This window comes from Neolamprologus brichardi, chromosome 5 (genome assembly GCF_056152115.1).
Source record: "Neolamprologus brichardi isolate AB-2024 chromosome 5, ASM5615211v1, whole genome shotgun sequence".
Lineage (NCBI taxonomy): Eukaryota > Metazoa > Chordata > Actinopteri > Cichliformes > Cichlidae > Neolamprologus > Neolamprologus brichardi.
The window spans coordinates 1,106,015-1,394,372 of NC_142108.1; the positions used below are offsets into that span (position 1 = coordinate 1,106,015).

At 41.0% G+C, this 288,358-nt stretch overlaps 8 protein-coding genes across 15 annotated transcripts in view; 6 read left to right on the forward strand and 2 right to left on the reverse strand.

Annotated features, from left to right (window-relative positions):
* Window positions 1–2,561, reverse strand: part of znf831 (zinc finger protein 831) — a 19,818-nt gene extending 17,257 nt beyond the window's left edge. The window contains exons 1-3 of one of the 3 annotated variants that reach the window (XM_006800209.3): window positions 2,378–2,561; window positions 1,915–2,074; window positions 1–400 (exon numbers count right to left, since the gene is read on the reverse strand). The exon at window positions 1–400 is cut by the window's left edge and continues 3,855 nt beyond it. In XM_006800209.3, coding sequence (XP_006800272.2) covers window positions 1–352 — 352 coding nt within the window. In that variant the 5' untranslated portion in view covers window positions 353–400; window positions 1,915–2,074; window positions 2,378–2,561. Of the gene's footprint in view, window positions 425–1,914 lie in introns of those variants that run through there. The other 2 variants (XM_087840468.1, XM_087840467.1) reach the window with 2 other exon arrangements.
* Window positions 2,562–7,896: 5,335 nt separating this feature from the next.
* On the forward strand, window positions 7,897–18,086 carry cstf1 (cleavage stimulation factor, 3' pre-RNA, subunit 1). Of its 3 annotated transcripts, none has more exons than XM_006800207.3 (6): window positions 7,897–7,960; window positions 8,285–8,497; window positions 9,307–9,584; window positions 9,667–9,864; window positions 9,954–10,344; window positions 17,548–18,086. In XM_006800207.3, the coding sequence occupies exons 2-6, from the start codon at window positions 8,329–8,331 to the stop codon at window positions 17,805–17,807; spliced, it is 1,296 nt and encodes a 431-aa protein (XP_006800270.1). In that variant the 5' UTR covers window positions 7,897–7,960; window positions 8,285–8,328; the 3' UTR covers window positions 17,808–18,086. The 3 variants fall into 3 exon arrangements, with proteins under 3 accessions (XP_006800270.1, XP_035767652.1, XP_087697367.1); XM_035911759.2 differs by having other exon boundaries at window positions 7,907–7,960; window positions 8,313–8,497; XM_087841241.1 differs by having other exon boundaries at window positions 7,947–7,964; window positions 8,313–8,497.
* Window positions 18,087–18,865: 779 nt separating this feature from the next.
* Window positions 18,866–42,249, forward strand: cass4 (Cas scaffold protein family member 4). Its single transcript, XM_087840469.1, has 7 exons — window positions 18,866–18,987; window positions 36,020–36,427; window positions 37,083–37,166; window positions 37,263–37,361; window positions 38,637–39,917; window positions 40,939–41,019; window positions 41,157–42,249. Exons 1-7 carry the CDS (start codon window positions 18,985–18,987, stop codon window positions 41,565–41,567), a joined length of 2,367 nt encoding a protein of 788 aa, XP_087696595.1. The 5' UTR covers window positions 18,866–18,984; the 3' UTR covers window positions 41,568–42,249.
* A 6,284-nt stretch (window positions 42,250–48,533) lies between these two features.
* On the forward strand, window positions 48,534–82,085 carry fam120a (family with sequence similarity 120 member A). Of its 2 annotated transcripts, none has more exons than XM_087840470.1 (17): window positions 48,534–49,316; window positions 50,422–50,668; window positions 50,753–50,835; window positions 53,679–53,807; window positions 56,065–56,155; window positions 56,857–56,945; window positions 57,023–57,273; window positions 62,361–62,448; window positions 62,541–62,762; window positions 62,869–63,040; window positions 68,349–68,598; window positions 68,728–68,842; window positions 69,442–69,651; window positions 74,560–74,758; window positions 74,871–75,009; window positions 75,409–75,505; window positions 80,580–82,085. In XM_087840470.1, exons 1-17 carry the CDS (start codon window positions 48,843–48,845, stop codon window positions 80,898–80,900), a joined length of 3,177 nt encoding a protein of 1,058 aa, XP_087696596.1. In that variant the 5' UTR covers window positions 48,534–48,842; the 3' UTR covers window positions 80,901–82,085. The 2 variants fall into 2 exon arrangements, with proteins under 2 accessions (XP_087696596.1, XP_087696597.1); XM_087840471.1 differs by having other exon boundaries at window positions 80,583–82,085.
* Window positions 82,086–86,309: 4,224 nt separating this feature from the next.
* On the forward strand, window positions 86,310–130,437 carry phf2 (PHD finger protein 2). Of its 2 annotated transcripts, none has more exons than XM_006800204.3 (22): window positions 86,310–86,899; window positions 102,198–102,283; window positions 102,415–102,529; window positions 104,480–104,640; window positions 106,794–106,935; window positions 107,049–107,235; window positions 107,369–107,531; window positions 108,959–109,046; window positions 109,330–109,436; window positions 110,618–110,709; window positions 110,810–110,899; window positions 113,004–113,357; window positions 113,812–113,928; window positions 115,299–115,414; window positions 115,631–115,809; window positions 117,914–117,981; window positions 120,503–120,669; window positions 121,479–121,765; window positions 125,130–125,225; window positions 125,315–125,424; window positions 125,501–125,813; window positions 128,145–130,437. In XM_006800204.3, exons 1-22 carry the CDS (start codon window positions 86,802–86,804, stop codon window positions 128,231–128,233), a joined length of 3,225 nt encoding a protein of 1,074 aa, XP_006800267.2. In that variant the 5' UTR covers window positions 86,310–86,801; the 3' UTR covers window positions 128,234–130,437. The 2 variants fall into 2 exon arrangements, with proteins under 2 accessions (XP_006800267.2, XP_006800266.2); XM_006800203.3 differs by having other exon boundaries at window positions 86,311–86,899; window positions 121,458–121,765.
* Window positions 130,438–211,300: 80,863 nt separating this feature from the next.
* barx1 (BARX homeobox 1) lies at window positions 211,301–214,494 on the reverse strand. The gene is made up of 4 exons (XM_006800202.3): window positions 213,894–214,494; window positions 212,531–212,810; window positions 211,978–212,062; window positions 211,301–211,730 (listed from the first exon to the last, which is right to left on the reverse strand). The coding sequence occupies exons 1-4, from the start codon at window positions 214,093–214,095 to the stop codon at window positions 211,566–211,568; spliced, it is 732 nt and encodes a 243-aa protein (XP_006800265.1). The 5' UTR covers window positions 214,096–214,494; the 3' UTR covers window positions 211,301–211,565.
* Window positions 214,495–218,289: 3,795 nt separating this feature from the next.
* ptpdc1a (protein tyrosine phosphatase domain containing 1a) lies at window positions 218,290–249,608 on the forward strand. Of its 2 annotated transcripts, XM_087840472.1 has the most exons (10): window positions 218,290–218,597; window positions 225,822–225,917; window positions 228,512–228,683; window positions 229,074–229,154; window positions 229,275–229,393; window positions 242,288–242,425; window positions 242,517–243,616; window positions 245,475–245,660; window positions 248,664–248,774; window positions 248,856–249,608. In XM_087840472.1, exons 2-10 carry the CDS (start codon window positions 225,830–225,832, stop codon window positions 248,967–248,969), a joined length of 2,109 nt encoding a protein of 702 aa, XP_087696598.1. In that variant the 5' UTR covers window positions 218,290–218,597; window positions 225,822–225,829; the 3' UTR covers window positions 248,970–249,608. The 2 variants fall into 2 exon arrangements, with proteins under 2 accessions (XP_087696598.1, XP_006800264.3); XM_006800201.3 differs by lacking the exon at window positions 218,290–218,597 and having other exon boundaries at window positions 225,822–225,913.
* A 9,612-nt stretch (window positions 249,609–259,220) lies between these two features.
* Window positions 259,221–276,493, forward strand: wnt7aa (wingless-type MMTV integration site family, member 7Aa). The gene is made up of 4 exons (XM_087840473.1): window positions 259,221–259,768; window positions 260,021–260,247; window positions 263,710–263,981; window positions 273,592–276,493. The coding sequence occupies exons 1-4, from the start codon at window positions 259,698–259,700 to the stop codon at window positions 274,069–274,071; spliced, it is 1,050 nt and encodes a 349-aa protein (XP_087696599.1). The 5' UTR covers window positions 259,221–259,697; the 3' UTR covers window positions 274,072–276,493.
* Window positions 276,494–288,358: the final 11,865 nt, after the last annotated feature.

The window sequence follows — 288,358 nt, forward strand, 5'->3', positions numbered from 1 at the left end:
TGCAGTCCCGTCCGCAGTGAGGACACACGTGCTTTCCTGCAGACTTGGGTTTGGCTGCGGGAGCAGCAGCTGCCAGGCTCAATCCCGGCTGAGACTGCAACCCGCCAGCAATATGGAGCGTGAGGATGGGAAATGTCTCCTTGGTGTAGAGCGGCGGCATGCCCAGATGGAGTGTGGCTGCTTCTGGAGCAGCAGCAGGCGGCTGAGGGTAAGGCTGCGCGGGCAGCGCAGGCACTGTGTGGATGTAAACAGCCGTCAGGGGAGCCTGGACATCCATCCTTTTCTCTGCCTGCGCTGTGACGGAGCTGATGTGCACTGGAGCACTCGCCAATCCTGGCTTGCCAGTCTCCATGGTAACACTGCTGCTGTCGTGATGTACCAGTGGCAGGTCTCTAATTACCTGTAAGATAAGAACAGTTTGCATTAGACCTCCGTTTGCGTTAGATTAAAAGGGGGCAGGAATTTTGCTACATCTCACTTAAAGAGGAAAATGTGATTACTCTTGGAGTATGTTTTGTTCTTTAACTGGTGACCAGCCCCAAGAAACGAGCACAGTACTGATGACAGATATGCAATATTCTCCAGGACAGATGGCTAATGCAGCAATTAATCCAGTCTGGATTTTGCCAGATAAAAATCCAGGGAGATGTGTTTTGCAATGTAAAAAAAATGAAAGCACACTTGGTTCTGAGTAATATCATTGTGATAATGAGCAATAATATCCACAGTGGGAGCAAAGGCATTTCAAGCTCTCCTTTTTCATTTCAGTGGCAGGTTAAGATGTGTGTGTGGAAATGTTAGTCGAAACCATGGAGAGAAATGTGCACATACGCACATGTAGTATCACAGTGGTGTGTGTGTCTGTGTGTTGGGGCGGGCTTTTATCTCTCCAAATCAAGTACGTCTGCTGGCATTAGCTGTTACCTCTGTCACCAGTCTGCATCAATTATAAGGCAAACCTTTGATGTTCAGAGTATCATGTGGCGGCGTTCGGTCCTGACTGACTGTCATATTGGTGCAATAATCAGATCAAATCAAATCAAAGGGGAGCTGTGCATTAGAGTGAGAAAATTTCATTTCCTGTTGCTGTGATGGTGATTTTGCATAATTCACCCACAGAAGTACAGTTGGCACTCGACGCGTTCTTTTGTTGGTTGTACAGCATGAGCACGCCCACGTCAGAGAGTTTTTCTGGTGCTGTGAACTGAGGAAAGTTGGTCTCTGTTCACATTCGGCTGAGTGAGCGTGTCTTACTTTTACAACGTTATTCATGGAGCTCGACCCTCCTGCTGTAATGTGCTTTCACTTCCTTACCGTTATGTAAATATGTCATACGGTGCACATGCTGCAACTTCATGTAGGAAGAGAAATGAAGGCAGCTTTCATTGTATAAGCACGCTTAGTCTAAGTGAGAGATAAAGGTTAGGGTTTAGTGAGCATCCACCTTTCTCATATCTGGAACACCAAGTGGAAAAGCTCGCAACAGCCGACTTAAAACTTGAAGAGTAACAACTTGTAATTTTTGGATATTTCCGTATTTATTATGATGTGTCAAAATAACCCTGGATGGGTTGTTACTGACCAAATGGTTGTTAAGAGGTTAAAGATGTGTGAGTTAGTTTTAAGACGCTTGCACTAAGAACAAAACATCACAAAAATCTCTCGACATGGGGACATAAAGAGGACGCATTAAATGTTTCTGTGGAAAGTGAAAATGTCATTTCCAGTTATGGATGTGACTTTATAGAATGAAAGTTTGAAAAGAGGAAATATCTGACAGTGCTGCCAGCCATCACAGTGTTTAGGTAAGAACAGCAGAAACCAGAACTTAGCGTGTTTAACGAGGCCAAAACTCAGGCGCAACAATTGAGAGAAGAAAAAACAGCAGAAGACAATAAAGCAGAAGTCACTTACCGTCTCGCTTTGCACTCCAATCACTGATCATTATCCGGTCTAAACAGCCGTTCACAGTGAACCGGCCCATCCTCTGTGTACCTGCTCCTTTCGCGTTGCTCTGCCATCTAGCACCTCTCCAATCGGATCTTCTCTCACGGCTCTTTGACATGAACTGTTTCTTGTCACGAGGAAGCGGAAGAAATGCAAATGAGAGAGAAGATGCACTCTGAAAGTGGTGAGGCAGAGAGGAGGGGAGTGAGGGAAGGAGAAGGGCTGGCTGGGTGTGTGTGTGACTGTCAAACAAAGACTTCCGGAGAACAAGTTGAAAACATAGATTATACAGAAAGAGATCAGCGGGAGTGAATGAGCGGTGAGGCCCTAAGCACAGATGGAAGATACGAGGCTAACACAGTTGGACAGAAAAAAAAAGTGAAAGCAACGGGCTAGGACAGAGGAAGTGCAGTGACAAAGGCAAGCTTACCTTCAGCGGCTGACTTTACCGTCAACAGTTTGAGGCAGTACCTGACTCCTGGTTCACTTATATGCTCGCTGCCCCCCACCTACTTCCTCCCACACGTCGTATTTCATACACCCACATACACAAGGGTGCAGCAAAGCTAATGTTGATGTGGCTGCTTGGCTGCACGTGTGCTGCTCTCACTCTCTCAAGCACAGAACAAATGGATGAGTTGTGAGAGGTTGGAGTGAATTTCCCTCCTCCAACAACAGCCCCCGTCAGACAGCATGTATTATTGTGCAGAAGTACATGAGTTCACATGCACGTGCTTGTAAAGCAATGTTCGTTTATCCCATTTGGACTCACATAGGTTTGCTCCATATATTGTTACTGGTTTGGTGAGACTGACTGCATATTAAGAGACAGATTGTTGACTGTATTGATCTGTTTCAGACAGAAAATAGTGAGGACAAGGAGTTATTTTTGGCAGTAGCTTGAACCAGAGTACACTGGCAAAGATAGAATGTGGTGAGTTTGTTCTCAAACAATGCAGTGGAAAACAAGTAGAAATATCTAATGGTGAAATTTTCTACCATCGTTAAAGCAACACATTAGATCATAGCTCTTTTCCTGTGGCTACACACCTACCCTTCAAATCCCCACATGAGTATGGAAGACTAACAATGCCAAAAGTATGACTCAACGCATGCATCCTTAATTTCTATTAATTTTCATTTGAGATGCATCACTTTTATACATTTATTTATTTATATTTATTTCTGCATTTCGAATAATTAATTTCAGGGTTGGTGACAAAATGCATTGCAGGTGGCTTCACACTACTGTACCTATGCTAACAGCAAGAAAATGTCATTACCATAGCTACGGCACCAGATGATGGAGATGGACGCGTGCTACATTTTAAAGGAGCAGTCCAACACAGCCTTCAGTATTCCCACACTCCCTAACAAAGCTGTGGCAGACTACGGACCAGTCATCATTTGGACCCAATCAAACATTTGACCTAACAATAAATGATTTATACTTTTTAACATTAGTATTTATTTACATATATATATTGCCTTAAAATGTTAATGGAAAGCTTATGTGTTCACACTGTACATGCAAGTATTTACTAGTTCTGCCAGTGCTCTGCAACTGGGCTAACCACAAAAAAAGAGATGCTGGGAAATTTGCAATTGTGGGTAAAAACAAACTAAATGTGGACAGGTAAGAACAAAAACAGAGTGATGTGTAGTATTTTTAACATCCAGATATCAACAGCCTTTTTTGTATTGTGAATGCTGACAGCACAAACATCTGAATTCACTTCCCACTGAATAATAAGATGCAGCTGATCAGACTAATACATGTGATTTGAATTCATGGTTTTATATTGTTTAAACACTATTGGATGCTGTGATCGGATAAGTCAAACCTTAAATACTGTCCTTTATTAAAGATGGTTCACTTGTCCTCTTTTGTTTCATTCTGTCTTCACTTTACAGTTCTGTATCTTTGGTTAGGTTTAGTTAAACCAATTCAGTATAAAAATGCAAACTAATGTTGTTTTCTATGTTTAAGTTGTTCTCAGGCGTTAGATTTTTATGAGTCTACTGGCCGGTTTCACAAAAAGTGACAATGCAGTCCATGTATTTGATTACAGGCCGTGTTGAGCCTTACATGAATTTGTAACTATGACGATGAATACACACAAGCAAATCGATCCACTGTTAACACAAAACTATTGACTACACATATATATTCAGTTTCTCTATTTGTATCTTAATATATATTTAAGCAACCAAAAACATCTCTAATGTTGCCAGTTTAGGCCCCGCCCACCAGCTACTCAAACATTCTGTTTGCAAGAAGCAGCCAAACAGAACAAAGTTGGCCTTAACAAAGTGGGAAGGGAAACTAAAAGGGCATGTTTCATAATATATAACATAATATAAACTACATTAAAGCCTGCTATAAGACAGACACAATTTTTTTTAAATGGGAGTCTTATAGACTCCAAGAATATGTCCCCTTTAATGAAAATCTTTCTTTAAATGCTTTAATTTTGCTGTCAAATCCTTACTGCTGTTATTCTGAACATGATGTCATCACGTGGGATCAGCCGTGTAATTATCAGATGACATCTGCCGTTAAAAAACAAAGTGTTTTTCTATCATTCCACCGCCACAGACTCTAGCCGGTCTCCAAGGCAACTAGAGGCCGGTCTGCTAAGAGCATGGTTTGTGTCGACATGGCAACAAGACACCTCCTACCACGCATGTTTCCTACAGTCTGCACACTGCCCTGTAGGGCGGAAGCACAGTTTTAGTGCATGGTTTTAAAGCCCCAGTCAGATGAAACAAAATCACAGTGTGTGGATGTGTGCAGGAGTCTGCTGAAAGAAAGTCAGCAGAGGTCTGATGATGTTGTGTTATTTGGCTGTGTTGCTCAGGTTACTAGGATACAAGGTTGAGTTGAGTTTTACAGCTGATGGTCAGCAGCGACAAGAGACAAACAACGTGTTCCTTCTGCTCCTGCTGGCCTCTCAGCTGCCGACGCACAACATAGTTTAAGAGAGATGGTTGTTTGGTGCAATGTAGACTTATCCATGTGTGTCCAGCTGCTCTTGGGAGTGTCTGACACATGCTGAGTCACACTGTGGATGTTGGCATAACCACAGTAGTACCAAATACTTCTAGAAACAACATCAGTAACAAAAATGTTCTTATGCAACAAAACGTTAAATAGACATTTTCAGCCCCATGTCTTAGTGGTTGTAAACAGCAGATCTGAGCAGCAGGTAGGTGGGGCTTTTGTGCTCACAGCGTGACCTTTGTGCCTAACTTGACAATATCAGGGATACCTCCTCTCACAGCATACAGAGAGTAAAAAAACGTCAGAAAGTGTTTCGATCAGTGTGAAGCTCAGACTTCACTCTGAGCTTTATTATACATGCACCGATTTCATTATTTCAAGCTCTCGCCATGTTAAATATGAGCATCCACCACTGAGCGGTATAAGAAATGACAGAAAACAATCAGCTTCCTTCAAAATGTACCCGCACTGCAAGGACTGCAAGGTATTCAGCCTATTTCATCGGTGTTTGATGGGGATCATTCAAAAAAGTCTACCTTTTCCATAGCAGGTTTCCACCATCATCCCTGTAATCTGAATGTATCACAGTGCATTTTTGTCTCTTTGTTTTTGGCCAGCACTAGCAGTGATGAACCACATTACAGGAAGTGGTAACTGAGCATTAATGTGTATGCATGTGTACGTGGGTGGGATTTGCTGCAGGCCTATAACCACTTACATGTTCATCTTCCCAGTAGCTTAAGCACAGCAGCCTCATGTCCCACTCTTGTCCACAACCAGCTGCCATCACTGACACTCCCGTCAGTGTAAAAACTGCAAACCAGCATTAATCAAAGAATCAGAAAGTGATCCGAAATTTGACTCTTTTCTTTCCCTTTGTGTCTGAGATGGTGCTCTTTTGCGCCCTCTGCTGGATCATGGCTGACAAAAAGTCTTGAACCCATAAATAAAACGTATTTGCATTAAAAGTGTTAGAATTGTGTTAATAATATTATTGTTGTTGTTGTTATTATTATAGTGATGCAGAGGGCGGTCAGGATTAGCCATGATGGATGACCTCTTCTCCACCACAGTTTCAAAGTGTCCAGCCAATCACAGAGCCAGCTTTTCTAATCAGTTTATCCAGTTTCCTCGTGTCGCCAGCTTTGATGTTGCTCTCCAGCATACCAGCACAAATTAGAGACAGAAAATCTCATTTCACTGCAAATTTGGAAGAATCTCACCTTCCTTTTGAAGTACAGCCTGCTCACCCGTTTTGTTGTATAAAACGTGTTGGTGTTCAGTTCAGCCTGGTGCCTGAGTGGATCATCAGGTACTTGCATCACATCAACATCCTGTCCCAGAATAGAAACAGACATGTTATGAACGTGCTCACCATCTCTCTCTGGTCTTCACTGGCACATTCAGAAGCAATAAAAGTACTAACTATAACTTTTGATTGGCTTTTAAAACCTTACCTTACTTTACTTACCAATGTTACTATTGGTAGTAGTGATATTTTCTCCTCTGGTTGCTCCCTTTCTCACACCAAGTCTCTGAATGTCTTCCTTCACTACATCCATTAAACTCCTCTCAGGTCTTCCTCTATTCATCCCATATCCATTATCCCTACTCTGCATATGTCCAAACTGTCTCAGTCTTGCTTCTCTAACTTTGCCCCCAGACTGCTCAACCTGAACCTGAGCTGATATACCCAACTCTGCCACCTCCAGCTACACCTCCTGCCCTGCTGTTAGTGTAACTGTCTCCAAACCACACATAACAGCAGCTAATCTTGTGCATATCTCCTTTCAGTCTTGCTGTTATTCCTCTGTCACAAATCACCTCTGACACTTGTCTCTACTGACTCGTCTCTGCCTACACTCTCTTCTTCACCTCTCTTGTGTACTGTCTGTTGCTTTGGATGGTTGAAACCAGGTACTTAAACTCATCTAATTTCACTACCTCTACCCTTTATATGCTCATCTTTCTATCTGTCTCCCCCTCATTCATACACATGTATTCTGTCTTGTTTCTACTGACTTTCAATCCTCTTCTGTCCAGAGCAGCTCCTCAGGCTCTCTTCCACTTGCTCTCACTACAGATCATGATGTCATCTGCAAACATCATAATCCACTGAGACTCCTGCCTGACCTCATCTGTCAACCTGTCCATCAGCACTGCAAACAGTTAGGGGGTGGATCAATCCCTGATATAATCCGACCACACCTTGAAACCATCTGTCACTATTACCCCGTCTTACTGTCCTAAAATATTTGTGTAATAATTATGTTTCAAATGTATCAATTCTGCAGATGAATTTGTGAAATTCTGCTGTACAAACTGACTTTAAAATGCAAGATTACTGTCAGATTTAAAATGGCCCAATGTTTGGTATAAACTCTTTTTTTTCATTGGCTTCTATCCACAAATGTCTTCTTTGAGAATCCTCACACAAGTCCATCTAAAGCCTATACCATGACTTTCTGATGCAACCCCAACGGGATCTTTGTCTATTAGAAACGGAGTTTGGGGTATATATAACTGTTAATGTATAAGGCATTAGTGAAATGAGAAATATTTTACAATGTGCTCATTTTAATAATTCATAATTAATTTCAATAATTTGCAGGGCACAATGTCAGATATAGTGAACTGACAAACTTAATTTTCAACATCTTTTCAATACATTACTGTTAATTCTAATCAGCATTACCTTCATTTGGTTTCAGGGGTCAATAAACCATTAGCTTAAAGGGGTTTCTAACTATGATGTATCAAATTAAACGGCTTTCACTAGCTGAACATTATTCTATTATTATTTTCATTTGAACAACAAAAAGCAGCATAAAGCGTGGTATTTTGTATCGAAATAGGCCAAAACCTTAGCCAGAGCCCCTGAGCAAGATGGCGGCTTCAAAAACGCGTCGCGCGGATATGACGTTTTTCTGTGCGGCGACGTAGTGCGCAAAATACGTAGTACGTAACGGACGTTCGGATCAAGAAGCGCACTTGGAACTTTTTTAGAGGGTTGGTATGTTTTATGTGTTTCAGTGTTAAAAACAGATAATTTTTTACAGTGATGTTGTTAAGTAGCATGCACCGCTTCTTTTGGACAATGCACACGCTCATGGTTCACAATGGACACATTGTTCTTTTTTAGTTCTGTCATCGCTGTAGCAACAAAGCTAACGTTGTTAGCTGCAAGGCTAACACATCCATTCATTCCTTATAACTGCCACACTGTTAGCATACCTACAGCTAACGGTGTTCGCTAATATTGTGATTTGACATTAACCTAATCCGCTAATATAGACCTGGGGCAGGTTGTTAACATTTTGTTTTCGACTTTAGTTCACACAGTTGTCACGACCCGGTTTAGGTGACAGTGGCCCAACATGTTTCGTCCCAAACCGACTCTGAAGGACCGACAGCACCTGTACAAGCTTATCATCAGCCAGCTGCTCTACGATGGATACACTAGCATCGCCAACAGTCTCATCAATGAGGTGAAGCCACAGAGCGTCGTGTCTCCCTCTGAGCAGCTCATGCAGCTGGCAAAGATAGGTAAGAGTTGAGACCTTGTTCTGATCTTGAAAACAGCATCTTGGGATGGAGGGTGGGGGATACCTAAAAGTATTTTGTGCAATTAAAAGAAACAGCCGACACCGACTTAATAGCTTTTGCTTAATTATAAGACGAGCTGTTTTTGAAGTGAAACAAATAATGCTAATTCTGACTTGCTTGAAGAATGCACTCTTCCACTTCACCTCAGTAAGACTTTCGGGATCATCTATCAGTCACACTCTTCTCTGCTCTGCACGTGTTGCTTGTTTGCACTGGTCTTATTTTGATTGATTTGATTGAAAGTGAGAGTCATTAGTGTGTGCCATACTGCAGCACCATTTACAGTTGCAGGACTTTTCCCTTTTGCATCCTCCCAAACACTCATGTGGCATAACCACAGTTTCCAATTAAGTTAAAACTTTTGCAAACATATGAAAAGAGGCTGACATAGTAGACGTAGCAGTGTGAAATGCCTCCAAACTGCTGACCCTTTGCTTTTAGCTTCCTCCTAATTTTTCTGCTAGGTTAGCTCCAGTCTGCCACCTCTGACTGACATATACACGAAACATGTGCTAAAAAGTCAGCTGTGTCGTAATGGATGCAGCTCACCCTGGACACTGTCTTTTTCAAGTCTTCTACTGGTGCTACTTTTACTGGCTTTATTTATTCTGTCTATCTAGTTATCTAATCTCCTCTATCTGGGGTTATAATCTCAGATTCTCAGGCCTTTGTCACAGTTGTTTCATCCACATATTGGTTTTTGTCCTGTATGTCTTCAGATCCTAACTACAACCTATAATCCATTACAGGGATGGAAAATGACGATAGTGCTGTTCAGTATGCGATCGGTCGCTCAGATACTGTAGCCCCGGGTGTTGGCATCGATCTGGAGTTTGACGCAGACGTCCAGACCATGTCTCCAGAGGCGTCAGAGTATGAGACCTGCTACGTCACATCTCACAAGGGCCCTTGTCGCGTTGCTACATACAGTCGAGATGGTCAGCTGATCGCTACAGGCTCCGCTGACGCCTCCATCAAGATCCTGGATACTGAGCGCATGCTGGCGAAGAGTGCCATGCCCATTGAGGTGAGGCAGCTCAGACAGCACAGGCGTGCTGGATGTTTTTAAGCCAGTGCACTGACATTTTTTTCATTTCTACATACATCAGGTGATGATGAATGAGACGGCGCAGCAAAACATGGAGAATCACCCTGTGATTCGGACGCTGTACGACCACGTCGATGAAGTCACCTGCCTTGCCTTCCATCCCACCGAACAGATTCTGGCATCTGGCTCCAGAGATTACACCCTCAAACTGTTTGACTACTCCAAGCCCTCTGCAAAAAGAGCCTTTAAATATATACAGGTCGGACATATTCAAATCCAAAGTGCCAAAGCTGATGTATAAATGCAAATCTTTGTAATCCAGTTGTCGCCTTATCGATTTACCCACAGGAAGCAGAAATGCTGCGTTCAATCTCCTTCCACCCCTCTGGTGACTTCCTGCTAGTGGGGACGCAGCACCCCACCCTGCGCCTCTATGACGTCAACACTTTCCAGTGCTTCGTGTCTTGCAACCCACTGGACCAGCACACAGACACCATCAGCGGGGTCAGCTACAACCCCACAGCTAATAGCTATGTCACCTGCAGCAAGGACGGCAGCATCAAGCTGTGGGACGGTGTCTCTAACCGCTGCGTGACGACCTTTGAGAAGGCACATGACGGAGCGGAGGTGTGCTCGGCCATCTTCTCCAAGAACTCCAAGTACATCCTGTCCAGTGGGAAAGACTCGGTGGTCAAACTTTGGGAGATCTCAACAGGCAGGACTCTGGTCAAGTACACAGGTAGGGAGGATTTGCTGTTGAAGCATTCACAGTCACAGGTTTGCTGATGCATAACTTACCTATAGTGAGTTACTTGCAACATTTAAAACCTATAAAAATGATGACATGACTCAAGACTTACATTTATCTAGTGTGCATGTTAGCTGTTCATGCTGAGACATATGACCAGAAATGTAGTTTATATAAATGTATTGTGTATAGAATAGAATAAGAGAAAAAAAATAAAGTAAAACAACACAAACTAACCAACTAAAAAAAATCAGCTCTCTGGCTGTTTTAACAAAGGTTTATTTGGCACGAGGAGTCAGACCTCTACAACCTTCAGCATGGATGTCATTTCTGTTTTTAGTCCAGCACAGAAATAAAACTTTAAAAAAAGAACTGAAAGCATCCACACAGCTTCTGACTGAAGCCCAGCTGTTAACACTTTGCTATGTTACTCAGCATCTATATTTCACACACAATTGTGTATCATATTGGCACTATTGAACAGAATTTCACGTGGATCATGTGTTTGCCGTCCCTGTGTTGTTTTTTTGTAATGATTTTTAATTCTTAGTTTCATAACCGTGCTGTGGATGGAAGCTTACTGTTCTCCAGCTACTGAACAGGTGGTTTGATTAAAAATTCTTATTAGGATTTAAATGACAGAGGTTGGATAGTACTTACAGTAAGGAGCTTAGCTGCCGTCAACGTAATTAAAATGCGCTTACTCCCACATTGTGTGTGTGTGTGTGTGTGTGTGTGTGTGTGTGTGTGTGTGTGTGTGTGTGTGTGTGTGAGAGAGAAAATCCAGAGTGTTATGTTTTGCATTTGTCCCTTAAAATTCCTAAATGGATATATGCAGTGTTTCATCTTGATAAGTCACCTGTTAGCGTGCCATGCTTGAGTAAAAAGGTTTTTCACTCCTATTTATCAGCTTTTAGGCACTGTTCTGTAACGTCCCCATCAAGCATGATCATAATGCAGTGGTAATAAGGATCCTATTTGTCAGTCAGCACTAGAGGTCGCCTTAGTTTAAAAAAAATCACTTATGATGCCATTTTATCTGCCTTTTAATTTTTTTATAATAATGAAACATTTAATAGTTTTTAATTAAACAAATCAGAAGGAAATAATACAGAAAAAAAGAGACGTGGCGCTCAACACTGTAAAAACCAGAGGAATGAGCTGCAGTTACAGGACAGACACTAAGATGATACAAACATGAGCTGAATGGACTTAAGCTGGGTGTCACTTTGTCACATGGATCCACAATGCTTTGTAAATTTCACGTGTTATTCTACAGTTTCCACAGTATTGTAGCATGGGAACTATATAATGTTACAGTAGATCCACAGTCAGTGGAAGTGAGCAAGTGTGCGTGGACTTTCAAATCAATAAAAATGGCAGTTTTTTAGAAGTGGCGTCTGAAACTCTTAAGCATAAACTCTGTTTACGCTTCCATATGTGCAACAGTTCATGCTGCAACACTGCTATCTGCACACACGACCCTTTATATTTCTGCATCTCCTCACTGTACTGTCATTTCTCTCAACGCACTCTGCAGATACCATCTACACGATGTTATAAATATCTAATCTATAGAGGTTTTGCAGGCATGTGACCCCTTATCACTTCCCAACCATTTTAGTAACATGTCAAGTGAGTAAAAAACCCACTAAATATCATGGAGATGAGATAAATTATGACAGTTATAAGTAAACAAACAAACGCCACACACTTTATATCATTATGTTATCAACAGTTATACTGGACGAGATCCAAACTTTTGTAGGCCAAAGTGGGTGATAGAGTCACTGGACTCTGCCTCTGCAGTCACTGCCTGAACAACTGAACCACGGTCACTGGTCACTGCAAATTTACCTGATGTTTCTTATATTAGCATATTACCATCTAACATCTGTGACAGTGATACTGAGGCAAGTTGATTGAGGATATCTTCAATTTTCCATCAGTAAGAACTGCTGATTTTACCTTTGTTCACTGCTATTTGTGGCTGTTACTGAAACTATATATTTATTCTCAAAATTTTGTAGAAAAAATTTTAAACATTTTTAAGAGATTAAAAAAAAAGTGCCTTCTTGTAAGTGCTACCAGTGTCGGCATTTCAACAGGAAGTGTGTCAGCATCCTCGTGGCTTAGTGCTGCTCTCTCTGCTGTGTTATCCTGTTGCTGTGACAGTATAACATCGTCTGTGGTGGGCTGTAACAGAGTCACAGGCTGCATGCAGCTTTATTTGGACACTTTAAAATCATGCAATGTTACAAGCATTCTGCTCCTGAGTATTTTCATCAGTCAGGAAAGAGAAATTTATGATAAGTTTGTGTGGTTAAGTGCGTTTAGTTGAAAGTGCTACAAGCACAGTAAAAAGTGCATGAAGTGCTCCTGGATGTGATTTATGTTGGTCATGAAAACCATTTCTGTAGAGTAGAAATGATCAGTACTGTCATCAAGGAGTTTTTATCACGAGATAAGTTATGCTTTATTTACATTTTTAAAATCACCAGTATCTGTTTCAAGTAATATTTGGCCATTTAACATTGATCATTTAGAGCATAGGTGTCAAACTCTGGCCCGCGGGCCAAATTTGGCCTGCAGCCTAATTACTAGCCAATACTAAATTATTATTAGAGCTGGCCTACTGGTATTATACAGCTAATATATATATTGTTTAGTATTAAGCTTTGCTTGTTCCATATTCAGTTTTTCAGCAAAACTTGTTTGAGTCCATAAGAAGAGATTCATTCTTAAATCTGGAGGAAGATTTTTTTTTCAGTAAATATTAATGTTAGCTCGTGACCTTGTTCCAGTTTTGAATTATGGCCCACTGTGTATTTGAGTTTGACACCCCTGATTTAGAGAATAAATATATAGTTTCAGTAAAGCAGTGAAAAGGAGCTCACAGAGGCAAAACCAGCAGAGCTGTTATCAAAAGATAACGAGAGAAATGACAAGTACAGTGAGGAGATGTAGAAATAAAAGTGTCATCTATGGATGGTGGTGTAGCAGCACAAGCTGTTCAAGATTCAAGATTGTTTATTTGACACGTGCATAGTTATACAAGTACAACACACAGTACAATGTGAAGTGTGTGTGTTATTTTTTTCTCTCCTAATCTGCCGTTGTTAATGATTTGAAAGTCCATGCCACACTTGCTCCCTTACAGCCTGTTTAGGTTTGATGCTCTTTGGCTTGTGAAGACTACACTGCCCCCTAGCAGAGCAATGCAGCGAAGCAGTGAAGAACTTGTCGTCAGCTGATTGGATTACATTTTACTTTATTGCAATAACCAGGTCATCGTGTCTTCACTGGTTTATTTTCTGTGATGCTACATATTACCTGCTGTTGGGACATCAGTGTGATTGAGGTCCACGCTGTGTTTTAAATATACAGTAGCTTTCAGCTGGCAGTGCCGGATCTCAGTAAAAATAAAAAGATTTCATTCCCTTTCACTACAAAGTACAATCTTCATCACACTGAATCAGATTATGAGTAATCGTGACTGTTCCGTCTTCGACTGCTGTTCTGATAAATGTTGCAAAAACTGCCAAATCAAGAGCCTGATGACGCTGTGTTGGAGGGTCTGCAGACGTGTGTTGCATTGCCACTTCCTTCCTCCTTTGTAAGAATGATCATAGTTTCAGATTTTTCTGTGAACGTTTATCTGATAAGAAAACACTTGTGGCGTGCTTTGAGAATTCGGGGGTGGTGGGTGCAGACACGGTGATGTTGTGCTCAAAGACTGGGGGGATTTTTTCAAAATTGTTAATGTGGTTTTGATTCTTTTCTTAAGGAACCTGTTGGCTTCAATGCCCTGCTTATTTAACAGTAATTAATAACTATAGATAAATGTGTGGCCTATACACAGGCTACACATTTTAAAAAAGGGTTACCCAGGAAACCAGAGCTTAATTGTATAATTGAGTCTACTAAGTATCAGCTAATTGGAAGGTTTCTGTTCGATCCTTGGACAAGATAATAACTCCAAGTAGTTTTCCGATGCATCCAGTGCTAGATTTAGGTGCAGAAAAACATGCCTGTGTGAATAGTTGTGAATGAGGTGAGTTCAGTTAGACTAGACAAGTGCTGTATAAGAAGAAGCAGTCCTAACTACACAGCTGCCCGTTCACATGCTGGTAGTTATAGTTTTGCTGTCATATAACAAGTATATTATCTGCAATGCTGCCTGCTAACATTCAGCACTTATGCATTTGATATTAGCAGGGAATCAGCAACAAATGATTAATAATTACACCAGCAACACTGCCGTGATTGCTCTCTGTGAATGTCCTAAGTCTACAAAAAGGAGAAAATTGGGTAACCTGTATCTCAGTATGAGATAAAAGTACTGTTATTCTTTGTGAGATTACTCTGCAGGCGAAGTTTGGACAAGTCATCACTGCTGGAGATCTTAGTGTTATAGAGATCACATTGATTTCTACTGGTAACGCTCTAGGTCGGAGATGTGTCTGCATCTGTAATGAGATCTGCAACACACATCATCCCTGCAACTTCTAATCTGACCCATAAACACGCTGTCGTTTAGCCTGTGGAGAAGATTTCTTTGTGATGTTCTTACGGGTACAGGGACAAACCAATAGCATTCATGCATGCACAAGATTGCAATGTGGTTCATTTTTAGAGTTGTGCAATCACCATTCTTATGGTGGCAAATTAACATACATCAGGCAGCTGTAGGCACACAATCAAATGCTGTACAAGTCACCAAGTCATCTCCACGTCCACTTCCATCAGTCACTGGAGACAAGAAGAAAAAAAGTTCCCGGCTGCTCAAAGACAAATAGCAGCTAAGTGAAAGTAAACGTTATTGCCATGTACACAGTGTACACTCAGTGCAAATAACAAAACATGCTCAGATGCCAAAATTGACAAATATGAATGCAAAATAAATATATGTAATCCATAAAGCAACTGGAAAATATAAAATATGCAAAACATTTATGCAACATATAAATTACATTAGAAAAAGTGCAACAAAGAAGATGCAGCTGATTAAGCTGACTGTAACGCCTTGACTTTAGAGCTATGACCACGACAGGTGTCAGGTGCATTCTTCAAGGTCAGTATAAGACTGCCAGTCTGTCCTTTGGATAAAGTATCTGTGCATTAGTGAGTGTTTCTATCAGTCGGTTATTGGAGGGGTGTGGCAGTAAGGAGGATTCTGGTAGGCAGCGTGGTGTTGGGATAAAAGCTGTTGCATAGCCGCTTGTTAACTTTAGCCTCCTCAGGAAGTGTAGTTTCTGCAGCAATTGTTTTTGTTGAGGAGATGGTGTTGTTTGTGTGAGACGTCTTCAGTTATATGGACACAGACGAACTTGATCCTCCAACAATCTCAGTTTATGATGAGTGGGTCAGGTCTTCCTGAAATCCAACATTAGCTCTTTAGTTGTGTTGACGTTGAGAGATTGTTGTCTGTGCACCAGTTTGACAGCTACTGGCTCATCGGTATCTGCGGACTCATCGTTGTTGCTTATCAGTGCTAACGCAGTCGTGTTAGCAACAAACATGATAATGTGGTTGGTGTTATGTGCAGTTGTGAGTCAGCTGAGGAATGAGTACACAGCTCAGTGTGATGATGTTAGAGGTGTTGCAACTCGTCTGTACTGCCTTTTTTGTGAATGGCAGTCAATGTGACAGAATCATGGCGTTCTGTGTGTCGATCACATAAATAACTTGTGTACTTTACAAGCCAAAGCTGATATTTTGGTGTGTCCGTGCAAGCTTAATTCTGTCAGAGCCACCGTAGTCAGAGGTGATTATTAGAGAGCTGTAAAACCCACTATTCTATGTCCACAGTGGGAAAGCAAAACGGTGAAGTAGTGAGCACAGAACAGAGCAGGCATCATGAAAGGAGGAGCCACGTTTGAGGTGGGTTGCAAAGTGGCTTACGGTTATAGTCTGCGCTTTTGGTTATTATTATGCAAACTGTGTTGTCATCATAGTTTACACAACTTGAGGCAAGCTTGACTTGCTGCTCTCTTCTCCTGTAAAAGATTTAAAAAGCTTGCTGAAAAGTTCTCTCTAACTATTGCAGTTCTCTTGCTCCACTTCTGCAGTGAGTCATCATAGAAACACCTGTAGGATCCAACCTGTTCAGTCTCAACAGCTTAGCAGTTCGCAACCAACCAAAATGATAACAAAACACACCGTCCGCCAGCACTCACAGTATCACTTTTGACACTCTCTACATGCATGAGGGCAATAGCAGTGAGCACAGACTGGCTGGAATCCAGCTCAACTGGCATAAACTATACAATTTATTAATTACACGTGTTTTATGGTCGCATGTCTCTGAGAGCTGCCTACTCTCAGGAAGGGATGTGCAGTGCATCTAAGAAGATACACACTACAGTGTGTTACACAGATACCACACATGCACAGAGATGCTCATTATTAAGGGCAGGGATAGCTCAGTAGGTAGAGTGGTGGCCCCATGATCGGAAGGTCGGGGGTTTGATTCCCCTGAACAGCTACCCTGGGGTACCCCTGAGCAAGGTACCGTCCCTACACACTGCTCCCCGGGCGCCCAATGGCTGCCCACTGCTTCACTGAGTGAATGGGTTAAATGCAGAGAGGAATTTCCCCACGGGGATCAATAAAGTACTCTTTCTTACTTACTTAGGGTTAGGGGTTAGGGTTACTTTCTTATTAAAGGCCCAAAGGAAAACCTCTTTGCAATCAGTGTCTGTGATTTTAGGCAGTAATAATATTGTGTCTATCCTCAGTTCACTTTGTTTCACCATGACATCATTTCACCAATGAGACAGTTTTTTGTTATGTGAAAGTCCTGAATTGAAACAGCTTCACATCCATCTCTCTGTTCTAACAGACAGAAGCTGAGCCTAAATATCTTGTTTCTCTGTGAGCGCTTCCTCATCGGTGGTCAGGCTGTGGCTGGCACCTCGCCAACGCTTGACTTATTTTCTGTGTTTGAGTTGGCCTGACTATACTTGGATGTTTATAGAGTTACTCGGTAACACACAATCTGGCCTTCACTGTTATAATTTGAGCACTTTAGTTTATGGGTTTTGGTTGTTAGTACACATGATAGCTGATAAGCATGGGACATAAGGACAGTATTTATCAGCTGATATTTACTTGAAAGTTCAGTGAAAATGATTACAGCATTTTTTTAATGCTCAGTTACTTAGACTGACCTGTCGGGCTCATCTGTTGCAGGCGCAGGGCTGAGCGGGCGTCAGATGCACCGTACGCAGGGCGTGTTCAACCACACGGAGGACTACGTGCTGCTGCCCGACGAGCGCACCATCAGCCTCTGCTGCTGGGACTCCCGCACAGCCGAGAGGAAAAACCTGCTGTCTCTGGGTCACAATAACATTGTCCGCTGCATCGTCCACTCACCAACCAACCCGGGCTTCATGACCTGCAGCGATGACTTCAGGGCCCGTTTCTGGTACCGCCGCACAACCACAGACTGAGCCACAAGAGGATGTCTGACTCTTGTGAAGCCTTCCCTGACCTCAGCAAACACTCGCAGTCTTCTTCAATCATTTTCAGTTCAATGGAAAGAGGACAGTGGAATCAGAGAGACTTAGGAGGAAAAATAAGTCATGTGGTTTTCTTTTTTATGACCTATTAAAGAGTGTAGAAACACTCTTCTCACATTTCTTAGATATCATTCTGCAGATTTGATTAGTTTTCCACTTTTATATTTTGTGTATGTCCTTATGTTGTAATTCTGATTTTTAATAAACAATCCAAAGGAAAAATGTCTGTTCTATGAATTTGATGGTGTAAAGTGCCCCTCAGAGCTTATAACACAGTCTCAGTGATATCCTGTCGATATTTTAAGAACACAGTTGTGAGCAGCAACCTGTCAGGAGCACCAAATGGACACAACACGCAAACAGCCAGAGCCATTTCGCACTTTCTGTCACAGTTAAGCTTAAGAGATCCCTCTAAACGTTCTTGGTCTTATCTTCAAAAACAGGAAAGAGGGAAAAAAGAAGCAAACTTCTCAAAGCTCCTGGTTTCCCTTCTCTAGTGTGGCCTTTGCCCTCTGCCTGGAAGGTCAGGCTGCCCCATCGCCCCTCTGCATTCCACAGCTCTCCCCGACCTCGCCGTATGTCATTCAGACAACAATAAGGAAAGTCCGAAGAATTTGTGCTTTCAACAGTCACTACCCCCGTTTTCTTGCCAAACCAATAAGTCACAAATATAGAGAAATGTTCCATATTTAAACATAAAGAGGAAACGCAATAAAAGGCAATAAGGAAAATTCCCTCAGTTAGTTGGAAGAGCAGACTAGTGGTGAGCGGGGTACTTCTGCTTTACAAGAAAAATTGAGGGTAAAGGAAGTGCAGAGTGCCATGAAGATGGGTTAAAACATAAAGAAAAGCAGTGGGTGGGGCACAAGTTTGTGTGAGTGTGTGCAGGAGTGTCTCTCTGACCAATGGGGCTGCGGGAAAGCAGCTGAGTTTCTCCGCCCTGTGTAAAACAGCCGGGCTCGCCGTGACAGCTCAGACAATATGCTTGTGAGGCACGGAGGAAGAGGACAGCACGCAGACTTTCCACACACACGCGCTTCACTGAAACTGCGACCCTCGGCAGACGGATTTATTTCTCTGTGTGGATGCAGCTCCTTCCTTAACGATCATGGTGAGTGCTGCAGCTGCTTCTGCGCTTCAACAGTTACTCAGCTTTTACTTTGTAATGCAGCATCCACCCTGTTGTGTCCTGCCGTCAGAGGAATGTGCCTGTAGACCACCTGCTCGGCTTTCGCTTTAAGCCGCGGTGTCGGCTACCGCCTATTTCTACACACACCCCTGTGACCTGCTCTACTGTAGGCTGTAACCTGAGTCCATCCTGACACAGAGCTGTGAGGGAAACTCTAAGAGCCTCATTAACACTAAAGCCTTTAGAAGTTGCTCAGCCGCAGATAACTGAGGACGTGAAGCTGGATGTTTTCAGAATGATAAAACCAACAGACACAAGCTCTTAATATTCAAACTATCATCTGATCACTGAAACTTTACGCACTGTGGAAAATCAACTACTACTACAATCGTGGCTTGATTGCATTGCAACCTCATCAACTACATGCTACAAAAATAGTTACTGCAGCAACTAATGCAGTGGTTTCTAGATATGTTTGTGGTTTTCAAGCCCAAACACTATGGTTGTTTCGAATAGGGCTGCCGCAGCTTCAGAACTTAACGATTATCCTCATTTTAAAGAAAATCCCTATAATATTATCCTAATATCGATAGTAAATTACAGAAAATAAGTGTTAGTCAAGTTTTTGATTTGTTTGTTATCTTTTTTGGAAACTGATTAAACTCCAAATACAAGTGAATGATGAGTCAGTAACCAGAGCTGTCATACGCACAAAAAGAACAATTACACAATCATTTATTATTGTAACAGCTCAGGTTGAGCAATTTGGAGGCAAAGTTAGAGGAAAGGCTGAGATGGGTGAAGATGGAGCTGTCAGGCAGGAGGAAGACCACAGAGGTTCACAATGTAGTGAAGGAGGGGATGCTGGGATAGGGTGAGAGGGACGCGGACGATCTCCTGAGAGGATCACATGTGCATTATGACACAGTGTCCATTATCATTTTATTGGAGCCTTTATTTTGTGTGCCTTTATTGTGAAAGGCAGTCACTGTGACATTTGGGAATATGCTGAAAAAGTTCAAGTCTACAGAAATTGGTGGAGGGCTTATGCACACTTTAATACTGTAATACCTTTTCTGACACACACCCGTTTTCACACCTTGGCTCATGTGATTGGGTAGAGGATGAATAGGGGGTCAATGACCCTCTGCAGCTCTCCACCAATCGCTCTTAGAACTGAAGAAGCTTCTTGAATGAGAGGTGAAACGTCTTCAAGGAAACTTAAAGAAGTCCAGACGCTTTTCAAGCTCCTTAGACTACGATGAGCTTCACAGTCATTAATTTAGGCCACACCAGTTGGGTAATGAATCCTACCATTTCCCACCGTATCACGGTTGCCATCGTGTATTTTCACCATTCTGCCTCCAGAAACAAGTGTTTGTTGAAGCGCTCTGAGAGTCGCGGATCAGGGGAGCACTGCGGCCAACGGCAGATGTGGAAAGCATTAAAGTGAGCTGAGAATTCTGCTCCAGTCGCTGCGTTGGACAGTTCTCAGGCCAGTCAGTGTAGGCTGGTAGAAAAAGTTTAAAAACCTCTATATGATGAATGAAAGAGCAGAGCACAATCTTCCCAAACCCTATCTGGAGTTACCAGTGGTGGGAAAGGATATGCATCATTCTGACAATCCCCAAGCGAAGCAACCAGTTTGACTGAGCTCATCTTATTCATTTTCCCTTTACAAATACTGTCTGGCTTGGCTGATGACTAACTCTGTTTAAGCAATCGAACTTCCCATACATGAAGGTTGTTTTATACCCGATCCATGCCTTTATCGGGCTGCAGAAAGCTATTTTGAGCCGCCTAGTGTGTTGCTTAGTGTCTGTTTTTATCATCTGAGAGCAGTAGTCAGTGCACAGTCACAGAGGTTTACACAGCAGGAGGCTGGTGTGGAGAAGTGGCAACAACATCACCCACAAAAGGAAGCTGATCTAAGTTTCTTGAGCTAATTTAACCCCTGTGATCTTCAGTCATGCGTTTAACTCCTGAGGACTTTTGAGGAAATCATTAATAAAGTAGGTAACTGGATCCTCCTCAAACAAGCTACAGTACTTACTAATTACTACAGTAATGATAAATGAGTGGATCCAGCTCAGTTAGTGGGAGGTTTATCTGAAAACCATAGCTAACAGATCAAGTTGTTCAAGTTTGTAATAGCAAAAAGGTAATTGGGAAACAAAAAACCAAAAAACGAACCCATCAGCTACAAACACGAGGAGAATGCTCATGCTCGCTCATTCCTTACATGGCTTTTTTTTCACATGTGAGGGAATTTTATTATGTCTTCCAGCTTATTGCTTTGGTTTCTACTCCCATCAGTGAGGAGCAATAAATAAAAGCTTCACTGAGCCCACAGTGTGTTACTGTATGAGCTAAAGAGTTAGATGTGTTTATGAAGTCGTTTGAGGCCAAATTAAGTTTCTCTCACAGCTTGCTGAGCTCCCCCAAGTGACCAAAAACAGCTTATGCCACTACTAAAGAGATATTATAGAGGCCAATGCAACAGCCCTACCTAGATGCACGTACTGTAAATTGCAATGTTAAAAAATAATTTAAAAATTTCCGAAATCAAGTGAAAAACAAAAGAATGTGAAGAAAAAGACGCTACAGCAGACGCTCGGATATCAGATGTGTTAGTGTTGGGCTGTACTTTCATGTAATGGAAATTTATACCACAAGAGCGTAACTGAAGCATCCTAAGTCGGACAACAAATAGTTGTTTATATAGAGCCTGACTTCAAGGCCAATACCAATATTTGGTGATTTCAATATTCAGACATACTGGCCTACGTTTCGTTTATCTTTAAGACACAGAGAGTATAAATGTCTGCTGTCATAAATGTCAGCAGATCAGCCAACATCTAATATCAGCCTGCCGATAAAACAGCAGATTTTATTTTTTAAATCAGACCTTTGAGTTTCTCTTCAAAAGTTTGTTTTGGCTTTTTGAAACATTATCATCTAATACAGGCGTCTCCAACCCCCGGACCAAGGACCAGTACCGGTCCGTTAGTGGTTTGGTACCGGCAGTGTTGGGAAGGTTACTTTTAAAATGTATTCCATTACAGATTACAGAATACATGCCCCAAAATGTATTCTGTAACGTATTCCGTTACGTTACTCAATGAGAGTAACGTATTCTGAATACTTTGGATTACTTAATATATTATCATGCTGTTTACAACTACATGAATGTACTATTGCTGTGATTTATTACTGTTACTGAAGGTCCGCGGCTCCGAACCGTAGTAAAGGGACCTCTGGCTAATACGGTGGGTTCTGTGTCGGGCTCGTAGCCGAAAACTAGCTTTACTTTGTTGTCTGGGTCAACTCTGCCAGCGAGAGACAGAGAGAGGCGTTGAAAGGCTGCTCCAACGGAACTTATTGTTTTTGGAGGAAAACACGAACACGGTGTACAGTCGAGTCTTAATAGCTTACTTACAACTGGGCTCGTCAGGCTCTCTTCTTGGCTGCAGTGGTTATTATTATATTTACATGCTTCCAGCTCCCGTTTTTGCTCGATGACAGCTCGTACTTTTCCTTTTTCTCCCTCCCTCGTTCACAGACACATAACGGGTATGGCAGTCCATTCTCCCTGCAGCACGGACTACACTGCCCATGATGCTACATTCTTTAGAGCTATACCTGTAGCATTCTGCCTATTAGCTTAGCACAACAACAACAAAAAGACCTCTCTCACCCAGGAAACACAGTCGCAGAGAGCGTCATCCTGTAACCATGGCAACCGTAATGCTGCCGCCTGGAACAACAGAACGTAGCTGTCAAACAAAACCCAAACAGTCCTGACCCGCCACAATATGAAACAGGGAAGTACCGCCGTGTAATCCATTTATTTCAACAAAGTAACTGTATTCTAAATACCACCTTTTTAAACGGTAACTGTAACGGAATACAGTTACTCATATTTTGTATTTTAAATACGTAACGGCGGTACATGTACTCCATTACTCCCCAACACTGGGTACCGGGCAGCGGTTTTCAGGGTTTTTATCGGTTTTTATCGGTTTTATGGTTAACTCGGTTTCCCTGGGTCTTTTCCCGTGTGTTATGAATAAATCTTCTTTTTTTGTACCGGTACTGGTTTTATGTTGTTGTATTTATCTGCGACACCTTAAAGGCCGGTCTTTGAAAATATTGTCAGACATGAACCGGTCCGTGGCACAAAAAAGGTTGGGGACCGCTGTTCTAATGAACTGAATATAATGTTAATTTCATAGAACACACAGGTCTCATGAACTCACGATTGTATAACCTTTGAGGTAAGTATGTCAGTAGTATAGTGAGCGCCCCCCACATGCCCCCCACACCCTGTGGCTTCTGTGGTATAAAGCTCATGTTAAAGATATATTCTGTCATTTAAGTCCCCCGGTGGGGATTTTTGTAAATACACTGAGCTATGTTTACCTCCCAGTGGCCATACTTGAGCTCATGAGATCATTCTTGATTTAGGAAACGATATTTTAGTTCCTCAGTTATCAGTGAAGTCACATATGAAGTTTACTACATTTCTACAAATTTCACCACCAAAGAACATTTAAGTAATCCCTCTGTTTGCATGCACGTCTCTCCCTTTTCGTACTCGAGCGCAAAAATTAAAAAAAACACGTCGATAACATGAAATGTGAATGTCTGACACCCAAGGGCTACTGCAAAAATGAGCTGATACGGTCACCTTGCTCTTCACTACTGCAACTGTACTAACGCATCAAAATGATCCCAAAGCAAAAAATATGTTGAGCAATCCCGTAGTGAATATCTTTAGTGAGAGAAAATGCAGAAGATGAGCATGAGGAAGTGTGACTATAAATAAAACCAGAGTGCAAGCAATGAGATAAGTTCCTGTCAGGGAAACAGTGGGCCTGCAGCCCGAGTGTTATCTGTAGAAATACTCCTCACTTTGACCAGCCTGTCAACCACTGTTCATGCTACACCTCTGCAGATGAAAGATGCATCTCACTGTAGTGCATTTGTAAAGCGCTATACAAATACAGGCCATTTACCATTTGTAGTCTGTCTCACAGGCGCGCCCTCGCTGATTTTGAGCACAGCCCCGCTTTTAGCGTTTTGGTCATTTTAACACTTTGGTTTTTCAGATCCACAAGTGGTTTAGACATGAACTGCTAAGTTATCAGGTCTTTAACTTTAAGCTTTCTAATTAGAACGTTTGGTTTGTAAGGTACATCTAAAAACTGTCTTTAGACACAGATCGGGAAAAGCTGTTTGGTCACAAGTAAGGAAGGCGCTGCTGGAGAAGCATGATATTCTTGATAACTTTGAATCGCGTTTTAGGAAGTTGCGCTCCACAGAAACGGCTCTCCTTAAAGTCACAGATGACCTTTCGATGGCCGCAGATAGCGGTGACTGCTCAGTCCTTGTTCTATTGTCCATATGAGGCTTACTGTTTGTACAGCATGTGTAGACCGTAGCTCAGCCTTTGATACGTCGTGAAATGGTTCATTTGAATTCTGGCGAACACTTTTGGTGTCAGTGGAAACCTTTTGGTCAGATGTAGCTGTATTTTCATGCAGTGTTCTGCAAGGATCTGTTTTAAGCCCCTTGTTATTCTCATTACATATCCTGCCATTAGGCCTTATTATTATTAGTTTTAAAATCATTTCCTATCATTTGCATGCAGATGATATCCCATTGCAGCTCTCTTTTAAACCTTGTAAACTGGATAAACTATCTGTTCTAATGGACTGACAAACAGTTTTCTGCAGCTTAACACAGACAAGACTGAGTGTTGCTGCAGAGAGCATCAAGCCCCAAATTAGACAACGTCTGGGTTCTTACTCGTCTACAGTAAAAGCTACTGCTCGCAATCTTGGGTCAACTTTTGATCAGTCTTTGACTTTTGATGTTCATATCAAGTGTGTGACCCGCTCTTGCTTTTTCTATTTAGTTTTTTTTTTTGCTAAACCCACGACTGACGTCTCCAAAGGTGAACTGGAGATGCTTGTTTGTGCCTTTTTCTATTCCCGATTTATTATTGTTATTGTTCTGTAAATCACCTTCAAGCTGTCCAAAATGCTACAGCGAGGTTTTTAACTCACACTCATAAATTTACACTCACTCTTACACAGTGTTGGTCAAGTTACTTGAAAAAAGTAATCAGTAACTAATTACTGATTACTTCCCCAAAAAAGTAATCCCGTTATTTTACTGATTACTTATTATAAAAAGTAATTAATTACTTAGTTACTTAGTTACTTTTTAAAAACACGATTTACAACCTGAATAGGTGATAAAGTGATAGATCTTTCAGCCCAGTTCTGCTTTTTCTGCATAATCATCATACAAAATGTAATCAAATGGAAAAGTCTCTTTTTAAAACTTGTTTTATTAGTTTTAATCTTTTAACTTTATGCATCAAGCAAAAATTAAATTATATGCAACATTCTCTGACTGGAAGAAATTTGTTTAACATTTAAACCTATTTTCTGCACATTCCAGCACATAAAATAAAATATTTTTGGTGTTTACACTCAGTCTTTCAAATAGATGCAAGTAAAACACAGCAGAAAATAAATAAAGTCACAGACTAGCGGTCCTGTTGCTCTATTTTCACCTGTAAAGCAGGAGTGGGGTAGGCGGAGGTTTACCCTGGTGCAGGTGTGCCGCAGCGGTCAGTGGAAGAATCCACGAGTTTCTCTGTGAGTTTCCCATTACGTTATTGCGCACTCTGAGCTTGTTTAGGGTTTTTTTCTCTGTAAAAAGAAGTTTTCTTCCCACGCACAACGGACACTAATGTTTTTGTCACTTTTTATGGAATCAAACTCAAAGTAAGGTCAGTACTTCCACGCTTTAAACGCTGCACGCTCATACTCTCTCTGCACTCGATATATGATCCATTGTTGATCTGCACACAGCTGTTGTCACGAACGACGCACTCGCTTACGTCACTGTCATGAGACATTCTCGCAAAAAAATCACGATTTTAGTAACGCAGTAACGCAACGTTCCCACGGGAAAGTAACGGTAATCTAATTACCGTTTTTGCGATAGTAATCCCTTACTTTACTCGTTACTTTTTTAAAAAGTAATCAGATTACAGTACGGCGTTACAAGTAACGCGTTACTGCCCATCTCTGCTCTTACATTTACAGCCTTACGAAGAGAGGCCCCGACTCTACTTCACCCTCATCCTCCAAACCAGATCCTTAGATCCAATATTAGTGGTCTTCTGGAAACAAAGTGGGATCATGCTTTCTAAACCTTATCGCCAAAACTGTGGAACAGTTTCCCTCCCCCCTCTACGCACCATTGACTCTGCGGCTTCTTTTAAAAAACAGCTGAAAACACAACACTTTGTAAAAGATTCTTGTCTTAAAAAGTGCTATCTGAATACATTTCACTTACATCTTTTAATAAGTAGTGAATTAAGTTCAACCATGTATCTTAATGTAACAAAGCCGAGGCCTATTAGCTTCTCATCAGTGATCAGCTGGTAGTTTTTGACAACACTCACTGACCAATACTCAGATCAATGGAAAAATCCAAGGAAGACAGTGAAGATCTCAGAGGGAAAACTGCAGATTGACACAAGTCTGAAAGGGCTCTTGAGCCATTTCTAAACTGCATATTTTAAGATCAAACAACAAATAAATAAACAGATACAAGTTGTTCGGTTGCGTCACCACTTTATTGAAGACTCACACCTGACCACGCTTGAAGGGAGTCCAAAATAAATTCACACTTGAGCACCCAATCCTTGTTTAGAGTCATTTAAAGGTTTATGCTGTACAAACAGCCTCATACAGACAATAGAGAAACTGCAGTTTTTGGCTTCAATTTTCAGCCAATTTTCAGTCACAGACGCTGCGCTTGTCAAGTGAAGTGTAGCAGAAAAACCACATCAGCAGCATCGAATTTCCAAATGGTGTAATTTGTTTCTTATGTATCCGCTTTTAATTTGTAAAAGGAAATATTTTGTTTCTTACTAGTTTTAATCCTGAGACAGGTTTAACAAAAGAATCCAATAGTTATTCCATCAGTAGATTTTTCTGTTGAGTATTGAAACTTTAAATGTCTCTTTTCTTTAGTTCAGTCACAGATCAGTCCACCAAAAGCTGCTTGGAAGTTTTCATTAGTTGAGTTTTCGACATAGTTCTCACCAGTTCCCGTACAGGAAATACCAGGGCAGCTGCAGCGAGTCGGTGTCACTGCCACAGAGTCTGTGTTGACCTCCTCTTGGATTTGTTTGGGTTGGGGGAAGGTTGACAAAAGTGATTTTCCACGAAGCACATCTGAAGATCATCTAAGATTTGAAAAAGTGATTGACCAGAGACCAGAGACAGATTCCACACGTGTCAAATGATAATTTATGGGGATATTACACTTAGCTTTTTCCTCCTTCTGTCTCCATCTGCGCACACACACACACACACACAAACACACACACAAACACACACCGCCCCCACCAACACAACTCTTTGTTTCTGTGGGAAATTCTAATATGTCATATTTACAAGCTGACTTCCGTTACACATTAAAGACAGGAGTTGATGTCAGCTATGTCTCATCTCCGGCACTGCACTCCCACCACTCTGCCTGGGAAAAGAATTTTTGTTTCTTAAATCGTAGTGCATCTCTGCTCCTGTGTGACAGATTTGCATTGAAGGTATAATGGACGAGGCTTTGACCTGACCCCGAGTTCGTGTCTTGGTCAACCAAACGGGGGATGTTCCCAAACTAGGAACTGATCCTAAGCTTGTTCGTGTTGCACTGGCTCTAAAGGTACACACTACCACATAAAGACTTGCACGATGCTGTTTGGCTATACAGGAAGAAAAGTTCCAGTTATCTTCCCAGTAGTAGTTTGTAGTACAGTTACAAAATACCCGCTGAATGTGCGTCACTGGTTACAAAATACTTTGACAGTAGAATTATGAATAAACACAAGAAGCAACAAGTTTCTATGTGAACTCTCCCACAGCCTGTGACCGACTGCATTTTGACCACCGTGACCTCACTAACAGTTTCTAATAGTAATGAAGATTTGTATCTTCAATGAAGATTTGTATCTTCATTTGTAGGAAACTTTTACAAAAAGTAAATGGATCAAATGAAAACATTGGCCTTGTTAGAGAGGTGAGTTTCGAGAAGTCCAGTAATGGGGCATTGGAGAGCTCTGAGACAGGCCGGTCTTTCTGAAATCCCCTCAGATGACTGGCCTTCTTTCACTTAGTTTTGCAAAAGACCTCTTCCTGTTAAAAAAAGAGTTTGTCCTTCCCACAGTCACCATGTGCTTGGCAGTCAAAGACTCAAAGGCCCAATCAACATGACTACAAAAATAAGCCCCTCCCTCCACATGGCACAGCTTTAAGTTCAAGTTGGACACATCATAAGAGCTTCATTATTTGTGTAACTCATGGTTCTACTTTGTGAACCTAAGCCTAACTTTATTGTGCAGTACAAATGTTCACTATGAACCAAATTGTTTTATACTCCGCTGATTACAGGTTTGGGTTCAGATATATGACCTGTACTTTTTGACCTAGCTGTCTGTCATTTGTGATGAATCATGCTAAACCTGGTAGCATCAGCTATGCAACGAGTTGTTTTTCCACATGTGTCTTACAGAGTACTTCAATGGTGCAATGGCAGTACAAATTATGGTTAGCAAGCCAAACAGAAAAATAAGGGAGCTAAAAAGAGGAAGGAAAGAACAGAGCAGTGTTGTCACCGACTTTGCAGAGTGCATCTGAATGATGACGTTATGATGACCGAGCAGTCTGTGCTTTCGTTGTTAGAAACGACTGAATTGTTACCACCTATGCAGTAAATATGTGCTCATATTTTAATACGTGTGTGTAAACATGTAGAAGCTGGTCGATTATACATAATTGACTGTGAAATTCTATAACTGAATGATCTGTTTGTGAGGACTTGTGGTTTATGAGTTTCTCTCTTTTGTTCCATACTAGCAGTCTTTGTTACATTAGCAAGGCTACATCTGTTTTGGGCTTTTGAACGGCATCGTTGAAGAAGAGTTTATAGCGTAAGATCAACGTCCCCTCCCTGACCGCTGACACTGGTTGTTGTCCGAGCTCTGTGTCCATCCTAAGGCCCATCACAGAGATGTGAGCATGTAACATTTGTGTCATATACAGAGATGGGCATGTAATCCGATTACTTTTTTCAAGTAACGAGTAAAGTAAGGGATTACTATTGCAAAAACAGTAATTAGATTACCGTTACTTTCCCGTAGGAACGCTGCGTTACTGCGTTACTAAAACCGTGATTTTTTTGCGAGAATGTCTCATGACAGTGACGTAAGCGAGTGTGACGTTCGTGACAACAGCTGTGTGCAGATCAACAATGGATAACATATCGAGTGCGGGAGAGAGTATGAGCGTGCAGTGTTTAAAGCGTGGAAGTACTGACCTTACTTTGAGTTTGATTCCATAAAAAGTGACAAAAACATTAGTGTCCGTTGTGCGTCGGAAGAAAACTTCTTTTTACAGCGAAAAAACCCTAAACTTCCAAGCAAGCACCGAGTAGCTACGACGTAATGGGAAACTCTCAGAGAAACTGCCGTATCCTTCCACTGACCGCGGCACACCTGCACCAGGGTAAACCTCCGCCTACCCCACTCCTGCTTTACAGGTGAAAATAGAGCAACAGGACCGCTAGTCTTTGACTTTATTTATTTTCTGCTGTGTTTTACTTGCATCTATTTGAAAGACTGAGTGTTGACACAAATATATATATATATATATATATATATATATATATATATATATATATATATATATATATACATATATATGTATATATATATATATATATATATATATATATACATAATGTGCTGGAATGTGCAGAAAATAGGTTTAAATGTTAAACAAATTTCTTCCAGTCAGAGAATGGTGCATATAATTAAATTTTTGCTTGATGCATAAAGTTAAAAGATTAAAACTAATAAAACAAGTTTTAAAAAGAGACTTTTCCATTTGATTACATTTTGTATGATGATTATGCAGAAAAAGTAGAATTGGGCTGAAAGATCTATCGCTTTATCACCTATTCAGGTTGTAAATCGTGTTTTTAAAAAGCAACTAAGTAACTAAGCAATTAATTACTTTTGAAAATAAGGAATCAGTAAAGTAACGGGATTACTTTTGGGGGGAAGTAATCAGTAATTAGTTAATGATTACTTTTTTCAAGTAACTTGACCAACACTGGTCATATATCTGTGGAATAACATCAAGAAGTTTCCTTTCCTTGAACTACTTCAACCCTGGACACCAGGCTGTTTGCTTAAATAAATCTAACATGTTACCATTTTGAGACAGTGGCACTGTTTCACATTTAGTCACGATGCTTCCTGGCATGACAATGACTAAAATAAATGCGGCATTTTTGTGCATTGGTATTGCTGTTGTTGACCTTTTAAAAGAGGTACAATGACATCAGTGTTACCAATTCACTTTCACCTTTTTAACAACACATTGATCTTTGCAATTAATACAACAGAAATAAACGCATCATTTGAAACGTGTCGGATTTGTTTTTAATCCAGGACGCTCCGTGGGGTGAGGTTTGGAACAAGACATTTTATCTTTAGAGCGCACGATGTACAACCGCTACAACTCGTTGGCTTCTACACCTGACTTTTAGTAGCCACTCCTTGCGTTGGTGAGCCGGTGAGCTGATGTTAATTTGTGAACAGGACAGAGAAGAGATGGGAGAGGCAGAGGCAGCTGTCCAGCTGAAGTGCTGAAGCCCAGCTGTCCACGGGCATGATCTGCACAAGCAGGCGCGTGCAGGAATCCAAAAGAGTCACAGCTGAATCTGACTTTGTCACTATATTCGGGGATCAACACACAGACACAGAAGCACGGCCACAAGGCAAGGACGGACGAGTGCATGTGCCCCCCGAGGACGAGTGACCTATAAATGTCAGACGGCGTGTCATTCAAATAAGGGCTATATATGAAATTTGGCCACCAGCAATTAGGTCAGTCTTTTTACGTGCATTCATGGGTTATGGGTGTTAAATATACAGAGTTTGGATAGTTTATAATGAAGCTCTGCAGTTGTCCTCTCAGGATAATGTGCACGATTATTATAAGGAGAAAGTAGATCGCAGTGCCACAGTGCTGACTGTCATCGGACCCTGTGTATTTCACTTGCATGTCTGCAGCATGACCCCGAGGATTAGGGAGTTTGCTGAGGCTTGCTGCATGTGTCTGTGTGTGTGTGTTGACAGGAGGCCGTGGTCTGCTGTGGTCAGTGTGCAACACAGGCCTGCATCCCAACAGGTGCTGAGCGTGTTGGTCTCTGATGTTGAATGGGCTCTTTGTTTCAGAAGATTCACCCTCAGAGAGAGGGCAGTGCCAGCAGAGTACCCCTGCCCCAACCTCTCCCCGCACACAGAGTTATCAGCGGGAGGTCATGTCGGTATTTGTTTATCCCAACGTCTGTGCAACTGTGTTTGAGTAACCCAGCTATCCTTCATTATACGTGTTAGCTTTAAAGATCAGGAGTAGGTGTGAGCAAACAATTTAATAGCATAATCTGTAATCTTCGAAGCTTTTCAGAAGATTTTCAGACACAAGCTAGTGGGAAACATCTGATGCTGAGAAACGACACCACCAAGACCCAAAAACTGCGCTTCCTCTAGCGGTCATCTGACTCTCAAAAAGCGAGTCGATTCCCACAGACTCTAATGTTTAAACAGCATTAAAAAGGAGGTTACAGCAGCGGCAGTGGTATTTTGTGATTTTTACAGAAGGTATGCAAAATGTTCCTAATCAGTGTTAAAAGGATGAATATGCAAAAGATAGGCCTTGTGGCGAAGGGCAAATACAGAGAATTTTATCGTATCTGGGGCCCCTTCGTAAACTATTGCAAGTCATTAAACGCTCTACCAGCTGATTAATATCATATCCCCCTTTTTTTTGTGTGTGTGTGCTTTAGGGTTTGTTGTTTGTGTTTGTTTTGGGTTTCTTCTTAGATTTTGTTTTGTTTGTTTGTTTTTTCAATTTTATTTAAGCGTGTGTGTGAGTGTGTATTATCGTATCTGTTCATGTAAGAAAAACTAAAAAATATGTGAGGGGAACAGATTGTATTGTCATTGTAAACTAATGTACACTTGTCTCTCAATAAAAATATGAAAAAAAAAAATAAAAGGATGAATATTACTGCTGCGTATGTTTCAGACCATAAGCTCATTTTAAATACTTTATATTCTGTTTAGTGTCCAGCATTATATTCAATAAATCATCTGTTTGTAATGGCTGACCTGTGGGCATCATGTATCTCTGAAAATAAACAGAAACACAGGCCTGATTTACTGTTTAAAAACAGTAAATTAAAATATACAAATAAAAAAAATAAAATCAGCTGAATTAAAAGGCTCGAGCAGTTTGTGACATGCTTAACTGTCAATGTCTACAGTGAATATTATTGGAAAATGAAGGTAAAGTGTGGGCTGGTGAAACGTGTTTCACTCAGTCAGCTAATCTGAAGGTGCCTGTTTATTACACTAGACCAACAGCTTTCCTTGTTGAAATGCTAAAGAAGTTAACAACTGATCTTCTCTGCATCACATATGCTGACCGAGCTGTTAAGTGAGAGAAAAGTCATCTCTTACCCATCACTGAAGCTTATCTACTTGCTAATGCTAGCTGTGAAGCTCAGATCACAGCTGATCTCAAAGTAAAGGCTGATCCAGCAGCATCCTGTCTCACATGCTGGTCTCCCACCAGTTTACCATGGAAACCCAGAGGTTTATGCACAACCTGCATGACCACCAGAACTTGTTGTTCTCTATTTTTGTTTAGAACTCAAGTCAGTGTTAACTAGAGCCTGATATGATGGTTAAAATATTTTAAGCACTGCTGTATATACGGCCAGTCCACTTAACTGCATAAACGCTCCTGGGTTTATGGGCTAAATCACAAATTCTGCATGATAACATTTTAAAAAGGTTTATCTATGGTTTGATAATTAGTTAATGACTTGTGAGAGACATGTCACACGCAGTGTTGGGGAGTAACGGAATACATGTACCGCCGTTACGTATTTAAAATACAAAATATGAGTAACTGTATTTCGTTACAGTTACCGTTTAAAAAGGTGGTATTTAGAATACAGTTACTTTGTTGAAATAAATGGATTACACAGCGGTACTTCCCAGTTTCATATTGTGGCGGGTCAGGACTGTTTGGGTTTTGTTTGACAGCTACGTTCTGTAGTTCCAAGTGGCAGCGTTACGGTTGCCATGGTTACAGGGCGACACTCTCTCTCTGCGTGTTTCCTGGGTGAGAGAGGTCTTTTTGTTGGTGTTGTGCTAAGCTAACAGGCAGAATGCAGAATGTATCATCATGGGCAGTGTAGTCCGTGCTGCAAGGAGAATGCACTGCCATACTCATTATGTGTCTGTGAGCGCCAGGTGGGAGAAAAAGGGGAGTCGAAAGTACGAGCTGTCATCGAGCAGAAACGGGAGCTGGAAGCATGTAAATATAATAATAACCACTGCAGCCAAGAAGAGTGCCTGACGAGCCCAGTTGTAAGTAAGCTATTAAGACTCGACTGTACACCGTGCTCGTGTTTTCCTCCAAAAACAATAAGCTCGTTGGAGCAGCCTTTCAACGCCTCTCTCTGTCTCTCGCTAGCAAAGTTGACCCAGACAACAAAGTAAAGCTAGTTTTCGGCTATGAGCCCGACACGAACCCACCGTATCAGCCAGAGGTCCCTTTACTACGGTTCGGAGCCGCGGACCTTCAGTAACAGTAATAAATCACAGCAATAGTACATTCATGTAGTTGTAAACAGCATGATAATATATTAAGTAATCCAAAGTATTCAGAATACGTTACTCTCATTGAGTAACGTAACGGAATATGTTACAGAATACATTTTAGGGCATGTATTCTGTATTCTGTAATGGACAGTGTTGGGGAGTAACGGAATACATATACCGCCGTTACGTATTTAAAATACAAAATATGAGTAACTGTATTCCGTTATAGTTACCGTTTAAAAAGGTGGTATTCAGAATACAGTTACTTTGTTGAAATAAATGGATTACACGGCGGTACTTCCCTGTTTCATATTGTGGCGGGTCAGGACTGTTTTGGTTTTGTTTGACAGCTACGTTCTGTTGTTCCAGGTGGCAGCATTACGGTTGCCATGGTTACAGGGTAACGCTCTCTCTCTTGTGTTTCCTGGGTGAGAGAGGCCTTTTTGTTGTTGTTGTTGTGCTAAGCTAACAGGCAGAATGCTACAGGTATAGCTCTAAAGAATGTAGCCTCATGGGCGGTGTAGTCCATGCTGCAGGGAGAATGGACTGCCATACGTGTCTGTGAGCGCGAGGAGGGAGAAAAAGGAAAAGCACGAGTTATTGTCAAGCAAAAACGGGAGCTGGAAGCATGTAAATATAATAATAACCACTGCAGCCAAGAAGAGAGCCTGACGAGCCCAGGTGTAAGTAAGCTATTAAGACTCGACTGTGTTGTGTTTTCCTCCGAAACAATAAGTTCCGTTGGAGCAGCCTTTCAACGTCTCTCGCAAGCAAAGTTGACCCACACAACAAAGTAAAGCTATTTTTCGGCTACGAGCCCGACATGGAACCCGACGTATTAGCCAGAGGTCCCTTTACTACGGTTCGGAGCCGCGGACCTTCAGTAACAGTAATAAATCACAGCAATAGTACATTCACGTAGTTGTAAACAGCATGATAATATATTAAGTAATCCAAAGTATTCAGAATACGTTACTCTCATTGAGTAACGTAACGGAATACGTTACAGAATACATTTTGGGGCATGTATTCTGTATTCTGTAATGGAATACATTTTAAAAGTAACCTTCCCAACACTGTTCACACGTCTTTTTAAAAAAATCTTTCAGCTTAAAATCTTCGAGTCTTAAAAACGTGATTTAAGACACAACCCAATAATGTCAGTAGCAATGTCCCCGTCTTTGCTTATAAATAAGTGGTTTGGCTCTCCATGCTCCTTTCAAAATTGTCGAAGTGAATTAAATTTAGAGATAAAAAAAACCTTTGATATGCACGATATTCACAAGAATTGAAAACAGAGTTATGAGCTAAGTTAGTGCCTGCACTCTCTGTCCTCTTTTGTGTTGGTGGCTGCACCATACCACTATTTGCTATGCATTCAACACTGCCCACTGGTTTTGGTTTAGGTGTGTGTGTGTGTGTGTGTGTGTGTGTGTGTGTGTCACATCTGTGTTCTCATACTGAATGTCTCCCCACAACACGGCTACCACAGAAAACAAGGCTTCAGCTGCAAGAAACTCTCACACACCACATGTTATATATGCACATGTCACACATAGAAGAGCTGGGTGCTTTTATGGAATCGAGAACTAACGATGGCTAACAATGCTTACCAATGCTTACCAATGCTTACCAATGCTTGGCAGTGTTTTAACTACAAAACGTTCACAACACCCAGCAGCCCTTCTTCTTTTAGAAAGTGCAACTGGGATTCAAAACAAGTCTAGCAAAATCTATCGCCCACAAGAGGAAGCTTTTCTATTTTTCTCTCGATAGGAAGTGCAATCTGGAAGTGAAAGCAAAGAAATATGTCACTGAAAGAAGTTAACAAGTTAATTTATCTCTGAGGTCTAAGTTATTACAGGTAATAATCCTGACCTTCACCATTTCCATCATAACAAGTCATCTTAGTTTCTTTTCCAACTCTTGGTAATCAGGAAACAAAACGCACGTATAAGTGATGCATATCAGAAGCTGTTAACAGTATTTTTTACTTATTCCTAAAACACAGGACTATGGCTAGCGTAGGGTTTGCAGCTGAGCTTGGCATTGTTGCCACTGAAGAATTAGACCTTCAATCGGGTTATGATTTTTTTCCCTGTGAGTCTGACGACTGAGTTCGACTCACATTTTGCAAGAGGAAATACCATTATACGTGACCACAGCCTACTTCCTGTGTGGTAGTACCACATGCAACCTTCTAACCCTTATTTCATTTGTCTCTCTTTTTTTGTTGTTCTTAAGAACCAATTAGCAAAGGCTCTGTATGACAACACAGCAGAGTGTCCAGATGAACTGGCCTTTAGAAAGGGCGACATCCTCACCGTGATAAATCCAAACGTGGCTGGGACCAGCGGGTGGTGGATGTGCTCTCTGTATGGACGGCATGGCCTGGCACCTGCAAACAGACTAAAGCTCTTACCGCAGATGGTGGCACCAGCAGTGCATGAAGTGCTCAGGTCGACTCATGGTAAAACTGATGACAGTGTGCAAAATATCTACCAGACACCCAGCATCCCCAGAACCACCAGCAGTCCTGCTTATGAACGCATGGACATGATCTACAAGGTCCCCTCTGCTCACTTATTGGCTTCAAAAGGTCCAGAAGCACCAGGATTTACGCCCAGCACAGCAGGACCCGAAGCACACAAGGTACAAGTCGTTTTTTTCTATATTTAGAAAATGATTATTTTGCAGTTTTTGGAAAGGAGCTCGTTGTAGCTGATAGCCAGCCTGTTTGTCCAAGGTCAAAGTCATTCATGCTTCTTAGGAAGTGTTAATGCTCATGATTAGAGAGGTAGAAATGTTGTAGAAATGAAACCCCTGCTGACAAAAGAGCTTGCAGATGGAGACCAGGGGCCTCTCCATGGGGACAGGCATGCAGCACTGGGGTCTTTATGGGCCTGTAAAAGCCAAACAGACACAGACTTCAGACACTTTTAACTGCAAACAGCAGCACATGCTGACAGGGACCCCAGAAAAACAGAAGTGTCTGTACGGCTGCCTCTGCAGCAGAAGGAGGGGGGATATATTCCCGCATGTTCACCATTTCCTCTCCTGCTCCAGGGAAGTCCTGTTTCTCTCTACAGTAGCTACCTAATTGTCGCTGAACAGCATGGTTTTCATTACAGAGCTGCATTAATTGGCAAGGTGTATGAATAATAGCACTTTCAACAGGCTTCAGAGCAAACACTGTCCCCATAAACGTGTTAACGCATGTGTCAGTGGGGGGAAAGTGGCTTTGATCAAAGCAGAGCAAATGCTGCCAGTCCACTCCAATATTACAGCCTGACTGTTTTGTCTGCAGCCTTCATCCTTCAGTACAGCATCCAGTCCAAATGGGAAGGTGTACGATGTGCCGAACCAACCAAAAAGAGCTTCCCTTTACACTGTAAGAATGTCTCAAAGTCAAGATAACTTTAGATGATACTATTTGATTGGGCTTTGGTCCGACAGCTTCATTTTCTTTCTAATGTGCTATTCGCAGAAGACAACGCCTCCTACACCGATGCCACGAAAGCAAGTTCTGGAGAAGGGCCTTAACTCTCCGGAGACTTTAATGTGTAGCAGTCCAGAAGACTCTTATGTAAGTTTCAGATGTTTTAGAGGATTAATTTCCACAGAAGAGGATAGAATAGAATAGAATAGAATAGAATAGAATAGAATAGAATAATCCTTTAATTGTCCCACAAGGGGAAATTTGGTTGTAACAGCAGCCAGAAAGACACATATACAAACAAACAGGACACAGGACACAGAACAGAATCATACACAATTTATTTCATACATATTTACATCAGGGACAATGGTTACTATAAACAGAGTACTGTACAGTTATTAAATTAAATAAAAATAACTACAGATAAGAGGCAAACCCAGGTTGTAGTGGGAATTGGTTGATTAAATTATTGCAGTTACAGCGCAGATGTAAACATCTATGAATGCTGGGAGCAGTTTTGATTGTTAGGGCCACTGTGAAAAAACGTGAGCACATCTTTTTTTTTTCTTTTCTAGAATTCTGAAAAAAAAAAAGGGTCAGGATTCCGAGATTAAAGTCAGAATTCCGAGATTAAAGTCAGAATTCCGAGATTAAAGTCAGGATTCTGAGATTAAAGTCAGGATTCCAAGATTAAAGTCAGAATTCCGAGACTGAAGTCAGAACTCTGACTTTTTTCTCAGAATTCTAGAAAAGGGGAAAAAAAGACGCTCCCACTTTTTTCCAGTGGCCCTAATCCTCTTCCATAAATTTCTCTACCAAGTCATTCATTTCGTAATATCTTTCAAAGGTTAATATGGTTTAGATTTGGTTAATGTCCGTCCTTTCTATAAAATTTTCACCTGTTTGGAACATGAAGCCTTTTACCAAAAAACAAAAACAAAAACAGAGATGTGAAAATGTATGAAGATTTCTTTTGAATTCTAATGTTTTGTAACATTTTTTTTTCCTTTGGCATTTGGCAAAAACAAAACTAGCATGGTAGATGTTAAGAGGTTAATGAAGCAAGGATTGGTGCCTTTTATAAATGTGGTCTGTTATTATTTTTAAATACAGAAAATCAGTCAAAACATTAAAATTAACCTGCCTGTTACTCCTTTGTCTAACAAAGTACTGCTGATTATCAGGGTAAGGACATAGATCTGACTTATGGCACTGGGATGTTAGCAGCAAATTTTTGGGGTTGATGAAGAGCTAATTTGGGCCTTTATGAGTCAAGTTTGTTCCTGAACATCCAAAAGATGCTTCATTGGATCGGGTTTGGGAAACAAAAGTCCCAGGGCACTAACTCAACTGTCAGGTTTCCCGCAAAACAGATGTAGGACTTGTACTTTAAGTGCTGAACAACTTTGTTCTTGTTCACAGGTGTATCCGGTCCCACCACCCCCTTCCCAGGACCCAAATTATGACATCCCCATTCCATCAGCCACAGAATCCCAAAATAAAATGATAGATGGATACAACACCCTTCCCAGTTCTCGCAAACCTGAGTTGATCTATGATGTGCCAGTGGGACCTGAGAAACAAAGTCCATCCTGTCACATCTCTGATACCTTGTCCAGCAAATCAATTTCCAGGCAGATGTATGACACTCTTCCAGCACATCGAAAAGAAAGTCCACCTATATTGCTTTATGATATACCCAAACCAAAATCTCCCGATATCCAAATTACAACAAAAGATTACAACAAACTTCCAACCCTGAAGCCAACAGAAGAGTCTGTATATGTGGTTCCAGCCAAGGAGGAACACGTCATCCAAGGTGTCACCGATCAGCCCAATGATCAAAACCCCATAGAGTGCAGGGGTAACTCAAGCAATGATTTTGAGCTCCAAAGAGTGCGTCTGCAGCGGATGAGGAACTTTCTGGCCTATACAACCTTTCACGGCATTCAAGAAAGCGGGCAAACTGCATTGCGTGAAGATGAGCAAGGTCGAAACAAGCATCAGTCTGCAGCAGATCATCAAAGAATCAGCACGGCCTCCAGCTCTTCCAACAGCTCCTGTGACTCTCTGGCCCTGAGCTCCTCTTCCCCCGAGCTTCTGCGAGAAGTAACACTCGGTCAGGATGAGGCGTGCCGCAAACTGCTGGACTTGCAGGAGTCCGTTTGTGAAGCGGTGCCCAAACTCATGCATTTTGTCAGCAGTCATTGGAGGTGTAAGGAACATCTGGAGAAACATCTCAAGGAGATCAAAGAAGCAGCAGAGTTGATTGTTTGTTCTCTGACAGGCTTCCTAAACTTTGCCCTAGATGTTAAAGGAAATGCCCGTCGTTTGACTGACGCCAACCTGCAGACCAGGCTCTTTAAACAGCTTTCCATCATAGAGGATTCAGGTGTGATTTTACAACAAACAGTGATGAATCTGAATGAGGCCAAATGGCCTCTAAATAAGCTCAGTCAGGAACCGGGGAAGGTCCAGACACCTGACCAATTGGAGCGCTTTGTTATGGTGGCAAGAACTATTCCAGACGATGTAAAGCGCCTAGTATCGATCATCAACGCCAATGGCAAGCTTCTGTTCCGAACTCCTCAGAGAGATCAAGAGTCTGCAAACACCACGGATGCTCCAGAAAAAAAATGTCCTGACAAACCCAAACAAGAAGGGGACTTAGCTGAGGACGACAATGATTATGTGGAGCTGCAGGTATCAACTTCTGCTCCTCTGTCATAATATAAAAATGACTTTTTAGTTGGGCTGCTCAATTATGGCAAAAATGATAATCACGATTATTTTCGCTGAAATTGAGATCTCGATTATTTGACGATATTTATTTAACAATAACAATGTGTTGAATAATGACTTTAAAGATTGTCAAAAAATAATATAAAATAGTGCAAATACTGATAACAGTGCAAATGTTTGCAATATAAGAAATAAATGTAAACATCTATGTTTAGTGAACTTTGCAGTGTTGCTCTGTGGTGCAGCTACGACACTGTAGCAAAGTTTACACACTGTCTACTTGATCCACGTCTGACTCCACGAACCCATAATGTTTCCACACCACTGAAGCTTTTTTTTACCTCTTTTCAACCAACAGCAGTCACTCTCCTCTCCAAATAACTTCTGCTTAGCTTTCCGAGCTTCCCTCGGGTCCTCTTAATCAGCGGTCCCCAACCCCCGGGCCTCGGACCGGTACCGGTCCGTGAGTCGTTTGGTACCGGGCCGCGAGAGTTGAGGCTCAGGTGTGAAATGTATCGTTTTCAGGGTTTTTATCGGTTTTCAGCGTTATTTTGTTATTGTTTTTATCGTTTACTCGGTTTTCCTGGGTCTTTTCACGTGTGTTATGAATAAATCTTCTTTTTTTGGGTACCGGTACTAGTTTTATTTTGTTGTATTTATCCGCGACACCTTAAAGGCCGGTCCGTGAAAATATTGTTGGGCATAAACCGGTCCGTGGCGCAAAAAAGGTTGGAGACCGCTGCTCTTAATTGTTGTGACACGTGTTCGAAATGCAGAGAGGTGCGCTCGATTTGCCACACGGAGCAGCGCGAGAGTAAAGCACGAGGGAGGGGCTAATAATCGGCTCAGTCATTTTTAATGATCGTTGAAAGCCCAGATCGTAATCGAGATTAAAATTCGATTAATGGAGCAGCCCTACTTTTTAGCCACAAGAAACCCATGCTGCATACTTATTAATATATTGCCTTTGAATTTTCCTCAGACTAAGAAAGAGGAAAACAAACAGCGGGAAGTGCAGAAGGAACCTAAAGAGAATGTCACACCAAGAACAGAGATGATGAAGGTACGTCTCCTCATTAACTGACACAGTCCTCTACAACAGACCTTTTTAATTTATAATAGGATTTTTAGTCTGAAGCAGACAAACCAGTCTAGAAGGCACGGCCATGTTTACCTTTATTCTGTTTCTCCCCTGCCCAGGCCAAGCAACACTCCTCCGACTCTGGCAGTGGCACCGAAGAAAAGCAATTATCTTCCATGTCAGAGCACTGCAGACTTTACTTTGGCGCTCTCCAAAAGGCCATTGGTGGATTTGTGGGAAGCCTTCAGGATGGCCAGCCACCAGAGAAATTCATCTCACAAAGTAAGCTGGTGATTATGGTGGGCCAGAGACTGGTAGACACTTTGTACAGGGAAGCCCATCGTAAAGGGTTGAACCAAAGTCTCCTGTGTAAGAGCAACCACCTGTGCGCTCTCCTGAAGCAGCTAGCTGTGGCCACCAAGAAGGCGGCACTGCACTTTCCTGATAAGCAAGCTCTTCACGAAGCTCAAGAGTTCGCAACGCAGCTGGCCCAGAGAGCACAGCACTTTCGGCTATCGCTTGATCTCTGAGGGTGAGCGCACGGTATCAAGTGTACAGATCTATGTGAAGAGGAAGGTTTTATTCATCAGTCATGTAGCTATTTCTTTTTTTAATCATGTTTATAGTGTACAACATCTGAGCCTAACTGTTGCTTTTGCTGATGAATGCAGGTTGCTCTTTAAATATTAACAACTGTAGAAAAAAGCCGCCGGCACAGTTTATTTCAAAAAGGTATTGCATTTGTACTAAAAGGCATTATCAATATAAATTGCACATTCGAGATGCTGTAATTAAGCCAATGTTAAAATGCATTTTAAGTACAGAGTATAAAGTATTTTTTTCTAGACTTACGGGAAATGTATATTCTTTGAGTTTTGTTGGTTATCTGTGTTTTTCTTCATTGTTTTTTTTACTATATTGTGTATGGAATATATTCTTCAGAGTAGCGTGTCGTTACAGTCTACTTTTTGTTAATATCTATGTAAATATTTCAAAAAAACATTTGTTATGCATTCCCAAAATTTACTTGACAAAAGACTGAGTACAACATATGTTGAAGTTCTGTTGATATTGGAATAAAAACACAGACACACACAACTGAAAACTTTATTTTTCTGCTTTGTTAATATGTTATAGAAAATAGATTTTTAAAAAAGGGCCTGGAAATGAGAACATTGCAGCCCTACAAACTGTTCTGCAGGCTATCGTAGTTCTTGGTATTGAAATGATGCTTTTGCATGAGAACAAAAGGGAAGATTTGTATTGTTTCTACCTGTTTGCCTGGATGTTCTTTTCAGTACTTCTGTTTTATTTATTTTTTTCACTCGCTTTCTGTGAGCCAGTTCGCCTCTGTTTTCTCTGTTTTCAATTTCTGTGGTATTCTGTCATTCAGTCAGCAGAAATTCCTGCAGGGCCAAGCATGCAACAAAACACTGTGAGGGGGATTTACCGGCCATGCATTAGCCCTTTAAAGCATGAATAAATGTCAAAAAGTTTAATGGTATACAGTTAGTGAAATTAAATACATGAATATCATTTATATGTGATAAATATCATTAGCTTAAATTCAGATTCAAATATAACTCTAACCATGAGCACCAGCCCACCACAGTTCTTTACTGAAAACGTACGCAGCACACCAAGCTAACCTGTTACTCCTTCACGAAACCGCCGAGCGTTTTCATGCGACTGCTGAGTAAGGCCTCGGTTTGTTTTCTGCAGGACTGTTCACAATATGAAAACAACTTCACATCATGCACAGATCTGTTATCTGATTTAAAACATCAGGACATTACACGAAAGCTTTAAATTTCCACTTCATCAAATGTCACTGAGCAGTCCTTACTTTACCATATCTAACCTCTCTTCTTCCGTCCTGTCTTCCCCCTCTCTGGACGCCGTCTCTGAGTGAAGTTAGCTCTTTCTTCTCTTTCCCTGTGAAACACAGCAGCAACACATTGTGTGACAAACTGCACACAAACAGTTTGTGTGTTTGCTGTTAGCAGATAGAAAGTTTACATTTGAAATGACCTGGCTCCATTTATGCTCTCTCCTATCTGTAGCGCTGGCTAGATGCTGACATAAGGAAACCACAAATTCTAGAAATCTGCACCAAAAACGAGGTTCCAGATCCACTTTAATCCTCAGGATGGTGTCATAAATCAGTTTGATGTTTGCAGGCTTCCAGTGATGGCAAATAAAAGCTTCCCTCTAATGTGTTAAACCTAAAGTAACAAGCTTGTTGTGAAAATGTGGGGAGTGGAAAGTAAAGATATTTGTTTAAAAATGTAGTGAGTGAAGTAAAAAGTTTAGAAATGAATAAAAACTCAACCAAAGATAATTCAGAAAATTCTACCTAAGTACAGTAACAAAGTATTTGTACTCCATTACTTGCCCTCTCTGTGAATGTGTTACACAATCTTCCTAAAAATCATCCCAGCTAATTCAGCTCAAAATCAGACGCTGCAATGCTCAGAGGAACTGCAACAAACTCAAAATCAGCTGCACTGCCATTAAAACGTATTTTTTCCCACTTCCTGATTTCTTAGTTACTTTGTTTGTTTGTTTTTTTGCATATTTGTCCCATTTAAGTGTTTCAAATTTTAATATTAGACAAAGATAACCAGAGCAAATAAAAATTCAGTTTTTAAATGATTTCATTTATTAAAGGAAAAAACCATCCAGACCTGCCTGGCCTCATGTTAAAGGTTAAAGTTAGATAAAGACACATATGAGTTGTTTAGAACGGTTGCCTGGAGAAAGCCTTACCGAGGTCATTATTAGGGATGTGTGCAACACGACAACTGGACTAGTCGCACATAAATGACCAAAAGCCAGTATATTATTATTTTCTATATGTTATACAGGCATTTTCCGTTAACACTAATAAAATTAAATTATGGGTGATGGAAATGAGCTTTTTCTGAATCATGGACGGGCTCTCCCTTAGCGTGAGGAGGTCAGTCATTTGGGAGCGACAGAGTAGAGCTGCTTCTCCTCCACATCGAAAGGAGCCGTCTGAGGCTGTCACCTCCTGGGTAAGAGATCGCATCTGTCGGATGGCCGGGGAACCACTTGATGTTTTTCCGGATAAGCTGGAGGAGGTGGGGAGAGGGAGCTCTGTACTTCCCTGCTTTGCCTGCTGCCCCCGTGACCTGACTTCAGATAAGATAAGGAAAATGACTGGATGACCTTGAGGTGACTTTTGTTGTGATTTGGCGCTATATAAATAAAATTGAATTGAATTGAATGACGTATGTTTTGTTATTTTAAATTCAAACTTTTATTGAAGTGGTTATTATGACTTTTAGAACAACGTGGATCATCTATAATTGACGGTAAGTAGTAAGTAGTTTTTTTATGTGGTGCTTTTCACAGACATCACAGTCACGAACAATTCAAACACAATATCAAAAGAATAAAGGCCCGATTAAACAGAAAAGTTTAGTTGTTTTAAAAAGAAAAAAGACTAAGAGGCTACAAGAAAATATAAAATTAAACTTGTTAATTAGACATGAGTGTTTACCAGACAAGCAAAGTCACAAAAAATCCTACTGGCTGCGTTTTAGGATAGTTGAAGCTGGTGTTTAACCCACACTGGAGATTAAACATCAGGATATTTCAGTCTCTGCTGCTTCAATACTGGACCTTATTTGAAAAAATCTATTTTGAGTTTCTTTTCGTTCCGTTTGCGTTACAGTGAAATACTACTGTTAATGGCGTAATCGTTATATTTCTGTCACTGAAGCGTAAAAACATTTTTACACCCTGAAGTGATTGTTAGACATCCGAGTCATTACAGAACAGGAACTGGCTTTAGGGTGGTATGCTGTCTTTCCTAACTGTGGCCTGTGTCAAATAGTTAACCTTTTACCACCCACTCTTCAGCATTTTGAACTTTCCCTTTAAAGCTGCTGGTAGTATATGTGGTGAAAAACACAGCACTGCAATGAAATGAATGAACAAAAAGACCTTTAGAGAGGCCACTGTTCAAAAGATGGGGAAGATTATTTTCAATCAATACATGTTTTACATCTCTGTAAGCTTTTGTTTTGTCTATGAAGTTGGGCGAGCAACAGTTCTGCCAGATTTTCTCACAAATTATGAGATGTTCATTCAAATTTGATGCATAGCTACAATAATTTTTGATTCTTTTGATACCTGCTGGCTTTTCCTCTGAGGCACTTTTACCTTCTCTATTCTCTTCTTCCAGTTTGCATTGCACTTTTTCTTTTGATCACTTGGCTGGGAGTTAGCAAGTGGTTCCAGACAAGCATGAAAAGCTACAGGCAACCATAGAAATCTGCTAGCAAACAAAGCAATCACTGATCAGCTGATCTCACCCACCGAGTGCCAACAACCTCCAGAAACAGCTGCCAAGCCGTCGGGGAATACACATTTCCCTAGAAACCAGTGGTTGTACCACGTCTAGTATATGGTGGACAAATCTAGAGCTATGTGTGCATCGTATTACACCAGAAACCTTATAGGTTATGAAATGATTTAACCACATGGAACGCAAGACACTGTGTCATTGTGTAACAAAAACTAAAATGGAAAACTGAATGTAGAGCTACCTTTAGCAACAATAACTTGAAGTGTTTTGTGTCAAATGTTTTTGTGAAGGAATTTTGTCCCTCTCGTATTTACATCGTTGCTTCAGTTCGTTGGAGTGTGCATGGATGAGGAGGACCTCATGGTCAGCTCAAAGGTCCTGCCTTACTAACTGTGTGCATGCACGTGAATGCAAATCAGTGATTTATCAATATTTATGTACCTAAATTTGTTTAGATTTGTACTTTATGAACAAAATTAGAAGTTCCTCTGACCATCTAGATCAACCAATGATGGCCTGGTGGAGTGAAAGGTGTAAGCTTGAACCTTTTCAGTCTAGATATTCCAGTATTGCTTATCTCATTTGATCTTATCTTAAATTCACATTGTTTATATCATTGCTTGATGTTGGTTTCTTCTTTTTCTTGTAGTTTAGACAGGTTCACACATCACTGTGAGTGCTTCAGGGGAAACAGTATTCACAACCTTCGTTATTTTAACCAGAACCTCGAAACACTCAAAAGTTGTTCCTTTTCTGGCTTCCTCTTCGGACAATTATTTCAGCTTTTTTCAGTCAGGACTTTCTATGACTTTCCATTTAGAGGTGCGTGCTTCTGTCTTACAACATCGTCACTGCTTTATTTGCTTCATCTGAAGGTAAATGAATTTGCTCATAGAGAGCAGATTGTGGTTGTGCAGATTGTATGCAATTGGTAAACAGGTACAGGGCTATTGGTTCAGACTGACTCTGATTTATTAACATGTTAATGGTGGTAAGAACAATATAGGACAGATCAAAGAGTCATTTTGCTTTCACACTTTGGTTTTTTGTGCAGTTTAGCAACATTGTTGAGCACATATTAGTAAATGCGCTCCATAGTTCCAGAAGTCCAGTTGTTTTCTCCCAGCAGCCTTCCCAAACAAGCCTCTTGGAGCCATTAGAGGAACTGCAGTTTTTGGTACTCTGACACTGGCTTCAGCTTCAGCCCGAAGGTTTGCTAATGGGGAGTACATCAGTCTCAACACAAGTTTCAGTTTTAATATATTGTTGTATGGTTTGAATTTTACTACTAATTCATATTCTTAACAACTCACACTGAAGACTTAGTTTGGCAAAAACATTGCCGTCCAGGATAGTGTAAGTCCAGCGATTGTAGTTTACATTGTGAGATTTTAAAGGACCACGTGACAAGCTACAAAGGGTTGCAAACATAATAACTTCGTAGTTTTTAGACTTGTGATACGCAGAAAAGACAAACGTCTCAGCCAAACACAGAAATGACTGGGCCTGGAATCAGTGGGTCAATATCAAAAAGTGCTGAGCAAAAAGGAAGAGTATTTATATTCACTCTATTATAAAACTTACAACATATAATATAAAAGAAGACCAGGATTACAAACCTCTTAACATCCACCAGGTTGCTGGAAACCCAGGGTTGAGTTTAGTTAACCACCTCTTTCTACAGTATTTGAACCTTTCTGAAATGTAATGTGTAGATTCTAATAAAATGCCTGTTTAACCTAACCCTTTACCAGTTAACTTTGTAACCACTAAGGATTATGGCCACTAAGACCCTAACCCTAACCTGTCACCTAGTTACCTGGTTAAGAGGCTAAGGGGGAGAGGGCTCACAAACATTTCCAGCTCATCGATAGATAAATGAGTATTTACTTGGAAATGCAAGTGAAATTCTCATGCGTGTTAATGACAAATAAGAGTGTATTAGACTGCTCACACGTGCAGTTACTGATTGGATGCCGCCCTCTGTTGACACTGAACGGAAATGACTTTTTCCCCATATTTTGGCTGCTTTTTCACTCTTAACCAAGCGGATATGTTGTGAACATCTGTATTTATACGTTTCCGAATCATTGAAAGATCATTTAAAAGCATGTAATGCTGTAAGTTCACTGCTTCTTTTAAACCTTCGCTCTAACACCTGTGCATTCAAGAAAGATAAGGAGAAATTCGGGATTAACTGTTAAGTTAAACCAAGTAGTTCACAAGGCTTCGTAAAACAATGTCATTAAACCCTGTTGTATCATTCATTAACACATTTATTAATGCATTGTTATAACAAGCTGGTGAGAGGGTGGTGGACTTGTCGATAATAACCTCTGAATATGGAAATAGCTGTCATTTCTAGATCGGTTGTTACTTCTAACACGTTTTCATGTAGCAGATGGAAAACTGCTATCAAGAACACTATTCTTGCACATTGTACAGAGACTCAACTTTGCACCTTCGCTCACCCCCTCCCTCCACAAATCAGGAAGGAACGCTTTTACACCCAAAGAGTGAAACTTGCCAAGATAGTTCACATCCAACCTTGAGACAGTTCTCAAGGCTAGCTTCTGTCCCATTAGCTTTTGCAGCTCAACACCAACCATTGTGTTGAGTCTTTAACTCAACACATTTCAGCAGTAGGTTTTAAAAATGTGACATTTTGATTCCCAATCTCACTGCTTCTAGCTTTTATACTAAAGAAATAGCCACACTCATCTAAAAACTGGAGCGGTAACCTTAACATAACATCTATCTCTACCCTAAACTCACAAGATAATGAAACAGACAAACTGCAGTCTGGAGCAACAGTCACAGAGTCATGAAATAAAATAGCCATCAATATATTTGGATTGATATCGCATCTTTTAAAAAAAATTTTTAAACAGAACTACCTTCCACATCCATATTTTTCACTTCTTGACCAAATCTGATCACAAATCTACAGAGCTAACGGTCATGTTTCATATACAGTCTCTGTATAAAAGGTCTTTAATTTTCTGATTTTATTATTATTATTTTTAATTCAGGCAAACAATAACAACAACAACAATAACAAACAAACAGCGAAGCACCGACAGTGTACTCTCTTGCTTCTCACGTGTGCCTCTCGAGCCTACGTGCCTGTGCGTCATATCGTCACGTGCTTTCCCTCTTGCTCTCCTCCGGTACAGACTAAGGATCGCAGTCATGGCTCCGTGAAGCGACACATGGCATCTTGAAGCCATGAACCAAATGAATAAACACAACAAACAACAACAACAACTCACCGGAAAGCGGACACATTTAAATAGCAGGCGTGTTTGATTTCATTTGTAATCACAGCAACTCCGGTAATACCTGCAGCTAGCAGTCAGTCACACTGGGGGAGAGGCGCACTGCAACCTCCCCCGGTTTATTTTCCTATGATAGTCAGCTTTCTTTACCGTCACTTTTAAGTTTCCGTCTTTTCTAAGAGAAGCTCGACATGGGTGTGCAAGGTTTCCTGGAGTATATTGAGAAGCACTGTCCCAACGCTGTGGTGCCGGTGGACCTCCAGAGGTTGGCCCGGGGGAGTTTGGTTGGAGGTGGCCGGCAGAAACCCCCTCAGAGTCCGCTTAGGTTGCTGGTGGACGCCGAGAACTGCCTCCATCGACTCTACGGGGGCTTCTACACCGACTGGGTCTGCGGGGGCCAGTGGAACCACATGCTGGGCTACTTGGCCGCCCTCTCCCAGGCCTGCTTCAACGGGAACATTGAGCTCCTGGTGTGCTTCAATGGCGCCCTGGAGAAAGGCCGTCTTCACGAGTGGGTCAAGCGGCAGGTGAACGAGAGGCAGACCGCTCAGCAGATCATCAGCCACGTCCAGAATAAAGGCACCCCACCGCCCAAAGTCTGGTTCCTGCCTCCCGTGTGTATGGCCCACTGCATCCGACTTGCTCTCCTCAAGTTCCGCGTCGGGGTGAGTGGAAACTCGGCCCGGCAGTGTCTGCCTGTTGAGCTGTGGACACAGCCCGAGTTAGCCTGCTAGCTGCCCACCATGTCACCACAGCATCCTGACCCACGATACGATGCTGTTCCCACACTTAGACAAGTTCTAACCTGCTGTGCGAGGGTGGGTGACTGGTATCCAACAGGTTGCTGGCCTGAGTCCCAGTTCAGATGCTGCCCCCCTCTGTCAGCGATCACTGTTTGTCCCCTGACAGAAGTAAACAGAGTGAACACAAAGATGTCCAGACAGGTTTGGCATAAACGAACAAGTCCCTGTTTCACTGGAAGAACGTAACTTCATGGCTGAGGTTTAAATAATCTTAAAACAAACAAACGACTAACTGTAAAGATACATTCGGCTCAGTTAATAAAACGATGAGCTGATGAGATGAAGTAGAAAGTTGTGACAGTGTCTCTGCCTCCACCTCAGCTGTGATTCCCGTCACACGGCTGCTCGATTTGTTGGAATCTGGTAAATTAATGCAGTACGCCACAACTTCACACTTACATTTAAGACTTGTAGTGTGTGTTCTTTTTAACACACACACCAAAAATAAAGCCCTAATTTTACCTGAGGCACAGACCTGTAGGTCGTTGAGGTCAGAAACATGTTTTCTGGCTCTTCAGAGCAATGATAGCTTATTTAATCATTGCACTAAGTGATGTGTTGACAATATGGATCTTTCTTTTAGTAGCCTGTTCAAGCGTGACCACAAAGCAGGCAGCAAAGTGAACGTGAAAGTGTTGTGGTTACAGTGATTCTGCTGTAACAGTGAATACAGACACGGTACACGTTTATTATAAGGCTGTAACATGACAAAAAGTAATCAAGTTGTGTTTCTATTGTAATTTTCGGTCTGCCTACAGGATGATAACAGTGAAATAATAAAAACTAACTAGGAATGAGGAACTCCAGTGTGAAAACTTATGAGCAGACTCACCAAGCAGCTCACGAATGTGCTCCTCGATTGTAGTTTTCTTCCTGTGCATATTCTTTGAGTGCTTTAGCACACTGGCGTCTGTAAGGAGGTTTGTTTTGAGGCATTAGCTCAATTCTTGTCTGCGGCTCTCCTCAGGTTGTCCAGAGTGTGGAGGACCACCACCTGGAAGTGATAGCCTTATGCAGGAAGAGTGGCTTCCATGGTCTGGTGGCTTACGACTCGGATTACGCCCTGAGCAATATCCCATACTACTTCAACGCCCACATCCTCAAACTGAGCCGCAACGGCAAGAACCTCACCACCAGCCAGTACCTGATGCACGAAGTGGCACGGCAGCTCGATCTCAGCCCCAATCGTTTTGTCATTTTTGCATCGCTTTTAGGTTAGTGTTGTAGTTTGAGCAAGTAATGTTGGTGGGAGCGTTTGCCCCGGTGAGGCTGACTGATACACGTTTTCTTTTTAACAGGGAATCACTTACTGCCTGATGAAGACTTGGCTGCCTTTCACTGGAGCTTACTTGGTCCAGAGCATCCCTTAGCATCTTTGAAGGTAAGAGCTGCGAGAGTTGTCGGCCTTGTGCTTAAATATTATGGTTACTGGTCATTTGTTTGCTTGTGCAGCGCACATCCTTGACTGATGGGAAGGAAAAGTGCACGTTTTGCATTCAAAGATATGGTAGCAAGCGCCAGCGACGCCTAGACTGAAGTAGCTACCAGCAACAGCGCAGGATCTCATTGATTGATTGACCTGGTAGAAAACAGAGGCGTTACCTAGGCAACTGGACCCAAATTTTAATCACCAGTTATTAGTTAGTCGTTATTGGTACTCGCGTCTATGTGACATCACCCATTTGAGCACACCCCCCTTCAGACCAGTAGATGTGTTTGCATGGACTCGTGTACTGGTTATAATAAAGTTTTTGAAGTATGTAGTTGTTTCGTTAGCGCATGTAAACATGATCAGATTATTTAAAAACTTTAATCGTTCTTTTTTGGTTTTGTTAAACCTGGATTTGGTAACGGGACTCCAGGTCCAGTCTCCATGTAAGTCGGCTTTAATTTGAGCGTTTGGCTCTCAGATTATTGCACATACACTGACCTTTATGTTTAATGTAAATTAACTAAAACTTCTACTACAAGTCTCATTAACCCAGTCACACACACATTCATACAGTGTTTTTATCTAGCACTTACACTCACACCAGAGGCAATTCTGGGTTCACTGTCTTGCCCAAGGACTGTTCAACTCATGGACTGGAGGAGCCAGTGATCAACCCGCTCTGAGCCACAGCCACTCGCCGTGTTTAACATCACTGCTGTCATAAGGAAAAGCACACTTAGGCTCCCTTTTATGATGCTATCCTGGTATTAGTACCAGCAAGTATCAGCAGCTGCACTCAGGTAATAGTTATAGGTACATCTACCTATTTGTTTGTGTTTCTCGACATATCACACCTGCCTAAACTAACATCACACAGTTACCAGGATACTAGTATTTATTATGTACACATGCAGAACCCAGACATCTGTTTTCCGTGTAAACAGCGTTTCGCGTATATGAGCTCGGATAAACCTCATAATCTGCATACCCGGGTCCATGAAAGTCACAGGAACCACAGTGCTGTGTAGAAATATCCAGAGCATTCACATTCAAACAGGCATGTGCTTCATGAGTTTTATATCTGTTCTGTCACAAAGCTTGTTGTATTGATTCTGATGGCGTCTGTGTGACCGTCCCACAGAGTGTTTCAGAGCCATGTTTTGCAGGATTGGAAATCTTCAGTCTATGCAGTTTGACACGGACAAAACCTCTTTGCTCAAAATAACAGTCTTCTCTTTCATATAGTAATGAAGCTGTCAAAATGCTCTCAAGTTGACAGCACACGATTCAGATTCTGTTTGTGGTGCTGCGGATGGGCGAGTTCACTTGGACGTGTATGGATGTGCATGTGATAAAAGATGACATGCAAAGTTCTCCTCTTTGTTTGACACATAAATGTCAGCAGCCTCACTTTCATCAATTCCAACTTAAGTGAGTTCATTGTCGTGGCACCAGAGAGTCTAATGAATAAAGTTCACTTGACACTGTTACGGTGGAATGATTCACAACATAAAGCACAATCTAAGCTTTTTGTACACGAGTGTTACAGTAGTCAACATTTCAGTTTGATGTGGACATACTGCAGACACATCTAGGGCTGCCACAAAGATTATTTTGATAGTCAACTAGTCACCGATTATTTTTGTGATTAGTCGACTAATCAGATCATCATCCATTGGACGTAAAACATACAGCTTATTGCACCAGCAGCATCTGCTCTTATATAACTATCATTAGCTTACAGCTTTAAGTGTTTAAGGTCTGTGCTGACTAAAAATAAAGACAAGATGATAGTTTATTAAATTTTAATGAAATTTGCAGATTGTTTTGGTGAAGTTTAACAAACTCCTTGCTATCTAAAATATAACAGGACACCAGAGTAAATTCTCGAGCATCTCACACTTCTGATAATCAGTTGTCTGCTTGACGTTTATTCAGCTGTGTAAAAACTATAACTTTAATCTCAGCCAAACCGATTTACTCAGGAACAAATAAAATACTAAAAAAGCCAAACAATAACATTTTGAAGTTATCTAAGTGACTTATATATATTTAACCTGAGTAGCGAAAGACGGCGGTGGGTTTGAAAACGATTTGCAGGGAGTCCGGTGTTCTCAGCGGCTCTAGTGAGCCTAGCCCCCGGCTAACTATCGAGCTAGTGGCTAACAGACGTCTCCGAAAACGTCGGAGCGCTTTTGAAAATATGTGGTGTCTTGATAAACTGAGCAGATATTTGAGGTTTACACAGCTACATTCTCGCCTGAAAATATGTTAAACGTTTATTTTGTGACCCAGAAAGAATAATAAGAGTAATATTAAAACTAACTAGCTGCCGCCATTGTTGTAAACTGAGCTGGGCTGCGCTATGAATTCTGGGACACAGCTTCTTCTTCTTCTGGGTTTAACGGCAGCTGGCATCCTTGTACATGCAGTGCTGCCATCTTCTGTTTCAGTCCGTTATTACACTCTTAAATCCTACTACTTATTCCTGCGTCTTTTGGGATCTTACAAAGCTTCAAACGACGCGTCGACTATTAAATCAGTCGTCGACGATTTTAATAGTCGACGTAATCGTGACTAGTCGACTAATCGTGGCAGCCCTACTGCAGACACATCTGAACATGTTCACAAACCAGCAGACACTGCTGAGCCTGAATCCTTCTCAGATGTACTTTACTTACAGAGGAAGAAGACACTTTTACTTTTGACATAAATCATTTGTACTTATTGATTCGTGACCGTGAAGGGTTATATAAGCTTTGGCTGCGTTCAGGACAATCTGTCTGCCACAGGTGCGTGCCCATCAGCTCGTGCTTCCTCCCTGTGATGTCGTAATCAAGGCCGTGGCCGACTATGTCCGCAGCATCCCCGACATCACTGACCTGGAGACCATTGGCAAGGACATCTTCAAGAATTCACAGGTATGAACTTTCCAAAAGCCCTTTGAACAAAGTTTGAATGTTTTGCTCCACCCTGTCATCCCCTCTACCTTTGGTAATGCAAACAGTGAGATATTTACAGATTCATATGATAAATGATTTAGCTTTACGGTAAGTGGTTGGACCAGCTAAAACAGTATACTGCATTTGACTTATTTTCACCTCAGAGCTATAGTTCTGTTACTCACCTTTTCTGAAAATCTTGTGAATGCAATAACGTAGGACATTCATACTGCAGGTGTATCTGCTTGGAAGCTGAAGGGTAGCAGTGGCAGTTTCATATGTTTAAAATTCGTCCTCATGTAGTTCGCCCTTCCTCATACACAGCCAGAGCTCGGGGGAAAAGAAATGATATAGATGAGATAAATGAGCGGTTCTCCCAGTGCAGTCACATTAACCTCAAACCAGGCAGAAATATCTTTCTTCTGTTTTCTACCAATCAATGATGGATCAGTGAAACTGCTCCACAAACACTAATTTGAAAGCATGTGGGACTGAACCTGTGTTTATCAAGTTTTGCTTATGTGGTTATGAAACGCGACACTCTAGTGAAACAGATTCGATTTATTGTGAAGCTCCAAATGACGACATTTAATCCCGTCAGTGAGCTAAAAATCCCTTTGATTTCCAGGCAGTCACAGTTGATCCTGATCAGCCTTTAATAAATCCAGTTCACATCATGTTAAAGTGATTCTTTGGGACTTTGAATTGACTGAGCAAGAAAAAACAGCCGTGAACGGGTCATGGAGCGAGAGCCAGCTAAAATGATCATGTGACAGTTTTCAGATGTAGTCCTGTTGATTAAAGATGCAGAACCTCCGTGCTCTAAATAAAATCAGTTGATCTGCCAGATAAACGCACATGCAGTTAGACTGCATGTGCGTGCCTCCTTTAGCATACACTACACCACAAACAATAGAAAGCTTTGGGAAAATTGATTATGAAACAGGTTCTGACAGGTGGTCTCTCTTGGTTTGGTATTAAATCTAGTTGTATGGCCAGTTTCTGTCCTTTACTCCTTTATTTTGGTGACACCGACACATAAGTGATCAGAGTGAGATCTGAGCTGTGGCGATAAATATGTAGTCGCAGAGGATCCAGCGGGATGCTCAGAAAATGGGAAGATGATGAAGTGGTCTAAACACATTATTGAGTGTGCAGTGATTGATTCCATTTGAGTTAACCCTCTAAAACCGGTCAGAGCGGGCACGCTCCATTTTGCGTAACTATTTTTAAATCCCGGTAGCTCTGCAACCACGTAAGCTAGCGCAATATTTTTTTTTGCATATGAAACCGGAGGAGTTGTACTTACATCTTATGCCATCAGCTTGTCCTCGGTCACAGTTTCCTTCCACATATAGCTTTACAAAAACTGCATAAGAAGCACTTGCAGCAACAAAAACATAATATTCCAGAAACAGGCTTTGCCGATCCGATCAGCTGTTTGTAACACTTCCTACGTCCATCAGCGCGAACTATCGCATGTCCGCCATGACCTGGCCGAAACAGGAAGTGACGTCATTTTGCGGAAATGTAGTTTTTTACCATCAGGGCCTCATGAGCCTATACTGGTGTTTTTAAAAGTTATGTTTGACTTTCTGACTTTCTGACTTTCTGGGATGCTTAGGACTCATATTGCACTAGAAATAGTTTATTTTGATGCATATGCTGCTTTTTTGCAAATTTGCATTATAATATTTATTTTTGTTTTTCCTGCAGTGTATAAAAATTGGTGTATTTCAAAAATAAAACTATGAAGACACTCAAAATAAATTTCCTGTGGTGGGAAACTATTTTGTGCAACTTTTTTGTATTTACAGTTTTGAGGGATAAGCCTCTAAAATTTCTCTAACTGGAAATATATGTTAAAAAAACAAAAACGATTTTCAATTTTTTTGTAGTTTATTGCATTTTTTTGCAATTTATGTAATTACTATGCACTTAATGCAGACATATTATTAAAATTTGGGCTGTAATGGTTGTATTGATGTATAGCAACTTGAAATGCTCCCAAAAATGGCTCCACAGCATGTAAAAATATAATATAAGCTCTTGCGGACTTGGTTCTATGGTAGGTCTTAAAGGGTTAAGCTATGTATATTATTTTTACTGCATGTTTTAGTAGAAAGTGGTCAAAATCAGGATAAGAGGAATAAAGAATTTGCCTGTTTGAAAGTGAATTTGGAGATTTTTTTATTTTAGACAAAGAAATACTCTGTTCTCTCATTTTTTCTTTTAGTCTTGCACTGATGACAAAATCTTCCGCTTCAAGAAGGCAGTGGAGTACTACTCAGTGGCCAACCAGCCCCAACATTTACCTCTACAGTTGGGTGGGTTTTCGCCTCATCTCACCATAAACTGAAAACTCTGGAGTTCGTGTCGGCAGCACTGATCCGTCGAGTCGCGGCGCTGAGATTCAACACTTTAATATATCATTTATGACATTAACGTGCAGAGTTTCTGCTTTAACTTGAGTTTACATCAAACTTGTGTCGGAGAGAATACTTTTTTTAAAGTTTCCATTAAACTACTTTTGGGGGCTTAAAAGTTCAGTCTGTTCGGAGACTCGCTGCTGTGAGGGGGATGTACAGTAACTGTAAATGTTATTTATGGGGAGTTTAACACAAAGTGTTTAAAGTTTAGAGGTAAAAAAACATCAAACTAAACTGAGTTGATTGGACATTTCACTGCTGACCGAAGCAGCAGGTCAAACGCACTGAACAAATGTAAAGGAGTGTTTTCCATCTTTTTATACAGTCTGTTACTCATATTCAGATAGATGTAAAAAACTCACTGGACTAAATTTGATCATTTTAACAGTGAAAGAGCTTCTCCTGCAGTCCACCTGCTCAGGTGCATTTTCTTTGGCTCTGTGTTCGGTTTTATTTGAAGCTCTTCAAATGAAGCACTGCTCCTACAAATTTCAGTGTGAATGTGATGAAGCACAGAGCCTCGCTGAATAAAATATCTACGTTTGTAAGTGTAGAAGTTACTTTTCATCTGAACTAGAGGTTTTGTGTTTGTTTCACAGTTAGACCAAAACACACGGGGGTGCCTGCCGCAGTGCCATCTCCAAAACTACTCGCCATTCCACAGGCGCCACAGCCTGACAAACACGGGGTAAGAAATCCAGCTGGTACCACAGCAACGTGCTCCAGCTGCCTCAGCTGATGCTTCTGTCTCTCCCCTGCCTTCAGGTCCAGCACTCGCACACAGACGCTGTGGTGGAGAGCAGCCAGTCTGTGGACTCGGTTGAGAAAGCTCTCCCAGAGCAAAAGAGCTTCAGCAGCATTTCTCCTGAAGGGAGGCACACTCCCCTCTATGAGAGATCCTCTCCCATTAACCCCAGGCGAGCCGGCAGCCCCAACCACACAGAGGCTCCTTTCTTCAATGCCTCCTCCACGTCGTCTTCCTCAGAGAACGACGAGAGCTCGGGCACAACTGCCAAGTGAGTAGAGCGCAGCATGTCCTCGCTGAGGGTGTGCCGACTCATCAGCGGCTACACTGACTGTCTGAGATCAGCAGCAGTGGGAGAGGTCAAAGGTGAAGGTAGCTGTATGCTGTTCATGATCAGCTAAAGTTAGTTTGTGCTTTATTCAGTCAGGACTAGAGATGGTTATTTGTAACGCGTTACTGTAATCCGATTACTTTTTCAAGTAACGAGTAAAGTAAGGGATTACTTTTGCAAAAACGGTAATTAGATTACCGTTACTTTCCCGTAGGAACGCTGCGTTACTGCGTTACTAAAACCGTGATTTTTTTTGCGAGAATGTCTCATGACAGTGACGTAAGAGAGTGCGACGTTCGTGACAACAGCTGTGTGCAGATCAACAATGGATCATATATCGAGGGGAGAGAGTATGAGCGTGCAGCGTTTAAAGCGTGGAAGTACTGACCTTACTTTGAGCTTGATTCCATAAAAAGTGACAAAAACATTAGTGTCCGTTGTGCGTGGGAAGAAAACTTCTTTTTACAGTGAAAAAAACCCTAAACAAGCTCCGAGTAGCTACGACGTAATGGGAAACTCACAGAGAAACTCGCGGATTCTTCCACTGACCGCTGCACACCTGCACCAGGGTAAACCTCCGCCTACCCCACTCCTGCTTTACAGGTGAAAATAGAGCAACAGGACCGCTAGTCTTTGACTTTATTTATTTTCTACTGTGTTTTACTTGCATCTATTTGAAAGACTGAGTGTAAACACAAAAAATATTTTATTTTATGTGCTGGAATGTGCAGAAAATAGGTTTAAATGTTAAACTAATTTCTTCCAGTCAGAGAATGTTGCATATAATTAAATTTTTGCTTGATGCATAAAGTTAAAAGATTAAAACTAATAAAACAAGTTTTAAAAAGAGACTTTTCCATTTGATTACATTTTGTATGATGATTATGCAGAAAAAGTAGAATTGGGCTGAAAGATCTATTGTTTTATCACCTATTCAGGTTGTAAATCGTGTTTTTTAAAAAGTAACTAAGTAACTAAGTAATTAATTACTTTTGAAAATAAGTAATCAGTAAAGTAACGGGATTACACACCAGTCTATTAATTAATGAAAGACCAAGACAGACTTTTAATTCATTTGAAAGCCTGATGCTTAACATTGTCCACCCCAGCTGTGAAACTCAGAAACCAGTCTTACTTGTTATCATCTATCGTCCACCTGGGCCTTACACAGAGTTTCTGTCTGATTTCTCAGACTTTATATCTAATTTAGTTCTGAGCTCAGATAAAATAATTATTGTGGGTGATTTTAACATCCATGTAGATGCTAAAAATGACAGCCTCAACATGGCATTTAATCTGTTGTTAGACTCAATTGGTTTCTCTCAAAATGTAAAAGAACCCACCCACCACTTTAATCACACTCTAGATCTGGTTTTAACATATGGCATAGAAACTGAACATTTAACAGTGTTTCCTGAAAACCCTCTCCTGTCTGATCATTTCTTGATAAAATTTACATTTACAATAATTGATTACGCAGCAGTGGAGAGTGGACTTTATCAAAGTAGATGTCTTTCTGAAAGCGCTGTAACTAAGTTTAAGAATATAATCCAGCCACTGTTATCATCGTCAATGCCCTGTACCAACACAGAGCAGAGCAGCTATCTGAACGCTACCCCAACAGAGGTCGATTATCTTGTTAATAATTTCACCTCCTCACTACGTACGACTCTGGATACTGTAGCTCCAGTGAAAACTAAGGTCTCTAATCAGAAGTACCTGACCCCGTGGTATAATTCTCAAACACGTACCCTCAAGCAGACGACTCGTAATCTGGAGAGGAAATGGCGTGTCACAAATTTAGAGGATCATCATTTAGCCTGGAGAAATAGTTTGTTGCTTTATAAGAAAGCCCTCCGCAAAGCCAGAACAGCTTACTACTCATCACTGATTGAAGAAAATAAGAACAACCCCAGGTTTCTCTTCAGCACTGTAGCCAGGCTGACAAAAAGTCAGAGCTCTTTTGAGCCAACCATCCCTTTAACGTTAACTAGTGATGACTTCATGAACTTCTTCACAAATAAAATTTTTATCATTAGAGAAAAAATTACCAATAATCATCCCACAGATGTAATATTATCTACAGCTACTTGTAGTTCCATTGATGTTAAGTTAGACTCTTTTTTTCCAATCGATCTTTCTGAGTTAACGTCAATAATTACTTCCTCCAAACCATCAACGTGTCTTTTAGACCCCATTCCTACAAAACTGCTCAAAGAAGTCCTGCCATTAATTAATTCTTCGATCTTAAATATGATCAACCTATCTCTAATAATCGGCTATGTACCACAGGCCTTCAAGGTGGCTGCAGTTAAACCTTTACTCAAAAAGCCATCTCTAGACCCAGCAGTCTTAGCTAATTATAGGCCAATCTCCAACCTTCCTTTCATATCAAAAATCCTTGAAAGAGTAGTTGTCAAACAGCTAACAGATCATCTGCAGAGGAATGGTTTATTTGAAGAGTTTCAGTCAGGTTTCAGAGCTCATCACAGCAAAGAAACAGCTTTAGTGAAGGTTACAAATGATCTTCTTATGGCCTCTGACAGTGGACTCATCTCTGTGCTTGTCCTTCTTGACCTTAGTGCAGCATTCGATACTGTTGACCATAATATTCTATTAGAGCGATTAGAACATGCTGTAGGTATTACAGGTATTGCACTGCAGTGGTTTGTATCATATCTATCTAATAGACTCCAATTTGTGCATGTAAATGGAGAGTCCTCTTCACACACTGAGGTTAATTATGGAGTTCCACAGGGTTCAGTGCTAGGACCAATTCTGTTTACATTATACATGCTTCCCCTAGGCAGCATCATTAGAAGACATAGCATACATTTTCACTGCTATGCAGATGACACCCAGCTCTATCTGTCCATGAAGCCAGATAACACACACCAATTAGTTAAACTGCAGGAGTGTCTTAAAGACATAAAGACTTGGATGGCCACTAACTTTCTGCTTCTTAACTCAGATAAAACTGAGGTCATTGTACTCGGCGCTGAAAAGCTTAGAAATTTGGTATCTAACCAGATTCTTACTCTGGATGGCATTACCTTGGCCTCCAGTAACACTGTGAGGAACCTTGGAGTCATTTTTGACCAGGATATGTCCTTCAACGCACATATTAAACAAATATGTAAGACTGCGTTCTTCCATTTGCGCAACATCTCTAAAATTAGAAATATCCTGTCTCAGAGTGACGCTGAAAAACTAGTTCATGCATTTATTACTTCCAGGCTGGACTACTGCAATTCATTATTATCAGGATGTCCAAAAAACTCACTGAAAAGCCTTCAGTTAATCCAAAATGCTGCAGCAAGAGTACTGACAGGGACTAGAAAGAGAGAGCATATTTCTCCTGTTTTGGCTTCCCTTCATTGGCTTCCTGTTAAATCCAGAATTGAATTCAAAATCCTGCTCCTCACATACAAGGTCTTAAATAATCAGGCCCCATCTTATCTTAATGACCTTGTAGTACCATATCACCCTATTAGAGCACTTCGCTCTCGCTCTGCAGGCCTACTTGTTGTTCCTAGAGTATTTAAAAGTAGAATGGGAGGGAGAGCCTTCAGTTTTCAGGCCCCTCTTCTGTGGAACCAGCTTCCAGTTTGGATTCGGGAGACAGACACTATCTCTACTTTTAAGATTAGGCTTAAAACTTTCCTTTTTGCTAAAGCATATAGTTAGGGCTGGACCAGGTGACCCTGAATCCTCCCTTAGTTATGCTGCAATAGACGTAGGCTGCCGGGGGATTCCCATGATGCATTGAGTTTTTCCTTTCCAGTCACCTTTCTCACTCACTATGTGTTAATAGACCTCTCTGTATTGAATCATATCTGTTATTAATCTCTGTCTCTCTTCCACAGCATGTCTTTATCCTGTCTTCCTTCTCTCACCCCAACCGGTCGCAGCAGATGGCCGCCCCTCCCTGAGCCTGGTTCTGCCGGAGGTTTCTTCCTGTTAAAAGGGAGTTTTTCCTTCCCACTGTCGCCAAAGTGCTTGCTCATAGGGGGTCATATGATTGTTGGGCTTTTCTCTGTATCTATGAAGCGCCTTGAGGCGACATTTGTTGTGATTTGGCGCTATATAAATAAAATTGAATTGAATTGAATTGGATTACTTTTTTGGGGAAGTAATCAGTAATTAGTTACTGATTACTTTTTTCAAGTAACTTGACCAACACTGGCCTAAAAATACAGTAAATTTGCTTTTGGCTCTTTTATGTGAACATGTAGAAATTCAGTAGATCAGCAGCGTGAGCCCAGCATAGAAAGATGCATCGGTGACAGATATCACATTGAGACAGACACCAGCAGGAGCCAGCGTAGAGTTGGTTTGCAGCTTTTGAAGAACCTGCTCTACCAGTCTGGGTGTGGGCTAGAAGGTCAGGGATACAGTTAGGGGTAGAGTGACCTCATGTTTGGGTTTTGTGACCTTTATAGATGGAAGCAAAAGATTCAACAGCAGAGTAATCCACAGAGCGGTGGATGGTCTCGGCTGGCTTGCTCTTTCTTCCTATAAACAATCGTGCTGCCATCTGTATCAGAGAAACACAAATATTACTCATCAGCCCAGAGCAGATTGTTCGGGCGCTCAGTCCTGTTCTCACATCGATGTGTCGATTGTGGCTTCTTTTGCCAGTGGACTCTGGGTGCTCTGTCTGCTCTGTGCTTAAATAGCCACAAACTGCAGTAAACAGACACATTTCAAGTTTTTGACACAGTAGCTTTTTCATGCGATCTGAACACATAAGCCTCCCTTTTGCACATATCACTGAGCCTTTGACTGCCATGACTTTGTCACCAGCTCAGGTTTCCTCCTTGGGCTGGTTCCAAGATCAAGAACCGCTACGCTTTGTTGGAAATGACGCGTAGGCAGGTAGCACATGACAAAGTAAAGGGTCAAAGGTTTCTTAGTATGATGTTGTACCAAAAAGATTCTAGTCATCGTGAACGCCAGTTTATTTGACTTGTGGCTGATTGTTGAACACTTACCTGTAACTGCAACAAACCTGTTTCCTGTTCTAGTCACGTGAGCAAGCACACTGAAGAACGGCACAAACATGGACGTGCTGCTCACGCTTCCACCACACCAGAGAGAGGTGAAGGGGCGAAAGTGAGTCTAGCTTGACCAGTGCTACATATTGGTTGATGGGGAATCTGACAATAGACTTGATTGAACATCCCCACACCCCCTTGTGTCCTCAGACTGACCTGTGTGGGACCTCTGCTGTGAACCTGGGGTCACAGGATGGAGATCTCCAAGGCTTGAATGCACAAATCCCCTCCCTGCTCTCCATGCCCACCAGGAACCATATGGACATTACCATCCCACCTCTCCCTGCCGCGGCCCCCGAGGTCCTGCGGGTTGCCGAGCACAGACACAAGAAGGGCCTGATGTACCCCTACGTCTACCACGTCCTCACTAAGGTCATCTCGACTGCTTTTATCTGTGACGTGTTGTATTTCATATACAAACTCTGCATGTTGGTCGAATGTGAAGTGGCTGTGTTGATCTAACAGTGTGCCTCTGCAGGGAGAGGTTAAGCTGTCTGTCACCATTGAAGATGAAGCCAACAAAGACCTGCCTTCAGCAGTGCAACTGTTTCGACCGATCCGTCAGTATGTTTACGGAGTGCTCTTCAGCCTGTCAGAGGCCAGAAAGAAGGCGGAGAGACTCGCCATGAGGAAGAACTGCCTCCCTGAGTGTGAGTTATGATCCAACAGCTCCTTTGTGTTTAACACTGTAGTGAAAACTCACGGGCGGGGGTTTTGAGATTGGAGCAAGACTGAGAGCAGGGCTCTACACTTCCACTGGTTTCAAGTTTCAAATAATGAGGCTGGTGTGAAATGTCCCAACAAACATGCCGGTGCGGGCTCACTGTGGGGCTGTGTGCACAAGGCAAACCCACACGGGCCCCAAGCAAGTGTGCCCACTTGGGCCCACAGCAGCCAGGGCCCTTAGAAAATAGTCACTGGGACCTTGAGAGGTGAAACTGTTGTTGGACCAGTGAGTGTTTTTGTAGACAAACAGATGGGTTGCACACAGAATTCCTCTTAGGAGCCCAAAAGGAGCAAAACTGCTATGGGACTAGAGGTGGGAATCAGCATACATCCCACGATACGATATTATCACAATACTTAACGCACGATACAATATTATTGCAATTTTTAAAAATATTTTGCGATATTCAGATTCTGTACATAAAGGTAAACTTGATCAATATTCATTTTCTCTAATATCAAAGTCTCACACTCAGTCTTTCTCTCATTTCAGTTTGATTGTTGACAAACTGAACGGTTTGTATTACAGTCTAGTCCAACTTAACTGAATCAACCATCTGGTACAATTATAGCTATTCTGAACTATGCAGTTTATGAAAACTATGCAGCCCCTTCAGCAACTGAAGAATTTGAAAGTAAAATAAAACAAAACATAATTTTACATTAAATAAAAAAGTTTTAAACTTAATTAAAATAAAACATGTCTTAAATTAAAATAAGTAAACTGTCATGTTTATTGCTGCCATAAAAAAAGTTAAACACATTTGGACAGTGAAGGAATGTCAGGATTCTTGCTCAGAAAAAGGATCAACATGCTCTGAAGTCAGAGCACAAAAACCTTTTTGTAACAAAGTATCGATTTCTGCTGTCCCTGTATCGATACATTATTAGCAAACAAAATATCACGATACTACACAGTATCGATTTTTTCCCCCACCCCTATATGGGACACAAATGCGAAACGCTCCATGGACCCCAAAAAGGTTTTCTGTGGGGTTTTTTGTTCATCCACAACTATTGAGTGTGGGCATGTGTGGGGTTGTGCTGGTATCAGACAAAGAGTATTTTGAACTGAACCATGCAAAGCTACTCTAGTATGTGTAGTCCATAGTTGAGCTCTTTTGCTGCATTAGTTTGTTATCTACAGGTGCATCAGTAGCAACTGTGTTGGACAATTCTTAATTCTATATCTGGGACTCTCCACCATTTGACCTTAGAACTGAAGAAGCCTCTCGGATGAGAGGTGAAACGTCTTCAAGTAACTTAAAGAAGTCCAGACGCTTTTCTTTGCAAGCTCCTTTGACTACGATGACCTGGATGACTGAGAACCTTCACAGACAATTCTTAATTCTGATTTTCTGAGAACAATAACTCATAACAGATTTTCTGACTGTTCAAACCGAGGCTGCTGAGCTCCAAACAACTTCAGACACTTTTACTTTGTCAGCGTGTTTAGAATATTAATGTCAGCTGCATGAAAGTGATTCAAGTGTCTTGTTAAGTTTGTTGCTACAAACCATTTTGTGGTCGTTCTCTGTGACAAAGTGGGTGAGCAGCTGTCACACTTTTATAATTTCATTACAAGTTCATTTTCCACACTACAGAGGTCCTTCGTTTATTGCGGGAGTTCCATCCATCCATCCATCTTCATCCGCTTTATCTGAGGCCAGGTTGCGGGGGCAGCAGCCTAAGCAGAGAGGCCCAGACCTCCCTCTCCCCAGCCACCTCCTCCAGCTTATCCGGGGGAACACCAAGGCGTTTTCAGGCCAGCCGAGAGATATAATCTCTCCAGCGTGTCCTGGGTCTGCCCCGGGGCCTCCTCCCGGTGGGACATGCCTGGAACGCCTCACCCAGGAGGCGCCCAGGAGGCATCCTTGTCAGATGCCCGAACCACCTCAGCTGGCTCCTTTCGATGTGGAGCAGCAGCGGCTCTACTCTGAGCCCCTCCCGGATGGCCAAACTTCTCACCCTATCTCTAAGGGAGAGGCCAGCCACCCTTCGGAGGAAGCTCATTTCCGCCGCTTGTATCCGCGATCTCGTTCTTTCAGTCACTGCCCACAGCTCGTGGCCATAGGTGAGGGTAGGGACGTAGATCGACCGGTAAATTGAGAGCTTCGCTTTTACACTCAGCTCCCTCTTCACCACGACGGACCGGTGCAGCGTCTGCATTACTGCAGCTGCAGCCCCAATCCGTCTGTCGATCTCCGGCTCGCTTCTCCCATCACTCGCGAACAAGACCCCGAGATACTTGAACTCCTCCACTTGGGGCAGGAACTCATCCCCGACCCGGAGGATGCGGGAGTTATGTTCCAAAAATAACCAGCGATAGGTGAAATCTGCGAAGTAGCCAGCTTTATTTTTTACAATTATTATAGATGATTTAAGGCTGTAAAAGCCGTCACTACACACTTTATACACGTTTCTCAGACAGGCATGAACATTTTCACACTTTTCTCTCTTGTTTAAACTCTCAGTCCAGTATTATAGAATGAAACCAAAGATCAAACCCTGTTTTAGGTCCAGAACATGAGAACAGAGCAGCTGCCAGAGAATTCAACATAAACGAATCAATGGTACGGAAGTAGAGGAAGCAAGAAGAATGAGCTGAGTAAAGTTTGACTTATCTGACTGTTTTGTTTCGCTTAATGCGCCTTATAATCTGAAAATTATGGTAACTTCACCTTCCTTTAGCATGTCCAGAAATCCAACTTTTTGTGCGATGGTTAGCATCTTCCTCTGCCGCAGCTGCCTTTGACCGTGCAAAACGTTTCGTTGACATTGTTGTGTTTGTTGTGGAGAAAACTTAGAAACATACAGTGCAGCACTTTAGAGTCACACTGCTAGGATCGAATATTTATGTAAATTTGACAAGCTGAACGCATTCTGTACTGTACAGCCAATCAGGACGCAGAACACAATGCGGCGTAAAAAAATACAACATTAAAAAAAAATGCAAAATTGCACAAAAGAAAATCCACGAAACAGCGAGCCCACGAAAGATGAACGGCGTTACAGCGAGGGACCGCTGTCCATCATGTTGTTTTTGCTACCATACATGTGCGTATTTGCTATAGCTTCACATACTAAACTTGGTTTGTTTGTGTTAGCATTATGTTGCAGTTAATATCAAAGCATGTACAAGTCATAATTATAGTATTATATTGTTATAAGTATTGCTCATCCATTCTCTTCCAATTAATCACATCAGGGCGCGCGGGGCTGGAGCCTATCCCAGCTACCACGGGGCGAGAGGCGGGGTAAAGCCTGGACAGGTCACAGAGCTAACGCAGGGAGACAGACAACCTTTCACACTCACATTCACACCTATGGGAAATTTAGAATCACTACTGAACATAACCCCACTAACTGCATGTCTTTGGACTGTGGGAGGAAGCTGGAGAGGAGCCACACAAACACGGGGACAACATACAGACTCCACACAGGAAGGCCGGGCCTTTCTGTGTGGAGTCTGTGAGGCAACAGCGCTAACCACTTAGCATTGTGTTTGTTTGTTCTGAGCCACCATGCAGGTCAGGTGTTTCCTGACCTATAGTGCTGGTGATGTCATTGTTGACAGTGATGTCATTGTTGACATCACTGGGCTAAACCAAGCAGAAGGGTGCTCTACTTGTAGAATTGTTTTCTTTTGTTTCTTTTAATGTGTATTTTTCTTTTATAGGGACCCATTTAGCTGTGTTAATGAGCTGTGATTGTTTAGTGACTGTTATGAGATTTTCATATGTACACATTAGATTTACAGGTTTGAGCTGTTGTTACCAGGTAGACTAATTAGCTGTGAATTGACAGCCTACATGGAGTCAGTCAGAGGTTGTTTCCGGTGCTTCTTTTTTGTGTTGGTTTGTTTAATATGGAGGTCTAACTTTCACATGTCACAGAGAACACTGTAAATAAACTCCTCACCTCGGAAAACTCTAAATATTATTTTTACCCGCCTGTCCAGACGAGCTTACATTCTGTATTGTTGATTTGGGTTTACTTTGGTGAGCTTTGTGTCTTCTTCATTCAAAGTTAAGAACTCGATTACAGCCACATGCTAACCACATCTGGCTGTGAGTGTGTGCGAGTGACCGCTGTGCATGAAAGGGACCAGCATATAATCAGATTTGAACGATTGACTCGTCACCGGTCTAGGCCAAGATCGGTGAAAATCCTCCGATTCTGGTTTCGGTCTGTTCGACCACTGTTGATACCTGTTATGTCTTTAGGTTTGACTGGAACCTTTGACTCATGATCAACTTGTAAATAACAGCTATTGAGCCCTAATAGTTAGGGATGCACCGATACCGATACTGGTATCGGGTATCGGGCCGATACTGTAAAATGTGTGTGTACTCATACTCCTAAAAGTTAACTGATACCATGAACCGATACTAACTTATTTCATTATTCAGAGGGTGGCTTGTCATTTCTGTAGTTTTTTAGATTGGCCACTAGGGGGACATCCCGCGCTAAACAGGCACAGGGTTAGGCGAGTGAGACTGGCGGCTCCAGATAAAAAAGAGAAACTGGAGGCTGCTGTAGCTAGGCTAAACAAAATGTCAGCTGTGTGGAACAGCCAACTTTAACTCAAGTTTTGGAAAAGCGAAGAAAAATGTCAAGAGAAAATCCACAGGCAGTTAAAATAACAGAGGCTCTGACTCATTTTATCGCTCTGGATGACCAGCCAATGCCGGCCGTGGAAAACATAGGATTGCACCGTCTTCTCAGCATACTCGAGCTGCGATATGAAATTGGACACCCTGCAATAAGTTTATTTTATTCTCAAACCTAATTTGTATTTATTTTATTCCAAACAGAAGTGTTTATTTATTATTCTGAAAGCTCGAGACAGTGCCAATAGTTCAGTGATATTTTGTTAAATTACAATGTGGAGACTCTGCAATAATTTAACAGAAGTGCTTATTTTTCACTTGAAATTTTTTTGTGGTCATTTTTATTAAGATTTTATTTTTTATTGGCAGAGAACAAAATAAAACCTGTCTTCCAATTCATTGCATTTGTGTGTGTGTGTGTGTGTGTGTGTGTGGTAGAAGTATCGGTTTTTGTACTCAGTATCGGCAAGTACTCAGATCCAAGTATCGGTATCGTATCGGTTTGAAAAAATTGGTATCGTTGCATCCCTAATAATACTGATATAAAGCTGGCTTTTAAACATCTTTTTTTACATGCTACAAAAGTACGAATTGTTCACTATTTTTTGTCCTCCTGCAGACACACATGTCATGGTTAAAGAGTGGGCTGCCTGCAAAGGCAAATCTCCCCACACTCCAGAGCTGGTGGAGGCTCTGTCCTTTAGGGAGTGGACATGTCCCAACCTCAAGAAGCTGTGGTTGGGGAAAGCCGTGGAGGACAAGAACCGCAGGATGAGGGCGTTCCTGGCCTGCATGCGCTCTGACACCCCGGCCATGCTGAACCCCAACAACGTCCCCACGCCCCTCTTAGTGCTGTGTTGTGTGCTCCGGTGAGTAGCCACAGTCTGACAGCTGGAAGCAGTGCGATGCTAAAGTTTAAGGGAGTGAGGATTGATGAGGACGGGCTCGATCGGTTCCCGCTTTCTGTAACACTGTTAATCTTCTGTGTTTTGCTTCAGGTTTATGTTACATTGGCCAGGAGTAAGAATTTTGCGTCGTTACGAACTTGATGCTTTCCTAGCTCAAGCACTTTCTCCTAAACTTTATGAACCTGACCAGCTGCAGGAACTTAAGGTGATTTTATAGTCTTGATTATATGAGGAGCGTCTGAGATCTGCATCCGGGAATATCTCGGCTATAATCTGCTGCTCAGTCAGCCGTTCCCTTGCTTTGTACTGCACCTCTTTCTCTTCTCTGGACACTCCTCATATTCCTAAAACAAGCTCTGCAAAACACTGTTTTGCAGAGCTTGTTGTTGCTGAAGCTGTAGCTTTGTGTTAAGAGATGTATTTGTAGAGCTTTGCGGGATTTCAGTGACGTGTGTGGATGGTTTATAAATTCAGGAGAAGCTGGATCTCTTTGATTTGACCCGTTTTAATGAAACCATCCACACGAGCTGTGCGCTTTCCTCTTTGTGGTCTCTGTGTGTGTAGCTCCCCTCAGCCTGTGTCAGAACATCTGGGTTGTGTGTGCTGGCTTTCTGTCTTGGCTCGATTAGCTTGTTCGTCGCTGTGTTTTAGCAGCTGAGTGTGAATGGGCTGCTTACACCCGCTCTGTGCTTTGCTTCGCAGTTCCCCCGTTTCAATCTGAATGGTCAGTAGGGCTGTTAGGGGTTGGTAGTTTTTTATTTTCATTTCAGCATTTTAGAAGTTTTTCATATTTTGCTTCCACAGATTGACAACCTGGACCCTAGGGGAGTCCAGCTGGCTGCTCTGTTCATGAGCGGCGTTGACATGGCTCTGTTCGCCAATGACGCATGCGGGCAGCCGATTCCCTGGGAGCACTGCTGCCCGTGGATGTACTTTGATGGCAAGCTGCTTCAGAATAAACTCGTCAGGGCCAGCAGGGAGAAGGCCCAGCTCATCGACCTCTGTGATGGTCAGGTAGATTCAGCCGCACCAGTCTCACGTCAGCAAAATACGCTCCAGTATGAAGGTTGGGATTGGGGTTTCTCATGCTTCTGGTGTATTTGAGCCTGCTGTATTTTCCATTAATATTGTTGTTGTAGCTTAATGAGTGATGCTAACTTTACACTCTCAAAGCTGTGCTGTAGACATTCAGGGAATCAAACAGTTGAACAAAACAAACCCTAAACTGTGTCCTGCATGGGGTTCAAAACATATATAAAGAGAATATCATTTGCCCAAAAATCAACCCTCTGGGCTCTATGGTGGCCATGAACAAGCTGAGAGGGAGTTTGTATGTTTTTGCTCTCCCTGCACAAAAATAACAATGCATTATAATCAATGTTGATGTGAATCAATTACATGTCCCAGACTCTACTATTAATAATACAAGAAATTTCAGTAGCAATGCAATTATATAAAATTGTGAGATGTGATGTTGTCTTCCAGCTAGTGCAGTGGACAAACAAACTGGTGTTTAAAGGGTTAAAATTCTGAATTTGAATGAAATTTTGATTTTCATGAACAGCACTGGTGCTAATCTAAAAAATCAAGTCAAAAAAAGTGGAAATTTTTCTTAATATATATGAATTTTATAGCATTTTGTAAACGTAAACAAGGGGTGGCCATTTTTGGCCACGAACAAGCTGAGAGGGAGTTTTTATGTTTTTCTGTCACTGCACAAAAAAACAAAGATGCATAAAAGTCATTGATACTGTTAATTATTGCTATACATCTAACCTCCACCATGGTTAGAAAATAAATCAGATGGCATGTTTTATTTGGAAAAAAATTGGGGTTTTACGATTTTTTCCATTTATGAGTTCCTAGGATTATTTGATCTAACTGGTATTTAAAGGGTTAAAATTCTGAATTTGAATGAAATTTTGATTTTCATGAACAGCACTGGTGCTAATCTAAAAAATCAAGTCAAAAAAAGTGGAAACTTTTGTTAATATATATGAATTTTATAACATTTTGTAAACGTAAACAAGGGGGTGGCCATTTTTGGCCATGAACAAGCTGAGAGGGAGTTTGTATGTTTTTGCTCTCCCTGCACAAAAATAACAATGCATTATAATCAATGTTGATGTGAATCAATTACATGCCCCAGACTCTACTATTAATAATACAAGAAATTTTAGTAGCAATGCAATTATATAAAATTGTGAGATGTGATGTTGTCTTCCAGCTAGTGCAGTGGACAAACAAACTGGTGTTTAAAGGGTTAAAAATGTAAAAAGTAATAATTATTTTATATTTATGAAAAGAACTGAAGTTAGTTAAAAGCTTTATGCAGAAAAAATGGCAAAAAACCCCATAAAAATAATAAAACTTACAGACTTAATCTGTTGGTGGACACTTTTGGCCACAAACAAGCTGAAAGGTGATTTTGAACAAACCCAGAGGGATAAGTATATACATCCCCGAGTGCTGCTATTGGTTATTTACCTTCATGCTCACATTAGAGTTGGGCAATACGTTCTAATTTTCCAGCTGACCATCTTCAGTCCAACATCTGACTGTGGTGTGTGTGCAGAGCCATCTTTTCCTATTTGGACCTACTTACATGTAAAAATGATTCAAAGACTTACAGTTATGGTTTGCATTAACTCATCGTGAGCATGGGTGCCGTGGTAATTTGGGGCTTTAATGATTTCTTTGAACTGTTCTCTCTCCAGGGTGGAATAATTGCAAAGCTGCTTTAATGACTTTTAAAAAAGGTGCACAATTTAGAATTTTCTGTAATCCACACAGGGTCAAAAATATAAAGAAAAGCTCAGATATTTACATTTTCTCACTGTTTTAATAAGTGAGAAGGCCAAGGCCTATTAACCTCTCGTTAGTGATTATGATCGACTACAACAGGTTGTTTCTCTCCAGCATAAATAGTGTTTGTTTGACAGCATTCATTAGACGGAGCAGTACTCAGAACAGTGGAGAAGTCCAAGGAGCTCAGTGAAGAGCTAAAAGGAGAATTGTAGAAAGGTTTCTCAGTGTATGTAAGTACAAGTTATTTAAAGTTGTCACCATTATGCCAAAGAAGAAGGTCTAAACTGTGATCCTCAGATGAGAGAAAATTGGTTTGGATTTTCAGGAACAACCCACCAAGGCTCAAGCCTGTCCACGGTGAGTGTTACGTTGCCATGGACTGAGAGGATACTGACCGAGAAAGAATCCCCAGCTTTACATTTAGAAGAGTAAGGATGAGGCTTTCACACCCGAGAACGCTTGGGAAACTGTGAAACATGGACACGGTTGGTTGCTCTAACAGGAAACACATCAAACATCATACAGTTCTAGCTTGTTGGTAACAAAAGCACCTGGATAAGGTACAACTTGGTATTGGGTATTTAACTGGATATTATTGTGAAGGTCTGTATATATAATCAATTCAAACCTTTGCATTGCCCAGTTTTTTTTAATCATTAAAGATGTGTGCTGTACAGTCGTTCCACCCTGGAAACAGAACAGTTCAAAAGAATCATTAAAATTGCTGTAACATTCATGCCACGAGTGTATGTAAACTTCTGACCACAACTGGAAATGAAGGAGTCTAAAAAATGGGTACAACCTGCTATTAAACAATGGCAAAGAACAGCTGACAATATTCCAACATCTTGCCTAGAAAAGCGTTCTGCTATATTTTATTAGCTCTGAAATGTGTCTGAAAAAGGAAGCATGATTTCCACACTGGTGATGAAGTTCCTTAAACTGACCATACAGGGCAGGGTCTCTTCAGCAAAGCAGTAGCTACTCAGAAGAGTAGCTACTAGGGCTTCCACAAACGATTATTTTAATAGTCGACTAATCAGATCATGCGTCCATTGGACGTACAACGTACAACTTATTGCACCAGCAGCATCTGCTCTTATATAACTATCATTAGCTTACAGCTTTAAGTGTATGTGCTAACTAAAAATAAGGACAAGACGATCGTTTATTAAATTTTAATGAAATTTTCAGATTGTTTCGGTGAAGTTTAATAAACTCCTTGCTATCTAAAATATAACAGGACACCGGAGTAAATTCTCGAGCATCTCACACTTCTGATAATCAGCTGTCTGCTGGACGTTTATTCAGCTGTGTAAAAACTATAACTTTAATCTCAGCCAAACCGATTTACTCAGGAACAAATAAAATACTAAAAAAGCCAAACAATAACATTTTGAAGTTATCTAAGTGACTTATATATCATGTTTAACCTGAGTAGCGAAAGACAGCGGTGGGTTTGAAGCCGGGAGTCCGGTGTTCTCACGGCTCTAGTGAGCCTAGCCCCCGGCTAGCTATCGAGCTAGTGGGTAACAGACGTCTCCGAAAACGTCAGAGCGCTTTTGAAAATATGTGGTGTCTTGATAAACTGAGCAGATATTTGAGGTTTACACAGCTACATTCTCGCCTGAACATATGTTAAATGTTTATTTTGTGACCCAGAAAGAATAATAAGAGTCATATTAAAACTAACTAGCTGCCGCCATTGTTGTAAACTGAGCTGGGCTGCGCTATGAATTCTGGGACACAGCTTCTTCTTCTTCGGGGTTTAATGGCAGCTGGCATCCTTGTACATGCAGTGCTGCCATCTTCTGTTTCAGTCCGTTATTACACTCTTAAATCCTTCTACTTATTCCTGAGTCTTTTGGGATCTTACAAAGCTTCAAACGACGCGTCAACTATTAAATCAGTCGTCGACGATTTTGATAGTCGACGTAATCGTGGCAGCCCTAGTAGCTACATATGTAGCGATATATGTAACTACTCAGAATGAGAAACAAAGTTGTTTTAAGTGACTTTTAAACAGGACACGGTTATCAGTTCCAGACAGGCTGGTCTTAGTAGTGTGGGAAGTTTCTGAAAACTATCTCTAGGTTTTACGGAGAATGGTCCAAAAAAAGTTCTCTTGATGGAAAGGCCTTATTTATGTCTGTTGTTAGAGGAGAATGACTAGAAGGCTAAAAGCTAAAGGGAGATGTTTTCAATAAGCACTTGTCACAGACGAGGTCTGCAGGAGAACGCACAAATCAAAGCAGATGCACTACAGAGACAGAGAACCACACTGGTTCACTTCTATCAGCTAACAACAGAAAACTGAGGCTCCAGTTTTCACTGGCTCATAAAAATTGGATGAGAAGATTGAGCAGCTTGTGCCTGGTTTGAGCCTCGATGTCTGTTGTGACATTTTGGATGCTAAAATCAGTATTTGGTGTTAGCAGCATGAAAGCATGGATCCATCCTGCCTGTATTAGCAGTTGAGGCAGCTGCTGGTGGTGCGTGGACATATTTTCAGCATCATTTAAATATCGCGGCCTACCTGAGTATTGTTGCTGACTACGTTCGTCCCTTTATGACCATAGTGTGCGTATCTTTGATGGCTCCTTCGAGCAGCATAAGCACCAGTGTCACAAAGCTCCTATAATCCCAAACTGGTTTCTTGAACATGATGATGAGTTCACTGCACTCAAACGGCCTCGACAGGCACCACAGCACAGCAGCTTTAGAGTGTGGGGGTCGTCTCTTCAGTGCCTGAAAATAGGGAACTGACTGGAGATGCCTGAGATTAAAGGTAGTCTGCACACATATCACTAATCTTTAACGCATTCTTAAAAATTTTAAGGCTGTTCCTGTTGTTTTGTTGAAACTACTGTTGAGCACCTGTTGTCCCAGATCTCATGAATCGAGGCGAAAGGCCGGTTTCATTTTACCGTGATTTAATCAGACACTGAACATTTTCTTGTCAGACGGCGAGCAGCGCAGCTGATCTAATGAAGCTGTTAAAGGGAGGCATCGTGTTTAACTGACAGCAGTGTGATATTGATTTTATAGCTGCTGATTCAAGAGGCAGATGACTGCACAGACAAAAAAAGAGCTCTCTGATATCTCTCTCTTCAGGCTGAGCTGGCGACCAGGGTGGAAAAGATGCGTCAGAGTATCCTGGAAGGTCTCAACTTTGCTCGGCCACCTCATCTGCCTCCTTTCCCCCCACCGCCACCTCTGCCTCCTCACGGGATGCCTTTCTACCCTCCCACTGGTTATTTCTACAACCCGCCTCCAATGACGCCTCCTGCAGGGAGAGGCAGGGGGGTGCCCGGTGAGTTCTGCTCTTTAAAACATGTAGCCCAGTTTAAGGTCATTTCTCACAAGTCTTCAGAAACAAAGCGTGCTCTTAACATTTGATGCCAACTTCTCGCCGTTTCTGTAAGGAATGGAAGCAGTCCAAACACAAGGTGGGAAGCTGGAGATCGCCGGCACTGTGGTGGGTCAGTGGTCTGGTACACGACGCAGCCGAGGAAGAGGAGGCATCCCTCTGCAGGTGGTGTCTGTCGGTGGACCAAACAGAGGGTAACAGAAAGATCGAACGTCTCGCTCATATTACTTTGAGAACAGACTTTTCCATCATTTACGTTACACGAGGAAACTAAGAAAACACCACTTTTTTCTTTTTACCACTGTAGAAAATGAGACGGTGTCATTCACATCAGCATATCGCGCCCATAGTGAAGTAATACGGCTCGATGTATGAACTCACACATTTTTCTAGGCTTTTCGGATCTGAACTTTATGTGTAAAACGATCAGGTTTCTTTGTAATACACTTTATGACTGGTCCTGATGTATGGTCTAAGCCTTCCTGTCTATAAGCTCATGTAAAAACAACTTGTTTTTCATGTAGAGATTCAAAATGTGGCAAAAACAGCAGATTAAAATGAATCCACAGTGGAAATCTGTCTGTTTCTTGCAGCCGTCCAAGAGGCGTGATTTCTACACCGCTCATAAGGACGTTTGGTCGGGGAGGACGGTACCACGCCCGAACCTTCAAGAGCCAGGGAACGTACCTGGTGAGTCAGTCATGATTTCCTTTTATTTGGAGGGACTGTGCAGAAAAAAACATTATCTCTGAAAGAAACAATAACACTGCTCTGGATTTATAACTCCATCGATCCGGACAGGATCCCCAGCACAACAGATAAACACTAACTGTTGTGCAGTTAGGTCCATATATATTTTTACCTGTTTACTGAAACATGTTCCAGTTGCAGTTATACTCTGGACATAATGTGCAGACTCTCAGCTTTCATTTGAGGGGATCCACATTCAAACTGGATGAAGGGTTTAAGAGTTTCAGCTACTTAACATGTGGCACCCTCTTTTTAAAGTGACCAAAAGTAATTGGACAGTTTACTCAAAGTGCTATTTCACTGGCAGGTGTGGGCATTTCCTTTGTTATTCATTATCAGTTTAGCAGATAAAAAGCCAGGAGTTGAAGAAAAAAAGCAAAAGTGTGGAGAAGGTGTGCAGCTCATGATCCAGAGCATCATCTGTAAAACACAGCAGAGGCAGTGTGATGGCTGTCAGCGGCACTGGGACACTATTCTATTCAATTCAATTCAATTCAATTCAATTTTATTTATATAGCGCCAAATCACAACAAAAGTCGCCTCAAGGCGCTTCATAGATACAGAAACAAACCCAACAATCATATGACCCCCTATGAGCAAGCACTTTGGCGACAGTGGGAAGGAAAAACTCCCTTTTAACAGGAAGAAACCTCCAGCAGAACCAGGCTCAGGGAGGGGCGGGGCCATCTGCTGTGATTGGTTGGGGTGAGAGAAGGAAGACAGGATAAAGACATGCTGTGGAAGAGAGACAGAGGTTAATAACAGATATGATTCAATACAGAGAGGTCTGTTAATACATAGTGAGTGAGAAAGGTGACTGGAAAGGAAAAACTCAATGCATCATGGGAATCCCCCGGCAGCCTACGTCTATTGCAGCATAACTAAGGGAGGATTCAGGGTCACCTGGTCCAGCCCTAACTATATGCTTTAGCAAAAAGGAAAGTTTGAAGCCTAATCTTAAAAGTAGAGATAGTGTCTGTCTCCTGAATCCAAACTGGAAGCTGGTTCCACAGAAGAGGGGCCTGAAAACTGAAGGCTCTCCCTCCCATTCTACTTTTAAATACTCTAGGAACAACAAGTAGGCCTGCAGAGCGCGAGCGAAGTGCTCTAATAGGGTGATATGGTACTACAAGGTCATTAAGATAAACTAGTGTTTACTAGTGTGCCTGGCAGAGCATTAAAAAGGAAGAAGCCCAACATCTGAGTTCATCCATGAGTCCAAGACCTCAGGCTGTTATTGCCAGCAAAGAGTTTTCATACAAGTGTTAGAAATTAACTTTTTATTTTCAGTTATTTAATCTGTCCTGTTGCTTTTGAGCCCCTGAAATGAAAGGATTCTGTACTTTTTGTTCAACCCACTGAATTAAAGCTGAAGGTCAGCACTTCATCATTGTGGTAATGTACAGAACCACGATGTCTGTCCAAACATGTATGGACCTAACTGTACCCCACTGACCTCCAAACATACAGGCAGCGATTTGAGGCCAAATTTCACATTTCATTCATCGCTCTATCAGACCTGTTGCCACGTTTTCAGTCCAGCTCTTGTGTAATGTGGCAAATCCCAGCGTTTCGTTCTGTTTTCTTTAAGAACAACAGATGAATGTGTTATTTATGAATTAGTGCCGTTCTGTCAGGCCACTGCAGATCTCTGTCTGCTGTCAGTTTTCTCATCTCTTTGAAGGACACACTGCACTACAGTCCAGTGTAAAAGCTTGTTTATGAGTTTGAAACCTGAATGCTTATATTAATAAGTAATTGTGTTAATCTAGTTTAAAATACTGACCAAAGCAATAGTAACCATACTTTTGCCATCACTGGTTATTGACCATCATCGACCATTTGAAGCTTTAATCTTCAAGATGATCATTAGTGTCTGAAATTCTCACACGTGGATTTTGGTACCAGAGAAATGAATAATTCCTAAATTGAAGCTCAGCTTGTAGTTTGCTCTCCCAGGAAGGTGCCTCACAAAAATCCCGATGCAGCTGTTGGTTTTTCCACTGTTTAATTACGGTGCAAAACCAGAACACAACCATTGTGTGAGCTTTCAGCATGGGAACATGAAAGGGAACTAAACAGGCTCCCTGCATGTCTCTGGGCTTCCTTTTGCTGCTAATTAACTTCTAAATAACTCTCGAGTCCTTTTGTTTGTTGGCAGGACTTCCAACCCACAAATGCATTTTTCTGTGCTGCACATGATTTTCAATGGAGTCCTGACTTTTGTAACATGTGGGCCTTAATAAGCTCTAAATATCCTCTTCTACTGTATCACACCATTGAAAACACACAAGTTAGTTTCATTGTTTCTGTGTTTCTAAATGTTTCCAACAATTTCTGACCTATGAAGGTCATCACAGTGCACAGTGCCTTCTGGGTCTTTGACTGGTTGCGGCTACGTCCACACGTACCCGGGTATTTTTGAAAACACAGATTTTTCTATGCGTTTGCACCTTTCGTCCACACGTAAACAGCGTTTTCGGTCACTGAAAACGGAGATTTTTAAAAACTCCAGCCAGGGTGGATATTTTCTAAAACTCTGTTTTTGCATTTACATGTGGACGAGAAAACGGAGAAAACGCAGCGTCAAAGGTGTGCGCATTTTTTGACGTCACAGTGTGCGCCACATTATTGTTTCGGTGAAATGAATTTCTACAATACTGTTACTGTTAATTGTTCTCTCTGCAGTGTTTAAATGCTTACATATACACACACAGTTACTGTCCCTCCACACATACGACTCGGTTCTGCTTCTATGCCCCAGCTTTGTTTACTATTTCCCACCGAGGCTTCTAGACTTCTGATTGGCCAACATTTCTTTATGGTTAGGAATATAGCGCCACCTGCTGCTTTGGCATGTTCCTAGCAGCGTTTTCCTTCATTTCTGCCTTTACGTGTGGACGGGATTATTTTTTTAAACGAAAACAGAAAATCTCCGTTTTCAAAAATTCCCTGGGTATGTGTGGACATAGCATGCATCTAACATCTACTATCATCATTTCTACCAGTATAAAAATGGCTGTATTTGACTGTTATCATCTAAAAGAAACAATGAGAGTGATATTTTCTGTCTGATATTTTCTGTCTGATATTTTCTGAGTAAAGAGTAGAAAAATGCTGATATAAAATGACAATCTTCTGAAGACCCACAACTCTCAGCACTTCTGGTGTTGAATTTTATGCATGTAGTCCAAGTACTCACAAAAACTGCTGATCTTATAGTTTGCGTTTTGCTGTTGGTCTCTCTTTTGGCTGCTCCCTTTAGGGGGCGCCATAGCGGATCACCTGCTTCCATCTCAGCCTGTCCGTATCATTCTGCTCCTGTCGCACCACCGCGCTGTATGTCCTCCTTCACTGCATCCATAACTCTTCTCTGAGGTCTGCTTTGTCCAGTACATTCACTGTCCCTGTTTATGTCTAAGCCATCTCAGCCTTGCCTCTAACTTTGTCTCCATGCTGTCTTCAGCTTAGCCTCCTGTGTCTTTGTCAGTGCCACTGTCTCCAAAATCGATCTTCTTCACCTCGCTTGGTCCCTCTATACTCCATATTTCTCTCTCCAGCCGTGGCACATGGCTGTTTGTCTGCGGTCTAGTTCTGTTAGAGACCACTTTCTGTTAAAACAGAGTTCTTCCTCCCCACTAGAGCAGGGCAGTATGACCAAAAATATTTATTACAATATACATTTGAAAATTTGTGATAATGCTATAACTGACGATATAATTGACACGAGACAAAATACTTTACAACTCCACAACTTTATTAGTGCAAAAAAAACAAAACAATGTATTTTCACTTAAACAAGCAGCTGTTTTTATGTACATTAAAGTTATATAAAAATTTAAAGTGCAAATGCAAATTCCTTGCTGACAGTTTAACCAAGTGGAAACTGGCCGACATATCCTCAGCATAACAATGTTTAATATCCACAAAACTTAAAAAGAGGTTACACACACAATACGGTAATATTATGTTGAAGCACAGTACGTATCACTCCGCGAGGCTCCTACCTACGATAGCCGTAATGCTCCGACAATCTATCAAGCGGTGCGGCTTCGTAGCTTAGCAAAGTCGTACTAAAACATTTGACAGATTTTCGAGCGCCGTGTACATAAAATCGTCTCGAGGTCAGTAAACACAACCAGAGTTCATACATAAGGCACACGGGATTATAACGATATTACCATGAACGGCATGATATGGCCCAGCCCTACTGCACATCTTTGCCATGTGCAAGTGAACATTAGATTGCTGGGGCTCTCTCCCTCTCTTAATATTACAAACTCTTCTTTAGATGACCATTGGTGTGAACAGGCACTATATAAATGCAGTATAAACAACAATGGTGAGATTTTTTTTTAACCTACCAAACGCAGAAATCTACAGCTTTTTAAAAAATATCATATTATAGCTGATGACCATCACACCACAGGCTCTACTTGCTTAATCTATTTGAAAGCAGTTTTATAGTGTTTAAACCTTTCTCAATATAGAGATGTTAACTGTGCAAAACTTAACAGCTTGCTTCATTTCACAAGTGTCAATGTGCATCATTGACAACACATTAGGCAAAATACAGTAAATAAACAGGGGTGACTTCACTTTTGAAGCAAATTATGTCCCTCGGTTATTTCTATCTATTTAGTCTATAAGAGTCTAAAGATCAAAGAGCCAAATGGGTTCTTTGATCTTTTTTCCTAAAAGATTTTAAGTCACTGTAGCCAATCGTGTTCCCTTTCGAGCTTTGCTATATTTTAGGCAAGCTACATGACTGCATGCTGCTGAGCTTTCTCTTCTAGCATAACAAGTTTAAGTAACAGAAAGTGTCACCTTTGAGATGGCGTGTAAACCATGCATTTTATCCCTACACTTCACCTGTTTAGAGCTTCGCCTTTTGGACATGTTGCATAGGCAGCGTGTCCAAATGGCAATAAATAGAAAAAAATGGCTGGATGATAAAGTCTGTATTCTCAGGATTTCTTTGAAGAACCCTCACCGTCATTTTTTCTGTGTCTAGCAGAGCAAGCCTGCTTACAAGCCTGCTCAAACATCTGGAAACAACCTAATGAAGGACCAAAAGAAGCCCAAGCAGGAGGAAAAGAAATCCTCCCCTGCACAGCACGGTGAGAGCTTAGCCATGGAGAACGGTGTGGAGGACAAGGAGCCAGAGCAGCTGAACGGAGAGAGAGAGGGATGTGGGGCTCTCATCCAACCCGAAAGTGCCTTTAGCAGTGACTCCAAGACGTGCAATACTAATCCTCACTTAAATGCACTAAATGTAGACAGTGGCTGCCATAGAGATGAAGGTCTAGAGGTCACTGTCTCAACAGAAGATTAAACCTATTTTTCTAGAGAGGGTGAAGGATGAAACATGGAGCAAGGTTAGGAACACGAGGAAATATGGAAAGCTTACATTCATTGTACTTTTTTCTTTTCAAACAAAGAAACGAGATGTAATTCGGATCCCTCTCTCTAAACACACGAGATCCTAACACCGGTAACCTGGAGTCCCTCGCTCCCTCGTCACTTCAAATCAGAAGGTTACTGCTCGAAGACGCTTTAATTTGAAAATATGAGTTCATCTATGTTTGATCTGCTTCTAGTACTTACCGTGTTGCAGGTATGGATTTTGTGTTATCATTGTAACCGCTCAGTGAAACAAGCGAGGCATAATGTTGTGCTTCCGTCACCACTTTGAGTTGTGTTCATGTTTAAACAGCTCTGTCCCTCCACGCTGTTTCGCTTATTTAACTGTAAGTAACGCCTCGAGAAACAGCTCTCGAATCACACGCAAAAAAAGAAAGCTTGAATCGGGGTTTTGAGCTGTACTCGAAGATGTAGAGCTGTCGTGTTACCACTTTGATAGAAATCTTCTGCATGGTTCGCAGTCTAACCAGTGTGTAGTTATTATGCATGCTGTCCTTTTTCTTCCATTCTTCCCGGTGCCCAATTACAAATTAATGAAACATCTAATACCAACAAAAGTCCCAAAAAGTAGTTGTTCTAACCTGGAATCTTCTTGTGATATGGACCTGTTGCATTAAAAAAAGGTTATTTAGCCACTTTGGAGTAGTGTATTCATGCTATATTGTTCTGTTACTGTTTCCTGTTTTAGTCAAAGAAATGAAACTCACCCTTTGTGTAGCTAAAAGGCAGCGTGCTCCACCTTTAAATCAAAACTTTAGCCATTAACCAGTAATCATTAGGGAGATTTCCTTTAGTGTTATTTATACACTTGTAATTCCTCTCCACCAGAATCATCATTTCATGTTTTCACTTAATACTGCCAAAGCTTTTCATCTACCACTAGTGATTGGAGAGATGGTGTAATCTCCTACCCCAGTCCCCCTGGCAAGAGCTAAATGAGTTACCTTCTGTGTAAGTTGATCAGAGTTTCCGCCTAACTCTTGGATTGTAAAAGAATGAACTGCTGATGGGTTTGGTTGAATGTTCGTGGATTTTGGTGTGGTGTACTTGAAGGCAACTTAGCTACAATGCTTAATAAAACTATATTCTTTTAGTACACACTGTTGGTGGTTTATTGATCTCTCTTAACACTGGGACATGTCGTCATAACACTGTGGTGGGCTGCTAAGTTTACACAAATTTTTATTTTTTTTATATCCAAGAGACAGTCAAAAGAAAGATTCTGCACCTACACCCATTGTGCCCGTCTTCCTCGAGGCTAAGCAGATACACTGCAAAAGCTAGCAAGCTACTGGCACAAGAATAGCGGTGCAATATCACACTTTTTACTCCCCCACCTCCCAACATCATAGGAGGGAAGAGAGCTGGGTACCCCAGGGAGAATGAATGATGTCTAGGATGAAGCTGCCTATTGTACTTTACCTTATTATCTATCATCAGTGTTGGGAAGGTTACTTTTAAAATGTATTCCATTACAGATTACAGAATACATGCCCTAAAATGTATTCTGTAACGTATTCCGTTACGTTACTCAATGAGAGTAACGTATTCTAAATACTTTGGATTACTTAATATATTATCATGCTGTTTACAACTACATGAATGTACTATTGCTGTGATTTATTACTGTTACTGAAGGTCCGCGGCTCCGAACCGTACTAAAGGGACCTCTGGCTAATTAGTCGGGCTCGTAGCCGAAAACTAGCTTTACTTTGTTGGTCAACTTTGCTAGCGAGAGACAGAGAGAGGCGTTGAAAGGCTGCTCCAGCGGAACTTATTGTTTTTGGAGGAAAACACGAACACGGTGTACTGTCGAGTCTTAATAGCTTACTTACAACTGGGCTCGTCAGGCTCTCTTCTTGGCTGCAGTGGTTATTATTATATTTACATGCTTCCAGCTCCCGTTTTTGCTCGATGACAGCTCGTACTTTTCCTTTTTCTCCCTCCCTCGCTCACAGACACATAACGTGTATGGCAGTCCATTCTCCCTGCAGCACGGACTACACTGCCCATGATGCTACATTCTTTAGAGCTATACCTGTAGCATTCTGCCTATTAGCTTAGCACAACAACAACAACAGGTGCTCTCTCACCCAGGAAACACGCAGAGAGAGAGAGCGTCACCTTGTAACCATGGCAACCGTAACGCTGCCGCCTGGAACAACAGAACGTAGCTGTCAAACAAAACCCAAACAGTCCTGACCCGCCACAATATGAAACAGGGAAGTACCGCCGTGTAATCCATTTATTTCAACAAAGTAACTGTATTCTAAATACCACCTTTTTAAACGGTAACTGTAACGGAATACAGTTACTCATATTTTGTATTTTAAATACGTAACGGCGGTACATGTATTCCGTTACTCCCCAACACTGACTATCATACATAAACTGTCCAGGAGTGGATGATCATATTAAGCATGGCCAAAGTTTCAGATAATAAGGTCAGTGTATTTACCATGTGATCCAAAAATGCCCACAATATTAGAGACTGAACAGAGAGCGAGCACCTGGCAACTGTGGGGAGGAAGAACTCCCTTTTAACAGGAAGAAACCTCTGTCAGAACTACACCTGGGGAGGTGCAGCCGTATGCTGTAACTACTTGTTGGGTGAAAGAGAAGAGACCACAAACTGATCATCTCCCACACAGCTCTGTGTCAAACAAAGTTGTCGTCCGGTCTTTAAGTGATGACCTGATGAACCCTGTTTCCTGCTCTGTATTTTAGATTAGATTAGATTAGATAAAACTTTATTAATCCCTCGGGTGGGTTCCTCTGGGAAATTTGTTTTCCAAAAAGCACAGCACCGACAGAAGTTACAGAGTTAAGAATATTATATATATATATATACACACATATATAAATACAAAGACCTATATAGATAAAATATACAAAGGGGATAAATAGAATAAATAGGAATAAAAATAAAAATAAAAATAAAAATACAAGTGAATTGCACATTTCAAGCCTTTATTAAGGCTGTTGTGTTTTTAACATGTGTTAATGCTTTGTATCTTCTTCTATTTAATCTGAACAAGCCCCTAAAAAAAGTCAGTGATCACTGTTGGCCTCTCTCGGTTTTTATTATCACTATTCATCTGCAGCATGTTTTAAAGCTCGGTTTTTAAAACCTCACGATGTAACTACAGCCCAGCACATGCAGCAGTACATTAATGACTAACCTCGTATTGTGGATGGATTATCTCAGTTGTTCTCCTGACTGAAGTTTGGTCCTTTTACAGCATCCTGCCATGCGACTGCATTTGTCCCTGACCATCGGGAACCCTCACTCTATGGGAAAACCTTAGTACACATCCCATGATTTAATAGCTCGTAGAAGCACTTCAGCAAAAACTTGAAGTAATTATTTTCTGTATGCCATTATCAGTCTCTCACATCATTCTTGAGACATTTTGCCCCACTCTTCATTACAACCTTGCTTCATTTCATTGACGTTTGATGTCATTCATTTATATACCGCTCTCTTAGGGGCACGATCTGATATCCTCGTGTTGGTGTTGTTCCCAGATCATCATACTAAAGGTTGTTCCAGGATCAACATTGCAAGTGACCAATCAGAATGTTGTGATGTCATACTTTTGCGACTTCGGGAAAAACCGGCGTAAAACAAAAAACTGTACTTAAGCTGCGAGAAACCGCCTTTGTCCGCCGATCAACGGACCCTAACCCTAACCCTAACCCTTTAATAAACGCTAAGCAGAATTGATATTGTCCTTGCAACATTGGAATTTCATAAATGCACGAATGGGTTGGTGCGCAAAAGAATAACGTCACAATAATGTGATTGGTCACTTGCAATGTTGAACCTGGAACAACATTTTCATGATGATCTGGGAACAACACCAACACGACGATATCAGATCATCCCTCTTAGGGTGCCATCACAGCATTTCAGTTTGGCTGAGTTCTTGACTTTGGGTGACTGCAAAACCTTGATTCTTTTGTTTTCCAGCCATTCTGTTGCAGATTTGTGCTCGACATCACTGTATTGTTGCATGACTCGGCCTCAACCGAGCTTTAGGTGTTGGACAGATGGCCTCATATTTGATGCTCAAGCACTTTGGTAGACAGAGGAGTTTATGGTCAACTCAATGTCTTCAAGGTACCCAGTTCCTGTGGCTGCACAACGAGCTCAAATCATCACCCCATCTCCACCACTGTGCTTTACAGATGGTATGCAGTATTTATGCTGATATGCTGTGTTGGGTTTTTGGGCAAACGTCTTCGCCTTGGTCTTGTCTATCCAAAGGACATTATTTCAGTAATCTTTTGGTTTCTTCAGATGCAACTTTGCAAACCAAAGCCATGTTGCCATGTTTTCTTTAGAGACAAAAGGCTTTCAGACAAGCCATAGTTGTTTGGTCTTTTTCTAAATGTAACATGTTTAACATGCTAACTGTAGCGGGGGTTTTGCAGTTTCCCTGAAGATTACATGGTTTGATTGGGGGTGAATTTCTTCTGCTTTCATAGAGGTGAGGCTGCATAGAGAAAACTCTTTTTCACACCACTGTAAAATGGCTTGTTTAATACATAAAAAGGTGCAGAGTGAGATTTGTGGGTGGGGAGGCTGTAGCTCAGGTGGCAGAGCAGATCAGCCACTAACCAGAAGGTTGGTGGTTTGATCCCAGGCTGCTCCAGTCCAAATATCCTTGGGCAAGATACTAACCCCATGTTGCTCTCCGATGCATCCATCGGAGTGTGAATGTGTATGAATGGTAGATACTTAGCGCTAAAGACCTCAGAAAAAAGTGCTTGTGTGAATGGGTGTGATTGGGTGAATGAATTAGTTGTATAAAGCGCTTTGAGTGCTCAGAAAGAGTAGAAAAGCGCTATATAAGAACCAGTCCATTTACCATTTACCATTTGGTGTCATGGACAAAACCTCATGCTGGTTTATAATCAGTCAGCCAGGAAGGGCAGTGGACTTATGAAGAATGCAACATGTGTCTGACAGGGAATCATCTGTTCTTGCAAGTTTATAGTTCAACTACCTTATTACAAAATGTCATTTGATTTCGATTCTGTTTTGCTGAGATGATGTTGAAATATTTTTATGATTGTATTATTATTATTATTATTATTATTATTATTATTGTTGTTGTTGTTAAGTTCCAAATACATGAAATTTAGTAATAATAATAATAACAACAACAATAATAACAACTGCATTTATAGAGAGGATATCATAATGTAGGGAAATAGTGTGTAATTTCGTAATAACAGATTATGTAATAATTAAACAATTATATCTTTCCTAATGGCGGCTAAGAACGCAGCATTTAAATTGTATTCATCGATTAACAATAAACTGTCTGGGAACAGAAAGCGTTTATTTCTCGGTATTTGAGCGCTCCACCACAGGGAAAAAAAATCCGCAAGTCCATTTTAGATCGATCTTTACGCTCATTCATCGGATCTAAAGCTGCTCCCTGACGTAACTTACATTTGTTTATTTATTTACCTCGCAGCGACATCGAGACTACATTTTCTTGTGGCTCCTAATATGAGCGCTTCGGTGCCGCGCAGTCACCAGGGGGCATGCACATAGTAATAATAACAATAATAATGCATTTGAGGAAAGCCTGCTACGACGAGCCTCCATCGTTTCTAGCTCCCCGCACAAACGCCAGCCCGGCCGCGGCGTGATGGAGCTGTGCGCTTAGGTTCATGTGTCCGGCGGGACTGCCCCTGGCTTTTTTTCTGGGGAAGATCATATTGGATCATATTGTTTGCAGGACGTTGTTCCTCCTGCAGCCCCCCCAGTCTATCCCGACGTAGTTGTGAATTGAACATGGCGACTGTACCAGTATATTGCATCTGCAGATTACCTTACGACGTGACCCAGTTTATGATCGAGTGCGATGCTTGCAAGGACTGGTTCCACGGCAGGTAAGTCTCGATTGTTCGCCGTACTGTATTTTGGGGCGGTTTGCATTTGTGGGAAACAAACAAAAATGGCGAGGTCTCGGTTGCGTTTGACAGCTTTGTGGCTCTCAGTCGCCCGTCTACATCTGAAGAGAGGCCGCTTGGAGAAGAAGAAGAAGGCGGAGTTATATATAGCCGACCGGGGTTGTGACATTTTTTCGCGAATAACACAAAACAGATTTCCCTTATTGGAATAAATACGGTGGTTAATGGGGGGATTTCGGTGTGAGCTTCGGCTATTAATTGCACTTAACGGCTCTTTAACATCCCCGCATAGCCCCAGCCTGCCTTCCCGCTGTAAGGAGCGGACGACAGCGGGGGAAGCCTCCGCAAACTCGCCGCTCATTTTTGTGACAAATGCTCGTCCTTACAGACATGTTAAGGCCAACATTTCGTGCGTATTGCCGGGAAATATTGTCACATTCGAGTCGCTTTTCCAGTTTTCACCGGCCGTGTTAACCGAGCGCGGTGGAAAATCACGACTCGAGTCCGAGCTTCCCGAACTCAGCCCCGCAGCCTTCCTGCCAGGCGGCAGCTATGGCTGACAATACCCCGTGCTGGGTGTCCTAAGCTTCAGCAGCGGAGGGGAAATAATTATTAGTATTGGTTTGACTGGTTTGTCACTAGTGTAGACTACGACTGTTAGCTCATACGTCTCCCCGAGCATAGTGCGAAACGTATCGCCCGCCGCTGCTCATCACTTTCCCTGCTGTACACACACTGTAATGGTCTCAACCAAATCCCAGTTATCATCTTTTAGTTTTTGCCTGCTGTCGTTATATCTGTTCTTACACGAGTCTGTTTCTGGACTGGCCTTTGCTTTGGGGTGTTTGGAGCTGTTCGGCTGCTCACTGCCTGTCTTTTTGTTAACCCGTCATTTGTTAATCGCGTTTCTTTCGGTGAACAAGCCCTTCAGAGCATTGAACAGTATTTACGCGCCTGAACGTTAACCCTTTAATGTTCCTCCGCCGGCCGGCTGCCCGCTGTCTGTATCACACTGTCTAAATCATTCGAGAATTAAGGGATGGGAATAGTCCAAGACCTACGAGCCAAACCACCAGCAAAATACAAGTCCCCCCCCCCAGGAAGATCGTATTTCTGCTTGTGTTATTACCTGCATCACACATTTTCACTTACCTGTCACATTCTGTAAGTTTGTGATCCTGATAAAAATAGAGCAACTGCATTTTTCAAACCATAAGTATATTTAAAGTGGATTTGCACACACCGTACATTGGCGCTCCAATTATTCAGGCCCCTGAGGTGGACCATCATGAGGAATAAATCAGGTTACTAACATCAGGGTCCCTTAAAAAATTTTTAACAAATGTTGGACCAAGTAATGCATTTCTTCTCAAATTAATATTAGCGATAGACCACTGATAAATACTTGCATTTTAAAATAATATTCATGTACATGTTCAGTTGTTAGGAGCGGATGTGTTAAGTTCACATGTATCATCAATATAATTATGATTCACAGTCTTAGCATGAGTCCACACATGATGATGTGATGTAACAGAAACTTGAACAAAATCTAATCATCATCATCTAAGTGATCACTGAATCCTCCGGGACTTATACACATGGTGATCCATACATGTATGGGTATCACATATACATTTGCTGTTAGAGTCAGAAACAATCGTTCTACAAAGAGCTGCAGCAGCCTAGCTTTGCCATGTCTGACAACACTCTACTTTCCTACAACCTTTATGCATTCGTTTTTATATCCTGTAGTCATTTTGGTTTGGGCCACAGTTGAGTCACTGCAGTGTTCAGGGCAGCGCTTTGGAGATGCTGCTTGCAGTCATGGCACCCAGCTGTTGTTGATCAGGAAACAGTTCAAACGCTAACTGCTCCTAAAACCACACTGTCTGGTTTTCACTGTACATTTCTGTTTTATCTTCATGTTAAATGAACAAAACCAAGTGAGTTAGCCTCGGACTAGTTGCATTTTTAAAATGGCAACTTTAAAAAAAAAAAAAATCAACCTTATAATAAAAGTGTCTTTATTGAGGAAGGCACTTTTTTAGCCACTGGTTTAGTCTGTTTTAGTTCATTATTAATACTCGTGGGAGCTCAGTTTACCGCCTGGCTTCAGTCTCACTGCACTTATCAACCCTTGATACAAAAAGCAAGCAGCTGTTTTCAACAAATAAGCTACAATAAACCCACAATTAGTGACAAAGCTAGCTGGTGATGGCTTATCCAAAAAGCAGTAGTTGGAATATTTTTCTCAGGAGGTGGTGACCAGTTGTTAGATAAAAGAAAAAATAAGTAAAAATAAGGATTTAGAGCACGTTGTTACAGTGAAAAATAACTGGTTCAGACCTCAGCTAGGTCCTTTCTGTTTAGTTTGCATGTTTGCACTCTGCCCATCCATGGATCTTCTTACCCATGGATGTGAGCTGGACGGGTGTTCACGTAGAATAAAAGAATACCAAAATTCTGAAAATGCAACATGCCCACCAGCACAGAAAAAACAACACACTGAACAGCAAAAACTATAAGCCGAAGATCGCAACTAGTGCAGCTGCCACAACAACTCTGCTCTGACTTATTGATAAGAAGGGCTGTAAGAGTTATATCAGGAAGTAGTTTGTGTTGTTATCATGAAATACATTTTACCACTTTGTCTGAGACACTTGTCATTGCTGTTGTAAAATCAGTTATGATCCAAAGGCTAAAATGTTTGCAGTGGTTAACATTATATATGCTGAAGCTAACATGACATAACTAATGTTATGTCTTATAGGATTGTCAGTAGGCTGCCTGTCAGTCATCCTAACATCTCAGTCTATGTTCTGTCAACTGAGTATAATGTTTAAACAAATGGTCCACCAACACCATGTCAGTGGCTTAAATCACATTTTAATAAATAATTATGGCTGAAATCATCAAATTCTCTTCGTACTGGCGCTGACTACAAAATGTTTGATGTTGTGACATTCTGAGTCAGCAAGACTGAAATATGCTATATAAATATACAAAGCCATTCCTTTCCAAGACAACTGATATGTTGCTTAACACCAACATTTATGTATTTAAAGTCCGTCAAATTGTAACAAAAGCTGTCTTAACCAAATATTTCTGGATAATTCTTTATTAAAATACAACATGTTAATATGTATTTCAAGAGAAGAGTGTTTGAACATGGCTGTGATGTGACTTGTTATCAGGTATTGGTAAATAATGTTTAAACTAATACTGTAATACATATTATATATTACCTTATTACAATTTTGAGCAATTGTTCTTCCCACTTGATGTTTGCAGTTATTTTGGCACTGCATGAATTCACTTTATGCTTGTGGTAATTAGTAACAAAAACGTTCTTTACTTTGAATTTGCGCGTTGACAAGCAGCCACGGTGAGTTAATGCGTGTGAATGAGTGAAACACTAGCATTAACCATGCTCTGCATTTACATGGTGTAGTGAAGTTGTAAATGAGCAGAGGGAAAGTAAACAGAGGACAGCCGTCTTAACTGGCGCTGTTCTATTCTACTTAAATGAACGGCTGTCAAACTGGATTAAAACCAAACAACTGAAACCAGGTGTAACCACATTCTGCACTAAGATGTGTGGACACCAGCACTGAAGAAGCCAAGGCTAGGACTGCTAGCATTGCTGGGGTTAGACTTGTTTGGGATTACTGGTGTTGTTTTAAAATGGTTTATGTCGTATCTATCTGAGAGATCCTTTACTGTCTGTATAAATCATGTGCTGTCGGAAACATCAGTTCTGCCTTCTGGGGTACCTCAAGGATCTGTTTCAGGTCCTATTCTCTTTTTGCTGTATATACTCCCTCTAGGCCACATATCAGACGTTACAATAATATTTCTTATCATCTCTATGCTGATGACATTCAGTTGTACTGTTCTTTCAAAGTTTCTGAGTTGTATAAATTGTCTTGTTTAAATAATTGTCTGTCAGAAATCAAACAATGGTTAAATGACAGTTTCCTTCAGTTAAATGCAGATAAAACAGAAACTTTGATTATTGCACCTGATCACATGCTCTCAGAAATTAGGCAGCATATCAGTTTTTTAGACCCTTCATTTCAGTCGAGTCTCAGAAACTTGGGTGTTATATTTGACAGTTCGATGTCTCTTGAGAAACACTCTAAACAACTTGTCCGGAACTGTTTTTATCATCTAAGAAACATTTCTAAACTCAGACTGGTGTCAAAGGCAGAACTTGAGATGATTATTCATGCTTTTATCTCTTCTCGTTTGGATTATTGTAACGGTCTTTTTACGTGTCTTAACAAATCAGCTCTGGATCGCCTTCAGTCTGTACAGAATGCAGCGGCAAGACTTTTAACTGGTACAAACAAGAGGTCACACATTACTCCAGTTTTGGCTTCTCTTCATTGGTTGCCTGTAAATTTTAGGGGTCATTTCAAACTTTTAGAGCTCTGCACGGTGAAGCTCCCCAGTATATCTCTGACCTGTTGAAACCTCATGCTTCATCCCGAGCACTTAGGTCTTCAGGTCAGAGGCTACTGGTGGTCCCACGTACTGGGTTTAAAACACGTGGGGATCGAGCTTTTCAGGCACCGAGGCTGTGGGACTCTCTGCCGTCGTCTTTACGCTGTCTAGACTCTACTGACTCCTTTAAAAAGCAGCTGAAGACATTTTTATACAAACGAGCTTTTAATTAATTTTAACTTGTACGTCTGATCTTATTGTGAAGCACTTTGTGATTTTTATCTGTGAAATGTGCTATATAAATAAATTTTACTTACTTACTTACTTAGCTAGCAGACTTTGAAAACTAATCTGACACTGTGTACGTTTGCGAAGTTATACACAGCGCGAAGTGTTACATAACTGAGCGACATTTAAAACATGAATTGTTTAACAGGAAAGATAATTAATGGTTTCATATAGTTCACTAAAATGCACACAGTGTATTTGTTTGGACAATGTTGAACTTTGTCTATTTAAAGTGTGTTTAAACAAGTAGCAAAGCAATCAGCAGGAACATCCGTAACACATGTGTGTCTTTGGCCTACCAGAATTACTCCATGAGTGTATCGACAGCTCATCCAGAAGGTCAGTTACCTCAGTTAGTGTCAGTGGAGTGAAAAGACAAAAGTTCGGGTTTTAGATGTTTGGCATAAAACTAACACAGCATTTCATAAAAAGAACATCATGCGAACATCCTATCAGTCATGGTGGTGGTAGTGTGATGGCCTGAAGCTGCTTCGCTGCTTCCATGTGTTCTGCTCTTTACCAGAAAATCTAGAAGGAGAACGTCATCAGCTCAAGCACAACTGGGTTGTGCAGCAGGACAAAGATCCAAAATACACAGTGGCTTAGTAAAAGTCCAACTTAAGTCCTGTCGACATGCTTTGCCATGACCTTAAATAGGTCCTTCATGCTTGAAAACCCTCCAATGTGGCTGAATTAAACCAACTCTACAAAGAAAAGTGAGGCAAAGCGTTGTGAAAGACTCATTGCCAGTCATTGCAAATGCTTGATTCGAGTTCTCGCTATCAATGGTGATTAGATATATGTAAGGCATTTACGTTATCACACAGGACCAGGTAGATTTGGATATCATTTTTCCTTTAAAATGCATTTTGTATTTACTTGTGTTACCGTTGTGCGCATGTTTAAATTAGTATGACAATCTTAACAAATATGGAAAGAAATCAGGAAAGGGGATATCATGTGTTTGTGTTTACAGTGAGGGAAACAGCTTTGTAAGTTTGGTCACTTATAAACACAAACAGTCTCAAATTTATAGTAATGTCATTTGAATGGAAAGAGACAGACTAGCAACCAAAAATACAGAACAAACATGTCACAAAGTTATAAATCGATTTTCATGCAATTGAGTGAAATAAGTATTTGATCCCGCAGGATTGGTTGTATGCCACATGGGCACACAGATTACAATCAATCAATTACAGATACTCCTGATCTCAGCTGATGTGTATAAAGCACACCTGTCCACAGAATCAATTTCTTCCATTCCAACCTCTCCACCACCAGCTCAAGACCAAAGAGCTATCAAAGGACATCAGGGACAAGATGTAGACCTGCACGAGCCTGGAAGCACGACCAACAACTGTTGGTGCGATTATTTGACAGTGGAAGAAATATGAAATGACCATCCATTGCCCTCAGTCTGGAGTGCCATACAAGATCTTGCCTCATGAGGATGGACTGAAGTCTCTCGGTGCCTGCAAGGTTCCCCTCACTCAAGAAGGCCCATGTACACACCTGTGAACCTGTGCCAGTGATTCACAATGATTGAATGCTATGAATGAAATGGTTAGATGAAACTAACTCAGCCCATCAGCGTTAGAAGAAGAGAAATGCAGAGTATGACGTAAAGAACACTGTACCTACTGTCAAGTGCTTTGGGGCTGTTTTTCTGCTTAAGGTACAGGATGACTTCACCGCATTAAGAAGTCAGTGGACGAGTCAATGTAGTATTCAGTCCTGGACATGCACCTCCTTCCCTCTGCACTGAAGATGGGTCGTAGATGGGTACTACCAAGGCAATAAAGGAGTGGCTAAAGAAGAAGCACATTAAGGTCACGGAGTGGCGTAGCTAGTCTGCAGACCTCAATCCTATAGACACTCTATGGAGGGAGTTGAAGCTTTGAGTTGCCAAGCAGCAGCCAAGCAACCTAAAGGATTTAGAGAGTCTGACGCAGGAGGAGAGCAGCGAAATCCTTCCACAGACGTGTAGAAGCCTGATGACAACTACAAGACACGTTGTTACTGTTGTTCTTGCCAACAAGGGCTTTTTCACCAATTACTCAAATACCTTTTTCACTTAATGACATACAAATCGTTATATAACTTTTCTGTAACGTGTTTTTATGGATTTTTAAGTGGATATTTTGTCTCTCTCCATTCAAATAAAGCCACAATAAAAAGTAGACTGTTCATTTCTTTGAACAGTCTACTTTTTAATTTGCTCACTTTGTTCATTTCAAAGTGAGCAAATTTACAAATTCAGCAGGACATCAAATAATTATTTCCCCACTTTTTCAAAAACATTTTCTGATTAGATCTTTATTGTCATTGAACACAGAGCATTGAAAATGAGTTAGGAGCTTCAGCAGTCCTCAGCATAAAGTAACATTATAAATTAAATAAAGAATGTATGGCAACTTGATAATTTAGCAATTATCTGGCAGCTTTTTGAAATCTGATGAATTAATAGCCATTACTTATTAGCCAACGTGATTGTATAAACATGTACTTATTGTATGCAATCATTCCTCCCTGCCCTGGCACACACTGACTTTACACAGCCCTCCAATGCCCTTGAAAATCATCTCTTTCTCTTTTTTTAAATGATTGAAATTTTTAAATTCTTTTTGGGGGGGGGTGGGGGGGGGGGCATTTTGCCTTTATTGGGTGGGAATAATGGAGATAGACAGGAAAGCGGAGAGAGATAGTTGGGAAGACGCAGCGCTGGGTCAGACTCTGGTCATGTGGCAGCAGCCTGCTGACCCACTAAGCTAAACTGGTGTCCAACTGGTTGCAATTTCCTCAGAGCAAACAAGTCTCAACACTGAAGGCAGGTTTTGATGACTTTGAGCTTTGTTTAACTTATTGAAATATATAACATGCCCTGCAGCAAATCTGCACTTTGTTGGACGATGTTCAGTGTGACTTATTATATGGAACAAGATACAAAACTTTTTCTGCTTATTAGATAGATGTTCCTCACAGCGGCAGACACTTTACCTAATAAAAATATATGTTTATTAGGGGTGCAACGATACACAAAATTCACGGTTCGGTTCAGTTCGATACTTTGGTGTCACGGTTCAATATTTTTTAGATACAAAAAAATGTTCATGCTTTTTTAATTTGTCATTTATTAAAATTATAAATATATATTTTAATTCAAAAGTACAGTTTTTAAATTTAATGTTGCTGAAACAACAAAGTAATAAAATAATAAATCTATCTGATGGAGAAATCACTCATCTTTGGAAAAGAGAGTTTATTACAGAGAAATGGCTCTTTCCAAAATAAAAGCTATACTATACGCTTCTTCTGGGCTATATTCTCAGCAGCATATTAAACATATCAGGTCCCTATAAGGAGAATCATGTGCTAACGGCTGTCTAAATGACTCGGGTAAAGTTTGTAGCATGCGTGCTTGTTGTTTTTGTCTGCTTCCACTTGTCTTTGCACTAGGATGATGTCGGCGTAAATGTGCAGTCATATTCGTTGTGTTCCCACTAGTGCTGTCAGCGTTAATCTGAAATGACGTTACAACACGGCAAATCTCCGTTAACAAGCTACCGCGGATCGCCCCGTGCGTGGGGCTGGACAGCGTCAACACGTTAACGAGCTAACTGCGCTAACGCACTAGTTCCCACCAATGTAATTGAGCATTGCGTGGCACATCCAACATACTGTTTTACTTTAGTCCATGACGCGCTTACCTTCAGGGTCATACGTCACATGAAGACCAAAATAGTTCCAAACGCCAGATCTGAATGAGGGTGGGGGAGGTTCAATTTGCCATGTTGCAAGGAGAGCTTAGCTTCTGTCTTGCTAGCTTGCGCTGCGCTCAGTAGATCTGCACTCGACAGTGCAGCCTAGGCGGAGTAGTCGAGCGCAGATCCACTGAGCGCTCAACACAGACAGCATCGTCAGAAGAAAAGTTGATAAAATAAATTAAAAATCTTTTATTGTTCGATACATATGCGTACCAAACCGAAAGCACTGTATCGAACGGTTCAATATCGATACGAGTATCGTTGCACCCCTAATGTTTATATATTTTGATGTACTGTAAGAAAACAGATTCTGCGAGCTGGTGATGGAGACTTGATTTCAAGAACATGCCACCTGTAAAAGTTTGCTTTATGATATAACGTCTTCTTTCACAGAATGGCTTCATCAGTGCGTCCTGGCGTTGACTGTGTTAAAGCTTTAACTAAAATCATGGTTGTGGTGTGGTCATTGCTTAGAACCACAGTTGCATTATGTGTCATTCCCACACTAGCCACAGGGGAAGGCCCCCTTTGACCACACTGGGTACTGGGGAGTTGCTGTACAATAGGTTTATATGAACTTCTTACTGCTGGATTGATTGTGGTAAAATAAATGCACTATTAAAGATAAACAGAGATTTAAAACAGGACTAAAGCTCACCGGCTTTACATAGCTGGATGTGTGGGGACTTGCATAGTACAGAAACAGTTGTCAGCAAGTCTTGCACATAACACAAGCCGAATTCAACATATCCTGCAACTGCTTCACAATAAAAGCCTGAGGAAATTTGCTGAGCATGCATGTGGCAGAATATTTAAGTCTGTGCTCTGACAGCACAGACGTCTGTGCTCTGTGTGGGGAGGGAGACAGAACAAAAGACATACTGTGGAAGAGAGCCAACGATAAATGATTAAATAATTAATTAATGATTAAATGCAGAGAGGTGTATAAACACATAGTGAGAAAGGTGACTGGAGAAGAAACACTCAATGGAATCCCCAGCAGCCTAGACCAATTCCAGCATAATAAGGGAGGATTCACAGTCACCTGATCCAGCCCTAACTATATCCTCTAGCAAAAAGGAAAGTTTTAAGCCTGATCTTAAAAGTAAAGAGACAGTGTCTGTCTCCTGAATCCAAATTGGAACCTGGAGGAGGGCTCTGACAGCTGCAAGCTATGTCTATATTCTACCGTTAAATATAGTAGGAATCACAAGTAAAGCTGCAGTCTGAGAGCAGATATTCAAGACCTTGTATGTGAGGAGCAGGATTTTGAATTCAGTTCTGGATTTAACAGGGAGCCAATGGAGGGAAGCCAATATGGGAGAAATCTGCTCTCTCTTTCTAGTCCCTGTCAGGACTCTTGGTGCAGCATTTTGGATTAGCTGAAGGCTTTTCAGAGAGTTTTTAGGACTTTTGATAATAATGAATTACAGTAGTTAAAGTTGGGAGTCATCTGCATAGCAGTAGAAATGTATGCTCTGCCTTCTAATAATAGTGCCTAAGGGAAGCATGTATAATGTAAACAGAATTGGTCCTAGCACAGAACCCTGTGGAACTCCATAACTAACCTCAGTGTGTGAAGAGGACTCTCCATTTACATGCACAAATTGGAGTCTATTAGATAGATATGATACAAACCACTGCAGTGCAGTACCTGTAATACCTACAGCATGTTCTAATCGCTCTAATAGGATATTATGGTCGACAGTATCGAATGCTGCACTAAGGTCAAGAAGGACAAGCACAGAGATGAGTCCACTGTCAGAGGCCATAAGAAGATCATTTGTAACCTTCACTAATGCTGTTTCTGTGCTGTGATGAACTCTGAAACCTGACTGAAACTCTTCAAATAAACCATTCCTCTGCAGATGATCTGTTAGCTGTTTGACAACTACTCTTTCAAGGATGTTTGATATGAAAGGAAGGTTGGAGATTGGCCTATAATTAGCTAAGACAACTGGGTCTAGAGCTACATTCTGTATTACACATAAAGTAAGATATCCAAAAGTTTCTTGGTATTAGAAGATATATAAGACTAAGACAACAGAGAGGAAGCATTTTGTATTCAGAAAATGAACATCACTGGCTTTTTAAATATGTTCAGCTTTATTTCTTAAGGTTACTTTGCAACTCAGAAGAGCAAAGTGTGTAGAATGGGGATGTCAACCTAGTCTTGAACCACATACACCCTGCTTTGGTCTCATGTGGGCTGTATAAAACCCAATAATGTTTCTGTTATTTAATTGTTTAAAACTTAATTACTTTCATCTTTTATGAATGGCCATGTGTCAGGTCCTTATCAGTAGGAAACACCCAAAATTTATGCCATTTATGCTCACGTTTTCCAGTGTGCTGGATTGGAATCTGTGCCAGGACACCCTCTTCAAGAGTGTCGTTCATTGTAAAGTAGCTCGCTTTTGTTTGTTATACTAAAAAAAAGTCATGACGAAATAATCATAAACAAATGTATTATTTTTATATTTCTTTATCTAACCGTCTTTTTCTTCTTACTAACAATTTAAATGCACATTTCACTTGTCTGGGACTTTGATAACAAGTGGCTGTAGCTCAAGAGGTAGAGCAGGTTGCTTCCTAGTTGGAACATGGGTGGTTTGATCCTTGACTGCATGCCAAATATCCTCGGGCAAGATACTAACCCAAGTGAATGTGTATGAATATCAGTTTGAACGCACAGAAAAAAGTTCTATTGTGAAAGGGTGTCTGAGGCATATTGTATTGAGTGCTCAGAGTAGAAAAGCACTTTATAGAAGCAGCTCATATACTATTTTACTGAAACCTATGCTCATTTCCAGTTTGCTTATTGTAGGTTTTAAGGTTGGGCAATTGGACGAATATATCGACTATCGTTGATGGGCTGCCCTGTCGTTGATAGTTTTTACAAGAGCCATTTATTTATTTATTTATTTGTCTATGAGTAATTTTTTTGATAATGTTAGTTGAAGCCAACAGAAGCAGTCAACAGAAATAAATAATAGCGCTGTTTTAACGGCACCCTCCTCAGAGTGCACTCAAATGCAGCAGTGATTCATTTACTCAAACTCATAACAGAAAAAATAACAGCAGTAGGCTGTGTTCAGAAAAAAAGCCTTTTATTTAAATAAAAACGTATCTGTCACTCGACACTTACTACACACTCGACCAAACAACAAATTAGCTAAAAATCAAAATGTCTCTTCCAGCAAACATTAAAAAAAAAACCCTCCAACGTAAACATGAGTCTTTTGTGTGATTTGGCGCATCTCAAATAAATAAATAAATAAATAATCCAAAAAGTAGCTACATTAATACTGAAACAAACAAGAAAAGAAGGTAAAATATTCCCTCCAAACAAAATGCATGAATTCTTTGACAGGAAATCAAGCATGTTTACTTTCTCAGGTTTTAGTAGTGTGCACAGGTGATTAACAACATTACCAGCGGTGTTGAAGACACGTTCTGAAAGGGTGCTTCTGGCTGGTACACGCAGATCTTTTGGTGCCATGTGCGACATCAATGGGAAACGTTTTTCATTTTCCACCAAACCAGTTGATTGTCTTCTCCATCTATGACCATCTCGCTGAGATAACAGTCCATTTCTCCTCCACTGTGCAATTTGGTAATTAGTTTGTCCATGTTTGGACTTCTGTGTTGTAAACGCACAAAGTCCATGCATGATTACGTTGCTCTGCCCATCGAAAAGTCTGCGCGTGCGCGAATATATCACCTATCGTCGGCTATTGGGCTGACCATTGTTGGTTGCAAAATTTTACATATCGCCCAACCTTAGTAGGTTTGTACTAAAATAGCTTTGCATTAATCACACTACACAGTAGGGGTGGGCGGTATAAACAGTATACGGTAGAAACAATGTGAATTTGGCCAGCGGTAGAGATTTTGACTATACCACTCTACAGCAATAGCGCAAGTTGATGGTGTCATCAAACTGCGCCTGTTTTTGCGCCTGTTTTGGTCAAAAGCATTGCAGCGACTGCAAACAATATCATCTCCAAATAATGCCGGGCGACAGTAAAAGCAAAGAGACGAAACACGTTTTGGAATATGAGAAAAGCCAAAAACTGCATTTCCTCCACTTCCGTAACATTGATTCATTAATGCTGAATTCTCTCCAGCTGCTCTATTCCCATGTTGTTGCAGTATATTAATGACTAACTTCGTATTGTGGATGGATTATCTCAGTTGTTCTCCTGACTGAAGTTTGGTCCGTTTACAGCATCCTGCCATGTGATTACATTTGTTCCTGACCACCGAGAACACTCACGTTAACTTTTATCGAGTGGAAAAAAAGTTAGCGTTCATCCTCCAGCTTCACTGTGTTTATGTTATGCTAACATATGGTAACATAGTTGTGTTGCTAGCGATCACGTAGCACATCATTATATACCAGGTAGTCCAACTTCAGTAACCCTACAAACGTCACTGCTGTTTAGTTTTCTGTTTTCATTTATGTTGGAAGTGGTAGTACAGCTGTACATTTAATTTGTTTCAGAAATCTCTCAGTCAGAACATGCTATATCATGTTTAGGTGGAAACTAGCGAGCTAACTTCCTGCTAACTTCTAACTCCGTTAAATTTAATAAATTCTGTTTTCATGGATGCCTGGATGTTAAACTTAATTGTTACACCTGGTAAAGCAGCAACACTGATAATTTTATTAAAGATGAAAGAATTTAGACAGTTTTTAACTCTCAGTGATGCCGCAGTGTTCGTTAGACTTTGGGACCTGAAGGGGACGGAGTTTTGGACCCAGATTACTCTGCGAGACTGCGGTAGCTGTCATGCTCTGACAATCCATCAAGCGGTGCGGCTTCGTAGCTTAGCAAAGTCGTACTAAAACAGTTTTAGACAGATTTATGAGCGCCGTGTACCAAATAAAATTGGTTTGAAGGTCAGTAAGCACAACCAGAATTCATAAATAAGGCGCACTGTCGATTTTTGAGAAAATTAAAGAATTGTAAGTGCGCCCTATAGTGCAGAAAATATGGTATACAGAAGAAAAGAATATATCACGATATATATATCGTTACCGCACATGCTTCAAATGATACCGCAATATGGATTTTAGGCCATATCGCCCAGCCCTACTACACAGGAAACCTTGTTGTCTTATATTCTATCTTAAGTATACACTTGACCACAGTGAGATACATACTGTGCACTGAATTGTGTGAACCTGTGGTAAAATGAAGAATGATATTGTAAGCATCAGTGCTGTGCCTCACACAGGAGGGTAAAAGGTCAAAGTCAGTTTCAGAACTGCTCAAATACAGCACTCACAAAGAGATGAAAGAACTTTGGTGTAGCCCAGACCTGACCCAGGTTTAAAAACACATCCTGCTCTGTTACAATCACTTTGTAAACTGAGGCAGCAACAGGTAACACGAGTGTGAATTTAGTCTGTCACTGTGAGACGTGTCTATAATTTCCTTTGTTACTGAAAATTGTGCACTTTTCACATTTAGTATGGATTTAAAGCCACTGATGTGAAAATGTCATGAAGAGCCATGTGTCCCTCTGTCCAAACACATCCACCCACTCTTCTGTGTGACTCTAGTGGACGTGAGAGGGCCTGGTAGTAAAGCTGTGGCGCTCCCACAAAGAGTCAAAAGAATACATTGTGTAGAAACTCCCAGCTCACCGAGTTTGAGAACAGCGGCTCCAAACGGGAGGAATTTGGACTTGCAGGAGTCCGGGATAGCAGCAGTTAGAGAGAGAAGGGAAGAGCTGGGCATCACTGTCATCATAACAAACCACACTAATGCTTTCTTGAAATATCTTTCAGTTTTGGTGATTTTTCCTTTGCTGCATTTGAGCTTCAAAAATCTTGTTTTTTTCTTCACTTCAAAAGTGCAACTTTTGCAACAGCAACAGTCATTTTCTCACGACTAGCAGTTTGCCTTTGTGCTAATTCAACCAACATTTCCTTTTACTACAGTCGTGCTACAAACCACAGAGCTACAATATAGACCGCGTCTGCATCTGTGTAGATGGATATTTATAGGCTACCAGTCCTGAGGTCTTGATGGCCCTCTGCTGTCTGTCAGCGTAGACCATGCATCACTTCAAAGGACCATGCTGATGTTCTTTGGTTGGTGACCACGCTGGAGTTAGATTTTTCTTTCCTCCTCTGTCCAGACACTAACATCTGTTCTTGTCGTGTCGCTACAAATTCTATTGTAGACGTATACAAAATCGATTTATGTGCATATGCTGTTAGAAAGAGCCAGAAGAAAAGTTTTGAATATTTTTCAGTAATTTAAGGGTTTTTCAAAAGGCAGCTTCAAATTTTTTACTTTTAACTGAATTTTTTTTTCACTTTTAGTCTTTTTACTGAAAAAGACGCCACCATGAGATGTCTTGACCTCCCATAGACCTAAGTATGTAATAGATAAATAATCAGGAATTCTGGCATTTTTTAACGTTAACATCTCATGAAATAGCAAAAAATTTCCTTTTTATTTACTATTTATTTTATCCCGTCTTTTCTTTTTTTACAGTTGAAAACACTGAAAGCTAAATTTGCTGCACAAGCAGTTCTTTATAATGTGGAAGAACAGACCAGTTGTTGAAATTGTACTTCATTTTAAGAATTAGGATGATTTAATCCTAATTCTTAAAATTTACATTTCCAAGATGAATAATCTACCCAAGCTTTTTCCTCGCAGCCATTGGCCACAGCCAATCACACTTTTACTTTAGTTCATGTGCAGAAGGCTGTTCCTCGCCATTAAAAAGTATTTCCTCTCTCATTTCAGCTGCGTCGATGTTGATGAAGACGATGCTCCAGACATCGACATTTATCACTGTCCAAACTGCGAGAAGACCCACGGCAAATCCACACGTGAGGAGTTGCACTGATTCAAATGATTGAAATTTGCTGTGGTGTGATCGTTCCACCTCTTCTCCTTTGCTGGAACAATTTAGATTTGATTGCTGTCAAGTTCTGACTGATTCTTTCTGTTTGCTCTCTAGTGAAAAAGAAAAAGAACTGGAGCAAACATGACACAGGCCAAAGCACAGATATCAAAGCTGTTCAGAACGGCAGTCAGGTCTTCATCAAGGAGCTCCGCAGCAGAACGTTTCCGAGGTAAAAACACAGAACAACTCCTGACATGAGAACAATCGCATTACAGTTCCTTTTTTCATGTTCTTCCTCTACAGTAAGAAAACTTTAGGCCTCTGTGAGTTCCTTTTTTGTATCTTTTAAATTTATTTTGGGTTACACTTTGTTAAACAGACGCGTTACTGTAATCCGATTACTTTTTTCAAGTAACGAGTAAAGTAAGGGATTACTATTGCAAAAACGGTAATTAGATTACCGTTACTTTCCCGTAGGAACGCTGCGTTACTGCGTTACTAAAACCGTGATTTTTTTGCGAGAATGTCTCATGACAGTGACGTAAGCAAGTGCGACGTTCGTGACAACAGCTGTGTGCAGATCAACAATGGATAATATATCGAGTGCAGAGAGAGTATGAGCGTGCAGCGTTTAAAGCGTGGAAGTACTGACCTTACTTTGAGTTTGATTCCATAAAAAGTGACAAAAACATTAGTGTCCGTTGTGCGTGGGAAGAAAACTTCTTTTTACAGCGAAAAAAACCCTAAACTTCCAAACAAGCACCGAGTGCGTAACGACGTAATGGGAAACTCACAGAGAAACTGCTGTATCCTTCCACTGACCGCTGCGGCACACCTGCACCAGGGTAAACCTCCGCCTACGCTACTCCTGCTTTACAGGTGAAAATAGCGCGACAAGACCGCTAGTCTTTGACTTTATTTATTTTCTGCTGTGTTTTACTTGCATCTATTTGAAAGACTGAGTGTAAACACACAAAAAATATTTTATGTGCTGGAATGTGCAGAAAATAGGTTTAAATGTTAAACTAATTTCTTCAAGTCAGAGAATGTTGCATATAATTTAATTTTTGCTTGATGCATAAAGTTAAAAGATTAAAACTAATAAAACAAGTTTTAAAAAGAGACTTTTCCATTTGATTACATTTTGTATGATGATTATGCAGAAAAAGTAGAATTGGGCTGAAAGATCTATCGCTTTATCACCTATTCAGGTTGTAAATCATGTTTTTTAAAAGTCACTAAGTAACTAAGTAATTAATTACTTTTGAAAATAAGTAATCAGTAAGGTAACGGGATTACTTTTTTGGGGAAGTAATCAGTAATTAGTTACTGATTACTTTTTTCAAGTAACTTGACCAACACTGGTCTAGACAGTTCCATAAGGAGGGTTAGAAGTGAAACTGTGAAACCAACTGGTGGACGTTAAGAGATGAAAAGAAAAAAATGAAAACTTAAAACCAGATGAGCCTGGTTCTGTTGGAGGTTTCTTCCTGTTAAAAGGGAGTTTTTCCTTCCCACTGTCACCAAAGTGCTTGCTAATAGGGGGTCATATGATTGTTGGGTTTTTCTCTGTATGTATTATTGTAGGGTCTACCTTACAATATAAAGTGCCTTGAGGTGACTGTTGTTGTGATTTGGCGCTGCATAAATAAAACAGAATTGAATTGATTGCTTGACTGTATCTGGCCACACCCCTACTGACCCAGGCATTCATCCTATAAAACATCACACATGGGATTTTGCAATGTGAAAAGTGTAAACAAATCAGTGTGTGTCATGTTTATTTTAACCACAGCTTCATAAGACCATCACCTGGTACAGTTTATTATAAAGAACAAATTGACTTTGTTGCTTTAATGTGTTTGAGACCAGCAGATGTGCTCAGGTGGTGTTGTAAATATGTGGCTCGACTTAAATAATATGAGAAAAAATGGTGAAAGTAAAGCTTTCTTTATAATTGAAGTGATCATATTTATGACTCAAACTGATGAAGGAATATTGCGTGTGTTGTTCCGGGTTTGAATAACTCCACTAGGGGGCACTGCCTGGTAACATTTCAAAGACCTGCTTTCAGACAGTGTCACATGCTGCTCACATAGAGCTCAGATGTGATTCTGTTTCTTCAGCTCAGAGCACATTAAAGATGTTCTCTCCTTATCTGGCTGTGTGTGCTTATTAGTGCTGATGACATAGTGGTGAAGCTCAGTGGCAGTCAGCTGACCATGGATTACCTGGAGGAGAACGGCTTCAACGAACCAATCCTGGTTCAGAAGAAAGACGGTTTGGGCATGTCCATGCCCGCCCCCACCTTCTACATCAGTGATGTGGAGAACTATGTTGGTAAGAACATCTGTCACCAAACCATACAGTACTATGACTGAAGCTAGTACTAATAACAACCACTGCATTCACAGTTACTTCTACTGAGGCAGCCGCTATTGCTCTTTCTATTACTCTTCTAACTTCTGCTGCTGGTGCATTACAACAGCATCTGTTTGTTACTACTCTATCTGCTCTTGCTGACATACTGCAGTATGTCCTGCAAGTCATATAAAAGAATTATAAGTAAAGATATCTAACAGCCCAGGACAAGTACGTGGAAGTCCACGAAGGAGAAGGGAAACACAAAGCTTACTGTGAGTACTTGCAAAATACTTGATTAAAACCAAATGGGAAAGAGAAAGGGAAACAAAACAAAAATATGCTAACAAAAAACTGTAGTGTAGTAAGATTAAAGGTAATTTAACAGTAATAATGATATTGAACGTGTAGGCTGAGCGTTAACCTTTCAGCTGACGCCAGGTTACACATGTCAGAATCGACATTTGAACAAGAAGGTGGACTGCTAAGTTGTCAGCTAATGTTAGCTAATGTTAGCGAGCTAAGTTAGCTAATGAACAGCTTAGCTAACTTAGCTAAGTGCTAAGTAGCAGCTAAAGAATACTGGAACTTCACTCACTTTAACTGAAGAACACACGTCTTTTAGCGTAGCTCATAGCATTTGTTAGCCATTCAAAGCTGCTGTTTCCAAACGTTCAAAACAGTTCACTGCATGAAACATTGTGATTATTATATTTTGAGAAAATTTAATGTGATTTGGCTTCTTGTTGTTGGGTGGAGATGCATATTATTATTGGAAGAGATCCATGTTAATATTATAGTTAGTAAGTAAGTAAAATTTATTTATATAGCGCTTTTCACAGATCACACATCACAAAGTGCTTTACAACACAGGAAATGGAAATATAAAAACAATATAACAGTAAATAAAACAATGTAAAACTATAAAACTATAAAAACAGCATAAGAAGAAATTAATCAAATGCTTTTCTAAATAAAAATGTCTTCAGCTGTTTCTTAAAAGAATCAATGGAGTCCGTGCAGCGAAGAGACAGCCACAGTCTGAAAGGCCCGATCACCACGAGTTTTAAAACGAGTGCGCGGTACCACCAGCAGTCTCTGATCTAATGACCTTAAAGCCCGAGAAGATGTATGTGGTTTCAGCAGGTCAGATAAATATTGAGGAGCCTGACCATGTAGGGCCCTAAAGGTTAGAGCTAAAATTTTAAAATGAAACCTAAAATTTACAGGCAACCAGTGAAGGGAGGCCAAGACTGGAGTGATATGCGATCTTCTCTTGGTGCCTGTTAAGAGACGTGCTGCAGCATTCTGCACAGTCTGAAGACGATTTAAGGCCAAGGCTGATTTGTCTTAACAAATCAGCCTTGGCGACTGTGGCTCAGGGGGTTGGGAAGCGTATCTGTAACCGGAAGGTCGCCGGTTCGATCCCTGGCCTCTCTGTCCTGGTCGTTGTGTCCTTGGGCAAGACACTTCACCTACCGCCTACTCGTGTTGGCCAGAGGGGCCGATGGCGCGATATGGTAGCCTCGCTTCTGTCAGTCTGCCCCAGGGCAGCTGTGGCTACAACTGTAGCTGCCTCCACCAGTGTGTGAATGTGTGTGTGAATGAATTGTGGAAGCGCTTTGGGTGCCTTGAAAAGCGCTATATAAATCCAATCCATTAACAAGTATAAATGTTTTTTGCTGTAATTCTGCGTTTTTCACTGCTGAGAAAAGTTTTGTTTGCTGACATTAGATCTTCTTCTACTCTTAACATTTTACAAAGCGTGCAGATCCCTGTTTTAACAGTCATAAGAGCTTCTTCATTTACAAACACGATTGAAGCCAACACCGGGTGTGGCTTTAAAATGCAGCACGTGTGTGAATATGAGAGGGAAATGTTGGCACAATGAATGACTAACGACTTTGTTTTGGTCGATGACCTACAACTAAAACAAATGACATGATTAAACAAAAAGCTGTACACTGCTCTCTGCGCTTCAGTAGGGGGCGCGTGTGTTCTTCTTGTCTTCTCTGTGCTGCAGACATTTTCTGTTAAACAGTTTTCCGCCTAAAGAAAATGTTTAGCCTGTAGGTGGTTACTCTTCCTTCAGCTCGTTTTATTGTCTTCCTCACCCCCGGCCTTTGTCTCAGGTCCCGACGTCAGCGTGGATGTGGTGGATGTCACGAAGCAGACAGACAGCAAGATGAAGCTCAAAGAGTTTGTCGACTATTACTACAGCACAAACAGAAAGAAAGTATTAAACATCATCAACCTGGAGTTCTCTGACACGAGGTACTAGCTCTCTGCCCGAAGGCAACGTTTGAAAAATGAGATCTGGCTTCTAAAGATGCCGGCTGCATGGAAAACTCACAGTGCTAATTTCTTTTTCTGTTTGTCTGGGACAGGATGAGCAGCATAGTGGAGAGTCCACAGATTGTGCGGCGGTTATCTTGGGTAGAAAACTACTGGCCCGATGACGCTCTGCTCGGGAAGCCAAAAGTCACCAAATACTGTCTAATCTGTGTCAAAGACAGCTACACAGACTTCCACATCGAGTGCGGTGGCGCCTCTGTCTGGTACCACGTTCTCAAGGTTAGAGAAGTGTGTCGGGATGATGGGAAGTCAAAATATATTCGGCACTGATTCTGAGTCTTTGACAGGAATTTATTTCACTCCTTTGCTCATATGATGGCGATGACGCTGGAAAATGTGATTATGTTTGCAGGGAGAAAAGATCTTCTTCCTCATTAAGCCCACCTCGGCCAACCTGTCTCTGTACGAGCGCTGGAGGTCGTCGTCCAATCACAGCGAAATGTTCTTTGCTGACCAGGTGGACAAGTGTTACAAATGCACATTGAAGCAAGGCCAGTCCCTGTTCATCCCATCAGGTCAGAGCTGGTCTCCTCTCATGAATCTAGCTGAACATGTTTCGCTCTTTTCCTGTTCTCATGAATGAATGGGACAGACAGAAGCCTTGTTGACTCAATCACAAGCAGGAATCACACTTCCCGTATCCGTGAGTCCACTGTGGTCTCAGTGATGTAAATTTTATCATCAGACGGTTAGCACGAAGGCCAATGCGGACATGCCTGCCAGTTTTTTTTCTTTCCCAAGGGTAGTTTGAGGTGTAGCTGAGCGTCAAGCAACCGACCTTCTGATCTGCTGACGACCTGCTCTTCTTCCTGAGCAGCAGCTAGAATAGAATAGAATAGAACAGAATAGAAGAGAATGCCTTTATTGTTACTATACAGGTGTAAAATGAGATACAGAGCATCTAACTTAGCTAAGTGCTGAGTAACAGCTAATAAGAAAGTCAGTATGAGCCCCTTTTTACTCATAGCTCAGCTGTTATCTTCAGCTGGTGCATCATGTATGACGTTGGCCTGATTTACACTTGTGCGGGGAATCTTTGTAGAGCCTGTATCTTCGGGTTTTTTGTTTTTCCCCAGAAGCAAATATAATTGTCCCTCAGGTTTGTACATTCCCTCACATCTATTTTCCCTCTAGGAATCTGCTGACAGTTGTGATTCTTGTATCGATGCTGTGATTATTGTTCTTTATACTGAAGCGATTATTGTTGTTCTCTCACTGATGAATTCAAAAAGAAGTATTTGGAAATGCACAAGAGGAATCAGTGGTCCAGAACAGGCCGATCACAGTAGTTGCAGACTGTGTCAGCTCCGACGTGTAGTTACATTTCTCAGAAGCTGCACCTCCCAAAGTAAACTGCAAGCCGCTTTGCAGTCCACTTTCAGCAGCTTCTTCTTTTCACGTTGTTTAGGACTTGTTGTTACTTGGTCTGATCTGATACTGAACTGCAGTGACCGATATTTTTGCCACGTAGCCTAAAATTGGACTCTCTTATTTTACGCTTATCTTGTCTTAAAACCGGTGAGGACAGATCGCCATGTGGCTAGTCATAAAACATGTATATACTGGTGCTGTGAGCGTTAATCTCGTTAAAATGACGTTAACGCCATAGACGCATTAACGCGGCGAATCTCTGTTAGCAAGTTAACGTGGCTCGCCCCGTCAGCGCCATTAGCTCGTTAGCACATTAGCACGTTGGCGCCATGCAGCCCCTCCCACAGGCCGATCTGCGTTAACTCACTAACAGAGATTTGCCGCGTTAATGCGGTTATGGCATTGACGTCATTTTAGCGAGATTAGCGCTCACAGCACCAGTATATAGGTAATAGTTCCTTAACAATAAAAATGCAAGAAATGTGTTTGTTGTTGTTTGCATTCAGAATGCTGCATTGATGTTATTCTTGTAAATACTGGATGATTGTCTTGTCTCATCTGGTTCCTTCAGGTTGGATCAATGCAATACTGACACCTGTCGACTGTCTGGCGTTCTCTGGACACTTTGTCCACAACCTCAGTGTGGAGATGCAGATGAGGTTTGGGCACCTTCCTTTTCACACACATTCATTCTTTCCGCTTGTTTTTAGTACACTGGGTTATAATGTGATCCACCGTGCCACCTGCAGACATTCCTGTGGTGATCTAGTGTGACCTTAAAGGCCTCGGTTGATATTATTCAGTAGTTTCCGATTCTTTCCTGCTCCAAATTCCACCAAATCTGTTTATGAATTCTCCCTCTTTGGAAGTACTTTGTGAATTCCATCCTTTGTTAGTAATCCGTGATGATGTTCAGCTGAAACTTTTTTTTATCTTCCTCAGGGCATATGAAATTGAAAAACGGCTAAAGGTCAAAACTCTCACTCCTTTCCCCAACTTTGAGACGGCGTGCTGGTATGTGGGGCGACACCTCCTCGAACGATTCAAAGGTGAAGTCTCAAATCGCGTCGGTGTAGTTACAGACTCCGGCTTTGCCCCGGTGTGTGGTGCTCTAATGTCAACACTCATCCTCGTTTCACTCAATATTTCTCCAGAGGAATGCGTGAACGCGGAGAAAACACAAACACTGTCAGAAATGCATCTTTTTTTCTGGGCTGCACATTCGGCATGTGGCTGCATGTCTGCAGCGCAGATGAGGAGCTGGATGCTCTAATATTATTTCAGTCATTAAATCGGTGAATCGCAGAGTTCACAGATGATTAGCTTCAAAAGGTTTGGCCCAGCTAGAATCACTTGCTCCATTACAAGCCTGTGTTTAAACTCCCTTCAGCTGGCGTGGCCCAACTGTTTATGTTTCCAGCATTTTCTGTGTATGTTCATGTGTTAAAACCAGATTGTGATTTTGTGTGGTGCACGCCACCTCCAAACTATAAAGCTCTGTCATTAATATGCCATTATTCTTTTGAAAAGCCACCTATTATGCTTTTACTTATTTTCTGTCATATGTAGTATACGGTTCAGTCATGGACACACATATTGAACGTGGCTTCAAATAATGAGTTCAGTGTATTTGCATGTAATCCTTCAGACGGCTCTCTCAGGCAGTGATTTTCTGCTCTCCTCAAAGATAGGAAGTACACCCCAATATGGTAATCTCAGAAGCCCCACCCACTAGTCCTTTGTTTGTGAGGGGCAGCCAGTCACAGGAAAGCTGGTTTACAGAAACGGTGGCCTTAAAGGGAGAGGCTTGTTTCACACAGAGCTGCGCTAGGCTCAGCGTGAGATAAATAGGGATTGTGAGTCATGAAAAGCTTCTAGTAGAGGATAATATCCAGAGTAAAGCAGCAAGATGATGGTGGCTTGCACCTTAAGAGCTTTAACATGCCGCTTGGCTGTATTGGGGTTGATCTGCACGTCTGAATTAAGGTAACAGGACAGTGTTGTCTAAACACAAAGTCGCCCTGTTGATGAGAGTCCCTCTTCTGTACACTGAGGAGTGCAGTAGCTTTATCTTCTCTCAGCTGTTCTCCTGTTTATCAAAAGGCTTATTTCAGTTAGATCCTGTAAATCTCTGTCCGTCGTGCTCATTTTAACTGCAGTAGTCCCAGCTGCTCACAGTTCAAAGGCCACAATTCACTCAGTGATAAAATTTGCATTCTTTGCTCTGTAGGTTTACATAAAGCGAATAAGCAGCCAGCTCCATACCTGATACACGGTGCCAAAATCATCAATGGAGCCTTTAGAGCCTGGACTAAAAAGCAGGTTTGGAGGCAACTAAATACAAAATAGAGTGTATCTAGTGTCATGTATCTGTCTATTTTCTTAGAAACTTTTTCTGTATTTGTTTTGTTTTTTGTAACAGGCTCTCCTGGAACATGAAGATGAGCTTCCAGAGAACATGAAGCCATCACAACTCATTAAGGATCTTGCCAAAGAGATCAGATTGTCAGAGGTATTTTTATTTCTAGGTGGTAATTTCATAGTTTTTTGGCTCCAGGAGAAATTAATGTTTCATATTATGCCATATAGCATTAATATTTATTGACCAGGTTTGTCAAAAATCTAGAGGACGATGCCTTATTTTTGCTAATCAAAAAGCTTAATATTCATATTTGGTTTTTGCAAATTAACCCTTTCCACTCAGGCCTCTCCAAATGTCAGATTTGCAGAAAAAATGAAAATTTTATTGCCATCAAGGAAGACTGATGTTCTGCAGATTATGAAGCCCTCGTCTTTCCGCTAATCTCAATGATAAAAAATACTTTACTAAATTTTTCTTTACTTTTAAAATTGGAACTTAATTTTGGCAAAAAGTTATTCTTTTGTTAGATGTGGTAGCAACTAAAAGCAAACCAAATCTTAGCAGCTAACATTTAGCCGACAGCTAACATTTAGCTGATAGCTAAATTAACCCTTTCCACTTAGGCTAACATTTAGCTGATAGCTAAATGTTAGCTAACATTATCTGCCACCACAATATCTGCCTTGCTTTGCGTCTCAGAAATGCTGCATGACAGTAAACAACCCTTAAGTTAGTTCTTGCTACTGGTAATTAATTTCCAGTAAATGTTAGCTAACATTTAGCTGATAGCTAAATTTAGCTGATAGCTAAATGTTAGCTAACATTTAGCTGACAGCTAACATTTCGCTGACAGCTAACATTTCGCTGACAGCTAACATTTAACTAGCTTATCTAGCATTAAATACCATGTTAGCGCTATGAATAGCTGTTGTTCAGATAACTTGTTACTAAAAGATTAGCTTGCAACACACAGTGGCATTGTGTTTGCAACCAAATGGTGAATAGAAAGAATGTGTTTTTATGTTTTGTTTGGATGTCTTAGTTGAGCATACATTTAGCCCAGTGGTTAAAGTAGGATTTGCCAGGTGGGGGTCCCTAGGTTCAGGTGTAGCAGAGACAACTACATCCTCCTATACATATATATAAGCTCATGTTACGTTTTGCCATTACGGGTGCTTTGTAACTTCTTGACAGTATAAAGCTGGAATTCTGCAGTTTTTACTAAAGAACATGATACACTTAAATCAATGACATCTTCTACAAGCGAGTCCTCCTACTTAGCAGCCATATTAAAAAGCATCTGAACACTAATGTTTGCATTTACCTTGAAGCATTATTTAAATTAGCTTTCATTTTAAAGGTCAGCAGGACACAAAAACTTTATGCATCGAATATTCAGAGAGTTTGCTGACTCTTCACACAGATGGGATTTTAAAAGCTTCTCCTCTGGTATTCATAAAACTTTCGTTCTATCTAGAATTATCTCATAAGTTTCAGTTTAGACTTGAGGGTCATATCTTTATCTCACAGTGTCTCAGATTTTACCGGGACAAAACCCACCAGTGACCAAGGATATCACAGTCTGCCCTGCATCAATCCAACATAGTTCATCACTGAAAACCAGAGCACAACACTGCAAACGACCTGCTCTTAATATCTAGTAAAATATTGAGGAACATGGAATTATTGTCATTTAAAAACATGTTGGAATATGAAACATCCCTATGTCAGCAACACATCATCTATAGATCCAGTATCTGAATAATAAAACTTGAATGAATTAGAACATTACATATAGACTTCCTGAGCACCTGGACCACCTGGGAATCCCTGGTGCTGTAAGCTTTGGGCAGCACAGTGGTTAGGACTGTTGCCTCACAGCAAGAAGCTTCTGAGTTCAATTCCACCATCAGGCCGGGGTCTTTCTGTGTGGAGTTTGCATTTTCTCCCTGTGTTTGCGTGGGTTCTCTCTCTCCTCCCACAGTCCAAAGACATGGAGTAGTGGGGTTGGTTTAACTGGTAACTCTAAATTGCCCATAGGTGTGTCTGTGTCCATGTTTTAGCACTGTGACAGGTAATTTTATGTAGAAAATAAAGTTCAGTACCAGGTGACTACATTCTGAAGTGTTGTAAATGATCACACCAGTGATAAAGTTAAATAATAAAAACAAAATCCTAATTTAGGTTTAATGAACTCACAGAAGGTTTAACGGCAGGTTACAAAGTCAAAAGTTGACCTTGATTTCTTTTGCAGAACACAACAAAAGCCATTAAAAGCGAAGCTCCAATTAAGGTACCAGTTGAGGAACCGTTGTCCACCCAGTCCGAGCCTGAAGAAGCCGTTTCTCCAGCACATGTCCCCTCACCCAGCAGAGAGAAGTCCAGAAAGAAAAGCTCAAAACCCCCTAAACCCCCTAAACCCCCCAAGCCTCCCAAACCTTCAAAGACGCCCAAGCCTTCAAAGGTGCCAAAGGTCAAGGAAGGAGGAAAGAAGAAAGCAAAGTCAGCAAAGGAGTCATCACCACCTCCTAAACCCTCCAGTTTTGCTGCGCTGGAGTCCCATGCAAAGGACATTTTGAGTAAAATGGACCAGCCAAAAAAGCCCAAGGTGAGCATTTAGTTATGTTGGCACTTTTTTTATAGAAATGATGGTTTCTAGTTTCACTGTAGGTCAACCGTTCTGTATCTGATTATGCTATGAAATGTTCAGCTGCTGCCTGCAGGCAGCTGTAAAGTGTTAGCATATATAACTGGCTGCACAGCTTTCCCTGCTAGTATGCATTAACTGGTGCACATGTTAAACAGGCTTTTTGTAATCAAAGAAGTACGTCTATGTCTACGTAAGGGTGGCCGTCGCTCGGTCATATACCAGGTCATCGCTTTTTAACTGCAGAGGTGTAACATAACATCTGTGAAAATGATTGCATGTATAAGCATTGAATTAAGATTTTATAGATTAGACATGTGATACACAGTTCAGTTAAACTCTTTCTGCCTTTGCAGAACAGTTTCATCGATTGATTGTTCTGTTATGTTTCTCTGTAATTGCTTTGATTTTCCAGGCTGTTAAGAATGTCCTGAGCATGTCTGAGAAGGAAATGTCAAAGCAGAACAATGTGGAAAAGTTTGATATCAGAGAGCAGAATAAAAACAAGACTGAAGCGAAATGGAAGTACAAGGTAAGTTTACCGGAGCTGTTATTTTAAACGAATGGCGGTGAAGACTTTTGCCTTGGCCTGCAACAGCCAATGCGTTTGAAATTCTTTAGGCAATAAGCTCTGAAGGTTACAAGTTGAGCAGCTGAACAGAAAAAATGCAGGACCATCCAACAAGGATTTGAACACTTCACTTCAAAGCAATCAGCCAAAGTAATGATGCGGCCCAAGTCGCACATTTGAGGCCTGCACCTCATCAGGGCTTCTCCAGAAACGTCCGCCCTCCCAGAGTTTACCTAATGGAATTACGCCATGTCCATATCCAGTGCATTCCATCTAAGTATTTACATATGCCCCCATCTCCTTTTAAAGCGTGTTGTGTCGTTATTGTAGAACAACAGGAGGAAGTTTTTAGCGGGGAGAAAAAGAAAGTGTAATTTTGGTGAACTGAAGACATTAGAGGGCTTTAGTTTCTTGGAAAATAAAATGCCAAACTGCTGTGGAATGTATTAAACCCCTCCAAGGACCTGCTGCTCGTTCACATCAGGCCAAACATTTACAGATGGGGAAGAGACCCCGTTAGACCTTTACCAAGGTCACTGACGACCACATCTTCACTTGCGATCGCTGTTCGTTTGTGAAGCGGCTCGCAGCTTCTCTGTTAGGTCTAGAAAGCTCATCGGTGTCGCGCGGCAGTGTGAAATTTCTGCTTCAGATTATAGCGCGTAGGAAACAAAAACAGCTGAGGAGTGAATATTTGAAAATGTGAAAATGGATGTTCTTGGGTTTCAGTTAATTACAGCGTGATCAGCGGGGACTTTCATGGCAGTCGTTCTGCATTCCTCTTTGTGGATTTGGTTTAGTGAAAATTGGGTCAGAAAATTTGACCTGTTGGGTTTAACATCATGAGGTACTCACTCTTTTAACAGCAAGGTTTATTTTAAGAGTTGATGAAACCGTTAATGACAGCGTCTTTTTTTAAATTCTGATTGTTTAACAGGTTTCCTAAAGTACACAAGGACCGAGAATCTTTATGTGCCAAGTTTTAGATCATTTCTTCATTTATACGATTACTTTTTTAAGTTCCAGTTAGCTACATTTACATTAAAGTGTAAAAATGAAGGCATGAGACAGACTTTAAACTTCAGCTAGAATCAAAACAGTGAGCTAAGAGAGGCTCAGATCCTCTGCAGAACTGAGGGAACGTAGCTATATGCAATTAATCTTTCCTTTGAAATAAAAGTACAGAGTCGGTTTAAACTGGCATGAAGTGTTCTCATTAATGCAGCGAACCAGAAATAGTGACACCAAGATATCTGTCATCCTCTCTGTTCTTTAACATAACGCTGATTACTTTTAGCTTCTCTGACATTATTTTCCTTGGACTGTTGCAGAATAGTAAACCCGATTCCCTGCTGAAGATGGAGGAGGAATGCAAGTTTGACAGAACACTGCTGTCAAGCAATAAAGACAGATTCAGCTTTACTATGTCTCACAGGAAACTGCTGAGGTATGTATGGAACGGCTGCGATCGCCACGTAAGTGTTCGACTTCAGGTCTTTGAAGAGACGAGCACGCCAGCTTTCTCATGTGGTGTGTTTTGGTGATTGTAGAGCCATGTGGCTATCAGCAGCATATCCATTAGAGCTAATTCAAGGACTTCTCGCTGCGAGCGCCTGGCTGAGCCTCGTATCGCTCGCTTATTGTCCTGCGGTTTCATTTTCAGCTCCAAGACCCTGAAACCTCAGACCAACTCAAGTGTTTTTGGATCATTACAAAACCTAAAAGAGGACAAAACCAAGCCAGTGATAGACGAGTATGAGTACGTCTCAGATGAAGGCGAGCTGAAGATTGACGAATTCCCCATCAGGCGGAAAAAGAACACGGTTAAGAGAGATCTTTCCTGTGAGTATTTTGGGCTTATTTGGTTCGTGTTTCACTTTGTTTAAATTATCACGTTAGACTGGGCAATTTTCAGAGTATCAGCTTCAATGTGTATGTATCGAAAAGTGCCAAAGATTTACTCAGCGTTAGACTTGAAGTTGATATACTCTTGATCTGGTATTTCCTGTTCTAAATTAAAAACACATTTAGGGGCATGTTTTAGCTGTAAAATGATTTTTTAAGGCAGATGCATTAAACAGTTCGGTTTATTTTTGTACATAAATAACGGTTAAAGCCGGGCTTTTGTTCAACCACTCTGACATTTCAGTTTTTGCTTAACATCTGGAAAAAAAAGCTTTGTTTGAGAGATTAAGAACTGTGACAACATCAGCCTACGCGGCACAAAGCATCACTGCTGTTTTGATTGCTGACCTGACTGTAAAATTACTACTTTTTTAATGACATAATTATCAGACGATCGACTTTTCAGTAAAATTACAAAAAAGAAAAAAAATCTCGGCAATTCAAATCAAATTACTTGCATTTACATAATGTGATGTTAAAGAAGTTTTGTCACGAGTTGGTATATATATAAATGGTAAATGGCCTGTATTTGTATAGCGCTTTTACTAGTCCCCCCTAGGGACCCCAAAGCGCTTTACACACCCAGTCATCCACCCATTCACACACTGGTGGAGGCAGCTACAGTTGTAGCCACAGCTGCCCTGGGGCAGACTGACAGAAGCGAGGCTGCCATATTGCGCCATCGGCCCTTCTGGCCAACACCAGTAGGCAACGGGTGAAGTGTCTTGCCCAAGGACACAACGACAGAGACTACTCGAGCCGGGGCTCGAACCGGCAACCTTCCGATTACAAGGCGAACTCCCAACTCTTGAGCCACGATCGCCCAGCATATATACAGCTCGTTTGTGACTGTAGCTGAAGGAAATTCAGCTAAAGATGAAGTATGACTAACAAAAGTGTCCACTTTAACTCTAAAAATCTCTAACTTGTGGTAGCACGAGTTACCACAGCGTTGTTGTTAGTAGGGATGGGTATCGTTTAGGTTTTATCCGATACCAGTACCAAACCGGTACTTTTGAAACGGTGCTGGTGCTTAAACGGTGCTTAAAGAATGGAGAACACAAACTTTGTCCAAAAACCTCTCATGTTCAGCTGTTTTTTTGTAAAAAGATAACAATGTTAGCCTTTTCTGCAGCTATGGGGCATATATGGTATCACTCTTGGCTGGAAGCAGTGCTTAAACAATGGAAAAAACACAAACTTTGTCCAAAAACCTCTCATGTTTAACTGTTTTCCACTTTCTTTTGGTCATTTTAGCCTTTTTGTCCAGGGTGAAGGGAGTATCTGCCATCAAACAAGAAGACAGCTGCATGTAGCTATGATGATGTTTGCTAGTTCAACTTACATGCATTAATGTAATAACGTGGTTAGCCTACTCAACGTAAATTACACACGAACAACATTAAGCTACTCACGCAGAGAAGAACGGCTGCTGCATCATCATCCTCATCATTTCTGCTACACTGGCAGGGCTAGGGGCCAGGACTCTCCTCTTCGGGTTTTTGGGGGATGTTGCTAACTCCGGGTCGATAACAGGCACCACACCTGCAGTAGATGTGCTCGGTGTGAGGTCTCGCAGCAAGCTATCAAATACGGCGCATTTCTCGGCTTTAAAAAAAACACTATGCGTCGCCAGGTGTTTCATCAGATTTGAGGTGTTACCTCCTTTGACAGCATCACAGTGTCAGCTTAAAGCACTTGTTGCAGCTGCTGAGTTTGCATCTTTTGCTGTGAAGTACAGTCAGACTTTTGACCGCTTCGCCTTGGGCATTTTTTAATCTGTAGCTCTGCTCTAAAAGAACGTACGTACCTGGACCCGCCTACTATCCTCGGAAACCTAAAATGATTGGCTAGAATCCAAAGTGTATCACAGCTCAGGGGAAAAAAAAGCACCGAAATGTGCGCTGCTTTTTGGTCTGGTGCCATAATGGTACCGGATACCGGTACCCATCCCTAGTTGTTAGTCTTATTGGAAGACTAGTCTTAAAATGTTACTAATTCCGATGTTATGTTGCTGATTGTTACATTTGTTTTTCCCTAGTTTTATCAGACATCAGAGAACCTATTCAGCCAGCCAAAAAAACAAAGTTTCAACCCTCGGTGACTAAGGTACGTACGACATCACCTGTATCTGCTATTCCCAAACGTTGGAACACTGAGGCCCAGCTTGAAAATCGTCAGCCTCCCACCTTTAATGAGAAAAATAATCAATACAAAATTAGGATTTAGTGCTTAAATCTTTGTTTAGGTTGATTCTCAATAAACAGTTGTCCTTTTGCAAACTGCAGTAAGATATAAGCTCCAGTTCTGCACCTTTGTTTTATTATATATGATGACATTTTAAACTAAGCTTTAACATGTGAACATCAGTATTTATGAGAAATTCAAACAGAATGACAAAATGTAAAAATGTATATTTTATACTTATTTATTATTTGTAAAATAACTTTCACTGCCCACCTACTGTAAGTTCAAGGCCTGCTATGTGCTGATGAAGCATACTAGTAATTCAAAAAAATAAAACACACGAGCTGTGTGGTGGAATCACTTTGGACAAACGCACACACTCGATAAATGTAAAGTTTTTGCACTTAACAGAGAATTTAATGTTTTGGTGTTTTATCCATAAAACCTAAGCAGTTATGACGTTAATGTGATACATAAACAGACTGTGAGAAAATTCTGCAGTGCTCCTTTAGACTTCCTGTGCTGTGGAGCCACACACACTGATGAGAGGAATAGCTGTGGCATGAATGGAGGAAGAGGAAGAAAAAGCCACGTTTACTAATGAGAGGTCACTAGAAACCATATCACAGCCTTGAGCTGCAGATATTTCAAGTTCTGTGTTGTTGTGATGCCATGCGACTCATTTAAATACACATTAAAATGAAAGATTATAAATAGATGACAACTGAATTTTGTCTTTTTAATGAAAAAATTAACAACATGTTTCAAAGAAGCTGGGACGAGAAAACAGAAGACTGAAAAAAGGAAAAAAACATTTTAGCTCTAATGTGATTAATTAGGAACATTTTTATTTAATCACACTGGATATAGGTAAATATAATGACTCCATATTGTAGTGGTTCATACAACATGTGAACAGGTCTCCTGATTGATCCTGGGAGGAGACACGATACCACTGGGAGCATGAAACCTGTTAAATGAAGCGTGTGTATTATCTTTTGTTTGATGTTTGATTTCACATAGGGTTTAAGATAGCACCTTCTCCTAACTTAGCTTGTTTTGTTTGTTATTTTGGCCTTTGTTCACCCCGGAGCTTCATTTTGCAGTGTAGAAAAATAAACCACCATTCACTAAGAAATTGGTTTTCCCTCTGTGTATGGTTTTGGGGACCAGGGCGGGGCAATCTTTTCAAACGTATGTTGCGTTCCCGTACCCCTAGACTGGGGCGTAACAGTATACTATTCCTGCTGTGACAGAGCCGTGCAAAGAAAGTAGCTTAAACATTTCTGGTAAAATAGAAGATATGAAGAGGTTCATCACGACGAGGAGGACATTTGATTTAAGACTTCTTTTCTTGGTTCATGCAATTAATTATTGATTAAGAGAATATAAAATAATCTATGTAGCAAAGGGACAAGACTGAAAACCAGTGTTAGATTATCACTATCTGAAAGCCCTCAGGCAGCAAGGCTTTAAGAAGAAGTTAAACAACCCCCACACAACAAAGAAATCAGCAACTCTGCCTTCTTTTCTGCGTCTGAGCTCCAAAAGACTAAAGTGGAAAGTGTTGCTCATGCTGCCTTCTGATGGCATGAGAAGCATGAGTGCACCTGTGAAGGCACCATTAATACTAAATGATATGTTCAGGTTTAATAGAAACACATGCTGCCATTTAGGCAACAAAATATTCAGCCTTACATGTTTTAGCAAGACAGTATCAAACTACTTACTTACACATCCCAACAGAACAGAACCACAGAAGAAGAGCCCTGATGCTAAAGTGGCTGGGTGACAGTCCACATGTGTCCCCCACTAACAATTGGCATTTCATGAAATGATGTCAAAAGATGTTGTAATTTAACACTAAAGCAACTGGTGTCGTCCTAAATCTCTGTAGTGTTGTACAAAGAAAGTTGAAATTTTGCCCCATCACAAATAAAAAAGCACGTCGGCATTAAAATAGAGCTGTTAGATAAACTGTCACTATTAACATTAAAATGTGGGTTTTTATTCACAAATCTATTCTTCTAAACGAGGTTGTAGTTCCATACTGGATCAGCAGATGGAAAAAGTGGGCAAATATCCCAGGGGTCCAGTCCTGAGGGGCTGCCAGTGCCCTACATTTGCTTAGAGTGTCTTTGTGTGGGGTTAGTAAATGAGAACGTAGTCGACAGCAGGAGAATCAAATATCAATATTGCCTGTTTTTGCATCGTTCTAAAAACATTTATGTTAAAGTGAATAACTAAAAAGGGGGTTGACGGCTCATTTGTGCCCCGGGGCCTCCTACTGAGACTTTCTGGCGGCAGTCCTATGATAAACAGTGAGACTGCAGTAAAGAAGCCGTTACAAGAAAAGCGAACATGGATTTTCCTTTTTTTGCCAGAAAAGAAACTTGAAGTCTCTCATATCTCTTTCCTGTACGTTCACTTCCTTCAACACCAGAGCACAGACTCCTCAGATGAAGAGACGCTGCACATAGACACGGAGGCCAAGCCGGAGGTCAAAAGTCGCAATTCCAAGGTGAAGAAAAAGAGCGGCAGCGCCGCAGGAATTCTGGACCTGCTGCAGGCCAGCAAGCAAGTGGGTGGCATCGACTACGGCACCAACAGGTAGACTAACCTAACCCCGATGTCAATTTTCTGCTGCATTCCCATCAACACCAACAGAACTTGGACCTCTAAACTCATTTGAGTACATGCGCAGCATTAATCTCTAAATGGCTCCCGCTGGGCCCCCTTTTCCTTCAGTAAATGAATTTCAGCTCTTCTTAATGGACCGAGGCACTGACAAACAAATGGCCTACTCGGCGGCGACGTAATTGGATGAAAAAGCTGAATTTTACAGCTTCGCTCAGAGCTGAAAAATCAGCTAGCGGCTGGAGCAACAGTTTACACCGATTCTGTCAGCAGTTTGTGTTAAGTCAGTGTTTGTTTCATCCCGTGTTAATCTATCAAACGCCGCGCGGCTCCAGGCTCTTCCCTTTGCCTTTTGCTGTTTGCGAGCTCTTGATGGTCTATTTCCACCACACTGAAAGCTACAAATGAGCAATGAAAGAAAGAAAGAAAACATTGATGAAATATGTTAATTTCTCACATCGTTGGTGCTTTGAAGAGGGATTGAAGCTTCATTATAGCGGTGTGTGATAGTCGCTTTGTTTCTTGTGGCAGCTCAGCAGGTGATAGCTTAATGGGTGTGTGGATTCATTTAAAGAGGATATTTGTTTTTGACAGTTTTCCTGCCTCTTTGTTCCACTGAGGCACCGTTTGTAATCTAGCTGACACCGAGATCTGGTTCAGAGCCTTCTTCAGTTCTTCCTTTCTTTCTTTGACCTCTGCCAGCGTGTTGACCACCATGTAATGGCTGTGTTGTTGTGTATTTCTTATTGACATACTTACAGTCAGCCACCTGCATCTCCCAGCACACAGGAGGCCATTCAGGGCATGCTGTCCATGGCCAACCTGTCGTCTTCAGAGAGCTTGCAGCAGCCATGGAGCAACAGCCAGGCCAAAAACAACGGCCAGTCGAAGAACAACTCGCACAGCTCGCAGGCCGGCAAGAAGGCCGGCAGAGGAGGAGGCGGAAGCAACAGCAAGCGGTCGACTAAACGTCTCCCAAAGAAACCCAGGAAGAGCAGCAGTATTGAGAGTCTAGATTATGACGACGACCAAGATCACATGGATGCGTGTTTCAAGGACTCGGATTACGGTAAGCGACAAATGCCAACTTGTTGTTGTTTCCTTATTTTCCTGTCATCGTGGGGTAACGAGTGTCATTTTTCCATGATACTGGTGCTGGTCAAGTTCCAAAGCATTCCCTGTTTTGCTCTATTGTACCCAGGTTGTGTTTTTTTCAGCTACAGTGTACTTTATGAATTTATAAGTCACACCTACCTATTGTCTGTGTGCCTGTGCAGAACCACAGGAAACCAAGAAAATGCTGAAAATGAAACAAAAACACGAACCGAAAAGAGAGTGTGTTTTTGGATGGCTGTCTTTCTTTTTTTTTTTTTTTTTAACACATTTATTTTGTCATTCAGAGCAGGTTAGGTGCTAGGCTCTGGATTGCCTGCAAATGCATAAAATTACACATTTTTATTGCATTGACTATTAAACATGAGAGATCTTGTTTTTCTTAAACCAGCCTTAAACCATGACAGAGCCCCTGCCATGTTTTACAGAAGAATATAGACTATGGATATGGAGTACCAAAAGACTTTTTTAAATTTTTTTTTAAACTTCTATTTAAAATTTTTTTTTTTTCACAAATCATGGTCACAATACATAATGGAAACGTTGCCATTATACACAAAAAAAAACAAAAACAAAACAAACAAAAACAAAAACAAAAAAAGAAACCCCCCCTCCCTCCCCACCCGAGGCTCATGTAAAGAGAAACAAAACAAAACAAACAAAAAATGTACGTCACACATCTGGAAAATACGTTTTTATATAGTCAATAAATGGGTTCCAAGTCGCAGAGAATTTTTGTTGTGATGGAAGAACTCTGTATCTAAGTTTTTCCAGTGGTAAAAAGAAAAGCACCTCCTTTAACCATTGTATGTATGAAGGAGCCTTATCAGACTTCCAGTGGAATAGAATAAGTCTACGGGCAAGCAATGTAGCAAATGCTATGGCATTTTCCTGAGATTTACTCATTTTGTATTGAGATGGCATAACTCCAAAAATGCCAATGCGGAAATCAAGCACTAAGTTCTGCGCACTGATATGAGATAATGCTTTAAATATATTTCCCCAGTAATTATAAAGATGGCTGTCTTTCTAAGCTTAGACCATCAGACTGATGAAACTAGGTAAACATTTCATATGCTGGAGTCTTGGGATTGCATTAATCTTAAAAATGTCTCCAAAAAACATGTTTACGTATGCTCCTCCCCCTACACACAGAGTGGAGCAGGAAGCCGTCACTCTAACAGAAAACACCTTTTAACCAAAATATTAAAACAGCTCATCCAAACAACCTCTCACTCAGCGCTACACCCGATTACACCCACCAGCTTTGAAGGGCGTAGGATGAATGACTGTGGAGAGCAGACGTGAAGAGATTTCTCTAATTAGACGTGGGATAACTTTAATTATGGAAAAACGTTCTTGTAATCAGGATCAGGAATGGGAATGTATCAGGATGTTGTCTGTTAGCTTCAAAGAGATGGTTTGTGTACTTAATCTGACAAAATGTAAACAAACACACGCTTTAAAAACGAGCTTCATGGAGGTTTGCACTGGAACTGTTCTGTTGTTCACCTTCATATTAATGCAAAATAATTGTCTTTAAGCATTACATGAAAAGTAGCTCCACACAAGAGACCGAGAATTGCTTTGAACTGAATAACTGTTTGGCTAAGAGGAAAAAGAGATATTCAGACATAATCCTACTTTAGTTTTGATACAAAGGATTTAGAATCAGAAGTAACTAAAAGTAACTAAAGTAAAGGCGACTGTGTTCACAGACAACCAAAAGCCTACCAATATTCAAAGCAGAGCAGCGGACACCTTACCATCACATCAGTCCTTTAATCCGACCTAAAACACCACGTTTAATTGGAAATAAATTGTTGTTTTTGATTGTTTATAAATATATAGTGCTGCCCTTCAGCCTCCTAGTAGACATACCTGTGTTATAAATGTGAAACTCCTCCGATTTTCAGAAAAGTTGACCTCTGACCTTGAAGTCAAGGTCACTGAGATTTAAGCTTCACAGAGATTTTCAGTAGATGCAACCATGGTATTGATTTGAAAAATCGACACAATCACAAACTTGGATGTCCAACCTGTGCAGTTATTTCAGTGAGAGAATCAGAGCTCCCCGAGAGCCTGAAGATTACAGATATCAGCACTGATTTCTTCACATTATCCGACTCTTCTGATGACACACGATGACATCGTCAAAGGCTTTACATTCAGGAACATTTTTCTGAAATTGTTCAGCTATTTGAAGATGCATTTTTTTGCCCTTTTTACTATTAAGGAGCTCTGCCTCTACAAGGTGCTCTTCGTTGGACCCAATCTGCCAATTTTAGGACGTGTGCGTGGCATCAAAACCAGTTGAACAGTTTTAAGAGTGCAATCCTTAATCATATTGAAACATATTTTGTAGGATTTGTTGGAAAAACTAAAAATGAAAAGACTCCCTCACTGAGATTTCTCACATTTTGCTGTTTCTAAATGCATAAATCTAAAACACAGTAGTTGCAATGTCTTTTTATATTTTAAAGGACCTTAAAACACATTTTTGTTACATTATTATTTTTTTTAAATTGCAGTACTTTTAGTGGTTCACTATTATTTTATTGCGCTTTTTTGTTTCGTTTTGTTTTTTACATCAACAAAGTTGAATGCGCAGGAGGGATTTATTCCAAAACTAAAAACAGTGCAGATGATCTGAGCTCTGTGAGTTCAGTCTGGTGTCATTTTTCAAGCACACGAATGAGAAAATAATGTATCTGCCATGTCTGATCCTCACTACTGCTAACAGGTGCTTTAAAAACACATTGGCCCCTCATGTATCTGCTTGTGCAGCTTAATTTCTCAATTTGGCTGGAACCCTTCATTACGTGTACGTGACACGGGCTTATGTTTACTTTTCGTGCGTCTCTTTGGTTTTTTTGCTCCAGTTTATCTTTTTATCCTGCAAAATGCTTTCCCTGTGAAGCCCATCCAAACCTCCTAGCTTGTTAATAAGCGATTAACACGCGTTCCAAACTGTTATTTTACAAGCTTTTTGAACTTCTAATTGGTCCAATTAGTTGTTCTTAGCACGAACATTCTCGCTCTGAAATCCCGAAGCTTCTCCCGCAGACTGGCTCTCTGCTCTGCTTTTATAAACAGGTCATTTTTTATCTTGATCATCCAATTATCAGATATTAAAAGGTCTAGATTGGAATGGCTGCACTGTGAACCGACAGTCAACAGCTGCTTTGCAGCTGCACCGCACGCTGCCACCTCCTCCGTTTTACAGAAAACTGAAGTAATTGCAGCTTTTCTTTGCAGCTTCTCAGCAATGAGCTAACATGCATGACATGTGAGTAATCTGTTCCACGTTTCGATTTTAGTTTACCCGTCGCTGGAGTCCGAAGAGGATAATCCTGTGTTCAAATCGAGATCAAAGAAACGGAAAAGCAGCGACGACACTCCGTACAGCCCCACAGGTGAACACTGGCATTGTTTAAGAAGCATCTTGGCTTCAGAGTTTTATGAAAGAAATATGTTCTAAACCCCAATATGCATGTCCTGGCAGCCCGCGTAGGACCATCAGTTCCCCGACACGAGCGGCCAGCCAGAGATGGAGCCCGGGTGGCGTCCATAGAAACAGGCCTGGCTGCGGCTGCAGCGAAGCTTTCCCACCAGGTAAGTTACTTACACTCTTACACAACAGTAGATATTTCTGATCATTTTGCTCAAACAAAAAACGATGTGTCAAAAGGAGGAACAACAAAAAACCAAGAAGAAGAAGAAAAGCACCAAAAAGAAGGCGCTAGTAATAGAGGAGCCCCCGAAAATCTCTCAGGACAGTAGCTCGCCGGAGCACAATCTGGACTCCCAGGACGGCAGCCTGACAGACCACGAGTTCAACACTGGAACGGTCAAGTCACCGGGAGGGCCGCAGCCCATGGCGCCGGGGGTCTTCCTCAGCCAGAGACGGCTGTCCATGTCCTCCCCCAACAGCACCAACTCCACAAGCACCAACAGCAGCGGCATGGCGAAGGGTGACCGTGTGGGCTCAGCAGACGCCAAAGGTGAGCACGTGTAGAGTGTGGAGTGTGCAGAAGGAAATACACAACGGATGGTCATCCTCAGAGCAACCGTCACTGGTTGTTGGTCACGCAGAAACAAGACCTCACAGAGATGACTTGTAAATATATCTCCCTTTAAACCATTGCAGGGTTTATTATGAGCGATTTAACGCCGATGTAACGGTGTGTTTCCAAGAGAGGGGAAAAGGAAAAGCATAATAGGTCCCCTTTAAGCACAGGCACGGCGATTTGTTCATTAGAAAATTTCAAATGCTGCGTGTAAAGTCTTTAAAGCTTTAGTAATCTGTGGGATTAAGATTTCACTTCCCGTGAATAAATTTGAATCACTTCTTTACGCAGAGATTCTTGTAGCAGCTTTTCAGTAATGGAGCAGTAATGAATGAATATCTAATGGCTTTTAAATTGAGCAGTTTTTCAGGGAAATGAATGTTTTCCATCGTTCTTTCCAGGATTTTTTTTTTTTAGAATTTCTAAAGCTTCATCCGGACTAGTAATCAATAATAATTAGCAAATAACAGTTTGGTTTGGCGGCCGCTGCTCTTCGAGCATGCAAAGTGCAACGCTATTGTAATGAGAGACAGTTGTGTGAACTGTTGTGAACTGCCAATGATGGATACTTAGTGGGAGTGACTCCCTCCTCCAGGAAATGCGTCTCACTTAAAGGTTTTCTAGGGATCCTTTTAGCTTGCTTCTCGTTAATGCATTGCTGTTTAATTTACATTTGCATTTCCCGCCAGTATTGAAATGACATTTAGACATGTTATTTAACAGAATTTTAAACGATCTGTCTTGTTCCCCTCTGCTGGCCACAACACAACATGCTACAACTTGGCATTAACTTTTAAAAGTGCCCATTTTGTCAGAAATAGCAGCACTGGCATTAACTAAAATTAGCCAGAAGAAAGATGCCAAAGCACAAACAGTCCCTCTGCTGCAGATCCCACCTGTTGTTTGCTGTAGTTATCCCCTCGTGGCCAAAGTCCCATTCAGCCAAGTTTGGCTTGATTAGACAAACACTTAACGCAGCAGCGAGCTGCATGAGTTTGCATGCTGCCTAATGTTACTAGCAAAGTAGTAATATTACAAATGCAAATGCTTATATAGCACTTTTCTACCTGAGCGCTCAGTAAAACTAGTCTAATTCATGCAGGCACTGTGTGCTATGCTTTGTGTCTAACAAGCATCAGAGAACAGCGCGGGGTCAGTATCTTGTCAAGTATAGTTGGTGTGTAGACTGCAGCACCCTGAGGTAAAGTCAATGATGACCTCTTTACCTCCTGAGCTACAGCCACTCCTGTGTTTAACGGTTATAATGTTTAATATAAACATTGGCCCAATATAAACCCAATTTTTCACAAGTATGATCAATCAATCAATAATACAAACATGACATTAGTGATCGACTCCATTACTAACCCACATGTGGTCTTTTGCTGCTGTAACCATCTGTTTCAAGGTTTGACATGGCGTGGGTTCAGAGATGGTTATTTGAGTTGCTGCTGCTGTCCTGTCCGCTCAGAGCAGTCTGGCCATTCTGACCTCTGCCCTTAACGAGGCATTATTATCAGTCTAATTGTAGGGTCTTTACCGTCAAATATAAAGCGTCTGGAAGCGATTGTGGTTGTGATCTGGCGCTATTTAAATAAGATTGAACTGAATTGCATTTTCACCCAGAGAACTGCCACCAACTGGTTTCTCTGTTTTGAGCCCTTCTGTGTTAGTGATGGTTGCATGCTTGTGAGGGGAAATCCCAGTAGGTCAGCAGTTTCTCAGACCAGTCCATTCAGAGGCACTTAAATCACCTTTCCTTCCCCTTTCTATTTGGACTGAACTTCAAAAGGTCATGTGGTGACATGTGGCTGTGTAATTAGATATTTGTCTTTCGTAGCTGGACCAGACATTCCTAACAAAGTATGCGGTGAGCGTAAGTCTTTCCACTGTCTGTTGGACACAAGCAAAAGTCTGGTACAACATATTCAGACACTGTTGATGAAAAATCACTTTCTTCCTGTTAAAAGGGAGTTTTTCCTTCCCACTGTCGCCAAAGTGCTGCTCATAGGGGCTCATATGATTGTTGTCTGTATTATTGTAGGGTCTACCTTACAATATAAAGCGCCTGAGGTGCTGTTGTTGTGATTTGGCGCTGTAGAAATAAAACAAAAGTTGGGTCTGAGTATGTTAAACATGTTTTTGCTATTAGGCCAATGAACATGTTTCAGCATAAAGGCCGCTAAGCTAGCAAATATTGGTGCGAACATGTCAGGATGCATCACCTAAATGTTGTAAGCTTGTCTTTTCTTGTCTTTCCTGCAGCTAAGCGGCTAAAGAAAGGCATGGCAACAGCCAAACAGAGACTTGGAAAGATTTTAAAGATCCATCGAAATGGAAAGCTCCTTCTGTAGCATGCAGCGGACTGTCGTAGGACTGGGAATTCACGAGCTGGGTCCCATCCCAACCTCACCCCCTCCGTTCACCGATTAAAGCCAACGACGTGGAAAAGAGATAAAAGACTGAAACGAGATGGGAGAAGAAGAAAATCATGCATTTTTGAATTTCTAAGAAGAACATCAGTCAAATAGGTTTTTGCCTCTACTTATACTTTATAACTTTCAGATATTAAAAGTGTACAGAACCTACTATAAATATTTTTTAAGAGAACGTGTCTCATTTTACTACAGCTGTGAGTTTATCAGGGGTTGCTAAAACATGAAGTAGAATTACATTGCAGTCATTCCAAGATTTGAAAGTATCCCTTGCATGTATTCAGTTGCATGTGCGCTTGGGTCAGGGGTTATTTTGTTTGTTTGTTGGTTTGTTTGTTTTCGAGGGTGGGGGTTATTTCCTACTAAATGGATGCAGCTTATCATTGCCACGCTCGATTGAACTGGGAAAATTCACCTCCTCCTTTCCCAACGTCCTCGTGTTCGATCAGAATCGATCAGCGCGCGTGCGTCTCTGTCGGCGGGAACCTTTGTTCGTTTGTGCCGAGCCGTGGATCGCAAATGAGGAGCGACTATAAAGCACAAAAAGCGCCGTCCAGATGTTTGTCGACGCGAACGCAGTCAGACGGAGGAGGATCGGCCATAGGATTGCTGACACTACACGGGACCTGCCGCCGGATGATCTGATATCGTCGTGTTGGTGTTGTTCCCAGATCATCATGAAAATGTTGTTCCAGGTTCAACATTGCAAGTGACCAATCACATTATTGTGACGTTATTCTTTTGCGCACCAACCCATTCGTGCATTTATGAAATTCCAATGTTGCAAGGACAATATCAATTCTGCTTAGCGTTTATTAAAGGGTTAGGGTCAGGGTTAGGGTCCGTTGATCGGTGGACAAAGGCGGTTTCTCGCAGCTTAAGTACAGTTTTTTGTTTTACGCCGGTTTTTCCCGAAGTCGCAAAAGTATGACATCACAACATTCTGATTGGTCACTTGCAATGTTGATCCTGGAACAACCTTTAGTATGATGATCTGGGAACAACACCAACACGAGGATATCAGATCGTGCCCTGCCGCCGATGATAAGCCTCACCCACGTCACGCCTGCGGTTACATGGGGATACTTTCTCTCTTCTTTTGCTTTCCCGGGCAGCACCGACAACATCTCTGCATTTTTATAGCTTCACACATCACAGTATATAGAATGTAGCTTGTACATAGCCTTTTAAATTACTACTTTTTGTATCCTTTCCCCTTAAGGCTTCATTCAGCATTTTTACCGGTTTTGCTAATAAGAATAAATGAATAAAAGTATATATATGGATATACACTATAGTCCTAATTTTTATTTGTATTTTTTTTTAATAACAGAGGTTCACTTTTATTATTAGTAGTATTATGTTGTCATTAGACGTAAAGGTGTTGCCTGGAAAACAATCGAAGACACGATACATGTTATTGTCATATGGCCTTACATACACAAAGCTAATTGTATTGTGATTCTGTCCGAACGAGAGACGAAGCTTTGAGGGAAAATTACATAAAAGGATTAAAAAAAGCAACACTTAAAGTTTCTATGACCAGCCTCTTGTTCGAGTTCTAGTATCCTGAAGGGTTTTGGAGTTATTTTACTAGCACCTTGTGAAGTGTTTATGTGTCAGTGATGTAATTTATTAATGTTTGTAGCTTTTTTATACTTGTACAATTCTAAAGAGTTTTTGTTTTCTTTTGGTTTTGAATATTTCATCAAGTTGTGAATTTACCCTTTACTTTTTGTTGCTTTCTTTTTTAGGCGTTTGTGTATTTGGGGGGGCACCACGGACATTTGACACACTAGAACCCACGTTGGCAAACTTTTTTATCTACATCCTGTCTCCAACCATTTCCAATGTGACATGATTATCATTACTGTTGTTGATATTATGGTTCGAAGCAGCCGCGTCCACACCTCCATCACACCTCGGGTTGTGTTTTTTCTCCACGTTATTTTTGGTCAGGACATTTTCGGTCTCAGTGCGCTCTGCTTTCGTCTCCGAAACGCTCTGATCAAACACTCTTTTCAGGTTTTTCTTTTGTACAATACGTGTGTTGCTTTGTTGTGGTTTATTTTTGTATGTCCGACCTATTAAATGCATCCACTGTGCCAGGACAGTGAATGATACCTGTTGTAGCTGTCTTCCCTTACTGTTCTTCACAGTACTACCAAGTATTTACAATCCTTTTTGACCTGAAATATATTTTTCTGTATTTAGACGATTCTGTTGGAGATCATAGCTCACTTTTCTAAGACATGGAGAAATGGCAACTTCAACTCCGAGGAACAAACATATTGTTGTTGAATGATATGATTGTCCGCCTTGTTTACTTTTGCAATACAGTTACTGTGGAAAACCTACTTTGTAATGTGTTCCTGTCCCACCTGCGTTGTGACAGTTTGTGTGGTGAACACTAAACATGCTTTACTGCTTGACACTGTCCTGCTTAAAAGTCAAATCCAGCACTACGCATATCATCGATTAACGGTTCTTTGACTCCTCCCACAGCTGTAGCCGAGTCAGTAATTAAAACCAGGCCAAAGTCAACACCATTAAAACTGTATTAACTTAAAAAGCGCTCCAAAGCAGCCCGACTTTTTTCACAGCAGGTGTGGCTGCGGTTAAATGTGCTGTGCGCAAGAAGTGAAGACGTGAAGAATGTGCTCAGTGAAGAGAGCTACATCAAACCTTTACTGCCTCGCGACGTTTGACGTTGTTCTTAAATCTGCAGTCAGACAGTCAAGAGTGGAGCAACAGCGAGTCTGTGCCACTAGATGGAGTCAAAAAATGTGTCTATGGAGAGGAAGCTTTCAAGTCCAGCACGTGGAGAAATACAAGAAATAGATTTTTACCAGCAGAGAGGATGTTAGTAAAAATGGTTACGTTAATTACTCTTCAGAGTAGAGGTGCATTGACATTAAGCTTAATATATATATATATATATATATATATATATATATATATATATATATATATATATATATAAAATCCAATATTCATATTGTGCCAGTAAGGCAGATGTGATCATGAGTGTAATTATGTAATTTTTTAAAAATATGTTTTTGTATTTTCCAAATTATAGAATATATATACAATTAAAAAAAAGGTCTAGATAATTCATAATGATAGGATTATTGATGCAATAATGCTATTGTAGAATTAAAGAAATCTGAAAATCTTTATATATATATATATATATATATATATATATATATATATATATATATATATATATATATATATATATATATATACATATACATATATTTATTTATACTTGTTTATTTATACAAACATCATACATCATATATATATGATGTATGATGTTTGTTTCTTGAGGATGAGGATTTAAAGGTGAACTTACTGATGTCTGTGCCACATCTAAAAGTAACTATAGACTTTTATGATTCATTGTTTTGAGATTTAAAGCTAAATGTTTTTGTTTATTTGTTTTTTTTATTTTCAGTTTTCTGCTTGCTTAAAAAAATACTTAGTTACAGTTTGTGTTGTAACTAAAAAAATAAAACTGTGGCTTTGCCTTCTGGAAGAAAACCCTGAAGGTAACCATCTACATCTGATATTTCCCCCACAGATGTGAAAAAACACTAATAGTTAAGTTGTAGTGAAGCCCTGAAACAACAATGATTATTAGTGTGTAGGGCAGTAAAATCAGTTCTTCTGTTATTTTATTTTAATGTAAAATCTTAAAACGTTGTATTGTTAAACTACAACTTAAAAGTAAGTAGAATTCTTAAACTGAGTAAAGGTCAGTAAAAATACTAGAAAAATATTGGCTGTTAGCTGATGTGATCGCTGTGGACTTTGGCCTGGTTTTGTTTTAAGAATAAATTTGCACTGTTAAACAGAAAAGTAACTAAAGCAGTCGAGTACATGTAGTGGAGTAAAATTACTGCTGGAAAAATGAAGGATTCAAATAAAAACACAGCTGTGATAATTGGCAGATTCATCTGAAGGCTTCAAGGTAAACATTTGTCATTTCATTTCACATTTCGCTGACAGTGGAGTTTTGTTCTTGCATGCTGTACAGTTTCTACATTTTCTCATTATTTAACAATGTGTCCTATCCTAAAGATCCTTTCTTTGGATTCTCACCGTAAAAATTCTGCACCAAACTTCATATTAACTAAATTTTTCTCACCGAGAAGGAAAGAAAGCCGATCTCAAAGAGAAGGAGCGACGTAACCATGAATGAAGACATCATAAGAAAATTAATCAGCACATTTAAAACAAGCGTCTCCAACAAAAACAAGTCAATGGACTCTTCATTTGCGTAATTACACGCTGATTGCAGTAATGGGAAAGTTGGGCCCTCGTACGTTGTGTCGCTTCTTTCCTGCCGTTTTAAGCCGGACTAATAGCACATCTGGACACAATTGATTTAATCAAAATTAAACCTTCATGGGAATCTGCATTTCCCCACACTGGTGTTTTATTGAATTTGTCCATTAGATTTGTGTGTGTGTGTGTGTGTGTGTGTGAGAGAGAGAGAAGGAGATCTGTGGGTGTAGCGAAGCAAGGCGGCTGTTAAAGGTCGTGACCCCGTTTCCACCCTGGTTAGCATCAAAGTGAGTTGTTATTGTTAGCTAATTGTTAACACAAAAATGCCAAAGTGCTCTGACAAATGAAAGCATCTCATGCACAGTTTGTCCTCTCAGGATCTTTTTCGCACACGGGAGGAGAAGACGGTGCTGCGACGCCGAGCATCATCGGCCCGCTGATTACGGGCCACAGCTGCACACACGACAGGGCAACAAGCTGACTTTACCGTTAGGTTTTTCAAACGACTGTTTACCTGCAGTGATTATTTGCACAAAGTGAACCAAGTCAGTATTGAGTTATTATTTGGTAATTGTTAAAGGTAGCTGATACAAAAGGAAACAATTCACTTGTTGGAAATGTAGAATTAGGAAAAACTGATTTTTCAAATGCACCCAGACCATCTTTGTTCATGCTCAAAAATCTTAGTTCCCTTGTTTAATTTCGGCTCCCTTAACACCTCTCCTCACTTGTTTCTTTGCCAAAATCTGTCCCCTCCAGAGGGCAAGTGGGATCACAATTTAAATGTCAGCGTATTAAAAACAATGCCTGCAGAGTGTTACAGTGTAACTGCTCTCACGGCCGTGCCGCGGCGCCTTAGCGATCACAGATGTGAATGTGCTGCCCTGCGCTGCTTTGAACACCCCCTCGGTCCTGTACGGAAGTCCCAGTTGGTCGAGACAAATGTGCCAGATGTGTAAATTACGCAGGAATGTCAGGTTAAGTTTTGTTTTTGTTTGGGCGTGCAATGATGCAGGATCACCCCTCAAACACCACGGCGACCACACTTTTCCTCTTGCCTTTTATTCATCCCTTTCTTCCCAGTTCAGGCCTGTCATTAGCAATAATGTGCAGTCATTCTTCTACCAACACATTGGGAAAGCTTACAGAGCCTATTTTCGTGATGAGAAGTGGCATACTCAACGCTTGCAATTTTCAGCAATTGTTTGGAGCTGCTCCCTTCTGTGTGGATTAACCGCTCTGTCAGCCAGCAGGAACTCCTCTGCTGGCGGCAAGCTTAGAGGTGCAGAGAGATGTCTGGCTTCTGCTGACACCCAAACGCACAAAGATACACCGTTTTCCTGGGTTTTCTAGGTCGCTTCCTAAAAAACAATCTGTCAAGTTAACCTTGACGGTGAAAGAACTACAACCCCCCGCGGCTATTAACTCGAAATAAGTCCAAGACTAACATCAGCAAATAACAAAGTATCAAAATTAAGCGCCTGTTCTATGTTAAGACATGGATTTTTATTTTTAATGTTATTGCAATTTAATACACTTGTATTCATAAAGCATCACTTCATAGCAAGAATCACCTCAAGGCTCATGTTAGGCAGACAACCCCATCAAAATCAGCAAGCACTTGGTGGTGACGGTGTGGAGGAAGAACTCCCTTTTAACAGGAAGAGACCCTAACAGAAGCAGGCAGCGATCTGCCTGCGGACCAGGGAGGCGAGGACAAGACACACACAAAAGTTAACAGGATGCAGCAGCGATGAACAAAGACGTGAGTAGAGGTGCTCAGTGCCTTATGTTCCCCAGCAGCCATTGTCTATTGCAGCATAGCATCCATACATTTCCAAGTTTACAGTTTGTAGCTGAAAAACAGTAACACACATTAATAGTTTTTCATATGTTAAGACTGCAAATTACAGTTCTGTACAGGGTCTGAATGCTTGACTCATTTCCAGTGTGCCAGCTTAAATCTGGGTGTACAAACGTGAATGCATTTTGTTATTCGTCACATAAACATTTGGTTTAAAAAAGGTTTTAAAGGATTTAAAATATTTGTGTTTTCTTGTTTTATATGACAGGCCGTCTAACAATAGTACATATTAGTGAAATTAATGTTTAGTGCTCATTTTGTATCATTTTTTTACAGTTAGACCCTCCCCATGTCCATGCATGTGTTGGGCACTACTGTTATTATTTTTATTATATCTATCTATCTATTAGGGGTGCAACGATACTCGTATCGATATTGAACCGTTCGATACAGTGCTTTCGGTTCGGTACGCATATGTATCGAACAATACAAAATTTTTAATTTATTTTATCAACTTTCCTTCTGACGATGCTGTCTGTGTTCAGCGCTCAGTGGATCTGCGCTCGACAGTGCAGCCTAGGCGGAGTAGTCGAACACAGATTCACTGAGCGCAGGGTAAGCTAGCGAGACACAAGTTAAGCTCGTTGCAACATGGCAAATTGAACCTCCCCCACCCTCATTCAGATCTGGTGTTTGGAACTATTTTGGTCTTCATGTGACGTATGACTCTGAAGGTAAGCGAGTCATGGACAAAAGTAAAACAGTATGTTGGATGTGCCACGCAATGCTCAATTGATGGGAACTAGTGTGTTAGCGCAGTTAGCTCGTTAACGTGTTGACGCTGTCCAGTCCCACACACGGGCGATCCGCGGTAGCTTGTTAACGGAGATTTGCCGTGTTGTGGTGTTAACGTCATTTCAGATTAACGCTGACAGCACTAGTGGGAACAACGAATATGACTGCACATTTACTCCGACATCATCCTCGTGCAAAGACAAGTGGAAGCAGACAAAAACAACAAGCACGCATGCTACAAACTTTACCCGAGTCATTTAGACAGCCGTTAGCACATGATTCTCCTTATGGGGACCTGATATGTTTAATATGCTGCTGAGAATATAGCCCAGAAGAAGCGTATAGTATAGCTTTTATTTTGGAAAGAGACATTTCTCTGTAATAAACTCTCTTTTCCAAAGATGAGTGATTCCTCGATCAGAGAGATTTATTTTTTTATCCCTTTGTTGTTTCAGCAACATTAAATTTAAAAACTGTACGTTTGAGTTAAAATATATATTTATAATTTTTATAAATGACAAATTAAAAAGGCATGAACATTTTTTTTGTATCGAAAAAATATCGAACCGTAAATTTTGTGTATCGTTGCACCCCTACTATCTATCTATCTATCCTTAAATCAGATAAGTGGAAGAGAATGGATGGATCAGCCCTTCTTTATATGAGCCAACCCAAAAAGACCTAAAGATCTTTTGTATTATTTCAAAACCACAGATTTAATCACTCCTTCAGATTATAATCTTTTTCTTATGTCAAATATTGTTACAAGCTTTAATTGAAAAGGATCTTGAAACTGGAAAATAAATAAAACGGTGCCTCTAACATGTCATGGATTCATACGATTCATCCCAGGAGAACTGAAAAGAACTAAAGTTGTCAAACAAAGTATAACTATGTCAGAGCAGCCTGAGCAGATATACTTCATTACTTACCATCAGTGATTATCACAGTACATGTTTGATTCAGCAGGTGAGGTTTGCTGCTCTAACAACAAGCCTCACACTGTGAAAGTCTTCTCCTGCAGTCGAGCACTGAGAGGAAGCTGAAGCTGAAAAACCGTTGTCAAACAAAACACAGCATTGCCTCGACAGCAGACGAATGTCCGACAGCTCGAGAAGTGCAAGCAAACGCTGCCCAGTTTCAAGACAAACACAGAGGCTCACGTTTATGGCGGCGTGTTTCCTTAACCTTTGGCAGGCCTAAAATCTTGGACCTGGAAAACAACACGTCATCGCTAATTTTTGTTGCCCATCAAGGAAATGACTGTCACAAGTGAAGCAACAGCCCACCCAAAGGAAAGTATCATTAATGTGCGCGTGATCAAGGCCTCCGCAGAAAGCCTGTTTTATTCACTAAGTGGTCACAGCGTCTATCAGCAGCCGTCTCAGTGAGACGTGACAGTTTTGGTTCATTTGGCTTTTTTGTCTCAGTCGGCGCCACATTAAAGAATCGTACTCATTAAAATATCACCACACACTCAGCGCTCGAGATATGAGTGAGATGTCATTATATAACGCAGCAGTGGGTTATTTCTATGAAAAACAACCACGCTGAGCTGCAGGTGGCACTTTTTTGATACTGAATTTGTGTGATGTTGACAGAAACGGAAAATATTTTCTTGTCTTTATAAATTATTCAAAGATGGTTTCCCGTCAGCTGTAACAACTGACCTAAGCGCCAGGTGCAATAGCAATGGCCCCTGATTAAATAAATAAATAAATATAATGTGCTTGTAGGCTTGTTCAAACACAGCTGGCTGTGAGTTTTCTAGATATTAAAATGATTTCAATTTGGTAGAAGCTCCAGCAAATTCTGGTCAGCTCCAGTGAGAAACAGTAAATGATGCCAAATTTGAGCATGTCTGTATTTATTTATTATTAAAGTATCCTACGCTTTATTATCTCCAATAATCCAGAATGCCAAAGGAAAAACCCTGATCCTGTTTCCGCGGTGATGCTAATGGTAAACAAAAATATGTTACAACTGCATATCTGAGCAGCTGCTTTGTGAAACAGCTACAGCTGACCATAACTAAAGATGAAATCAGATGCTCTACTCTTACTAAGCTGGTTCTGTAATTCTGTTATAACCACAATCATGACTCCTCAGGTGGGACCACACAAGCTCAACCATTAACTCCAGTTCAGTTTAATAAATATTTTTAAAATGCATAAAAACCAGTTATCTCCTTCTGATAACTGATTTGAATGGAGTTGAAATTTCTTCTTACATTTTCCTTGTTATTGCCACGTTTTGTAAATCCATATTTTGGTAGCTGCAGCACATTTCCATCTTTCCACAGGACCGTGGTTAAACGCCTTTCCTTCTCTAATGAAAAGACCTCCTGCGTCTTTTTCATTCCACATCATTTGTATCCAACTCCGACCTCGGGACACATGTAGCAGCACATGGTAAATAAATTCAGAGGTTAACACACTTTATGTGTGTGTGTGGGATGTGGACGGGGGTGGGCGAGGTTATACGCTGTCACTGCGCCCTGTAAACAGCGGAGCCAAACAACACATGCGACATGTTTAGCTCTGAAATGTATGAATGCAAACATGTGTTAGCAAAGCTGACCAGTTGTTTTTAGAGGGTTTTTTCTTTGCTGGGAACAGCTCAGTCGAGCACTTCATTATTATCCTTAGAGGTAATGACTTGTAATGCAAACAGATAGTTAGTGTAGTTGTTATTATTACCAAGACACAACGGTAATTTTGTTGTAGTTTTAGTAGCTTTAATATAACAGATGTGTCATTATCAGTTTTCAGTTTTTATTTGTCATATGCAAGTTAGCACAGGGTCAACATTGCAATGAAATGTGTTTGACGAGCAGCAGTCACTCAGCAGCATGATACAGTGGGAGAAAATATAATAAAATATAATAAAATAATAAAAAAAATAGAAAAATAGTAAGGAGCAAAATATTAGAGAGACATGGTAAAAGAGAAAAGATGACTAAATATATATGTATCTATAAATATAAATATATGTAGACTAGTGATTAAATAAGAAAATCTTGAAAAGAAATATGACGGGAGGGCAGATGGGATATTGCACAGGAATGAGCAGCAGAAAATTACAGTATTGCACTTTTTAAATATTATACAGAACAAGTTACGGTGGCCCTGAGAGACCAAACGGACTGCAACATGAGAAAACACCAGCAATAAGAAAAACACTGCAAAAGCACACAAAACACAACAGAAATAGGAAAAAACACAAGGGAAGTGTTTCTGGGGAGACAATAACCCAACGGACCAGTTGCAGGAACCCAAAACATGGTAGGTGTGTTTTTATCATGATTCATATGATACTGATGACGGATTGTTAGGCTAATATTAGGCTAACACACTTACCGCTTTTCTTTCCTCACAAAACCCACAGATCCTCCACTTCTTTTGTCTCCCAGCACAACTCTCATGTTTTGGTTCCTGCAGCTGGTCTGTCGGGTTACTTCCCTTGTGCTTTGGAAATCTGTTTTTTTCCTATTTCCGTTGTGTTTTGTGGGCTTTTTGCAGTGTTTTTCTTATTGCCTGTGTTTTCTTAAGTTGCAGTCCGTTTGGCCTCTCAGGGCCACCGTAAACAATAGAGTACAGAAATATTTAAAGAAGCTTTGTTGACATCATATTTGTCATTTGTGGTGTCTCAACACGTTCTCACTCCCGAGGCGTAAGATTTCACGCTGGTGACAAATCGTCAACATATTACGTTTTCGGCTACCCACCGCGTTCCTAAATGACGACCTCGGAAAAATGAGGAAACATGAGAACCGTATGGACTCAATCTACACATGTTCGCTCTTTTTCTTCAAATCGCTTAGAAACACGCTATTTAACATCATTAAAGTCCTGGTTAACCTCAGGAAAAAGGTTATGGTTAGGGCTAGGAATAAGGTTAGGTTTAGGGCTGGAATACAGGGCTGGAACGTCTATTACCGCGGGAGCGTCATTGCACTGGATTTCGCCCACAACCCGCCGCGTACCATAAGAACGGCGAAGGTCTCCTTTTGCGTTCCCTTAGGAACGCCGCGGGACGTGACAAACCGTCGGCATGTTACGCCTCGGGAGTGAGAACGGGCTGGGTGTCTCTATACATGTCTTGGCTGGAGATATATGGTGTTAAAAAGGAGTTCTTCCTCCCTGCTGTCGCCGAGGGTTTGGGTTTTGCTATTGCAGGATCTTTACCTTAAAATATGAACTGTCTTGAGGCATCTGAGCATGTCTCAGTGCTCTTTTTGTTTATTTTTCTTCTTCAGAAGTTTTGCTATCCAAGTATCACATGGATCTGTAATAAGAAAATTGTAGCTTATTTTGCAATTTTAGTAGAAAACTAAGAAAAACCTTAAATAATACCATTACTATAAATTGTAACATAAGCAGTGGCAGCAGTACTAAGAATATTTCTGAGTGACACTGCTATTTCTATTTAAGTGGCTCTGATTTCATTGTGGATGATGTGGATTTAAATTACACTCAGCTGACAGAGGGAGTCTCCTAAGTACAATTACTCTGTTTACACGCAATAGTATGGGAGGGAAATTGCTTTTGAAAGCGCTCTTTAAGGTTATGGTTTTGCTGCTGCGGATAAGCCCAATGTTTACCAAAGTATTTTAAGGGAACTCAAAGCTCCGCCACGCATCAACAAGTATCTTAAACGTCTGCACAAAGGCCCGGTTTTTAGCCCAAACGAAGCAAATGCTCACCTAATCCTTCCAGACAGGCTCCTGAGAGTGGCCCCCAGACAGCATGCGGCCTCCTTAACAAGGTGCTGAAGTCACTTAAGCACTGAGCAAACAAACAAACAATCCAAATCAGTCACTGCTTTTCCTGGACGAGTTTCTCGAAACAACTGCGGCTGCACACGGCGCGTACGGGCGCGCCGCATCTGAAGCCGCCGTTCGGTCATCTGTGTGTAATTATTCGTCATTCTAGATGGGCATTTCAATGGGGCGCTGGTGAAGCAGCTTTATCCTACTTTGAAACAAGTGGGGTTTATTTTCGAGCCTCTGCTTTTTCTCCACAGTCAGATTGCCCGGAGAGATTGGCTTTCTCCCGGCTGTGTAACAGATACCATCTAAACCATTAGGGCTCATTCATTGCCATGTGCCACTCTGCAGCTCAGGTTCCTGCGACCCCGAGGTCAAGCGACTGAGAGCTCCCTGACCTCCAGCACTTCCTCTGAATATTAACAGGGTAGTTATGTAGTCAGAAGTCCTGATATAGAACATTGGTTCATTTAGATAATAGCCAATCAGGCCGAGCAGCGAGGAGTGCAGCGATCTCCTCAGGATGGCTGGGCCTTTATGTGGCTTACAGAGGGCATAATGACAGCAAACAGAGGAAGCATAGGCCTCTCTGGCTGAAATTATGTGGTCACATGCCTGCTGGCTGTAATGCTTTCCTTTAGCCCGGCTAAATGGGGGACAAATCCAGCCAGGCTTTATTATGAAGATGAATGCTGTGCAGTTATCTTGCAGGCACTGGTTTAAGAGAAGAGAGAAGGCCACCATGGTTTAAGAGGCATTCAGCGTGCAACCTCGCCACGTGATGCTAGGCCAACGAGAGAAAATGCATTCAAATGATTTTTAAAGGTTTGTATGAACCTGCTGACTCTGACATGGAAACGACTGAACGAGTGTTTGTTTTCTTTTTCCAGTCGATTGTGTTTAACGAGACCTGTTTTTATAATGACAACATTGATATTTAAACTGAGCGTTAACGTGACATTTAAGCTGAGAATGTGACCAAATGTTTTTCACTGGTCAATAATTATATTAAGTTTTGATCTTTTTTATTTGATTTAAAAAAAATCAAAGTTTAAAAAAATATTTTTATGTATTTTTCAACATGATTTCATATTTTACTACATAATAAAACATTTTTTTTACACTTTCTCTCTTATAATTTTAATTTTTTGCCTCAAATATATATATATTTTTTGCCTTACATAGTTTACATAATATGAATCAAATTTTTTTCTACTTTTTCACGTGACAATTTTTAAAGACTGTTTTTTAATTTCATACCTTTGAGTTTTGGTGTCAAAACATTTCTATTTTTCCAATTTTGCCACCGTTTTTTCATTTTATATCTCCTACATCAGACCAATGATCCCATATTTAGAGATTTTGTTTTTTACTTTTCTTTCGTTGGGCGTTTCCATAGTTGAGTGTGAGCCCTGAGGCTCTGTGTTGCATTAGGATCACTTGTAACAACTTAGAGCTTGTTGTTGTGGAGATCTGTCAAAGCGAGTGGCATCTTTGTAATCCATCTAAAGTGCAATCAGCGAAGCATCCCTTAAACATATTTGATTGTATCTGAAGGAGTCTTGACTCCCACAGAATCAGTGACCCTGTTTGACTGCAGAGCAGTTGCTGTTCATCCACAGCCACACTATCAGGCCTTTAATCAGAACAACATTACTGCGTGTTTGTGGAGCTGAAATGGAGCGTGGCAGCCGCTGGAGGCTCTCTCGGGATGGACAGCAGCCACATTGTCACTCCTTTGTGCTTAATTGTCCGTGTGCTGGAGAAGCAGAGATGAGGCTTAGATGCAGCTGGTGTCACTGGTGGACAAATTCTTGGATAGAAGTGTCAGAGAATAGACGGAGAGTAAAGAGCCTTCGAAGAAAAAGCCTCTAAAAGGTCATTTAGTGACAATCTAATCTTGTTTCACTCATTTTTAAATAAAATAAATCATAAAAAACATGTTTGTTCCCACGTTTTTGTTTTTTTAATGATCTTTTAGGAAATGTTGGACAAATAATTGAATTGGTTCAGAATAAACATTGCATTTATTTTACACAAGAACAACACAATGTTTTTCTCTTTGTTGGCTGCTTTGTGTGTGTGTGTCCATCCCTAACGTGTACCTACACAGCCACAGGGGTGTAAATACTGGCGTCAGCTACTTATGTAGCCACAGATTCAACAAATAAGTCAAAATGAACCTTAAATGGAAGTTATTCTTTGGGCTCACTTTTGCATCTCTACCATGTTTAACGCTCGAGCTCGACCGTGTTCATCAGCTGGTTACCAGCCTCAGTCTGTCTGCTGTTTAGCACAGGTCACGCTGAGGTTTCCCACCAAAACCAGTTTTATGTGGGTGGAAACAAGATTGATGACATGGGCAATAAAAGCAACAAAAGCAAATCAAGAAAGTACGTGACATCAAAACACTTGACTGAGCAAAGGGGAACTGCAGGATTTATTTTTACTTTATACAGTGTTCATGTCCACAGGATAATGTTTTATTGTCATTTTAAACAGGGGCGGATCTACAGGGGAGCAAGGAGGGGCTTGCCCTCCCCCAGCTGCCCCCCTCTCCCAAAAAAATAAAATATGTCCTTAATATACTTGTATTTGCTAATTGCTTTTTTGTCCAAAAGCTTTGTTTTCTTAGAAGATTTACATTTGCAGTCCATTTACACATAACAGATTTCCACATGCTTACCTGAAGAGCTGTCTGCCACCCTGCCTAGAGCTCGTGTCCCTCCTTTACCCTCCCCCATGTAAAAAGTTCTAAATCCACCACTGATTTTAAAGATGCTCCATGAAACATTTTTATGTTGAAGCAAATTAAATTAGATTTCAAATTTTCAAATTTTCACATTTCCCATTTTAGCACCTAAATTATATACAAAATATTGTTTGTGGTGTAACCGGTGTGATTCTGCGTTGTGTCTGATAAAAAAAGGTAAAAGAAAGAAAGGCCTCCAAGTAAATAATTTGCCCACTCCAGCTGCTACGACCAAATACAAACAGTGGGGAAGAGGGTTAGCTCAACCCACCACAACTTCCAAGCTAGCAAGGAGTATATATTCATGCTAGCATTTATGGCGCCTAAAACACATTTATGATACACACATACTACACACTTATAACATCCAACAAAAACAGGCTTAATAATGACAATAATTGAACTAAAATCACAATCAGAAACATCCAGGTGGCTAAATATGCATCATATGAGCGTTTTACAGTGTGGGGAAGAAATGACACCCACCTCTCCCACAGGGGAATTGTAGAAAAGGGGAGAGGCAAAAGGGGTACACTGTATTTATAGGACTGCACCAAAGAAGAAGAAGAAAAGAATGAGGAGGGGCTCTAACTGATAATGAACATAACTGCAGGCTTGGAGGTCCTAAAAGTCAGGTATAAAAGGAGCAGTTTGGGGGTTTAGGACACATTTTGTGTAATTATAACAATGTGATTTATGACCCTATTACAGTGGCATCTTTAATTTAATAAAATACAAAACTGAACATTTTATTTTTTGTCACACAGAAAATAAAAGCTGCCCAAAATAAGTTTAAAACTCAGTATCAGTGTGTAAAAAACCCCCAAAATCAACTAATGCAGCTCTGGAGGTTTCATAGCTCAGAGTCACATGAGCTGCACACGTGGGTTTAAGTTAAAATGTCCTGATTAAACTCAGAGGTTCGATAAAGATCCAGTACTTAACACTTCTCTGTCTGAAAGGTCCCACTAGTTTGCGTTTGTGCACCAGCTCCCAAACCTGATCGCATCTGACAGTAAATGGGGTAAAAAAATGACGAGAAGCAAGATAATGAGCTTTCTATGCTTCTGTCAGACACTCCCATAGAAAGCCATAAGGGATGCCATCCCGAGCTCGAACGCATGTCAATTATAGCCGAATTCTCCTCGACCTCAGTGAGTAAATAAACACCCTGAAACCAGTGGATAATCATCACAGCCGCTTTTGTCTTATTGCAGAATTTGGATGACACATGGAATCTGCATGCAGGCGGCGCTGCGCTATATATAGTCGGCAGCAATCAAACAAAATAAATGAACTGTCAAAGCACAACTATTTACAAGCACGACAACATTTTAAGCAATTATAAGAAAATTTGTTGCATTTCTGAGTAAGTGGTAGCAGATAGGCCTCTGACAGGGAGGCAGTGGTGTGTGACGCGCTGATTTAGAACAGCAAAGCTGCCCGGCTCAACCCCGCTACAAAAAAAAGAAAAACCCAACACAATCCACATCCCACACCAACCACATCTCAATAGGCAGGAAAGCTAAAGACATCTGCAGGACCATTACACACACACTTAGCCACACATCAAGGAGCACTCGGCCGCTGTGTCACTCCCGTTAAACCCTCTTAGAACGGCTGTTTGTATCTTAATTATTTCTTCCCCTTTGGGCGATTTCACATCGTCCTCATCCTTCTTTTTTAACGTTGTTTATGGAAACAAGCAAATTCTGAGTGACCCCAGAAAATGAAACACGTAATGGAAAATTGATAAGCATAACATTATCCCATGCTCATTTGAGCTGTCTGAAGAAAATATAGCGTTTCAGTGATTTGAGATGTTCACCACATTACCATATTTGTGCACCATATGACATGATTTATAGACAATCATGTGATAATTTACATCTTGATGGCCTCATTCATGTGGCTTACTGAGGGGGATTTGCAGAGCCCGCCTCACTGATTACAGACTAAGCTGCGCTGCTAAAACAATGTGTGCTGCAGTCAGCATGAGCAGAGAGAAACTCTTTATAATCAAGATCTATTTTTAGGCAGGTTGAATCTTTCATTTAGAATAACAGTGGCATTTATTCAAAGTCTGTCTTTGTTGGAAATCTTAAACAAGCCAGATAAACAAAAAGCCAGGGTGAGTGGAGCAGAGAAAACATCATGCAGGCACTTAGATGGATGTGTTACCCATACAGAGTCGCTCTGTTTAGCCAAAGAGTGTAAAGGTGGGGTTTTCCGTGGGCCGCGCGCTAACGACCTCCCGCCCCCACGCCAAGCCCCTTTGGAGCTTCTCAATGGGACAATAAGCAAATGACAGATAAGGAATGATTTGCTAAAAGCAAAACCTCAAAACCTCTCTGTATTATTACAGCTGTAATAATACAGAGAGGGCTGCAGAGCAGGCTGGACCACGGAGCAGCCTGCACAGTGTCCGCACATGGCCCAAGCCTCACGGCAACACCTCGTATGGCAGACCTAAGACTATGGAGGACAAATAGTGCGTATATTGTCCTAGACGCCATACAATGCATACTGTTCTGGACACCAAGAAAACATAACTGAATGACTGAGGTCATCTCCTCAGTCAAAACTGGTCACGTGTGTAACTCTTCTTCAATCACAAAGACTTTAAAGTTGTGTACACGTACAATAGACGTCTGTCCGACCATCTCAATGCAAGTTATGTTGGTCATATTATTCCAGTAAAGAAGGCAAACGTATCTGAACCTGAATTTGTAAGTTTGCTCACTTACAATGAAATTAACAGTCATTCAGAGAGATACAATATATAAGTTACGAATTGATTTGCATGTCATTGAGCGAAATAAATATTTGGTGACCGAACCAGAATTCTGCCCCCCACAGACTGGATGTGGCACACAGATTACAATCAATCAAGGTAAAAAGCGCACATGTCCACTGATGAATAAGACCCGTGCAAGGCTGGAATGAGCTACCAGACCATCAGCAAGGAGCTTGGTGAGAAGGTGACAGTTGTTGGTGTTGGAAATAGTAGAAAAATAAAATGACCATCAGTCGCCCTCGTGTGGATCTCCATACGAGATTTTGCCTAATGGGGTAAGGTTGATGAAGACCGTGAGCTCAGTAGGAGGAGAAAGGGATGTCAGCATTCACTCGGGCTTCACTTTGAGTCATGGTAGACTCTTCTTTGTTAGTCAGGTGAGAAGATTTCTTCTTCTTTTTCTTCTATTTGATAAAAAAGTATAATACAAAAAAGTCGAAGTTCAGAAGGATTATCGATGGTTTGTACATTTTGAAATATTAGTTGGTTAATTTGCTAAAAAGATGTGTCTTCATGTCACAAACTGGGAACTCAAAGCACTTTTTAGTATAAGCCTCATTCACTAATACTCTGTACTCATAGACACACTCGTGCACTTGGACAACTTGGGGTTGCATGTCTTGCCCAAGGGTAACTGAAACATGAAGGTCAGGGTTTGAACCATTGATCAGTAGCAAACCTGCTCCTCCTCCTGAGCCACAGCCATCTTTACTGAACACATCTAAACAACATTGAGATTGGCTTAAAGCATAAAACGTTTTCTTATGTTGGAAAGACCTTTTATGTCTAAGTCTTGTCCAAAATACACTTTCGTAAACTCCTCGGGAACAGGTGAGCTCAACATTATTTATAATCTGTCAAATACATTAAAAACGTGTTTTGGAAGAACTGTTGGTTTGATCTGGTCGACCAAACTTTCAAAAGTTCTGGTTGTTTTTCATACTAGTCTTTGTAGTTTAAAAAGACAAGTTTCCTTCCTTTCCTTTGAGACATAAATGGGAAGTCTTTTTAAAGCTTTGCTTTGGCTGCTGTCTTGATTTAACCCAGAAAACAACGTCACGTCACTAACACTCAGCCCAGAGCTTCTGATATTGTGACCAGAGAGGTTTAACACTTTTACATTTGTCGAATCTTTAGCTCGTACTATAAAGCTGCTTGGGGTGAGTGTTGTAGTCGCTACATAAATAAAAACTGAATTATTTAAGGATGGTTTAAACAGCTTTTTTTTGACTGCAATACAATGAGTGACCAGTAATAGAAGCACGGCTGAGTGTTGTAGCTACATCCATGATTACAACATGTAGGTGAGGAAATGTGGCTTCTTGAGTCATTTCAGCAAAAGAAATGTCCAATGACTCCGTCTTGCGACCCCCTCAGGGCGATCCGGGTGGATGGATGGGTCAATCAAATGCTATTCAATTCAATTCAATTCAATTCAATTTTATTTATATAGCGCCAAATCACAACAAAAGTCACCTCAAGGCGCTTCATAGATACAGAGAAAAACCCAACAATCATATGACCCCCTATGAGCAGCACTTTGGCGACAGTGGGAAGGAAAAACTCCCTTTTAACAGGAAGAAACCTCCGGCAGAACCAGGCTCAGGGAGGGGCGGGGCCATCTGCTGCGACCGGTTGGGGTGAGAGAAGGAAGACGCCGGATACCTTATACCATTATGACAAAGGTGCTTTAACCTGAACGGAGACCGTGAACTTTCCCTAAAGTTATCAAAGATTATTCCTGTGGGTCATCTCGAAGGGCAGAGAAAAACTGTGTGTCAAGGTTTCTCAAAATCTAACTTTGTTTTCACAAATGTGGGAAAATATGAAAATGGTAGCACTATTTCCCTCCATATCTGACCTGTATGTGCGTGCGTGGGTGAGCGGTATGTTTCTGCTGGCACAAGTGGGTGTGTTGGAGTGGGCAGCACATGGAACAATCACAGACAGAAAGACAAAGTGGGGTAAATTTGTCCGTGTTTTCTTTACCAGAAACGCCGTGTTTATTTTTTGTTTCTTCAATTTCAAAGTGTGGGCACCAAACTGCAAGGGAAACATGAGTGATTAAAATTAAAGTGCTTTGATTGAACGCTGTTTTTCCAGCCTGTGGCACAAACATTTGCAGTTTTGTCCTTATATAGGGATTTTAATGACCTGTTGGGAACGCTTGGCCCTAAATGATGTGTTACAGGAAATAAACTTCAGAGAGATGCGCCTCACCGTTGCCCTGAGTGAGATTATGTAAAGCACATTTAATGGTTCTGATGTTTACAACAGTTAGCGTTCAAAGCTTTGAACACTCGAAAAGAAAAAGCAATATCCAGCAGCTCTCAGTTATAATTAAGCTGGATGTGAAAAGTACGGTTGGCAAAGTGGGAGTTCTGCAACGAGGCCAAAAAAATCCAGGAGTAGAACAAGAATCACTCTGAATCCCCATCAGCCAAGCCGCCCACTCACGCGTTTTCACCGAGGCACAGTCTGAGGAAGCGTCGCCCGTCAGTGGGCTCGAACTGGTGCTGTGTGCCAGTGCAATGACACGGTCCTGAGCACCTGATTGCAGGCATCTTGAAAAGATCTGGCTAGCTCGAGCGCACCGCAGGTCTGCTTTCAGTGGGCTGTCATTACCACCGAGGTGAGCTCTCACACGCTGACGCCCCCCTCCCCTCCGTACGCTCAGGGGATGAATGCACTGAGTCCTGGGTCTGATCAAGCGAGCGGCGGCCAGGGTGTTGCTGTAAGGAAATCCTCTGGTTGGACTGTGAGAGGGCGCATTAGACTGAGCATGCCCTGTCCTTCAATCAGGCATGCTCAGTCTAATGGTGAGCACACTGAGGCAGTATGTTTGAGCAGCCGCTAAATGCAGCCACTTTAATCCCAAGACAAATATGTTAGGCAAAAGAGGCTTCATTTACCTGGTTCACAAATATTACATGGAACGAGGATTAATTACTTATGCAGATGTTAATCATCACATGGCAATGTAAGGGTGAGGTAAATACAGTGCGGAAAGGTTCAAAGCCTTCATGCCGGGGCGGACGGGCGGATCAAATTTATGAGCTTTCACTGCAGCTACTTTATTTTGATTCCACATAGGTTGTCATTCACGTTGTGTATGTGCGTGCGTGTGTGTGTCCAACAGGTGTGCTGCTCCTCTGCCCCACAACACATGCAATCAGACTGTTAGTAAATAGTCTGTCGTTTCTCAAAAGTGCCTCCGAGATTTGCAGAAGGAAGTGAAATCCCTGCAAAATGGTCTCATTTGGCACCAGGCTTCAAACTTGTGCGCTTGAGTGAGCGTAATTGCTGAAGTGGGTGAAAGTGTGTGTGTGTGTGGAGGGGAACCCGAATCCAATCTTGAGTTTGCTATCTCTGGGCATACCTTTCCGTAATAACCGCTGAAATCCCAGTCTGTCTTTGCTCCGAGAGGTGATTAGCCTGAGAAATTAGGATTTCAAATAGCCCTCATTGGACTCCTCTGTTTACATGAGCTGCAGATTTATCATTGAGTTTCTGATTCATTTTAAAGGGATTAGCCCCACGCATTCTGTTTCACTGTAATTATGTTTAAGTGGAGCATGCACAGGAACAGATTCGTGTGGAGAGTTGGTTTTATTATTGGAATTATTTTCCATGTGCACAACAAGCAAGAGCGTATCTCCCTCCTCTTGCTGTCAGCAGACAGAATGAGGATTCTAATGTTGGCCTGCTGTCATGTATGATGTATGTGCTGAAGCTAACACCGACCATCCTGTGCAGGCTGGAGGCTTTTGTGGTGGTTCTGAGGAGACCTGTTGAACTGTCCTCCCGCTAGAATGGTTTGATCTGTGAGGGGTGCGTGTGTGTGTTAGCAGACGTGACCTGGCCAGGCGCAGAGCTTCATGTCGGGTGTCGGGCAGCCCGAGCTGTAGCTGTCAACAGTGATGCTTTATGGGGGCATTTCCTCTGTCGTTCTGACATGTGCTGTCACCTCAGTGTGGTAGGCGCTTCCATCTGCTGGCTTAATAGCCTTTGCTGTCAGCACACACACACATGGACACAGGCAGACCCATGTTTGTTTTACTCTCTTGCACTGGCACACACACACACACTCGGGAGAACACCCACTCTCAGATATCACCAACACCCCCCCCTTTGCTGTCTGCCAAGAAAACGATCAGGATGGACCGGATTCTGAATATTTCACTCGCTGACAGCTTTTCACCAGAATAATTTACAGACTTGGCTCTAAAGTCAAAGACATTTTTCATCACATATCACTATTAAATGGCAAGAGTGTGTTTTCTTTGCTGCCATGCACAGTGTATTTAGCTTTCAATATGACAGTATGATATATTTATGTTACAGTTAGTGTGCTTGTCAGTGTCTTTATATTGTTGATGAACATTTGCATGGTAAATATTAAAGAAGTAACCTGATGGGAGAGACATAATACCATCAGCCACATGACAACCCTGGAGCTGGTGTCAGCTGGCAGGTATTTACAGTATAACAGATGGCTCTGACAAGTAAAACACTGAAGTGCCTTCTTTAAGTGCATTCTTTTTAAAGGCTACCGGGGGAGGTGCAAAAAGACTTGCAACCACAAACGATGATCTCACTTGACCTTTGTAAACATTTTCCTGCTGAATTTGTAGTCTCAATCACTAATTTTGGGTCAGACTGAATAAGCAGTTTAGGCAGTTTTATCAATTTTGGTCAGTCTAGGTATCAGAACGAAAAGGATTACCCAAAATGTGCTCATGCTTGTGTTTGACAAGTGATCAAAACGGGACATGTGGGATCGTGAGTTAATCTTTAGCAAAAATATGAATCAGAATACTCCCTAAGGAAATGATGTATGCATGGCACATTAACTCTAATATGTAACATTACCAAATTTATAAGTAAATAGCAGTAATAATATTATAAAAGCATCATGCTAGCTTCAGAGTTAATTTGATTGTTTGTTATGTTATGCAAAGTAAACCTTCTTTGGACCCAAAAATAAATATAAACTATGTTTAAAATAGTGCAAAAGTAACACGTACATGCATGTTTCTGCATTTACCATTAGGGCCGGTGCTAGCATACTTTTAGTTATACGTTTAGTTAAGTATTTAATAGCTACTGTAACAGAGCACAAAGTCCTAAAAATATTAGCATATAAACATGTACATGCTAACATAATAAGTGTTAACATGTTAGCATATAAACATGTACATGCTAACATAATAAGTGTTAACATGTTAGCATAAAAACGTACATTTTTACATGCTAACATGCTAAGTGCTAACATGTTAGCATACAAACATGTACATTTTTACATGCTAACATAATAAGTGTTAACATGTTAGCATATAAACATGTACATTTTTACATGCTAACATAATAAGTGTTAACATGTTAGCATATAAACATGTACATTTTTACATGCTAACATGCTAAGTGCTAACATGTTAGCATACAGTACATAATTCCTCGCTAGCTTGCCAAGTCTGAAAAGCAAAATCATCTGGTGACAGCCAATATTTTAATGCCTTTGGGTAGTTATTTTACAGTTTAAAAGCTTTCATTTTGAAAAGGACTAAGCTAACATCTTTGGCTTATTCTGTCTGAGCACTTAAACAATAATGTGTTGATGTACATTATGGATCCTGTAAGACAAAAAAACAAAGATGCATATATTACCATCTCTACGTGGATAATGGGACCACCACACAACTAAAACTGTTGTGAGCAGTTTAACAACATGTATAGCTCATTTTTATCTTTCTTTTCTGGGCAGACTGGAACTACTTCAGCCTTTTTTATTGCCCTTATATCTTTGCTAATTGATTATTATTCTGTATTGTATTATTCTGAGAGAACCACCTCTCTCTTATATCTTCGTGATAACATCTGGAACAGCTGTACGAGAGCTTTCAACTTTTTGAACTCCCTTTAAAAAAATAGAGTCTAACGCTATGTTTACATTGTGTATGTATTTGCTGTATCTTTGGAAATGAAAAGCCATCGCTTTAAATGTAGCAATAAACAAACACACATAACAACAAGCCTTACAACTCCATCACCTCCATCACTGAAAAGACATAGCAGAGGTGAACAAAGGGAGCAGATGGTTCACGCAGGGCTCTCCAAGGCCGTGAGACGGTCGGTGTGAGCAGACCCCTCAGGAGTGACTGTTTGTTGGGAGTAATAAATCGACTGCATGCTTGAACCCAAAGGTTGGCAAATTAACAGTTAATTAGCGGTTGATAAATGACAGATTGACACAAGCCCTCCACTGCTGTACCCTCCACCGCTATCTCACTCAGGCAAGTGTTTATGTGGGGGTAACAAGTGTCTGAGCAGACTGTTATGTCTGCGTTTTGTCACATGCTGGGATTGCTCTCAGATGTGCCCAGCCCCCTGTTTCCTGCACACCTAACAACCTACTCCAGACTTTCTTCAGTCTTGCCTCCATTTAACTCTGTGATCTCCTGAAGAAGGTCTGGCTTTCCTTTGCCGCTCCACAGTCCACACCTTTTGAGTCAGATTTTATATTTTAGCCAAAGCTCGGAAAAATATCCAGAAAAGCTTCAAATTCTGTGAGGTTAAAGCACTGCTGTCAGAAATCCATGTTTTTTCTCCACTTGGAATCACTCTGAGCATGATAATTGCATTTTCCCTGCTAGATCTGGTTCCTGCCATAACTGAAGGAAGCAATAATTTTAGGCCTAATGATGTAAATTAGAGGCAGGTCCTGTGCACTTGACATGTATGTAATGAGCATAAAGGAAGGCATATTTAACCCAGCAGTACTGCCTGTCACCAGCAATGGCCTGTAAATAGCAGTGTATTTAGAGGAAGTGAACAAGTAGAGCTCCATTAATGGTCCTTTAAACTTCTCCTGGTGAGTTCACAAAGAATTTATGTGAACATAAAATCTTTTCTTATTGACCTTTTAGAAAACATAAATAGAAATATAATGGATACTTTGTTATTAAGTGCAAATTAATGTCAGTTTTGGAATATCAAATCTGTTTCCTCCCCTGACATTCCCTTTACTGGAGGGTAATTTCCAGATAAAAGTGATTACACAATAATACTGCATTTACCTCACCGTATGTTACCCTTCTACATAAATGGCATTTGATTGATTGGTTCTGAGAGAAGGAGCGAGCTTAGTGAAATATGCGCCGAACTGCTTTTGAGTCATTCATGTTTCAACAGCAGCAGGGGAGGCAGAGGAAACAGCAGCATGTATGTACATTCATTCCTGTAGACTTGGCATGGCTGGAGAAGTAATGTGTTTGAGCTCGGTGAGTGACTGCCAGAACAAAGTACCACAGTACTGCAGCTCCACTGCTGCACGGTTGCCTCTGGTGAGCTTGTGGCTGTCGGTGGAAACGTCTGAGCAAGAGTTTTGTGTGACAAAATCATCTTTTATGGGATACTTTTTGAGGATTAAGAAAACAGTTAGCAGGGGAACGTGAAGCAGCCACACCTGAGTACAGCACAACCCGATTCTTTTCACATTCGCTTCATTTCTCTCGTCTTTTGAAATGGCTTATCGGGAGCGTAGCGTTCATCACTTAAGAATTAGCGCCAGTGAGAAAGGGGAAAAATGAGCATCTACCCAGCAGATCTGGAAGGTGATCCTTATCGCTATGCCTGACTGATATTGTTCAGCCGCGCTGGCACAGATCTGCTCGGGTGAAAATCACAGGACTGAGAGGGTCACTGCCATAGTGGCTGATGTAGGTGTCTGCTGTAGGAAGCATATAAGAATACTGTGCATCCCTGTACATGCAAACAATGTACACGTATACAGTTTAGTTGATTTGAGTTGTTGAACTTCATTAATTCTAGTTTTTTAAATTGCACCAAAGCTGCACATTACTTGATTTGTGTAATAACACTTCTTCAATAGAAACCATAAAGTTTACCTTAAATTTTTTACTTAATGTTGTGTTAATGATTTAAAATGCATGGATGTATTTCTATAGCTCAGGGGTAGGCAACTCCAGGCCTCGAGTCCTGGAGGTTTTAGATGTGTCCATGATCCATCACAGCTAATTTAAAGGGCTAAATGACTCCTCAGCATTTCTTGAAGTTCTCCAGAGGCCTGGTAATGAACTAATCATTTGATTCAGGTGTGTTGACCCAGGCTGAGATCTAAAACCTGCAGGACACCGGCACTCGAGGCCTGGAGTTGCCTAACCCTGCTATAGCTTAACGTTGCTTAATCAATTTTAGACTGCTCAGAGTTGCAATGTATAAAAAAAGTTGTCTTTACTTAAAAGTAACCTTAGGTTAACTTCAGTTTAAGAATTTTATAAACAGTAATATCAGAAAACATCACTATGACGGCCTTTTTAAAAAGCTGAGTACTTATTTGTAGTATTTACTGTATGTAGTGAGACAGAAAGCTAAAAACCACGAGGCAGTCCTGTGTAAAAAACCTCAGAGTGACAGTTTACATCTGAACAGCAATCTTGACAAAGAAAACTGACTGAAAGTCCGAGTCTCAGTCATGGTGGCATAGTGCTAGCTAAACTGTCGGACATATCTACAAAACTTCAACTCTAAACACAACATAACCTAAGTATGGATGACAGCCCTACTAACCCGAGGATGTAAAGTTAAACCAACAGTCCCATGAGTCTAGCCAAAAGTGTTCTGTTCAGAAAAATCAACTACGAATTATTAAATGAAACAAGTACAACTATGCACTTCTGTGCAATCAACGAATACACAACTTTTTTTTTGATCAAGGTCTTTTTATTGAACAAAGAATTGCTTCCAACAACAATTACGGCAATATTAACAAACAGTCGTGCCCCCCCACCCATCCAGAACAGTGTAACTAAAAGCCAGCCAGAGAGGAAAGAAGAGATAAAATAAAATAAAATAAGTAAATAATAAAATAAATGAACAACAGCAAGGGAAAAAAAACAACAACAACAACAAAAAAACCCCACTCACACGCACATTAAGCGATAGTATCGGGACTTAATCTTTCAAAGTAAGTAAGAAAAGGTTGCCATGTGTCATAAAACCTCCGAACCGAACCTTTTACAGTGTAGCGGATCTTTTCCAGCTGAGTATAGTACATGACATCCTTAACCCATCGCCCATATACAGGTGGAAGTGGCTCTTTCCATTTCAATAATATCATTCTACGGGCCAAAAGAGTGCAAAAGGCCAGAAGATCAGAGTGTGATTTGGAAAGACTGGCATCACAAGGCGTCACCCCAAAAATAGCTATAAACGAGCAGGGTGCAATTGGAACACCAAATATGTTGGACATGGTTTGGTAAATGTACTGGTTCTTATATAGCGCTTTTCTACTCTTTCTGAGCACTCAAAGCGCTTTATACAACTAATTCATTCACCCAATCACACCCATTCACACAAGCACTTTTTTCTGAGGTCTTTAGCGCTAAGTATCTACCATTCATATACACACACACACACTCCGATGGATGCATCGGAGAGCAACATGGGGTTAGTATCTTGCCCAAGGATATTTGGACTGGAGCAGCCTGGGATCAAACCACCAACCTTCTGGTTAGTGGCTGATCTGCTCTGCCACCTGAGCTACAGCCTCCCCAAATATGCTCAAATATGCTTTTCCAAAAGCTACCCAGTTTTGGACATGCCCAGAACATGTGAAATAGGGAAGCAGGCTCTCGTTTGCACTGGTACAAATACACAACTTTGATTAAACTTTAAAAAATCATACAAATCAAATTAGAGGCACTTTAGATCAAGTGAGGTTGTTATTTGGATTGATTTAAAGTCTATACAGTAAATTTAAGTAACATCAATTTAAGTTGGTGAACTTTTACATTTTGAGTGCATACTACTTAAAAGTTCATTAAGTAATTTTTTGAGGTTTATTAATAGAAAAAAAAAAGTGGTATTTAAATATACACTGATTGGTCTGTAACCCTGAATAAGATATTCTCAATAACTCATTATCGCTGTCGTTGGACACAAGTAAGCCTCAAAAGATTTCTTTCACAAAGATTTACAAGGTAAATACATGTGAATACCTGGCATATTGGCATATTTGTTTGTCCTACACTGGCTACCGTAGCTGGGATTATGCACTTGAACTGGGAAGGTTAAGAAAACCGAATGCAGCTGAAATCTGCAATCTGCATCTAACAATATGATTTTACTCGCTGTGCTAAGAAGGATTTGTTAAATAAATTAGAAGAACTGTTTTAAGTTAAACACAGTAAAAAGAAAAACTCTGCAGTCCCATGAAAAGCTAAACCCATTTAGCAGCAATAACTTGAAGTAATCATTTTCTGCATGACGTTATCAGAGTCTCACATTGTTGTGGAGGAATTTTGGCCCGCTCTCTACAACACTGCGGTTCGCGGGGCTTTTGTTTATGCACAGCTTTTGTAAAATCCTGCCACAGTATTCTAATCAGGTTGAGCTTTGTTCTTTGACTGGGTCATTGCAATACCTTGAGTCTTTTCTTTTTCAGCCATTCTGTTGTAGATTTGCTGGTATATTTGGGATTATCGTCCAGTTGCATGACCACGTTCTAGCTTATGGCCTCACATTTGACTCAACTGCAATGTACAGGTTCTGTGGCTGCAAAGCAAAACCAAATCTTCCACTGCATGGAGTCTCTGGACTGCAAGACTCGCTGCAAACAATACTTACAGTTTAACAGACAGTGATCCCAATTTTTGGGAATACTGGTTTTTATAAATTGGTAGAAAAGTTCAGCAGAAGTTCAGGTAACTCAGTCGGTAAACTTTCAAAAGTAGTATAAATGAACTTAAAGGCAAGTTTGAGTCCACAGCATGTGTGTTTCTTTGTGCCATTTTGGTTGCGGAGCGCTCAGAGCCAGCATGAGTCATGAGTCGATGGGCTAATGTCGGGAGCACTGCTCTCATTATTTCATGGTTAGTTTGACACACGGCTAATATTCCAATGGCACGAGTTGAATTGAGCGGACTGAGGAGTATGAAGTGAAAATATGTGAGTGGGAGGTCTGCGAGCAGTGTGTGTGTGTCCTTGTGAGTGTGCGAGCAGGGGAGGGGCATCTGGAGTCTTCCAAACAGTCCCTGACAGAACAGTGCCTCTCTTGGCCATTTCCTTCAAACAGCAATCAGGCCGAATCAAAGCAGCTGCTCTGTTCTTGAATACTCCAATTGCACTAATCAACTCCATTTAGCGGCTCCTCAGCTGGCGAAGACCTGAGCCGCGCTGAGCCTAGCGAGCACACGCGCACACATACACTCGAGCACGATTGGCTCAGGCCGCCGTTCAAAAGTCCAGTCAGAAATAATAACACTTATTTTATTAGGCCTGCTGGAGCGCTGCCAGCAACATTTAACAGCCTCACACGAGTCGAAATGAGCACAGCATGGAAACGGCGAGACTGTTGGAGATTCTTGCAAATCATCTGCTCGTTTCTGGCTCCGAGTGAAGCAAAAACGAGCAAAATGCGATAATGCTGTAGGAGAAGGAAGTGCCGCATTATTCTGCTGGGCCTGTTAGTCTGCAGCAGCTGTTGTGTCTATTGTATATGACAATTGTAGCCTAAACAGCGAAGCACTAATCCGACAATTTCCATCCAATCAGTTGACAATGATTCAGGTTAATCTTGTATGTTGAAAGCTACATAGCAGAGATCCAAACAAATGTCTGGAGCGTGCTTCACTCGCACTACCCTTGGATGCTCTGGTAAAAAAAACAATGCTAATTGTTCTGACTTGCCTCCAGATTCCAGCTCTTGACTCAGCCTTCAAATTTATCTTGTGACTTCAGCCCAGTGCTTGCTGTGATCAGCGTTACATAAATCCTAACATTTAACAACACAAAGCGGAGGAAGTAAAAGCACACAGAAAGTGTTTCAATGTGGTCTGGCTGCGCAGCCTTGGCCCTGGGAGAGACTTCCTCTGAGAAGTATTTAATGTTGGAAGCCTTCTCTCTCCAAACACAGAGCACCTGGGACAACAGCGGCCATTCCAGAGCCAGTGTTAATGAGTGGCAATGCACACTGGCAATCAGCACTACCCGCAAAAATACAATTAATACAGTATGCTGGCTCTCTGTGTGTTCATGCTGCTTCGCTTATGAAAACAAAAAATTACAGCGTTAAACTGCTCTAAACATTTGGGGAAAACTGTGCTGCACATCCAGAGAAAATCGCCTTGATTGCTAAAAGGATTTCAAAGAGTTTGCATGGAAACTGGATGAAAGAGGGGGGGAAATCCAAACAGTGTTAAAAGCATTCTTCGCTCCACTGTAGTCAATTACTTTCTTGTGTTTCAGTTTGACAAAAACACATCCTCTGGAATTTGCTCAGGGTCGCTCCGTCACACCGTCGCTGCAGGAGGCTTTTGGGCAAACTGATCAAACTGAGTGACACAGACAGTGTGGGGAGCAGAAAAGCGTCTAAGGATGTTAGCAGCTAATTATATCATTTTGGCATCACGGCTGACGGACGACCTCAGCCTCTGCGTTACCGTGACGATATTCTTGGAGTCAAATTTGTGACGGGGCTGATTTAACTTATAACCAGAAAACATCATGAGTCCTAAACAGAGATGGGCAGTAACGTGTTGATGTAATCCGATTACTTTTTCCAGTAAGCAAAGTAAGGGATTACTATTGCAAAAAAAGTAATTAGATTACCGTTACTTTCCCGTAAGCACGCTGTGTTACTAAACCGGGATTTTGTTTGTGAGAGTGTCTCGTGACAATGACGTACGAGCGTGCGACGTCCGTGGCAGCAACAGACGTGTATCATGCTTTTTAAAAATAACTAAGTAATAAAGTAACTAATTACTTTTGAAAATAAGTAATCAGTAAAGTAACAGGATTACTTTAGTGGAGACGTAATCAGTAATTACTCTTTTCAAGTAACTTGACCAACACTGGTCCTAAAGTACAATCTTAAGAATAGATTAAGAGAACCTGAATCAACAAATTTCAAGCTTCTGGGCACGACTGCATCTGCACGGGTATTTGTATGTGGACCTCATGGACCAGGAGGTCATTTGCAGTTGTCTTCAATCAGTGGATGCAAAACAGGATGTGAGTGGCTACCCTATTTTTATTTAAGTGTCACAGTAATTAAGTCATAGCAAGGACCTCAGAAAAAAAGAGTTGTTGGCTCATCAGATAGAATGACCAAGATTTGGGAAAGAAAAACTCCCTTTTAACACGAAGAAACATCCATCGCAACATTTTTCTGAACCTGAGTAAACTGTGTGCTTACACATCGATTTTACTTTTCATCTGGAATCATTTTGGTCTCTTGACAAATTTGGATCCTACCACAGTGGCGTAGTGGGTAACATGTGAAAAAGCCCTAGTTTGATCATGGAAGGGGACGGAAACTTACAGCTAGTGTACTCCGAGAACTGTACCAAAACTGGTAAAAATAAATAAACAAATGTTCATCTAGTGAAATAAAAATTCAAGTTGCAAGATGTCAGATGGAGGGTGTGAGATGGTCGGGAGCTGTGACTTTGTCACTACATGCATCATAAATGTGCAAAAAAAGCAAACAAGCAGCCAAAACATCTCGAGCACCAGTTCCCATTATTATCACTTCAATAAGATCCTGTCATGACAATCCTGCTGTTTACACAAACATCATTAGCATTTAAAAGCAGTTTAATTGACTGTTACATTATGAAGAGAAATGAAGTGTAACATGACCTCACGAGCAGCAACAACCTCACAGAGCTGAGCGAGCGCTTCTCAACACCGACTCGACCAAAAGCAGGGTTTGAAAAAACAAAAAACAAAAGGGGCATACTGGCAGTGTTTGAGAGTGGTCACTGTTGTCATTAAGTTAATACTCATCCACAGTTTGGTCTAAACACAGGGCCTTTTATGGAATTATCCTAATTAGTGTGACCATTAGCCTTAATGGGGAGTAATGGGCAGTTAGATGTTATTTGGTAAAACAACACGCCAGAGGCTGGAGGTGTTTTATTACAGCTCTATATTAAGCTCATTTCTGGAAGGTAAAGAATGTTTCCAGATCGCAGACAAAATTGGCCGGGCGCTAATTCAGTTTCCACATCGAGCAAAGCACGGACCACCCACCAGGAAAATAACATGCGGCAAGATGCCTGCTGTATGCTAATAATACGGCCTGCAGTGACAGCTTCAAGTCTGAAGGACTTTAAGAAATTACTGCAGCTACACATGATTACACACAAACCTTTTTTCTTTCTTCTCAGCGTGAAGTTTCCAAGTGTGGTTCTAAGATTTTATGCTTTTAGGAAATTACAAAAGACATCCAGTTTGTAAGCGTATAACCAGGGGAAGCCAAGGCTGCATTGTTTTCCATCACATGTAGATTTCACTAGGACGTTGTAGGTTCTCACAAACTTTAAATCTGAGTGACAAAACGCTTTACAGTGTAGTTCAGCAGCAGTTTGGATAATTAAGCTTGGGAACACAATAACCTCTGGCACTGCTTACACGGTGGGGACTAGAGTCTGCTTCCTTTTTTTTGCTGTAATGTTGATTCTCTAGAGCAGTTGTAATTGCTGTGTTTGTATTGCTCTCCCTGTGGGAAGCTATATGCAGTCTGAAGACACATATGAAATATTATTTGCAGGGCTGCTAAAATCCCCCCCAACAAAAAAAGACAGAAGACAACTTAACTGTGGTGGACAAAGTCTTCCAATGACTTCCAGAGCGCACAGAAATCACTATTTCCAGGGGAATTCCTTCACACCAGAGCCTTGGTAAACACAGCCAATAATGAGTTAATTGCTGAACAGGGTGAATGATAACCAGCTATTTAGCGCCTGTGATTTCTTTAAGTGTGAAATGTGGATACAGTGTCACCACACGCGGTATCTCCAAGATTTATGAGACACTCACAAACCAGTTTATTTCCAGTGTCGGTGTTTGAACTTCGCCACGGGCCATTTGCTTCACACAAGCACCATCATTCGTGAAGCGACTGTGTTGTATCTGTCTTTATGATTCACGAGCAGTGAATAGGACTGTTTCAAAAGGCATATCCTCTCCTTGGATAAACCTGTCACGCCGGTGATGAATGAGGAAATAATCACGATTCAAACACAAACCTGTTGCTAAAATGCTTCAGTGTGTCTGTTTTTGAGGTCAATGGGTGAAAAATCTCTTTGTTGAAATGATCTGTATTGCAACAGTATCTAGGCTAGCACAGCCTCGGGGAAATTTCCAGTCTCTTTCTCTTCATGCAAATATGTTTTTGTGTATTCATTTAAAGATGCACTGAACCAAAGAACTTCCAGAACGTTACACTATAATGTGATGATCGGGTCTAATTATGTTACTGATGATGTAGAAAAGTTTATATATATGAGGGGTGATCGAAAAAGTTAAAAACCAGATTTACATTTGGCCCACTGCAGTCCTTTAACTTCACCAAAATTTAAAACAACATTTGAATATTGTAGGATGCTAATCTTAAACTTGAATAGTGAATATTTAACCCTATCCATTAAATAGAAACATCCCTAGCTTACGTAGCACGGCACATGTTCCCACTAAATGTTCTCCTTCAGGGCTTTACAGCAGAACTCTGACAGTCTTAGCCTGGGAAATAAATCCATGGTCCACAATCACGTAAATGTTAGAAAATAATGAGCATTCAACTGGTCTAAATTCTCTTTTATCTGAGAGGAAGTGGAGCAGTTGAAAGAGAGAACAGACAAATTGAAATGACTGAAGGTTTTTGACTGTTATGGACCTGTTTGAAGCACTGTTTGATCACATCTTGTATTTGAATGCTGTGTCCATCAATATGTCGAGATTTCACTCTACTGATTGCATATTTTGGTAAAGATGGTGTAAACATTTGTAGGCACTTTTATACAAATAACACTATCAAACAGATGACCCTTTGGCCCCAAATTCATTCTGCAATAACCCCCATGAAAATCATGAAGTATGGAACTGGGTAGTTGGTGATAGGCAGCACGGTGGCACAGTGACAGAAGGTCCAGAGTTCGATTGCACCACCAGGCCTTTCTGTGTGGAGTTTGCATGTTCTCTCTGTGTTTGCGTGGGTTCTCTCCGGGTACTCCGGCTTCCTCCCACAGTCCAAAGACATGCAGCTGGTGGGGTATGAAATTGGTGACATGATCAGTACTTGTTTTACCTGCTGTATAAACACATAGCAACAATGCTCAGTGGCTAGTGGACCCAAGAGCGCACCACAGTAATCTTCCTGAACAGGATTCATTAAACATTGCAGTGGCAGACATCCATCCAAGAGTTTCAGGAAAGCAGAGTTGGACAGCACCGGGCCCTGACATGATTCACACCTGCTTGCTAAAGAAGCTAACCACATTAAATGAGCTCCTGACACCACAAATGGACCAACTGCTAATAGATGAGGCACATTGGAAATGGCTAACTGAAGGCCGGACAGTCATGACCCCCACGGATCCCTAAAAGTGACTCATCCCCTCCAACTACGACCCAATAGCCTGCCTCAGCACCACATGGAAGCTCCTGGCAGGTATCATACCAGCTAAGACGAACACATGGCTCAAAACACAGAAGCCCAGAAAAGAATTGACACAAACACCAGAGGAGCAAAATGCCAGCGCCTGGTAGATAGAGCAGTCAGTTGAGACCAGACTGGCCAACATGTGCACCACCTGGATTGACTACAAGAAAGCCTTTGACTTAATGCCTCACACATGGATCCTGGGATGCCTAGAACTATACAAGATCAACAGGATCCTAAGAGCCTACTAAAGGCCAACTTCAAGCCAACTGCACAAGGAGATGCTCTGTATCCACTGCTGTTCTGCATAGGCCTCAATCTCCCAAACCATATAGCCTAACCATATAGAGCAGCGGTCTCCAACCTTTTTTGCGCCACGGACCGGTTTATGCCCGACAATATTTTCATGGACCGGCCTTTAATGTGTCGTGGATAAATACAACAAAATAAAAATAGTACCGGTACCGAAGATTTATTCATAACACACGTGAAAAGACCAAGGAAAACCGAGTTAACGCTGAAAACCGATAAAACCCTGAAAACCATACATTTCACACCCGAGCCTCAAACGACTCACGGACCGGTACCGGTCCGAGGCCCAGGGGTTGGGGACCGCTGATATAGAGTATAGCCTGGAAGTTCAATTGAATTCAATGTAACTGCATAGCGCCAAATCACAACAACAGTCGCCTCAAGGCGCTTTATATTATAAGGCAGACCCCACAATAATACATTCAGAGAAAAACCCAACAATCATATGACCCCCTATGAGCAAGCACTTTGCCGACAGTGGGAAGGAAAAACTCCCTTTTAACAGGAAGAAACCTCCAGCAGAACCAGGCTCAGGGAGGGGCGGGGCCATCTGCTGTGACCAGTTGGGGAGAGAGGAGGTCAAAATGGGATACGCACGCTATGATGGATGAGAATGGTCAAGCTAAGATCCTGTGGGACCTCCAATACAGACGGACACCTTGTTGAGTTCTAACCAACTGGACATGTAGTTGTGGGCATGCAGAGGAAAAATGGCCGTAGTGACAGAGCTAAACCAGTATCAGGGAGAAAAGACTGAAATGAAATGACTGAATTTGCCATATCAGGACTCCAAGTCTTAACTGATATGAAATCTTTGACACACGTGAAGACAGTGATGTAGTTACTAAAGATAAAACAGAGATAGTAGCAAATGCTAAGCTGCACTTTGAGCCACCTTTTTCATTCTAACAGATGCCATGTTAGCGACACGAGGTCGTTAGCTAAAGCAGCGTGTAAACCGCTAATAGACAGTTTATTTATTGCATCACTTAGCATTTATGTAAGAATTTGGTGAATGAATGAGGCGTGTGTGGTGATGTAATTTTAGTAATGTGATATTACGATTGAACAAAAAAGTCACTGGACCACATAATATCTTGGAGGTTATACAGTGGTACGGTAAGAGAGGAGGAATGGTTCCAGAAAGTGCATTGTTCGCTTGAAGCCCTGGCAGGATATACTTTCACATGTTTCTGACACCCCGGGGCTTATATAGCTACACTTTATGTCCTTGCCTCTAGCTGCAGGTAGCAGAATGGTCCATTACACAAAAACTAGTTGTCAGAAATGATCAGTTATCCAGGAAAAGAGCATAGAAAGAGATTTGCATCCCTTACATTTTTGTTTCACATAGACGCTGGGTATACACAAAGCTACACTAGGGGTGGCTGTAGCTCAGGTGGTAGAGCAGGTCATCTACTGATCGGAAGGTTGGTGGTTCGATCCCTGGCTTCCCCAGTCTGCATGCCAAATATCCTTGGGCAAGATACTAACCCCAAATTGCTCTCCGATGCATCCATCGGAGTATGAATGTGCGTGTGAATGTTACTTAGAAAGCACTTAGAGAAATGTGCTTGTGCGAATGGGTGTGAATGGGTGAATGTAATGTGTAATGGGTGAATGTAATGTGAATGTACAAGTTGTGTACAGCGCTTTGAGTGCTCAGAAAGAGTAGAAAAGCGCTATATAAGAACCAGTCCATTTACACTGTCACTGGGTGGCTGTAGCTCAGGAGGTACAGCAGGTCACCTACTTATCGGAAGGTTGGAGGTTCGATCCCAGGCTCCTCCAGTCTGCATGCCAAGTATCCTTGGGCAAGATACTAATCCCAAGTTGCTCTCCGATGCGTCCATCGGAGTATGAATGTGTGTGAGTGTAGTTAGAAAGCACTCAGTATAGAGGTAGTGCTTGTGAGAATGGGTGTGACTGGGTGAATGTGGCGTGTTGTATAGAGCGCTTTGAGTACTCCGGGAGAGTAGAAAAGTGCTATATAAGAATCAGTCCATTTACCATTTACACTAATGCAGAATCATCAAATTCTGTCATCAGTTTAGCTCCACTGACAAAACAGACATTAAAAATGTGTAAATGCCTCTCTTCTCGTCAGGTGTCCAGCTTAGCCGCGACAGTAAACGATATAAAAATCAAATTACTGAATTAAGCCAGTGTAATGTTATGATTTACACTCATAAGTATCCTCAGTGAAAAAGCATCTGTTCCACGTCTCCAGCAGTTTTTTGTGGGGATAAATGCAACAGCTTTGCAAGCAAGTTTTGTGATGATTTCATTTGAGATCATCATTTATGCTTTTAACTTTTTAAAGAAGTGATATCACTTTGAAGCTATGTTGAGGCTAACAATGTCTCATCAGGCCTTGAAAACTTGGAATGCCCCTTCTCAAACTCCACCCAGCCTCGCTCACCAAACCCCTGCACGCATTATTAGACAGTATTGAATGTGCAGTTCCAGGCAAGCTGTTGCCATCTGACATGTGCCGACTTATCAAAATAAATCTTTCTGCTCTTTTAAACGTTTGACTCAAAGTCAACTGGAGAATCACGTGGATCTTCCCGGTCTGCCATGCAGCCGTGTGATTGTCAGGCCGGCTAATTTAGCACGACCGCAGTTTCTGTAGCTAATGCGGTGTTTGCTTTCCACGCTTGGATTAACAAGATGCAGTTATGAGCCTTTGTGGGATTTCTGTCTTGTTGATCAGGTTTTCAGACTGACATGGACACTTATGTAGTGTATTTGTGCAGTCGTCACAAAATGTTTGCATGCAGGACAATAAGAAATGCTCTGCAGCTTTGAGCAATCTGAGCATTGCACTGGGTGCAGCTGTGAACATGTTCCACCTTATGACTGTTACTGTAATACTGTGAAAGATGGACAGTTAATTAGTTGCATCTGTGAGCACAGCCTTTCGCCTTATGAGATCTGCCTTCATTATGTCTTCTTCCGACTGTCAGCTCTATAATCAGGCCTGTTGCACTTATCCATCAGGCATCAGCGGTAGAATTAAAGTTGCGACTATGAGATGAAAGAGAGAAAAGTAAAACAAAATAAATCAGCTGAAGCGGAACATTGTTTTTTACCCGCTTACTCTCCAAGAGTTTGATTTTAATTTGGAATTCAAATCAAAACTGAAGCACCACTCAAGACTTATTGTCTTTACTCAAACCCGATTTATGTACTAAATGTATGGTTAATAAGCAGTGTTGGGGAGTAACAGAATACATGTAGCGCCGTTACGTATTTAAAATACAAAATATGAGTAACTGTATTCCATTACAGTTACCGTTTAAAAAGATGGTATTTAGAATACAGTTACTTTGCTGAAATAAATGGATTACACGGCGGTACTTCCTTGTTTCATATTGTGGCGGGTCAGGACTGTTTGGGTTTTGTTTGACAGCTACGTTCTGTTGTTCCAGGCGGCAGCGTTGCGGTTGCCATGGTTACAGGGTGACGCTCTAGCTCTGCGTGTTTCCTGGGTGAGAGAGGCCTTTTTGTTGTTGTTGTGCTAAGCTAACAGGCAGAATGCTACAGGTATAGCTCTAAAGAATGTAGCATCATAGGCAGTGTAGTCCGTGCTGCAGGGAGAATGGACTGCCGTACACGTTATGTGTCTGTGAGCGAGGGAGGGAGAAAAAGGAAAAGTACGAGCTGTCATCGAGCAAAAACGGGAGCTGGAAGCATGTAAATATAATAATAACCACTGCAGCGAAGAAGAGAGCCTGACGAGCCCAGTTGTAAGTAAGCTATTAAGACTCGACTGTACACCGTGTTCGTGTTTTCCTCCAAAAACAATAAGTTCCGTTGGAGCAGCCTTTCAACGCCTCTCTCTGTCTCTGCTAGCAAAGTTGACCCAGACAACAAAGTAAAGCTAGTTTTCGGCTACGAGCCCGACACAGAATTAGCCAGAGGTCCCTTTACTACGGTTCGGAGCCGCGGACCTTCAGTAACAGTAATAAATCACATTCATGTAGTTGTAAACAGCATGATAATATATTAAGTAATCCAAAGTATTCAGAATACGTTACTCTCATTGAGTAACGTAACGGAATACATTACAGAATACATTTTGGGGCATGTATTCTGTAATCTGTAATGGAATACATTTTAAAAGTAACCTTCCCAACACTGTCAGTGATATAGTGAGGCCATGTGGTGGTTTAGAAAACCTGTAGTATTACTGGATTGCATGTAACCTGTAGCTTAGCAAGCTAGACTTATAACTGGAAACGTTTAGGACTTGTCGATATTTTCTGTTTTGCTATGTCAAAGAATGAATAATGAGATACATTTCAATTTTTTTTTTTATAAAATTCAGCAAAAACCCTTGTGGTTTCATATTCCTTTTCCTCATCCTCAATCACCTGGCCACAAATCTGAATCAGAGACAACCTTCTGCTTTTTCAATTGCATTTTTTTTTTCCTGTGCATATTTCATATTTTCTTTTTAGTTCGTAGAGTAATTAAATATCTTAGAGTGCCTGACGAGCCCAGTTGTAAGTAAGCTATTAAGACTCGACTGTACACCGTGTTCGTGTTTTCCTCCAAAAACAATAAGTTCTGTTGGAGCAGCCTTTCAACGCCTCTCTCTGTCTCTCGCTAGCAAAGTTGACCCAGACAACAAAGTAAAGCTAGTTTTCGGCTACGAGCCGACACAGAACCCACCGTATTAGCCAGAGGTCCCTTTACTACGGTTCGGAGCCGCGGACCTTCAGTAACAGTAATAAATCACAGCAATAGTACATTCATGTAGTTGTAAACAGCATGATAATATATTAAGTAATCCAAAGTATTCAGAATACGTTACTCTCATTGAGTAACGTAACGGAATACGTTACAGCAGAGGTCTCCAACCTTTTTTGCGCCACGGACCGGTTTATGCCCGACAATATTTTCATGGACCGGCCTTTAAGTTGTCGCGGATAAATACAACAAAATAAAACTAGTACCGGTACCGAAAAAAAGAAAATTTATTCATAACACACATGAAAAGACCAAGGAAAACTGAGTAAACAATAAAAACGATAACAAAATAATGCTGAAAACCGATAAAAACCCTGAAAATTATAAATTTCACACCTGAGCTCAGGACCGGTCACTCATGGACCGGTACCGGTCCGAGGCCTGGGGGTTGGGGACCGCTGCCTTACAAAATACATTTTGGGGCATGTATTCTGTATTCTGTAATGGAATACATTTTAAAAGTAACTTTCCCAACACTGCTAATCAGTCACAATAGGAACTGAAAATATTGTGCAAGCATGAAAAGTATCTGCACTTTCTTCATGTTGAAGCTTTTAAAACTTTAGTAACTTGTTATATTCAGTACATAATGCAGTATTATTCTACATAAAGTGCTCAGTAACACAGAAGTAAATAAAATAATCTTCAGCTGCAACATAATTAATAATTATATATTTTTTATCACCCTGCCCTGTTCTTGGGGCTTCCTGTGATACCCCATTTAAAAAATCCTGGAAAGATCCCTGCTTTGATTTACCTGACAAGTAAGAACAAGTAACAGCCGTGTGATTTATGATCGATGAAACAAAAGCTGGCCGAGTGTGATGTTGTTCTAACACTGCAAAGCATCTTAATGAGGAGGTCAGGGCTGATGGATGTCAGCGAAGTGTGCAGCACTAAAAACAATGAAACAAACACAGACCTGTTTATTTTGCACAAACACAAACCATGACTGCAATCACATGTCGGGGTATTGCTGTCTGAATGACTCACTATAAACAGACATTTTTCATAAATTTATGATGTGTTTTCTCAAAACCAGACTAAAATGTAATAAACTATATCGTAATAGGATGATGTGGACAAGCAGCGTTATGTTTACGTATTAAATCTTTCGTTTAACCATCGGAACCGCTGTTTGTACGTTTGCGTGCTAATACGTTTATGATATGTGAATGTTGGGATCCTGAATAAATAGCGCTGACATTTATGGATATTCAAGGCTGACATGAATAGCAAAAAATACTTTGTGATAACACTGATAACGGTTAGCAGTGTTACTCAGACTTTATGATGTGAAAATGAATACTGCAAAAAATATTCCTGCAGAAGTCACATGGATGATGAAACAGAATCAACTTTCTGGGATTTTCTTACCTGGATGATTAAACAGGATATAAAAATGAAACCAAAAAGTCACATATGTAATGACAACGCAGACGTTCTCTTGTTATAATGCTGTGTTTGGTAAAATATGTGAAAGCAGCGTGTAAATAAATGAAGGTTATGCATCCAGTAATGCATATACTATTATATATTGTACATATGTTTATTAGTCTCAGATTTAGCCATTCTTATATTTTGCTTGTTTTATGTTATTGTATTTTTGCACAACTCTGTTGCTTGTGAAGCTCGCACACAAGAATTTCACTCGCATGTACTGTACCAGTGTACCTGCACATGTGATGTGACAATAAAAGTGATTTGATTTGATTTGATTTGAGGTTGGGGTGAGTCAGCTGTCTTTAAAGTTTTATCACTTGTGCCTAATGTTCCTAATGTTACAATCATTGCTTTTGTCTTTCAGACCAACCAACTGCCAAACTCGCTGCTTTTAAAGAGGTTCATCTGCTGATGATCAGTTAATGAAGTGCCTGCGATTAGCAACACCTGGCTACCTACAACAGACACGTTGTACTGACTTTGTATTGCAAAATGACATAGAAGAAGCAGATTATTATTATTTTCATTATGTCCTATTTGATAAGGCCTTATAATTGAAAGAGGGTGCACTGATAGATAGATCTTTATATATACATTTTTACATCTTTGCGCTGTTATGCTTTTGTTGTTTGGAATAGCTTAATCACTGTGGTGTATCATGTGGGTGTGCAGTGTGGATAAAGCTTATTTAATTGATGAATTAGCCTGCGCATGTCTGAGAAATCCCTTTTCATTACGTTTCAGTTCCAAATAAAAAAGATAAATAAATCCTCGTGCACTCATGATCAGATACGAGTGAAGAAAATCTTAAAAACAGTGCTTGTTGAGATAACCCAGAGGCATGCCTACATCAAACAGCTCAAGTTCAACACAGCGCTGCCGTGGTTTTAAGAGTTTACATCCACTTCACAAGGGCCCTGTGTGGAAACCTCATATTTCAGAGTGCAGTTGGCACGAGGACGGTTGCTTTAATTTTTGAGGGCAAGTGAGCAGAATTAATGGCTGCATGGTAATAAGTCACTGCTGTAAGTGAATGTTCAGTGTTTTACATGCGCTGAAACCATTTAAGACACAATATAACAAAACATGTCACAAATCTTTACACTTGGGAGACAGGTAACTTGAGTGTATTGATTTTCATGAGTTTAAGGAAAACTGGCAAGGCCTTCAAGGTATTTCTTAAATAAAAGCACATGGAGTCAAACGCAGAGCAGCCTCCATACTGTAAAGTGCAAAGAGCAGTGCTGTCTTCGAGCCTAATGGGGATACGGGATAAACAACTGCAGCATTAAGAGATTTTCTGTGGTTTGTAAAAATGTTACATTTTCTTTCATTCAGAACAGTTTTATATATTTATTACTACATCACAACTATCTTTGTTTTAGAAAAAGAAGGAAAGTTTGAGCTTTGTGAATGAAGAGAAAGAGACCAGACAGAAAGAGCAAAAAATGAGACGATTGCAATTAAACTAGATACATGAAGAAGAAAAAGGAGAAAAAGAAAGAAATGCAAAGTGTATATTTACACTATATTCTATTTTGATATTTACAGAGCTATTATAATGCATGGCTGCACGGTTCCTTCAAGAAATCTGGAGATATATATATGTATATATATATATATATATATATATATATATATATATATATATATATATATATATATATACATATACATATATATATATTAGGGTGCAACAATACTCGTATCGATATTGAACCGTTCGATACAGTGCTTTCGGTTCGGTACGCATATGTATCGAACAATACAAAATTTTTAATTTATTTTATCAACTTTTCTTCTGACGGTGCTGTCTGTGTTGAGCGCTCAGTGGATCTGCGCTCGACAGTGCAGCCTAGGCGGAGTAGTTGAACGCAGATTCACTGAGCGCAGGGCAAGCTAGCTAAACAGAAGTTAAGCTCTCCTTGCAACATGGCAAATTGAACCTCCCCACCCTCATTCAGATCTGGCGTTTGGAACTATTTTGGTTTTCATGTGACGTATGACCCTGAAGGTAAGCGAGTCATAGACTAAAGTAAAACAGTATGTTGGATGTGCCAGCAATGCTCAATTACATTGGTGGGAACTAGTGTGTTAGCGCAGTTAGCTCGTTAACGTGTTGGACGTCCAGCCCCACGAACGGGGCGATCCGCGGTAGCTCATTAACGGAGATTTGCCGTGTTGTGGCGTTAACCTCATTTCAACGAGATTTACGCTGACAGCACTAGTGGGAACACAACAAATATGACTGCACATTTACTCCGACATCATCCTAGTGCAAAGACAAGTGGAAGCAGAGAAAAACAACAAGCACGCATGCTACAAACTTTACCCGAGTCATTTAGACAGCTGTTAGCACATGATTCTCCTTATGGGGACCTGATATGTTTAATATGCTGCTGAGAATATAGCCCAGAAGAAGCGTATAGTATAGCTTTTATTTTGGAAAGAGCCATTTCTCTGTAATAAACTCTCTTTTCCAAAGATGAGTGATTCCTCAATCAGATACAGGGCTTGCAAAATCGCTAGCCCGACGCCCCGGGGCTAGCGATTTTTCCAGTCGGGCTACCAAAATCTCTCTGCCCTGCCCGTCGGCCTATCGTAGGAAGGAAAAATCTATGTCAATGCTTTTGCATTCTTTCGGAAATGTAGCTGGGTAATTATGTCATTGGCATCGGTGAGCCACTGTCAATGTGACATATTGAAATCGCGTTTGAATTTGCGCTTGTTTTTTGCTTTCACTTTGCAATCGCGTGAACTGTGTATAGAGAGCGACAGCACTGATTGGTGAGTGATGATAATTTGCGCACCAATTCCTCTGACATCGTCTTATCAATCGTTAGCTTACTATGCAAACATGACAAGTGAAATCTCCCGCAGCTTAAACATGTGAGAGGTTGATCGCGCAGAGAATCGCTGAGCATTAAGTGAGTGCGTGTGTAAAAGCAGCAGGATATATATTTTAGTTCTGCTTTAGTTTAGGTCAGGGTGAAGAAGTGACAGCCAAAGAAAAGCCTACCACAAAACGGAAAAGTTATGACAAATCAGACTATAAGGCAAAAAGAAAGTGCAGCTTTATGGTTTCATGGACAAACGAATTTCTGTGGCTGCAATATGATGAGCTAAATAACCAGGGCTGCACATAAGTGGTCACAGGTGCGCATTCGCTGTCAAAATAAAAAACGTGCACAAGATAAGAAGTTGCAACGTGTGTTTGCGTATATAAGATTTTCAGGAGGAGGACAGACATTTGTTTAGAACTCTTAAAGATGTCGAAGAAGCTCCTTTAAGCAATTACTGTGATGTTCCTCCACCTCCAAAGAAATGTCAGAAGGAGTCCGAACCACAAAAGAAGCGCGTATTCTCGGAAAAGTGGTTGCAGGAGGTGAGCTGGCTTCAAACAAATGATGAACGCACAGAGATTTGGTGCAGAATGTGCTGTGAAAATTTAATAAATGACAAATTAAAAAGGCATGAACTTTTTTTTTTGTATCGAAAAAATATCGAACCGTGACACCAAAGTATCGAACCGAACCGAACCGTGAATTTTGTGTATCGTTGCACCCCTAATATATACATATATATATATATATATATGTATATATACAGATAGATAGATATTTGTGTGTGTGCACGCGTGCGTATCTGTTTAAAAAATATAATTACAAGTGAAATTCAGGACCCACAGATCAGATGTATGGGAGTGTTTTTTATTTATTTTCGCTTGTTCCTACAAGCAACTGAGGTAATGTATGACGTCCACGTGCCACAGCGATCCCATCTGGGTTTGGTAAGAGTCTCTCTGGTTCTCCAGGACAGTTTGTGATCTTCCCTGATTACATGTGGCAGCCTCTGACCTGCACCGAAGACCCTCTCTGACATGGAAGATTGACGATTATCGATGCAGAAACCTCTGTTAATTCAGCGTACGTTCTGCAGCTGGATAACTATTTTAACCTCATCTGTGAGCTGCTCAAATCAGGTTTATTTTTGGATGCGAATAAATGTGGATCCTGGGAAACAGGGTTACCTTGTACTCCTCTGATGTTGCATGCAATTTCAGGTTTAGTCCAGGCTCTGTGGAAAGTGGAGCTCCCTCTTTGATTGAGTGAATCACCTGCTGTGGAAATTATAAACACTGTGCAGGAATTTACATTAAGCACCCAGTGGAAAAGTGCACTGTGCTGATGGCTTTGTCTGAAACCATGGAGCAATAAAATCTCTTTTGTATACAAGACATATTTAATCATGGTATCTGCACTCCTTCACGTCAGCTCTTTAAAAGCCATCCCATCCATCTTTAAAAACAGCCAAGTGTGATGACTTCAAAACATTTTAACTGCAAGGACATTGCGCTTAACTTTTGTCAGGTGAAAAAAACTGCCCCTCGGTCTCCTTTTGCTCCTAATGCAGAGCTGTCATGCTGCACAGGAAACAATGCAGACACAATGAAGCGCCTTCAGTGAAGTCATGAATGACTTGAGTTCAAATTCAACTAGGAGGAGGCACCAAAGAGCAAAAAATCAGCAGGACAGGAGGGAGTAAAGTTACCTGTTTTTGCTGTGTAGTCATGGAAGTCTGACAGAAGGACTCTGCATGTTAAAACAATTAAAAACAGCCGAATCATCAGTTCTAAAACCATGCATGCAGAGCAGGTCACACAAAGCTTCATCCTTAACTCTAATACTCTGCTGCTTTTGACCATGTGTGCCAGCCAGAGAGGCCTTTGCCCTCCTACTGCTGTGTCTCAACTCGTAGCAGCTCAGTTTACCAGGGGGAATTCCTTCAAGTTCATTTTGCTGGCTGCGTTAGCCAAAAGTAACTCGGCTGCTAGAGAAACCCTGGGAGGGCGCACAGTGTCGTAAGGCCTATGGTGAAAATTGTTTTGTTTTTTCCGTGGGTATCAGTAGGTTAAACATGGGTTACTACAAAAACCCAAATAAGTTTGACGAGGCACATCTCTGATGCGGGACGTAGCCGGGATTTTGGAGTGAATTTTTCCCCAGCGCAGTCTCACATTACAAGTTGTATTAATAACTCATTTAACTGCTACACTTTTACAAATGTTGTTTGCAAGAATTCTGATTATTGTGAGAATCTCAACACAGAAAATCTGCTGTTTTAATGAAGGTTACAGTGAGCTGGTTGGTCTAACTGTGCTTTCTGTCAGCTGTAATGAAGGGAGTCAAATGATGGAAACATAGCGTAAACATAAATACCAGTTGATATTGAGCCTGCTTCCAAACTTTCCCTGGCCACACCCTATTCTGGCTGTGTTTGGGGAAGAAAAGACTGTATATAAAAGATGGATTTTGCCACATGACATGGCTCATTGGCTTGCAAAGCTGGAGTTTTTGAGTTTTGAGTTGAAGTTATTCTTCGATTTTTAAAACTATGCCCCGCTAGCATGAGGAAGATCTGACAGTGGAGGTTGACTCCACCCTAAATCATACCATTATTAATCATCCTTTTTTTTGCTGATAGGTTCCATAATTCATAAAAGTGTAACAATATTTTTAACTAGAAACTGATAAAAGACATCATAAAGTCATCAGATAGTTGCTTACGGACGCTAGATCAAGGAAGGTGAGTAGTATTTTTTTTTTACACATAGCGACAAGAGTCGCCCCCTGCTGATCATGATAAAGAATGCAAGTTGAAGGCACTTTCATGTTGGCTTTATTTTTCAGACCCAGATACTAGCTCTTCTAGCTTTTTAGGTTTTCAGTTACAGTTCATGGTTCAGACACAAACATCTGAAGTAAACTCACTTCCTGCATGCTGCTCATGTTGTACACACAATCTGTGTAAGCAAAAACCTAATAAAAAAAACCTGCAATCTGTACATCCGTGCAACAATGAACCATTCAGGCTATGAGTGCATGTACTAGTCTTTAAATAGAGCTATGGAAATGGTGCAAATAAGTCAGGTAAATAACATAAATACTTAATTATTTAAATTTTTATTGCATTTATCTTGGTTTCTATTTATTATAGAAGATATAAAATATAAGTTCAATATTCATATTTTTGAATGTATTTATTTGCAATTTATGATCCAAAAGTAGTTACACAATATTTAAAGTTGGTACTGGATTTGTACCCAGTACTGACAGATCCTCTAATCCTAGTGAAAATTCCCACAGTTTCTGTTGCTGTTAAAATGTGTCCATACATGAAAATCAGTAAGTGTGATTTAGTACGTTTGACCACAGCTCGCTTGTTTTTGCCCCGGGTGATAACATGTGGAGAGTGGTGCAGTTGTGACATTCACTGTGTCAGGCTGAAATGATCCCCATTATAAAGACAGCAACGGGCAGGATGTCATTACTGAAAAAAGCAGCAACTGGAACGTGTCGCTTCATGATGCTCGAGTCACCTTTCCTTTTGAACTTTACCTGGACAACATATTTTCATGTCAAGTTTTCAGCCATTTAAAATGAATTTAACAGTTGATAGCGGGCTGCTGATTCTGATCCAGTTCAAGGCTAAAGCTGCTGGGTGTAGATCCTCAGGTACTCAGTCCAAAAGTGGACTTCTACACCCACTCTTGCTGTCACTTTAAGTGCACTTGAAGCCACATTTATTGCAGAGTAATTGTAAACATTCACATTTCCCAATTTTAAAAAAGAAAAAAGACGAGGATGTTAAGTGTAGTTTTCCATTTATCACCAGCTGGGAAGCAGTCAAGCAGATGTACAAGAGAGCGCTCCCATCCCTGAGAATTTCAGCGATGCGGTTAATTGCTAATCTGCTTACCATTTCCAATGATTCTGCCTTGGGATGGTTCCGGATTTTGAGCATTTTACGTAAACCTCCGGAAACAAGTGGAGCATGCAGGAGAAGGCTAAGCTCAGCGACAACCTAAAAATGTGATAAAGACCACATTATTCCTAAAATATCATCACACGGCTTTGGCTTTCACTTTGAGGGCATATAACCACAGGTTTCCAGTGTTGTGACGATCAACATCGCCGACTGTTTTCCCAAGAATTAGCATTGTAGGTTATGTTTGATTTAAATACCTGTGGTTAGCCGTAATGAAGTGCTAGCAGATAGGTGAGAGGGACAGGGCGAGGCGAGAGAAGCACATAGTCCCTCCTTTCAGGGAGAGAGAACACATGGATTTGCGTCTGCTATATGTCAACACGAGTAAGTCATGTATCACTTTGTTTCCATGATTTCTGCACAATTAAATCATTAAGTGTCATTAAGGGACTTGTGTAATAGCCCCTGCGGTACAGGCGGAGGGCTGGAGAGAGACGGAGCTCAGTCTGCTGCAGGCAACTCTGCCAAAGTTTAACCTGCAGATTACTACAACATATTATCTCTATATAAATGCATTAAAGCTGCATGCTCACTTCCACCAAGAGAGAATCTGACCTTGATGCAGTCACTTGGGAAGTATGAAGTTTTACTGTAAATGTTGTGACGAGCGGGGGGAGGGAAAAGGAGTTTAATGTTCTGCATCCACTTTGGCAAAAAAAAAAGCTCGACTGCTGCCGAGCCAGGTCAACGTTCTGGAAAATGAAAGAGTCATTATGAGTGGAAACAGTTGTATTTAGATCATTACTTCACACAGTAATTATTACATACAGAGCGTAATGAGTCATTGCGAGAAGATTAGCTTGTTAATCTCCAGGAAACAAAGGGCCTGGAGGGCACCTAGCGTGCAGAACAACATCCAGAATTATCAAATAATGTTTCTTTCTTGCTTTTGTAAACACACAGTAACCGATACCTGTTTTCTTTAGAGAGCACAAAGCGTTGTGGAGACGCAGGCCTCGCCCTGACTGTGCCAAAGCTCTGGAGAGCATTCGCTTTAGAGGAAATATAAGCTGTGTTACGTTCCTAGCTCATTTTGACATTAAAGACACTAACTGGAACCATTACAAGCTGAGCAACACACTGGAGTGTTACCCCTCAAACCTCTCTAATGAATAGATGCACAATAACTGCAACGCTGAGTTTTGAGTTACATCCGACTGGAAACAAACGGCCTTTATTCCTTGAAATACCACTTCGCCATTATACATCTCCATGCAAATACCTTGTGTACTTGCTGCTTGGGTAACAAATTGCCATATCATGTGTTACAATTACCTCTTCACTTTGGCCAGCCAATACATCTTCCCAATGAAATGGCTTGAAAGCTATGAATTATGGCCATATTTCAGTCTAAAAGAAACAAACCACTAATTGCGAAGTGGCCTCTCGGTAATTTCAACAGAGAACCCAGAAAGGCACTCCAGCATTGGGGAAATCATTTACTGCTGCTCCTGCTTTATTTTGGTTTCAAATAACAGACACTACTAATTTGGTGTGGGCCTGACCCCTGCCACCACCGCCCCCACCCCACCATCGTCCTCCCTCCACCCCCTTCCTCACGCCCCTTGGGGAAAACTCCAATCAGTCCACATCTCTACCGACTTTTTTTCCCTTCCCTCCCTGCTTTTTTGCGAGCCCTCTCCACTACCAGCGAACTGGAGACCGCCTTTCTGAAATGTTTCTGCTAATTCCCATTTCCTTTATAATCACAAGCTTTCATGTGAGTGGCTGGCCGGGGCCGGGTGGGGAGGGGAGTGGTAATTACTTTGGGGTCCTGGGCATTAACCCGACCAGGTGTCACTGGATGGCCTGTTTACCTCAGTGATTAATGAATGGACTGCTGGTCTCTCGCTGCCCCCACTCACTGCTCTTTTTATTCAGCGCGGAGCGTGCCACTGAATCAATTTGCTGAGCAGCGCAGGTTTGAGCCACATCACGTCTCTGAGGGCAGCCGGTCCATCCGGGGCCTTCTCCTCTTACCGGCCCAGTTCGTCTGCTAGTGGTGCTAAGCTAATTAGCGTATCATGAATGGCAATCCAGGCAGTGCGTGTGGCTGAGATCACATTTGTGCAGCAGTTTGCTGCACTGACACATGACCTGCTGATTCTTTCTGATAGGAATGACTACTTTCAGAGTTTGCTAGAAGAATGCGGGTTATCTTTATGCCATGAACACGTCACAAGCTTGCTAAATACATTGTCATAGCACAATGCTATTAGTGGATATCACAGAGTATTATAACGTCCACTCCTTACCAGTGTTGGTCAAGTTACTTAGTTACTAATTACTGATTACTTCTCCAAGAAAGTAATCCAGTTACTTTACTGATTACTTATTTTCAAAAGTAATTACTTACATTTTAAAAACATGATACACAACCTGAATACATTGTAAAGCAACAGACCTTTCAGCCCAATTCTATTTTTTCTGCATAATCCATCATATTAAATTCGATCAAATGAAAAAGTCACTTTTAAAAACTGGTTTTATTAGTTTTAATCTTTTAACTTTATGCACATTGCATCAACTAAAAATTAGATCATATGCAAGAAGAAATGTGTTTAACCCTTTAAAGCCGGTCGGAATGGCACGCTCCGTTTTGCGTAACTATTTTTAAATCCCTGTAGAACTGCAACCACATAAGCTAGCACAATAATTTTTTTTGCATATGAAACCGGAGGAGTTGTACTTACATCTTAGGTCACGGTTTCCTTCCACATATAACTTTGCAAAAATTACATAAAAGCACTTGCAGCAACAAAACATAATATTCCAGAAACACGCTTTGCCGATCCGATCAGCTGTAACACTTCCTACATTGCAATAGACGTCAGCATGAACTATCGCATGTCCACCATTACCTGCCCGAAACAGGAAGTGATGTAATTTTCACGGAAAATGTAGGGTTTTTTGTTTGTTTTTTTTAACCTTTAGGGCTTTATAAGCCTACACTGTTGTTTTTAAAAGTCATGTTTGACTTCATGCTTTTCTGTATCGTTTCTGGGATGCTTAGAACTCAAGTTGCACTGCTGGAAATAGTTTATTTTGATGCACATGCTATTTTTTTTGCAAATTTGCATTATAATATTTATTTTTGTTTTTTCTACAGTATGTAAAAATTGGTGTATCTCAAAGATAAAACTATGAGCAAACTCAAAATAAATTTCTCGTGGTTGGAAACTATTTTGTGCAACTTTTTTGTATTTACAGTTTTGAGGGATAAGCCTCTTAAGTTTCTCTAACTAGAAAAATATGTAAAAAACAAAAAACAAAAATTATTTGACATTTTTTTGTAGTTTATTGCACTTTTTTGCAATTTGTGTGGTTACTATGGACTTAATGCATACATATTATTAAAATATGGGCTATAGCAGTTGTATTGATGTATAGCAACTTGAAATACTCCCAAAAATGACTCTACAGCATATAAAAATATAAAGATAAGCTCTGGCGCACTTGGTTCTATGGTAGGTCTTAAAGGGTAAACATTTAAACCTATTTTCTGCATATTCCATCATATAAAATAAAATAAAGTTTCAAATCGATGCAAGTAAAACACAGCAAAAAATAAATAAAAGCAAAGATTCAGCAGCACTGAGTCCTGTAACTTTTAAATCTGTTGTCACCTGTTTAGCAGGAGTGGGGCGGGTGGAGGTTTGCCCGGTGCCACAGCGGTCATGTCAGTGGGAGGATCCGGGGGTTTCTCTGTGAATGTCACATTCCTGTGGCAGCGTGCTCGGAGCTCGCTCAGATTTTAAGTTAAATTTTTCGCAGTAGAAAGACGTTTTCTTCCCACAGAAGAGTGAACAGCAGACGCTGATGTTTTTGTAATTTTTACAGAATCAAACTCAAAGTAATGTGAGTACTTCCAAGCTTTAAAAGCTGCATGGTCGTACTCTCTCCTGCTCTCCATATTATCCATTTGATCTGCACACGTCTGTTGCTGCTACGGACGTCGCATGCGTGTACGTCATTGTCATGAGACACTCTTGCAAACAAAATCACGGTTTAGTAACGTGCTTATAGGAAAGTAACAGTAATATAATTACTTTTTTGCCATAGTAATCCCTTACTTTACTCGTTATTTGAAAAAGTAATTGGATTACAGCACGTTGCTGCCCATCTCTGCTCCTTACATTGTAATTACACATTATTTTTAACTGGTGGCTGTTATATATATTACAGAGCTTTGGTGTGGCCTTTAGTTCACAGGACACAACACAAAACACACATTTGTTTAAGACCTGAAAATGTTTGTGTAGTCATGTCTTGGCATTTCTTTAATATACCCTAAAGGTTCTCATCATCTTTTTGGCTTGGTTGACTTGTTATTTGTTTACTTTCTTTTAAAATCTTCAGTTTCACTATGTATTTCTTCACTAAATACTGGAAAATACACTCAAAATAAACAAAAATTACATGGTTAATATTGGGAAACGTTACCACATAAGTTGAAGGCTGCATTATGAAAGGACTAACCAGAAAACAGCTTCATAAAATATAATAACCTGCTTTGTAGCAACAGAGGTAAGCCAATAATTAGCTTCTTTGTGGCCTACATTAAAAGATTAACTTTTCATCATTTCCTTTATTCCCCACGCACGGACAATGGGCCAGGCCAGACCTCACCTGGTGGGTCTCTGTTCAGACAGTAAATATGTTTTACCATCTAGCAGGCTGCAGCCAAGCTGTTATCTGCGCTGTGATGAAAAGGGGTGTGAAAGCAGAACTGTGTCGTCCCTTCATGCCTGTCAAAGAGGATATGGAGGGAAAGGAGTACGCGGGCTTTGTGTACACAGGTGATTACCTAATCAGCATGTCCTCTTTAAGAGGGGCCAGCAAAGGTTCACGTCACTCAGCCACCATGACTGAACCACCCAAAGCCAAATACAGCCTCATTGCTATGATACTGGCAAAAAAAAAAAAAACACACATGGGAGGGCAACCATGATGAGCGCTTCTCAAACAAGCACACATCAGTGGAAGCAACAAATTAAACTGTGTTCACCCTTATTACTTCAACATGGTCAGTGATGTCACTCATTTTCATATGTCTATAACTCCTGCTAAGCATAGAGCAGAGGTGGTTAATGAAGATGTGCCACAATAGAAAAATACTTTAATTATCAGAGAAGCATAAAATTATTGGATTACTGTTGCCCAGAGGTGTACATGGCTAATTTGAACCATCATATAGCGTTGTTCATTTAGTGCTTAACAGTGATGGGAAAGGCCAGCAGAGACGATTTGCCTTCATACTGACTGTGCTGTCGGCGTTGCTTCCACTCTCCATCATCGTCACAGCTTTTCTTGCTAATATATTAAAGGATTAATTAACACAAGACTTTTAACTGGTACAAATAAGAGGTCACACATTGCTCCAGTTTTGGCTTCTCTTCATTGGTTGCCTGTAAATTTTAGGGTTCATTTTAAAATTTTAGTTGTAACTTTTAGAGCTCTGCACGGTGAAGCTCCCCAGTATATCTCTGACCTGTTGAAACCTCAGGTCAGAGGCTACTGGTGGTCCCACGTACTGGGTTTAAAACACGTGGGGATCGGGCTTTTCAGGCACCGAGGCTGTGGGACTCTCTGCCGTTGTCTTTACGCTGTCTAGACTCTACTGACTCCTGTAAAAAGCAGCTGAAGGCATTTTTATACAAACGGGCTTTTAATTAATTAATTTTAACTTGTATGTCTGATCTTATTGTGAAGCACTTTGTGATTTTTATCTGTGAAATGTGCTATATAAATAAATTTTACTTACTTACTTACATTTTTCCAGTTTCATCTTTTCTGCATCACACATGTTGGTTAAGGTGGATAACACGATGAAACTTCGCTGCTGAATCACTGAAGCTTGTTTTCTCGCTAATGCTAGATGTGTTTCCATACAAAGTATAGATTGTAAACGATCTGCGAGCAGTGAAAGCAGACCAGCTCGCCTCTCACTCTGGTCTCCCCTCAGTTTACCGTCAAAGACCAGAGATTCATCCACGAGCAACAGATCAAAGCTGCTGGCCTCTTAACAGGAGACAGAAACAGCCTCAGAGACAGAGAGCACTACTTTGCTATGAGATTGAAATAACCACAGCTGACTATGGCCACAACGTTGCAGTAACAAGAAGGCAGATGTTTAATATATTTCTTCAGCTGCTATAAACAAACAGTTCCCACTGACCTTAGACTTGCAGGTTTGGCAAACAATGGATTATAGTTATAGTTAGCTTGGATGTTTCTGTTGTCACAGCAAGGCTGAAACAACTGAACTGTGTAGAAGAACAGGGAATACAGCAGCTGACTGACTACGTTTTATGGACATGTACAAGAGGAAGATATACTGCTGCACCTGTAGTTTTATTTAAAGATGCTAAATTGGTTAATAGATTGATATAAATATAAATATATTAATATCAAGCATTCTTTATTGTTATGCTAATGTTTGTAATATTGTAACAGACAAATGAATGATTCTATGAAGATGTGTAAGGATTTACAACACTGCTTCAGTTCATTGAGGTTTGCAGATATTTGTTTATGCACAGCTCTCCTAAGGTCCCGCCACAGCGTTTGAATCAGGTTGCGGTCTGGACTGGGCTGTGTCCCTGCAACACTTTGATTCTTTTTCCAGCCTTTCTGTTGTAGATTTGTTGGTAAGCTTGCAGCAGTTTTCCTGTTGTTGTTGATCTGTCTGTTGGACAGATGGCCTCAGATTTGCCTCTATAAGGAGGAGCTGTGACTTCAAACGCTCAGGTCCTGTGGCTGCAAAGCAACGCAAATCAGCAGCCCTCCACCACCTTACTTCACAGTCAGTATATGGCGTTTGTGCTGACATGTGACATATACGGCAGAGACAGATGAGACAAGAGGCTTTCTTCTTGCAACCCTTTGTATTGTCATGAACTTTAGCATTTAACAGATTAAGACCTGTAGAGTCTGATGTAGCTTTTGTTTGAGCATCCTGAAAAGATTGTAGCACTATGTAAACACCTGAATCCTCCAGATCAGGAAACTGCCACTTGTGTTTTATTAGGCGTGCTCACACTTGCTGATGAACAGTTAATCAAATGTGTTTGATTAGCAGCACCTTGCTTATCCTCTTAATTTCTATGGAAGCAGTAAGGGTGTCATTTGTCACAGGGCTGCGTAGAAACAAACTGGGTTCATGTCATGCATGAGAAAGTGACAAAAGGTAAGTTATAGGTAGCCTACCTACTGCTAACACAAAGATTAGCAAACGCTTTACTTCAAAGGACGCAGAAGTGATCAGTAATAGTTAAGTAACTAAGTTGTGGATACTTTAAAACACACACTGCATGATTCAGTGATCAGTGTTGGGGAGTAACGGAATACATGTAGCACCGTTACGTATTTAAAATACAAAATATGAGTAACTGTATTCCGTTACAGTTATCGTTTAAAAAGGTGGTATTTAGAATACAGTTACTTTGTTGAAATAAATGGATTACACGGCGGTACTTCCCTGTTTCGTATTGTGGAGGGTCAGGACTGTTTGGGTTTTGTTTGACAGCTACGTTCTGTTGTTCCAGGCAGCGGCGTTACGGTTGCCATGGTTACAGTGTGACGCTCTAGCTCTGCGTGTTTCCTGGGTGAGAGAGGCCTTGTTGTTGTTGTTGTGCTAAGCTAACAGGCAGAATGCTACAGGTATAGCTCTAAAGAATGTAGCATCATAGGCAGTGTAGTCCGTGCTGCAGGGAGAATGGACTGCCATACCCGTTATGTGTCTGTGAGCGAGGGAGGGAGAAAAAGGAAAAGTACGAGCTGTCATCGAGCAAAAACGGGAGCTGGAAGCATGTAAATGTAATAATAACCACTGCAGCCAAGAAGAGAGCCTGACGAGCCCAGTTGTAAGTAAGCTATTAAGACTCGACTGTACACCGTGTTCGTGTTTTCCTCCAAAAACAATAAGTTCCGTTGGAGCAGCCTTTCAACGCCTCTCTCTGTCTCTGCTAGCAGAGTTGATCCAGACAACAAAGTAAAGCTAGTTTTCAGCTACGAGCCGACACAGAACCCACCGTATTAGCCAGAGGTCCCTTTACTACGGTTCGGACCTTCAGTAACAGTAATAACTCACAGCAATAGTACATTCATGTAGTTGTAAACAGCATGATAATATATTAAGTAATCCAAAGTATTCAGAATACGTTACTCTCATTGAGTAACGTAACGGAATACGTTACAGAATACATTTGGGGCATGTATTCTGTAATCTGTAATGGAATACATTTTAAAAGTAACCTTCCCAACACTGTCAGTGATATCGTGAGGCCATGTGGTGGTTTAGAAAACCTCTAGTATTACTGGACTGCATGTAACCTGTAGCTTAGCAAGCTAGACTTATAACTGGAAACGTTTAGGACTTGTCGATATTTTCTGCTTTGCTATGTCAAAGAATGAATAATGAGATACATTTCAATTTTTTTTATAAAATTCAGCAAAAACGCTTGTGGTTTCATATTCCTTTTCCTCATCCTCAATCACCTGGCCACAAATCTGAATCAGAGACAACCTTCTGCTTTTTCAATTGCATTTTTTTTTTCTTGTGCATATTTCATATTTTGTTTTTAGTTAGTAGAGTAATTAAATATCTTAGAGTGCCTACACTAGAAGCACCTCCTGTTTACCCAGATTGTCACTTCGCACCTCGAGGCACCTTCGAGTGAGTCACTGAGACATGATCATAAAACGATCCTGTGCGCTGTAAGTGCTGCGTGTCACGACAAAACACATTCCGACTTATGTATTCAGACTCGACTGGCGTGCCATGACATCAGCTAACAGTGAACATTAAGACAGGCCATTAACAAAGCTGATGAGTTACAAACTGCTGCTGCTATCATCCCCGAGCTCTTAATGGATTGCAATTTGATTGTGTCAGCCAACATTCAGGCGACCTCTTACATGATGCTTGACACGTTGAGCTACGCTTCCAGCAGCTGTCTTTTAAACACAGTCTGTCAAAACAACGTCTCTGGGAGATTGGTGTTGGGATGGAGAAACGTGTGTGTGTCTGAGGGGTACATTGTTGTGACTACCACAGGTGGGGACATGGAGAAAGAGCGCCGTGACATGTCAAGCTGTCACTGAAGAATGCCGTAGTATTGAGGGAAATCTCTCTGTTCACAGTGCAGGTGTACTGGACGCTCAGATGAATTAATACAGCGTTAATGAAACAAAAACATGTCAAAATTACCCGCTGCTCAATGGAGTGTTTTAACACCTGCGGCTTGCTCGGCTGTTTGCATCTGTATGTCAGTTTATGCTGTGTTTCACATGCTGAGGGGCAGACCCAGGGAATTAGGCTATCATAACAGTATGGTGAAATAATACATTTGTTTCCCCATGACTGCAAAGCACAGAATTACAACTACAATGGGATCATAGTGATTAGCATGGAAGACAAAACATATTGTCCCAGGCACTGGGTGAGCATCATATCTGTGTGTGGTCTGATTGTTTGTTTAATAAACCATTTATTTTATTACTAAATGCCAGTGTGATTAACAATGAGGCATGCTGAAAAAAACTACCCATGCATGAGCATTGTCTTGATTAAATATAAATCAAATGGACATTATAATAATTGTTCTTTCAGAGTCCAGACTTCACCATAAGCCTGAAGCGTTCCTCTCATTTCTTTAGGTAGTCTTCAGAAATACTTCTCCAGGCTTTGCAAAGGACATTTCAAAAAGCTCCCGGCTGCCTTTTATTCTGTTCTCAGTCAAGATCCCACACCACTTGGGGCGTCCTTCCTTCAATCGATCAATTTAGGACCTTGTGCCAGCAGTCGTAGTGTGATGGATAGTGTGGCCAATTTAAAACCAGCAGTTCTGGATTGTCTTTGGAAGCCAGTGTGCAAAGTGAGACCCAACACATTCAGCCTCCACACAGAAAGGCCTCAGCCAGCCTGGTGGGTTCAAAGCCAGGGTCCTCTTTAGGGATGGGTACCGGTATCCGGTGCCATGATGGCACCGGTTCTGACATAAACGGTAGTAACCAGACCGAAAAGCAGCGCACATTTCGGTGCTTTTTTTCGGTGCTTTTTTTCCTGAGCTATGATACACTTTGGATTCTAGCCAATCATTTTACGTTTCCGAGGATAGTAGGCGGCTCCAGGTACGTACGTTCTTTTAGAGCAGAGCTACAGATTAAAAATGCCCAAGGTGAAGCGGTCAAAGCTCACACCGAGCACATCTACTGCGGGTGTGGTGCCTGTTATCAGACCTGGAGTTAGCAACATCCCCCAAAAACCCGAAGAGGAGAGTCCTGGCCCCTAGCCCTGCCAGTGTAGCAGAAATGATGAGGATGATGATGCAGCAGCAGCCGTTCTTCTCTGCGTGAGTAGCTTAATGTTGTTCATGTGTAATTTACGTTGAGTAGGCTAACCACGTTATTACATTAATGCATGTAAGGTGAACTAGCAAACATCATCATAGCTACATGCGGCTGTCTTCTTGTTTGATGGCAGATACTCCCTTCACCCTGGACAAAAAGACTAAAATGACCAAAGAAAAAGTGGAAAACAGTTAAACATGAGAGGTTTTTGGACAAAGTTTGTGTTTTTTCCATTGTTTAAGCACTGCTTCCAGCCAAGAGTGATACCATATATGCCCCATAGCTGCAGAAAAGGCTAACATTGTTTTCTTTTTACAAAAAAACAGCTGAACATGAGAGGTTTTTGGATCAATTTTGTGTTCTCCATTCTTTAAGCACCGGTTTGAGCACCGTTTAAGCACCGGCACCGTTTCAAAAGTACTGGTTTGGCACCAGTATCGGATAAAACCTAAACGATACCCATCCCTAGTCCTCTTGTCGTGAGCCAATGGTGCTACCCACTGCAGTCACAAGTCACTAAATGAGAATTTAGTGACTTTGGACATCGTAAGATTAACAATAGTTTGGCAATGGTATTGGACTGGTGTGGCAATCACATATAGTGGAGTTCGTGTGCTAGCCTAACCCCCCTGCCTCTACAGGCGCATGTTTTTTCAGCGAATAATGTTCTATAAAATAGCCATAGACTCTGCAAAGTCTTAATCTCCGATACAAAAGTTTACAGTAGCGGTTGTAAGTTGTAAGCTCGGTTTTGTACTGCAGTAGATTACATTTGTTTAAATGGCCTGCTTTATTCGAGCAAACTAGCGTTAATGTTCATCCATGAGGTGGTCAGGCTGAAGACATGGAAAATGGCTCAGTCTATGACTTTGACAGATGGTGACAAATGTCTTATTGAAAGGTATGAATTCATGATGAATTATGGCGCGATCCATTCAAACCTGAAACCTCATGACTCAGATCCGAGGCTGACTGGATTTATTCATCTCATGGAGTTGCTGCTTTGGCATCTTGAAGAAACATTAACAACTTTTAACAATGACGTGAACGCTGCCGTCTTCCTGCAGTGGGTAGATTACAGGCACAAAGATGTCTTCTGGTGTCTTTAGTGATTCTCCTGAATAGGATGAAATCTGTCACAGATGAATGAAGCACAAAAATTGACTGACTGTATCAGCAGGCTGTTTCTTGTCAACACAAAACAGAACTGCTCTGTCTGCAGTGACTGAGAAGCAGTCGAGCATTAAATACGAATCAGCAGTTATTAATTCCAGCATGACGGGAGGTGTGGAATGTTTTCAGAGCTGTCCAAACGTGTGAGATTACACTGATTGCTAACTGTCACTGCTATTCTTCAAAGGTGTGGAGAGCAAATGCAATATCAGAGATATAGTCTGCAAATTCAGTTATTATTCAGTAAGTGTAACAGTATGTGCTTCGGGCTACAACCAGGTAAATGTTCTTTTGCTAGCTAAAGTACAATGAAAATAAGTAGCTGGTCATGATGAATATATCATAATAGTGATTTGCAGTGCATGTAGCAAGCTTTAATAATGGCTAACTGGCGTTATTGTGGCTGAAACATTCAACAGGTCCACTCCTCTCAGTTTAGTACGAGCGATGTTTTTAAAAATTGCTTAAAAATTAAGAAGGTTGCTGGTTGAAACGCTGGCTGTGCTTACATAGGCTTCCTCCTACATCCATGGATGAGAGGTGAGAACAAAGCGTGGGCAATGTGGCTGTTAGTGCAACGCACTGGGAGTGGATTGCACTCACTTGGGTCAAACTCTGGCGGCACACTTAACTGTTTTGCTCTTCGTTACTTTGATCTGGGGAAAAAATGGCCAAAGTTTTTATCACAAATGAGTTTTGTCTTTCTTATTGTCGTCGTTTTACAACCTAAAAACATGAAAAATGTTCCTTTTTTCAGAGACATCACAGCATGTTGCGTCCATCAGCTGTAAGCTAACATTAGTGAAACGCGCAGGTGAACTGATGCTAAGTTATGCTAACTAACGAAAGATGCTTAATACAATACTGTGTTATGTGTCTTATATTTACATCTGTGTGAAACCATGAGGAAAATTCACCAGGACGTGTAACTATCACACGACACTGTAGTGATGTAATTAAAAACAGATTTGTAAAGCCACTTCCTGCTCGGTTGTTATGAAGGAGAAGAAGATGTTATTGCACCAGGCTAAAAACAGGGCTTGACATTATAGCACAGGAGCCTGTGATGACCGGCAATCTCAGGTCCTTGTTTAAAGAACTTTTTAAAGCACTTCCACCCAGGCTAGTGTATGTGAAGCTGCACATGTAACACCAAGCTTTGTTACTAAATGCAGTAATTAATATCTACTAATTAATAACAAATGTTTTACTTCTTTATTTTTCCATGTATCACTTTATGTTGCTAAAGGAACAGGAAAATTTAAAACTTTGATATAGCGTTAACATGCAGTTAAACTGGTGTACCTAACAAATATCTCATGCATGTGCATTTAGACATATAGACACGATCAAGAAGTTCAAACCTTGCATCATAAAGTGGAAGAAAGCTGCCCTCCTGAAATCCTCGGAGAATGGTCTGAAAAAGAAAATATTCAGCGAGCAGCAGTTCTTCAGATGAAAATGTTTCTTTATGTCAAAGGTCAAAGAAGAATGGACAGAGCTGATAAGGAGGGGGTAGTAATTTACAAAACTACTCGTTACAACCAAGGTATTCAGAAGAGCATGTCTGAATGCACAACAGGAACCAGAAAACCACACTGGGTGCTTCTTCTGTCAGCTAACAACAGCAAACTGAGCCTGCTGTTCACACAGGCTCACAAACACTGGACAACAGAAGATTAGAAAAAAGTTGCCCGATCAGACAAGTCTCGATTTCTGCTGAAATGCATTTGGGGTGAACAAATTCATGCATGGATCCATGCTGCCTTGTGATGATTAAGGCCTGTTAGTACTAGCTGAGGACTGCTGCTGACCATGCCCGTCCCCTTTTGTCCAGTGTGCCCATCTTCTGATGGCTACCTCAAGGAGGATAACATGCCATATTTCAAAACTCAAAAATGAGCTCACTGCACTCAAATGGTCTCCACAGTCCCCTGATCTCAATCCAGTAGAGTACCTCGGATGTGGTGGAATGATTCACATCATGGATGTGCAGCCACTGTGTGACGTCATCATGCCAATGTGAAAGAAATGTTTCCAGCACCTTGTTAAATAAAAACAAATCAGGCAGTTCTGAAAGCAAAAGGACATCCAGCCTGGTGTGCTTAACAAACTGAGTGTATATTCAGTCCCATAACATTAAGTAGGCTAGTGTGTTACCACCATGTTGGTATAGCTCTACCAATGCATTGACTGCCATAATAAAATCTACAAGAGAAAAGAGTTCAAATCTTTTATTTTTAAAGCCAACTCATTTAAAATGTACTTTACGCTAACTGTGTAAAAAAAATTGTAAAAGCAGTAAAAGCACGCGTCATCAACGTTCTTTTAACTTCAGTGGTTGAAAAATGGATGCCCTTAAAACCCTAAGAAGGAAGTTGCTGTATACTGAGGAGACAAGAAGTGCTGGGAAATGACTATTCTTATATACAAACATGCAAAAAGAGTAATCTCGAACCGCCATCCATCAGAGGCTTCCTTTGTAGGTGCAGCATGTCTGGCAGGAGGGTCATCGGTCAGCATCTGGTTTACACCTCTCTCCCTCTCGCTCTGTTCCAGGCAGACTGCTGGGGTCACAGTATTGATCAGAGCCACGGATGGGAGCCCTTGACCTGCACCTCGATTTAAGAACTATAAAGGAAGCCCTGCCCCAATCTAATGTTTTCCACCGAGTTGCCAGAGGAGGCTGCGGACACCTGCACTTTGTCAGAGTGTTTAGATTGGGAGCCGAGGCTGATACCGCCAACCAGGCCTCTCTATCATTAGATCCAGTAACGCTTACAATAACAGAGAAGAAGGCAACAGAGAAACACATTAGGTTTCACCTTATTTATGGCCTTTGATGACAAGAGTACAGCTCAAGATCCAACTTGGACATTACAAGGCTAAATTGATGCAAGGCACTTACGGAGCTCATCCACGCAGTCTAGTGTCTAGTGTGAAGATGCTTGTCTGCTGTAAATATTATGTTTGAGGAATATTTCAGCTTGTCAAAACAAAGGCTCGCAATTGCTTTTAACGTCCTTAATCTTTGGATGATTGTTCAAAACAGATTCCTGAGTCACTCTGCCTTACATCTGTTCAAACAGCTGCACTCACGGTTGTCTAAAATGGCACGGTGCTAGCAGCTAGCTTCAGTTAGCGTTTTCTTGCCTTTTTTAGTGCAACAACACAACAAGCGTGTGCTCCGAAGGAAAATACAGAGTTTAGTGAGCCTTTATGAGCTTGTTTCTGACAGTCTTCTGGGGAAAGTCGACTCCTAAATGCTGCATGCAAAGTAAAAACATCAAGTAACTGAGGTTTCTAAGGATGATTTTTCCTTCTTTGCATTTCCTGAAACAATTGACTTGTTAACATCTTAATTTCACCGTAGGACCTCCAAAATTGTCTGATGAGTGATCCTAATGATGAGCATAATTATAGAGCTTTAGATAAATGCAGGGGCAGGACATTTTTAGGCAACGTTCACCGTCATTTTGGCCTGCTCTGAAAAAGCGTCCAATTATTACAAAAAATTTCAGTACTGAAAGAGTTTAACCAAACAGTGCAGACTTCACATATTTGCTGACTATGTGAGATTAGATGTTTTCTGAGGTTGCCATTAATGCTGTGTAGAAATTCACCTAAAGACTTTTAGAGCTATTGAAAAACTAGCAAAACAAACAATTAAGACTGGTTAAATTATACTTATTACTTATATTTACTTATTTTCCTTTTGTCGGCAAATCCTCCCAGGACTAAGAACGTTTGAAGACTGATTATTAATCTGCATTTCAATGTCTTACTATTATTATTATTAAAATATCCTAATAGTATCAGATCTGTTCTTGTGGTTATGCGATAATAAATTGTTTTATTGAGTGTATTATCTGCATATTTTTATTTTATTTCACATGTTTCTTTTTTTAAGGACCCCCTAGTTGTATTCAGTTCAGCTTTTTTGTATAGTACCATTTTCACAGCAACAGTTGCCTGTTAGGCCGAATCCCCCTGTGAGGAAGAATATCCTCTAACTAAACCAGTTTCAGGGAGGGCAGCTTTAAGCTTTGTCAAAAATAAAGTTTTTAGCTTAATCTTAATGTCTGTGTCCCAAATCCAAACTGGGAGCTAGATCCATATCAGAGGGACCTGAAAGCCGAAGCCTCTGTAGTAGCTCACCTGTAGTAACCACAGGTGAGCCAGCAGTCTGATGGTGAAATGTTTGTTAGGAGAATAAAGTCTGTAAGTGTCATGATCGCTTGGTCTTGGATATCTGGGGTTTTCTGATTTTGTATTTTTGATAATCGTGCGTTTTGGGTTTGCATTCTGTATTATTTAGTATTGTGGTTATAGTGTTATATTTATGTTCCTCGGCTTATGATGTTCCTGTTGTCTGTGCTGTTAGTATCCCTATTGCTTAGTTGACAGGTTTATTAATCCTGTTCTGTTTTTCCAGTCTAGTCTTTGGATTTATTTTCTGTCTTTGTCTCAAGTTCATATGTACTAGTCCTGGTCTCAGTGTTAGTGATTTCCTGCTTTTTTTGTCCTGCTAATTTCGGCTTTATTTTGATAGTCGCTTGTCCAGCTTTACTTTCCCTTTCTAATTAGTTAGATTCTGTTCAGCTGTGTTCCCCAGGTGGCCTTTATGTCTTTAAGACATGCATGTAGGTTGACCAGTTGATTTGCATAAACTGGCTTCAAACTTGGGTAGCATCTGCATAGCAATGAAAATGTATGCAGTGTTATCTGTAATATTGGCTAAGGCAAGCATGTATAAAGTAAAAAAGTACTGGTCCCAGCACCGAATCCCAGTGGAACTGAATTGGAATCTGTCAGATACAGTCAGGGAAAAAATATTTGAACCTCAGCTGATTTTGTAAGTTTGACCACAAACAGAGAAATGATCAGTCTGTAATTTCAACGGTTTATTTGAGCAGTGAGAGACAGAACAATAACAACAAAATCCAGAAAGATGCATTTCAAAAAAGTTAATTAATTAAATTAATTCACATTTTCATGAAGGAAATAAGTATTTGATCCCCTATTAATCAGGAAGATTTCTGGCTCCCAGGTGTATTTATACAGGTAACGACCTGACATTATAAAAGACAGCTGTCCATCAAAACAATCAATCTATGCAGATTCCAAACTCTGCACCACGGCCCAGACCAAAGAGCTTTCCAGGGATGTCAGGGAGAAGATTGTGGACCTACAAAAGGCTCGACTGGTCTACAAGACCATCTGCAAGCCATCAGGTGAGACAGTGACAACAGTGACAACATAGAAGAACCATAAAATAACTCCCTTGGTCTGGAGCTCCACGCCAGATCTAACCTCGAGTTTCAATGACAATGAGAACGGTGTGGAACCAGCCCAGAACTTCTCAGGAGGAACCGGTCAGTGATCTCAAGGAAGCTGGGACCACCATCACTTCTTTGCAATGCATTTTTCTGGATTTTTTGTTCTGTCTGTTGTTCTCTCACTGCTCAAATACCTACCATTGAAATTATAGACTGATTATTTCTTTGTTAGTGGGCAAACTTACAAAATCAACAAGGGTTTGAATAATTTTTCCATTAATGTAGATATGATTCAAACCACTGCAACACAGTTCCTTTAATAGCACCAGTGTTTTCTAATCGCTAAAGTAAAATATTGTGGTCAAGGATATCAAAAGCTAGGCTGTGGTCTAACACTTGCCTCAAGGCACTATAGTCGTACGGTAAACCTTATAATATTAGAGAGCGAATCCCAATGATTATGGCCTTTTAAGTATGCCTTGGCAATTGAGAGGGAGACCTCTTTTTAAATTGTGGGCTGCTGCGGCTCAAGAACAAGAGACGATTGTCTACTGAGCAAAGGGTCAGTGGTTCAGTCCCTGGTTCTCTCAACCTACATGTCAAAATATCCGTTGGGGATGATACTGAACTCTGAGTTCAGTATCGTTAGCCTAACACTGAGTATTAGCAGAGGAAAAAAGCACACGTGTAAACAAGTGAATGAGGATTTGAATTGAGTAGAGAAGAGCAAGTAGAACAAAATGCACATATATCACAATGTGATTATGCGAGAAATAAAGTTTTTAAAGAGTCCTCTGAATAACTAAGTATGATGACACCACCACAGTAGGAATAACTTAACTGATTTCATTCAGGTTGAGTTCTGGACACTGGTCTATACCAGCAGTCCCATGGACCGGTTTATGTCTGACAATATTTTCATGAACCGACCTTTAACCTCCTAGGACCTGGCGTCCACATATGTGGACATCACATTTTGGGTTATTTAGACCAAAATACTCAATTTTGCTCTACAAGGGCCTGATATCCTTTTACAAGGACATTATACTGCTACTGTTCTATCAAAATTTTAAACGAATATCCTCATATGTGGCTCTTATTTTTCTTAAAAACAAAAATAAGGTTAAAAAAATCTGGTAATTCTTTGTTTTTACATTCATTGGGCCCCAATCAGCCCAAATATCAAAGATAAATTAAAAATGCATGTCGTGGAAGAGTTCGGGTCTTAGGAGGTTAAGGTGTCGCGGGTAAATACAACAAAATAATGATAAAAAACCCTGAAAACCATCAATTTCACACCCGAGCCTCAACGCTCGCAGCCCAGTACCAAATGACCCAAGGGCCAGCACCGGTCAGTGGCCCGGGGGTTGGGGACCACTGGTCTATACCACTGCAACACCTCGACTCTTTGGTTTTTTTAAGCCATTCTGCTGTTGATTTTCTGGGGTGCTTGGATCATTATACCATTGAACAACGGAGTGTTTTGGAGTGTTTTAGCTGCCAAACAGGTCTCATGTCTGACTCTATACTTTGGTAAACAGAAGTGCTCGAGGTTGAAACGAGCCCAGATCATAACCCCTCCATCGCCGTGCTTTAGAGTGATTATGTGCTGGACTTGCTCTGTTTGTTTTTGCCAAACATCACATTGTCCATAATGGTTTTGTCTGTCCAAAGGACAGATGACAATCTGCAAATTTAACCTGTGCTGCATTGTTCTGTTTAGAGAGAAGAGAACAGGAAGTAATCATGCAAGTAATACTTTGCATAATGTGACCTTGGGGAGACTTTGCTTGTAAATCCATGGCATTGTGTTAACACACACCTAAATGCTCCAGACCAACAAGCTGCCAAAACTTCAACTTTCATGGTCAAACTTGCTGGAAATCAGTTAATTGAGTACATTTGAATCGCAGCAGGCTAGGGGGGGGGGGGGGGGGGGGGTTCTCAAGATCTCTGTCTAAATAAATAAATAAATCTGGGTAAATTCCCAGATGATTAAACATGGAACTATTTTGCTGGTAATACCTGAAATGAGTAAAGAAAATCAACAGCCTATGTTGCAAGATAATTCATAATTTTTATTGGGGGTCAGATTATTGGGGGGGGGGGGGGGGGCATAACCCCCCTGGAAATTACGCCTCTGGACTGCCAGTTGCCAATGCAACATTTGAAATACATTTGAGAATTCACCTCACCGTTCACTCTTCACCTACACCTGATTGTGTAGGTTTATAGCAGGACGACGTGCTTGCACGTTTGATGCACGTTTCCTGTAACCAGACGTTTGCAGTGTTGTCTTGTCAGCTTCTCTGCAGCTATCATGGGGGGGACCTAAACCTTTGCATATAGGCAGCATACGCTTCCATTTAAAAGGAAATTTGAGTCAGCATAGTGTTTTTGTGCTCTGGATGCAGGAGAGAAGTTGTGCGGCTGAACAGCCTTGGGCAGGGTTAGCAGAAAGGCACCCATCTGGGGATGTGAGGTTTGACTGGCATATGGTTAAACAGTGATGCAGTCTGACAAATTTCAAACAAAGCTTATGAAAAGATAACATAAACACAATAGTCACTCTGGGCTCAGCGTCCACCTGTGTGTATGTCATCCTGGAGTGTGAGTTAAAGGCCACTACTAATGAGCAGAGCTGCTCTGTGCTCTTGGATTAAGGTCTTTATAAAGTAAATCCCCGTCAGATAAAGGCACAGTGTTTATAAGGGACCATTAATATTTTGATCAGTATGTTTAAGAGAACCAGCTCCTTAATGCACACCCTGCCTGGGTTTAATAGGATGCGCTGGCATATCGGACTTTGCCCCCCACTGTGTTAACAGGTCATGAATCTTTTGCGAGTTTAAGCACCGTATCATTTTAATCTATTTATTTCCCTTTACAGACATGTCCGTGTAAGACTTAAGGTGAAGGTGGTAAAGCAGCAGGGACAAAGGCTTGACTAAGAATCCATGCTGATTTGACAGCAACAATAAAATAGTCTCAATGTTAGCCTGTGTCGGAGGCTGCCTTAAAGCTATTCAAATGTGCTTTGACCCATAATTTTCATCCTCAGTCAACCAGAAGCAGGAAGTTTCTTCAGGAGTCACCCTGGAGCTAGAACACTCGAACTATTCATGGCTGGTTTCTATTTAAAATATTTAAAAAGGTCTATGTGTAGATCTAAACCAATAAAAAGGTTTTATTGCCACCATAAACTGCTTGAGCACAGTGTGATAATGATAATTCCAATTTATTATATCTTGTGTTTATAATTTCAATTGTTTATTTTTATTTGTTAGGACCTGTAAATGTGTTCACAAAAAATCAACACGAGCAGTGAGACATCAGTTTGAAGAAGAAAAAATGTTGCTAGTCTCATAATTTCATGTGAAAACTGAACAGCTGTAACATCTGTGATAACTGTAAACTGTGATGTATGTTTTGGATATTAATATTACCAATAAGAGTTGGTATGTTGTGACCAGAATATTGATTCAAGCTGAACTTGCTACATGTATTACTCCTGAAAAAGTGCCGTTTGTTACCCAAATGTTTTATTTCTGTTTACCGAAATTTTGTGGTAGTTAATTGTGCTGAACTACAAGTCGCTTACAGGTCAAATCTTATATTATATTACTACTATTATGGTTATTGTCACATCTGAAAATTCAACATTAGTCTTCCCAGTCTTGCAGTGTAATCTTTTTTGAGAGTTGCATATTTGAACAAGAGGTTGGAATGCTAAGTTATCTACAAATACCAGCACACTTGTTTAGCAAGCTGTCACATTGATTATGTGGGGGTGGGAGGGGTGGGGGGCTCCCAATTATGTGACATGAGCTACAATGAAGAGCCAGTGAAGGGGGTGACCATCCATAAAGAAAAAAAAAACTTTTTTGTATTTGTCTGTAAATATTCTTTTGGGTATTTCAACATAAAAACCTGTGGAGACTGAGTCACTCTTGAGCGCAGCCACACTGGGGCATTAGAACAACTGCAGGTTTGCTTGGAAGTTCAATTCAATTCAATTTTATTTATATAGCGCCAAATCACAACAAAAGTCGCCTCAAGGCGCTTCATAGATACAGAGAAAAACCCAACAATCATATGACCCCCTATGAGCAGCACTTTGGCGACAGTGGGAAGGAAAAACTCCGGGAAAAAACCTCCGACAGAACCAGGCTCAGGGAGGGGCGGGGCCATCTGCTGCGACCGGTTGGGGTGAGAGAAGGAAGACAGGATAAAAGACATGCTGTGGAAGAGAGACAGAGATTAATAACAGATATGATTCAATGCAGAGAGGTCTGTTAATACATAGTGAGTGAGAAAGGTGACTGGAAAGGAAAAACTCAATGCATCATGGGAATCCCTGGCAGCCTACGTCTATTGCAGCATAACTAAAGGAGGATTCAGGGTCACCTGGTCCAGCCCTAACTATATGCTTTAGCAAAAAGGAAAGTTTTAAGCCTAATCTTAAAAGTAGAGATAGTGTCTGTCTCCTGAATCCAAACTGGAAGCTGGTTCCACAGAAGAGGGGCCTGAAAACTGAAGGCTCTGCCTCCCATTCTACTTTTAAATACTCTAGGAACAACAAGTAGGCCTGCAGAGCGAGAGCGAAGTGCTCTAATAGGGTGATATGGTACTACAAGGTCAAGTTGCTGCTCGGAAAGGAGTTGTGGGTCCAAATAGGTCTACTAGCCTGTAATGTATCTACTGCATATTATTTACATGAGCATATCCCATTAGTAGGAAAATTAACAAGCTTCAGCCTTCTAATGATCAGAAAACTAGAGAAGCGAGTGAGTGCAACCATGACTCCAAACCGTCATGTTACCAACTGTCTCACCTGTTAACAGATATGCAAACATATCTACAATATGTACAGCTGGTTAGACTGCACCACAAAATACTTGGTCGTGATGGTTTCACTGGTTACCACAGAGTTAGAACAGGGAATAACCAGACTGCAATAAATACAATAAACCAGCACAGACTGAAGGAAAAACAAACAGGTATTATAGTGCAACGTTTTACCGACCCTCCATCTACCCCAACCTCCTCCTTTGTTGTTGTGCTACATCACACTATTCTCCTTTATCCTTTCAACAAAAAGACAAGGCTTGTAATTACCGAGGTCATTAAAGGGCTTTTTAATATGAACATAAACAGATGTCGTTTTGAAGGGTAGTCGTCTCAAATTAGAAGCACTGATGAACAGATCATGAAGCCATGCCTGGAGATTAGATCCATCACTTACATTCAAGTCATATCTAACATGTTTTCCATACAGCTCTTCTACATCTATGTTAAGGAATCTCTTTCACGTATCTCGCCACTAGTCACGGCTATACAATGCTGATTATAACTGTCACCTCTCGTTACCGTCTCCAAGGCCATCATTGAATTACTTACAGTTCCTGTGCCAGGAGTTTCTGATTGTTTTCTCTGAAATCCAAAAAAGGCCTGCAAGGAAACTTCCCCACTGATTCCAGAGCCATGTGAGGCACATCTGGAAGATTACTACGGTTGTGTCTTCCAGTCGACAACCACCCAAGCCCCTCTGCTATTTTAATCTGTGCTGAATATTCCAACAGGCTGCAATCAAACCAAATAAAAGAGGATTGGACACAGAACAGAAGGCTGTAAAATTAAAAACAATTGCCGGATATTGGAGAATAAGATTGTTTTGTGCATGTTTTTTTTTCAACTTCTTGTAGCGCTGTGGAAACCATTTAATGTTCAGAAACCAGTTGTTGTGACATGTTGTAATGCTGCAGCCTGAAAGCCTTAACAATAAATCTTGATTGTGACCAATGCCAGATCTGCATTTACTTCCTTATATCTTTGACATTAGTTTACAGAATTACTCATAATTGCAATAATATGATGCAGCTGCAGTCAAGCTGTCAGTATTATACATTATGAAAACATTTCTTGCACTTATAATAGGTGTAAAGGGAGTAATTTGTTCACTCACAGACATGTTTGCACCCATGTATAAATCATCACTGTCTTCCTGTCAGAAAGGAAAAACATGTTTCATGTTGATTTCACTGTTAAAGTCTTTCAGAGGACTTTACTCTGAATGTTGAGCCATTTTGGTCCAAATAAGATGTGACCAGAGTTGACAAAAGTCGTATATCAGCTTTAATCCGTGTTGTTATTAGTGTTGCCTTTAGTTATTATTAGCATGCATTCAAACAAAAAGCTTAAGCAGCAGTAGCCAGTGGTTCTCCAAGTGGTTTATCAGATTTTATTTTGTCACTGTGGGTTTCAGACTCAGGACCATTTCTGCTTTTAAAGTCAAAGCAATGCTTTTCCAAAGGCACACATTAATATACTGTATAATATTTCATTGCAGTTACTTGGCAGCAAAGAAACGTTTGCGACAGAAGGCACAATAAGGAGTTTCTGCTCATAATGTAGGATTTGATTTACTGTAAATGACTAAAAGCAATAAGAAAAAAACATGAATTCTTTCTTACTACTTAAGTTAATGTTGGTTGGATAAGCAACTTCAATTTTAATATAATTGTTGTACACGTTCTTGTTGTAGGAAATTATATCAGCAAAATCATGAAAAACTGCTTTTAAACTTCCCGAAGAAACAAAATCACCTCATGAGTTGTCAACAGCTCTCAGATTTCCATTTTCTGTCTTTTTTCCTCTTTATTAAACAAACAAACAAATAAATGTCCCTATTATTATAAAAATGGAAATGTTACATACACGTGGTTGCTTTTAAATGTTTTAAACCAATATGCCAAATACAGTTTGGTTCTTGGAATGTAGCATGGTCATTGTTATAAAAGTTTGCATAAAATTAAACCAACAGCAATGTTTTGTTTCAGCGTTCTGTCAAATGCCATTTTGTATTCCTGAATATGAATTTTCTGCCCTCCATTTTACATATATATATATGTATATATATATAGAGGGAGAGAGAGAGATAGAGAGAGAGAGATAGAGAGAGATAGATAGATAGATAGATAGATAGATAGATAGATAGAGATAGAGAGATAGATAGATATAGAGATAGATAGATAGAGAGATAGAGATAGATAGATAGATAGAGATAGAGAGATAGAGATAGATAGATAGAGAGATAGAGAGATAGAGATAGATAGATAGATAGATAGATAGATAGATAGAGAGATAGAGATAGATAGATAGATAGATAGATAGATAGATAGATAGATATAGAGATAGATAGATAGATAGAGATAGAGAGATAGAGATAGATAGATAGAGAGATAGAGAGATAGAGATAGAGATAGATAGATAGATAGATAGATAGATAGAGAGATAGAGATAGAGATAGATAGATAGATAGATAGATATAGAGATAGATAGATAGATAGATAATGCAGGTGTTAAGCAGGTGAATTTGAATCATTTGTGTGGTCTGTAAGTGAAGCAGGTCTCTAACGTTACTTATGAACCAATGTGTTTTGAATACATATATTAACTGCATAAAGGCGATTATATATTTAAAACAGTTGTGATGACTTTACAAAGTCTGTTGAACTTTGTAAAGTTATTTTAGACAAAATATGTTTCCTGTAAATGTAAAGCTGAGAATCCAATATGTTGACGCACACAGATGGATGGTTTTTACTCCACAAGAAAACAACCCATCAGAGAATGAAGTGTTCAGAGGAGCTTCTTCTTCAGACCCACCTGTTTGCACTGAGTACACGAACCTCGACTAAACTACTTAAGATAACAATATAACTCAAGATAATACTTTCTCAGCTGAACACATTGTGCTCAGCTTTGCCACCACTACAGTTCTACTGAATGATAAGAATCAAAAGTCTAAAGCGCAGTAGCGTTAGAGGCTCTAATGTTTTCTCACAGTGTTTCTTTGCTATTCAAACTAAGTTTCCGCTTCTTGGGTTTCATCTGTTTTCATAATCTGTATTACTTAAGTCACAGAGGGCTTTTGCACGGCCGCTGCTCTCAGCCTGAGAAGAAATTCTTAAGACTATCAGCTTCATCTAAATGAAGCTCACCATATGAACACACGACATATAATGAATTATTGAAAGCTTTAATGAGAAGTGAAGCTGTTTCCACACAGCCGTGCTGTGATAATATGCTCGCAGTGAAGAATCTGTCCAAACAGCTCTTGGAAAGAAATGACAAACTTCCAGGGCATTTGTAATTTGTATACTTTATGGGGGAGAGGGCCTCAAAAGGAAAACAGTCCAACCTTTGAAACCATTAAACATTTAACTATTTATCATTTAACGAGTGCAGATATTTGAGGAAAAAGATAAAAGATGTGGTGATTGTGAAGGACAAACGTATTAGGAGGCTCAGCCCCTTCCGTGTCTGTAAGTCTTGAAGCTGTACCAAAGTTAAATTGCTGCCCTGTCATGTCTTACTTTTGGAAAGTGGGATTGACTTTCAAGCTGGATTTTAAAAGGAAAGGGGGTTTTGTGCTGTAATTGCTATATAATGAGGGTTTCACTGACCTTCTGCCACAACTCGGACATGTTTTTTTATTTACTCATCTCGCAAAAGGCATTGACTCCATTAAACAGATGGAAAATTCCTCCAGCTCCTGCAGGAATTTGATTTCTCCCAACAGCTGTCTTGCTTTATACAAGCATGAAGTCAGGGAATCGCCCATCTCCAATCAATCACGCCGGCTGACGTTTCCTACAAACTGTGCTTGCAGAGCTGAGAGCAGGAGGGGCAGCGTGGGCTGAGAACGGAGCATCGTCATGGCGGGTGAGACGGCGCGCTGATGGGGTCTTGTTTATGTCCTTTAATGCCTCCTCGCCTTAGCTGCGTGGCTGAGCTGCGAGCTGAGCCACAGGAAATCACCTGACACCTGCAGGAGGAAGCTATGCTTTAGCACATCGCCATTAGTTCTGAAATATACTGTGGGTGGTGGTGATGACATTACACTTGGCTCTTTTTAAGCATATTGAACGGCCCTTTATCAACATAGCGTAGTTTTCCCCCCCCAAGAAGAGCACAGATTTAAAGTCATGCATTAAATAACAGCCAGAATCTATTTATAGAAGTTTGCCCATTAGTCCTTTGCTCCTTTTGTAATTACAACTATAGTGGTAATGATGACAGGAGAAAATGTGAGTTATTATTTATGGAAGGACCGACAAGTCAAAATGTGATTAAATGATTTGGACTCTCAGCTGCAGTCGGGTGTAAACGCTTTGACTTGTTTCAATGAGTTTTCTTGGATCTGAAATTGAACTGAACCAATTATTCCAATAAATCCAGTCACACACACAACACCATAAACACTGTTAGACGAGCATATGGTGATACTAACACAGCCACGATTAACTCACACCGGCCAGTAAGAGCTCTATAAAATATTCCGCACTGTTGCTTACTTGCTTATTAGTTTTATTATTACTTCTCATCCGCATTTTCTGATTGAGTGGAAGTAAAATAAATGATATTCCCAGAAAAATAATTTCCCCTCTGATGGATGTGGAAGCCAGAATGTTCCGAGTGGTCATTCTGAATTTGGGAACGTGACTCTGAAGTCTGGGTGCGCACAGAAAATAGCATTTATTTTTGCCTGCAGCCCTGAGTGAGCGCCTGTTCACTGGCACGAGTCGAATACTGGAGGGCGGAACACTGACGACTTTATTCCCCCGTCGCTTTAAACTGCAAATGTTGCCCCACAGTTCTCTTCATGTTCCCGCCTCAGAGTGTTGACAGTTCGGCTTCATAATGAATGGAGGTCTCTGAGCTATTTTGTACAGCTGAGAGTCTGTGAACGCACCATGTGTTAATGTGACTGCAGCTCGTCGCCAGGAGAAGTGAGAACAGCGTAGGAAATAAATCATCAAATTATTATTATTATTTTTAATTTACAGTGTATGTTTACACTGTGACGGCTGGATCAGTCACGTTACTAAGACAAATGCAGGTAAATAATACCTTTCTGAGACATATGAGGAATCTAATTGCTGGAAAGCTAAGCCATCGTCTGTAATACTTACAGTTTCTTCACCTCTCAACCAGAGATGGGCAGTAACGCGTTACTGTAATCCAATTACTTTTTTCAAGTAACGAGTAAAGTAAGGGATTACTATTGCAAAAACAGTAATTAGATTACCGTTACTTTCCCGTAGGAACGCTGCGTTACTGCGTTACTAAAACCGTGATTTTTTTGCGAGAATGTCTCATGACAGTGACGTAAGCAAGTGCGGCGTTCGTGACAACAGCTGTGTGCAGATCAACAATGGATCATATATCGAGTGCAGAGAGAGTATGAGCCTGCAGCGTTTAAAGCGTGGAAGTACTGACCTTACTTTGAGTTTGATTCTGTAAAAAGTGACAAAAACATTAGTGTCCGTTGTGCGTGGGAAGAAAACTTCTTTTTACAGCGAAAAAAAACCCCTAAACTTCCAAACAAGCACCGAGTAGCTACGACGTAATGGGAAACTCACAGAGAAACTCGCGGATTCTTCCACTGACCGCTGCACACCTGCACCAGGGTAACCCTCCGCCTACCCCACTCCTGCTTTACAGGTGAAAATAGAGCAAAAGGACCGCTAGTCTTTGACTTTATTTATTTTCTGCTGTGTTTTACTTGCATCTATTTGAAAGACTGAGTGTAAACACACAAAAAAAATATTTTATGTGCTGGAATGTGCAGAAAATAGGTTTAAATATTAAACAAATTTCTTCCAGTCAGAGAATGTTGCATATAATAAAATTTTTCCTTGATGCATAAAGTTAAAAGATTAAAACTTTACCCGCTCTGGGTCTTATCTGCACCGTGGAGCCGAGGTGACCTCACACATTCACCTTGCAGCATGTGCAAATTAACAAATGCATTTCTAAAATGTGCTTGTGTTTTTCTTTCCTTTTTTTCTGGGACCTTTTTGCCAACCTCAGCTCTTTAAAAAGAGACTTTTCCATTTGATTACATTTTGTATGATGGATTATGCAGAAAAAGTAGAATTGGGCTGAAAGATCTATCACTTTATCACCTGTTCAGGTTGTAAATTATGTTTTTAAAAAGTAACTAAGTAATTAATTACTTTTGAAAATAAGTAATCAGTAAAGTAACGGGATTACTTTTCGGGGGAAGTAATCAGTAATTAGTTACTGTTTACTTTTTTCAAGTAACTTGACCAACACTGCTCTCAACATCCAACTAGTTACCAGCAGCCTGTCTAACATTAGGCGACATTGCAACCCTATTTGGGTTGCCGGTGACATTGGTTCAGAGGTTAATGGAGAGGAAATTATAAAGCGATGTGACTTCTTACCTGTTTCTAGTGGGATTAGCTCTGATTTCTCTTAAGTGAATTTAACATAAACGGTATTTACAAAAGGGTGATCCAGCTACGTGGGAATACTGTTTCTGACGCAGGAGTTTTACAAGTTAAAAGGATATTTGGGTAAAACAGCCATGATCACAGGGTACAACGTTCATCACAGCACCAACCAAATATCACAATATAAGGTGGGAAACTTAACCATCAGAAACTAAGATAACATCATCATCCTTTTAGCTCGGTTTTGAGCTCCTGCTAAATGCTTGTTTTTTATAGGGTCAAGCAAACCAACAATTCTCCCATAAGTCAGCACAAGGAAGGAATAACTCTCTGGACAGAAGCAGGCTTGGGGTGGGCTGCCACCTGCCTCCACCCACTGGGATTAGAGGAAAACTTTGGCTGTCATTTGCAGTTGGACAAGTCAAGTTTTAGAGTGTTTCCACCAAAAATAGCTGCCGTGTGCTGCAGTAAATGAGGCTGATGAGAGAGGTGAGACTGATCCAAAGCAGTGAAGTTACGTGTCGAGGTGGAAAACTTGGCCCGTTGATAAAAACGGGCGAGGGAAACAGACTAAATAACAATACACCTTAAGAATGGGACTTCAGGGTCTACTGAAAATGAAAAATAGCAGTGGACCAAAAAATCAGATGTGTGTGCAGTGATGACAACAACAGCCGTCCTCAAACTAAGACATGAAAAAAACAGAAATAGAAACATTATGTTTCATTGTTACATTGTTCACTTCACTTACATCACTTACACAACCTTTTCTTCTGTGGTTTTATGGCAGATGACAGGAGAGTTAGCACCACCACCAAGCACCAACACACAATGTGGACGGAAGAAAAAGGTTCTTCTTGCTGGAAGGAAACTTAGCTACAACTCGAAGGTAAGGTAGCGGTGTGTGTCCTGATTGCAGACATAGCCTTCAACTCATGTCTGGAATCAGGGAAGCGGAAAAAGGGAAAAAGACTCATAGTGAGATAGCAGGGAGAAGATCAAGAGTGAGAACAGTTATTTCAAAGCATTACAGAACGGCAGAATGAAGACATTCCTTTGCAGGGAAGGAACCCGCACGTGCTCAAATGAACCTACATCTATGCTACACATTATTTATTAACCAAAACCTTTGAAAGCTTTATAATCACTATTTCTGCTTTCTAGATAATCTTTGCAGATTCAATTCAATTCAATTTTATTTATATAGCGCCAAATCACAACAAAAGTCGCCTCAAGGCGCTTCATAGATACAGAGAAAAACCCAACAATCATGACCTCCTATGAGCAAGCACTTTGGCGACAGTGGGAAGGAAAAACTCCCTTTTAACAGGAAGAAACCTCCGGCAGAACCAGGCTCAGGGAGGGGCGGGGCCATCTGCTGTGATTGGTTGGGGTGAGAGAAGGAAGACAGGATAAAGACATGCTGTGGAAGAGAGACAGAGATTAATAACAGATATGATTCAGTGCAGAGAGGTCTGTTAATACATAGTGAGTGAGAAAGGTGACTGGAAAGGAAAAACTCAATGCATCATGGGAATCCCCTGGCAGCCTACGTCTATTGCAGCATAACTAAGGGAGGATTCAGGGTCACCTGGTCCAGCCCTAACTATATGCTTTAGCAAAAAGGAAAGTTTGAAGCCTAATCTTGAAAGTAGAGATAGTGTCTGTCTCCTGAATCCAAACTGGAAGCTGGTTCCACAGAAGAGGGGCCTGAAAACTGAAGGCTCTCCCTCCCATTCTACTTTTAAATACTCTAGGAACAACAAGTAGGCCTGCAGTGTGAGAGCGAAGTGCTCTAATAGGATGGTTTGAAAATAATAATTAACCCCTTGGTCAATTATTATGACTTATCATGTCACTGTTAGACAGAGAAGAGCTATTAAAGCGTATCATTTACTGTTGTTAAATCACGCTTGGGCCTGCTGGTGAGGACACCGTATTCTTCCCAGAAGGTTGTTTATTTTGACTTCACCACTATCTAACCAAGCGGTTAAGAGGTAAAAACCTCTGTATCAACCGATGCTGTACTTCTGCAGTGCACGTCTAGATTCTCAACACAGAAAACTGAGAGGAAAAAAACAATTTGCTTCCACTGTGGTCGTGGTGCTATCTTACAAACTTTTTCAATTTGCCTTTTTTTAATTTACTAATCATTTCCAAGTGTAATTTGAATGCTGGCTCGTTAACTGTCCGATCCTCTGGCGACCGACAGCAGCATGTTGCAATTACTTCATTTCATATTTAGGACATTATGCCTAATGACTATGAGAGTATCTGTAAAAAATGGCAGTCCTATCACAGAGTGGAGTCACGTTGGCTTCTTCACTGTTTACCATCCGCTCGCATTTCTATCAGTCCATATATTGACTGATACAACAACATATCTTGCCATCAATATCAACATCCTTCGGTTAGAATTGTCTCAGCAGATGTAATGTGGAACAGGCATGTTGTCAGGGAGCGTCCAGTGAAAACAAAGAGAAGAATGGCAGAGCTAATGTGGAGCTGGGCCTGCACAGAGTTGGGTTTCAGGCTAATTGGGATCATACGCCGCATGTGCAGTTTTGGCACATACGTTAGATTAATCAGGGGCTCTTTAATCGTGGAGAATTTCTCCTGTGCGTGGTTGGGGCGGCTACTTCCCCCTACCCCCTCGGTCCAAGACCCCCAAGCCTGTGCTGCGTCTAAGCACGGACCTTTTGACTCCATAAACACCCGCTCGATAAAAATTGGGGTCAACCTCTCATTGCTTGCACCGGAGCGTTATCGTGCCACCACAAAGGGTCCCTTTAATGATTAAATTATATGGATGTTCCGAATTTGCAGATTCTTGGCAGCCGACTCTTCCTCCTGATTGTAATTTATGTCGGAAGTCATTGCTGTCCAACGCTCGGCCCCCTCTCAAAGCCCAGGAGAGAGGAACGTGCACGTGGACGAGGCCCGCGTCGTCCAGCCCGCTCTGGGTCTTATCTGCACCGTGGAGCCGAGGCGACCTCACACATTCACCTTGCAGCATGTGCAAATTAACAAATGCATTTCTAAAATGTGCTTGTGTTTTTCTTTCCTTTTTTTTCTGGGACCTTTTTGCCAACCTCAGCTCTGCTGTTTAGGTTAACCTGTCATTAATCTGCATATGATTAGGCCCTGACATAAATTTGACATCCCGGGTAAGGACTGATTAGCCATTTGCTTTGGTGATGATGATGACTGTGGTGGCGGGGTGTGTGTGTGTGTCTGTGCGATGGCGGAGGGGGGATTGCAGATGTCCATGTCAGCTGTGGATCTTTGGGTGAAACTGAAAACTGAGACTACAGTGTAAAGGAAAGGTGCCCTTTGGAAAAAAAACATCCCAGATGATTAGCAGGATTCCCGAGAATCTGGATTCCATCTCTTTCAAAAAAAAATGAATAAAGAAAGTTTATTAAGCCTTAGAGGCATCAACTGAGTGAAACTAATACACTAACTAATAATATTAAGAACAAGCTTTCATAGGTTACACTTGCACAGTTATTTCATCCATCCATAAATTCAGTATTTTTCGACGTAATGAGACTCCCATAGAAATGGGCTTGCCTACATAATAATGGCACTTGGGTTACTGATTAATATATCCTCTCATTAATAACACAAGGCCTTTGAAATGTAAAGCAATGGCAAGTTTATATTGAAGGGAGGATTCAAAAAATTCCTCACTGTGAGAGTAAGAGCTCCACAGCGAACAAGTCTGTGAATAAAAGCCCTCACAATAAGTCTTCCTCCTCCTCGTCACCAGGCCAGCGGAGATTTGAAAGGTTTGACTTTCTTGCTCTACGTTGTCACATCGGTGAGTTATAGAGTAAATAAATGTGTCTGTAAACAGTGGCACCCTTCTAAAAATTCTCCACTGCAGCTCCAGGAGGTGTGATGCAGCACACCGACGGCTGCACGTAGCGTCTGCGCCACGCTCCGTAAACTTACAGAAACAAAGGCAGGCTCGGAGGGGTGGCCAGGAGAGCGTTAAGTGTAATGTGTGTTGATATGAGCTCTGGGGATTCTGCTAAACATGTTTGTGTTTTTTATCTTAACTGGGAGATTCAGACCTTTAATTTTCACATTGACGACAGGGTGTAAGACACATTTGCTTTGAAGTAAACGAGCTCGACTTTTGGGCTTTGTTCCTCTGTTTACAGCAATTTCTACACACACACACACACACACACACACACACACACACACACACACACACACACACACACACGAGCACTGGTGTTTGCAACATTATGATCCAGCTGCTTATTGATCCCACGCTCTTCCAAGGGCAACATTTCAAGGTCATCAGGCCCAGAGAGTTTTTGTGGAAGTTGGCTTCAAAACAGGAGCAGGTATATAAAAATACGTCAAATTGCAAACTTGACCTATTTTTATACATTTTTATAAATATTTGTATAAATGTTTATAAATTGACCTTTTATTCCGGTTGTTTGAACTGCTTTTGTTGTTGTTGCTTTTTGTTTTTTAACTGTTTGATCAAGTTGCAGTTTTGCTTTCTGATGCAAGCCACACTTTTAGACAGTGGTTTAAACTGTCCATGTGGGGGCTGATGAGTTGTGATTGGCTGATTTTGATCTGTATTTGTATTAAAAAAACATTTTTTTTCAAATGGTGTCAGTGTCTCTCTAATATACCTTATTTTAAAAAATATATGTTGCTACAGCACATTGTGTGTTGTCTTTGTTTAATGAGTTTCAAAAGAAGGAAAAGTGTTGCACGTCCAGGCGCACTGACACTTCACCATGACAGTAATTTATCTCACTGCATTTGATTCTTGACAAATGTCTTAAACTCAAGACTGGAGAACAAACAGATGTGCATCTAATCTACTGAAATAAAACACTTATCCAGCATAAAATATTATTGTGCTGTGGAGTGACTTGTTAGGCACCAGTAAAACCTGCAGCTGTATCTATTTTGCTCATTTACACACTCAATTGGCCATTTTATAGCCTAATAAAAAGCATGAATAAAAGCGTAATAAATTCAGCTAAAGTGTGAGCTGTTGTCCCGTTGAATTCATGCCATCTATTATTTTTAATGTTATTTTAGACCTCTTTTAGTGCACACGGTATTATTTGCTTTTACCATAAAAATAAATAAATGATACCGTTTATGCTCCAATGATAAGCCACGTCGACAAATATTTCTTCTACTTCTTTGTTTTAAAGTTTTGAATAGAATTGAAAAACAGACTCCTAATAAACGCACACTTTCACTATCTGTGTCTCAGATCTGTCCCTCTGGCAAAAGATGTGAGACCCAGAATATGTAAAATACTAAAAGTCATTTTCCAGCATTTTCAGTGTAAAACATTCAAGACTGTGTGTGCGTTTCATGTCTGTAATGTATGTTTATATAAAGTGCTAAAAGTGTGTTCTTCTATTTAAGTCATTAACTACTGTTTTGTGATAATTACATGGGAAGTTGTTAAGCAAATTAAAATGAGGTGTATTAAAAAAAGATATTGTAGCTGCGATGGTCTCTGAAGAAATCACACATTTTATCCTGTTTGATGGTATTGTTTAAATAACTGGGCCTGGAGTATTCCTGCTGCATACTAATGGAATTCTGAGTGTGAGTCTAGACAGTGCTGGATTTTCCAAGGATAAATGTGAGCTTCCCTGTGAGATACTATTAGAATATTTCCATAAAATAAAAATATGATACACCATAACAGCGTTATCATAACACACACAAAAACAGATCAAATAAAGTACCCTTTCATCCACGCTATCAGGCAAATCTGAATAGGATTTTTAAAAATCCATTTAATAACATCAGAGCAAACAGTGTTGTGTATTTTTCCATTCCAGAGTAGATTATTTAATATCCACTGTTTATGGTGCAAAAGAAGTTATTATTTATGCAGATATATAGATATGGATATAGATACACAGATATAAGCTTACTGTAGGATTTATTCAGTAGGATTTATATATTTAACTCCTAAACCAGTAATGTTTGTTATTTCTATTTGCTATTTCAGCTAGGCCACATTTCTACCACTCTTCTTTGTTTCTTTATCCATTACTTTTACCTGTTCATCTACTACATTTAGCTGTTTCCTACAGTATTTAAATGTTACTTGATCTATTACAGTTAGCCATTTTTATGCTATTTGACTGGTTGCTTAACTATTAAACGTTGCTTAGCTGCTTTTGCATCAATTTTAGCTTTTTATCCACTTATTGTAGTTTGTTACAGGATATGCTTTTGTAAAAATATTTTTTGTCTTTTGGCTACTTTTAGTTATTTCAGAGCTATGTGAACTGCACATTTCATCAATAACCAATTTCGCTATCTCACCCTGCACTGCTTTGGTTAGTTCAACTTTTTATCTGTTATTTTACACTGATTACTTTTAGCTAACCACCCAGCTAATAGTATAACTTAAATGTGCCTGTTGTGCTGTTTTCCACATTCGCTTTGCATTTTAAATTAGTCTTTTTTCTATTTAGGAAACCTTTGAACTATAACTTTGAGTCAAAAAATTGAACCTGATTTATTATTAATAATAATATGAAAATACTGTTTTTTATACTCATGTAGCATTTGTAGCTTCGAGCGCGCAGACTCCACAGTTCTAATGATGAGAGTGATGACAGAGCCCGTGTTTGTGATGATGCACCGATGCCTGAGAGTTTAATGCGAGGAGCCCGGCGGATTTCCGGCGGAATATCTCAATTCCAACTCACCATTTATTTTTATTAAAGACGCAATTCAGCGTTTGTTTTTCTCAAGTTGACCAGCTGAAAAAGCTAGAAATGCATAGAAATGTATGGCTTTAATGAACAGGGAGCCCATTTAGAAAATACGGGATTAGGCGACGTGACAGCAACACAACGAAGAAGAAAAGAAGAAAAACGTATTCGAAATAGTTCGCCGATCAGCTGCGCGCTAAAGTAATAATGTGTTCAGCAGGACAGCTTTTTAATGAAAGCTATCCTTATCTATCTATCTATCTATCTATCTATCTAGCTATATATATATATATATATATATATATATATATATATAGATATGAGGTCTGCGAGTAAAGAGAGTAACAGAAGACATATTCCGGCATTTTTATTTGATGTATTTACTTTTTACTTGTAGTAAAACTTTATCTCTTCAGTGTTATCGTTCAGCTTTGGTTTACTGAAATCAGAATTTCGTTTTATTGCCACAGAGGCGTTAAGGGAAAACTGTCTTTAATAACAAGCTAAAGAAATAATCTTCTCACCTCAGGTTTTCATTATTATTATAATTATTATAATTATTACAATTATTATAATTATTATTATAATTATTATAATTATTACAATTATTATCATTATTATTGTTATTATTATTTCGCAGTGGTTCTTCCTGTGCAGTCCAGATCTGTCAAGTTATTACCTTTTATATATTCTGATTAACATGTTCACGATAAATTCAAGCTAACGATACTGTAACATATTCTCCTGCATTCGCGTTCACCTAAATGGCCCTGATACTCTTCATGTGAAAGGAGACTTATTTTGTATTCTCACCCCCAAAAACTCCTCATTAAATAAATCCATGTTTTTATTTCGATTAAGAAAGAGAAGCCCCGATGCTGCTACATGGAATCGTGACATTACCACAGCAGGACACGCAGGTCAAGAGCAACTAGTCCTAAACCTGAGCGCCTTTACGCGCCCGTGTCTCTGTTATCTTTGAGGAATCGCTGCGAACTTGTGTGCAGATGTGTATCCATGTTAGGCGCGCGTGAACAGGGCCGCGCGGGGCCGGTGACGACACGCTTATCTTTAACCATGCCCCCTTTGCAATAAACGGAGAAGAGCCTTAGTGAAAATATATTTAATAATTAATCAAATGCAAAGTTACACAAAGGGAATGCAGGACAGATAAGTGAGCGCTGATCCTTAGAATATAAAGAGTTAGACCTACTGCAAATATTTGAGTCCCCTCCTCAACAGCAGCATCACGAGGGAATGCCACAAAAACGCCGGAGGACGTCGCCTCGTGCACGTTACGTTTCTGTAGGGCTTTTTTTTCTTTTTTTCTTTTCTTTTTTTGCACCAGGTGGCCGTACGGTCCAGCAAAAAAAATCCCCCTTTTTTCAGGCACTCTGAGCGTCCCACAGGTTCATAGATAAAGAGGCCGGTCATTCCTCCTGAGCGCTCTCTAAGTGGGAGCTGGAGCCGTCGGGCCGGTCAGCCTCTGCGGTGGATCGCTCCTGCTCAGAGAGCTGCTCGCTGCTGGGGATGGAGTTCTTCTTAGGGCGACCTTTGGGCTTGGTCGGGGATTCCAGGCCGCCGCCCTGCAGCACCTGCGGGAGAAGCTCGGTTTTAGCCTCAGAGTACGGACGGTGACTCATACCTGTGATTTGGCGTCCTTAACAAAGTTGCACACCAACATATTCAATACGACCCCCCGCCCAAAAAAAAAATACTGCTGAATTTATTCCGCTGAACTGCATTTCCCATGAGGATAAGTTGAAAGAATGGAAAGCAGAAGTATCTCTTTACTTTTGCGTTGAGCTTGCATGTTAAACAGACTCTCGCCAGCCAACTTACAATTTTCTTCCATTTCATCCTCCTGTTCTGGTACCATGTTTTCACTTGGAGCTGACTCAGACCGAGAGACTCTGCGAGATCTATTCTGTAAGACACAAAATCAAACATATCATTAGAAGAAGAAAAAAGCAGCGTGGACCACACTTCCAAAGACCTCATCAAGTCACCACAGAAGGATAATAATGAGGTTTTATTGCTACCTGTTGCAGCTTGTAATTGCCTCATTTCGCTTTAGCTTTCTAAAGGTGGAACGACCCAGATCAAATGGAAGCTCTCACCACTACCGGCCACCGTGAAAGCGCTCAGGTGTGGTTTGAGCAGCCAGATTAACGCAGCAGTTTAGGATTAAAAACTGGACGAGGTTCGTTTAAACACAAAACCAGTGTTTCAATGCAAATAGCAAACAGATAATAAAGGCATGAATTAGTGATTTGAGAGAAGCTTTGCAGTGCTGTGAAGCAGTCTGCAGGTTACAGGCTGGAATAAATCCTACAGTGAGTCCCGGGAAAGCAGCTGTCTTTATCGCCATTATCCTCGGCGGTTTCCTGCGCACCTGTCGGGTGTAGAAAGGTACTTCTGCTTCTCGAATCGTTTCTCCAGGCCCATCAGCTGCAGCTCGGTGAACACGGTGCGGCTGCGGCGGCCCTTCTTGGTCTTGCTGCCTGCGTCGGCTCCGTGCTCCAGCTTCCCGCGGAGGTGGAGGTCCAGCGGCAGGTGGTGGGACGCCGCGCCTACCTGCAGGCCCGGGGCCGCGGACAGGAGCGGGGAGCCCAGCGAGCAGGACAGCGGGGACATGGGGAACTTTAGGAGGCTCGTCTGGTCGGCTTTAAGCACTGTGAACATGCCGGGGAAAGGAAACAACATATTACCCACGGCAATGAGGAGCAGATTTCAAAACGAGTTGGTTTTATTTACTCGATGTTTTCGAGGAGTGGGGACCCGAGGGGAACGACGGCGTAAACTACAAATGGACCTTTAAAATCCCTGATCGTTTAAGGTGGGCAGCTCTCGGAGGCTAAACGAGTTCCCCGCAAACGAAAAGTCGTTTTAATATTGTGTGTTTTCTGCAGAGGACGCGTGTGACAGCACGCACACGCTGGAGCAGATTTCAAAGCGCTGCCGCCACACAGACAGAAAAGCATGAATGACGTAGATACGATTAAGTTCTACTTATTTCTGATACCAAACATTATCAGCGTGGAAGGTTAGAATAAGGCGTCAGTATTATTGTGTTATTGTCGTTAGACATGTTTGGCCGGCCCCCTTAAAACTCTATTCTTTTTCAAAGGTTAAAGGTCACATGATGTGAACATTAAACGAAACAAAGCACAGCTTCAAGCTTTAAAATTGGAGCAGCTACTGTGAATATTAAAGAGGCCTGAAATTATTATTAATAATCGGGAAAGGAAATTAGTCTTTCTCGTTCTGGGACTCGAGTTGGAAAAAAGGCAAAAGCAGTTCTACCCTAAACTATTATTATTATTATTATTATTATTATTATTATTATTATTATTATTATTTCTAGATATTGATCGTATTTAGATACCGTCACCGAGCGCTCATCAAAAGAAGAGCGAAGATTAACATGAATCTCATCGGGTAATCCACACTTTAACTAATTTAAGCTTCTAATATGTTTTTGTTTCTTATGTTATATTCTGTTTCTTAATCAGATAAAATCCATTATTTAAAAACGTTACCGTAATTCATTTTTTTAATGCGCCTGCCTTTTTCTTGTTTACAGTGTTACTTAAAAACAGCGATAGGAAAGGAAACATTTCCCCCATGCCTACATTTGTAATTAAATGTGAAATCCCCTTTGAATATTTCGCTATTGTATTAAATATTAATGCGTGTATTATCCCTGTGTGTTTTTTCCACACCGCTATGAAAGACTCGTCCATCTTTTGCCTTACCCAGTTGGTTATGGAAAGGCCGCGCGGAGAGTAGAGCTTGTACTCCGAATTTAAGCAGCTCCCCGGCCGGAGCCGAAACTTTGTGCTCCGGGTGATCTGTGAGGATCTCCTCTATCATGAAACTCCTGTAGCGATGAGTTCTGTGGTCTGCATGAACATCCGGAGGATAGTAATGCGCCCCCATGTCCAAAGGATGCTGCATAATCTGGCTGTCGGTCACCGGAGCGCGTTTAGCGATTATCACTCCCTTTCAGTGGCCCAAGCCGGAACTCATATTCCCTCTGTTGCGCTGCTGTAGTCCGAAGATCAACGCTGTGGGCAAAGTTATCCTCAGATTTAGGATCAAGGCAAGTATTGAGTACAGGTTGCCGACTTTTTCTGTGCGCCTGCGGCTCCTGGTTTCTTTTTTCTCTTTTCTTTCTTTGTGTTTGTTTGTTTTTTCTTACGCTCTACTTCTGTCCAGATTTGATCCCATGTGGAGCAGAAATCTGGAACCGAAAGCAAACTTTTGACCCAAAACTCCCAAATCCTGCCGCGTTCATGCCCGGTCCCTGCGTGTGAAGCGCGGAGCTCGGAGCTATTTGTCAGGAGCGGAGCTCGTCACCTTGGCAGTGAGTTGAGGAATAAGCTTCGGATTTTAAGAGTCTCGTCATAGCTCCACCTCTTCTCGGGGTTTGTGTGCTGTCTGCCTTCGCTGACCCAAAGTTACATGCAAAGCCACACTTGTCCTGCATGGATTTATGCAAAAGGGAAGAAAATAAGGAGCTGAGAGGACAGGCCTGCAAGTGACTTTTATATGTCATTAAAGTCACGAGCCTGAGACTTGGAGCAGTTAGTGTGATGCTGCAAAATGGAACACAGGGAACTCTCAAATGTTTGATATGTGATGCTTTTTCAGAATGTGATATACTTTTTTATTCATAAGCAATCTGTCGTTGGTTATTACCCATATTAGGCCATTGCATTAAAATGCATTCATTTCGCCCATCCCCTTTTCTCTACTGCTGTGTTCCTTAATATGGTGCAATGAATGTAAAAAAAAATATTACCGCAGATATGATTCAAAATCATCGCTGTCTCACCGCTGAGGTAGTTCCCTGCTTTAGGTGAAACATCTCCGGCATCTTCACTTTTCACTATTTTTTCTCTGAAATTGTGAAAACCCTCACAGCACAGCATCAGCGGCTTTTAAAGGCGCTTGGTCGCACTGTGTTTTAATCTATAGAGCGGTAGAAGTAAAGGACAGTGTTTCACACAATATTTGTTTTGAGTTAAAGAGCAGTAGATAGTAGCTAATGGATCATACCACTGTGAGGCATAGGAAGGGGAGTTTTCCAAAACGTAAAAATGTGTTTTTATTATTATTAATAATAATAATTCATTTATATTTATTATATATTTTAACATTATATAATTCTATTTACTCTGATGCCTAAAGATGAGGAGAACAAAAGGATGATTTTTATATCTGGAAAGTTTTTAAGTGAAACGGCTATGAAAATTATTTTTTACAGATTTTATTTCTCTCTCTCTTTAAAAAAATACGCAAACAGCTCTAAACAGTAAATCTAAACATCCACCACAACAAAATAAATGATCAGGAAGTAACAATAAGTGCAGGTTGAATATCCAATAATCTGCAAAAGGTTTTAACCGCTTGTTGGTTTCAGTTCGCATTCTTAAATCCACAGTCAATTGCATTAAGCACTTTGTGCAGCCACATGGCTGTGAATGATAATTCCTGAGAGCTCTGCTCGATGTGCAAGAAGACACCGGGTCAGAAGAATAGCGCTCTGTGTTCTCACAGATCCTTGTACCTGTCAAATAGACTCTGTGTGGCAGCGTACAGATGAGAGCTGATGCTATTTCAAAGGTAAAGTATGATAATGATTCAGCTCTGCACACTGCAGGTTGTTGGGTAACAACCTCCCCCTGGTGGTCATTTCGGACATTGCAGATTATGCTCCTTGATAACGTTTCTGCAGTAAAAATCAAGAAAAAATACATATACGTGCCTTTAGATGCTTCTACTGCTGCCCTCCATAGTCACGTACACAAGTTTTGCTTTCCTCACCTTGTATGTTTTCTTAACATACATATTTCTCACCAAAAATAACAAAACAAAACAAAAAAAAAACCAGAATGTGAATATTTTGTTCTTTTCTGATGCATAGTTTTCACTGTTTTTCATTTTCAGAGAACGACACAGTCAACGGTCATTTATTAAAGCAAAAACTAAATACAGATTATGTTTTCTGAACAATATTATAGTTACAGTGCACAAAGTAATCTAAACCATATTGGTCTGGCTCATTATTTACAATGTGAAGATACGAGTGTTTCTTGAATTTTTACAGAGTCAAACTAATAAATTGTATTTAGGAAAAACAAGGCGAGTTCCAACAAACAATATGCTACCACTAAATGAGAAGAAACATTAACATTTTTTGAGACAAAAACATTTAATAATGTCACTCATCTCAGACAATGAAGCAGTTTCTTCACAGTTGATCACACTGACCTTGATTTTCTATACACAAAACTTAAAAGAACATCAGAATACAGTCGCTATTCAGTATACACACCTTATCCTATGTATTGTACCAAAACAATGTCCATTTATTTTTCAAATATAGAAAGAGCATCATCATCATCTTTTTCAAATTTTTCATTTGCTGACACTGATACAAAACCCAACGTCTTACAGGGTATAAGTGAGTTCAGCTACAGAAATGTTCAGATTGATGTGTGTGGTAGCTCATAGTCACTGTCAAATATCACTCATGACAACTTTTTGCTGGTTTGTATGCTTGTATTTGCTGTTCTTACCTTCTTTACCATGCAGCCTACCTGCATCACTATAATGAACAGCCACTAGGATGCACCAGTGGATCATCTTTCCGTTATCCCGCAGAAGCAGCAGTGTGGCCTGTCGAATGAGCTCTGTACAAAGAAAAGAAATCTGACTTCTGCTCTCCTAACCTTTACCATATCATTTTTCTGAATTCAGGGGGTCATTTCAACAGCTAAAAACAATCGCTGGTACCCAGTGGTGCTTACATTTTAGGTATAGTGGAACAGGGGAGTAAAAAATAGACAAAAGCAGTTTAGGACTACAGCTAAATATTGTTTTGTGTTTTATATTCCATATAAATCAGGTATCATACAAAAATAAAAATAGCTTCAAATACAGTTAAGACAATAAAATAATATGACTTTAAGGACTTAACAACATTAGTTCAGTTATACTACACCAACATCTCTTATACATTAGCACTAAGGGAACACTGAATGACCTGGTGGCTTTTGTCCATAAAACTACTCATCTAAGATGACCACAAAATTATCAATTTCACCTGTGATCTTGCATCACCATTGATCTCTGAGCTTTGTGTTGGTTCTTCTGTCACCTGACAAATAGGACAAACATGACAATAAGAATAAAATGTGCAGCTGCTTCAGTGTTTCTGTCAGTTTGTGCAGATCTTGACTCATCAGTAATGTTTGTAGTGTGAGTGCATTTTAAAAACAATTTGTGCAAACTGCACTACAAGGTGGAATATTTGCAAAATCATGACTACTTTGTGATATTTTGTCTCAAAAATTAACCCTATGAATATGTCAGTACCATTAGGATGAAATTATTGTGTCTCCAACATTTTAACGTTAGACATATAATTTTAACAGCCTCTGTAAACTAATATCCTGGTTTGCTCGAGGCTTTTCTCTGACACTTTCAATCAAAATTATAAATGCTACTGTGGGAGACTGAGATAACTAATAGTGCTGCCTGTTGTGCAGTTAGTTTCCAAAAAACGTTATTCGTGGTTACATACAATTTTAGACTGATGTGGGCCAACGCCTAGCATAGCCTGTAACGTTATTGTGACGGACACATTTTAAGAGTGAGCTTGACTTTAAGTGACTTACAGGTTTCTTTGAAAAACACTTTCTTATATCCAGGTTCTTCCTTTTTGCTGCCATCCTCCTCTCCTCCTTGCAGCGCAGGCTTGCCGCTGCTAAAACTAAACAGAGCTCCCTGAGAGGCACAGCCAATCACATTGGCCATATTTGTCACATGAGGTAGGACTCCAGTAGAGAACGTAATTTAACGCTTTCTGCACCGCTGGGTGAATGAGACGTTGACAGATCGTTTTTTTTCTTTCTGTCGGGTTTGATTTTCTTTACTCGAAGAGATCAAATTATTGGTGGGGACATGTCCCTTCCGCCCATGCCAAATCTACGCCCTATGCTTTATATACTGAAAATGATATCTTAAATTTAGATGAATAATTGTGAAATTACACCACAGGTGAAATTCTTTACAGCTTTACATCGGTTGTACAGTTTCATTGTTTTGTTTTGTTTTTTAAATTATATCGCAATAGAGCCCAAATGCCTTTGTTTCCACTTTGGGGACAGTGGCTCTGTAGCTTCTGGATAAACAAACTACCAGACTTCAAAATGCAAATTGAGGGGTGCTCGTGGTCACGTGACGCAATTGGACCGTTCCCCACGACCAACGTGTCAGGTTGCAAAGTTAGCTAGTAAGCTAGCTGCACTTAGCTGACCAAATGATGTGGCTCGAAGAAGAAGATGCCGCTTTGCGACGTGCCAGCGACAAGACTGTTAGCTGGAAGAGATGAATCGACTATGTCAAAAATTGTAAAGACAGCTACGTACTCGGACGACAGGCAAACAACGGTAAGCTGGGCCTTTTCTAGTCACTGTGCTGGCTTCAGCTAATACAGCAGCGTAAGCTAATCAGCTAGCGGTAAGTCCTCATCTTGCATCATCAGCACCACCGGGCCAGCGTTACCCAACGCTCCGGAGTCCGTCCTGGCCAAAACAACAGTGTGTCTCACACAAATTCTGATACATGTAAGATAGTGCTTGTGATGTTTAAGCCAATCGCATCGTTCATAACTATAATATTAATGTAACCATTAAGACTTTTAGCCAAGCGTTAATTGTTAACGCTGATAGCGGGACCGAGGAAATCAGAGCTATAACCTCAGCAACCGCTGACAGCACGCTGTTTGTACAGGGACAGATCTGCGTTTTATATCAGGGTGCTAACAGCAATGGGGGCAGGAGGTAGATGAGGCAGCATGTTCACGTTGGTGTGAAAAAAAGAAACTTGTCAGTGTGCTGCTGTGTTTGCTCAGACGGTTATTATTATTACAGAATGAAGTTCTCTGTGTAAATGTGCTCACTCCGGTAACTCTTTCTTCATTTTAATGCCAGGCTCATCTAATAGCCGGTATTTCTTCAGTGTTAAAAGAGTGAAATGTATGTTATTATTATAATATATTTAATATTGTAAAAATTTGACCGGCCACTTATCGCACATGACGATTTGAAAGCTTACTTAAAATGCAGTTTGATGATATGACAGCCAAAGCTTCCTGAACAAACATTACTCTACCGATATGTGACATTGCCCACTTATTCTTCCAAACAATATAATTTGAAGACCGATATTATGTGCACCTTACTGAGGCAAATGTGGGAGTTAATGATATTGATACTACTGAATTGTTTTGCCTGATTCTGTTTTTTTAAGCAAGAAATAGTCACTTCTTATTGTGCACATTAAATACGTGAATGTTATGAGGCTTAGTGCTTAATCTGACCAAGCAGCACCTTCAAAGGTGGTGTATTTGGGATCTGATGATCATTGTTTTCCCATTATGTGACACCTTTTTATATAAAAAACAAACAAAAAAAACAAGCAGAATAATCAGCAGTGGAAATGCTAGTACATCGCCTTACTAATTGTTGCTCAGAACATTTAAGACTTGAGGGCAAGACTTCACAGACTTGCCCTCAAGAAAGATCATCCCATGGCTCTAATTGTGTTATTTATGACTCTCACTCATAAGGGTTGTTGGTGGTTAGGGGTCATTCATAATTCTTCTGTCAGGCTTTTCCCTGTGTTGTGTGATTCTGCCAGACAGAAGAGACTGGGTGTGTGAAGTGATCAGTAAAATGTCCCACTGGGGTTCTGTTGCTCTCTGGTTTAGCTCGTTAATGAGTGACAGGTGAAAAAGGATGAACACCAGCTCTTAGCCTGACAGTAAATTGAGCATTGTGCTCTTTGGCACATCATCCAGGTTTGTGATCACACAGTCCAAAAACATTGGTCTCTTGTTTTTCCCTAATCACTTTTCTTGACTTTGATGGAAAATTTTATGAGGTGAAGGAAAAGCGTATAACTCACGCACACTAGTCTACCTAATAATGTGACAGTGGATGTTGTTGACATAGATCTGCTCTGTTGAAACGAATGTCCTGAAGGTGGATTACGAAAAGCTTATCTTAGGTACTTAAGTGTCATGCTATGTTCTTAGTGTGTTTTTCATGCAGGCTGTTTAAATGAAAAATCTCACTTATCAGGTTGTATTTTCTTAAAAGAATGTATACAAAGTGAATTGAGATGTTTGTCATCCTGAGGTTAGTTGTGCACTCTGTTTACTCGTATGTCCTCTTCCTGTTGGAGAGAGATGAGAGATGATTTCATTAAACAAAGGTCTGAAATATCATCGTTCCTCATGCATTTTAATTCAGTGAAATGGATTTTGAAGTAGCCCAACAGATGTATTAGTTTCTGTAAATAATGGTGGTCAAGTAACAGAAAGTACAATTTAACAGTATTTCAACAATGCTTATAATTATTATTTTTAAATGAACTGGAGGAACTCTAATAATTGGGTGGCTGTAGCTCAGGAGGTGGAGTAGGTGGTGGTTCAGTCCTTGGCTCCCCCAGTCTGCATGCCAAATATCCTTGGGCAAGATACTAACCCCAAGTTGCTCTGTGATGCATCTATCAGAGTATGAATGTATGTGAATGTTAGCTAGAAAGCACTTAAGTTGTTTTAAGTTAACTGTTACTTTAGGAGTGTTTGCATTCATAAATAATAAAAAAATAGAGCTTTTGAAAAGGTTTCCTAAAGGTCGCTAAAGAATGACATCTGGTCCACATCTGGATCTGGAGCAATGTCTGCCTACTCTAAAGTTGGCCTGTGCTCTAAAGTAACGTCTGTGACTAAAATTAATAAATGATAATAGTAATAATTCATAATAATCCTTAAAACAGATAATACAGCAGCACTTAAGTTGAGGCTACAAAAATTGCAAACTGGATAATAGCAAACCATCGATTTACTCTGCTCATTTACTTTATTGAAGATCTTTTTCTAAATCTGTGCCACATAGAATTGTTCATTCCTGTGAACAACTTTATAACAAGCACATTCACATCAGCAGCGTGGTGCTGAGCTGTAATTTCATGCATGATATGGTCCATCCTATCACAGCTGACAGGGTAAAATGCAGGTTACACCCTTGCCAGTCAGTCGCGTTGCTAACAGTTGGGCAGCCATTCAAATTCACACTAACACCTACAGACAGTTTCAAATCACCAGTTAGCCTACATTATAATGCCAAAAGTATTCACTTGTCTGCCTTCACACAGATATGAGCTTGACTGCCATCCCACTCTTAATCCATAGGGTTTAATATGATGTTGGTCCACCCATTGCAGCTGTAACAGCTGGTAAGGCATTCCTCACCAGAAGAGTTGAAGCTGTGTTTATGTGTGGGAATTTGTGACCATTCTTCCCGAAGCACATTTGTGAGGTCTGACAGTGATTTTGGATGAGAAAGTCACCTCTGTAGTTCATGCCAAAGGTGTCCTGTCGGCTCTGTGCAGACCAGTTCAGTTGTTCCACACCAAACTAACTTATCATGTCTTTATGGCCCTTGTTTTGTTCACTGGTGCACAGTAATGTTGGAACAAGAAGGAGCCATTCCCAAACTGCTCTCACAAATATCATCCAAAATGTCTTGCTATAGCATTAATAGATTATTTTCACTAGAACTAAGCTGAGCTCAACTTCTGAAAAACACCGTAATCCTCCTTCCAAACTTAACACTTGGCACAATGCTGTCAGACAAGTACTGTTCTCCTGGCAACCATCAAATCCAGATTCATCCATTGAATTTGTTACTCCAGAGAAAACATCTCCACTCTTCTAGAGTCCAGTGGCGGCTTGGTGTACACCACAGCATCTGATGCTTTGCATTGGTTGGTGATGTAAAGCATGGATGCAGCTGCTCAGCCATGGAAGCCTATTCCATGAAGCCCTCTAAGCACTGTTCTCGAGCTAATCTGAAGGCCACATAAAGTTTGGAAGTCTTAGGTCTATTGACTCAGCAGAAGGCTGTGGACCTGTGCACACTATGTGACTCAGCATCTGCTGAACCCACGCTGTGATTTTACATGGCCTACTGCTTTGTGGCTGAGTTGTTGTCGTTCCCAGTCACTTCCATAATGCCAATAACAGCAGACTGTAGACTATTTAGTAGTGAGGAAATTTCAAAGCTGGTTCATCCTGTCACAGTACCATGCTGAAGTTCACTGAGCTCATGAGAGTGACACATTCTTTCACAAATGTTTGTAGAAGCAGCCTGCATCCATAGATGCTTGATTTTATGCGCCTGTGGACATGGAAGTGATTGGAACACCTAAATTTAATGATTTAGGTTGAGTGAATGCATTTCACAATGTAGTGTAGCATGCTTGTCCTTGGACTGTGAGAGGCAGCAGGAGACAACCCAACATGCATGGAGAGCACACTCAAACTTCACATTTAAACTAGGATCTCAGCACAACGACGAGAGAGAGGGGGCCAGGCTATGCAACCGGATTTGTTAATCACCAGTTGTTAGCCAGCGCACTAGAAAAGACGAACATATGAACGGAGACACAGAGTTGTGCTATATTCTTATGGAGGCTGTTTACTCTGCTGGCTGACTTGTCTCCAGATTAGTCACATTACCATAACTGAAACATGGTGTGAGGAAAACCATTTAGTGGGCCGTGTTTCTTTATTAGCACTCAGTGGAAGCGACTGTCACATCCCACACTCATTAGCTGGTAACGCTCAGCTTTCACACACTGGGTCATGTCCACCAACACACCAGCTTCCCAGAGGAGCTTATGGATACGGCACAAATGCGCGAGGCGTTTTGGCTGATTTGTGTCTAATACTCTGTTGAGTGAAGAGATTTATTCACAGTGGCTTCGTTAGATCAGTTTCACATAACTGTTAATATTTGATACACATGCGTCACGTTGGTCATGAAGAACAGCTTCTCACTCACCAGCTTGTTATCGAGAGCTTCCTATAAACAAAGCCAAGCGGTGTCAGGCTCCAGCCCAGCAGAGTCTCGAACTGATTGGATAGGCTTCTTACCTATCCAAAACACAGGCTGAAGGTGGAAGCACTTCAGCCTGTGTCATACACAAGACAGGCTATAACTTTACACTGTCAATTATTCAGAGACGTTAGGAGTCTCAACAATAGTGTCCTAAACGTGGAATGCTTTCAATTGTGTTAAAAAAAAAACCCTGAAGGGATTGAAATCTCCTAAATGACAGAAGCGGCTGCCTGAATGTTTGCTCTTCCTGTTTGCAGTACTAGTCAAATACTTATTTTTAGGCCTCACAAACACAGACGGCTGGATGCACCAGAGTTTTTACACTTTCAGTCTGCCTGTAGGGTGCATGTGTATTTGGTACCAGACATGAGTCCACGTGTTCACAAAGAATTGGTGGATGCATGAGTCTCGCGCTCAGTGACTGATAGAACTAGACTGGTTAGATCGCTCCTCAGTACCTTGTGATTTATTTTGCTAGAAAAATAAGAGCAAACTTTTCAGCTATTTCTGAAAAAACAGACTGGTTAGAATGATTTGAACATTTTGTTGGTGCACATTATGTTCACGAGATTGCTTTTTTATTATGTGTTCAAAGCTGAGCTTGTGTTTTACAGCTTAGCACAGACTTGGTTGTTATCGTGCAGCCATCATTAGTACACACTTGTTGAGCTATTCACTCTTCTTTTATATAGATAGATGGATATATAGGTGTAGGGATGGGTACCGGTATCCGGTGCCATGATGGCACCGGTTCTGACATAAACGGTAGTAACCAGACCGAAAAGCAGCGCACATTTCGGTGCTTTATTTCGGTGCTTTATTTTTTTTTCCTGAGCTGATACACTTTAGATTCTAGCCAATCATTTTACGTTTCCGAGGATAGTAGGCGGGGCCAGGTACGTACGTTCTTTTAGAGCAGAGCTACAGATTAAAAATGCCCAAGGCGAAGCGGTCAAAAGTCTGGCTGTACTTCACAGCAAAAGATGCAAACTCAGCAGCTGCAACAAGTGCTTTAAGCTGATACTGTGATACTGTCAAAGGAGGTAACACCTCAAATCTGATGAAACACCTGGCGACGTATAGCACTTTGTTAAAAGCCGAGTAATGCGCCGTATTTGATAGCTTGCTGCGAGACCTCACACCGAGCACATCTACTGCGGGTGTGGTGCCTGTTATTGGACCCGGAGTTAGCAACATCCCCCAAAAACCCGAAGAGGAGAGTCCTGGCCCCTAGCCCTGCCAGTGTAGCAGAAATGATGAGGATGATGATGCAGCAGCAGCCGTTCTTCTCTGCGTGAGTAGCTTAATGTTGTTCGTGTGTAATTTACGTTGAGTAGTTTAACCACGTTATTACATTAATGCATGTAAGGTGAACTAGCAAACATCATCATAGCTACATGCGGCTGTCTTCTTGTTTGATGGCAGATACTCCCTTCACCCTGGCCAAAAAGGCTAAAATGACCAAAGAAAAAGTGGAAAACAGTTAAACATGAGAGGTTTTTGGACAAAGTTTGTGTTTTTTCCATTGTTTAAGCTGCTTCCAGCCAAGAGTGATACCATATATGCCCCATAGCTGCAGAAAAGGCTAACATTGTTATCTTTTTACAAAATAACAGCTGAACATGAGAGGTTTTTGGACAAAGTTTGTGTTTTTTCCATTGTTTAAGCTGCTTCCAGCCAAGAATGATACCATATATGCCCCATAGCTGCAGAAAAGGCTAACATTGTTATCTTTTTACAAAATAACAGCTGAACATGAGAGGTTTTTGGACAAAGTTTGTGTTCTCCATTCTTTAAGCACCGGTTTGAGCACCGTTTAAGCACCGGCACCGTTTCAAAAGTACCGGTTTGGCACCGGTATCGGATAAAACCTAAACGATACCCATCCCTATATAGGTGTGTGTGTGTTTGTGTGGCAAAAAAGCAGGCCATTAGTAAATCTGGCCTGCAGCCTCGTTGCTCTTTGATTAAGCTCTCTGCATTAACTTCAGGGAGGAAGGAAAAGTCAAAGGTCAGGGAATCGTTTGCCCATCAAAAAGTCAGCATGTGCGATACAGTGACCCTGCTCAATTTTTGATGGGTCTCACTGAGGCAGACAGCTTTGAAGGTGCAGAGTTTCACTCCTCCAGCAGTAGTTAGCACACGATGTTGAAGGCCTATTAGAGCTCTGGGTGTAACGTGAGAGATGGTTGGTCCCCAAAGTTAAAGCGACACTCTGGAAGTTTGGTGTGACACAACTGTTATATCAGGCTACATGTTCAAGTAAGGTATTGGTGCTCTGAAAGAGGATGTGGTCGCCTGAATAATTGATAAATGTGTCATCAGTCTTGTAAAACAGGAGAAATCGGAACTTATTGAAGTGGATTTGGAACAAATGATCATGCAGCGATTTTACTGCGTGCTCATCTTGTAGTCTTTGTGATTCTCATACTTTGTAATGCAGCAGCTGCTGCTGTTGTTCCCAGGCTGTATGCACCTGCTCCCAGAGGTGCAGTGGTCAGCCCAACACACAATCTGCTGACACGGTGGCTCAGTTTGCACATTTCCCTCTCTCCCCTGGGCTCTCCTGCCAGGCAACGCTCTTATATCTCATCTGTGTGCACACCTTGTCACTGTTTGTGTTATCGGCACGAGAAAAGCTCCTGCTATTTTTTTTTCCTCCTCCCACCTGCGTTTGACACGATGTTTATTCCCACCTTTCAGCCCGTGCCATGGCAGCAGGTGTCAGCATACTGAGTGACCTGCCTAACTCCATCGGTGGAGCCCGCAGTGGAGAGACCAGCACAGAGATGGAGGCAGGTAGGAGAGCTCTGCACCACACAAACAACACAGGAACAACACCTGCTTTTTATTTGGCAAGGAGATGGCACAGGACTGGTTGGGTTTTCTTTAATGTAGGTTTACAGAGCACTAAGATAATCCTTATTTTATTCTCAGCTCTTATACGCAAAACAGATGAATGAAAATGTGTGTGGTGTACTGTATGTAACAGGCGGATGAAATGAGAGTGTGTCGTCTGGCTATTCCAAAACTTGTTGAATGATTAGAGAGCCACTCAAAAAACAAATATGGTGGTCGAAAACCTATGTTGGAGTCCAAAATCAGAGGCTGGTTCCATCTTTTTAATACTGTCACTGTTGATAATGGGTTGGGAGTATGTAGAGGCAAATATATTGGGAAGTGAAGTTACGTTCTCATTGTGTGTCAAATTGTGAGTTTACAAGCCTGGGGATTTTCACAGTGTGTACCAGCAATCTTTTTTCCAATATACACTATGTGAAGTGAAGTACTGGACAAGCAACAGGTTACATCTACAGGAGCTGCTCTGCCAGCCATGAAGCTCCCAGCATGCTGATGTTAATGCCAGAGGAGGTTTGGAACTTTGCATTTACCGAGTGTTGGCAACTTTCATGCACTATGCACCTCAGCACTTGGTGAGACTACTCTTTAAACTTTACGTGATTTTTCACTGCAAAGTTGAGCAGCTGTGGGTCGTAAACAATTAAATTCTGCAATAAAACCACTTGGAATACCTAGAAGAGAAGACATTTCACAGACTGACCTGTTCCAACTGTGACATCCTTTTTATACGACTGTGCTTGGATTTAGTGAGCTCTTTAGAAGAAATCATTTGTCCACAGATGTTTGTAAAGACAGACTGCATGTCTAGGTGTTTGATTTCACACACCTGTGGTCCTGGGACTGTGGGCCAAACTCTTGTCCATGTCATGTAAGTTGGTGATTTCTAAACTCAGTAAGGAGGCAGCGTTAGTAATGTCAGGGCTGCAGATGTGCAGACGGATCATCGTCAGATTTATAACACGTGTTACCTGGAGAGGTACGTTTTCACTGAGCTAAGAAAGAAGAAGAAAGTTATATATAGTGTCCGAGTGAGAAGGCACAACAGCTTTCCAAAGCGATTCCACTGCTGTGACAACCATTTAATAAATATCTAAAAAGTGATGCTCAGGCTGAAAAAACAGAGGCTCCTAATAGTGAATCACGAACTCAATCACTCAAGTTAAACAAAGTTTGTCTAAAATGTCTAATTCTCCAGTATCCATATGATAGTACCAAGAAATATAAATTCAATTTATATATTGATTAATATGAATGTTTGTCTGAATGTTTTTGGCTTTCTGTGAAAGTTTATTAGTGCTGTCAGATGTCTGCCTGGTTGCACTGACTGAAAGACTGTAAGACTGATCTGTGAAATATTACAGTAGGAAGTATGAAGGTGGCAGATTTTCAGCCGGTGTTGTTGAGGCTCTGTCCCTTGCAGCTAGTGAAAGCAGCTCTCAGCCAGCCATCCTGCTGCTCCCATCCACTCACAGAGCCCACAGGATCACTTCACCTTTTGGATGCAGTTTAGTGGTAGACTAGCTGATGGACTGTAGCGCAGCCTTCAACCACAGCTTGTCTTCATTTTAACCAGTGCATCCACGTTGTTACAGCAGTTGAGTTTGTGTTTGATTTGTTGATGCAAAGACACAATTTCTCTTGTATGTGTGTTATATATACAAGAGACATGCATGTATATGTCTCTTGCTTTGCTTTAGATTAATATAATGTGGGAAATATGATTTGGGCCAATAACAAGGATTTCATTTAAGCTATCCTGTGTATAATTGACGATTACATTACGTTAATATGAATAGGAACTCACCTGGCTCTCCAGTACAGTTTTCTGCTGAATATATTTGGATCCGGTGCACTTGGTTAATAATGATCCAGTCAAAGCAGAAAAAGGCGTGCCATTGTACCTGCTGACCAGTGCCGTGTGTTCGTGGCTACTGTAGATGTACAGCTTTAAAAACCAAACAAGTGTGACATTTTACAAGCAGCCTGCCTGCCTCAGATCTGTGACACGGTGTGTGCGCGCACTGTGTGAGAACAACATAAGCCCCTGTCCCACCTCCCATTGACGACTTTGGAGATGGTTGTCATGGTGACACTTCAAATGCTACTGATGAACTGATCAGCAGTGGGTGATTGTTGAGCCATGATTCATCATGGGCACAGAAGTGCTGAGCCAGGAGCCTTTGTTAGCACAGAGGCTGTGGTGTGCAGGCAGCAGCACTATAGGATGCAGCAGCATCAAGGACGCCGCTCCTTCGCCGGTGAGATGTTGGCCAGAGTGAAGTGGCTCTGCCTCGGACATCCTGCTGAGGGTTCTGCAGCGGCAGTGCAGATCTGCCCTGGAGTTCCTCTCCTCCTCCTCCTCCTCCTCCCACACGGTCATGGTGGCTGTCAGCATGAACCAGCCTCAGTCCGTCACCCAGTGCAAGACCAGCAGATGTAACCACACTGAAGAAAATGAGAAATGTTGCAATTTCTATCATATCTTCTTCTGCAAACGAAGAATTTCCTTATGTTTCTTTTTGTACCATTAGCCAATACAAGGGTCCCTACTGCAAAGTACACCAAGATGGGTGAGACCCTGAGGCATGTCATCCCCGGTCACATGCAGTGCTCCATGGCCTGTGGAGGGAAAGCCTGCAAATATGAGAACCCCTCTCGCTGGAGTGATGAGGAGCAAGCCATCAAGGGACTCTACTCATCCTGGTATGTCGATATCTTAGTGTCCATGTAGTTTAAAGTGGGCAGATGTACAGATGTACTGTTCCTCTAGTGGAATATTAAATAGCCGCATTTAATAGCCATGCTAAATGGCCATTAACATGGCCACAATTTCAAATAATGAGGGCAGTGTATGTCTAAGTAAACCCTGTGAGGGTTGTCATCTCAGCCACACAGCTCTGACTCTGAGCAGGGCAACCAATCAAAAGGAAGTAGAGTTAAAGGGAGAAGAAGCTAAAACAACTTGTGTCAGGCATAGAATAAAGTGAGGGAATGCACCAAACGTTCAGTATTAGATACTGAATAGTTTTTAGTATTGATATTGACCATCTTGCTGTTTTTACTTGTTCAACCTTTCATCTTCTCTTATTACAGGATTACTGACAACTTGCTAGCTATGGCAAGGCCTTCCACTGAGATCATAGAGAAATATAACATAATTGAACAATTTCAAAGGTCCATTCTATTTCTTTCACATCTCATTTAAAATGAACATCGTTATAAACAGAAGAACTGTGAGACATAGAACAGCTCTGCGTGTCTGTGTTGACTTGTTTTGTGGACTGCTGTGCTCAGGTGTGGTTTGAAAACCGTTATTAACCTGCAGCGACCCGGAGAACACGCCAGCTGCGGAAACCCACTGGAGCAAGAGAGCGGCTTCACTTACCGACCTGAAACTTTCATGGAGGCAGGCAGTAAGTTCTCATATCTACTTACTGCTTATACACTGAACTGCCCCAAACATGGCCAAAAACGGTGTGCACGAGTAGTTGTGTGACTAGGTAATACCCTTTTATAATCATGGTGGAATAGCTTGTTTGACTGCCTCATTTCTAAAACTCTTAATCTCCACCACACTTAACTTTGCAGCCGGGCTTCATTCATGAGGTTAGCAAGGTTTGGCTAAACAAGTTGCTAATATAAATCCCATTCCTTCAGCAGATAATGTATAGTTCAGTTAAAACATGTGCAAAAAAACTGTACAAAAGCATAAAAAAAGAACAATTACACAGTTATTCACTGTTATCATTTCACATATCATTTTCACTGTGAAAAAAGTCTTGAGCAATTATTGTATAGTCTTTTATAATGTGCTAAGCACATGTGCACCTTTATAGAGCTGTTGTAATCTTGTTATACTGTGTATAATGACAATGAAGGCTTTCAGTTCAATTCAATTCAATTCAGTGGTCGACCAGACCTACTGAAGGTCTTTTAAAGACTTTTCAATTTCCGTCCAGTGCTTGTACCTCATTTATTTGTTAAGCCACTCAACACTGACTTATGAACGTTAACTTTGTATTATTGTACGGGCTTTACCTTACAATATAAAGCACCTTAAGGCAACTGTTGTTGTGATTTGGTGCTACATTATATAAATAAAATTAAATTGAGTTGAATCAATTTTTCAAGCATAAAAAGCCACCAAACTCATGGGATGTGTGTTGTGTCTACACATAATAGACAACTTGGCAAAGAAATAATCTTTTTTAAACTTTAATGTTTAGGTACGTTGTTACTAAGTCTGAAAAATGTCAAAGGTATTATGTTTGACAGTCATCAGATAGTATTTTACAACCAACAAATTGCTTCCCAAAGAGCGACTGGCTGAAAACTTGGCATATCTCAGCATAGTGTGCAGTGTGTCCTTACACTTTTTTAAGAAACTGGATAAGTGGAGGACAAAGGAGAACATGTCGGGCCTAAAAAAAATAAGTATACAGCAGATGAACAGTGTGTGAGAGTCATGCCTTTAAACAATAGGAAAAAATCTAGAAACCTGAGAGATTGGTCTGTTCGCAGAAGACCCAAAAGAACTGGCCTCAGTGGAAGGGTAGCCATGTTTTTTTTCAAGAAGTCATTTTATGGAACGGCACAAGTTGAAGTTAAAGCATGTCAAATTACAAGAAAATTATACATGAACCAAAAATGGAAATTTTTGTTTGAAATGATTGTCAACAGACAGAGGAGGTCAGGACGAAGGTATAACAATGATTATCTAAAGCACGGTGGAGGCTCAGTCATGGTTTTGGGGCTGCAATTTAGCCTGTGGTGTTGGGGATCAAAAATGAATGTAGAAGACTACAGTCATATTTTGATCCACCATGCAAAAGTGTCTGATTGGCAACAGCTTTATTTTTCAACATGACAGTGATTCCAAAGACCTGCCAATGCAGTAAAAGCGTAACTGGATAGAAAAACACACAGCTATCAGTCGTGGATTGGCCCGATGTGTTAAAGGCCTTTCAAGCTCAGAATTGTTCAGACTTTGGGCTGCAACGATTCTTCGAGTAATTTGAATGATTCCATTATAAAAAACCTCGACACAAGGTTTGTGCTTTCATGTTTTGTTTAGTGCACGGCTCTGTAGCGTGTTGATGTTAGACGGTGTAAACGGCAGTGTTTTATTAGCTAAAAACAGACCTGCAATACAAACGTATTTAGGAGCAGCGTGTGGGCAAGAAGTCTGACATGAAGTTAGGGGTATACGGTAGAAACGATGTGAATTTGAGATTCTGACACTACTGCGATAGCGCATGTTGATGGTGACATCAAGCTGCGCCTGTTTCGCAGCAGCAGCAGCTGCAAGCAATATCATCTGCAAATTATGCCGTGCGACAGTAATAGCGAAGAGACGAAACACGTTTTGGAATATGAGAAAAGCCAAAAACTGCACTTCCTCTTCTCTCGCAGCTTCTCTATTACCACGTAGCTAGTGAATTTAGACAGTTTTTAAATCTCAGTGATGCCACAGTGTTCGTTTGACTTTGGGACCTGAAGCGTACGGAGTTTTGGACCCAGATTCCTCCGCAAGGCTCCTGACTATGGCAGCCATAATGCTCCGACAATCCATCAAGCGGTGTGGCTTTGTAGCTTACCAAAATTGTATTTTGAGCGCCATGTACCACATAAAATGGGTTTGAAGGTCAGTAAGCACAAACCAGAATTCATAAATAAGGCGCACTGTTGAGTTTTGAGAAAATTAAAGGATTTTAAGTGCGCCTTATAGTGCGGAAAATATGGTATACACAAGAAAAGAATATATTGAGATATATATTGTTACCGCACATTTCAGGCCATATCGCCCAGCCCTACGTTAAGCCCACTCAGGGCCCAGTTTGAAACAAAGGCAGCAGTGACGATGACGCTGGCACAGTTTACACAAGAGCGAAGAGGCGGAGCGGTTACCGAGACGGTTTGGTTTTTTTATGATGTTGTACGCAGTCAAACAATTTCTAGAATGGAAGCCAAAGAGAAGTTCATTCTGAAAGACCTTTTGATTAATAAGACAAAAGTATTTCTTATCTGATTAATTGATAGATTACTCGATAACTTTAGCTGCAGCCCTAATAAATAAATATATACTGTATTTCAATATGATACAAATACTGTTTGTTCTCATTTTAATAAGTTGCTGCACCTTCAAGGGGTGGCTCAAGACGTGGTAAATGGACTGGTTCTTCATTAGAGCTTTTATCGCCCATTTGCACTTTTTTCTGTATAAGTGCTTTCAGTCTAACATTCACAGTCCAACGGATGCATCGAAGAGCAGCTTGGCGTTAGTGTCTAGCCCAAGGATATGCAGACTGGAGCAGAAAGGAATTGAACCACCAACCTTCTGATTAGTAGGTGACCTGTTCTGCCTCCTGAGCTGCAGTGTTCAGATAGACTATTGCAACATTGCATGACGTTATTGTGTCACTGACAGTTTAATACCCTCCTGGTTCTGTTTAAACCGTCCGTCTTTTAAAGAGCTGTTTCTCATACACCACTGATTTGTGTATCAGTAGCTTTTTGATTGGATCCTTCTGGAAGTGGCCTAACAGCAGATGTACTTGGCACCAACAGCTATTGAAAACGTTGTGAGGATGCAGAATGAAAAGTGACAGATGTGGGGTTTTTCTTAATGAATCAATGGTTCGGCCCTGATTAGGTCGATTTGTAGATTCTTAAGAGGGGAGACCATTCTTAACATAGAAGATCATGTGACCAGATAGTAATAATGGAAAAAGTATACAGTGGGGCAAAAAAGTATTTAGTCAGCCACCGATTGTGCAAGTTCCCCCACTTAAAATGATGACAGAGGTCAGTAATTTGCACCAGAGGTACACTTCAACTGTGAGAGACAGAATGTGAAAAAAAATCCATGAATTCACATGGTAGGATTTGTAAAGAATTTATTCGTAAATCAGGGTGGAAAATAAGTATTTGGTCAATAACAAAAATACAACTCAATACTTTGTAACATAACCTTTGTTGGCAATAACAGAGGTCAAACGTTTACTATAGGTCTTTACCAGGTTTGCACACACAGTAGCTGGTATTTTGGCCCATTCCTCCATGCAGATCTTCTCAAGAGCAGTGATGTTTTGGGGCTGTCGCCGAGCAACACGGACTTTCAACTCCCGCCACAGATTTTCTATGGGGTTGAGGTCTGGAGACTGGCTAGGCCACTCCAGGACTTTCAAATGCTTCTTACGGAGCCACTCCTTTGTTGCCCGGGCGGTGTGTTTTGGATCATTGTCATGTTGGAAGACCCAGCCTCGTTTCATCTTCAAAGTTCTCACTGATGGAAGGAGGTTTTGGCTCAAAATCTCACGATACTTGGCCCCATTCATTCTGTCCTTAACACGGATCAGTCGTCCTGTCCCCTTGGCAGAAAAACAGCCCCATAGCATGATGTTTCCACCCCCATGCTTCACAGTAGGTATGGTGTTCTTGGGATGCAACTCAGTATTCTTCTTCCTCCAAACACGACGAGTTGAGTTTATACCAAAAAGTTCTACTTTGGTTTCATCTGACCACATGACATTCTCCCAATCCTCTGCTGTATCATCCATGTGCTCTCTGGCAAACTTCAGACGGGCCTGGACATGCACTGGCTTCAGCAGCGGAACACGTCTGGCACTGCGGGATTTGATTCCCTGCCGTTGTAGTGTGTTACTGATGGTGACCTTTGTTACTTTGGTCCCAGCTCTCTGCAGGTCATTCACCAGGTCCCCCCGTGTGGTTCTGGGATCTTTGCTCACCGTTCTCATGATCATTTTGACCCCACAGGATGAGATCTTGCGTGGAGCCCCAGATCGAGGGAGATTATCAGTGGTCTTGTACGTCTTCCATTTTCTGATGATTGCTCCCACAGTTGATTTTTTCACACCAAGCTGCTTGCCTATTGTAGATTCACTCTTCCCAGTCTGGTGCAGGTCTACAATTCTTTTCCTGGTGTCCTTCGAAAGCTCTTTGGTCTTGGCCATGGCGGAGTTTGGAGTCTGACTGGTTGAGGCTGTGGACAGGTGTCTTTTATACAGATGATGAGGTCAAACAGGTGCCATTCATACAGGTAACGAGTGGGGGACAGAAAAGCTTCTTACAGAAGACGTTACAGGTCTGTGAGAGCCAGGGATTTTCCTTGTTTGAGGTGACCAAATACTTATTTTCCACCCTGATTTACGAATAAATTCTTTACAAATCCTACCATGTGAATTCATGGATTTTTTTTCACATTCTGTCTCTCACAGTTGAAGTGTACCTCTGGTGCAAATTACTGACCTCTGTCATCATTTTAAGTGGGGGAACTTGCACAATCGGTGGCTGACTAAATACTTTTTTGCCCCACTGTACATTTAGTTTTCTTGAGCCTGAGTTATGGTACAAGGTATTCAATTCAATTCAATTCAATTTTATTTATATAGCGCCAAATCACAACAAATGTCGCCTCAAGGCGCTTCATAGATACAGAGAAAAGCCCAACAATCATATGACCCCCTATGAGCAAGCACTTTGGCGACAGTGGGAAGGAAAAACTCCCTTTTAACAGGAAGAAACCTCCGGCAGAACCAGGCTCAGGGAGGGGCGGGGCCATCTGCTGCGACCAGTTGGGGTGAGAGAAGGAAGACAGGATAAAGACATGCTGTGGAAGAGAGACAGAGATTAATAACAGATATGATTCAATGCAGAGAGGTCTATTAACACATAGTGAGTGAGAAAGGTGACTGGAAAGGAAAAACTCAATGCATCATGGGAATCCTCCGGCAGCCTACATCTATTGCAGCATAACTAAGGGAGGATTCAGGGTCACCTGGTCCAGCCCTAACTATATGCTTTAGCAAAAAGGAAAGTTTTAAGCCTAATCTTAAAAGTAGAGATAGTGTCTGTCTCCCGAATCCAAACTGGAAGCTGGTTCCACAGAAGAGGGGCCTGAAAACTGAAGGCTCTCCCTCCCATTCTACTTTTAAATACTCTAGGAACAACAAGTAGGCCTGCAGAGCGAGAGCGAAGTGCTCTAATAGGGTGATATGGTACTACAAGGTCATTAAGATAAGATGGGGCCTGATTATTTAAGACCTTGTATGTGAGGAGCAGGATTTTGAATTCAATTCTGGATTTAACAGGAAGCCAATGAAGGGAAGCCAAAACAGGAGAAATATGCTCTCTCTTTCTAGTCCCTGTCAGTACTCTTGCTGCAGCATTTTGGATTAACTGAAGGCTTTTCAGTGAGTTTTTTGGACATCCTGATAATAATGAATTGCAGTAGTCCAGCCTGGAAGTAATAAATGCATGAACTAGTTTTTCAGCATCACTCTGAGACAGGATATTTCTAATTTTAGAGATGTTGCGCAAATGGAAGAACGCAGTCTTACATATTTGTTTAATATGTGCGTTGAAGGACATATCCTGGTCAAAAATGACTCCAAGGTTCCTCACAGTGTTACTGGAGGCCAAGGTAATGCCATCCAGAGTAAGAATCTGGTTAGATACTATATTTCTAAGCTTTTCAGCGCCGAGTACAATGACCTCAGTTTTATCTGAGTTAAGAAGCAGAAAGTTAGCGGCCATCCAAGTCTTTATGTCTTTAAGACATTCCTGCAGTTTAACTAATTGGTGTGTGTTATCTGGCTTTATGGACAGATAGAGCTGGGTGTCATCTGCATAGCAGTGAAAATGTATGCTATGTCTTCTAATGATGCTGCCTAGGGGAAGCATGTATAATGTAAACAGAATTGGTCCTAGCACTGAACCCTGTGGAACTCCATAATTAACCTCAGTGTGTGAAGAGGACTCTCCATTTACATGCACAAATTGGAGTCTACTAGATAGATATGATACAAACCACTGCAGTGCAATACCTGTAATACCTACAGCATGTTCTAATCGCTCTAACAGGATATTATGGTCAACAGTATCGAATGCTGCACTAAGGTCAAGAAGGACAAGCACAGAGATGAGTCCACTGTCAGAGGCCATAAGAAGATCATTTGTAACCTTCACTAAAGCTGTTTCTGTGCTGTGATGAACTCTGAAACCTGACTGAAACTCTTCAAATAAACCATTCCTCTGCAGATGATCTGTTAGCTGTTTGACAACTACTCTTTCAAGGATTTTTGATATGAAAGGAAGGTTGGAGATTGGCCTATAATTAGCTAAGACTGCTGGGTCTAGAGATGGCTTTTTGAGTAAAGGTTTAACTGCAGCCACCTTGAAGGCCTGTGGTACATAGCCGATTATTAGAGATAGGTTGATCATATATAAGATCGAAGAATTAATCAATGGCAGGACTTCTTTGAGCAGTTTTGTAGGAATGGGGTCTAAAAGACACGTTGATGGTTTGGAGGAAGTAATTATTGAAGTTAACTCAGAAAGATCGATTGGAGAAAAAGAGTCTAACTTAACATCAATGGAACTAAGAGTAACTGTAGATAATATTACATCTGTGGGATGATTATTGGTAATTTTTTCTCTAATGATAAAAATTTTATTTGTGAAGAAGTTCATGAAGTCATCACTAGTTAACGTTAAAGGGATGGTTGGCTCAAAAGAGCTCTGACTTTTTGTCAGCCTGGCTACAGTGCTGAAGAGAAACCTGGGGTTGTTCTTATTTTCTTCAATCAGTGATGAGAAGTAAGCTGTTCTGGCTTTGCGGAGGGCTTTCTTATAAAGCAACAAACTATTTCTCCAGGCTAAATGATGATCCTCTAAATTTGTGACACGCCATTTCCTCTCCAGATTACGAGTCATCTGCTTTAGGGTACGTGTTTGAGAATTATACCACGGGGTCAGGTACTTCTGATTAGAGACCTTAGTTTTCACCGGAGCTACAGTATCCAGAGTCGTACGTAGTGAGGAGGTGAAATTATTAACAAGATAATCGACCTCTGTTGGGGTAGCGTTCAGATAGCTGCTCTGCTCTGTGTTGGTACAGGGCATTGACGATGATAACAGTGGCTGGATTATATTCTTAAACTTAGTTACAGCGCTTTCAGAAAGACATCTACTTTGATAAAGTCCACTCTCCACTGCTGCGTAATCAATTATTGTAAATGTAAATGTTATCAAGAAATGATCAGACAGGAGAGGGTTTTCAGGAAACACTGTTAAATGTTCAGTTTCTATGCCATATGTTAAAACAAGATCTAGAGTGTGATTAAAGTGGTGGGTGGGTTCTTTTACATTTTGAGAGAAACCAATTGAGTCTAACAACAGATTAAATGCCATGTTGAGGCTGTCATTTTTAGCATCAACATGGATGTTAAAATCACCCACAATAATTATTTTATCTGAGCTCAGAACTAAATTAGATATAAAGTCTGAGAAATCAGACAGAAACTCTGTGTAAGGCCCAGGTGGACGATAGATGATAACAAGTAAGACTGGTTTCTGAGTTTCACAGCTGGGGTGGACAATGTTAAGCATCAGGCTTTCAAATGAATTAAAAGTCTGTCTTGGTCTTTCATTAATTAATAGACTGGTGTGAAAAATTGCTGCCACACCGCCCCCTCGACCTGTGCTTCGAGATTTCTGGTAGTTAGAATGACTCGGGGGTGTTGATTCATTTAAACTAACATAATCATCCTGCTGCAACCAGGTTTCTGTAAGGCAGAGTAAATCTATTTGTTGATCAATTATTAAGTCATGTACTAACAGAGACTTGGAGGAGAGAGACCTAATATTTAATAATCCACATTTCACTGTTTTACTCTTTGGTTCAGATGTGGATACTGTATTGTTCTTTCTTTGTAAATGTTTAAGTTGTTTGTTGCTGGTTTTTAGTTTGTTTTTTGTCTTTTTGGAAGCAGACACAGTCTCTATGGAGATGGGTTTTTGGGGGGGTAGCAGGAGGAGAGAAGCTGCAGAGAGGCGTGTAAGACTGCAACTCTGCTTCCTGGTCCCAACTCTGGATAGTCATGTTTTGAGGGGTTTAATAAATTTGTCGATATTTCTAGAAATGAGAGCTGCTCCATCCAAAGTGGGATGGATGCCATCTCTCCTAACAAGACCAGGTTTCCTCCAGAAGGTTTGCCAATTATCTATGAAGCCCACATCATTTCTGGGACACCACTCAGACAGCCAGCAATTTAAGGAGAACATGCGGCTAAACATGTCACTCCTGGTCTGATTGGGGAGGGGACCAGAGAAAACTACAGAGTCCGACATTGTTTTAGCAAAGTTACACACCGATTCAATATTGATTTTAGTGACCTCCGATTGGCGTAACCGGGTGTCATTACTGCCGACGTGAATTATGATTTTACTGAATTTACGTTTACCCTTAGCCAGCAGTTTTAAATTTCCTTCAATGTCGCCTGCTCTGGCCCCTGGAAGACAATTGACTATGGTTGCCGGTGTCTCTAGCTTCACATGTCTGAGAACAGTATGCAGTTAGTGGAGCAGGTGACAGGCTAAGGTAGATTTAACATTTCCCTCAGTACCATCTGTGTTGTGTTTTGCCTACATGCAGTCCCTAGTAACCAAGTAATTGCAAGGGGATTTATTTCATTCCTCCTTCTTCCTAATAGGCTCTCCTGGGATTCTGACAATGTCACCTCATCAAAACGTGCATTTTGCATACTCCAATGTTTTATTTGACAGTCTGTAAAAAGTCTCAAGTCTAAACACTTGGCTTTAATCTTAATATTGGTCTTTGTCGTGCAACGTTTTTGACTCCTTGAGAAGCAAATCTTATGAAAAGTGCCAAAGCAACAATCTTATGAGTCTCTTAATCACCTGATCACGTATCATGTTAACATTTTCCCTTTGTGTCAAAGTCAAAGATCTTTACAGAGATGTTGGAAGTGACGGCTGTAAACTAGTCTTTGAGGTGTGTTTCTAAAATGATTGATAGTTCCTGTATTTTGTATAGAAAATATGTGTCATTCAGTGTAAGACCAAAGCTCCTTTATGTGTTTTGAATCGCTTTTCAGCAACAACTAGTTCAAGTTCAGCAAGTTATTAAAAATCCACCAAGCTTTAATCAGTGGTTTATATTTAACCAAATAATAATGGAAGGAGGGCGATTTCATAGAATGGATTGATCCTCTAACAACACATTATTCTGGGAGTTGAATTTAAATGGTAGCAGTAAGTATATTTTCGAGGAAACAGTTTTATCTTGAGGTAATAAAATGTGCTTAATGTATTACAAAACTGTATTACACTGTCAATATTTATTTAACAAAACCCAAGCACAAAAGCTGAAGCAGTGGTTGACAAACTTGCGTACACCATGAATCAGTAGCTTAGAAACACCTTTACCAACAGTAATAGTTTTATGTAGGGCTTCATTAGTCTTTCATGTCTTTTTTTAGCTCACTTTTCTTTACAACATTGCTTCACTTCAATATGTGGCTTTCTTCATGTCTTATTGCAGCATCTCAATTGGGTTCTGGTGTGGACTTTGACTGGGTCATTGCAACACTTGAATTCTTGGGACACAGTCTAAAACGCTGATATACAGAGCAGTTCATAATTGGTTCAATGCCTTCAAGATTCAAGATGTCTTGTGGTTGGAAAATCAGCTAAAGTGCTGGAAGTTTGTGCCAAACATGTTTATGGTCAAACATGTCCACTCAAGACATTTCCTGAAAAAGGTGTCAAAACTATTACAGCATTCCGCTTTTAGAGTTTACGCTTCAACCCAGGTAGCTCTGGAGGAATGTTAGGGAAAAATCACGCTCTGCTTTGGTGCAGAAAATGCAACAATGACTGAGGAAGTTATTCTGAACTAATTATATTCATCCTAAACATAAGTAGCAAAATAATTTATTCATCTAAAAAATAATTTCTATAATACATTGCTGTTTATAACACTTACAATTTTATTCATGCACAAGATTGATTTATTCCAAGTTACCGCGTGTTGTATGTTTTACAACCCTATTATTGAACCTGGCTGACTGCACCAGTCACACTAGACTGGAGACCAGTTGGTAAATACTTGGGAACCACTAGTTGTAAGAGAAAAATATCTGTTTCTCGAGCAGTTGACAGTTGCTGGCAGTTGCTGGGAAATGGATTGTTGAAGTCCCATTCACACAAACCTGAAGACCAGGCTGTGACCCCTCTGATAACCAACAGTTGCTAGGGTGTGTATTCTGTGAATGGTGTCTGGAGGTTGCTGGAAGAGGTTTACAGTGCTGGATCTTGTTTTCCGATAATTTGAATGGAAGATGCCTACTAGCTTGCAAACACTCACAAACTACCGAGTGGTAGTGTGAGTGTAGCACAAACTGGAAATGGCGACCATTCAACTTCAAAGTAAAATATGCACCTTTTAAAATGTATTGGTTGCAGTGGTACAATACTTTACTTTGAAGGTGAACATTCTCCGTTTTTTGTTTGTCATACTGTTTCACTACTGCTCGGAGAGAAAATTGCGTTTGCAGACGAGTCATTGGCTTTGTTGCGACTCATGGTGACGACAGTAGTCTGCTAGCAACTAGAGATGGACCGATCCGATATTACGTATCGGTATCGGTCCGATACTGACCCAAATTACTGGATCGGATATCGGCGAGAAATAAAAAATGTAATCCGATCCATTAAATATCAAAAAAGCACCTCACAAAGCTTGCTACACGGCGTAACTCGGCTCATAACCGTAGCACGTCGCAGCAGTATGTGTCACGTGATAGAGCGGCTGTGTGTATTTGTAGCCTAGCTAGCAAACCAGCATTTCATCTCCGAGGAAGTTTTCCCAGAGAGAAGTAAAGCAAGTGTGTAAGTTCATCTCTGAATGTTTGTAAAGCATTCCCACGTTAAGCTTAACAACAGATATATGGAGCGACTGCCTCTCTCTCTCGCTCTCTCTCTCCTGCTGCTACTTCAATCGTGAAACGGCTTAATGATCAGCTGATCGGCTTTTCTGTCACGAGTATGTCTCTCTTCTTAGTTTTTGGCCCACTTCTCACCAGAAAGAGGAAACCAGCGGCTGAACAACAGCAGCACTATTAAGCTTGATAAGCTGTTGTTAGAATTTATTTAATATTACTTTCTAGACCAGGATCTTTTTCTATGCAGCTGACGGCTGGTAACTGTGCAGGGGCGGATCTAGCAAAGTTTAGCCAGGGGGGCCGATAGGGCATGAACAGGGAAAAGGGGGCACAAAGACATACTTTTCTTTCTTATTCTCATTTAAAATGTCTAGTTTTTAATAAATAATTATCTGACTCTTACACCCAAAGTTTTAATCTGATGTAAAATATATAGAAGTCCATTACTGTATATAGTAACTGTTAAGTCTAGTATACCCTAGTAAGCTATAGTACTTTTTCCTTTGGGAAGATACCATCTGTGCAGTCTGCAATTCTGTTGAAGAAAGATGTTGAATCTATTTAATTATTCTTGAAAAATAATTTCTTTCTGTGCATTTTCCCCCCTGCATCAAATTAAATTTGATTACATCGATTAAGCATCATGAGCTGGAGGGTGGGGGGTGGTTCCCTATTTTTTTTTTTTTGCTGGGAGTTTGCAGCCCTATTAGTTAGGTTGCTTGATATTTCTGCTAAGTACTCTTTAAAATACCAGAATAGGGAGGATGGAGCAGGTTTACGTTTATTAGATTGATCAGTGTCGCTGAACTATGAAATATTTTGTTGTATTTTTTATATACAGGTATAACAGAATAGCTTTAGTGTTGTTATTTATTTAAACTTGAGTATAAACTTATACAAAATGCAGCAAGATATTAAAAAAAACGTTTTATTGATTAAAAAACACACTATATCGGATTCATATCGGTATTGGCAGATATCCAAATTTATAATATCGGTATCGGTATCGGTATCGGACATAAAAAAGTGGTATCGTGCCATCTCTACTAGCAACCAAAGCAATCACAAGGTTTTTGGTGCAGTACCTACTAGGAAGTGCAGGAAACCTCCAGCAACCACTTAAGAACCAGTCAGAGAATTCACATTTTTTCCTGGAGACGAGAAATTGCCAGGGGATTGCTGGCTAATCTCTAGGCCTGTGGGACTGAGACCTTGTTTAATTAGCAAGCTAGTTTTGGAGGGAAGGAAAAAACAAGTAAAACTACCACCAACTTGTCATTGCTGCTCTTGTTTATTTGATTATCTCAACTGATTTAGGGTGCAATGTTTGCATCTCTCGGCTGGTCTGGGAACACCTTGGTGTTGCTCCGGACAAGCTGGAGGAGGTGAGTGGGGAGAGGGAGGTCTGGGCTTCTCTGCTTAGGCTGGTGCCCCCGTGACCCGGCCCCGGATAAGCAGAAGAAGGTGGATGTTTGTGACCATGTACTGCACAAACAATTGAAAACTCCTTTTGATTCTAATCTCTGGCTTTTTATCTTTCAGTATATTATTACAATTTTGGATGGAAAGATTATGGTGTGGCATCTCTGACTACAATCCTTGACATGGTAAAAGTCATGTCATTTGCTGTCCAAGAAGGGAAGATGGCTGTCCACTGCCATGCTGGCCTTGGAAGAACAGGTTTGCAACATGAGCAGTTTGGAATCGCTCAAGTCTGCATTTGTACTTTATAAATATATCAGTTTTTTAATTTGTATTTTGCATCATTTAGGTGTGTTGTTGGCTTGTTATTTGGTCTTTACAACTCGTATGAACGCTGACCAAGCCATCCTGTTTGTGCGAGCCAAAAGACCCAACTCCATCCAAACCAGAGGCCAGCTTCTCTGTGTCAGGGAGTTTGCCCAGTTCCTGGTTCCTCTTCGAAGTGTCTTCTCCTGCGCTGAACCCAAAGCAGGTGCCGTTACTTTGTCCCAGTATCTCACCCGTCAACGACACCTGCTACATGGCTACGAGGCTCGGCAGATGAAGAACGTGCCAAAGATTGTCCAGCTGGTGTGCAGGCTGCTAATTGACATCGCAGCCAACAGACAGGTGGTGATTGAGGAGGAATGGTTGGAGATTCCCGACCTCACGGCTGAGGTAGAGAAGACGGTGTCCCAGCAGGCCCTTCAACAGCTTGGGAAGGAAATGAAAGGGAAAGGGATTCCCCTTCTATGTAGTTCATCCCATCCTCTTAGTCCAGCACTGATACAGCCTAGACTTGCTAACGATCAGCCTCTAATTAGTGACAATGAGCTTGACCCCTTGTGGAGACAGCAGAATGGAGACAGCCCCCAGAGATCTTTTCTGTGCGAAAACAGGAGCTACAGCGATTCTGTTCTTCACAAGCTGGGGCAACGCCAGCATCCTTTAGGAAATCTGAAGAACAACCAACCAATCAACTGCCTGATCAAACATTCCTTGTCTCACAGCAGCCTTACTGCCTGTAACCCTTCCAGATTTTGCAACCTCTCTACTCAGAACATTTTTAAGAACAATCAGAACTCCAGTACAGAAACAAAGGAAGACCTTGGATCTCCCATTTTAAAAAGACCGCTCCGTGAAGGCCATCAGAGTTTGCCTTTATATTTCTCTGAGGACAGTAGAAGATCCCACTGCAATGCCACACTGCCGGCCTTAGCAGTCAAGAGCAAACTGGTAGCTGGTAAGGAGAATGTGTCAATGGGTGGAAGTGCAGGTGACTTCTCAGAGGTTCCTTTTATCACCCTCCAGTCTGAGTTCTCACCAGAGAGCAGGTGCCTCATGGTGGCAAAAGCTCTGGCCCTGGAACTGACAGACAAGGATCTCACCTCCAAGGTGTCGGTGTGGCAGGTGAGCCCCACCTAACTTGTGCAGGGATTATTACACTTACTTTCCAGCCAGATTTCCAACCCGCTTAACCAGATTTTCTAAACATTACAATCTCAAATTGTAAATTGCACCACCTTAAGTGCAACTTTGGACGGTCTCATAGTCGATACGCTCTCCGGCTAAATTCTTACTTTTCATGCAATTGCCAGAAAAGCTATCTATGACTCTTCATAAGGGAAGGATGATAGATTAGCAACCTTCCAGGATTAGCCTGTTATTTTTAGCAGCGGGCGGAAGAGAGTACCTTTGACCAATAGGGTTTTGGAAAGAGTGCTCTGTCTTTACAGCTTTGGGCTTACCCATCTTTGTGTTGACTGCTAGGTCTACTGTGTGACCTCAAATCATAATTGTTTTTAATGACATCCACAGCTTGTTGCTTTTTGTTTGAACAGAGGTCATGCTAGGATTAGCCAAAACAGTGATAATACATACATGTGACCGACTAGATTCCAGGACTTCGAGGCACCAGTGCTAACCATTGCACTACTGTGCTGTTCTAATTTTGTCATGCTAGCAAACAGGAACTTCCATTCATGTGATTTTTGTCAGTAATGTCGCTACCCGATCCGTACCGGAAACCCGATCGTTACCCCGCATGCGTGAAAGGTGTCTACTTCCGGTCGAAGCATTTTACGATAGTTACAGGTCAGAGTATCTGTTAAGATGTTAAGAATAACAAGTATCTCTTAAAATGTTTGCAATAATGAAGCATTTCAGTACAATGTAGACAAAAACGAAAAATAAAAAGATGGTTATGGATCGGGACTCCCCGATCCTTACTGCGCATGTGCAAAGTCGGACGGTACAAATCGGGTCTACCCGATCTGTACTGCACATGTGCAGATGTTTTCTTCTTCTGTTCGTTTAATGGCAGTTTACTCCCCAGTGTACGAGGATACTGCCACCTGCTGACCGAGCGAATGAACCCTATTGTAAACTGAATTAGCGTCATTACAAACGTGTGTTAAATTTGATTTATTGATAGTTGAGTGTGTTTATGCTTGTCTGTGTGGAGAGGATTGACTGGAATAGTGATGATGATGTCCGCTATCACTGTCAATTGTCAGTAAACACTTAATCTGGCTGATGAATCTTCACGTGACACATTGCTAAGTCAATATAATTAAGTCTGTAATTAGGCGCCATTCTTCTTATTTTACTGCGCTTTTGTTCAATCGGGGAACGCTCTCTGTTGAGGAGAAAAGCATGAATTTGTTTGTATACGGATTATCCATTGTTTAAATGTCCCGGGCAGTCGAAAAGGAGGCAGAGCTGTTGAGAAATGCTAGGAGCTAACTGGGCGCTAACCGTATCATTCAAATATACTGAATGTCGTAATGTTGGCAAAGAGAGGAAGTGACGTAAGATTTGCGCATGCGGGGTACCGATCGGGTTTCCGGTACGGATCGGGTAGTGACAAGTAATAATGTTAGTAAGCAAGATAAAGGTAGCTAGCTAGGTATAGCTTAGTTGTGCTCCCAGAATCTAGCTAATGAACTAAATTAAAAATGGGCATCTCAGATTAAGATCACAGTGGTATTTGCTCCACGTGTAGTTTTAATGTGTTAGCAGACCTACCAGTTTTAGCTTACATTTGCCAAAAAAAGACAGCTCTGGGTCTCATGTATCATAGATTGTCTTGCAGTGTATTTAGAATCACACTGTCGTTACCATAGGAGATGCGTGTTGAGTTAATCTACTTCTCATTTTTTTACACAAAAAAACTGTGTTGTACATAGTTTGACTTGAACCTGGAACTGTGTTCTTACTGGCACTTTATTTCAGTCATTTCATTGTCAGTCTGTTTTGTGTTGTGCAGATGGAGCTGAACTCCAGAGAGGGAACATGGGAGAGGCTGTGCAAGGAGAGAGACCCTCTGGTCCTATCTAGTCTGATGTGGTCATGGGTGGAGCAGCTTAAGGATCCAGTCATCAGCAGTGAGGATATAAAAGCCCTCACTGAAAGGAATGTAAACCCACAGAACGCCCTCGATTCACTGGAAAAGGTAGACTGTGTCAAATATCTTCCAAGCATTGCTGTGTAAACCAAACAGGGAGAGCAGACTTTGTTAAACAGCTGAATGAAGTGAAAGGTTGCACCGTATATTAAAAGAAAATATTTCTTTTAACTTTGAAAAATCAAAGCTACTGTAGTGAAATGTACACAAGAAAACATGGAGCATGAAATTGGCTTAATTAGTTCTTTTTAATGTCTTGAAATCCCAACAAAGAAAGTTCTGAATTGGTTTTAAAAAATGGCCCCGTCTGTTAATGGAACTATTGTCCTTCTGTTCAAGGCCCTTTGACTCAGTAATGGGCTTGAAGAATTAGTCCCATGATGCCTTTAATTAAGCTGATAATGTAATTTTGCTTAACATCAATACTAGATATTCAAAAATGTCTGCAGTAAAGCTCAGGAGTAGTATTCGACCTCCACTGGGTGGTGTTGGTCAGTAAGTGAGGAGGACAATGAAAATGTATTGTTTGTCTAACTTGTTTAAATTGTGAGGCTGGTTGGAACAAGTGTAACCCAAGTTATTTTGTTATAGCTACAATTTACAGATGTCCCCTAAACCCATCACATGTAAGCAATCGTTAAGTTGTTGCTCTCAAATGGCGACACCTACAGGAAGAGCGCCAAGTTAGTTCATCTTAACTTGCATTCATAAAACTACTTGACTACAAACACGGTTGAAGCTACTGGAATTTCACTCACAAAAGTGAAGCACAGACTTGTGGTGACAAAGGTCTGTACAACTAATCTGATCATAGTATTTTTCAGATAACTGCGTTGGGCGTGCTCCATGAGGCACCAACAACACAAAGTTGTGTCTCCCTGTTTGCTGAGTCTTGAACTTTCGGTCACTTCCCCGAGTCGTGACCATAGGTGAGGGTTGGGGCGTAGATCATCAAGTAAATCGAGAGCTTCGCTTTTAGACTCTCTTTTCACCACGACAGACCGGTACAGCGTCCGCACCACTGCAGCCGCAGCACCAGTTCTTCTATCGATCTTCCCTTCCCTTCCCTCTCACTCGTGAACAAGACCCTGAGGAAACTTAAACTCTTCGACTCGGGGCATTAACTTGTCCCTGACCCGGAGTGAGCACTCCACACTTTTCCGTCTGAGGACCATTGCCTCAAGCTTGGAGGTGCTGATTCTCATTCCTGCCACTTCACACCCGGCTGTGAACCGCTCCAGTGTGAGTAGGAGGTCGTCCTTCTAGAACCACATCGTCAGCGAAAAGCAGAGACAAATTTCTGAGACCACCCAAGTGGAAACATTCTGCCACGAGGCTATGCATAGAAATTCTGTCCATAAAAATTAGTAACAGAATCGGTGACAAAGGGCAGCCCTGGCAGAGCCCAACCCCCAGCCAGTCCGACTTATTACCAGTGTTCTGACAAACCATCCTATGTGGCAAAACGTCCTACCGTAAGTAGTTTATGTACATTTCTGCTGTCACAGAGTAATTCCAGCACCAATTTAAGTAGGTATGACGGTTTGCCACTTAACTTTGCTCATCAGATTATGTTTGTAGCTCATTTTCATACAGCCAGGATGGTTTGCCACTTCATTTTACCCGTCAGGGTATGTTTCTAGCTCTTATTAACAAAGGTAGGATGATTTGCCACTGAATTTTAGCTGTTAAAGTATGTTTCTAGGTCAAGGTCAAATTTATTTATATAGCACATTTCAAACAGCCGATGCTGCACAAAGTGCTTAACAATATAAAAATGGCATTAAAAAGCAACAATGTAATACAATAATAACAATAAAAAACAATAATAGGACAATAAAAGAATTAAAACAATAACTAAACTAATTCAAATAAGACCAAAATGCTTGGGTCATAGTGTGTTAAAAGCCAGGGCATAGAAATGTGTCTTTGGTAATGATTTAAATTGCTCAAGTGTTTGTGCAGATCTAATATTTAAGGGGAGACTATTCCAAAGTCTGGGACCTGCCACAGAGAAGGATCTATCACCACGGGATTTGAGGTTAGTCCGTGGGATGGACAGCATTAGTTTTGAGCTAATGGAGCATAGGCAGAGAGGAGCTCAGACAGGGAAGGAGGGGCTCGGGCATTAAGTGACTTAAAAACAAAAAGTAAAAGTTTAAATTGGATCCTGTAGGAGACAGGGAGCCAGTGTAAAGAAGCTTCTAGCTCATATTCACAAAGGTAGGACGGTTCGCCACTTAATTTCGTGTTGTGCGCATGCGCTGAAACAACGGGTAGGATGGTTTGCCAGGTTGATGGATTCCCAGAACACCGGCTGTGTGAACCAAGGTCTTGCCATGGTTGTTTAACAACGAAGACTTGTGACAACGGGCCAGACACCCCATACTCCTGAAGAAGAATACTCCACAGAATACTCTGAGGGACATAGTTGAACACCTCGAACAAAATACATGTAGACTGGCGCCGGTTTAGCTCAGTTGGATGAGCAGGTGATGCCACATGGATGAGAGCGGCCGATCTGGGTTCGAGTCTGACCCGTGGCCCTTTGCCGCATGTCTTCCCCTATCGCTTTCCTGTCAGTCTTCACTTTATCTGTCTAATAAAGCCAGAAAGAGGCCAAATAAAAAGGATGTTAAAATGCCATTAAATAGCAAATTTAGAGGCTGTTTTAAAAAAACAGTGTTGACATCTATGGATAGTTTCCACCTTAGTAACAAGATGGTGGGTTTTTATAACTCACCATTCATAGATGCTTCATCTCAGCTAGTTCAGTTACTGAACAGGGCCTCTCCACTATATTATAGTCTCTAATGGAATAAACGGACTGGTAAGGTGATTGCAGGGAATAATTAGGTATTAGCAGATATGTGTGTCTGTACATTGGTTAGCAAGCTACATCCAAAAACCAAGTGCAATCTTGCTAAGATTCAGATTCATCCCTCGCAGATTAGCGACAATTTAACTGCTATCCTGACACATCCAGTGTCTCAGCCAGCACTATGTGATCCTGTAGTGTGACACACAGTACGGTCTCCTTCCTTTTGATAGGGTCACCGGCTCACTTTGCTGTGCATCCTCGACTGTGCTGCTCATCTCCTGCCAGTGCCTAAAGAATTGGAGACCAGTTTTCTTAACCAAACCATTAAAGTGTTTACTAAGGTGAGCTTTAAAAAAAAGCATGTATTGAACATGTTTACTTAAGTTCTTACTGGGCATGATGCAGTGCAGTTTGCTTTGCAGATGGACCCTGCCTCAGAGGAGAACAAGTCTCTGTATGCAACACTGAAAGCAATCCTGACTCCCATTCTTCACGAGCTGCGTGACAAAGCTGTTCAGGAGAATGAAGCCTCCTGATTGGCATTGCCCCAATCAGCCTGCCGAGAAGAAGACTCCCAAACGAGGTTCCACTTTTATTTGTGGGCATTACTGCATTAGAAGCCACCTCTCGCACCCGACGCTGCTGAGATCTGCCAGTCATGTAGTGTTTGAAGCGTTTTTTCATTCTGTTTCCTTTGAAGCTTGTAATTGACTCTGAGTACTGCTACTCTGTGTTAATGTGCCACTGTGCTCACTCTGAACTTTTTGTTGGTTACCTGTTCTTTGTCTGAGACTAGATCTTGCTTTATTATCTAACTCATAGCTGTTAGGGACATGATGAAGAAACATTTCATTACGTGAATGTAATGTTATTTAAATGTGTGACTCAGCTCTCTGGGTTCTTGGTGGGGAGGGGTTATTGAAACCAAAATATGTTTTACACTGTGCACATGCTGCAATGTGTCTTATTTATTCAGATGTTCTTTTTTGAAATGCACAAGTTGATAGAATTGCTATAACCTGATAAGTTGCTTTGTTGCTGTAGAATGTAAGGTGTTCTCTTAGTGTTAAACTGTGGCTGTTACAGCAGTGCAAACTCACCAGGCAACAGTGCGTTTTCTTTTTCAATCAATTTTATGTACTTAATACTGTTTACCAAAAAAAATCCTCCGTGTATTGTTGTGTCATTCATTCATTTGTAAAACATCAATCTGCCTCAACTCCTGCATTTAGCACTCTGCCTCGACTCACATGGCCTCTGTTTGGACTCATTTTGTGTACTTTTGACTCGTGTGTGTGTGTGTGTGTGTGTGTGTGTGTGTGTGTGTGTGTGTGTGTGTGTGTGTGTGTGTGTGTGTGTGTGTGTGTGTGTGTGTGTGTGTGTGTGTGTGTGTGTGTGTGGCTATTGACAAAAATCTTCCACCTCATTGCTTATATACGGACAAAATTCAGTGTAGATGCAAGCTGAGTGTGATATACTAATGGTACTGTAGTAATACGAAGAACATGACACGTTGGGCTGTGGAGGATTTTCAACAAGCACTATTTTTTCATTGTTCCAACGGGTTACTTAGAGAAATAAACATAACTGACTGAGTCTTGTTTGAGTGTTTGTTTTTTACTGGGGGTGGGTGTTGTGTTCCCCAAACTGCTCCTGGGCTGGTTTTTGACTTACTGGAAGAGGCTGCTGCCTGTGGGGAGTACTTTTACAACGGCAAGTGAGCTTGGTTTTCCAGCAAGAAGTTGCACTGTTATTCGCTACACCAATAAGTCGTTTAATGTTGAGGCTAAACGTGTACAACATTTTAAAAAATTATACTATAAATCAGAAAAATTAAATTTGTTAGTGGCAAGCAGAAGATTAGCCAGCCTTGATTAAAGCAAGTGTCGGAGCATCTGGGAGGGTGAGACGTTGTAGGAGTTAAGAAACTCCTAAAGATGGCAGTAATGTAACATTAAGGATACTACTGTTAAACCCTCGAAGAAGAAGTAGAAGCTTCACGAGCCACGAAGAAGAAGCAGTCAGAGGGTGGAGGATTCTTTCGACATGGCAGGTAGGTGGGTATACTTTGTTAATTATACATTTTGGATACACATTTCTTAGTAGTTGGGGTAGTATTCGTTCAAGCATACATGTAAAGACTCGGCAGTGTTGTAGTGCTGCAGAGGCCGCTGCCGCACTTTAGCCTGACGTTTGCCTTTTGGGACTTCCATGCTGGAACGTGCTGCTAGCTGCTAGCCCGACAGGGTTAGCTAGCCATTAGTAAGGAGTGGTTATTATCGGGCGCAGAATGAAGAGTCCGGGGGCGACTGGAGCACTTCACGCGTCTCTTCTTATTAAGCACTGAGCGGGACTTTACCAGCGAGGGAAATAGGCATATGGGATCTTGTGCTTCTTCTGTTTCTGCTAAACATTAAGCCTCTACACTGGGCAGCCTTGACTGTATTTTAAGAGCAAACACTGGGCAGGGTTAGGGTACTTCCTTTCTCATGGACACGATAAGCTCTTCAGGGTTAAAGGGTCTTTGCGTGTAAAATCATTTGACTGTAGTAGTCAATGCCCTCATTTATGAGGCTATTCATTCTTCAAGCAAACAAGAGTTTAAAAAAGACCCTTATTGCGTTTTCCTAGCTGTCTTTAATCGTATTTAATATGGGTATTTCAGTTTACATCATAGTGTAATATGTGCAAGTAAGCCCTCTAAACAAAAGCTAGGGCTTTGGACTGATCTAACTGCTCAGGTTCAGTTTTCTCGTTGGATCTTTATCATGTCGCTGAGCTTGGAGCTCTCTAATGTGGTCATCTCAGGCACGTGCTTGCCCCACCCACCTGCTGCAGATGAGGTGAGGTGCTGCACCAAGGCCTGAACAGAGTGTGGGACAGACACAGCTGTCGGGTCTGCCTGCTGTCTGGAAAATTATGAGTGCTGTTTATCTGACTTCTAATTTTATTTTTTATCTTCCTGGCTCAAGTCTTTGGGAGGCAGATGTAAGCAGGGTTGGCCTAAATGTAGTTAATGCAATGAGTCTGTGATGATGAAGCAATTCTAAGTATTCATTTCTGAAGGCCAGAACCTCATTCATCATATTTATGGAGCACACGTTCACAATAGCCATCTCAAATTGCTTTATATTTTAAGATCTACAAGCCTATTGTAAGCCTACAATATGGGAGAGAGCCCCATCGATCAGGAGATCCCCTATGAACAAGAACTTGATGACCGAGGAAAGAAAAACGCCCTTTGAACAGGAAGAGACCTGACAGAACCAGTCTCAGAGGGGAAGCCCTCTGCTCTGACTGCTTGTGAGGTTTGGGGAAAGATGAGTTTTCTCTTTGTAGCTGCTAATCACCTATTAAAATGCTAACTGTCAGGATTTAAATAGTCTGAATTGAAGCTGATTATTATTAACTGATATTATTCTAAGACAAACTTCATTTAGCTTCCTGAGTTTAAAAAGTGGTAAATCTATTGTTTTGTGTTTGCATTACTTTACATTATATGATTGGATTGACTTCAGCATACCATGAATGACAGTGGATGAGTTGGTCACATTACAACTACTCTGCTGTTGGATTCAGCAATATTAACAGAACTGTCGGAATTTGTCATAAAACAAACACAAATTCCTGTTCTGAAAAGCAAAACCGATACGGAGGTGCCTTAAACCTGGAATGTCTTACATAACCAACAGGAGTCCTGACTTGTTTGGTTGCAAACATTCACTTCAGTCCAGTTTTAATTATATAGCATCAGTTCATAACAACAGTCACCTCAACATTATTTATATTGGAAAGTAACAATATCAGAGAGAAATCCCGACAATCACAAGACAGTGGGAAGGAAAAACTCCTTTTCAACAGGAAGAAACCTGCGGCATGAAGAGGACATTGACTTTGCTGATGGGTGTCGATGTTGTCCTACTGTAAGGTTGAGAAAATTGAGAAACTCACAGACTCTGCTCATTCATTGGCTAAAGACTTGTGAGCAAACTCTCGCCTACTTGTCGACGTGGAAACTATAAGGCTGGAGCTATAATGGCTTGCTTAGACGCATGCATTCAGTTGTGCATACCTGGAATTAGTCCTTCCCATTTCTCTTTGTTCAAGTCTGTTTGGAGTGGCCTAAAGGACACATGATTAGTCAGTGTGTTGAAACGCAGTGCGTCATGCGGGTCACTCAGATAGTTGTGAACACAGAAACTGTAACCTCTGGGGAACTCTGCTGTTAGAGTCGTTGTACTGTAGGAACACGGTGTCCCTCAGTTTCTTAGTCATATCCATCATCCTGTCCCCTCCCATTCTCCTTGGGTGATGTCATGGTACCGGTATCCAACTTTCGTGTACTGTCAACGTGTCTGTGGGCTGTAAAATGCCCTCCACCTTACAGGCGCTGCCTGTTTGTGATGAGGTTGATCAACACACAGTAAAGCGATGCAAGTCATTGGTAAAGATGTTTGTAATCCCAAGCAGTTGCTGAAGGTTTGTTGTTGTTTTTGCAGTTTAAGATACAATGGCCCCAAAACACTCATAATATCCACAACCTTCACTTTAATCAGCTGTGCACACACACTTTGATAGGCTGGCACAGGACATGTGGTTCAGGGTGTCTTCAGGATGTCAGAGAAAAAAAGCACGGTAAAGAACATTTGTAATCTCTCTTTGAAAAATGTAATTAGATTGTGACTAATTTTTCTTACAGTTGTTAGTTAATCTGAACCTGCAATAATGTATAATACCAGCAGTGTTTCACTGTGAGGCAGTGTAAACTAAATAAATCCCAGAAGTGTAATAAACTAGGAAAAACAGTTAAAGACAGCAGTGCAGTTTCAGCATTAAAAATTTCCTCAGAGTAAAACTGCTCGTCTCCTTTTTCGTCAGCACTCACCTCGCTGTTTAACTTGATTGGAATTGTCATGAAAGAAGCTGACTGGGGTCTTGCATCAGGATAACACACTGGCCTTTGTATCTACTGATTACCCAGTTCTAACCCAGTACCAGTGTTGGTGAAGCTGCAGTCCTCGCTCTGCAGCAGAGACTCAGAATCTTATTTGCAGAGGTCCACAGAAAGGTTATTGTCACGGGTGTAACATGAACGTTTGCTGTTAGCTTTCTGTGTTAGCTCTTCCACGAACAACTGGTCTGAAGAAAAACAGAAATGAATTAAACAGATCAGCCTGTCGGCGTCGATACCTCATCAGCTTTTTGTCTCTTTCAAATTTGTAACTCGTGCATCCTCAGCCCTGCATTCAGTGTGAGCTCTGTGTGGTGGCCGGTCAGTTGAAATGTACAGTGAGAGCAAGTTGAGAACTCTTGTCCGTTCACTCACAGAGTTCAGGCTCCCCCTGGAATGTTGTGGCAACATCCCATAATGAACAGTTGATTGTTATTATTCTAATCTCTAGATTTTGTGTGTGTAGACATGATCCAGCTTCGACCTTGGCAGATTAGTGTCTGTGTGTGGCTGCAGGAATCTGTCACCGACCCAGAGAATCATGAGCGAGTCCCCATCGGCTCCATCTAAGATGTGCACTGGGTAAAACTCATGGGAGTTGATTCAGACTTCCTGTATTAGGGTGCTGGTTTCACAGATCAATATTCTTAAAGACTTAGAAGCCTGAATGACCTCTAATTTCCTGCTTCTAAATTCAAATAAAACTGAAGTGATTGTATTCTGCCCTAATCTCAGAAACATGGGTTCCAATGAGACACTTACTCTGGATGGCCTTACCTTGGCCTCCAGTTCTGTGGAACCACAACACCCTCTCTACTTAAAACTCTCCTAAGAATCAGACTTAAAACTTTACATTTTGAAAGAATTCATAATCAGGGAGTTATTGCATGACCCTGAACCCTCAGTTATGCTGGAATAGACCTAGGCCAGGGGTGGGCAACTCCAGGCCTCGAGGGCCGGTGTCCCTGCAGGTTTTAGATCTCACCTTGGGTCAGCACACCTGAATCACGGGATTAGTTCATTAACAGGCCTCTGGAGAACTTCAAGAGATGTGGAGGAGGTCATTTAGCCATTTAAATCAGCTGTGTCGGATCAAGGACGCATCTAAAGCCTGCAGGGACACCGGCCCTCGTGGACTGAGATTGCCCACCCCTGGGCTACAGTGTGACCTCAGTTTTTGGTCCAGTATAATGATGGAGTGGTTCGCTCTGTGTGTTTTATCTTTATCAGTCTGTTGGTGACTGTCATTGTTCACAAAACTCTGATTTTGGAGTCTGTTTGTTGGCTCGGTGGACTTGGCCTGCGGGTGGATGTCCTGCAAGTGTTCACACTGATGCCAATTCAGCACTCAGCTCGAGGGAAGGTACTGAAACATTACCTTCTGTTAAAGGTTACTTAGCTGTGCATTTGAATCCAATCTGAACGTTGTGATGTGGTCACATGTGGCACCATGAACAGGCAGATGTAGATCCACCGTCCAGCTGCGCGGGACACTTGAAGTTAAGGCATCAGTTCAGCTGCTCTACAAACTGAACAGTGGGCAGCTGGTATACTCGGCTTTCTTTCACTGCAGCCTCAGGTGTTTGTCTCCTCACCTGCTCTCTGTCTCCACAGGCGTCACTGCTTCACATCTCTGGGATCAGTCGGGTCCTCTTTAAAGCCAACAGCATGTGCACAGTGGGATGAGGTAGTAGGTTGTATAGTTTTAGGGTCATACCCACACTGGGAGATAACTATTCAACCTACTGTCTTTCCCAAAGTGCCAAACAGACATCTCAATGGTCCCTGTGTGGATTCCCGAGGTCTTCTCCCTCAGCGGCGTGTTCGTGGATTCAGATGTTGCTCTGCTTTCTGCTGCTCGTCCAGTGTGAGGTAGTAGATTGTATAGTTTTAGGGTAGTGATTTTGCCCTCTTTAGGAGATAACTATACAATCTATTGCCTTCCCTGAAGAGTGGAAGCTCTCAAGCTCTCCTTCATCTGTGGAATAATTTTCATAATGTAAGAGTTTTGGTGTTATTGTATTTATGAGGTGTTAACATATATACTCATATATATGTTAACACCTCATATTCCTCCATATTCTTATAACTGTTTTTATTCTTGATTCATTTCTTGTTGCAGACTGCAGTTTGGGTTCTGTCCTGTGTGTGTCCTTAATGTATTGCAGAGCTGACAAAACTGACTTTAAAAAATAATAATAATGTTGTGTATCTGTATTGTTTGTGACCTGAGCAGCAGAATGATGAACTTGGACTGTATTTCCACACCTATAAAAGGGATGTTTACCGGATACGTTGTTTTTCTGTTGCTTCTTTTTAATGCGCTCTGATATGTTGGACACTTGATGTATAAATTCGTAACTTTGTGTTTTGTTTGTTTTTTTGAGCTTCCCAATAAAATCTGACCCAGTAATTAAAACAGAAGTGGACTGCTGTGCTATGAATGTACATGAAGGAACTGATCTAAAGGTCCTTAAGGTAATATTTAAAAGACAAAAGGGGGAAAAACACTTCACCTGCAGTTTCAGTGACAGAGAGGCCACAGATCCCACCTACCACAGGACGAGAGGCGCTACACCTTGGACAGGTGGCCAGTCTGTCGCAGGGCTAACACAGACAGACAACCATTCACACTCACATTGACACCTAAGAGCAATTTAGATTCGCCAGTTAACCTACCCTTCTATTACACTTTGTGCAAATTCCTGCTGAAGCGTTTCCCCCGTCCTATCTTTTCCCCAGTTTTGCAGTGATGTGCTGACTCCAGCTTCTTTTAATGGAAATCCAAGGATCCCTTTTAGATTTGGGGATAGGGTGCATCTCGGCATCATTATTCCAAAATATTTCTGCTATTTGGAGTTGTGATGATGGAGAATTCTGTGCAAAATGTCCATAATTCTTCAGCTGGGTTAAGATCTGGTGACTTGGGAGCCCAAACAATCTGATTAGAATGATTGTTGTACTGTTCAAACCATTTAATTCAATTCAATTTTATTTATATAGCGCCAAATCACAACAAAAGTCACCTCAAGGTGCTTCATAGATACAGAGAAAAGCCCAACAATCATATGACCCCCTATGAGCAGCACTTTGGCGACAGTGGGAAGGAAAAACTCCCTTTAACAGGAAGAAACCTCCAGCAGAACCAGGCTCAGGGAGGGGCGGGGCCATCTGCTGTGATTGGTTGGGGTGAGAGAAGGAAGACAGGATAAAGACATGCTGTGGAAGAGAGACAGAGGTTAATAACAGATATGATTCAATGCAGAGAGGTCTGTTAACACATAGTGAGTGAGAAAGGTGACTGGAAAGGAAAAACTCAATGCATCATGGGAATCCCCGGCAGCCTACATCTATTGCAGCATAACTAAGGGAGGATTCAGGGTCACCTGGTCCAGCCCTAACTATATGCTTTAGCAAAAAGGAAAGTTTGAAGCCTAATCTTAAAAGTAGAGATAGTGTCTGTCTCCTGAATCCAAACTGGAAGCTGGTTCCACAGAAGAGGGGCCTGAAAACTGAAGGCTCTCCCTCCCATTCTACTTTTAAATACTCTAGGAACAACAAGTAGGCCTGCAGAGCGGGAGCGAAGTGCTCTAATAGGGTGATATGGTACTACAAGGTCATTAAGATAAGATGGGGCCTGATTATTTAAGACCTTGTATGTGAGGAGCAGGATTTTGAATTCAATTCTGGATTTAACAGGAAGCCAATGAAGGGAAGCCAAAACAGGAGAAATCTGCTCTCTCTTTCTAGTCCCTGTCAGGACTCTTGCTGCAGCATTTTGGATTAACTGAAGGCTTTTCAGTGAGTTTTTTGGACATCCTGATAATAATGAATTGCAGTAGTCCAGCCTGGAAGTAGTGAGCACTACTGCCCTAAAAATATAAATATAGTTCTGTTTACTGTACAGTCAATAAAAAAATCTCATCTGGTCAGATGAGACTTAGTTGATTGATGCACATTCAGTTTATAGCAAACACATTTCCTTAATGATTAATTATCTGAATAAATAAATATTTGATTTTATAATTTTGCACATTTCAGTTGAATTTTACTCAGTTATCTCTTCAAGTTTCTTGAGGGTGTAGGGCAGTGTTTTGGGTTTTCCTTTGTTACGTGTTTGTACTTAGGAAATCTCTACACACTAATAATGAAGGCAGCATTTCCCACCATTGTGTGCTGATGTTAACTTGGAGGTAGAAGTGCGAAAACAGCTTTTTGTTCAATGGTAGGTTCACAGGTGTGCCAGCAGATGGCGCTAGAGCGCTTTGACGGCTCCACACAACGATCACTGGATCATTTACTGGACATGAGGAAAAAGTCTGATCTGATCTTTACTAATGTTTCTGCAGATGTTGCATAATAAACCAATTACTGTTGGACCAGTAATGACAGTTTTTAAACAAATAAAACATTTTATGGCTTATGTTGTGTTTCTAGGCTTGTTTTTCCCCCATGACACAGAAACTGCCCGACAAGCCAAAGATTTCTTATTTAAATCTTTTTTTCCCAGTTATGAAGTTTGAATTTCCAACTGAATTTGCTTTTTAACTGTTTCAAAATATTTAGTTTGACGATCAGACTTCAACTCAAATGCTCTATTATTCTCTGGTGGGTAAAAATTTCTGCTTATTTACTAAGTAAAAGCAGCCTCGGAAAGACATAATATAAATGCGCTGTTACAAGCATCCAAAATTACAAACGTTCAAATATAAAGTTCCTCGGTACTCAGAAAAGTGTTCATGATGTTTGAACCTTACTGTGCAGAACGTTACATGCTCACAGTTTAACAATCTCACTTTAACACCTCAGACTCATATTTACATTGTATCCACTATTTATCCACTTGTGCAATGAAAATAATTGAAGGTTTAACTGATGGAACAGATATGTGTGCCATTAATGAATTTCTGGCTTTGTATGGATTTTTTTCCCCCAAAGAAATCCAGTACTTATAGTACCACAAATTTTAAAACTGGGGGGAAAAAAATAACATCCTAAAAACACTGTTATACTGGTTGAGCCCAAGCACTTAATTCAAGTAAATAACTAAAGTAGTGAAATTCATTCGGGGGTCCTTGGCTGTGTAGCACTGACTCAAGGGGAACGGAAAGGAACTGACTGCTCTTTAGCAGTCTCTAATAATGATGTTAAAATAATGTTCAGTCAAAATATTTACCTTTCAGCTTTAATGAATTAAAAGTTGCATAAGGACCTGAAATACTCATTTACCGTAAAACTGTTCAGAATGTAATAAAGACACTGACAGCTGACTGACTGAGAATTGGGGTCTAAAAAACGCAAAACTAGCTCAACAAAATGTGACCAGCGACAAAGAACAAAGTGAGAAACTGCAAAAAAAGACACAACGAAAACACAACAGATGAAAACAAATTCAAACATGCAAAACGGCTACAAAATACAAACATAATTTCACATCGTCTTCAATCATTCATATTCATATTATGATTGTAAGATGATGCCGTTTGACTTCAGATAAAGACGCAAAAAAACCTACAAAATGACTCAAAATGAGCACAAAGACACAAATGACATCACAAGTGTAAAATGACTGTACACACAAAACAACTACAACTAGATACAGCATCTTGGAAAACACACAACATGACTACAAATAGCTCCAAAACAAGACAAACAAACAAAGTCTGACAGTGAGCCCCGTAATCCGTCCATTTGGGCTGAGGGGTGTGTGTGTGTGTGTGTGTGTGTGTGTGTGTGTGTGTGTGTGTGTGTGTGTGTGTGTGTCGGTGGGAGGGGCTTTTATTGTACTGCTAAATAAAAAGTAACGGTGCCCGGCCGGCTGCCAGTCTGCGGTGTCGCGGGTGACCTGTGGTTTAGGATGAGCCGCCGCGTGTGAGTGTAAGGACGTGACGGCTCCGCGTGTTTACCACACGGGTCTGCGGGAGCCGCAGCGTGTACCTGCAGGCTGTGTGAGAGCGTGTGTGAGCTGCTCGGAGGCAGATCTTCCACAGAACACGCCCTAGTAGAAAAGGTAGACACACACACTCACGGCGAGAGAGAGACGCACACAAACACACACACTGAGCCCGATCACCGAGGAGCCGAGCTGCCTTACCTGTACACAACAGCCCCAATGCTCCCCTGCAGGCTGCCACCTCCAGCGCACGGTCACCAGATGAGAGCAGGGCGCGTTTACTTCCACACACTCTGGACTTATCGTATATTTACGCGCGGGGCTCTGAACACCTGGAGAGCCTGCGGGACTCGGCAGGAGGAGTAAAGCTGGGTGTTGTTGCAACAGCGGAGCGTTCATCCACCGGCAGGGCTGAGTACCATGAACAGGAATACGCGGCGCTGGATTTTCCATTTTTTCCTGTGCCTCGGGATAGTGTACCTGAAAATCGGGTGAGTGCTCAGGTGTATTTGTTCTGTTGTTGGTGTCTCAGATCAAATGGGAGATTCTCCACACACACACGCGCACACACACACGCACACCGGGGTCTGCTGGGTGCTGGGGTCTTTTATGGTTTCAGTTTGTACATGTGTTGTTACAGAATCCCACGCACCTGCCCCCCCTGCATCCACTCACACGTGGTGTTCTCAGAAAGAGCCGCAGAAGGGAAACGCCACATTTCTAACCTGTCACCTTCATCGCAGGGGGCTGTCGTCGGTGGTGGCGCTGGGAGCGAGCATCATCTGTAACAAGATCCCCGGCTTGGCCCCGCGTCAGAGGACTATCTGTCAGAGTCGACCCGACGCGATCATAGTGATCGGCGAAGGAGTTCAGATGGGAATCAATGAGTGTCAGTTTCAGTTCAGGCACGGCCGCTGGAACTGCTCAGCCCTGGGGGAGAGGACCGTGTTCGGGAAAGAACTCAGAGTGGGTATGTAGTTGTACACGCTGCACCTCAGTGACGCGAGGCTGATTCAGGGGGGCGGTTGGCTTTTATCTTTCAGTGGCATATAAATAGAATAATACTCCTAAATATAATTATAATGCCATCATAACACTACTGAATGTTGTATCTATATCTGAGTAATACTCATATTCTCATTTCCTAAAGCACTTCTGTAAAAATAATCTTTGCCTGCTTTAAAGGGTTCCATCTCTCTTGTCACCTGGTTCATGTGGACTTTTAAATAGTTTGTCAACAAAAACAAAATCATCACATTAATGTTAAGATTTTCTGCAGATATTGAAATAAACGTTTGTGTCTCTGAGCTCCACCTTTGTCTTCTCTTTCCCCTCTGTCGATCAAGACAGGTGGCTGCCTCTCGCTCAGATGTGTCTTTCTGTCAAAAGGGAGTTCTTCCTCCCTACTGTCACCAAGTGCTTCTCACAGGGCGATAAAGTTGGGGTTTTCTCTCTTTCTATTCATTCCCCCTCATCTCCCCCTCAGGCTCCCCCTCTGTGAGCCTGGTTCTACTGTGAGCCTGGTTCTACTGTGAGCCTGGTTCTACTGTGAGCCTGGTTCTACTGTAAGCCTGGTTCTACTGGAGTTCTTCCTCACAGGGAATTGCTTGAATGTTGAGCTTCTCTCTCTAGTATTGTAGAGACTTACCTGAACATTTAAAGTGCCTGGAGACTGTCGCTGTTGTGAACTTGCACCAGAGTTTTTAGCATGATAATTAAACAACAAGTTTACGTCTGTAAGCTTTGTTCTTTTGTGGTCGGCTTTAGCGCAGGAGCAGGTCATCTGCTGTTTAGAAGGTTGGTGGTTCGATCCTTGGCTCCTCCTGTCTGTGTGTTAAAGTATCCACCAGTGGCTCCTGATGTCTCCATCTGAGTGTGAATGTCATATATAGAGTGCTCAAGTAGAAAGGCACAATATAAGAACCAGTCCATTTACATAGTGAGAACCCATTAAAACAGATATGTGAATGTATGTCAACTAATAAAATAATTATTACACAATATTTTCTTTAGCTTGTGTGTTATCTTTAGTACATTTCCAGTATCATTCTAGCAGATACAGGGGAAGTAAGCTGGACACTGATTGTTCAAAATTGCTTTTAATTCTCCAAAAACATTTGGAGGAGACATTCCTCCGAGGTACTCGAACTCTGACACTTGGACAGATGTCTGTAAGTTTGAAGCCCAGGCGCGCTGCATCTGCTCTCAGTGGGAAAATAAGCCCCTGATTTGATCCTGTGTGTGGAACAAAGCTGGAGGCGATGCTCGCTCCAGAGACAGCGCTGTGGATAAATGAGTTTTTAACAGGCCGGTATTCTGCTGTCCTGTCCTTTAACTTCAGCCTGTCATCTCAGACGGAGAGCTGAGGGTGTCGTTTTTCATGTGGTGTGTATTAGAGCTCACGCTGAGCTTTGATTGCTGCGTTGTGCACGACATACTAGTTTGAATGAGTGCACCAACCCACTTTCTTTTACCACTTATTTAATGTGATGCATTTGACAGCTGCAAGATACACATACCTACATGCTCTCTTCTTCTTTTTTTATCCACTGTCAGTGCGACTGCCTTCATGTATGTTCATAAAATACACCCCTCTCCCTCACCCACACCTCCCAAAGCTTCAAGTTCAGGCAAGTACTTACTTCTAGGTTTACAAATTTACCTCCCGGTTGTGCAGCTTTGGCAAAAGACGCTGTATGTAGAATGATTTTTAGTTCAGTGCTTCAGGGCAGAGCAGCACTCTTTATCATCAGATTAAAGTCAGCGAGTAAAGATGAGTGCAGATCTTTTCAGAAAAGCACAACTGCAAAAGGCTGCTTGGGTCCGGCTGCCCAACACCTCGTCTATGTGAATCTATTGTTTTGTTTCAGTGAGCTGGAATGCTGATAACTGACAGAATGCACCAATTTGGGATCATTGTTGGCAGCAATGCAGGAGGGTACAGTAGTTTGGCGTTAGATTCAAGCATCCTCCCCACCCACCAAGTTGGCTGCTTGATGTAGAGAGTGAGTACGGGCTTCTCCTTTCCTGGCTGCACGGGCAAGCGATCGGACAGAAGAAAATATCTCTAGATCACAAATGTAAAGCCAGGATGTTGCTTTGTGTGATGTCCCATCTACTTTGAGATGGTCCTAGACTGATAGTGAGAATCAGGACTCGGTGTGCATGTGCTCCAGCAAGGTTCAACAGCTGCACAGAAGTGTGTGTGTGTGTGTGTAAAAGACAAGCTGTGCAATGTCGGAAAAGTCTCTGTGGCAGTTCAATCTCTTAACATCCACTAGCTCAGTTGGGACAGGTCCAGGGGGACAAGTATGTGGTTAGGAAAATCAACCGAGTTAAACCTGGAGTAGAGTCAATGACAACGAATGTGCTGGCAAATGTCGATCAGGGCTTGAGTGGAAAGAAAACAAAACAGGAACCCTGAAATGAACATCAGAACGAGGCAGACGAGATCTACTGCACAGTTTTATTTACATAAAACAAGTGACTAGGGTTAGGGCGACGAGGATCAGCTTTAAGTCGAACTACATGTTAGGGTGAGGCACTGAAACTGACTTGTTAGAGCTAGAATTAAGCATTAGAACTGCAGAAAGGTATCGCAGAAGGAAAAGTGGCTACAGTTAGACAAGTGTTACAATATGACAGAAGCAAAAGCCAGCTGATGAGAGTTGGGTTGTTCTTCAACCGCAAAACGTTACCTTTCAAATAAAGTCTCATACATTCAGATGCATGTAGTGATTTTCTTTTAAAGGTATCCCATCTGCTTGTCCCATATAGGTCAAAATGCCTCTAAATAATACCCCTGACCTGGGACGGGTCACCTGGCAGAGGTTAAGAAGTTAGTAGTTGAATGTGATGACTTTATTGGCCATTTCTGGATGCTTTCCCATGTGCTCAGAAACGATCTCCGCCTTTAATTAAAAACTACAGCTGAAGAACTTGGATTTATGGAGTGGAAATCCATCCACGTAGGGAGGTTGTGCATGCCTCTCAGATTCCCCTCCGCAGGGTGGATCCTGGAGAGATGGCGGCTGGGACAAGGGCCAAAGCTGATGCCCCAGCTTTTAATCTCTGATCTGCCTCTACTGTTTCATTATGCTCATCTGATCAGTGAAATAGTGTGATTACTCTCCTGCACTTACAGTTGTATCCCACCTAACCATACGTCATTACACATTCAACACAAGTTGCTTGAAAATACCTTCCTTTGTTAAAGGTGTTCACTATTAGAGCTGTTAGAGGTACGCTTCCTGCTGAGGTTTATCTGCTTAAAGAGAGCTTGATTAATGAAGGGGACTTGGCTCGGCTTGTGTATTTCGTGATTTGGTTTGAGGCAACTATGAAAGGTATGTAAGGAGGCTTGACAGTGCCTGAAATAGTGAATCCTGTTGTCTGTGATAGTGTTTAGAAATGTCTTTCCTCTTTATCGCAGGCAGTAAGGAGGCTGCTTTCACCTACGCTATCATAGCCGCAGGGGTCGCCCATGCAGTCACAGCGGCCTGCACCCAGGGGAGCCTGAGCGGCTGCGGTTGTGACAAGGAGAAACAGGGTTTCTACAACCAGCAGGAGGGCTGGAAGTGGGGTGGCTGTTCTGCGGACGTCCACTACGGACTGAGTTTCTCCAAGGTGTTTGTGGATGCGCGGGAGATCAAGCAGAGCGCCAGGACACTCATGAATTTACACAACAATGAAGTGGGACGCAAGGTAGGTTTATACATCGTCACCACCTGACGGCAAGCGTTCTGACAGAGCTTCATGCACGGTTGTAATAAAGCCATGCAAACGGTATATCACAATGTGCAAGACAATGCAGGCAAATCAGAAATGACATACACACCGTCTCACATGCTGTTAACGGGTTACAGCCTGGACATGACAGCAGTCTGCAGGCAATCCGATTTCAAAAAGCCCACATTTGCTCCCCTAATACCTCAGGCCAACTGATGTTTAAAGTTTGTGTCACTCTGCATGGATCTCATGGGGTTCAGCTTTTAAGCAAAGCAACCTGAGATCAGTGTTGACTGCAGCACTGAAACCTGATTCAGCAGCATGGCTTGATTGTAATGTAACTACTAACAGTTGTAATGTGGATTGCTCACACTATAACTGATATCAGATCCAGCACTCTTTACAACCAACACATGTAATTAGGCAAACGCTTCCATATCCGCACATACAGGCAGTTCACAGTTTGTAGTTCTTTGTTAAAAAGACAAAAATCTGAAAATGCTAACATGGTGTTGTAGTGTGTACAGAGAAAATGTAGCTTTGCCAATTAAACAAGAAGAAACAACAATGTGGGCTTTATTAGGGAAACTGAGACTTTTTTGACTTTTTTCTCTGATTAAACTGGAGAAAAGAAATCAGAGTGGTCCACTTATCTGAAAGTGATGAAAGTCAAACAACAGTTAAAATAGCACACAGAGTGGTGGGTGAGGTAAATGTTAGAGTTTGTTATACCCACAGCAGCGAGAGCAGCAAGTTTGAGTTGTTTGAGTATACTTGAGTCAAAGATAGCACCCACTCAGTTTAATAATGATTGCTCAACAAGGCACATACCTGTCTTCTTTTTGCATGTTCTACATTCTTCATGTGTCTTTTCCAATATAATGTCTATGGAGAAAATGCTGTTTTGCCCACATTTTGATTTCTATTACCTTCATTTGTGTTACCTGCAAGCGGCACACACAGGTCTCCCAACAACTGTGAAAGCAGTTTGACATCTGCTTAAAACTGAAATCTGTTGTTATCTGTTGTGTTTTTAACACCGTGTCCAAAACACCAGAATGTTCTCATGGAAACAAGGGTTTTAATTATTATTTCTTTCATCTTTATTGGTTTTCTGTCACAAGCTTCAGTGAGCTCTACAAACACATTCATCTTAGAAATAGAATTAACAGTTTGGCATTAAAAATGGTGAACTTCTTCCCCTTATTTACCCATATATTCATACAGTACTTTCCTTCCATGCATACACAAATTTATCTGTCACACACATCTGCATCGAGGGTAATTTCTATCTTGGACACTTTAACATGCAAAGTGTCCATGAATGGACAACCTGCCCCACAGCCACATAAATGTATATAGATACACTGACAAAAAAATACCTGCAGGTTTGTACAGGTTGTATCAGAAAAGATTTGGTAGTAGAATATAGTACTGGTTCCTACTGTTTAGTCTTTGTTAAAATCTTAATGGCTCATATCAACACGGAAGGTAAAAAACTGTTGTTTTTTTACATAGAAATTTCATCATCAGGAGCCACTGAGGGCATCGTGTGGTCATCGCAAAACTAGAGCAAAGATTATTTCGAGAACACAAACTCATGAAGTAATAGTGTTTCCAAAGAAACAAGTTAGGGTAAACCCAAGACGACCATATTATTATTATTATTATTATTATTATTATTATTATTATTATTATTAGTAGTAGTAGTAGTAGTATTAGTATTATTATTATTGTCATTATTATCATCATCATTATTATTATTATTATTATTGTCATTATTATCATTATTATTATTATTATTATTATTATTCTTATTGTCATTATTATCATCATTATTATTATTATTATTAGTAGTAGTATTAGAATTATTATTATTAGTATTATTATTATTGTCATTATTATCATCATTATTATTGTTGTTGTTGTTGTTGTTAATTTGTTTCAAACATGTAAACAATATACAGGTACATTTAGTAAAGAAAATAAGAGAGAGAAAAAAATACTATACAAAAGTCAATACATTTCAATATAGCTACCGTCCTGATTCATTTACATGTTGAAAGGGAAGAAGTAGACACTTATTTAATCCCACCCCTTTGCCATAAGTTATCAGTTAATATTTTGTCATCTTTCTTACTGATATAATCTGTAATAAAAACAGTGAACAGATTTCTGATATAAAATCACATCATGAAATTTTTTAATAGAGACAGTCACTTTCTTTATAGTTCGAGAAGATCATATTTTTTTTTAAACTCTTTTTGAACTGTTTTATGTTTGGACGTTGCTTTAATTCCGTATTCAAACTGTTCCACAGTTTCACTCCATGCACAGAAACACAAAAGCTTTTTCTTGTAGTACGGACCTTCCCTGTTTTGAAGTTACAAAAACCCCTTAAATTATAACTTATTTAAAAAAAAACATACTCTGAATATTACCTTACAGTTCTTTATTTTTTGCGCTGAATAGAATTTGTGCTGTTTGGAATTTCACTAGTTCGGCAATTTTCAATATTTCAGACTGCAAAAATAGTGAGTTTGTTTGTTCCCTATAACCTGCATTGTGGATGATTCAAACTGCTTTTTTGGAAGAGCATTACCCCGGCGCTGATATCATTAGCAGCAGACAGCAGTAAGGAGCCAGACAACCGACTGATCAATAGAAAAGATTGTCCTCAAAACTGAACCACAAGAAAACAGTCCATTGAAAAAGCACTGGAAGGCATCGAAGGCACATCCTGCTCCTACTATTAAAGTGGACATGAAAGTCTGCATGCTTTAACCTTAATTTACACCACGGAGTCCAACTCTAAAAACAATGTCACAGATTTAACACTGTACATAAAGCTAGATTTAAAAAAATTATGGTGTTTAGAGCATGTGTAGTGCCATCTTGTCAAGTACGGACAATTCAATTCAATTTTCAATATTTATCAGTGCAAATAACAACAACAGTCACTTCAAGGTGTTTTATATTGTAAGGCAGACCCTACAATAATCCATACAGAGAAAACCCAATAATCATATGACCCCCTATGAGCAAGCACTTTGGCGACAGTGGGAAGGAAAAACTCCCTTTTAACAGGAAGAAACCTCCAGCAGAACCAGGCTCAGGGAGGGGCGGCCAACTGCTGCAACCGGTTGGGGTGAGAGAAAGAAGACAGGATAAAGAAATGCTGTGGAAGAGAGACAGAGATTAACAACAAGTATCTAGAAAACAAGAAATTGATGTCAGTATGTTGGTTGGTTACTACTAATACTGCTACACCAGTTTATGTTAGCTAACTAGGGACAGAAACAATTATTAATTGGAAAACAAGTAAGTAAGTAAGCTTCCTCACTGTTGGCTGCACTGAAATGGGAGAATCCTGCTGGGCTTTGCTGAGCACTTTATAAATCAGGGTCTTTGATTATTTCTTGTTGGGCCAGACAAATATAGAAAACCATTACATCATGTCAGACCTGAAATCTGATTTTAAAAAACTTTACTTGTAAGCTTAATATTTCCATTTTTATCAAATGCCACTGAGGAATCCTTACCTTTAAACATAACTTAGTTTCTTCCTCCATCTCCTTGGAAATAAAGCAGCCCTACTTTTAGCTAGCAGATGCACTGTGGGACAACCTGCACACAACATTTTGTGTGTTCGTTGAGCTGATGGAAACATTGTATTTGATGTTAATGTTTCTCCCTTTATGCTCACACCTATTCAGTAGCACTTGCTAGATGCTATACCATGAATTGTGTTCATCTGCATCAAAAGCACTGTTCTATAGCACCATAAATGATGAATAAATTAAAGGTTTTTGGCTCTTTTCTCTGTTGGTATGTGTTCTTCTCTGTGTTATTGTTCCCCCCAGTTAGGCTCAAATTGGTATGAAATAAACACTTCCCTCAAATGTGTTAAGTCTAAAGTAATAATAATAATAATAATAATAATAATAATAATAATAATAATAATAATAATAAGTAACAAGATACAAATATTTTTGTTACAATGTGGGGAATAAAAGCGAAAGATTGTCAGATAAATAAAAGCCAGCTGAAAATTCTACTTATAATTGGTAATGTGTACGTCATACCTCCCACCTCTGAAACTCACAGAACAACTCAAAAAAATAACTCTTTGAATGAGCATAAAAAAATCATGGAAAGAATTTGTCTGTCTTCCACAGCATGTCTTTATCCTGTCTTCCTTCTCTCACCCCAACCGGTCGCAGCAGATGGCCCCGCCCCTCCCTGAGCCTGGTTCTGCTGGAGGTTTCTTCCTGTTAAAAGGGAGTTTTTCCTTCCCACTGTCGCCAAAGTGCTTGCTCATAGGGGGTCATATGATTGTTGGGTTTTTCTCTGTATCTATGAAGCGCCTTGAGGCGACTTTTGTTGTGATTTGGCGCTATATAAATAAAATTGAATTGAAGTGAATTGAATTTCCACGTAATTAAATTGCTTTATTTTAGCATTATGCAATTCTGTTATTCCAACTTAATGTACTTGAGTTGGACTAACTTGATTAATTAATGATGAATCAACTGTTTTACTACAGTTGAGTCCAACTTAATTTAATTGATTTAATCCAACCCATGCAAATTACGTTAGTGCAACAAAACATGCTTATTCGTAATAGAAATCCATTTATTTTAAGTTCATTTAAAGAGTTATTTTTTTTTGGAGTGTTAAACAAAGTCTAGAGTCTGGTTAACATAAAATGTTAATGGATTTATAATAACTTGCACTCCATCCATCCTCTTATCTTTACCAGGGTTGCAGTGAGGCTGGGACAGGGTGGGAGTCAGAATACTGGACAGCTCACCAGTCTATCACAGAGAGACAGACAACCATTTGCCCTCTTGTTCACAGATATTTTAGAAACACCTGTGGCAGGAAACCAGAGTACCCAGAGAGAACCCACTGCAAACTTGGCCAGATTGCAGATTTGAACCCAAGACCTTCTTGCAGCGAGGCAACAGTGCTAACCACTGTGCCACCGAGCTGTCAATCTAGACTTCAAAAACATAGGGAAACTATGATTACAAGGCTTTATGTAGAATTTTAAAAACCACAATAAATAGCTGAGGCATATACGTAGTGTATGTATGGTTGTCTGTCTCTTTTAACTCCAGTGATTTTCCTGTGGTTTGAACTCTTGTGTGATCTTGTGAATTTTGTGACAGGCAACTAACCACTCTTACTAGATTGATTCCTCCTCTCACCCCAACCGGTCGCAGCAGATGGCCCCGCCCCTCCCTGAGCCTGGTTCTGTTGGAGGTTTCTTCCTGTTAAAAGGGAGTTTTTCCTTCCTGCTGTCACCAAAGTGCTGCTCATAGGGGGTCATATGATTGTTGGGTTTTTCTCTGTATCTATGAAGCGCCTTGAGGCGACTTTTGTTGTGATTTGGCGCTATATAAATAAAATTGAATTGAATTGAATTGATTGTATCCTGTCATCTCAACAAGAATAAATTAAGTTGCTGGATTTCATGCAGATCCTTTAGATTTAATTACGTTCACCACAGAAACATGAAATTATTTTATTCACATTACAAGTTTGAATTTTGTAAATTTAACAACCACCCAATTTCATTTTTTTGAGTGCACCCATTCATGGGGTTCCCACCTGCTGAGTGCCTGTTTAAATGAAACTTATACTTAAAATTGTCTCCAGTGCAGCGCTTATGAAGTAAATTAGTAAATAATAGTTATAGAGTAAGATAAATGTTTTTGTTTAAGGCTGTGAGCATGCTTATTTCAATTTAATTCAATTTTACTGTATTGATTACACATTCAGATGACCCCCTATGACACTGCACTTGGAGACAGCGGGAAAGAAAAACCCCTTTCAACACAAAGAAACCTCCTGTAGAACTAGGCTAAGGGAGGCGAGCCTTCTGGTGTGTTGGGGGAGAAGATAGCACAAAAGACACACTGTGGAAGAGAGCCAGATAACTAATGATTAAACACAATAGTTGCGTAGAAGCACATTGAGAGTGTTTAAACAGCTAAGCAACAGCAACTAAGGGGTGGTTCAGGGTCTAGCCCTAACTATAAGCTTTATTCAAAAGGAACGTTTTAGCCTAATCTTAAAAGTAGAGGGGGTGCCTGTCTCCAAAATGCAAATTGGGAGCTGGTTTCACAGAAGGGCCTGAAAGCTGGAGGCTCTGCCTCCCACTCTATTTAGGAAAACTCTAGAAACCACAATTAAACCAGCGATCTGAAGCAAGGAGCTCTATTGATACTATAGGTACTATGAGGGCTTTAAGATGGAATAATGCCAGATTATTCAAGACCTTTCTTTTGAGGAAGGGGATTTTAAATTCAGTTTTGCAAGTGAACAGATCCTAATATTGGCGAAATGTCAGTGTCAGTATTCTCACTGCAGCATGCTGTAACCAGTCCTAAATATTTGCACAAAGGAGGACATAGTCTGGTCAAAAATGACTCAGAGATTCCTCACAGTGTTACTGGAGCCCAGGGTAATGCCATCAGAATATGTATCTGTTTAGACAATATGTTTCTGAGATTTTTAATGCCAAGCACAATAACTTCCGTTTATATTTAGATGCAAGAAATTAGAGGTCATCCAGGTCTTTATGTTTTTAAGACATGTCCGTAGTTTAACTAGATGGGTAGATAAAGCTGGGCATCATCTGCATAACAACGAAAAAGTAGCTATGCTGTTCTAATAACACTGCCTAAGGGAAGCATGTATAATGTAAACTGAATGAGCCCTAGCACAGAACCCTGTGGAACTCCATAATTAAGTTAATGTATGAAGAAGACTCCACATTTATATGAAGAAATTGTTGTCTATTAGATAGACATTATTCAAACCACTGCATCACAGTACTTTTGATACCTATGTTTATGCTCTAATCACTCTAATACAATATTGTGGTCAGTGTTATTGAAGGCTGACACGTCAAACATAGAAATGAGTGGATATTAGTATGCTATTAGCTAAGACAGCTGTTTAAAGTGATGGCTTTAAAGCCTGCACTACATAGTCCATTAAGACAGATAAAGACTGAAGCATAAATAAATGGTAGAGCTTCTTTGAACAGTAGTAATGGGATCTAATAGACAGGTTGATGGTTTTGGGGGATGTAATTATTCTGTTGAAAATTTGGGCATTTCAAGTCTTTGGAGACTGATTGACCTTTGAAGAATTTCAAGGAACATTAGTTCAACGCTGGCCTTACTATTCAGCCTGAGAGGTTGCTGCTTGCTCTGGTATCTCAACTGTTGAATAGCCTGCATTCATTTTTTATATAAATACTGATGGTTCAGCCAGAATAAATCCTACTGAATTTTGTTATGCCCTGACTATGTCCACACATGGATGGTCATTGAAATTTTGTCAAGATAAAATATATGCTCCTTTATTTAATCTCTACCTTTTCTGAAACTGGTAATACGAACTCCCAGATGTTTAGGAAATATTTGCCTTTTCAACAAGCTAAACTTTTATAATGACCACAACATTGTGCAAATGCATCATTATGGAGGATGCTCTTGAGATTTATCTAGTGTAGTTGATTTTAGACCTGTGGTTGGACACACAGGCAAATTTTATTATCATTATTATTATTAACCTTTATTTAACCAGGAAGATCCCATTGAGATTAAAAACCTCTTTTTCAAGGGAGACCTGGCCAAGATAGGCAGCAGCAGGTGTCTCACAGTTACAGAAATTACTCAAACACAGGCAGCAACAACACACATGCAACAATAAGTGAAAGAATACAAATAAAATAAAATAAAATTCAATAAAATTCAAATAAAAATAAATAAATAAATAAAAAATCAGTTAAAATGACAATCAATCTAATTGAAACAGTTGCATGTTATGGACTTGGCCTCAAGGATTCGTAGGTTAGATTTAAAAGCACTTAATGAAATAAATTCAGTCATTTTCCTTCTGCAGTTTGTTCCAAGCCGAGGGTGCTAAATGGACAAAAGCTCTTTTACCAAGTTCAGTTCGGGCAAATGGAACAGAAAGCAACAAGTAACCATGCGGACAAAGAGAAAACCGACCAGCATGTTTCATTACAAGCAGGGAACATAGATAAGAAGGCAGCAACCCAAGTATCGCCTTATATATAAAACTGTATAAATGAGAGTTCCTCCGACTTACCAAAGCAGGCCGTCCTACCTGAGAGTATAACTCACAGTGGTGAGTCTGAAATTTACGGTTAGTGATGAACCTCAGAGAAGCACGATACACAGAATCAACCATTCGAAGACATTGAGCAGAAGCATTCATATATAGAATATCACCATAATAAAAATAAATTAAAAATGTATCAGGACCTATTGAGCTTCAAACTTTTTTTTCTTGCAGTTTAATGGCATTTTGGTACTAGAATAGTATTAAAAGCTAATAGATGAAGAGATATGAAGAAAGTTAATTGTAGTCGAACAAAAGTAAAAAGGAAATCCTGCTCAGTCTTTTATGCAGTTCAACTGAATCAAATATTCGTTTCTGTTCAATAACATGCATCAGATCATGTAACTGACCATGAGATGAGATTATTTTGTGTATAGAGTTGATGAAAACCTCATTTCTATGTATTAAAGACAGAAATAGCAGTTCCCGCAGACGCTTACCGTACATGCATCAAATGAAAAATCTAAGCAAATCTTTGTCAAAATTTCTGTGTGTGCACAGCTTTACTTTAGAGGAATGCATCTAAAATGTTGTTTGCAGAAGGCTGTGCGAAGTCTCTCGGGATGAGGCTTCATATTTTAGGCCTGACATCAGTCACAATGCGATACAGTGCGTGGATCTCTTAATATACACTTACTAAACTGATACCTCTGTAATTATTGTAGGAAAGCTTTCATGTTTAATTGGAGATAATGTCAGTCTGTGTGACTTGAGTGCCAACCTTCCAATTTCTTGAGAAGAATAAACAAGAGTGTAAAAGGTGCCACAGGAGGCTTACGGGGCTTCTGTTAGACAAACAATGGCATCTTCACTGGGATTTCACTTCACTGAACTCCATGAATTAAATGTTTGCCGGGTCTCGGGGGCATGACCACACTAAGCTGTATGCATCCAAGGCTTTTGACAATTACCCCACGAGACTCCAGAAAGTCTGAGGCCACATCAGAGTAGAATAATTAAAAAGCAGGGTGAGGCTGCTCTAATGCGTGCGAGGGTTCCCGCTCAGTGAGGAGGAAGAAGGGTAAGTTGATGTCATTCAGCCAGAAGCGCAGACAGAGTCCCCTGGCTGTAGTAACAAATACACTGAAAGGTTCCACTCCGAAACTGTAATTCAATTCATTTCAACGACTAGAGATTGTCTTTTGAAGCTCATCCTGACTCGTAAAAATGGCACATGTATTGCTGGTAGCTATAGACTGACATACTGTAGCAGCTCTGAGATCCCTGGAATGCTTGTATTCATTTGGAATGCTAGAAAATGTTTGTCTCAACCTGTTGAAGTGTTAGACTCCCCCCCCCACCGACTCATTATGGACAAAAATTGTAATTGTGCACACTTCTTTTATCAGGAGGCATGCATTTGTTTTTTTCAATGGCTTAAGTTTGAAAAGATTGCTTCATCTGAGCTTTTCCTCTACAGGTCCTGGAGAAGAGCATGCACCTAGAGTGCAAGTGTCACGGGGTTTCTGGATCCTGCACCACGAAGACATGTTGGACGACACTCCCCAAATTCCGTCAGCTGGGATACATGCTCAAAGACAAGTACAACCACGCTGTTCACGTGGAGCCTGTGCGCGCCAGGCGGAACAAGCGCCCCGCCTTCCTGAAGATCAAGAAACCACACTCCTACCGCAAGCCCAAGGACATGGAGCTAGTCTACATCGAGAGGTCTCCCAACTACTGCGAGGCTGACCCTCTGACCGGAAGCATGGGGACGCAGGGCCGTCTGTGTAACAAAACAGCTCAGCAGCCCAACAGCTGTGACCTGATGTGCTGCGGTCGGGGATACAACACACATCAGTACTCGCGTGTTTGGCAGTGCAACTGCAAGTTCCTGTGGTGCTGCTATGTCAAGTGCAACACGTGCAGTGAGAGGACAGAGGTGTATACCTGTAAATAGATAGATTTACTGGACATTCCTTTAGCGTGTGTTCGTGGGTTTCAGTATCTGTGGAGAGACTGCCTTGCTGCCCTTGTGTTACAGCAATCACAGCTTTTTCATTCAACTTTGTCGATTATAATGATGCCAATGGACATCTGCCACGACACTGGACTTGAGCTATCAGCTTCACAAATGTTCTTTTTGTGTTTTAAATTGATTGACATTTTGTGCTGCATGCTTAACGTTTTTACAGGCCGTACTGGTCTACTGGCATGACTCACCTTAAACAGTAGGCCTAACAGGTTTTTATTTTATTTTTCTTTTGTTAATCGACTAATAATTTATTTGATGAGAAAACTACTGATCATTTTGAAGATTCACTGCAACTAAATCTAGTAAAGGTTTGGTGGTGTAGATTCCGGTTTTTAGAAAAAAAAGAAAAAAGAAACGGGCACTTTTTCTTTGTTACTTTTTTTTTGAAGACTTAAACACTGGATATAAAAACTCAAACAGTCTGAACTAACCAATAGTGAATATTTGGGAAACTACAGCAGAACATTAAACTACTGATTATGGGTCAAGTATGATAGTATTGTTTTCTACTTGTTCTCTGTCCCATTTCCTCTTCACTTTGCTGCTAGTTGTCTGGAAAGGTGGTCGAGCAGCCACATTTTTAGTTAACCCCAGGAGCAAATGCAAGCTCCCAGATCTAAATCCCCATGTTGCTGGTTAATAGAAAATATTTTGTAAGAGTTTATTTTTATATAAATATTTCTTTATTTATTTCCCATCTTTGTTTAAGATGTGTTTTCCCTTTACGTTAGTAATTGTGTGTATTACTGATTTCAGGAAATGACCCACTACAGTTTAAATATAAGTCCTGCACACTTGCTAACACGTTTATTAAGTCACAACATTTTGGTCTGACTGACCTTCAAGAGGTATATTGTATGTCTGTACACACACACACACACACACACACACACACACACACACACACACACACACACACGTGTGTGTATTCATATCCTTGTGGGGACATCTCATTGACATAATGCTTTCCCTGGCCGCTTACCTTAACCATCAAAAATGAATGCCTAACCTTTACCCTAAACCTAACCAAAACCTCACTGTAACCCTGACACTAAAACCACATTTTGAGTCTCAAAAGTGCCTTCAATCCTCTGGGGATGGGCATTTTGGTCCCCAAGTATACAAGTATAGTAAACTTCCAATTTCTGGTCCCCACAAAGACATCTAAACAGGTACACACACACACACACACTGCTGTGAAAAAGTATTTGTCCACTTTCAGATTTTGTTTCGGGTCAGATAACAAATTGTAATCTTAGACAAAAAAAAAAAAATGATTTGATTTATTATGGGTAAAAAAAAAAATCTGTGTGAAAAGTCAGTGTTAATGATTTAACAATAAGAAAGAGACTGGGCAAGGCACGTCTCAGATTTGCCAAAAATGCCCTGATGATCTCCAAGACTTGGGTTAGGGTTGGGAAAATATCCTGTGGAATATTACTCTGTTTGAGCTCTGTTACATTTTGTGTAAAAAAATGTAGCATCATCTCAGCAGACAGACAGGGCGGTGGTGTGATGGTCTGGAACAGTGTGAATTCTGCTCTCTACCAGAAAATCCTGAAGGTCATGCCCTGAAGTGCCAGCACATTTGAGTTATGAAGCAGGACAATGACAAAGAGGGGGCCAAAATTCCTCCCCAGTAATGCGAAAGACTCATTGGCAGTTATCGCAAACGCTTGATTGCAGTTCTTACAGCCAAGGGTGGCACAACCAGTTATTAGGTTTAGGGGGCAATTACTTTGTCACACGAGGCAAGGTCGGTTTAGATAACCTTTTCTTTCCCTCAATCAATTAAAACATAATTTAAAAATTGTTTTTAATTATTTCCTTGAGTCATCTTTGTCTAATATTGTTTAATGTATGAAACATTTAAATGTGACAAATATGCAGAAAACTAAGAAGTCAAGAAAGAGACAAATACTTTTTTCACCCCACTGCATATAATAATCACTTAATGGATGACACTTCCCATGTGTATATGCCATTATTCAGATAAAAAAACATTAGTCTGACATTTTTCAAAGCTAATCATAACACATATACAACTACTCTCCTCTACAGAAACATCCGCACAGATGGAAATGGTACAATGGCTAATCGTTGTTGAATGAGTTATCTTTAAATTGTTGTGGCATTTTTCCCTCGATGCACCTGTTAACCATTCAAATGTACAGAGGTTTTTTTGAACTATGAAATCATTCACTGAAACACTGTTTTAAAGATGTGCCTTTATCCTTGTTAGCACAATATAATTCTTTTACACTGAAATGTGTGTTCAGGAAAATGCTAATATTACCTTCAGGATAGGTGTTCCATGAATGTTTCTTTTGTCTGTATTATTAAAAAAATACCATTACAGTTTCATCTTATCTGAACTTTACAAGCTTCTTTATTCCTTAATTAAGCAGGCCTAGATAAGGGTCGCTGATTCCCTGGCTGGTCGTTAGGGGAAAATGCGTACGCTGCAACCAGTTTTGAATGGATGCTAGAGGTTGCTGGCAGTCACTAAGGTGAACGTGATCAAAAAGACGTATACAGTGTTGCACTGAAAGCCTCCTCACCATTGCTTTGGTCGCTAGCAGGTTGCTATGGTCACTAGTAGTCACATGGAAGACTAACTTGTCTTCAAACACTCATCATTTACTCTAGAAAAAGTGTGACACAGACATCCAATGGGCTAAGCTTTTAGCTTTTAGCTTAAAAGTAAAAGCTCTCAAAGTTTTTGTATTAGCATAACCATTTCCACTTCAAGTTTTAGCTATACTTTCTCAATTGTTTAAAGTTTTGTAAGTGCTTGCAGACAAATCATGCAAACTATGGGAGACCATGGCAGTCTACTAGTGACCAAAGCAATCACAAGGAAGTTTTTCGTGCAGCACTTTCTTTGCAACCGATTTCACATGGTGATAGCAAGCAACCTCGGGCAACCATTCACCACTCAGTTGGCTAATAGACTTTTTCCGCTTGCAGCTAGAGGTTGTCAGGGGGTTATTGGCCCCAAGACCTGTGTGACTGAGGCCTTAGCCACCTAGCTAGGTAGCTTGTTTAGCTAACCCTTTAGCTAAATAAATCAAACACAGATTTTGTTAGCATGCAACATCAATCAACTATGAAATGCCCGTGGCACAGATTCTAGTTTTGTGTTATCATTCAGCTTCATTATAAGTTATATTATAAATTCCTATTCATTTTCTCCATTGAAGTTTCAGAAACTCCGTATAAAATCAGTTTTGAACGTACCCAGCCAACTATCAGGTGAATCATGACCATAAAAAGAATTTTGATCTGCATCAAAAAGAAAAAGAAAAACAAAAAGGTCAAAGGTACAAAACTTTTTCAAAGTAAAGAAATTACAACTACTGCCAGTCCCAAATGCCACAGCTTCCAGCCTTCCTAAATCCTAGTTATGGGATAGTTACTAGTTACTATAGTGTTGCATAACAATATTTTATACTAATAAGTTTTAAATATTTATAGTTTTATAGTGAAGTGCAGTCTATGTACTGGTATAGTGCAGTGCTACATTCATGACTGTACACGGTTTCTGAACCTGATTGCGACAAGTTTAAACATCTATGGTAATAGTAACTCCACCAATCAGAGACACTGAGTTTAGAATATACGATTATAGATAAAATGGTTCTTTTCCAAAGCATCGCCAATAAAACAAGTCTTTGTTAAAACGAGGCTTCTGCATATACGATTGTTTCACAATGTCACAGCTTGTATTAAGTTTACTTTGGATGGTAACAACATAATTACAACACGCAACCATAATAAATCTTTACTTGAGGAAAATTGAGCTCAATATGTCATACTCCCGTCTTTTTATGAGAGACTATATTTCACTTGCAAAACAATTTAAAATAAAATTTGGCTTCTGGAAATTGTGTAATTAGATTTGTTCAAGTTTCATCACATGAGATTTGATTCAGTTACAAAAATCGCGTGTTATTAAAATGATCTGTATCAGAGTTCATGGGTGACTTCATGTAAAACCGTGCTTCTCAGCTCTTGTCGTGGTTTATTTGGGTAAACTAATGTCTCAGAATTATCAGCAGGAATTCATTTTATGTTTAATGCACATATTTCAAGCTTTGCGGTGACTGTGAGGATAGTTTGGAGCAAAGTGGGTGTTTCTGACAGCCGTGGTGCCGTGCAGAGGGTGTCACAGCAGCGTTGTTCCTCAGTGAGCAGTGGGAGTGTGGAGCTGCTGGCTGATAGATCACTCTGACATCTGCTTCATTCAGCCCTCAACAACGTTGCTACAACAACCAAACCGTGCCCCACAAAAATGTTCCTCCTCTCATCGAGAGGCCAGGCTGCCATTAACAAAATGGTAACCATGAAAATCCCAGATAAAATCTGCATGCTGTTTATTTTCTGGAAATGGCAAAAGGGGAAGAAAGTGGGGAGGGGGCTTTACAATTGGCAAGAGGATGATGTCAAGAAGGATTTCAATCCGAGCAACAGAAAAGATCTTAACTCCGTGAATAATTGGCACAAAACATTCCTCAGCTAAACATTGCCTCAATAGTGTGACGCTTTCAAAAGGCAGCTGGCCAAACAGCCTTGGTTAGAGTAACACCGAGGCTCGGTCACTGAGAGCTCAACAACACTGTCCAAGTGTCTCACACAGCACAGCCTTGTTCAGATTTCAGTTTTGATAATAACACGACTTCCATGTAATTCTGTGAACACACAGCAGACACAAAAGAGGAGTTGAGGAACTGAAACCGAAGTATAGTTATTGTGTTTACATCTGTGAAAGGAGTTTGGCTATTCCTCCCTTTCCTTCAGATTTTACGTGTATCCCTTAAATATTTGTTTCCACTTCTGTTAATGCCACTTATACTACTCATGACATGGTCTTAATTGAGGAACTGTGCTAACTATTGTGGTAACGTGTAGCATCCTGACCAACTAGCAAGAAGCCAGTAACTACACTTTTATTGTCACTCTACTATAAATAGCACCAAGCCAAAACGGGCAAACGATAAAAGGTTTGATCTTCAAATCACAGGGAATATGGACCATTTAGAGCAGCGGTCCCCAACCCCCGGGCCTCGGACCGGTACCGGTCTGTGAGTCGTTTGGTACCGGGCCGCGAGAGTTGAGGCTCAGGGGTGAAATGTATAGTTTTCAGGGTTTTTATCGGTTTTCAGCGTTATTTTGTTATTGTTTTTATCGTTTACTCGGTTTTCCTGTGTCTTTTCACGTGTGCTATGAATAAATTTTCTTTTTTCGGTACCGGTACTAGTTTTATTTTGTTGTATTTATCCACAACACCTTAAAGGCCGGTCCATGAAAATATTGTCGGGCATAAACTGGTCCGTGGCGCAAAAAAGGTTGGAGACCGCTGATTTAGAGTTTCCAACCCCACACATTCTGTAATATCCATGTCAAAAGGACACTTTCTCATCATTTCTCTCATCTAGATGCCCATGCTGAATGACTGTGTGCTGCATACAATTTTTACTGGAGGTTTGAGGTGTCAACTAATGAGAAAAATGTTAAATATGAGGATTTATTAACTTCTATAACGAGAAAGTTTGCTTAAAGGCTCAGCAGACTGCATTGTTTGCGTGTGGCTGTATGGTGTGTTCGGTAAGTTTTCTGTGAACTGTGCAGGAAAAAAAAATCACAGAAAAATCTACAACTTCAAAAACATGAACTTGTTTTTAAGGTCGGCTGTTGCAATGCCAGCTTTTCTAGCACAGCACAGCTTTTGGGTGTTGAGATGATTTTACACTTTACTATGTGGCAAATGAACAAATTCAGCTCTAAATGGAAGATAAAGAGCTACTAATGGAAGTTTTGAGCCGAAGATTCCCACAAAGCATCTTACAATCACCTCCTCAACAGACCATTGAAAGCTACTTGTTATTACTCATTAGCAGAGATGTGATCCCATTACTTTTTTCAAGGAACGAGTAATGTCTATTGCAAAAAAGTAATTGGATTACTGTTACTTTCCTATAAGCACGTTACTAAACCGTGATTTTGTTTGCAAGAGTGTCTCATGACGATGACGTACGAGTGTGTGACGTCTGTGGCAGCAACAGACGTGTGCAGATCAACGATGGATAATATGGAGTGCAGGAGAGAGTACGACCGTGCAGCGTTTAAAGCTTGGAAGTACTCACATTACTTTGAGTTTGATTCTGTAAAAAATTCTGTGTGGGAAGAAAACTTCTTTCTACAGCGAAAACTTAAACTTCAAATCTGAGCGAGCTCCGAGCACGCTGCCACGGGAATGTGACATTCACAGAGAAACCCCCGGATCCTCCCACTGACATGAACGCTGTGGCACTGGACAAACCTCCACCCGCCCCACTACTGCTAAACAGGTGACAACAGATTTAAGAGACAGGACTCAGTGCTGCTGAATCTATTTGAAAGAGTGAGTGTAAACACAAAACTTTATTTTATTTTATAAGCTGGAATATGCAGAAAATAGGTTTAAATGTTAAACACATTTCTTCCAGTCAGAGACTGCTGCATACAATTAAATATTGGCTTTATGCAATGTGCATGAAACTAAAGATTAAACTAATAAAACAAGTTTTAAAAACAGACTTTTTCATTTGATTCAGTTTTATATGATGGATTATGCAGAAAAAATAGAATTGGGCTGAAAGGTCTGTTGCTTTATTACTTATTCAGGTTGTGTATCAAGTTTTTAGAAAGTAATTAAGTAACTAAGTAACTAATTACCTTTGAAAATAAGTAATCAGTAAAGTAACATGATTACTGTCTTAAGGAAGTAATCAGTAATTAGTAATTAATTACTATTTTCAAGTAAAGTGACAAACACTGCTTATTAGTCATTACTAACATCATTTCTAAACTGATTTGCTTGTGAAAAATGAAACAAAAGCAGAATACGTCCACATCAATGAGCTCCGTTTTTCACATTTTTGGGAAACATTTTAACCAAGTAGCATCTCTGGTTCCTCAAGTGACCACCTGAAGAGTGAGTCAGTTCCAACTACAGTCTCATATTAATTTCATCTGCAGGCTGAAAGTTAGCAGTGTGTTGATTGACAACGATGCTGACACTGGCAGTCCAGCAGCCGTCATCGCTCCTTTTCTATTAGTCTCTTCTATCAGCTAGCTCTAATTAACTCTGTGCACTGTAGCCTTACTGTTTATGGATGTACTTTTTAACTGAGCTTGTTAGCCTCAGCTGATAGCATAGCATGCTACTGTCTCTTGTAAATATGCCCATACTTACACATGGCAGTATTTACAAACTGGTAGGTGTTGCCTTTCTATTATTTTTGCTTCAAACGTTTTTGCAGCCAGGATAATGGGATTTTGGGATTATAACTTTTACCTATAGCAGATGGCGTGTATTAGCAGAATGCACAACACAAAATGATTTCATGCTGTTCATTGGCTTCAGTTTTCACTTTACGTGACATATTCTCGAAACTAACCTTAAATCAAACGATGCATATTCAAAGAGAAAATGCACCACGGCCCGTTTCAACCTTTACAAGCCAAGAGCAGCTCACAGATCACTGGAGCATTAACGAACTGTTTCATGGTGTTGTTCCTATAAACAGTGTTACGTCACTGCCACGGTTCCAGGTATTTAATGCCTGTGCTTGTTAAAGGGGTCTGTGTCTTGCTGTGTGCAGTGCACCTGTGAACACCTGCACTATGATGTCTGAGATTTATGACTGCCTTTCTAAACTGGTTGTCATTCTGCCCCTGCCTCCATTCGCTGCCTGTTCCTGGAGCTCCTCGTCTCCTCAGAGATTCTCAGAGCTGTAACCCAGAATTTATATTTATATTTTCAATAAAGGTCTTTCAGCATGACAAGCTCGCACTTAATAGCAGGCGGTTATGCCTGACTTGTGCAGGAGTCTTTGTCAGAATGTTGATTATTTAAGACGGGGGCTGCTTAATAACTATCATTACAGCAATGCCTTGAGAGCGAAGGCCAATCAGGGTCCAAACAGCAAGCTCTTCTGCCAACAATGACGTTGACGTTGAGGAATGAAGAAACAAGGTACACATACTTTGGAAAATCAAAGGGTGTTAGGAAATTTTTAATTTTAGGATGCATAAATCAAACATTTCACTTTAAACGCTGCATCTATAATAAATCAGAAGCTGCCTTAGAAGAGATCAAATAATGAATGATGTGTTATTTGTTGGTTAAAGCGGTCCACAGTGAATCATGCCGTTTAATGATAACTGTATAGCCCTGAGCTAAAACTTTATGGTGAGGCTGTAAAATGTTTTTATTGTTAAAATGTCTTCATCGTTCCAGCAAACTCAACAAAACGGCTTCGAAAACATATCACGTTTCATTCTTGGTCATTTGAATATCAAATCAAACTCAACTTTGTCTGTTTTTCTCTGATGCAGGCTGTGATAAGACCACGACTGTCATGTTGGAGGGTGTAGGTGAGATCCCAAATGTAGTCACGCAGAGGCAGACTTCAACTAATAAAAAGTGAGAAGTTTTAAAGTCCACAAAGCAAACTCCAACAAAGAGACAGAACACACACCGTCAAAACACAAAAGTGATAAAAACTGTGGAGTTTAACCAGGAACAACAACAAAGCAGAGACGGGCCAGCGTATGACGTGACAAAGGACAGAGGCTGACAGAAGGTAATCAGGGAATGACACACAAGGGGGTGATGAGGATTAAGTGAAAGGGATTACACAGGTGAGCTCAATCAGGGTAAACACGAGGTAGAAGTAAAACTGAGGCACACAAGTGAAATTACAGGGAACAAGGCTTCAAAGTAAAGTTGAAAATCACCGAAAGACGCTTGTAAACAGAGAGGCGAGAACTCACAGTGAAACGCCAAGAGGGACAAGGGAACATGAGCAAAGATAAGGGAGGAAATCCAAATTTATGTCAAAAGTTGGAACTGGGAGTGAGTGTTTCAATACCAAAGTTGGAAAAACAGGATTTGTTTTGCTCCTTAGCAAGATTTAATAATAGAACTGTGGGGATACTACTATTAATACTTCAGTTTTTCACTTATGTAGCACCAAATCACTGAAGGCACTTTATAAAGATTTAGAATCCCAAAAATCAGATGAACCCCTATGAACAAGCACTTGGCGACAGTGGGAAGGAAAAACTCCCTTTTAACAGGAAGAAACCTCCAACAGAACCAGGCTCAGGGAGGGGCGGGGCCATCTGCTGTGATTGGTTGAGGTCCCACGCTGTGGGAGAGAGCCAGAGATTCATAATAATGAATGATTAAATGCAGAGAGGTGTATAAACACACATAGTGGACGCTCCAAGTAGCCTCGGCCCTGTTGCAGTGTAACTAAGGGAGAATTCAGGGTCACCTGATCCAGCCCTAACTATATGTTTTATCAAAAGGGAAAGGGTTAAGCCTGATTTTGAAACTAGAGGGTGTCTGTCTTCTCAATCCAAATTGGGAACTGGTTCCAGAGAAGAGGGGCCTAAAAGCTGAAGGCTCTGCCTCCCATCCCACTGGAATTTAAAATAAGCCACAGTCTGAGAGCAAAGTGCTGTGATTGGGGTGATGTGGTACTATGAGGCCTGTAAGAGAAGATGATAATAATAATGGATTGGATTTATATAGCGCTTTTCAAGGCACCCAACGCGCTTTACAATGCCACTATTTATTCACTCTCACATTCACACACTGGTGGAGGCAGCTACAGTTGTAGCCACAGCTGCCCTGGGGCAGACTGACAGAAGCAAGGCTGCCATATCGGGACCATCGGCCCCTCTGGCCAACACCAGTAGGCGGTAGGTGAAGTGTCTTGCCCAAGGACACAACGACCAGGACAGAGAGCCCGGGGATCGAACCGGAGACCTTCCGGTTACAGATACGCTTCCCAACCCCCTGAGCCACGGTCGCCCATGAGGCCTGATCATTCAAGACCTCGTATGTGTTGAAAGCATTTTCAACTTTGATCCAGGGTTTGATAGAGAGACAAAGAAGAGAACGTCTTTGTGGTGCCTCTCAGATATACTGTACATATGCAGCACAATAACTTGTTGCTCTGTGTCTAAAAACACCAACTGCAGCATATTAATGGATGGAGCCTGGTAAACAACAGTGGCAGTACAGATTAAAAGTTTGACAGGTTTACTTGTGTTTATATTGACTGCCACCATCTTGGATTGTGTGTGAGTGTGTGTGTGTGTGTGTGTACATATTTGGAACAAAGTTATGCCAACATTTTCAGCTTTTTCCAGTCCAAACAGAAATCAGAGTGTGGCAGAGGTAAAGATCTCCTGCCATTAGCACTCAGACCTCATGCTATTATACTATGGTTTCGCACATGAAGCCATGCTTGAGGTCCCAGGCCTCCCTTTGTCTCCTTCAGTTATTGACAGGCAGCTTAATCCCACAGCCAAAGGAAATAACATCACGATGCAGTTAATTGCATTTTTTCTCTCCTGCAGGCCTTTCTACCCCATGTGTGGCGTATACCTAAAATTACACTCCATGTATGAAGAGGATTATAAATGATTGTCATGCTTGTGTTAGCTTGCAGTTCATACCAATTTGTGCAGTGTATAGAAGAGTATCGTGCTGTTATTAGAGCTTTCAGCATGAAGGGGTGGGGGGGACTAAATTATGAGTTGTCCATACGAAGGTTTACATCAGACGCTGCACCCTGGGCTCCTTTGACTGTAAAAATGTGCGAGGAATGTAGTAATAATACATGGTGAGCACCTTATGCACTGACAGTACACGGGAGGTACTGTATGTCCCTGTGGCCATGCTTACATGAAAACCAAATAAGCAAGCCTCAGCTACACAAACGACTTCCTGCTTCACACCCATCGGGCTATAATTTTTCCCAAATAAGAGGATGTAAAAACTTCTCAGAGCATACTGAGGCATGAAATTATGAGAAAACTCTGATGTTTAAAGCCTGAAGGAGGTGGAGGTTGAACTGAGAACTAAGGCAAACGCTGCAGCTTTAGTTTACTCCAAAAGCACGTCTGATTAAGCAAAGGAAAATCATTCTTTGCAGAGGCAGCGGGTACGCTTTAGGTGGCACATAAATTCCTGTGTAGAATCTGCTCGTTTGCGATGGTTTCATCACCTCGCGCAATTCACAGGTGATTTGGACTAAGGAATGTGGCGGTGATCCTGCACTGAGAGGGCGGCTGGGGAAAGCTGAAAACAGTTGTGACAGTCATGCTAAAATAAGTTTGAGTAATGAACAACCTGATGACAGACTAACACTGTATCAGTATACGCAAAACAACGGAGTCCTCGTTAAATGACTTGAGAGATGAATGAGAGGGATTTCTGGAAACATTTACACCACAATAACAGAGCTGGTAGTGAAGCTAAAACCAGTGGTGTTTTCTCTGTACGCGTCCAAGTTACTGTTCTTGACCGCTGACTGGTAGATTTGATCATACTTGTAAGTTTGTTGATGGTTAAGCATCTAGTAGTTACATATTCTAGTTGGATTAATCTTACCCTATTCTGAGGTCAGTGACTTTAATCAACTTGGCAGTTATCAGTTTCACCTTTAGTATTTTAAGTTATGTAAGCAGTTTGAGTTGACATTTAATCTAAAATCTGTTATGATTTACACCTCATAGCTTTTTATTCTATATAGCTTTGATACATCTATGTACATTTTTAGCACTAAACTGCAATGTCTTGTAAATAGAGTATAGGAGTTTATAAAAATAACAGTATGTGTTTTTTGTCACGAGCTGGTGGAGACCAAAACAGTGCTTTAACGATAAAATACCAGACTTATTGTGTCGACAGACACACAAAACGCTTGTTTCATTCCATATCAATTGGAACTTTTGCATTTAGCACCATAAAGAGAAAGCAAATAAGAGTGTAATAGATTTTTAAAGAAACAGCTGTTTGTACCCATTTACACTCGCATTTAAACGCCAAATATCTGCCCAGAAGTAGAATTTATGTATGTATCTAATGTATATCTATATCTATATATATATATAGATAGATAGATATAGATATCTATCTATCTATCTATCTATATATATATATATCTATATATATATATATCTATATATATATAGATATATATATATATGGAATGTCGTTCGGGCTGGAGAAGTGTAGTCGGATGGTAACAAAGAGAGGGAAGGTAGTCAGAAGGTAGTCAGAACTATATATATATATATATATATATATATATATATATATATATATATATATATATATATATATATAAAACACCCAGCACGCCCCTGCGGGCGGTTTATCCTTCAAGCTCGGGTCCTCTACCAGAGGCCTGGGAGCTTGAGGGTCCTGCGCAGTATCTTAGCTGTTCCCAGGACTGCGCTCTTCTGGACAGAGATCTCCGATGTTATTCCCGGGATCTGCTGGAGCCACTCGCCTAGCTTGGGAGTCACCGCACCTAGTGCTCCGATTACCACGGGGACCACCGATACCTTCACCCTCCACATCCTCTCGAGCTCTTCTCTGAGCCCTTGGTATTTCTCCAGCTTCTCGTGTTCCTTCTTCCTGATATTGCTGTCATTCGGAACCGCTACATCGATCACTACGGCCGTCTTCTTCTGTTTGTCTACTACCACTATGTCCGGTTGGTTAGCCACCACCATTTTGTCCGTCTGTATCTGGAAGTCCCACAGGATCTTAGCTCGGTCATTCTCCACCACCCTTGGGGGCATTTCCCATTTTGACCTCGGGACTTCCAGGTTATACTCGGCACAGATGTTCCTGTACACTATGCCGGCCACTTGGTTATGGCGTTCCATGTATGCCTTGCCTGCTAGCATCTTGCACCCTGCTGTTATGTGCTGGATTGTCTCTGGGGCATCTTTACACAGCCTGCACCTGGGGTCTTGCCTGGTGTGATAGACCCCAGCCTCTATGGATCTTGTACTCAGACCTTGTTCTTGTGCTGCCATGATTAGTGCCTCTGTGCTATCTTTCAGTCCAGCTTTGTCCAGCCACTGGTAGGATTTCTGGATATCAGCCACCTCCTCTATCTGCTGGTGGTACATACCGTGCAGGGGCCTGTCCTTCCATGATGGTGCCTCGTCTCCCTCTTTCTTGGGTTTCTGCTGCCTGAGGTATTCACTGAGCACGCTGTCAGTTGGGGCCATCTTCGTGATGTATTCTTGGATGTTCGTTGTCTCATCCTGGACTGTGGTGCTGACACTCACCAGTCCCCGACCCCTTCCTTCCGCTTAGCGTACAGCCTCAGGGTGCTGGACTTGGGGTGAAACCCTCCATGCATGGTAAGGAGCTTTCTTGTCTTTATGTCAGTGGCTTCTATCTCCTCCTTTGGCCAGCCTATTACCACAGCAGGGTACCTGATCACGGGCAGGGCGTACGTGTTGATGGCCCGGATCTTGTTCTTACCGTTCAACTGACTCCTCAGGACTTGCCTGACCCTCTGCAGGTACTTGGTGGTTGCAGCTTTCCTAGCGGCCTCTTCATGGTTCCCATTCGCCTGCGGGATCCCCAGGTACTTGTAACTGTCCTCTACGTCTGCAATGTTGCCTTCTGGTAGTTCAATCCCCTCAGTTCTGACTACCTTCCCTCTCTTTGTTACCATCCGACTACACTTTTCCAGCCCGAACGACATTCCAATGTCATTGCTGTATAGCCTGGTAGTGTGGATCAGTGAATCGATGTCTCGTTCACTCTTGGCATACAGCTTGATGTCATCCATGTACAGGAGGTGGCTGACAACTGCTCCGTTCCGTAGTCGGTATCCGTAGCCAGTCTTGTTAATGATCTCACTGAGGGGGTTCAGGCCTATGCAGAACAGCAGTGGGGACAGAGCATCTCCCTGGTAGATCCCGCACTTGATGGTGACTTGTGCTATGGGCTTGGAGTTGGCCTCTAGTGTTGTACGCCACATCCCCATTGAGTTCCTGATGAAGGCTCTTAGGATCCCATTGATCTTGTACAATTCTAGGCATTCCAGTATCCAGCTGTGGGGCATTGAGTCATAGGCCTTCTTGTAATCAATCCAGGCAGTGCACAGGTTGGTTAGTCTGGTCTTGCAGTCTCGGCTGACTGTTCTGTCTACCAGTAGCTGGTTTTTTTGCGCCTCTGGTATTCTTGCCAATTCCTTTCTGTGTCCCGCTCATGTATTGACCCATGTGCCTGTTCATCTTAGCCGATATGATGCCTGACAGGAGCTTCCATGTAGTACTGAGGCAGGTTATTGGTCGGTAGTTGGAGGGGACTGGTCCCTTCTTGGGGTCCTTGGGG

Excerpts from the sequence above, each read along its gene's own strand:
- cstf1 (XM_006800207.3), top strand. The coding sequence starts at position 8,329 with ATGTTTCGTCCCAAACCGACTCTGAAGGACCGACAGCACCTGTACAAG. Across the intron at positions 8,498-9,306 it reads CATGCAGCTGGCAAAGATAG|GGATGGAAAATGACGATAGT; the intron begins GTAAGAGTTGAG and ends AATCCATTACAG. Across the intron at positions 9,585-9,666 it reads AGAGTGCCATGCCCATTGAG|GTGATGATGAATGAGACGGC; the intron begins GTGAGGCAGCTC and ends TACATACATCAG.
- cass4 (XM_087840469.1), top strand. Across the intron at positions 36,428-37,082 it reads CAGGACCCGAAGCACACAAG|CCTTCATCCTTCAGTACAGC; the intron begins GTACAAGTCGTT and ends TTTTGTCTGCAG. Across the intron at positions 37,362-38,636 it reads GCAGTCCAGAAGACTCTTAT|GTGTATCCGGTCCCACCACC; the intron begins GTAAGTTTCAGA and ends TCTTGTTCACAG.
- fam120a (XM_087840470.1), top strand. The coding sequence starts at position 48,843 with ATGGGTGTGCAAGGTTTCCTGGAGTATATTGAGAAGCACTGTCCCAAC. Across the intron at positions 68,843-69,441 it reads ACCAGCTGCAGGAACTTAAG|ATTGACAACCTGGACCCTAG; the intron begins GTGATTTTATAG and ends TTGCTTCCACAG. Across the intron at positions 75,506-80,579 it reads AGAGCCAGGGAACGTACCTG|CAGAGCAAGCCTGCTTACAA; the intron begins GTGAGTCAGTCA and ends TTCTGTGTCTAG.
- phf2 (XM_006800203.3), top strand. The coding sequence starts at position 86,802 with ATGGCGACTGTACCAGTATATTGCATCTGCAGATTACCTTACGACGTG. Across the intron at positions 110,900-113,003 it reads AAGAGATCAGATTGTCAGAG|AACACAACAAAAGCCATTAA; the intron begins GTATTTTTATTT and ends TTTCTTTTGCAG. Across the intron at positions 120,670-121,457 it reads ATCGACTACGGCACCAACAG|TCAGCCACCTGCATCTCCCA; the intron begins GTAGACTAACCT and ends ACATACTTACAG.
- barx1 (XM_006800202.3), bottom strand. The coding sequence starts at position 214,095 with ATGCAGCATCCTTTGGACATGGGGGCGCATTACTATCCTCCGGATGTT. Across the intron at positions 212,811-213,893 it reads GCCTTTCCATAACCAACTGG|TGCTTAAAGCCGACCAGACG; the intron begins GTAAGGCAAAAG and ends GCATGTTCACAG. Across the intron at positions 212,063-212,530 it reads TACCTTTCTACACCCGACAG|AATAGATCTCGCAGAGTCTC; the intron begins GTGCGCAGGAAA and ends TGTGTCTTACAG.
- ptpdc1a (XM_087840472.1), top strand. The coding sequence starts at position 225,830 with ATGGCAGCAGGTGTCAGCATACTGAGTGACCTGCCTAACTCCATCGGT. Across the intron at positions 229,394-242,287 it reads AACTTTCATGGAGGCAGGCA|TATATTATTACAATTTTGGA; the intron begins GTAAGTTCTCAT and ends TTTATCTTTCAG. Across the intron at positions 243,617-245,474 it reads CCAAGGTGTCGGTGTGGCAG|ATGGAGCTGAACTCCAGAGA; the intron begins GTGAGCCCCACC and ends TGTGTTGTGCAG.
- wnt7aa (XM_087840473.1), top strand. The coding sequence starts at position 259,698 with ATGAACAGGAATACGCGGCGCTGGATTTTCCATTTTTTCCTGTGCCTC. Across the intron at positions 259,769-260,020 it reads ATAGTGTACCTGAAAATCGG|GGGGCTGTCGTCGGTGGTGG; the intron begins GTGAGTGCTCAG and ends CCTTCATCGCAG. Across the intron at positions 260,248-263,709 it reads CGGGAAAGAACTCAGAGTGG|GCAGTAAGGAGGCTGCTTTC; the intron begins GTATGTAGTTGT and ends TCTTTATCGCAG.